This window comes from Bos indicus, chromosome 6 (genome assembly GCF_029378745.1).
Source record: "Bos indicus isolate NIAB-ARS_2022 breed Sahiwal x Tharparkar chromosome 6, NIAB-ARS_B.indTharparkar_mat_pri_1.0, whole genome shotgun sequence".
In the NCBI taxonomy this organism is placed as follows: Eukaryota; Metazoa; Chordata; class Mammalia; order Artiodactyla; family Bovidae; genus Bos; species Bos indicus.
In genome coordinates, this window is record NC_091765.1 from 7093132 (window position 1) to 7353373 (window position 260242).

General features: G+C 40.0%; 1 protein-coding gene and 1 long non-coding RNA gene across 5 annotated transcripts; one reads left to right on the forward strand and one right to left on the reverse strand.

Moving 5' to 3' along the window:
* Nucleotides 1–11958: 11958 nt before the first annotated feature.
* SYNPO2 (synaptopodin 2) lies at nucleotides 11959–216595 on the reverse strand. 4 transcript variants are annotated; one of them, XM_019962262.2, is made up of 5 exons: nucleotides 216456–216595; nucleotides 55408–55559; nucleotides 50821–51620; nucleotides 46186–48371; nucleotides 11959–15811 (listed from the first exon to the last, which is right to left on the reverse strand). In XM_019962262.2, the coding sequence occupies exons 1-5, from the start codon at nucleotides 216558–216560 to the stop codon at nucleotides 15272–15274; spliced, it is 3783 nt and encodes a 1260-aa protein (XP_019817821.2). In that variant the 5' UTR covers nucleotides 216561–216595; the 3' UTR covers nucleotides 11959–15271. The 4 variants fall into 4 exon arrangements, with proteins under 4 accessions (XP_019817821.2, XP_070646892.1, XP_070646893.1 ...); XM_070790791.1 differs by lacking the exon at nucleotides 216456–216595 and adding an exon at nucleotides 172786–172887; XM_070790792.1 differs by lacking the exon at nucleotides 216456–216595 and having other exon boundaries at nucleotides 11959–15808.
* Nucleotides 216596–231876: 15281 nt separating this feature from the next.
* Nucleotides 231877–237940, forward strand: LOC109560110 (uncharacterized). The gene is made up of 4 exons (XR_002180868.2): nucleotides 231877–233274; nucleotides 233920–233990; nucleotides 235113–235229; nucleotides 237473–237940. It is a non-coding gene; the product is annotated as an uncharacterized lncRNA (long non-coding RNA).
* The last annotated feature ends 22302 nt before the right edge of the window (nucleotides 237941–260242 follow it).

A 260242-nucleotide genomic window follows, 5' to 3' on the forward strand; every position in this document is an offset into this window, starting at 1 on the left:
AATCCATAGTAATTGAACTCTTGTGACTTTGTCATAATTTTTCACGTATCCTGTTGAAAGATTTTTACATCATTCTTGAGCTTGAACTATTTATGTGAGTATAGTAGACTGGCAATTTCCAGACTCCAGGGCCACTTTAGTTAGAATGAGTTATTATTGTAGTATGGCCCTTTCTGATTTACTCTTTTAGAAGCACACATTATTATACGTCTTCCATTACTACCTTCCCATTCATTTTATGTTTCTCCACTTTGGGAGGATTTTAGAATGGAGATAATGATAGAGTGCAACATAAAATCTATCCACTAGATCTCCAGTGACATCACCTCTGTCTGTAGAACAGGAAGGGAAGAGTGATGTTAACCCTGGCTGTGTCTGGAACAGGCATAACATTGGTTCAGGTTTATACACATCAAACACCTTCAGAGTTTAAAATGGAGTAACATTCATGTTTGAAGGGCTTCTCTGGTGGCTCAGTGGTAAAGAACCCGCCTGCCAATGCAGGAGACATGGGTTCGATCCCTGGGTTGGGACAATCCCCTGGAGAAGGAAATGGCAACCAGCGCCATTGTTCTTACCTGAAGAACTCCATGGACAGAGTAGCATGGCAAGCTATAGTCCACTGGGTCACAAACCAGTCAGATACGACTGAGCACGTGTGCACACACACACACACACACACACACACACACACATTCATGTTTTAAAGCGGCATTTTACCGAAGGTGAGATAATCCTGCCATCTTAAAACTAGTAGATCTTGCCTTAGAAAAGCTCTGCAATCAATTGTTTGAAGAAAGAACATAACATTGAAAGGAAAGAGAACCTGATGCTCATTGTGACTTTTTAAATCTCTTCTGTGTTTCACTATATGGTCTAGATTCCCTTCTCATTTTAATAGTCCATGGGTTTTAAAAACTTACCAAAGCTATCCCTATTTTAGTTCTTAATCTATTAAAATCACTTTGATATCAAAACAGTTTTGTGGGATATTTCATTTTAAATGCTTTGAAATCAAGACTCTTTAGCAAGGGAAAAAAATCTTAGATTACGTTGCCGGAAAAGAAGATGGTATTACTTCATCTGCCAAATGCAAATTAAATTTTAAAAATGAATTATTCCTAGCAACTGGAAAATAAAATGTTCCAAAGATTGTAAGCACATCTGTAACATGCATTGACAACTTGGAGGAAGGTTGGGTCACCCTAGTGCTCACTCAGCCGTTACCATCTTCCCAGAAACTAGAGAAGTGGGGCTCCTGGGGGTCACTCTTGCAGCACAATTTCCTGTTTTCTGTTCTGTTGAAGGAGTTTACAGAGAAAGCCAGCTGGTAGCCATGGTGTATGTTTGGGATCAGATGGTGAGGTGAGGAGGAGGGTGAGATAGGAGGAGGAAGCACTGTGGCAGAGAAAGGAGTGGGCAGTAACAGGGGAGTGAAGGGACATGTAGGGGATATTCTAGTGTTGACTGATTTATTACAGTGTTCTAGGAGGTAAACTGCTCCTTTTCACAGGAAAGACTTAACAGCTCTCCATGTCCTTCTTTCCTTGGGCTCTTCTCTCTCAAATGCATCTTCCCCACTGCTGCCATTGCCTCTACCAAGAGGAAATGTTATTTAGCGGCTAAGTCATGCCCAACTCTTTTGCGACCCTATGGACTGTGCCCACCAGGCTCCTCCTAAGTCAGGCCAGTTCCTGTTTAAAATCCTTTAGTGGTTTCACATTGTTGCCTGACAGCAGAAATTGGAAAGCTGTGGCCAACGACCCAAGTTTAGCCTGATGCTTATTGTATACACAGGCAGTTACAAATACTTTTTACATTTTTAAGTGGATAGAAAAAAAAGTTTAACAATATCTGATGACTTGTGAAAATTATGTGAAATTCCAATTGTTGTTGTGTTGTTTAGTCAGTAAGTCGTGTCTGACCCTTTTGCAGCCCTATGAACTACAGCCTGCCAGACTCTTATGTCCATGGAATTTTCCAGGCAAGAATACCATTTATCTACTCAGGGCTACATACAATGCTTCATGCAGGGATGTATCAATGAATAAAATGTGGCCTCACATCACGAGTTGATAGTGCTAAGGATACAATGTAAGGGGACAAGAACACTGGAGTGGGTTGCCATTTCCTACTCCAAGGGATCTTCCCAACCCAACTATCAAACCCATGTCTCCAGCACTGGCAGACGGATTCTTTACCACTGAGCCGCTGGGAAAGCACAATTACAGTCTCCATAAACAATGTTATATTAAGCCATGCTCATTCATTTTCATATTAGTTGTGGCCACGTGTGTAGAGTTGAGTCAAAGCCCCATGCTTCTCTAAGCCTAAAGTATTTACTCTCTGACCTTTTACAAAAAGGAAAAATTTGTCCTTCCCATAGGATAAAATCAACTGCTTCCTGACTCTTACCTTATTATCCAACAATAACACAGATCTTTCTACAGCTTTTTAGCTGTGCCCTCTGTCTTGAATGGGTTCCCTCTTGGCTATACTCACCTCAACCAGTGATTAATGGTAGAAGTGAGTACAGTTACTCAACCTTTAAGACTCAAACTGCCATGAATTCTTCCAGAAAGGCTTCCCTTTCACCCCACAGATAGCAGTCTCCTACCCTTAAGGCTGGATTTTATTTTCCCCGACTCTTCTCATAATCTCTGAGTACAATCCTATCAGTGTTCTTGTCTCCTTACATTGTACCCTTAGCACGATCAACTCATGATGTGGGGCCACATTTTATTCATTGATACAACCCTGGCATGAAGCATTGTGTGTAGCACTGAGAAGATAAATGATAAAGGTTGCTGACTGATGCATGACTGCCTGCATCTCCCCATGACAGTAGTTCCTGAAGCTACCAACAAAAGGGCTTTCTGTGTCTTGGTCAAAAATGATACATTCTAGGGGAATTACTAAATGCCCACATATTTCATTTTCCTTCCTTGGGATAGCCTCTTAAAATTTGCAGAGTCTGTAGCTATAGACTATGATGAACCTATTTATATTAGTTTCTACTTAGGGAAAGGATTTGAATTTGCTGTCCCTTTAAACCCAATTCTCAGTACATTCATTGTACCAAGAAAAAAAATATCTAGGACAGAACAGAAATATCATTCAGTGTTTTTAAACCTGTTCAGACTCATAAAATTTCATGTTTCCTTTTGTCACAGAAATTAAAAATCAGGATGAGCATTACTTGCTGACCTAATAATTCTGCTGCCTTCACCAAAGTCACAGTTTTCTTAGATTAAAATCAAATTTTGCCATTGATAACTTCAAATAATAATAACTTGGGGAAAATTCAAACCTGAGTAATTTAATGCCTTAAGGGAGATTTCCTCCAGTGAATGCAATGCATGTTTTATGGAAATATTTAGCCATAAATATCAATGTCTTCATAGTAGTAAAATCATTTGCTCTATACTTATGACTAAAATTCAGCCCCTCCTTTTTTTGTTTTTTGTTTTTTTTTTTTCCATATTGGAATGGCCTTCATTTAATGTGCTTTAAGAATAATTTTATAGTGGGGTAATGGTGAAATAAAAATCTGTTACAAATTATTTTGACACTTCCTTAGGTAAAATATCCACAGATTTTGTTCATACCTCTGATTTTTTTCCTGTGTTAGCACTTTAGGCCTTGAACAATTCTTATTTCTTTCTTAGTGTCTTCCTTTTCATGCAAAGTGAGAAATCCACTTACTTCACTTATTTAACGTGTTGTGGAAATTGAATTTCAGTTGGAAACACTGTAAGATTTTCAAACACTAGGGAAACCATGTAACTCAGATTGCTACTTGAATCCATGTGGCTGGGACTCAAATCTGGCCAAAACCCATGCTTTAAACTGAGATGATACATCTGGTTTCAGGACTTAATGAAACTCAGGTTCTTAATGTCTTGTTGCAGAAATAATTCAGCAAGAGACAAAGTGATAGGTAAGAAATGAATTTATTTAGAGATAATACACTCTTCACACAGAGTATGGATCATTTCATAAGACAAGAGCAGCCTCAAAATATGGTGTGGTTAGCTTTTATGGACTGGGTAATTTCATAGGCTAATGAGTGGGAAAATTAAGAGATACCAAAGGAACATTTCATGCAAAGATGGACTCAATAAAGGACAGAAATGGTATGAACCTAACAAAACAGAAGATATGAACAAGAGGTGGCAAGAATACAATAGAAGAACTACGCGAAAAAAAAAAAAAAAAATCCTAATAGCCCAGATAAGCAGGATGGTGTAATCACTCACCGAGAGCCAAATATCATGGAGTGCAAAGTCAAGTGGGCTTTAGGAAGCATCACTATGAACAAAACTAGTGGAGGTGATGGAATTCCAGTTGAGCTATTTCAAATCTTAAAAGATGATGCTATTAAAGTGCTGCACTCAACATGCCAGAAAATTTGGAAAACTCAGCAGTGGCCACAGGACTGGAAAATGTCAGTTTTCATTCCAATCCCAAATAAAAGCAATGTCAAAGAATGTTCAAACTACTGCACAATTGCACTCTTTTCACATGTTATCAAAGTAATGCTCAAAATTCTCAAAGCCAGGGTTCAACAGTATGTGAACTGAGAAATCCAGATGTTCAAGCTGGGTTTAGAAAAGGCAGAGGAACCAGAGATCTAATTGCCAACATCTATTGGATCATAGAAAAAGCAAGAGAATTCCAGAAACACATCTACTTCTGCTTCATTGACTATGCTAAAGCCTTTGACTGCGTGGATCACAACAAACTGTGGAAAATTCTTAAAGAACTGGGAATACCAGACTACCTTACCTGCTTCCTGCAAAACCTGTATGCAGGTCAAGAAGCAACAGTTAGAACCGGACATTAAACAGTGGACTGGTTCAAAATTGGGAAGGGAGTATATCAAGGCTATATATTGTCACTCTGCTTATTTAACTTATATGCAGAGTACATCATGCAAAATGCCCAGCTGGATGAAGCACATGCTGGAATCAAGATTGCCAGAGAAACAGCAGTAACCTCAGATATGCAGATGACACCACCCTTATGGCAGAAAGTGAATAAGAACTAAAGAGCCTCTTGATGATGATGAAAGAGGACAGTGAAAAAGCTGGCTTAAAGCTCAACATTCGAAAAATGAAGATCATGGCATCTGATCCCATCACTTCATGGCAAATAGATGGGGAAACAATGAAAACTGTGTCAGATTTTATTTTCTTGGGCTCCAAAATCACTGCAGATGGTGACTGCACTCATGAAATTAAAAGACGCTTGCTTGTTGGAAGAAAAGCTATGAAAAAACCTAGACAGCATATAAAAAGCAGAGACATTACTTTGCTGACAAAGGTCCATCTAGTTGAAGCTATGGTTTTTCCAGTAGTCATGTATGGATGTGAGAGTTGGACCATAAAGAAAGCTAAGCACTGAAGAATTGATGCTTTTGAACTGTGGTGTTGGAGAAGACTCTTGAGAGTGACTTGGACTCCAAGGAGATCAAACCAATCCATCCTAAAGGAAATCAATCCTAAATATTCATTGGAGGGACTGATGCTGAAGCTGAAGCTCCAATATTTTGGCCACCTAATGTGAAAAGCAGACTCATTGGAAAAGACCCTGGTGGCTGGGAAGGATTGAAGGCCGGAGGAGAAGGGGATGACAGGATGAGATAGTGGGATGGCATCGCTGACTCAATGGACGTGAGTTTGAGCTAACTCCGGGAGATGGTGAAGGACAGGAAAGCCTGGCATGTTGCAGTCCATGGTGTTGAAAAGAGATGGACACAACTAAGCCACTGAACAACAAATGAGTGGCAGGGTCATTCCAACTATTTTGGGAAAATGGTGGAGATTTCCAGGAATTGGACCACCACCCACTTCTTGATCTTTGATGGTCGGCCTTGGAAAATGGTGCCTCTAGGTGTGTCATTTAGCTTGCTGATGTGTTACAATGAGCATATATTGAGACTTAAGGTCTCAGTTCAGTTCAGTTCGTAGCTCAGTCCTGTCTGACTCTTTGTGACCCCATGGACTGCAGCATGCCAGGCTTCCCTGCTCAAACTCTATGTCCATCGAGTCAGTGATGCCATCCAACCATCTCATCCTCTGTCACCCCCTTCTTCTCTGGCCTTCAATCCTTCCCAGCATCAGGGCCTTTTCCAATGAATCAGTTCTTCACATCAGGTGGCCAAAGTATTGGAGTTTCAGTTTCAACATCAGTCTTTCCAATGAATATTCAGGACCGATTTCCTTTAGGATGGACTGGTTGGATCTCCTTGCAGTCCAAGGGACTCTCAAGAGTCTTCTCCAACACCACAGTTCAAAAGCATCAGTTTTTCGGCACTCAGCTTTCTTTACAGTCCAAGTCTCACATCCATACATGACTACTGGAAAAACCATAGCTTTGACTAGACGGACCTTTATTGGCAAAGTAACGTCTCTGCTTTTTAATATGCTTTCTAGATTCGTCATAGCTTTTCTTCCAAGGAACAAGCATCTTTTAATTTCATGGCTACAGACACCATCTGCAGTGATTTTGAAGCTCCCCAAAATAAAGTTTCTCATTGTTTCAATAGTTTCCCCATCTATTTGCCATGAAGTGATTGGACCAGATGCCATGATCTTAGTTTTCTGAATGTTGAGTTTTAAGACAGCTTTTTCACTCTCCTCTTTCACTTTCATCAAGAGGCTCTTTATTTCTTCTTCACTTTGTGCCACAAGTGTGGTGTCATCTGCATATCTGAGGTTATTGATATTTCTCCCTGCAATATTGATTCCAGCTTGTGCTTCATCCAGCCTGGCATTTCACATGATTTACAGTACATAGAAGTGAAATAAGCAGGGTGACAGTATACAGCCTTGACATACTCCTTTCCCGATTTGGAACCAGCCCATTGTTCCTTATCTGGTTCTACCTGTTGCTTCTTGACCTGCATACAGATTTCTCAGGAGGCAGGTAAGATGATTTGGTATTCCCATCTCTAAGCATTTTCCACAGTTTGTTGTGATCCACACAGTCAAAGGCATTAGCGTAGTCAATGAAGCAGAAGTAGATATTTTTCTGGAACTCTCTTGCTTGTTCTATGATCCAACAGATGTTGGCAATTTGATCTCTGGTTCCTCTGTATTTTCTAAATATAGCTTGAGCATCTGGATTTCTCTGCTTATGTACTGTTGAAGAATTTTGAGCATTACTTTGCTAGTATGTAAGATGAGTGCAATTGTGCGGTAGTTTAATCATTCTTTGCTATTGCCTTTCTTTGAGATTGGAATGAAAACTGACCTTTTCCAGTCCTGTGGCCACTGCAATTTGCTGGCATATTGAGTGCAGCACTTTCACAGCATCATCTTTTAGGATTTGAAATAGCTCAACTGGAATTCCATCACCTCCACTAGCTTTGTTCGTAGTGATGCTTCCTAAGGCCCACTTGACTTAGGACTCTAGCATGTCTGGTTCTAGGTGAGTGATTATACCATTGCGGTTATCTGGGTTATGATCTTTTTTGTATAGTTCTGTATATTCTTGCCACCTCTTAATATCTTCTTTTTCTGTTAGGTCCATAGCATTTCTGTCCTTTATTGAGCCCATCTTTGCACGAAATGTTCCCTTGGTATCTTTAATTTTCTTGAAGAGATCTCTAGTCTTTCCCATTCTATTGTTTTCCTCTATTTCTTTGCATTAATCGCTGAGGAACGCTTTCTTATCTCTCCTTGCTATTCTTCGAAATTCTGCATTCAGATGGGTATGTCTTTCCTTTTCTCCTTTGCCTTACCTTTTCTTCTTTTTTCAGCTATTTGTAAAGCCTCCTCAGACAACCATTTTGCCTTCTTGCATTTCTTTTTCTTGGGGATGATGTTGATCACTGCCTCCTGTACAATGTCACGAACCTCTGTCCATAGTTCTTCAGGCAGTCTTGTCTATCAGATCGAATCCCTTCAATCTATTTCTCACTTCCACTGTATAATCATTAGGGATTTGATTTAGGTCATACCTGAATGGTCTAGTATTTTTCCCTAGTTTCTTCATTTTAAGTCTGAATTTGACAATAAGGAGTTCATGATCTGAGCCACAGACATCTTGGACCCATTTAGTTCTCATCAGCATTGGACTTTGCTTTCACCACGAGACACACCAACAACTGAGCGTTGTTTCCCGTTTGGCTCAATGAACAGGAGACTGTGAATAACGGGACTGAGCACTGAACAACAACAAAGTTCTGGTTAGTTTACGTTGTGTCCTCAGGCTATGCCATTCTTTCCAAGTTTGTGCCCTGCCCCCTTCCTTCCTATTTCATTATCACTGGAGAATGCTACAGGACATAAAACCTTGCCTTCTTTTATTTTCTTTATCAAATTTACGCTGGACATAGGGCTTGGCTTAGCTGAGCATTGAACTTTGGCTGCTTTACCCCTAAATCAGTGTTCTTTTTCCTCTTAGCCCTCTAGTAAGTATCCACTTCAATAAATTAAAGGCATTTTGTATTGCTAATAATCAGACCTGTAGCTTCTGTAGACAGAAACCAGAGAAGATATGATTTGAATTTAAGAACAAAATTTAACTGGCATAAAGTTCCAAATTAAACCACATTGTGGGAAAATAGGTAAACTCCTCCCCCATTTATTTATTTAAAAAATATTATTCTTTTCTGTCTTATGTACTGGTCTGGCAGAAGGCTCTGGTATGAATGACATGTAGAATAGTAAGAAAAACTACCAACCTCTTGAAATGAGACTATTTCTCACTAGGTCAGGGATCAGCCCTGGGGTCCTGCGAAACTGCTGTGGACTCATGTCATGGATTTCTATGCTGCTTAAAAAATGGTTGTTCCATCCAAGTGAGAGTAAGAGCAGTACAAACAGTGTATTTTCCCTAGTTTAAGGATGGCACTTTACTTTCCAACACATGTACTATATCTACAGAATACATCTGTAGCTCAATTTTCTCAATGGATAATTTTTTCTAGAAGAGATGATGCTGGCAAAAGGCTAAAGCAGGGTCCTCTGAATATTCATAGTAATGTAGACAGGGTTCTTCAAGATCAATTTGACCTTAGGTAAGATTGTGCCTTTACCTATATATATACCCCATTATAAGGGCTTCCAAAGTGATGCTGATGGTAGAGAACTTGCTGACCAACGCAGGAGACATAAGAGATTCAGATTCAGTTCCTGGGTCCAGAAGATCCCCTGGAGGAGGGCATGGCAACCCACTCCATTATTCTTGCCTGGAGAATCCCCATGGACAGAGGAGCCTGGCAGGCTACTTTCCATGGAGTCGCAGAATCAAACATGAGTGAAGCAACTAAGCACACCACTCACACCCCTTTATAATTTATTTGGTAATTTAGGGCAAAGCTCACATTTATACAGCTCATCATGGTGAGCCAGTCCTGCCCTAGAAAGCCTTTTCAGAAGTATAAATCGTAAAATCCTGAAGAGGTGGTGAAGCTTCTTCCTCTTGGCAGTAAGTGGGAATGGAGGACTGTTTATGAAGAAGAGTGGCAAAGAAATCAAGGAGAAAGAAGGTACAAAATTGCAATGCTTCACTACAACTTTAGAGAGGAAAAAAAAAATCATAGCCAGACACATTGGTGGCATTTCCTCATAAAGTTACTCAATTTTTATAGAGAGGATTGCCAGACTCCTTCTAGAAATATAAACTGTTACATTTTTTTTAAGACTATGAATAATGAAGTGTCCCTTTGTGAAAAATGCTGCTCCATTAAATTTGAGAAGTCACAGATTTTGTTATTTTCCAAAACAACTGAGTAAAAGTACTTTGCACTAAATACTTCTAGTGTTACGTGGACTAGGGAGACATTGGCTAGCCCTGAAGCATCTCTGTTGCTGTCTTCCTAGTGAACTACCAGGGAATTGGACTCTCCTGGCCTTAGCCTGCCCGCTGGCTCCACGTGGAGATAACTGATCTCTTGGCATGTTTTGAAACGTGTAGTTTACTGAGTGATAGGAATTCATAAGAAAAAATGGGCATTTTCTATGGCATTAGCATCTTCATACATGTGAATAAAGAAAGAACAGAGTGTGACTCATCATCTAGTTATACAAGGGTTAAGTCAGAATCCACTCCAGTCAGCCCACCTACAGGACAGTACAACCTGAGGGGAATACAGGATGGAAAAGACAGGATGATGCATTCTGTGCTTTTGATAAACAGGCCTCTAGGTAGTTAAGTGAGAAAGTAGCAGAAAGTGAAGAGGTACTAAAGAGCCTCTTGAAGAGAGAGTAAAAACCTGACTTAAAACTCAACATTCAGGAAACTAAGATCATGGCATCTGGTCCCATCACTTCATGGCAAATAGAAAGAGAAAAAGTGGAAAAAGTGACAGATTTTATATTCTTGGTCTCCAGAATCACATGAAATTAAAAGACACTTGCTCCTTGGAAGAAAACCTTTGGCAAACCTAGACAGCGTATTAAAAAGCAGACATATCACTTTGCCAACAAAGGTTCATATAGTCAAAGCTACGGTTTTTCCAGTAGTCATATATGGATGTGAGAATTGGACCGTAAAGAAGTCTAAATGCCAAAGAATTGATGCTTTCAGATTGTGCTGGAGAAGACTCTTGAGAGTCTCTTGGACTGCAAGGAGATCCAACCAGTCAATCCTAAAGGAAATCAACCCTGAATGTTCATTGGAATGATTGATGCTAAAGCTGAAGCTCCAATTTTAGCCACCTGATACAAAGAGGGAACTCATTGGAAAAGACCCTGTTGCTGGGAAAGAGCAAAGGCAAAGGGAGAAGGGGGCAGGAAAGGATCAGATGGCTGGATGGTATCATCAACACAATGGACAGGAGTTTGAGCAAACTCTGGGAGATAGTGAAGGACAGAGGAGCCTGGTGTGCTGCAGTCCATGGGGTCACAAAGAGTCAGACATGACTTAGTGACTGAACAAAAACAATAAAAGTAGTTAAGATACACATCTCAGGAAGAGTTTCAATGACCCCACTTTCTTGCAGAAAAGCATAAAAATCATCAGTTTGAGATATCTGTTCTGTTTGATTAGCAGTAGACTTTTACTGAGATGTATACTTGACGGCCAGTATTTTCTAGCAAAAACTTTCATGTGTACACTGGCTACTCCCCCGCCTCTTCAGAGCAGTTTCTCAGAGCTACTGAGAGACTGTCTCCCAGGCTGTCGTCCTCAGTAAGACCCTGAATAAAGCTTAAACTCACAACTCTATGTTGTGTGTTTTTCTTTAAGTTGACAGACAGTATGGTGCTAACTATCTCTTAAGTTTTTCAAATCTTTAAGATGGTACTCATATTTAGGGAATATTTCAATTTCTTTAAAACTATTTTTTATCAGATTGCCAAGAGAGTCATTTTATTCATAATTTTTAACAAGAAATATCAAAAAGCTGTGCTGCATGGTTGCAGTGACCAGGGAGCTCACATTCCAGCTGATGGTTTTAATAGTATGTAAGAAGATCCAAGTCATTTTTTAAAAGTTTTACTTAAATACGCTTTATTATGATGAAGCGTTCAGTTTAATCAAGGTCAGTCATGGGGCAGTCTGCAGAGAATAAGTGATCAGAAGCAGTTGAATGACAAACATGGTAGGCTCTCTAAGTCCAGGGTGGTTTTAGAAATTCAGCCAATACTTTATCAAGTCATATTACCACTAGCTATGCTTTTGCTTAGGACTGATTTTTCAATATTATGAAAGAAAGAATTAATACAGAGTAATATTAAATTAATAATACTATAATATGAAAATATGGGTCTAAAACCTCTTAACTTACATGTGAAACTGATCATATTTTCAGGTAAGTTGTTTTTTAAGTTTTTAAATGTTACAGTTAAAATGTTGCCAATCAGCATGAAATTCTTTTAATGTGCCTGGAAACTGATACTGTAGAAACTAAAATTTTAAAATATGTACTAGATAAGATTAAATCTTTGGGGTAAAGACTATTTCAAAAGAATTTTCTAATAAGGAAAAATGAAAAGGCTCTTTAAATTGATTTTCAAGTTAATTTTTATTACTTATACAATTTTGATTTTCAGTATGCATCTTTCAAATACAGTCTTTTGGTATAAACAAAGGTAGAAATGTTAAGCTAATAAGCAGGAGAACATAGTCTATTTTAGTAGATGTGTGGATAGTGTAAATACTACTACTTTGAAAAAAAATCAAATGTGAAAATCTACTTTCTTTTACAAACATTTCTACAGGTCCTCTCTAATTATAATAACGAGCCTATTTGATATATTTTTTATCCAAAGTTTCAATTCATTAATGTATATATGTGTATGCTTGAGCCCTAACAGTGTAGCCCTTTCCAATATGAGTGATGAGGCCAAAACATGAGATATATTCAGAGATAAATGGACTAGAATCATGTAGTTTTAAAATTCAAAATACAAACAGTATTTAAATCATCTCAATAACAGATATTTCACACACATGCAATTATATTTTTAAACTGAAGATGGAAAGAGGTGCCAAATTAGTGTACTTCAAGAGAATGCTTTTTAATCATGATAGCACAGAACTGTTTCTACCTCTGTGATTTCTACTGGTAGAAAAATGTCTTACAACAACACATGTGGTATATATTTACAAAGCAGGTGGCACTAGTGGTAAAGAACCTGCCTGCCAATGCAGGAGACTTAAAAGATGCGGGATGGATCCCTGGGTGGGGAAGATTCCCTGGAGGAGGGCATAGCAACCCACTCCAGTATTCTTGCCTGGAGAATCCCCATGGACAGAGGAGCCTGGCAGGCTTCAGTCCATAGCGTCGCAGAGAGTCAGACACGACTGAAGCAATTTAGCACACGTGCAAGCTCTTCTCTGAAAATAGTATTATTTGGAATATAAGACAAACCAATTTTATTTATTTGTTATTATTTTGGCTGGTCTGTGCAGCATGTAGGATCTTAATTCCCAGACCAGGGGTGGAATCCATGCCCCTCACAGTGGAGTTGCGGAGTCTCAAACCACTGGACTGCCAGGGAAGTCCCAAACTGATTTTATTTTTGTGAGAACAGTAGTTATCTAGGTTTTCTCAGCAGGAATCAGATGTCAGCATGGCAGCCTTAGCTCAAACATTAGCTTGAATGTAAGCAATATAACTTTACTACTTTTGTGAAAACTGGAGATAAATACCCATACATTTTGTGAAGATTTGACAACGCACTTTTTTTTTCAGAATTATATCTGCAACGTATGAGTCCCTGAAATATTGACTTCTAATAAAAATGAGACATTAACTTCCCTGTGAATGAAAAATGTACAACTTTCCTGCCATGTGTTATATTTTCTTTTTTTTTTTTTTTTTTGATGTCTGGAATAAATTCAGATAGCTTAATACAATGATTGTTTTGATCTAGTGCATGCAAAGGGGGACCTGTCTGTTTCATAATAATATTTAAGTTTAAAATGTCTGCATCTCTCTATTTTGAGTCTAGTGAAAATTTTAGTGAATAATATAATGTATTATATATCAGCCTCTGGAACTGAAGTATCTAAAATCTAAGGAATGAAGGAAATAACCGCTAGCATTTATAAAAGAAAACAACAAAATAGGATATGATCTTGTACGAAATTCCTTCTGCTAAATTCTACATATCTTAAAACATTGACATCTAGTTTAAATGAACCACCACAAGAATTTTTATGTGGGGATTCCTGAGAATTGCTGACAGATTAACCAATATACCAGGCATTATTTTTTATAATTCCATAGGAACTCTTTAGGAACCCATAATTATATCTTCTAATTTGAGATATAATTCAAATTTCTATGAAGTACTCTACTTTTCTTAATAATTGAACAAATTAATATCTGGGTGATTCTATTAATAGTAGAACTTACTGTGATTTCTTCAGCTTTTTTTTTTGTTTCCAAATAACGGAGTACTTGTATCCTGGCAGTTTTTAAAAAGTATTATTCTGTGAAAGAGACGATCATAATAATAAATTCAAGAGTCAAAAAAGTAAAACAAAGCAAAATAATCATATTTAGAAACCTAAGAATGTTTTGAACACTCAAGATGTTTTTATTTTTTAAATATTCTCATACTTGTTTATGATGTAAAGTACTTTGAATTTCCTTGTGTTTAATCCTTTGTGGGTGTGACAGTGAGGAGCAGATGTTTAACTGATTGTCTCATGGTCATGCTAACCAGGCATGGGTCATGGAGTTGTCCAAGCAACTGTTTAACTTCCTTTGAACATCCTAATGATGCTTTTCTAAAGAAGCACCACTTGTTGCATAGGCTTCTGTGGCATGCTTTCTGTAATTAAATAAATGTTCATGACCTACAGTTGTATAATAACAGACACATCCATCTACCACTTCCTTTAATCCATTAATAGCTTTTTTTCTTCTCATCAGCCCTCACTCATGTAACACATAGCTCAAACCCTGCTGCCCAACAATTCCTCTTGAACCTTTAATGATACGTGTTGTGACACCAATGACTTAATCCACTCTTAAACTTAGTTTGATATTTATATGATGAGCAACAAAAATGAATAATGCATCAAAGATCATTTTACAAATGAGAGAAACTCAGTTCAGAATATCAGAGCTGTTAAGCATCGAGGAGATTAAATAATCTGACCTTCTCATCTCACAAGTGAGGACACCTGAACCCAGAGTCTATTCCTGTCTCAGGCCCCTGCCTTTAAATAGATTAAAAATAAATCCTATACCTACATCTTCTATTCCCCACATATTACACCACTTACCTCAGAAGTCCAACTGAAATGTATAATTGTCTTACTCTCAAATATTTATTTCTTTCTGAGAATGTCTTTGTCTCATTTCCAAAAACCAAATATGAATGTTATCAGATTTTAAAATATATTTCAAAGAAATGTTTAAAATAACACCAAGGAAATTCTTTTTATATAATTATTGCTTATACTACCATTGGAAACTTCTCCAATGTTATAGTCCTTGCTGTTACTGCTAATATCAGTTAGCATACCATGTTTCATTAATTCCACCCTGGACTAAGGCACATACAAGAACATAGTTAATTTCATTTTAATTGAGAAGAGTTTAGTTGCCTAAATTCTCCATATTAATGAAATAAATGGAATTTCTGTGTCATCAGCACAGGAAATGAGTTCTTTAAAGAAATTCTCTATGCATCTGCAGAGAAGGAAGTGATTTACACTCCAATGTGCATACACACACAGATAAATGACCTATGAGAACAAGCCAAGATCAAAAGTGATTCTAAACTATTAGAAAAGTGGAAAACACTGCAAAGAAACATAAAAAAAAAATCTAGGTGGCATATGACCAGTTCTGCTAACTTCATGTTTGACGTCTCCATCCCCTCGGGTGTGGGTTATAGTTGCAGTTGGTTATGGAGAGACAATAATCAGACCTGGTCTCCATGGACATTATTTCAGAATCGTTTCTGGAAGGCTGCCTGTAATATGCATGTGGTGCCTGTGAACCATACTGGGAGTTGGGCATACTATAATTGGGTAGGGATGCAACATTATACTCTTGCTTTGCAAATGAGCCCACACTGGTCTTCTGGGTTTGAGGGACATAGGACAGTCTTGCATTCCATTCCTCAGACTGCCCTGGAAGCACCTTTCTACGAGCTGCTGAGACCACATTTGCCACAATGGATTCCTGAATGTTTCTGGGTCTGAAGGCCTCATCCACTAAGCCAAGAGGAGACTTGGCTGCTGCTTCCCAAGGAGTCAGTCTCTTCTTTGCTTCCTCGAGCCCATCCGTTGGCTTGCTAGTGTAGCTGTAAGCAGGCTGGTATAACCAAGGAGATGTTGCAGAGATGGCAGGTGGGACTGGTCTTCCAGGAAGAGAAAGAGAGCGTCCAGTCTGCTAGAAATAATGAAAATGTTAATATATCTCATTCATTTTGGTTTATGCTGATTGGCTACTACTCCAAAGCATTCTCCACACCATTACTAAGCACTATAAAAATCAACAAATCCCTACAATGCTTATAATTAAAGCCAAAATAGGCTGCCTCTGCCTGGTGTATTATTAGTGCTGGTCTGGGACTTGACCTTCCTTTAGGACCTCCTTGCTCTGCTTTTCTGAACCCATAGCTCCAATTGCTACCGTCTTTCTTAGGCACCACCACCACTGCAAGCACTCTGTTATCACTGGGGCCACTCTTACTCCTGTCTACCCTCTTCATATTCGTACCTACATCTACAGCCCACCCTCATTCTAGTCCTGTTTTTCTAATACCGAATAAGCATAAATATATAAATAACTCTAGAAACAGACCATGTTCTACTGGGCTTTGTACTTTTTCCAAGTGACTTTTAATATTTTGTCTTATTTTTGTCTTATTTAATATTTCCTGTTTGATGGAGCAGATGACATTTTTCCAGCCAAGTTCTATGTATATACTGGTGAAGATCATGTGGATCTTTATTTCCTGAGTGTAGTATATTGCCTGTGTCTCTGAAGGAAAGAGTTCAGCCACTTGTTTCATTTGTGCTTTGGTTCCTTTTATGCATATTATATTCCTTATTTCTTTGAAAGTGTGTGTCCCTGAAACATTCCTTTGTGTATGCTAAATGTTCAGTTTGTCTAATATCATGAAATACAACTTAGTGAAAGCTTTTACTCATTCTCTATTTCCAGGGACCTTGAAGTCTGATTATATACATTACTTCCTTACATATTCCCATTTGCTTGAGACTCTTAGGAAAACTCCTGGCAAAAAGTAGCAGAGACACACTTAAGAGAAATGAATCAACTTGGGAGTATCATGACATTGTGTTTCTTGAACAAAAAGTATTTCCATGCTTTAAAATGTGTTCAAATTCCATAAATGGTTTCAATATATTTTCTTTCTATATCAAGTTCTTAAATTTAAAATGAATAGCAACACCTAGATTTGGACAAAATATCTCAGATTTAAATGTTCGGGGTTTTTTGTTGTTGTTGTTGTTCCATTAGGCACACAAAGGTAGGTGGTTCAATGTTGCTTTGCATATAAAGAATAAGAGAGTCAATATAATGGATCTTGATTATGTCTTTTTAATCATTGAAGCTTTAATAATAATGGAGAATTCCCTGGCAGTCTAGTGGTTAGGACTTGGTGCTTTCATTGTGGGGGCCCCAGGTTTTATACCTGGTCGGGGAACTAAGATCCCACAAGCCACAGGGCATGCCCCTACCCACCTCACCCCCCCCAAAAAAAAAACTCCTAGCAAAAACTTGTTTTCATTAATCTCCTTCTCTTAACCTAGATCTAATAAGTTACTATTTAAGGATTTGCTTTCTATTCCATATTATTAATGCATTTGTTTCATTCATTTAACAAAAATTTTATTCCTAGTATTTCTAGGCATTTTCCTGTGAACTCAATATACAAAGATGCTTCAGATAAAGTCCATGTTCTCAGGAAGCACACAATCCAGTACTGTTTTTAGCTCTGCAGTTGTGAATTAGTCAATCAGAGATCAGTTTAGAGAAGAGACTCATTACCTGTTTTGACAGGACCAATGGTTTTGTACATTAAGAAGTATTAACATTCAGTATGATAAGGGCTTCCCAGGTAGCATTAGTAGTAAGGAACACACCTGCCAAAGCAGGAAACGTGAGTCACAGGTTCTATCCCTGGGTTGGGAAGATCCCCTGGAGAAGACCATGACAACCCACTCCAGTATTCTTGCCTGGAGAATCCCATGGACAAAGGAGCCTGGTGAGCTACAGTCCATGGGGTTGCAAGAATCGACACAACTGAACAACTAACACACACATACCCAACCTTCCGTATGATAAAGAGAAATTAGCTCAGTTGTGTCTATGTCCCCGTTTGTCCTTATCTCTGGAAGAAAGAGAACATTGATCTAGAGAGTCGCTGGGGCATTTTTCACATTCCAGTGATACCTGTTTCCCATCAGATATAGCAGCTTCTTTAGTCAGATCTTTAAAATAATAGAGACTTAAAGGATGGCATGGAGAAGGCAATGGCACCCCACTCCAGTACTCTTGCCTGGAAAACCCCATGGATGGAGGAGCCTGGTGGGCTGCAGTCCATGGGGTTATGTAGAGTTGGACAGGACTGGGAGACTTCACTTTCACTTTTCACTTTCATGCCTTGGAGAAGGAAATGGCAACCCACTCCAGTGTTCTTGCCTGGAGAATCCCAGGGACGGCGGAGCCTGGTGGGCTGCCGTCTATGGGGTCCCACAGAGTCAGACACGACTGAAGTGACTTAGCAGCAGCAGCAGCAGCAGCAGCAGCAAAGGATCGCAATAAAAGGATCCAAGTCTTCACAGAAATAAAAGAGTTCCTGAACATACATAAGGGTTACTACCATCACTGGCTAATAACTGGAAAAGGAAATAATTGTCAATATATTTCAAAGTATGGGGTACAATGTGAATGCATGCAGCTCAGTGATAGGGCATGCAAAACACTGGATGAAAGAGAGAAAGTTATTTTCTGGTCTTCTTCTACCCACTTAGTCACAAATCTTCAGAAGAATGGAATCTTAACAGAAATGCAAAAGTTAAAAACATTGTTGAATGATATTCTAATAACAAAGACATCAGGGATTGTTCTTCAGCTAAGGCAAAAACATTAATCAGTTGAATGTGGAGGGAAAGAACAAAACTTTGAAGTATAATATTGAAAGAGTAACTCAAAGTTTTCTGAAGAGAAAATAACACTGAGTTTACGAAAAAAAAAAAGAAAAATCTTATAGAATAGACATATGCTAAATATAGCAGCAGTGCTGTGAAGGAAGAGTGCAGTGACCTCGATGAACAAAATGACTGTTGCTCTTCTACATACTCCTCAGTCTGCCAAATGTGACTTCATGCTCCTTTAAGTGCTAACAATAGAATAAAATTACAAATTGTCTTAGGTTAGAAATGCACCTGTGGTATAAACAAATAGTTCTTTAGGCACATTGTTGTTTCTGTTTATTCCAAAAATATTTCAGGCCTCTAGTTTTTGCCTGCACCCAAACCCCTAATTCTAACCTATTTCCCCAAAGCCATTTTCACATCTTGTTCTTTGGTGCTATTTCCTCTGTCAGTCTCTGTCCTGAGGCTCATACTGTTCTCTGCTTGGCTGGGGGAATGAAGCCACGTGATCCTTCCTGAGCCAGAAATGACCAAAGGCACCTGAAAATAACAGAAGTGTTTCTTCTATTTTGGAGTTTGGATTTCTGATGGAAGAATCCTAGCATATCATGGGTTAGATCCTGGATTGGAATTTCTACCTTGGATTGTATTATTATCAAAAGAATTTAAAATTTTGATATGAGAGTGCTTAATATGTTAAATTGTCATCAAAATGCTTCTTTCTTTTTGTCTCCTACTACACTTTAATTTTTTTACCATAAAATTATTTTATTATTAATCTAAACTGGATTAGATTAAGAAATCTATTTTTTAATAAAAGAAATTTTTTCACCACTGCTGGATCAAAACTTAGGTCCTGTGATATTTGACTTCCTTTTAGGATTAGACCATCATCATCTTAAGTTACTCAAACCATTATATTTCAACTTATAATATTACAGCCACTGGAATAACAAATTTCAGTCTCCTCTTAGAGGTAAATCTCTTCTCCTTCCCTAGCTAGGGCTCATTTTAGAAGGATCACCTTCCTTCAGGGAAGGCAATGTGTTTAGCTTCTTCATGCTTTCCGCCTCTTCCTCTCCCAGCTTGCTAAGCCTGACTTTTGCCCTGAGGTGAAAGTGCAAGGATGGAGGAAAAAAAGAGCAGATTTTTTTTTTTTTTTTACTTTATATAGTAACATCATATTCTGGCTTTTCACTCTCAGAGCCAGGGAGGCACAGAGAAGAAAGCTTCAAAGGGATATTTGAAGATCCCTATCACTGGGGACATCTTGTCTGTAGTCCTCAATTAATGTCAGTTCATCTCAATTCTAGAGTTAATTTGTAACTCAATCTACAACCCCTAGAAAGCTTGTAGCTACTAGGGTCTGTTTTCACCCTTGGACAGACCCCAGGATGACTCCATCCAACTCTGCCTTACTTCTGCCCTTCTCTGGTCCATGGGAAACAATCACATCATTTGCCCTTGGGAATTCAGCAGCAAATTTCCCAATTCTTTTCCAAAACAGTTTTTCAGACCATCTCTCACTCTATAGATATCCTGGGAGGGAATCAGACCCCAGCCCACTCTGACCTCCCATCCATCCTCATGCTGACATCTTATACAAAGTCCTTTAAGAAGTCACTTTAAATCTGTTTCTCACAAGGCTGGAGGTGAGAGAGCAGGGTCCCCCAACTTCATCTACTCTAAACACACACCGTGATCTACAGAGTTCCAGAATTCCTCCTCACCAAATCCTTTCTTCCTGCCAGACTCTGACCCCCTTTAATAACCTGGAGCTGACTAAGGGGTTCAAGAATTGTGGCAGTGGTTTGTTAATCTTTGAGCACAGCGGGGACACTCATGTCTACTGTTTTCTCTGTAAAGTCTGTGTTTATCTGGAATCTCACTTCAATGTGCAGCATCTCTTGTATTGGAGGGCCTAGGGGGAAACTTCCACTTTTAACATCCTATTATATAATATTATCATTTCATTAGAGAGTATAGTTATTATTTTCTTTTTAAAATGAAATATAGGCTAAAAATAAAATGATATGTGTGTTTGTTTGTTTGTTTTCCTAGTAACATCAAATAGTCTTGAGTTGAAACCTTTTACCTCACCCAGGCCTTGCTCTAGAGAAGGGAGCTCACTAGTTTCCAGGCCATCTCAAGACAGTCTTTAAGCTCTAAGTGTTGATAATGTCTTCCCTACATTGAGGCAAACTTTGCCTCCCGTAACTTTACTCCATTGATCACAATACCATAGAGTGCGTCTACTTACACTCCTATCCAGTCATCCCTTCATATATTCCCAGTTACTTCCATTCACTTGGAACCCTTCCCTGTCCTTATACTATTCTTCACTTTTCCAACTAAGGGGAAATTACATCGATGGTATTCATTCTCTCAAGTTTTCTACATTCTTCTTTTCCTGGTTTGTTAGATAAAGCTAATGCAAAGATACTATCTTGATCTCCTTAAGTAGATATACTTAAATAAACAATCGCCAGAAGCAAACCAATGAAGATATCGTTCAAACTGACCAAATTGCTGTGTCCTCTGGCAGGTCACATAGTTAATATTGGACTTATTAACAGTAATCTGTATGTACTTAAAGTAGTGTGTCATTTAAGTGTTGAATCATAAGGTATATGTCAGTCTTTAGCTGGTCCAATATAATGTGAAGTGAAGGCTGTGAGCGTTTGCACTGAACTCACGAATCACCTGATGTTACATATTTCCATCAAAAGAATAAACTGGAACGAAGTGTTTTCCTACCTCTGCCTTTAATAATAGCCACCACTAGTAGATCACTTACTGTGTGCCCAGTGGTGATGCTTAATTGCTTTATGTGGAATATTTCATACAGTCCTTCATATAACCCCATGAAGTAGGCACTTTTAAAATCCCTGTTTTCCAGATGAGGACAGTGACACTTAGAGAGGGTAAGTAAGTTCCCTGAGGGTAGAAAGCTAATAAGTTCTGGTGTAGCGGGAGTTGAACCCAGGCAGTCTCATATGAGGTTTCTTAATCAAATACATCTGGCACTATGTTTGCAATGAAATTGTTTAGAAAAAAAATTTTTTTCAAAAAAAAAGATTTGAGGGCCTTCCCTGGTGGTCCAGTGGTTAAGACATTGCCTTCCAGCGCACAGCGCGCGGGATTCACATTTACTCCCTTGTCAGGAAGATAAGATAGCACATACCTCTCAGCCAAAACCCAAAAACATAAGACAGAAACAATATTGTAACAAATTCAATAAAGACTTTAAAATAAAACAAATAAAAAGGGAGGGGGACTTCCCTGGTGGCGCAGTAGATAAGAATCCACAATTACTGAGCCTGTGTACCTCTGTTACTGAAGACTGCATGCTTTAAGGCCCACTAGCCACAACTAATGAGCTCCTGTGCAGCAACTCCTGAAGCCTGCATACCCTGGAGCCAGCAAGTTGCAGCTGTGAGCCTTCATGCTGCAAGTACAGAAGCCTGTGCACCTAGAGCCTGTGCTCTGCAACAAGAGATGCCCATGCACCAGAACTGCAGAGTGGCCCCGCTCACTGAACTCAAGAAAGCCTGTATGCAGCAAAGAAGACCCAGCGCAGCCAAAAACAAGTAAGAAATAAAACAAGCAACAAGTGCAAGTAAATAAATAAACAAGCAGTGTATACAAGAGAAAAAAAAGAAAGAAATTTGAATCCAAGAAAACTAAATGGAGTGAGACTTTAGACATTTTTGAAAGGGACATTGAAATCTTAAATTTGGATTAATTGATATTGGCATCTTGCCATTTGTCACAAGCACCAGTAGGCACCAGTGCATAGGGACATATCACACTGAGAGGCATTCCCTCTCTCTGAAGGGGAGACACAGGGCTCTCTGCTTCCAGGTCAGCTGAAAAGCTCAGAGGAGCTGGGGGTCTTTCTCCGCTTAACATGGACCATCTTTTATGTCAATTAGATGTTGACTTATACACATAGCTTGTTAATGAAGTAGCTTAGTGAGCTTCCTTGTTACACAGTCTGGTAACCAATTTAACTTGACATTTTAAAAAAGGAAAGGTCATCTGAGGTTTACCTAGGACAAAGAAGTGAATTCTAAAGCAATGCAAATTGCCCTAGAAGCCAAAGAAGTTTAATGTGATATACTGATATATGCTTTGAAGTTCAAACTATTTCTTACCATAAACCTTAAAAGCTATAAGAATTGTCTTGACTGAAATCCTGCTCAAACATGCACAGTAGAGAGTCTCCAGATGACAAATATTATTTCAACTCCCTGAACTTCTTTCTCTCTAAACATATATGAACAGTAAACACACATGATATCCCTTATCATAAAGAGATTCCAATAATAGCCAACAGGAATAAATGGCATTTCTTTTGTCTTTTAAATCACTAGTTAAATTTTCTACAAACCAGGGATCCATAAAGGGGCACATGGATACAAGAAGGCACAAGGCATTAGCCAGTGTTCCATTTGCTCAGGTCAAAATATCACTATTTGCAGTGATTGTTGACCCCACACCTGAATTGTCAGCTTTAAAATACATACAGCATCTGAACATTCCCTACCACTTCCATCGGTACCATCGCAAGCTAATCTATCACACTCTTTTGCCTGGATTATTGCTATAAGTAGTGTGTATATATATATATGTATTAAACAGAGGACAAAGTGTATATATATACATATATAAGTATATATATAGCTTAATTAGTTACCCTGGTTCACCCTTCTCCTTTAGTCTATTCTCAATATGGCAGTCGACATTATCTTGTTAAAAACCTAAGTCAGATTATGTCACTTTGTCCTCTGTTTAAAACTCTGTCGTGGCTTCTCGTTTCAAAACAGGGAACTCCAAGTTCTTTCACTGACCCACAAGGCCCTAAAGAATCTGCTGATTTCACACCTCCTATATATCTGATTTCATCTCCTCCTGTTCTGTCTCTCCCACTTTACTCCAGCCACACTGGCCTCTTTGTTACTTGAACAGATCAGGTCCACTCATGTCTCAGGACCTTTATACTTGCTGATCCTCTGCCTGAAACACAGAATTCCAGGTATCAGCATGACCCTACTTCATTTTCTTTAGGCCTTGCTCAGATATCATATGATCACTATTGGCTGTTCTCAAACTCTCTCTCTCTCTTCGCACCCTCAAGATTCCCTCTCCTCCTTCCCACCTTTATTTCTACCCTTAGGCTGATGCCTATCTAACATAATAAATGTTTATTTAATTATTCTGTTTATCTGCTTCTCCACTCTAGAATTTACCTCCATCCTAAGTAGGGGTTATTGTTTTACTCATTTAGACATCCCTTGATCTAGAACAGTGCCTAGCAAGTAGATGTTTCATAAGCATTTGTGAAATGAATGAACAATTTCTATATCAGACTGCCATAATCAGGAAATTTGGTTATCTTTACCAAAGTTTTTGGTCATGTCCTAAGATGTAGCCCTTCTCACCTGTCAATTACATATGGTGAGGGCTTCACACAAATAGACCCATTTCTGCCACCCACAATACATGCACACCAAGATGTCTGGCAAATAGATAGGATTAATCAACATTTACAGACAAATCAAATTTTCTAAACAGGTAAAAGATTTTAACATGCTTTAAATAAATGATTTGCTTTAATGTCAGTGGAAGTGTGAGGGTTTTAAATTGCCTTGATTCTCTAAATGAGAAGAGTCATGGAAAATTATTACATGAATCCTAAAGAAAGCCCAAAATCTATTTGTAAGATTTAAAAGTTAAGACCAAAGAAGAAAAAGATCATGGAAATTGGGATGAGTTAGAGTTGGAGAGGAAAAAGTTAATTTACCACTGAGATGGCAAACAGGTATAGGAAATGGCAATTTCAGCTAGCTAATCTCTTAGGGGCTCTTCCAGCTCTAGAGAATCTTCACTTATAACTTCCCTGAAAGTGGAAGCAGGTCAACATCAGAAGGAAGTTCTCCATAGGGATATAGAATTCCTTTATCTAGAGATCTTTAAATATAGGACAAATGCTCCCTTGAGATAATTTAGATACAGTTAGGTAGTCAGGAGAATTTTAAGGTTATTTTTGTTCTAGTCTCTTAATAACAGTGTCTATTTCCTGGGACCTGTCTTAAGTGAATCTTAAATCTTTCCTTCCTGGAGTTTTGAGGAATTCTGTGGTAGCTCTCTCTTATCAAAAAAAAGAAAAAAAAAAAGAAGAAGAAGAAGAAGAAGTGTGTCCATTCTTTAAATAGAAATCAACAGTATTAGTCTGCTTACTAAGAATGTACAGAAAACCAGTACAGATGGCTTAGCGGTAAAGAAACTGCCTGCCAAGCAGGACACTCGGGTTCGATCCCTGGATTGGGAAGATTCCCTGAAGAAGGAAATGGTAACCTGCTCCAATATTCTTGCCTGGGAAATCCCATAGACAGAGGAGCCTGGTGGGCTACAGTCCATGGGGTCACAAAAGAGTCAGACACAACTTAGCAACTAAACAACATTTATCTTAATTCATCTTAAACTATCAGATTAAATTTGGGGTTCTAAAACAATAGACTTTTTAAAAAAATTGTTTCATTTTAGATTTGAAGACAATCTCTTTGTGAGAAAGAGTAAGAGTTCTAATTGACAATAGGAGCCAGTATGTTGTATTGGAAAGAACGTGAATTTGGACATCACATTGACCTAGGAGTCCTGCCTTTGCCTCTTTTTACCCATGTGATTCAGCCTCTCCCAGCCTTACTTTCATTGGTTGTAAAATGGTAAGAATGCTGGCTACTTGCTTCAAGATTATGGGTAGAGTAGAGATTGTATTTATAAATCAAATACCACGTAGCACAACAGATTATTCCTGTTATTGTGAGAAGAGACTGCAAGGCCTTAAAAGGTGTCAGAGACCTGGTAGAACCTTTTGTTCAAGAGGCAACTGCATAGGCAGCCTGCTGACCCAGGATAAAAATAGGAGGAAGCTGCCTTTGAAGTGGCATTAGCACCGCACGCCTCAGATACTGTTGTTCCAGCCACTGCCTCCCTCATGCCAGAATGCAGGCAGCAGGGTTAGCCAGAAACATCACCACTGACCTCATCTCTCTGCAAGTTCTGGGTGGGCCAAAGTATAGACTTCTCAGACTTTTTTGACCTTCTGTTATGGAAGAATAAAAATAACCACGTTTAACTTAATGTTGAAGACTGATGTTAGGCAGGAATCTATGCATTTATTTCTGTGGTCCCTTTCATCTTAGAAACAATGATAACAACCCACTCCAGTATTCTTGCCTGGAGAATCCCATGGAGAGAAAAGCCTGGCAGGCTAAAATCCATAGGGTCGCACAGAGTCAGATATGACTGAAGCAATGCATGCACACATAGAATTTTTACTATGTACTAGTCACAGTAATAAGCATTTTTTGTCTATTAACTCATTTAATCCTCCCAACAATTCCATAATCCCCAGTTTCTGCAAATAAGGAATCTGAGGCAAAGAAATTAGGTGATTTACTTGAAGTCACACAGCTCATGTTTGTAAAGGGAAATTGAAGAATTAAGGCTATAGGTAATAAAATTTTATCTAAATAATGTGTTTTAAGGCATTTAGTCTTTTAGTGGAAAGATATAATGCTACTACACTGAAGTTTTTGCCCTCTGACTTTCCATCATCCTCAGAAAAGAAGTATATCACTCTAAAAATTATAATCTGTAAAAATACTCCTGCTAAAATAGACTGTGTTCTATTTAAGTAGCTGAATTGCCATTTTAATTTTTTGTAATTTTTGGAGAAACGCCTTACTTAATTCTTGGAGAAAAGCCTTAAGTATATTTTTATAAAAGTCTACTTCAATTGCTTTGAACAGAAAAATAAAATCTTTTAAACACATATCAAAAGGTTTTCTGAAGTTTTCTCCTCAAAAGATTTAAACAATAACAGTTATATAGATCCTCACTATAGAATGCAAATTAATGTAGCCACTATGGAGAACAGTAGGGAGATTCCTTTAAAAGTAGGAATAAAGCTACCATATGATCCAGCAATCTCACTACTGGCCCTGAGAAAACTATAATTGAAAAAGACACATGTACCTCAGTGTTCACTACAGCACTATTTACAATAGCTGTTCACTTTCACTTTTCACTTTCATGCATTGGAGAAGGAAATGGCAACCCACTCCAGTGCTCTTGCCTGGAGAATCCCAGGGACGGGGGAGCCTGGTGGGCTGCCGTCTATGGGGTTGCACAGAGTCGGACACGACTGAAATGACTCAGCAGCAGCAGCAGCAGCAGGACTATTGTGAAAGCAATATTGTAAATATTGTAAAAGCAACCTAGAGGTCCATCAACAGATGAATGGATAAAGAAGTTGTGGTACATATATGCAAAGGAATATTACTCAGTTATAAAAAGGAATGAATTTGAATGAGTTCCAATGAGGTGGACGAACCTAGAACCTATTATACAGAGTGAAGTAAGTCAGAGAAAAACAAATATGGTATATTAAGGCATATATATGGAATCTAGAAAGATGCTACTGATGGACCTATTTGCAGGGCAGAAATGGAGACACAGACATAGAGAACAGACTTGTGGGCACAGGTTGGGAAGGAGAGGGTGGGACAAGTGGAGAGAGTAGCATAGAAACATACTTACCATACGTAAAATAGACAGCCAGTGGAAATTTGCTGTACGAGCTCAGTGAGCTCAAATTGATGCTCTGTGACAACAGGGGGACAGGATAGGGTGGGAGTTGGGAGGGAGTTTCCAGAGGGAGGGAGCATATGTATACCTATAACTGATCCACACTGATGTATGGCAGAAACCAATACAATATTGCAAAGCAGTTATCCTTCAATTAAAAATAAATAATTTTTTTAAGTTATATAGATTTCCACTATAGAAAAGAATGAATGATAGGAAAAGTTCAGCTCTCATCAGTTTGTAGAGAGAATTTCACAATAAATAAAGGTGTTGATCCTGTATAAAATAAATGAATTTTTGACCTTGTGAGAGGGTTTTGTAGAGAAAAATTATCAGTGCCTGGTATATAGAAAGCCCTTCATAAAAGATAGTCATCTGTATTAGTATAAAATTAATATTTATACTATATCTCATTTGAATTATGATAAATTACCAAACCCACTTAAAATGTGTTTAACTGTGTGAATATACCTTTAGCTGTTCATAATATTCTAAACACCTTTCTTTCCTGAAACAAACCCAGGTAACCATCTCCTCCCTCGGTCATTCACAAAAAGAAAAGTTACCATGAATATGCATTTATCCTTAGAAGGAAAGTAGGAATAAGAGATTGTTTCTATAGCTTCTGCTGCTGCTGCTAAGTCGCTTCAGTCGTGTCCGCCTCTGTACAACCCCATAGATGGCAGCCCACCAGGCTCCCCCATCCCTGGGATTCTCCAGGCAAGAACACTGGAGTGGGTTGCCATTTCCTTCTCCAATGCATGAAAGTGAAAAGTGAAAGTGAAGTTGCTCAGTTGTGTCCGACTCCTAGTGACCCCATGGACTGCGGCCCACCAGGCTCCTCCATCCATGGGATTTTCCAGGCAAGCGTGCTGGAGTGGGGTGCCATTGCCTTCCACAGCTTATGTGCCCGCTATTTGAAGTAGAGCTAATATCACTTAAGCAAACTTGTTTCCCAACTAAAATGACTTTGGCTTTCTCAGAGGAAAATTTTATCAGTTAAGATATTAAGAATTCTTAAGATATATGTGGTTGCTAGAGAAAAGCTTGCTTGGGCCCTTTGCATGATAACATACTCCAGATTTCCCACTGGCAGGTTTTTAAGCAATCCTTCTGTAACAACTCCTGATTACATTTATAAAACTGGAAAATCAAGCTGCTTAATGTTAGTGACAGACACATCAACAACTACACAACACGTGACATTATTTCATAAGGATGTGGAGGATACAGCATGAGGAAATGACTTACTTGATCTTTGTAACTGTTTTTCTATTAAGTTTCCAAGCTTATTAGTGGATGCTTTGATTCTTATTCTGGGCCATGGGGAAAATACAATGTTTGCTGGGAAGTTTAAGATTTAGTACCAAATCATATTTATGTTTCCTTTGTCAAAAACATGGCCCAGAGTGATGTTTAAAATTGGGAATAAAAAAATATAAGCCTTCATCTGGGAAATCACCCACTGGTTTTCTTAAGTACAGAGGAGATAAAAATTTTGCTCAATTGCCTAACCATATCTCTCTGGTACAAGTGATGAATTTTTACTTAATGATATCTTTCTTGTTTGAGGGAATTTATACAGTAATTTCATATATGTAATTTCATTTTAAAAACACAGAAATGGCATAAAGTGAGATTTTCAAATGAACAGATAAAAGACTACTAAGGGGAACAATAGATTAAAGCAGAGTGCACAGTGATAGCCCTGATGGTGTGCTTTTCAAATGCAAACAGGAAATATGGAAACATGTTGTAACAGAAGGGTCCAGGTACCTTCCTTCAAAATAGGAAGTATTTACTTTACTTGAATATACTAATCCTGGGTATAAATGTAATCCCACGAATGGTTCAAGGGGATGTCTCATAAAGTGTTAGGATGGTTGTCTACTTGTCAAATGTTCAAAATTAGAGAGTAAATATGTAACTTTGCCTTTGGCATTAGCTGTTATTACAGCTTTTCCTATTGGCTTAGCTTTCTTAAAGCACTTACAAAACAGCAATATATAATTATCTAGACATAACATTTCATATTAATACTACAGCAAATTTTTATATGTAGACCACTCATTTATTCAAAAGATCTCATTCCTTGTTATTTCCCTGACCACTCTTCATTTCCCAAGTTCACCTTCAATTTGATATGATGTTAATAAATTATTGACTATCCAACTGCTAAACAATTGTTTCACTTTCAGTACTGACTCATGCAAACGTACAGATGAATGAACAAAAGCCTTACCCATCAGCTACAAACATTTCATCAGCCCTCTAAGCCACTTTGGTTGTGTAGTCTAATATAAAAGGTAAATTCTTCTGGAGGTACTAACATGTCTGCTGCTGCTACGTTCCTTCAGTCGTGTCCGACTCTGTGCGACCCCAGAGACGGCAGCCCACCAGGATGCCCCGTCCCTGAGATTCTCCAGGCAAGAACCCTGGAGTGGGTTGCCATTTCTTTCTCCAATGCATGAAAGTGAAAAGTGAAAGTGAAGTCGCTCAGTCGTGTCCGACTCTTAGCGACACCATGGACTGCAGCCTATCAGGCTCCTCCGTCCATGGGATTTTCCAGGCAAGAGTACTGGAGTGGGGTACCATTGCCTTCTCCACTAACATGTCTATGCTACGCTAAGTCACTTCAGTCGCGTCCAACTCTGTGCGACTCTAGAGACGGCAGCCCACCAGGCTCCCCAGTCCCTGGGATTCTCCAGGCAAGAACACTGGAGTGGGTTGCCATTTCCTTCTCCAATGCATGAAAGTGAAAAGGGATAGTGAAGTCGCTCAGTTGTGTCCGACTCTTAGCGACACCATGGACTGCAGCCTATCAGGCTCCTCCGTCCATGGGATTTTCCAGGCAAGAGTACTGGAGTGGGGTGCCATTGCCTTCTCCGACTAACATGTCTAGGCCCTTTTAAATACACATTTGAGATTGAGAGAAGAAGAAAAGAAATCCTTCAGTAAGATATATGTTTGAAGTTCTTATGCAACTATCCATTAAAAAAAAAAAATGCTGGGGAAGGGATGGAGGAAAAAATGTCCAAGGGCTTATCTATTTGCAAAAAGATTTCTTACACCAGTCAAAAAGTAACTCTCAAGCCTGTTTTGATGGTTGTTTCCTAATTCTGTCCTTGTTCTTAATCTTGCTTCTTTCAATACTCACAAATCTAATGAAGATAAGTCCTTTTTAACATATAGTTAATAGATCAAGTGACCACTGATGAGCTGAAGTCACACATGCTAGTGACCTGGGCTGGAACTTCTGTGTGTTTTAGCTGAGAGGAAACTCATGTCCCAGTTCTTTCACGTTTTACAGAGCCTGAAGGAGGTGTGGGTAGGGGGAGCAGGTCTTGCAATTTCTCATTGTGGGTCACATAGTCCCAGGTGAAATCCAGCTTTGATGTTCCAACTGGTTGTCTAGATCAGTGCATTTTTTGCAAAAAATGAAGTCTAATAGGACAAAATGAAGTTTGACAATACAGTTCATCCCTACAATACACTGACAATTACATGTCTATGCACCATTCACAAAATAAGATTTTGATTTTGACCATAGTTGACAGTGGTAGGTAGAATATTACAGAAGTTTGAGGGGGAAAAAAGGACAAAACAGAGGTTGAAGAGTAAACAAATAAGATAAATATTAAATGGTTCTTTTAAAAGATTGCTTTTTGTATGAATGTACAATACATTTGACATAATTTTATAAACTGGAACATGTGCATTCTAACAGCAAAGGATAGAGATCTAGTGATTGAGGTGAAATGATTAGCCAAGAGTAGTAGAAGTTCTGCTTTATAGTATTACAAACCCTTTTCTTACTTTACCTAAGGGAGCCTGACCTCTGCCCTAGGACTAGAGGTGTCTCTGAGTTTCAGAATGCTCCCTTCTCAGGAAGTATGTGTGTGTGTGTGTGAAGAATAGTCAGGAAGAATTATAATCATTTTACAGACATTGGAGCTTAAGCAAATCCTCTAGTCAGTGCTTTAAGGAAAGAAAAATTATTCTCTAACCTCCTACTCTCTCATTAGTAAAATGACATTTTTAATTTTAAGCTATTTTTCTTCAACTACTGGGATTAAATTGAGAAGGGACAAACAAATTTTGTCTAGTCAGGTTTTAAACTGATCCTGGTTTTTAAAACACTTAACTACATCAAAATATTCACAACACTTAAAAACCCAAATCTTTTTAAGGAGCTATTTAGATGTAAAATTATAAAATCTTAAAGATGGAAAGCATTTTAGGGATCCTGCAGACATGCTTTCATGAGGTACAGGAGTTCCTTTTACAACACACCTGATAGGCACTGCATTGGAGAAGCACAGGCTGTGAACACAGATAAACCTGGATTCAGCCAAGGAGTCCACTACCCTACTGGCTCAGTGACTTTGGACTATTTTCTTAAGCTCTCTGAGCTTTGACTTCCTTATCAATTAAAAAAATGAGGATAATTTCCACCCAATAAGGTTGTTGTGAAATTTAAACTAAATACATATACTAAGGCCTGTAACATGTTTTATGTCTAATATATTAGTTCCTTTTCCATTCCTTCTCTGCAGTTTTTGAAGTTTTCTTAAACTGAAATTTACTGTCTTATGACTTCCATTCATTAGACCTGTTTTTCTTTTTCACCAGTGGAGACCTTTACTCTCTCATCCATACCAAAGTGGCTCAAATACCCAGCTCTCCTACCTCCTTTTAGTCTTTACCCCTCCCCCTGGTAAATATATAAACATATATCTCATAATACAGAGCTTCCAGACACATCACCATCTTTTTAGTTTTAGAAATAAACTGTAGTGCATCAAAGGCCTGAAAACAATACTCTTGTTGGGATCAAAGCTGCTCACTCAGTGGGCCTACCCGTTCCTTTGTTCCATTCACTCTTCTAATGTCTAAACAGCCTCTTTACTGATTTTGTGTTTTATCAATCCACCACACCATTTGGCTGTCTTAAGTTTAAACAAAAATATTGGATTTTTTTCCTGTGATCCATAAAGTGCACAAACTTCTTTTTAGTTTTGAAGATTGTACCATCATGTTTGTTTTCTTTTTAAAAACTAATTAGCATTCAAAGTGCTTCAAAATTCTCCTTTAGTCTAGATCCCAAAATAAGACTGTTTTGATTATTGCCAGAGAGATTTCAGTTTGTTATTAGTAAGAACATTTTTGATTGGAGATAAGAGACTGTACTGCCCGACGGCCAAGGGAAGTCATACAATCCTTTTCCCCAGAGATAAGAAAAATCAGCCAAGGAGCTTTGTACAGTCTCTTCTCTGGATGATAAAATTGTATCATTCTATTCCTAGAAATATTTATTCTGAGACTTGATGAGAAGCAGAGGGCCAGATAAAATCACATCTCAAGGTCCTGTTTATTCTTTTATTTGAAAAACAAATTTAAAAGACTGTTCAAAGCAAATTATTTGCAACAGACTGTAGAATGGCTGCCTGTGAAGCACTTTCTGATCGGAAAGGGAATTTGCTGCCACCTCCTGGGCCTTTAGAATAAAGCCGTCAAGATCAGCAGCACTTCAGGGCCTGTACCCTTCAGACAACATCAAGAGCATTGGAAAGCAGGTGTTGTTTACAAGTCTGGCTGTCCCAGACTGAATGAACTGGAAACTATTTATGGGTTTTAAAGAATAAAGTTGACTTCAGTGTTTTGCGTGTTAGAAAACGGATATTAAGTATCATCCAGGGTATATGTTACAAAAACAAATTCCTGGGCCCCACCTAGGGGCTACTAAATCAGAATTTCCATGCGGCAAGGGGAATCTTAATTTTCCCCTTGGAACAAAAGTTGGAAACGGTATGTTAGGACTGTGAAGGCAATAGTTTGCAAACACTGAAAACTGTATGTAAAGGAAATAGTAGTAATTGGTGAATTGAAATGTAACAGTAAAATGAAAAGTTCTACGAGATATATTTTGCTTTGCTCTCAATTTCAGTAATACCACCCGAAGTGAATTGTGAAATTTTTATGGATATTTCATAATGTTGTAGAATTTAAAATATATTTAGCCCATATTGAGTTTCTATGAAGAATTATAATTGGCACCATCTGATAAGCATTAACAAGTAGTCCAGTGGGCTAGACAATCAGTAAACTCTGAATGTGATTAAAAAACAAACTTCCAGCTAAGGGTTGATATACTTTAAATTAGCATTTTATTTATATCAGTCCAGCCTACTCCATAGTGATTTTTTAGCTCTTGAGGATGGTTTTATGAATACTTCTTTATCAGTCTGAGATATGCTAGCACACACACACACACACACACATACACACACACACAAACCATGCAAGGAAGAGACCTTGTTATTTTTCACTTTTTAAGAAAAAAGTGTAATAAAAGGGTACAAAGGGAAAACTAAACTAAGTCAATTTAACTGTATTTGAAACAAAAGATATTTTAGATTCAGATAAAGTTTTCAGAATCTCATCTTGTGATCTTTCTCTCTTCTACATCAGTCCCAACTTCTGGTTCTGACTCAGAAGAATTCTAAAGTAACAGAAAACCCTCAAAAATTCCCTGGGTTTTAAAGGCAGCTGGAATTTTAGGTTCCTCCCTATATCAGTCACTCAGCTTCTGAGAACTGTTTTTCATCCCTTGCCCTGTGAGCTGGGAGTCTGCTCTGTTTAGACAGAGGTTTCACTCTTTCCGGTTTTGGAAACTGATCATGCTTCTCAAGCAAGGGGATCAATTACTCTAAACAGGCCATGTTGCTGACCCTTTGTCCTGAGACAGGGTTGGGGAGGAGGGATAAGAACAGCCGTCTGCTGCACCTTCGGAGGCAGGCAGATTCTGTCAGAGCCTCAACTGCTGCAGGCCTGAACTGGGTGGCTTCAGGGATTGGGATGCCACTTTCTGTGTGGTAGACCTAACTGAGCTTCAGCTATCCTCCTAGATGGGCTCCCTCGCAGCTCAGCTGCTAAAGAATACACCTGCAATGCAGGAGACCTGGGTTCAATCCCTGGATTGGGAAGATCCCCTGGAGAAGCGAATGGTTACGCACTCCAGTATTCTAGCCTGGAGAATTCCATGTATAGTCCATGGGGTCGCAAAGAGTTGGACACAACTGAACAACTTTCACTTTCGCATCCTGCTAGTAGAACCTTGCTCAGGATACCAGCTATCCTATTTTGAGAATATAGTTCATTTACAACCATTTCCCCATAAGAATTCTCTCTATATTGCCACATACACCACACTTGTTTTCTTTAACATTGGTACTTTGAACTGAACACAGTCCCTTTATAGTGGAGTCTCAAAGCTGAAATTGTTTCTTTTTTAAAGAATATATATATATTATACCAGTCTTTTTGAATCCTGGTCTCATCTTTGTACATGACTACATTTCTAGCATAATAGATGAAGACAAAGAGAAAAAGTTGACCAATAGGCTGACTACAGAGGAACATAGAAATATAAAGCTTAGGTAAAAAGAAAACAGTAGAGAAGAAACAAAGATCTCCCAGTAAAAGACTCCTGCTGTTCCTGTTGCTAAGTCGCTTCAGTCGGGTCCGACTCTGTGCGACCCCATGGACTGTAGCCTACCAGGCTTCTCTGTCCATGGGATTCTCCAGGCAAGAACACTGGACTCCTGGGGATAGATTATCCTTCGTGTCCATATCAGATTCATGCAGACATGGCTTTTTCTATTTTTGTTCTTTTAGATTCCTTAAACTGGGATTCATATGAACAAGGAAAACAAATGTTTAATTATCGTGTGTGTTTTCCTTCTTGGAAGTTTTTGAAATAGTACCTATTGTTAATCAAGTGCCCTTTACAAGAATATTAGTAGCTAACATATGTTGAATGCTTTCTCTGTGCCAGGCCCTGTTTTATACACATCAGACATACTGGTTTGTCTCGTCTTCACACCTTGTGAGATACACCTATTATTCTCTCCATATCACAGCAGAGGGTACTGAGACACAGACACACTACATCATTACCATTAGCTTAATGTCTCCCAACTAGCAATTCCTGGAATTCAGCAGCAGGCATTTTGGCTTACCACATGCTTACCTGCTACAATATGTCTCTGTATGCTTGGTGTTTATGTGTATGCCTCACCTAATCATAGGTGAATTTCACTTAAGAAATGCTTATCTTTTGCTTCCCCTAAGTCAAGTTAGGCCTTTTATATATTATTTTAAATATTTGTAGAAACAATTTTTCTGCATTATTATTACTAAAATTTGAGGAATTTCTCATCACTATTCTTTTTTCCCTTAATTAACCTGGTATAAATGAGCATAGCTGGGCTTCCTTGGTGGCTCAGATGGTAATGAATCTGCCTGCAATGCAGATGATGTGGGTTCAATCCCTGGGTCAGGAAGATCCCCTGGAGAAGAGAGTGGCTACCCATTCCAATATTCTTGCCTAGAGAATTCCCTGGACAGAGGAGCCTGGTGGGCTACAGTCCATGGAGTCACAAAGACCTGGAACGTCTCAGCAAATAACACAGTAATATATGATGGCTAGAAGTGAGTATTCGAGGAATTTGGTCTAATGCATCAATGGTCATAGCAAACACCCTCTTCCAACAACACAAGAGAAGACTCTACACATGGACATTACCAGATGGTCAACACCGAAATCAGATTGATTATATTCTTTGCAGCCAAAGATGGAGAAGCTCTATTCAATAGTCAGCAAAAATAAGACCAGGAGCTGACTGTGGCTCAGATAATAAGCTCCTTATTGCCAAATTCAGGCTTAAATTGGAGAAAATGGGAGAAACCACTAGACAATTCAGGTATGACCTAAATCAAATCCCTTATGATTATACAGTGGAAGTGAGAAATAGATTTAAGGGACTAGATCTGATAGACAGAGTGCCTGATGAACTATGGGTGGAAGTTCATGACATTGTACAGGAGACAGGGATCAAGACCATCCCCAAGAAAAAGAAATGTAAAAAAAGCAAAGTGGCTATCTGCGGAGGCCTTACAAATAGCTATGAAAAGAAGAGAAGCAAAAAGCAAAAGAGAAAAGGAAAAATATACCCATTTGACTGCAGAGTTCCAAAGAATAGCATGGAGAGATAACAAAGCCTTCCTCACTGATCAATGCAAAGAAATAGAGGAAAACAATAGAATGGGAAAGACTAGAGATCTCTTCAAGAAAATTGGAGATAACAAGGGAATATTTCATGCAAAGATGAGCTAAATAAAGGACAGAAATGGTATGGACCTAACAGAAGCAGAAGATATTAGGAAGAGGTGGCAAGAATACACAGAAGAACTAAACAAAAAAGGTCTTCATGACCCATATAATCACGATGGTGTGATCACTCACCTAGAGCCAGACCTCCTGGAATGTGAAGTCAAGTGGGACTTAGAAAGCATCACTACAAACAAAGCTAGTGGATGTGATAGAATTCCAGGTGACCTATTTCAAATCCTAAATGATGATACTGTGAAAGTGCTGCATTCAATATGTCAGCAAATTTGGAAAACTCAGCAGTAGCCACAGGACTGGAAACGGTCAGTTTTCATTCCAATCCCAAAGAAAGGCAATGCCAAAGAATGATCAAACTATTGCACAATTGTACTCATCTCACATGCTAGTAAAGTAATGCTCAAAATTCTCCAAGCCAGGCTTCCGCAATACGTGAACCATGAACTTCCAGATGTTCAAGCTGGTTTTAGAAAAGGCAGAGGAACCAGAGATCAAATTGCCAACATCTGCTGGATCATGGAAAAAGCAAGAGAGTTCCAGAAAAACATCTATTTCTGCTTTATTGACTATGCCAAAGCCTTTGACTGTGTGGATCACAATAAACTGTGGAAAATACTGAAAGAGATGGGAATACCAGACCACCTGACCTGCCTCTTGAGAAACTTGTATGCAGGTCAGGAAGCAACAGTTAGAATTGGACATGGAATAGCAAACAGACTGGTTCCAAATAGGAAAAGGAGTATGTCAAGGCTATATATTGTCACCCTGCTTATTTAACTTCTATGCAGAATACATCATGAGAAACGCTGGGCTGGAAGAAGCACAAGCTGGAATCAAGATTTCCAGGAGAAATATCAATAACCTCAGATATACAGATGACATCACCGTTATGGCAGAAAGCAAAGAAGGGCCTCTTGATGAAAGTGAAAGAGGAGAGTGAAAAAGTTGGCTTAAAGCTCAATATTTAGAAATCTAAGATCATGGCATCTGGTGCCATCACTTTATGCAAATAGATGGGGAAACAGTGGAAACAGTGCCAGACTTTATTTTTCTAGGCTCCAAAATCACTGCAGATGGTGATTGCAGCCATGAAATTAAAAGATGCTTACTCCTTGGAAGGAAAGTTATGACCAACCTAGATAGCATATTCAAAAGCAGGGACATTACTTTGTCAGCAAAGGTTCGTCTAGTCAAGGCTATGGTTTTTCCAGTAGTCATGTATGGATGTGAGAATTGGACTATAAAGAAAGCTGAGTGCTGAAGAATTGATGCTTTTGAACCACGGTGTTGGAGAAGACTCTTGAGAGTCCCTTGGACTGCAAGGAGATCCAACCAGTCCATCCCAAAGGAGATCAGTCCTGAGTGTCCATTGAAAGAACTGATGTTGAAGGTGAGACTCCAATGCTTTGGCCACCTGATGTGAAGAGCTGACTCATTTGAAAAGACCCTGATGCTGGGAAAGATTGAGGGGAGGAGGAGAAGGGGACAACAGAGGATGAGATGGTTGGATGGCATCACCAACTTAGTGGACATGAGTTTGAGTAAACTCCAGGAGTTGGTGATGGACAGGGAGGCCTGGCGTGCTGCAGTTCATGGGGTCACAAAGAGTTGGACACGATTGAGCAACTGAACTGAAATGAACCGATCAATGGTAACAAGCAAAATATTAAGCTTCCCCCAGTGTTTTTGAGTTATAAGCCAAAAGTCTGATGGAAATAAAAACCATAGTTCTCCCCTTGTACCTGTTCAAAAGTGTCTATCATTTGGGGCTACCAAAGCTTTTTCAACTTTTCTTTGATTTAGAAGGTTTTGAGTTATTCCTGAGATAGGTGTAGCTTATTGCCTCTGATGAGCAACTTCTTTTATATATATAGTGACTTTGTCTTTTTGTGATCAAGGGCAGTAATGTAGCCATGTGATTTGATTAGAGAAGGGCTCTGGAGTCTGTTGGGTCTTGATCAGCCCCATCACTTGGACAATTTCCTTATCTTTACTGTATTTTCTCATCTGTAAAATAGCATGATAATGGTACTTTCTTCATATGCTAGGCATTTTGTGATGACTGTGAAAGCTAACATTTGTTAAGTATTTAGAATGGCACCTAGCATATAGTAAGCCCTCAAAATATCACTTTATTAATGGCTCTACAATTTTAAATTAAGGCAGTGAAACTTTCCACAATTTATGAGGGTTTTTGTTTTGTTTTGTTTTGTTTTTATGATTAACTTAGAAGTTCACATCTTTTCTCCTTGAAATTTACACTAGTTCTTTAGGAGATGTTTTCAAAATGACAATTAGACATAGTTTAAAACAAAGACAAACAAACAAAATCCCAAAGCTAAAAAAACAAAGAACTACTAGAAAAATATATGGTATAAAACTGCCCTTTCTGGGAACTTTTTGACAGAAATAACCTTTTGAGAAAACTTCCACTGAGGATGTTGCAGCAAGAAAGGTTTGCTGCCTCATCCATACCCAGGGTGAATGCGTGCGAGTTCAGCCAAAAGAGACTTCATGGAACTCCAAGATTCCAGTGACGACTACATTTTTAGATATATTTGAAACACTGAAAACTTGTGACTCTGTCAGCATTATTCTGTTTAGAATTATCCTTGTTGAAATATCTCTAGTTCTTATTGGTTTAGTAGCAAGCCAAGCTGGGTGCTGATTCATCATGATAAGAAAGTTCCCTGAATTACTTTTAGTGGGAAAGGCATGAAGGGTAGCACTTCCTTTTATGTAGAGCCTTAGATTTTTTTTTTTTTCAAATGCCATTCCTCACTATCCTCAGCCCATAAATATCACCTTTTCATCCTGAAAGAAAAGTGAAAGAATTTGGGGAATTCAAAAATACAAAATCACTGTCAAATCTATTTCCACTTATAAAACAGAGGCTTCTTTTTAGACTGTTTTTCACTTTCAACATATTATTATAGCATCTGATTTTATAAGCAATCTTATGAAAGTAATGGGGTACTTTCTAATGTCACTCAACATATGCATCCATTAAGCATACACAGAGTAGGCTGTTGGTGGATAGTTTGGTGAAGATACTATTAACAGGTCTCAGAGAGTGGGATTCCGGGGTCTAATGAGACTATGGAAACCATGTCGTACTGAAGGGAGAGCCTGGGCTTGGATGTCAGCGAAGTATGTAGTTCCAACCCTAGCCCACTTCTTGTAAGCTTAATGATTGCCAGACACGTTGGTTAGCCTCTCTGAGCTTCAGATACCTCACCTATGAAATGGAAGTAATAGTCCCTTCACTTTCAGGGTAATTCTGAGGAGTAAATTAAATCACAGTGTCATTGGTTAAGGGTGTAGGTCGACATGAAATCCAGGGTCCGCTAGTTAATACTGTGTGGTCTTGGGCAAGATATTCAGCCTGTTTGTGCCTCAGAATCCCATCTATAAACTGAGGATTATGGTGATACCTATTTCATAAGGACTGCTGATTATAAAAGATAATCTGTGGTGGTTACCAGAGGGGTGGAGGTGTGGGCGGGCAAAATGGGTGAAGGTGGTTAAAGGCACAAACTACCAGTTATGAAATAAATAAGTCCTGGGGATATTGTGTAGCATGGTGACTGCAATTAGCAATGAAAAAAAAGTGGAAAAGTTAGTTGCTGTCATGTCTGACTCATTGTGACCAAATGGACTGTAGCCTGCCAGGCTCTCTGTCCATAGAGTTCTCCAGGCAAGAATGTGGGAGTGGGTGAGCATTCCCTTCTCCAGGGTGTCTTCCCAACCCAGGGATTGAACCTGGATCTGCCACATTGCAGGCATATTCTTTACCATCTGAGCCACCAGGGAAGCCCATAGTTAAGAATACTGTATTGTATATTTGAAAGTTGCTAAGAGAGTAGATTTTAAAAGTTCTTATCATAAGAAAAAGAAATTTGTAACTATGTGTGATAAAGGATGTTATAGCTGGGCTTAACTGTGATGATCAATTCGCAATATATACTAATATCAAATTATTATATTGTACACCTGAAACTAATATTAATAAAATGTTATATGTCAATTATATCTCCATTTTTTTAAAAAAGAGAGAATCTATGAAGGTACTTGGCACAATTCAGGGCCCAAAGTTTGTGCTCAGTTAATGTTAGGTATTATAATTTACATAAGATATTTAACACCATTTCTGGGTTTTAGTAGAAACTTAATACATCATCCCCTCACCCTATCTTTTCCTGAGATCTTATGAGATTGTGTGAATGACTGTTAAAGCTTACATCCCCACCCATGTCATCTGTACTTGCACTGTAATCTAAACTCAGGATCTTTGTATGGTCTCGAGAACAGATCATTCCACTAACTAAAGATATCAAAGACTCTGTCTGACTTCTAAAATGTCTCCTGAAGAACAATTTAAAATACTTACTGTTTTTTTGATATTTACTTCCAAGAAGAAAATTTTTCTTAATTTATTCCTCAAATGTGCATTTCTTTTCAACTTAGAGCTAATTGTGATCTGTGTTTATATTCCATGAACAACTAATAATAGTTATCAGGAAGCTCAAGAAGTAGGGGCTATGAAGGCAGGATTCCTCCATGGTATATTGGAATGTTATTATTTTAAATATTATTATTACCATTACCAGGTAGAGGAAGAAGGGGCTTCCCTGGTAGCTTAGACTGTAAAGAATCCACCTGGAATGTGGAAAACCTGAGTTCGATCTCTGGGTTGGGAAGATCCCCTGGAGGAGGGCATGGCAACCCACTCCAGTATTCTTGCCTGAGGAACCCCTATGGACAGAGGAGCCTGGTGGGCTACAGTCCACGGGGTTGTAAAGAGCTGGACACAGTTGAGCGACTGAGCACAGCACAGAGGAAGAAGTGTTGGCTGGAAAGTAGGTCTTTGTGATTACTTTTATTAGGGGCCCTGAATGTATTTCATAAGTCATGAAGCACACATGATTTAGATAAACAAAAGAATGAGATATAAACAGAGGTAAACATGAGGAACTTTACATTTAGAACCAAAAAAAGGAAAACTTATGAAATTCTGTATATCAATAACAACTATTTAAACTATAGGATCGTGTAGAAGTCTAACTTTTTATGCTTAAGAAATACTTTATTAGCTGGCATAGCTCTGATAAAATCAGGAATCTGAGAAATATCTGACAGGATTTGATATTTATAAATTAAATTTCTCTTCATTCAGTTGCTTCTGAGTAGTAAGGTCTATGATTTCCAAGTGCCAAATGGTAATTCAGTATAAAAATATACATACCATGGAAACATTCTTTTTTTTTTTTTTTAATTTAAGAAACTGGCTGTACCTGATAACATCAAGGAAAAGATAATCTGATTTGGGGGCTTTTGGCTGTTATTGGCCCGATGTCCCACAGGATGGTCTGTAATTTTTTTCCTTTTTCTTTTCTAACTCAGACTAGCCTCTTTTAGCAATTTTGCCTTGTGTTTGGGTCCTGTGGGAATTTACGAGCTTGTTTTATGGCTTTTGGCCAATCCTGGTGGGAAGTCTACAGAAGAATTCAATTCTGCTTTTTCCCAGAATACTTGTTGACAAACTCAGTGGCACCGAAGTGTTACATGAGTCTTTATGTCCCCCAGAGTCCAGTGATAAGGGCACTTGAGACCAGCAAGGGTCAGTGCTTCTGGGAATATGATGTTGGTTCTCAGAATTTACATATTTTTCTCATGAACTTTTAACAATTTTTATAACAAACTCAACAACTCTGATTGTAAGAGGGAATGAGAACACAGCCCACTGCTTCCCTCTGGAAGCATTTTAAGCATTTAGCTTTTTCGAAAACAATCACTTCTTTTTGATGACCATGACTTCAAATACCCTTCCTGCTCGGCCAGTGGTGACTCATAAAATAGCAATAGATTTCAGGAATTCACCCGGGTGCTTGCAGGTTCTCGAATTTATAACTGGATTGAATGATACACAGCAAGAGACTTTTGTTTGGAAGATTAAATCCAAACTCAGACACTAACAGCCGCGTGTCTTCTTGTGTTCTCAAGAGACTTCTGTGAAAGTGCTGCAGTCAGAGTATATGATATGCCTGTCAGCGGAAAACGGCCTTCAAAGATTTTTCAAACTAGTAACTAAACAAAGCAGTGGTCCTGCATAAGTTAGTCCATTCCCTTTAAACACAGATCATTCGTTCTTGATATCTCAGATGTGACTCTTGCTGCCAGGCTAGAATTCAGCTGGGTGGTAATATTCAGCAGCCCTATGAAACCCACGTTCTGAAAGGACTCAGCACTATCTAGAAGAGTTAAAGAACGCTGGCGTAGTCTCAAGAACTATTGTAACTCAGATCAATTTTCCTATAGTTCAGATGAGTTGCTTCTTGTGAAGATTAAATGAGATACATGTTATCATTAAAAATCATACTAGAAATATTTTGAAGTACAAGCTTTTACATGCTTCAAAATGACAGCCCCAATGGGTCTTATAAAACATATTCCTAAAAATGTATGCTTTATACTATCAATGAATATGCAAAATGCAGAAACAGTGTGATTTTTTTTCTGTCAAAAAAGAATGTGTTTATTATTGAAATATTAGAAATAAAGCTGTAACTGTTCTAAGATCAAAGTGGCAATGGTCAGATCCCCAACCTTAAGAGTTCTGTGATTCAATCTGCCCTCCTATAGGACTGAGAGGAATATGTGTACTTAAATTTACAAAGCACCTTTCTTCTTAGAACATCTGGTCTTGTGGGCTGTACTCAGTACGGTACAACATTCCAGGAAGAAAGGTTTGAGACATTATTAAGGGGACACTGGTGGAAAGAAATTTGCATAAGGTCTTGTAGGAAGTCAGTGACTGTGGTTATATTTTATTTTATATTCCAGTGCCTGTAAACCATATAATGTATATAAGGCGCCTAACATAACACAAGCACTCAGTAAATGAACGTTGCCATTGTGTCGGTGATGAAAACTTGACTTCATAGGTGTTCTGCACAGAAAGTAAGCTAACAAAGGACAAGGATAAAGGCAAGATCCTAAAAACCAAACAAAAACTGCCTCCTCATACCCTCAAACCAGTCAACTAACCAACTGAAACATCTGCTACCAAAAACAGGCAACAACACCCAGAGTTCAAAGGGTGTCCAGTGGGAAGGAAGCTGATGTCATGAGTCCTAAGTCTCCCACCTGCCACACTGACATCATTTCCAGAACTCCAACCTGAGAGGTGACACACCCAGCTTATTCTGCATCCAAGTTCCCAGGGGCTCCCTGGCTGGGGAAAAAAGACAAAGAAATCTCTTTTCCTCCCGGGAGTTGGCTTAGTCCTTCTCCCTTCCATGCCCTCATCTCTCAGGATCAAGTTAGACTCTGCTGTGGATACAATTCTGGAAGATTCCCTGCCTTTTCCATAATTTGGGACTGTATGGTTCCAGATGAGAGCTATGTTACCAGCTCCCAGTCGAAGTTGTGGATGCTTTGACTGCATACCTGCCATGCTTCTTAGAAGCTTTTTGGGAACCCCATCACAGTCCCAGCCATGTTAGTTGTGTCTTCAGTCATCAACTCCAAATAGTAGCTCTGCTCAGATGGCCACCTGTCCTACAGGAAACAGACCCCAAACACTCCTCATTCCTACATACCACAAACCACTGGACAACTGGGAATACTTGTGGGTCATTACCATTCTAGGATACTTTTGAACCAGAGGACTCAAATTGACTACCTTGTGTTCCACTGTCTTCTCCCTAATTCGTGCCGTTCTTTAAATGCTGTGTTAAGAATGCAAAGTTATAAAAATGATCTCCTTTCCTGCTTCACTTTAAGATGCCTTTTTTGGTTGTTCTATTAGAAAAGAATGCAAAATGCAAAGCATTCAACAGACTTCCTTTGCAGGGAACAAGTAACAAACAATAGTATTATATAATGGATAGACTGCTTTTTCCTTTATCCTGTATGAATCTTCCTAATTGATTTCCCAAAAAGGCAAAAAAAGAGACCAAGCTACATCCTGTGGTTCTGACCTCTAGGTAAATTGCCATCAAAGCCAATAGAAGATTTTCCAGAGAAAAAGAATAAGGCCCATTGTTCTGTAACTAACTTAATTCTCCTCTGTGTTATATCATAGAAATACCTATGGCTTGCAGTTTTGCAATGTACAGAGAAGTGGAAATGTTCACAAAAAAGAAACTCAGATATTTGGAGAGTGATATAAGTGAAATATCAGAAAAAATGACTTAGAACAGTTCATACAGGGATTTTTTTTAAAATACATTGAACAGATAAAGAAGATAGTAATACTTTAATAGGATAGTGAAAATATAGCAGATTGACAGTGACAGCAGAAAAAGAACAGGAATACAGATATTTTCAGAGGATTAACATGGTACCATGTACCCTCACACCAGGCAAGCTTTTATGAGAAGTCTCTAGACATATCTCTTCTATTGAGAAGATGGTTTTCCTTGGAGTTGTCAAAAATGCTTTGTGGTTCTCTACATTAATTCATGTTGAATAGTTTCCATGATTGGTCAGACTTGGACTTAAAATAGATATGAGAAAGGTCTTCAGGTTTACTGTCAGTAACATTATTGACTTCAGAGCCAGCTGGATGATGACATGGTGTGTGACCAATCCAAATTTACAAGGTAACCTTGCTTTAATCCTCCTGGTCCATCAAATATAAATAATAAAATGAAGGTGCAAGAATAGAATTGCAAGGAACAGTGGGAGAAGCAGTGGTCAGAAAGAAAAAATAAACAGAAGAAAAAAATCCGTGAGGTCACTCAGAAATGATGCTAATAACTGTGTGTTCTCACCCTACGGCCTCCACATACATGGGGTTCCTTGTGCTTCACAGTCAGCCCCCAGAGTCAGTAACCCTTCAGTAACCCAGAGTCAGTAATCTCCCAATCACATGATTTCCAAAAGGAAAACAATGGTCACACATGTGCCTTTATCTGAAGCCTACTCACCTTTTTTTCGTTCCTCCTTTATAATGTACTCTACCGCTTGCCTCAGCTGAGGAAAACAAACATGCTTTCATGGGCAATTGGAGATGTACTCACTGAGTTTCTTAAGTAATTGGGGAGGGAGGATGGGAATCAACCTCTAAGAATAATTATCCCTCTTGCCCATCCAGTTCACTTTAAAGAAGTCTTTGAAATAAGCTAATATATATATAACATCTGGCAAGGAGCCTGGTAGATAACAAGTACTCTGTAATTATTAATCCCCTCTTTCTTATCCACCTTACTAAACTATGTACATTCCAACAATCCCCAAGTTCTCTGTGACATCAAACAGGTGGCTGAGGTTGACAGACCAGAGCTGATCCCTGTCCTCAATAAATTTCTTATCCCTTAATACTAGTAATAGAGATAAAGCACTACTTAGAAAGGAAACGTCAGTCAATACATGTTATATTTTCACTACAATCGAACCTTTTCACTGTAGGAACACAGCTGTTCTGTCACATAAAGACTGTGTCCTAATGTTGATAACACTGATCACTGTCTTGTGGCTAAATGCATAAACCCTAAGTATCCTGCTTACTTAATACAATGGCCCATGTTTATTTGGGGGTGCTCCCAGATTTTTTTTAAGTGTGCAACGAAGATAAATATGTTTTAAGTCAATCTGAGTTAGATTTCTGACTCATTAAAAATATTCTGCTTGGACCCAGATTGGGAGGTGACATCTGAAATTAAGTAAGTTGAGGACTTGCTAGGCATTCTCTGGGACTCAAGTTAACACCGCAAACAATTCGTTTCAAGCAAAGTGGACACTCAGCTTCGACTAAAAGATTACTCTTCCACCACAGATGGTTTCCACACCTGAACTGTGACACCGCTCTTCTTTGCTGAGAACTTTGGCCTTGGTGCCACAAAGTAAGATGTTGAGGCTGATTCCTGCTTTGGAGAGGTGGGGATGGCCACGGGCACTGGGGAAGCGCTGACTGGTGAGGTGACCTCAGCAAAGAAGGAGGGCGGAGAGGTATAGGCTGGCACAGAGTACACAGAGGAGGCCTGAACATTAGTGGGCGAGCCAGCGTTCACTGGCCGAGGAGGAAGAGCTTGCTTCGCAGCTGGCACTGAACTGGCCTTGACCGATGGCTTTGCGGGGAGGCCGTCCTTCGCATCCGGAGGTTGGAAAGTAAACAAGGACGCATTAAGCTGATAGGGTTGGTGCTTCATGACATCCAAAGCATTGAGGGGTTTCTTGCCCTTTTTCTTGCCTGTCTTGGAGGCCTGTAGGCCTGATGGCTGAGACTTGACAGCAGCCGGTGGGTAGGAGGGGGAGTGGATAGGATTGTAGGCCACAGGCGGAGGCGCTCGGACATTGGAGGAGTACTTCCAACCGGCCGGGAGAGACGGGGTGGGAGAATGAGCCCGGGCAGCGTGGGCCTGCACGGTGTCCGAATCTACCACGTACTTCTCCATCCTTGACTGCCTCTTAGCAAAGAGCTGGGCTCCTTTCCCACTCATTCCTGGAAGCTCATTGGATGGTCCCACCGCACCAGCATGAGCAGTGTTCACTGTCGGTGTGGGAGCTGCTGGCTTGGGAGTATAGTTCCGGCTGGCTACCGCTGCCTGTGGGCCTTTGAAAGGACCAGCCAGGTTGAGAGCACTTGCAGGCCGGGCGGAAGCATAAGAAGGCTGCGCGATTTTGATGGAGGAGACCACGGTGCCATGTGACGGGTTGGATGTGGGGAAGGCAGGAGGTTGCGCTGGAGCCACTCCTGGCGACCAGACTGGAGAAACCGGAGTGACTGGTTGGGAGGATGAGGACTTGACAGCAGGCTTTGGAGCGACAGGAGGCGGGGTCTTCTGTTTTGCAGAGGAGCCTTGCATGAAGTTACAAGCCTCTGCTCCTAAACTGAGGTAGTCTTCTTCAGGTCCGGAATCTGCTCCCGCTCCAGGGCCCTTTTTGCCCTCAGAATTTTGAAGAAGTGACAAGAGTTCAGGATTGGGGCTGACTTTGGGCTCTTTAAAAGTGAACATGGGTTTTGTCGTGCTTCTCCTTTTGGCCTCTTGCAATATCCCCGTTCTTTTTGCTGGCACCGCAATCCTTTCATCCCTGGAAGCTATTCGTTCAGATGAATCGTAAAAGGCCGGCTGGGACCATGGGGCAGGCTGGGGCCACGGAGGGGGCGGTGCTGGGCCAGCTGTTGGACTCGACACTGCTCTGGAGAAGGTTTCAGGTGGGGGTGTGACTGCAGAGTAAGGTGGAGGCGCAGGAAAGTCAGCGATAGGACTTGTCACATTTCGGCTGGGAGAGAAGGGGGTTGCCGGCTGGTTCCCAGACCCCGGGAAGGGCTTGGCTGTTCTATTCACAGGGATCATCCTCTGAGCTTCTGCTGTCTCAGACACCCCAGTGAAGCCATTCTGTTGGGGCACATGGCCAAGACCATGGCTCACCTCAATGTAGCTTTTGCTCACAGAGCTCTGCACTCGCACTGACTCCTCTTCCTTCCTTTGGTAAGACGTCACGGTTCTCAGGCCATCTGTCTGGGCAGCATCTGGTTCTCTGCTTGGCACTCCAACCGCTCTCTCCTCCTCTTTTTGGGCTGTGATCTGATCCATTCTCTCCCTCCTCTTGGCAAACATGAGGGCCCCCTTGCCTGTGGTGTCTGGCAACATCTCCATCTTGTCCCCTCTGCTCAGTTTCTTTTCAATGTCCACTAGACCAGAATCCCAGTCAAAGTTTGCAACTTGTGTGTTGTCCTCAGTGTCAGACAACAGCTCTTCATCCACCTCCGATTCGCTTGCACCCAGAAATGCTACTTCACATGGATCCTCTTTGTCGCCCTCTTCCTCCTCCTCCTCTGCCTCTCGCTCAAGTTCCCCAGTCCCGTAGCTGACTAGTGTGTATTTCCTGGCCCTCCGACGACGCTTCTTAAACATCAACACCCCCTTGGAGTTGGGGTTGGGGGCATCTGTCAGAAGGAGGGCAATGCTTTTGCATTTAGATTTTGCTTCTTTCACCTGCTTTTCTGATAAGCTTTCACTCCTCCTGAGCCCTAGGGAAAATACAAAGATTACATTGAGTTGATAAGTTCAAGGAAGACTGCATAGCAACCCAGAAATCAACTCTCCTGGGGGAAAATAAATACAGAAAAAACATGTTTACAATTGGGTACTAAATTGTGATGCAGTCCAACTCATTTCTCTTTCTTCTTTCAAAATGTTTACTTCTATATTGATATATATGATGATATAGATATAACTTGCATATATATCACTTCATTTTTTTCTACAAATACATTTTTATATTGATTAGAATATGTCTCATAATTTGTTTCTGTATAGCTCCTTAAACTTTAACAATAAACACTGGAAAATAAATGTCGGTTAATTGGATGTAATTAAAATTACAATGGAAATAATTTAAGGACATAATATTTTCCAAAAACAACTTAGGACATACCTTGCATTTTCACATTTTAAAAATAAAATGTTGATATAAAACATTTCCAAGCATTTTAGAAAGGAAGGAGGGAGAAATAAGAAAATATTGTTTACTTAAATCTTTTCATGTAATGAGTTTAAATATTTAGGTTTTCTTTTTTCTTTTAGTTTCCCATTCCCCCAAAGTCTTTGCATTCACAGCTACTAAATCAAAATAAATTTTAAAATGTAATGAATAATAATTGAAGGTACTGAATCAATGACTAACAATAATTCAGAGTATAAAGTTATTGTGACTATATTTAAGAAACTTTAGCTACAAAGTGGTCTAGATAAAGTTGTTCATAAATGCATTGCTCTCTTGGAAATACTACTTTAGTTGCAGCAAGAATAAGTGTAAATCTTGGGGAAATTTTAAATTATATTACTAGTAACATTTACAGCTGTGGGTAGACAGAAATTAAGTCATGTAAAATGAGAACCGGACAGTTTTAGAATAACAAAAAATTATATTTTAATTTTTAAATTATTATTGTTATAAAAATAAATTTGTGGCAAGTTAACTTATAGCACTGTCAACGATAAAAATAAGCATAATTCACAAATAATTTTTGAATTCCTCAAAAGAGTTAAATAAAAATTTCAGACATTAAAAAAAATTTTTTTTTGATTGAAAATTACCTCTGTTTGTGACTGGGGAAAAAAATCACACTTAATGGTTAATTTTTTAAAAAATAAAATAGAATCAAAATAGTTTTATAACAAAATTACAGATATTCACTGGTAATCAAATTTTACTTAGAGAAATTTTACTTAGAGAAATTCACTGGTAATCAAATTTTACTTAAAGAAATCAAATTTTACTTAGAGTAAAAAGCATGGTCATTCCTAAATGTAATTCCTTTTTTGACTAGTGTTATACAACTTACTATTAAATTGACAGTCACAGTTGCACAGTTGTTGCTCACTTCACTGCCAACATGTAAAGTATGTGAGTGCTGCCTTAATACACTTGTTTAATATGCTATAAATGTGAAGATGCATACAGATGCTTAAAGTATAAGGAATGATTAACAGCACTTGTCAATTCAGCTACACATGGTTATGCTAAAAATATGCTTTAAAAGGAATAACAGTAGTTAGGAGAATTAATATACTACTTTGAATAACCAAGATCATTACTGTTGTGTATCACGCATACATTCAAGTGTCTTTGACAGTCAACCTTTACCTCCTCAAATGCCTAAATGAAATTCCAAATTTGTTTTTAAGAAGTTCATGAAAGAAAATTACAGAAATCATAAAACCCAACTGCCATTTCTATCTTCATTTGTCTTTCTGTGATCACTCTCCTGGGTAAAACAAAACACCATAAAAGGCCTTGATTTTAAAATATATCTTGAGTTGGGAGACATTTAAATGACTTCACATGGCCTTGGGGATTGACTTCTGTGTCTAGAAGGTAGATGAGATGCTTTGCAGTCTAGTGAAGACTTAACAAAACGGAGAGGATCATGTAACTGCTCAGTATTCCACATGTCCTTGTCCATCAAACTCACTTCTGCAAGCATCATCATGCTGCACAATGATTTTTTTTCAAAACGAGGATCTGCTTTTAATATCAGTGGTTGAGCCTGTATTTTAAATACACCTCTCCGCAGCAAACTCAACAGTTTTTGACATTTAAACTCAGCGTCCACATGACTGCAAAGACTCTCAAATGCTATTTTAACATAGAATATGAGGCAAATAAAAAAAGGCACATTAACTTTAGTATTTTCTTTAACAGTCCCCGTGTCTTTGGGAAGAAAAGAAAGTGCATTAAAAACATTCAAATCTACTACAAAGTTAAAACTTATTACTTCCAGTTCAGAAATTGGTGTTTTCTACAATTTCATGTTTGTTATTTTGTGCATTAGTTAAAAAAAAAAAAAAAAGCCAATGAAAGACATAAGAAAACCTTAAAAAGAAAAAATCCAGGCAGGCGAACCAGCAGCAAAATACCCTAAGCTCCCAAGCCCCTTCCAGCTGCCCAGCAGTGGCTCCCAGGGCAGGACTTACGTGCGTGGCGCGCTCTGTGCTTGTGAGGTCTGCTGTGATCCCTTTCTGAGCGTGGATCTTCTCCCTGCTCTGCGCCTTCTGATGAGACTGCAAAGGATACCAGAGAAGGAGGTGCTTCTGACTGCCCTCCTTCCACTGGAGAATCCACACACCCCTTTGCTGCCTGAAGCCTGCACCCTTCCGTCTTCTGCCTGTCAGAGCAGTCGAAGATCACTTCCACGCGGGGCAGCCCCGTGTCTGCAGCTTCATTTCCCTGGATCACTCTCAGCTCCTGGCCACTGGAGATCTGGATTGTCTTGCTGGACCTCAGAGGAGGGTCCTCTTTCTCACTAGTGGGGGCAGAATTTATGTGGACAATCCCGTCGTGTAGTAAATTAGGCTCTGGGTCAGGAGACATAGATTTTTCTGCTCCCAGGAGAGTCACTACAGCAGCACTCTTGCCCCTGTGTCTCTCTTGTGACAGGGACAGTTGCAGCTCAACCACAGTGCCTGGCCGCCCTGCTTCTGCCTTCTCACTTAAGATAATCTCCTCTGGTAAGCGTCCACTTTCAGAGTCAGACGTGTGAGGGGCCAGGCCTGTTTCTTCTTTTATGCTCCCAGAAAAACCAGCACCACTCGCTTGCTCCTCAGCTAGGGGAGCTCCACTCTTGATAGGGACAATGTAGAACTCTCTGTATTGGCTCTTTGTGGCTGGTCGAATCTGTAGGGTGGTACTTTCCACGTACCCTTCATGGGTGACATTCTCCTGGTTTTTGTTTTCAGTTTCAGAGATCGAAGTTTCACTTATTCCACTGGAAGGTCTGCACACAGGAAAATTAGTCCAGACAGTTAAATCAGAGTGTATTACACCTGCCAAAGAACTTCCTGACACTTGTATGATGTCTAATACACAATACAGTAAAAATATTTCCTCCTAAATGTCAACTGCAACATATTTGAACACAGAACTTGGCAACATGTTTACATTGTTATTTAAAGATCTTCCAAATAAACTTGTCTGTAAAGCAAAGCAAAAATGCTCACAAAAGTTTATAAAACCAGAATCCATCCTAAATTCACTTTTTTTTCTTTTTTTTTAAGTATAGGTTATAGCTATATGGATGCCCTTCACCTATAATTATTGGAGTGTTTTCAAATAATCATGCTTGTTATAATATGACAAAGCATTGCAACGTCTCATTGACTGAGTTAGGTCTGCACATTATAAAGTTTTATAAACATATTCAGCAGCTTCAGAGCAATATTAGTATACAGATAACTCAAGTAATCCTTTTAGAGGCTGTGCTTTCTTGAAAGGAATGAAATAGAAGCTGTTTTTTAAGCTCCAATGAGCATGTGTTTTGTAATAAGTGGACCCCAGCCCAGTACTCTTGTGCAAAGAGAAATCCTTTCCATGCTGCAATGAATCATTGAGTCATGGAGTATTTATAATCTGAAATGTCTCCCCTTCTCTATTTGAACTTGTCACTTGGAGCATTTTCCTTATAGGATCTCTGAAGTCAAACTGTTCCTTAATCGCTCAGGTAAGGAGCCCTCAGCTGTTCACCACAGTCTTTTTATTTTGACCTTACCCGTTCCCAGCTGGTTTTGCAAATTTGTGTTTGCAAGAAGCAAAGTCAGTTAAGGGTTAAATGACTTCTTGCATGAAACTCTAATTTAAACTCTAACTGCTTTTAGAAGAGAAGCATCATTCACAGAACAGCTGTAGGAGATGCTTTCATTTCTTACATTTGTAAATTTTTTAAAGAAGCAGTAGCATCTATCTCAGTCCCATTCTTTTTCCCTCAAAAGTACCCCAACTAATAATGCAGGATCATCTATTGAAGGGAGTGGGCCCATACTTCTATTCTATTCAAAGGAATTCACCTTAGAATTTGTGTAGTAATAAAATTCAAGACCAATATTCAAAATAATTACTCTTGACTTTGTTTTCACTGAATTTAGCAAAACAAAAATAAACAAAGCACAAGCTAACAATCAAATGAAATGCAACTTTCTCTGTGCAAATAATCTGTAGAGCTTCCTGGTAATAGCAAAAAAAACCCAAAAACCAACAACCCATTATAATATAGTATTTTTAAAACATGATGAAAGCAAATTAAATATTTCATATATAGGAAGTGATGAATACACTCTATGCAACTGAAATTTGAGAGATTCAAAAGGGAAGAGTTTTAATTTAGGAAGGTCTTGAGATGGAAGTAGATTAAATCACTTTGAATTATATTAGCAATAAATTATGAAGCTGAGAAGAGAGTAGTGTGAATTCATTCCAGCCTTACAGACTGTAATACAGGCAAATGGCTCAGATAAATATTAACATTTATTGGTAGCCAAAATAAAATGGACAGATATACATGAATAAAAGTCATAAAAGAACTAGAGGTTAAATAAAGCTTTATACCTTAAAATGCTCATTTCCATTCAGTGCACATAGGTATTTAATTCCAAAATTTATGTGTGTGTGTGTGTGTGTATAACATTTAAATAAAATTTACAATAATAGAGACAATGTTGATAGTCTGACCCAGCTATCTCTGGGTAATAGCCCAGGAAAAGTAAATCACTTGTCCTCTAGGGACAGATGACAGTTACATGAGCAAGAGAAATATTTAATTCCAGGAAACAATGTTCAGATATCCAGATTTGTAGGGGTGGTGGTGATGATGATGATAATTACTTTTGGGATGATTTTAATTTGAGATTTCATTTAAAATCTCTGCAATTATTTATTTATTTTGTAAAAATAAAAATATTTAAGATAAAATAATAATAATCAAGATTCCAGTTATTAAAAGTAGCAGAGAACTCGTCCATTTACTTTTAAAAGTAAATCTGTACCCAAGACTCAGCTTTAAACCACCAAGGACTTTCCCAATGACAGTCATCAAAACAAGAACTCGTAGGGGATGTTCTAGTCTACAAGTGTGTTCTGAAGAGACTGGCCTCATTAAGTCAGCAAAGACACTAAAGGGGAATAAATTAGAAAAGGTTTTTCTCCTATTTTGGATGTGATTAAACCTTTACAAAGACAGAACTTCAAATACCCCAGAGATTTAAATGTAATAATGGCCAACACTGACTACACTTGGCAAGGTTTCTATTAGATCCCTTGAAAAAGCAAATGGCAGCGTTATAAATAAGTAGGATCTCAGTCACTTACACACTGGACTTGAGGGTAAACGTTTAGATGGGAGGTTGTAAGAGAATTGTGAGATTTCTTTATTGTCACAAAAGTTTGGCCAAAGTAAGTTCGTGTTTGTATAGAAATGGAATCATATTGAATGATTACCAGAGGGGTAACGCTGTATGTGGCTTCCTAGATGACTCAGTGGTAAAGAAAGTGAAAGTGTTAGTCTCTCTGTGTGTCAACTCTGTGTGACCCTATGGACTGTAGCCCGCCAGGCTCCTCTGTCCTTGGAATTTCCCAGGTAAGAATCCTACAGTAGGCTGACATTCCCTTCTCCAGGGGATCTTTCTGACCTGGGGATAGAACCCAGATCTCCTGCATTGCAGATGAATTATTTACCATCTGAGCCACCAGGGAAGCCCCTCAGTGGTAAAGAATACGCCTGCAATGTGGGAGACATGAGTTTTATCCCTGGGTCAGGAAGATCCCCTGGAGAAGGAAATGGCAACCCAGTTCAGGATTCTTGCCTGGAAAATCCCATGGACAGAGGAGCCTGACTCTATAAGGTCACAAGAGTCAGACATGACTTAGCAACCACCACCAACAATGCTGTTATGTAGTCTTTCTGCAGAGTTAAGGCAAAACTCCTAGAAGGTTTTGAAGTTCTGTGTGAAAAGTCCTCTCTTGTCTTTCTGAAGGCCTTATCTAGAAAGCCAGAGATTTCCTTTGTGGATTCATTGTATTGCCACGGTCAGGGCCTCACAAGGTTAATATGGACTAAACTGTGATTGGTACATGGTGAAAATGTTGATGCTGTAGTTTCTTTGTGATGACCCTCATTGTTTTGTTTTTATGTTTAAGGTTGACTTCTGCATGTTTAAGCAATTAGATGAGGAGGGTAGCATTTGGAGAGATCAAATTGACAAGCTATTTGCATTGAGAGTGCAAAAACTTTAACCATTAGCTTTTGCCCATATCTAAATATTGTTGTTGTTTTTTTGAAATAGAAATCAGGCTGCTTTTAAGGGTTTCTTGATTCTTTTCCTCCTCTTAGGCATCCTCTTTCTAGTCAAACAAATATTACACAGTGTACCATTTTAACATGTAAACATTTTAAATTAATCTATAAATCTAGGAATTATAATTTAGTGATCATAATTAATCTTGACCTAGAAGTATTATATTATGCCAATATACTGAGCTTCCTAAGGAAGTAGTCTAAAATACCTAAGATTTTAAACAAAGTTCTTGAAACAAACTTTTCAAGTTAATTCTCAATTAACCAGAAAATTCAGCTGATTAGAATTACCATTTTCCAAACACTATGGTTTTTCTGTTTACACTGACATAGACAGCACCCTCATTTCCCCATAGAGAACAGTTTATATGACCATAGGAGCTGTAATCGTTGCCATGTAGCTTCAGGAGAAAATAAATATTCCAACAAATCTTTTTACCTTTTGACGAGCATTTGGAGAGAGTCTGTTATGCTCTCCATGAGCTTGATGACTTCTGGGTAGGTGAGGTCTGCACAAGGGTTGCCATTGATAGAAACCACTTCATCCCCCTCACAGAGCCCAGACCCGGATGCTTTGCTCTGGCTTCTGATCTGAGTGGAGTAAAAAAGAATGCAATAATTAGAATTATATAACTTGTTAAAAAAAAACGCGCCACTGTCTTGGAGAAAATTTTACTTAGGAGTAGTAAATAGATCTGCAAACTAAAATCAGCCCTTAGTGTTAATTCACCTGTTAACCTATAAGACAATCTTAAACACTTCTCACCCTTTTTACAATTTATTGGATACCATACTGTCAAACATTCAATTCATAGCTTTCTAGGTAAATAGACAAAAAAGAAAGTAAATCTATGGTGAAGGAATGAGAATAATGAAATAAAGAATAATGAAGAATGGCGAAGACAGATGTTTAACTTAGTTATACATTAAAAACAAATATTTCATACTGTGAAGCTTGATCTAATCAGAACATGGCTTCTCTCATTAAAATAAATTTTAAGAGCCTTCTCATTGACAGTGTGGGTGGAACACCAACTATAAGAAGGAGATGTATTGCAGGACAATGAGTTTAAGGAGAGAGCTATACAGCTCAATAAACTGATGAAAGCCCTTCCAGTAAAATGGGGGAAATTAGGCAGCAGGATGTTAAGAATTATGTCAAAGGGAAAAATCCTTCATTGAAATCAGTTATTCAAGACTTGATAATAAGCAAACTTTAGCAAAAAAGGAAGAAAAAAAGATTATTCTGCAAAAAATAAAAACAGCCCTTCTTAAGGACTGCATCATAGTCTAGCACAGATTCAGTGGAACAAGAACTGACTAAAAACCTAGAAGAGAACTTTCAGATGCTGGAGGAAGAGAAATTCAGAGCAGTAGAATAGCAGCAGAGAGCTCCCACCAGTCCTAAGTGAGGAATAGCATTCAGTTCTTCCTGAAGGTTAACATTCTGTGTAGTTATGATTATGGTAAAATGTTGTGCTAGTCATTCTCCCTCAGCCCATTCTCTACCCTCTCTGGCTCTGCTTTCTGGCCTCTAGAGACTGCAGTGGCCAAGTTCCCTTGCATGCTGACTCCTGGTTGGCTTTGGTCAACAGGAAGCTCCAACAAGAGATAAAGAGCAAGGGAAATGGGAGGGCAGGGAAATGCTGTCCCTGCTGGACCTGCTGGGCCACGGTTTGGCAATGGCTTTGCTCCTCGATGTAGACAGTCAGAGCTCCTGTCTGTCTGTTGCTCTACCATGCCTTAACTCTTGTGTTCCAATAACACACACCACCTCCTTGCATCTTCAGACCCAAGGGTAATAATAGCTTCCTGCTCTTCACCTCTGGGTGCTTCATTTCCATTCATTGGTTTCCACGAGCCTGTACTATATTATCTTTAATTACTCCTTTGAATATGCCACCTATTTTCTGCTGGGACCCTAAATGATACTAATATGTTTAGATTTCATTTTACAATATGAATTTAATGGTTTTTAAAGAATCATGTATCATGATCACACAATCTCAAAGTTAAGAATACTTTAAGATCATCTTCTATATATTTTCCACCAAAGGGATCCCTATTTGACTATTAAACTCAAGATTATGAGTCCAAAGAGCTCAGAACCAGGTGAGCAGCATTTCTTAGAGTGTTTTCATAGCCAGGCTCACTTTTGATTGGGCACGAAATGTATTTCAGTTTATCTCTAACAGTTGCCCACTAATTCTTGCTAAGGTCTTAAATGATAATTAATTTGCTGACTGATATAGCTCTAAAGTTTATATCTCCATGTGCATTTACATTTTACATGATACTCCTGGAGGCAGAAGCATATCTTTAAGTGCCAGAACAATGATGCTAATGAAATTTGAAGTGTTTCAGTTAGTTTTCTTCTGGGAGGGTCTATTCTTTTATTGTCATAAATTATAAGAAGGCCTTCCCCTTTTCTGAAAAAAATCAATCTCATTCCTTCTTTTTTGAAAGCACACAACAATTTATTGCAAAATTAAATGAATTCAATATTTCCAAGGCTTTAAGGATGCAGCCAAAACAATGAGAAAAAGAATAGTTACCCAGTTTTGAAAAATATCTGTTTATTGACTGCCAGTTATATTCATTTTGCTGTCTTGTGTGAAATTATTATAATGGAGAATCATGAAAGAATTGTTAGTAAGTCAAGGATAAAACAATACTCAACAATGAACATATAAGTTAGGGATATTTCATTCATTTAAATTTAATTTTTTAAAGATAATAAAATAGATTAAAAATAGATAACAAAAAAGATAATAAAACATGTTTCTGAAGCATAAAATCATTCATTCAGTGCAGTCAGATGTACTAATATATGAACAGAAAATTCATCCCTTTGAAGACCAAAGAGGTTTTACGTTGATAAAACAGATGTGTCATTATATCCTGTATCCCCTTCCCAGAGGTTAATCTTGAAGCTGATGTTCCATTTATCAGCAATAAGTTATATGAGTTTTAAGCAGCTTCATGGGTTTGCAGAGTAAGATGAAAAATTGGTTCTTGGAAGGTAAACAAATCCTCAAGTTAACAGAGCTGTCTATCATCCAAACATGTGTTGCTTGATGGGAAAAGTGCAATTCATCATTGTGCTTGTCAAGTGGAGCTTTTAGTGGAATCCAAATAAGCAAAAGCACTGAGGTAGGAGCCATTAGCATTCCTTCAGAGCATACATTCTGAGGTCAACATTTGGAATCAACTGCTATGATTGTGCTTAGTTGACCTTTTACAATTGTCTGAACAGCAGGAAATATTTTTCCCTCATGAACCATGTTAAATATGGTGATACTTTCCTCGCCACAAGGGCTTTTCTAAAGGACTACTCTTTCTCTATTTTTTATAGGACTAAACTAAACAAAGGTTATCTGCCAGAGTCAATTGTGCCCAAACAGATCCCTTGCAATCACCAGCTTAACCAATATATTCTGTTCATAGGTATATTATGAAGAATAAACATTTATTAGTGTATAAAAGATCTTTACCTTCTGTATAAAATTATGCATTTTTCTAATTTGTATAATTGTGCATTATTATGAATCTGAGTAAAATTTTTAACCCCTGAAAATATTCTTACTTGTTAAAATGAAATACTTTGTCAGTAAAAAGAGTAAGTTTGAACATAAAAACCGTTACCATTTACAATGCTAAATCTGTATGAATGAACTTATCTACCAGTCTTCTCCTAATAGGCCTAGATTCATAAAATATGTGTCCTAGTGGAAAAGAACACCAGCCCTGATGAAAGAAGGCGTAGGTTTCAAACGCGTGGCCCCAGTGCTTACTAACCCTCTGAACTTAGATGAGTTGCATTGCCTTCTTAAGCTCTAGTTTTCCAAAATGTAAAATAAAACTAATAAATGTGATCTCTCTTGAGGGTTAATAAGATTAGAAATAATATATGTTAAGTTCCATGATGCACATACACCTCACAAAGGTGCTCAAGAAGGGATTACTGAATAAGAAGGCATTGACTTCACACACACACACACACACACACACAGGAAGAACATGCCAATAGAATTTGTCTGTAAGATGTTTGAATATATCTGGATTTATTTTCAGTTGTCATACATATACTTGGTATTAGCTCATCATAATCTAAGATAAATAATTTTTCATCTGTCTTTTCCTCTGTAAGTACATATTTCATAACTGAATTGAGAAAGAACACCAACATATTTATTGTCTCCCAGCAGAAGTAATAATATAAATATGTAAATATCAGTGGCTTTTTAAAATTGAGCACTTACTATACTAAGCCCTTTACTTCCTTAAATCATTTATCTCCAGAACACTTTGATGAGAAGTATAAATGTACTTCTACTTGTATATGTTCAGATGGACTGTCATTACCCTCATTTTTATGATGAGGAAACCAGAGACTTAGAAAAGTGAGGTACTTTGCCTAAAATTATGCAGCTAGGACCAGAAATTGAACACAGGAATTCTGACTTCAGAGTTTATGTTTCTAATCACAGGGATTCCCTGGTAGCTCACTTGGTAAAGAAACTGCCTGCAGTACAGGAGACCCAGGTTTGATTCCTGGTCAGGAAGATCCCCTGGAGAAGGAAATACAACCCACCAGTATCCTTGCCTGGAAAATCCTAGGGAAAGAAGAGCCTGGCGGGCTATTGTCCATGGGGTCGCAAGAGTTGGACACGACTTAGCAACTAAACCACCACACAAATTGCCTTGCTCATCAATAGTCTAACTTCTATACCGTGAACCCTAGAATGAAGAGAGAGAGAGGAGTATAAAAACAATTTGCATACAGTCAAGGAGGAAATGGAAAAGACTAGAGGAAGAGAAAAACTTGCCTGGTCAGTCTATAAACCAGTGTTGAGAAAGACAGATTTTGTTTATTTTGTTTTCCTTTTTCCTCTTTTATTATTTTAAGAGCTTTATATATATTAATCTTTAAAGATTTTTCAATCTTTAATTTTTAAATAGTCAATATTATGACTATTTGTAAAATAATATGTTACAGATTCAAAATTGAGTAAAACTGTCTTTTGCAAACTGTGATTTGGTACAACATACTTATGTGAGCATGTGATATAATTCCCTTTCTTTGAAAACATTCCCTTAGAGACTTCATTCCACACCTAATACATTAATCAGATGAGTGAGCTTCTGTCCATAAATACTATTTTTCCCTTCAGTGTCTCTCAATTTAATCAGATACATAACTAAGAGAAATACTGGTAATGTAAATATTTAAAAAATACTATGTTCTATTGCTTACAACCTCTTGACCCATGTCAGGTAAAATTTACTTTACTGACACCAAGTGAAAATGTAAAGTTAAGGCTCCTGTGAGAAATTTAACATTATTTCACTTTGTAAATAAAATCTGAGAAGAGTTTCAGCTTTGCTTATTTACTTTTATGATAAATAATTCCCTGGTAAAATTTTTAAGGAGCTCCTTTTCTATTAACCTACTATTGCTTGATTTCCACATCTTCCAGAGCTGACTAGAAAGCAAGTACAAGATTTGAGTTCTCATAGAACCTTGGACTTAAGCTATTCTGTATATTGTATGTGACGTATCAGTTGTGTCAGATTCCTGTTAGCAAAACTAAATCTTTACTCATGGGCTGTATTTTCACATCCAGTTCATTGACAAGTCCACTTGAAAGATGTCAGAGTAAGTGGTAGAACCAAGACAATCTCCTCCTTAAATTCCACTACTCTATGTATTAAAATACATGAAAAGGAAAGAGAAAATTAGTATAAATAAGCCTATCCAATATCCGCTGGATCATTGAAAAAGCAAGAGAGTTCCAGAAAAACATCTATTTCTGCTTTATTGACTGCCAAAGCCTTTGACTGTGTGGATCACAATAAACTGTGGAAAATTCTGAAAGAGATGGGAATACCAGAGCACTTGACCTGCCTCTTGAGAAACCTATATGCAGGTCAGGAAGCAACAGTTAGAACTGGACATGGAACAACAGACTGGTTCCAAATAGGAAAAGGAGTACGTCAAGGCTGTATATTGTCACCCTGCTTATTTAACTTCTATGCAGAGTACATCATGAGAAACGCTGGGCTGGAAGAAGCACAAGCTGGAATCAAGATTGCCAGGAGAAATATCAATAACCTCAGATATGCAGATGACACCACCCTTATGGCTGAAAGTGAAGAGGATCTAAAAAGCCTCTTGATGAAAGTGAAAGTGGAGAGTGAAAAAGTTGGCTTAAAGCTCAACATTCAGAAAACGAAGATCATGGCATCAGGTCCCATCACTTCATGGCAAATAGATGGGTAAACAGTGGAAACAGTGTCAGACTTTATTTTTTGGGGCTCCAAAATCACTGCAGATGGTGACTGCAGCCATGAAATTAAAAGATGCTTACTCCTTGGAAGGAAAGTTATGACCAACCTAGATAGCATATTCAAAAGCAGAGACATTACTTTGCCAACAAAGGTCCGTCTAGTCAAGGCTATGGTTTTTCCAGTGGTCATGTATGGATGTGAGAGTTGGACTGTGAAGAAGGCTGAGTGCTGAAGAATTGATGCTTTTGAACTGTGTTGTTGGAGAAGACTCTTGAGACTCCCTTGGACTGCAAGGAGATCCAACCAGTCCATTCTGAAGGAGATCAGCCCTGGGATTTCTTTGGAAGGAATGATGCTAAAGCTGAAACTCCAGTACTTTGGCCACCTCATGTGAAGAGTTGACTCACTGGCAAAGGCTCTGATGCTGGGAGGGATTGGGGGCAGGAGGAGAAGGGGATGACAGACAGTGAGGTGGCTGGATGGCATCACTGGCTCGATGGACGTGAGTCTGAGTGAACTCTGGGAGATGGTGATGGACAGGGAAGCCTGGCGTGCTGTGATTCATGGGGTCACAAAGAGTTGGACACGACTGAGTGACTGAAATGAAGTAAACTGAACTGAAGCCTAGCCCATGCAAGGCTATTCTTAATCCATAAAATAAAGTCTTAGGGCCTAAGGATAACCAAGATGGGATGATAGATATGATCTCAGACAAGTAAAAACATTTTAAGGGAATGTGGAAAGTAGTCTATGATCTAGTAGCTCCTCTGAACCCCCAGCCCTTCTTCAATTTTCCACGTCAGGCTTTTGGCAAAACTTACCTCATACTTCTGAGACAAAATTTAATAAGCATTCCCTCACCCCAGGTTGCTCTTAAACTGAAGACTTAGGTAACCCTGTATTCATCAGCTGTCCAGAAAAATGGTCAGAATGGTCAGTGGAAGGTGCAGCAAGACCAATATTGTATGGTTAAGGTCTTAGAAATAAGCAAATAATCCTACTTTTAATGAGTTTCCTATCCAGATTCCAAAATACAACCTCAGCCCCTGCTGAGGGGTTTTCTAGTACCAAAACTGAGTTTACAAGTTGTTGGGAAGTCATGTTTACGGTGGCACAATATTTTTGGAAATCAATAGGAATATAACAGTTTCAGGATGACAAGGCAAAAAAACAAACAAACAAAAAAAAAAACAATAAGGACCAGCATACCATGTAATAAAAATAATAATAACCCAAGAAAAATATTAATAGTAGGAGGTAAAAAAATCTTGGAATTTAGTGCAGAAATTCAAACAGTGAAATGGAAAAAAAGGTTGAGGAAATATCTAGACTGGGATAAATAAATAAGAAATAGAACTAGTAACTGAGTAAATCAAGAGTCAGTAGAATAGACTGGCCAACAGTTAAATGGATTGCTTGACTTTTGTCTCAAGCCCCTTGGAATGTGTTTTGTGTGCAGCAGAGGCAAAGGAGATAAAATAACATTTCCCAGACTCTCCTTCAGCTTAGGTTCTAGGTGTGGTGTAATTTCAACAAGAAGGTGTACCTGTAAGAAACTTGCACTTGAAACTGAATTAAGCAAAGAGAGGAATTAGACTGTAAGGCATCCATCTTGCTGCTGCAGATCTGTTAGAGATGATTGTTACTCTAGATACAGCAGTTCTACTGGCAGCTTCTTAATCCCAAATCACAGATAAGGTATGTAACCCTAGACCCAGCGCTGGGCCAGCCCAATAGCTTCCTGATTCCTTAATTTCCTGATTGTGGCAAATGTTGCCAGTCCCTTGGATAACCAGTTCTGCTGTGCTATCTGAAGCCATTTCTGGAGGCCCTGTCTTTCCAGAGCTTTCGACAATTCTATAAGCACTGACATTCCTTTTCTCCCTAAAATAACTAAAGAGGCATCTATTTCCTGCAAATGAACTGTGAGCTGATACAGAAAGATAGAATTAAGGGCAAATACAGAAGGTAAAAAAAGGACAAGGGTAAAAGGGCAACTGTTTCTCAGATACAGAAAAGGAAAAAAAAGATGGACACAAATGCTGATATTTCAAGACAGACAGGATAGACAGTGCAGGAACTTACACTAGATAAATTGTATAGGGTCACCATCTGCCAAGAATAAAGGAGGAAAAACAGAGAGGGATTAAAACTTGAGGACAAGGAAGGAAGTTTCAGAAAAGCCACTCTAGAGTATTTACTAGGAACTTAATATGAGTTTGTGAAGAACTTAGAAGGAATAAAGTGAAATGATTATCAGTATCTACTGTTGTCCACACAAATGTTCTAAAAGAAGAATAGATAATTCCTAAAATTAAGCAAGGCTTTTCTCCATTAAAGCATTGATAAGTATGTGAAGAACTTAATAAGAAATTAAATTACACGAATTGTCTAGTGAAAAGAATTCTTCAACTATATATACAAGTCGGGTCATGAGTGCAAAATACAAGTAGACACTAGGAATCCACACTCAATAATCTGTTCTCAAATTAAGAAAGATTAGGAACTTTTCTGCTCTGCCCAGTAAATATATGTGCAGCTACTTGGCAAAAAGTTTTCCTTCTGGATGACTGTCTTTATCCTTAGGGACCAAGTCACCATAAAAGTAAAAAGTATTCCTGGTAGCAACTTTGGAAAAATTCCTGAAGTAAATAACTCTCTTTGACAGGAATGAGGGCCTTAATCCATGGGGGCTGCATACTTAAGAATCTGCATACCAATGTGATTCCCCAGGCAGAAACGATGCCACAGTGTTAGTGCTATGAGCTGTTATAAAGCAGCCACCATGATGCTAGAAAACCAACAAGTACAAATATGGAATGGTATTCTCTGCCCTTCTTTCCTTCCAAAGAATGTAAACATCCCAGCTCTTTCAGAAAAACACTGATGGACCAGAGCCTTATGTAGGACATGTCCCTGTCTACTCTTTTTGTTGGATTAAATTCTGAAAGATTGCACAAAGGCTTTGAACTATATGCACATTTCTTTTTATAAATATTTACACAGAATTAAAAAAAATTTTTTTCAAGACCTCATTTAAAAAAAAGCACATGTAAAACCTAAAAGATTAGATAAATAAGTAGTATAATTAGGAAGACTCAGAAATGAATAAAGCTAGAAACTCACTATTTGTGTTTCTCAAGTCTCTGTTTATATTTATTAATTGTACACCCAACTATTAACTAAATGTTTATTATGCTGCAATACCTCATCTATTAAGAATTTAGCTATCTAAAAAACCTGTAAGTATGCTCAACAGTATTTTGAGTGGTTAAAATACAGTAAAAAATACAGTTACCTAAAACTTCTGTACATCACTCTAAGTATCTGGGATTTTTTTTCAGTCTGTTTGTTTAATTTTATACAATTCTAATAAGCTTGTTTGGTTTATAGAAAATTAGAAATGGAGAGGCAAACATGAACACTGTTAAAGATGTTATAGTTAATACAACACCAAAGCAAGAAAGTAAAAGCCAACATTTAAAAACACACAAAAATCTTTAAAAAAAAAAATACTCAGAATACATTTAATTAAAGTATAAAAGACTTCCACATACTCAGTGAGACTTAGTGCCTCTACTTTGAGTAAAATAATAGGAATTAATAATAATGATCACAAGTCATTTAAAATATTTAAATCTTTGTGGTAGGTTGATTAGATGCAGAAAAACATATGACATCTTTTAGAAAGAATATCATTCCAAACAGATAAAATAGAAGTTTTTCTATTTAAAGGTAGAACTAGGCCTAAGGCATTGCTACATTAATAGAGAACTGGATTAGAATTCATAATCTGAGGTCCTAAATACTTTGCCTGTATTGCTATTTTTACTGAAATTATTTTATTTCAGATATGAGTATGTCCCATGTACCTGAAAAATGTATCTGTTTTTCCATAGCTCTAGATATGCTGATACAGGGGCCCCAGGAATGTTAATCAAGGACTATGCCTTTCAGAGAAGGGCCAATTGGAATGATATCCTCCAAAGTTTTAGTTAACTGGAAGTTCATGTAGTCAATCATTAGTATATAAAAGTATGTGACCTAAGGCAGCAGCTCTCAACCATTTTGGTCTAAAGACTTATTTACACTCTCAAAAATAATTGAGGACCTAAAAAAATATTTTGTCCTTGTGAGTACTATCTATTGGTATTTACTATGTTAGAAATAAAAAGATCTATAATTGATTTGTTAATTTTAAAATTCAGTAATTTTAGAGGGCCAAAAAGTTCATTTTTATGGGAAACCCAAATGAACTTTTTGTCAATCCAATAGTATGTTAATACAAGTGTTTTATGAAAAATAACCATGTTTTCTGACACTAAGATAATTTGATGAACATAGTGATATGTTTTTTGCATTTCTGTTAAATTTCTTTAATGTCTGAGCTTAACACAAGACAACTGGATTCTCTCATGTGCTTTTCCATTCATGCTGTTGTGTTATACTGTGTTGACTGAAGTGTATGAAGATGTAGCTTCACACAGATACATAGTTAGAAAGGGGCAGGGTTTTAATAGCCCTTCACATAACTTTGGATACGCCATGACACTACATCAAACTCAGTAAGTGACAGTTTCTCAAGTTGCGATGTAGAATCTGAAATCATAGCCATGAACTTTTCATACTTCGTTATATTAAAATCCCCCAGTCTCTTTTGCACTTTGGATAGATCTTTGACCTGTGCATGATTCTGTTACATTATACACTAGTCATTTAGAAAATATTGGTTCAGTGAATTATGCAGATCTTCTAAATGTTGATACATTTAATCACATGCATGTGTGTGTTAGTTGCTCAGTCATTTCCACCTGTTTGCAACCCCATGGATTGTACAATATACAAAATCACATTCCTTAATATCATCAATGACCTCATCAGAGAAGTGTTGAGTATTGTTGTTGTTGTTTAGTCACTAAATCATGTCCCACTCTTTTCGGTATCTTTAAGTACTGGGAAGTTGTCAGATTCATGGTGGCAGGTGCAACTTTCTGATTTTCCCTTGCAAATACACAAATACTGTCAGTTGTTTTTCTTGAAGTGACAAGCTCACTTTGCTCATTTTCTAGAAGATGTCTGCTGAATACCCAAGTCTAAATAATTGCAGTTTGTCAGTCAGTCTTTAAAGTAAAAATGATGTTCTGTGAAAAAAAATCATTGATTGAGCCTGCAGTTCAAAAAATTGTGAAAGTACTTCCTCAAAACATTCAAAATGCCATACATGTGTTTTCATTTTGTCACACAAAATATTAAAAGATATGTGCTATAAATTTAATAAAAGGCAAACTTTTTACTGCTTTGTCAAGGACATTCTTATGTGAAACCACCTTCTTGTTTCTTAAGTGAAACGATGACAATGATGAATACAAGGACTCCTAGTACTGCCTCAAATGCTAAGGTATTATCCACTCTTGCTTTTACACCATCAGTGCAAATGTCAACACAGTAAAAACAAAACAAAACAATGTCTTTAGTACCATTATGAAAATCATTTTGACCTCACAGATCCACTGAAAGCATCTAAGAGACCCTAGAAGTCTGCAGACCACATTTTGAGAACTACTCATCAAACGGGAGAAATATCAACAACTTCAATATGCAGATGACACCACTCTAATAATCGAAAGTGAAGAGAAACAAAAGAGCCTCTTGATGAGGATGAAAGAGGGTAGTGAAAAAGCTGGCTTAAAAATCAACACTCAAAAACTTAAGCTTATGGCATCCAATCTCATTGTTTCATGGCAAATAGAAGACGAAAAATTGGATACAGTGGCAGATTTTATTTTCTTGGGCTCCAAAATCACTGCAGATGATGACTGCAGCCATGAAATTAAAAGACACTTTCTCCTTGGAAAGAAAGCTATGACAAACCTAGGCTGCATATTAAAAAGCAAACACATCCCTTTGCCAACTAAAGTCCGTATAGTCAAAGCTATGGTTTTTCCAGTAGTCATTTTCAGATATGACAGCTGGACCCTAAAGAAGGCTGAGCACCAAAGAATTGATGCTTTTGAATTGGTGCTGGAGAAGACTCTTGAGAATCCCTTGGACTGCAAGATCAAGCCAGTCAATCCTAAAGGAAATCAACCCTGAATATTCATTGGAAGCACTGTTGCTGAAGCTCCAATACTTTGGCCACCTGATTCAAAGAGCCAGCTCATTGGAAAAGACCCTGATGCTGGGAAAGATTGATGGCAAAAGGACAAAGGGGTGGCAGAGGATGAGATGGTTATATAGCATCAGCGAGTCAATGAACATGAATCTGAGCACACTTCAGGAGACAGTGAAGGACAGGGGAGCCTGGCATGCTACAGTTCATGGAGTCGTAAAGAGTCAGACATGACTTAGTGACTGAGCAACAACAACCATAACATCTAAAGGGACCAGGATACATGACATGCATCCTTAGCCTCTTGGGTGTCTGAGTTTGAGAAAAGGAAATTCCATCAAACACAATGCAGGGACAAACCAGAGTAAGGTCCAGCCTAGGGAAGAAAGGCTGACAGAAGCCATGAAGGGATACATTTTAAGAGAATGTACTAAGAGCTCATGCTACAGCCATGAATTCAAATAAAAGATCACTCTGGGGATCTGGAGAAATGCAGAAACAAGCAGTTTCAACCCAGATTGTCTTAGAGAGGAGAACTGGGCTGGGGTGTCAAGGGTTTTTGAAAATAACTTCTTTTCAGTTTCCAAACTACTGGCTAGTCGAAATTCATTGAGAGCTGTAACTGCAGTTCAAAGATCTTTGATTCTTTTATAGACCAATGTATGTCTTACACATATAGGCATGCAATAAATATGTGCTAAATATATGTCAATATGGCTTCCCTGGTGGCTCAGTGGTAGAGAATCTGCCTGCCAATGCAGGAGACATGGGTTCAATCCCTGGGTCAGTAAGATCCCCTGGAGAAGGAAATGGCAACCCATTCCAGTATTCTTGCCTGGGAAATCCCATGAACAGAGGAGCCTGGGGGGCTACAGTCCCTGGGGTTAAAAACAGTTGGACATGACCTAGCGACCAAATAACAACAACAAAATGAATAAATTTAATTTTATCCAAAAGTCTATTTCAACTTCCCTTAGCAATGGGCCAATAGTTGCTCCCAAGCCTACTAATTTCTATATATTCTTTCTTTGTCATCTCTTTTAGGTTTGAAATTACTCCAAAAGTATCACGTGGATGAATGGGAAATTCCCAGTGTATCTGTGGAAAAAACTGGTTCTATTGGATACTGGACATCAGAGATAACTGAGTTTTCCCCAGCAAAGGGGATGGCCACACCAGCAACTCTGCAGCAGCTCCTGCCAGTCACTCCATTTTGCCATCATTCCCTTGGCCCCATGAGAGGTAAGGTCACAAGGCAACCAGTAAAACATACAACTTCACCAAATGCGGGTCTGGTTGTAATTTATGGAGATAAGCACATGAGCAGAAGCAGCGTGAGGCACTGGAGCTGAGACACTACCACAGGTGCTGTTGCAGCTTCCTATGCTCTCCATCTGCCTTGGCAGCTCCACATGAGCGTAGCTGGGCTGTGGGAGTGATTTCCAAATCCTGTACTTCAAGAAGAGAAATCAGGTCATGCCAAGTGCCCTCTGTGTCCATATAAGACACACATCCATCTTCCGTTGATGCATTTTAAAACTAGTCATGCTCCTTGCTGGGATTGACTAATACTTCTCCTATTTATTTCTGATTGACAAGAGACTGCAAGATTGTCATCATCTGGCCAAAAATGTCTTAGTCAGTCAGAGCCAGCCAGAGGGAGGCTTGCAGAGGTAGGCAGGAGCCCTCAGCTACGCCCGCCCTCTTCACTTAGCTGGAGGTCATTGTAGAATTTACAAAGGAAATGGAGTTGGAACTTGAGGCTTTGCTTCCATTACCTCATTTAATTAATTGGTTTAGTGATTGTCCTACATAGTCAGTGCTTATCTCTCATGGACAGAGTTCTGAGGTCTGAAGTGCCCTCAAAAGCTTTATATTCTAAGATAAACAAGAAAGTAGGTAATTATAACCAAGTATGACAACTCCTATGATTAAACTTAACACAATATGCAGTGGAAACACGCAGCAGGGATATACAGCCAAGGATTATTGGAGGGGGTAAGGTTTTCTAAAGGACACAAATGTGAGCCTCATGAGGAAAGGCCAAGGCGAGTCAGAAACACAAAGATCTAAGATCTAAGAACCTGAAATGCAGTGAATGCTTAGTCAGTGCTTGCTGGATGAATTATCTTCTCACAACACAATGCTGTCTCCCATTAACACTACAGTGTCTTGTAGAATGGGCTTCCCCCATGGCTTAGTGGTAAAGAATCCGCCTGCCAATGAAGGAGAGTTGGGTTCGATCCCTGGGTCAGGAAGATACCCTAAAGAAGGAAATGGGAACTCACTCCAGTATTCTTGCCTAAGAAATCCCATGGACAGAGGAGCCTGGTGGGCTACGATCCACCAGTTCAGTTCAGTTCAGTCACTCGGTCAAGTCCGATTTTTTGTGACCCCCTGGACTGCAGCACGCCAGGCTACCCTGTCCATCACCAACTCCCAGAGTTTACTCAAACTCATGTCTGTTGAGTCAGTGATGCCATCCAACCATCTCATCCTCTTTCGTCCCTTTCTCCTCCTGCCTTCAATCTTTCCAAGCATCAGGGCCTTTTCATATGAGTCAGCTCTTCAGATCAGTTGGCCAAAGTATTGGAGTTTCAGCTTCAGCATCAGTCCTTCCAGTGAATATTCAGGACTGATTTACCTTTAGGATGGACTGGTTGGATCTCCTTGCAGTCCAAGGGACTCTCAAGAGTCTTGTCCAACACCACAGTTCAAAAGCATCCATTCTTCAGTGCTAAGCTTTCTATGTAGTCCAACTCTCACATCCATACATGACTATAGGAAAAACCATAGCTTTCACTAGATGGACCATGTTGGCAAAGTAATGTCTCAGCTTTTTAATAAGCTGTCTAGGTTGGTCATAACTTTTCTTCCAAGGAGCAAGTATCTTTTAATTTCATGTCACCATCTGGAGTGATCTTGGAGTCCAGAAAAATAAAGTCACCCACTGTTTCCCCATCTATTTGCCATGAAATGATGGGACTGCATCCATGATCTTAGTTTTCAGAATGAGCTTTAAGCTAACTTTTTCACTCTCCTCTTTCACTTTCTTCAAGAGGCTCTTTACTTCTTCACTTTCTCCCATAAGGGTGGGGTCATCTGCATATCTGAGGTTATTGATATTTCTCCCGGCAATCTTGATTCCAGCTTGTGCTATATCTACTCCAGCAGTATTCATCATGTACTCTGCATATAAGTTAAATAAGCAGGGTGACAATATACAGCCTTGACGTACTCCTTTCCCAATTTGGAACCAGTCTGTTGTTCCATGACCAGTTCTAACTGTTACTTCTTGACCTTCATACAGATTCTCAGAAGGCAGGTCAGGTGATCTGGTGTTCCCATCTCTTGAAGAATTTTCCACAGTTTGTTGTGATCCACACAGTCAAAGGCTTTGGCATAGTCAATAAAGCAGAAATAGATGTGTTTCTGGAACTCTCTTGCTTTTTTGATGATCCAGCAGATGTTACAAATTGATCTCTGGTTCCCCTCCCTTTTCTAAATCCACCTTGAACATCTGGAAGTTCATGGTTCACATACTGTTGTAGACTGGCTTGGAGGATTTTGAGCATTATTTTGCTAGTGTGTGAGATGAGTGCAATTGTGCAGCAGTTTGAACATTCCTTGGCATTGCCTTTCTTTGGGATTGGAATGGAAACTGACCTTTTCCAGTCCTGTGGCCACTGCTGAGTTTTCCAAATGTGCTGGCATAATGAGTGTAGCACTTTCACAGCATCATCTTTTAGCATTTGAAATAGCTCAACTGGAATTCCACACTGGAATTCCACTGGAATTCACCTCCACTAGCTTTGTTTGTAGTGATGCTTCCTAAGGCCCACTTGACTTCACATTCCAGGATGTCTGGCTCTAGGTGAGTGATCACACCATTGTGATTATCTGGGTCATAAAGATCTTTTTTTGTATAGTTCTTCTGTGTATTCTTGCCACCTCTTCTTAATATCTTCTGCTTCTGTTAGGTTCATACTATTTCTGTCCTTTATTGAGCCCATCTTTGCATGAAATGTACCCTTGGTATCTCTAATTTTCTTGAAGAGATCTCTAGTCTTTCCCATTCTATTATTTTCCTCTAATTCTTTGCATTGATCACTGAGGAAGGCTTTCTTATCTTTCCTTGCTATTCTTTGGAACTCTGCATTCAAATGGGTATATCTTTCCTTTTCTCCTTTGTCTTTTGTTTCTCGTCTTTTCACAGCTATTTGTAAGGCCTCCTCAGACAGCCATTTTGCCTTTTTGCATTTCTTTTTCTTGGTAATGGTTTTGATCCCTGCCTACTGTACTATGTCCAAACCTCTATCCATACTTTTCAGGCACTCTATCAGGTCTAATCCCTTGAATCTATATCTCACTTCCACTGTATAATCATTAGGGATACGATTTAGGTCGTACCTGAATGATCTAGTGGTTTTCCCTACTTTCTTCAATTTATGTCTGAAATTGGCAATATGGAGTTCATGATCTGAGCCACAGTCAGCTCCCAGTCTTGTTTTTGCTGACTGTATAGAGCTTTTCCATCTTTGGCTGCAAAGAATATCATCAATCTGATTTTGGTATTGACCATCTGGTTATGTCCATGTGTAGAGTCTTCTCTTGTGTTGTTAGAAGAGGGTGTTTGTTATGACCAGTGCATTCTCTTGTCAAAACTCTATTAGCCTTTGCCCTGCTTCATTCTGTACTCCAAGGCCAAATTTGCCTGCTACTTCAGGTATTTCTTGACTTCCTACTTTTGCATTCCAGTCCCCTATAATGAAAAGGACATCTTTTTTGGGTGTTAGTTCTAGAAGGTCTTGTAGGTCTTCATAGAACCATTCAACTTAAGCTTCTTCAGCATTACTGGTCAGGGCATAGACTTGGATTACTGTGATACTGAATGGTTTGCCTTGGAATTGAACAGAGATCATTCTATTGTGTTTGAGATTGTATCCAAGTACTGCATTTCAGACTCTTTTGTTGCCTATGAGGGCTACTCCATTTCTTCTAAGGGATTCTTGCCCACAGTAGTAGATATAATGGTCATCTGAGTTAAATTCACCCATTCCAGTCCATTTTAGTTCACTGATTCCTAAAATGTCAATGTTCACTCTTGCCATCTCCTGTTTGACCACTTCCAATTTGCCCTGATTTGTGGGCCTAACATTCCAGGTTCCTATACAATATTGCTCTTTACTGCATCGGACTTTACTTCCATCACTAGTCACATCCACAACTGGGTGTTGCTGCCTTGGCTCCCACTCTTCATTCTTTCTGGAGTTATTTCTCCACTGATCTCCAGTAGCATATTTGGTACCTACCAACCTGGGAAGTTCATATTTCATGGGTTTACAAAATAGTCAGACCTGACTTAGGGACTAAACAATACTCATTTATTAACATAAGGGCTTCTCAGGTGGTGCTAGTGGTAAAAAATCTGCCTGCCAATGCAGGAGATACTATAGATACAGGTTCAATCCCTGAGTCATGAAGTTTCCCTGGAGGAGGAAATGGCAACCCACTCCAGTATGCTTGTCTGGAAAACTCCATGGACAGAGGAGCCTGGCGGGCTACAGTCCATGTGGTCGCAGAGTTGGACATGATGTAGCTACTAAATAGCAACAGCAGCATCTTGTAGAATACTTCAAAACAAATACCTGTTAGCTCACCTACAAAATGTCTAGAAAAATCCCATCTTTGCTATTCAAAGTGAGATTCACAGACAAGCAACATTGGAGCCACCTGGGGACTTGTTAGAACCACAGAATTCTATCCCCCAACCCAGATGAACCAACATCTGCATTTTAAGATCCCCCAGTGATTCATATACATACACATTAGGATTCAAGACTGTCCTGTACTAAAGGCTTGTCAACCAGTGATGGCCCTCTAGGACAGGGGTTTATAACCTTCAGGAACTTCAGACTTTGGAGAGGAATTTTGAAATGCAAAAATCCAGTTTTTATTCCCCTCTCTTCCACAAAAACCAAATCTTAGCACCTAGGATCTATGTATGTGCATTTTTAACAAACTTCCCAGGGAATTTTGAAGCCTGTTATTTGATACCTGTTATTATTTTCTATACAATACTTTAAGGAAATATGTTGGGGGCCAATCAGTTCTGTGTGTGTGTGTGTGAGGCTGAGTGACTTAAAGACAGATCTTTATTAAGTGACTTCTTCCAAGAGATTGTGGTAACTCTTTTGAGCTTCAAAATAACCATACTTTTCAAGGAGACTGTGAAAATGAGTTTATGATCTTTATTTTCAGGTTTTTTAGCATGTCCTTTTAACTATAAATCAAATCCCTTATGATTATACGGTGGAATTGAGAAATAGATTTAAGGGACTAGATCTGATAGACAGAGGACCTGATGAACTATGAACAAAGGTTCATGACATTGTACAGCTGACAGGGATCAAGACCATCCCCAAGAAAAGGAAATGCAAAAAAGCAAAATGGCTGTCTGAGGAGGCCTTACAAATAGCTGTGAAGAGAAGAGAAGCAAAAAGCAAAGGAGAAAAGGAAAGACATACCCATTTGAATGCAGAGTTCCAAAGAATAGCAAGGAGAGATAAGAAAGCCTTCCTCAGTGATCAATGCAAAGAATTAGAGGAAAACAGTAGAGTGGGAAAGACTAGAGATCTCTTCAAGAAAATTAGAGATACCAAGGGTACATTTCCTACAGAGATGGGCTCAATAAAGGACAGAAATGGTATGGACCTAACAGAAGCAGAAGATATTAAGAAGAGGTGGCAAGAATACACAGAACTGTACAAAAAACCCAGAACTGTACTTCACAACCCAGACAATCACAATGTTGTGATCACTCACTTAGAGCCAGACATCCTGGAATGTGAAGTCAAGTGGGCCCTAAGAAGTATCACTACAAACAAAGCTAGTAGAGGTGATGGAATTCCAGTTGAGCTATTTCAAATCCTAAAAGATGATGCTGTGAAAGTGCTACACTCATTGTGCCAGCACATTTGGAAAACTCAGCAGTGGCCACAGGACTGGAAAAGGTCAGTTTCCATTCCAATCCCAAAGAAAGGCAATGCCAAGGAATGTTGAAACTACCACACAATTGCACTCATCTCACACACTAGCAAAGTAATGCTCAAAATTCTCCAAGCCAGGCTTCAACAGTATGTGAACCATGAACTTCCAGATGTTCAAGGTGGATTTAGAAAAGGGAGGGGAACCAGAGATCAATTTGCAACATCTGCTGGATCATCAAAAAAGCAAGAGAGTTCCAGAAACACATCTATTTCTGCTTTATTGACTATGCCAAAGCCTTTGTGGCTGTGTGGATCACAACAAACTGTGGAAAATTCTTCAAGAGATGGGAATACCAGACCACTGACCTGCCTCCTGAGAAATCTGTATGCAGGTCAGTAAGCAACTGTTAGAACTGGTCATGGAACAACAGACTGGTTCCAAATAGGAAAAGGAGTATGTGAAGTCTGTATATTGTCACCCTGCTTATTTAACTTATATGGAGAGTATGTCATGAGAAATACTGGGCTGGATGAAACACAAGCTGGAATCAGGATTGCCGGAAGAAATACCAATAACCTCAGATATGCAGATGACACCACCCTTATGGCAGAAAGTGAAGAAGAATGAAAGAGCCTCTTGATGAAAGTGAAAGAAGAGAGTGAAAAAGTTGGCTTAAAGCTCAATGTTCAGAAAACTAAGATCATGGCATCTCGTCCCATCACTTCATGGGAAATAGGTGGGGAAACAGTGGAAACAGTGTCAGACTTTATTTTTGGGGGGCTCCAAAATCACTGCAGATGGTGATTGCAGCCATGAAATTAAAAGACGCTTACTCCTTGGAAGGAAAGTTATGACCAACCTAGATAGCATATTGAAAAGCGGAGACATTACTTTGCCAACAAAGGTCTGTCTAGTCAAGGCTATGGTTTTTCCAGTGGTCATGTATGGACGTGAGAGTTGGACTGTGAAGAAAGCTGAGTGACAAAGAATTGATTCTTTCTAACTCTGGTGTTGGAGAAGACTTTTGCAAGTCCCTTTGACTGCAAGGAGATCCAACCAGTCCATCAAAAAGGAGATCAGTCCTGCATGTTCATTGAAAGGACTGATGTTGAAGCTGAAACACCAATACTTTTGCCAGCTGATGTGAAGAGCTGACTCATTTGAAAAGACCCTGATGCTGGGAAAGATTGAAGGCAGGAGGAGAAGGGGACGACAGAGGATGAGATGATTGGATGGCATCACCAACTAGTGGACATGGGTTTGGGTAGATTGTGGGAGTTGGTGATGGACAGGGATGCCTGGTGTGCTGCAGTTCATGGTGTCGCAAAGAGTCAGACATGACTGAGCGACTAAACTGAACTGAACTTTAACTGTATAAATTCTATGGTTCTGAAAACTGAGATGATCCAAAATCAAGACTTTATGGATTAGAAGTGATAAACATAGTATAAACTAGAGTGCAGCTAAAGGTCACTTATGGGGAAAACTATAATCCAGAAATCACCCCTTCAGCAGATCATGCAGGCACTACTCTGTGTAGCCCCCCGCCATATGAAAATTCCAAGTACCATTTGACCATACTTGTACTAAATGCATAGTGCAAATATAACAGCACATTCAAATTTTTATTACTTCAGCTGTAATTTGTATTCTCTATCTGCTCATAAAATTTAACATGCTAAAGACAGGAATTTCCATTTGTTCTTGATTTTCATTTGAAACTAAATATGATGACATTTCCATTTCCTCTCTATTATTACACAAACCTGAAGCAAAGAAACGGAATTACCAAGCCTTGTTTTACAGGAAAAATTATCTCCACATTAATTAAATTAGTTGAGCATAATATGGCATCTTCTAATATTTGAAGGAAATGGAACAGTCAAATGACAAATAAATGCATTAAAGTATTTTAATCAATTAAGTTCAGTATAAAATCATTTGGTGTAATTGAGCACACTACAGAACAGTCTGTATAAATTATGCTTTTAAAGGAAAAAAAAACATGTTAATTTATTCAAATCAGGGCTTGACTAATTTTACAAATTGTAAAAGAAAATTTAAGTGATACTGAGTCTCCTCCTCTTCTCATGAAACAATCTGAATTTGAATGAAAATATCAAATCAATACCTTTTTTTGAAGTGAAATGGTTTGGCATCCATCTTTCATAGTAACACATCTCTTTTACTGTTTGATCACATTTATATTTGCTAAGACTTGCTTTCATTAAGAGTTTGCTTCACCAAGTACTGAGTTGTCTCCAGGAGCAGGGACTGTTCTGGGCTTGCCTTCCCCAGGCTGGCTCCAGAGAACAGGAAGAATTTAGCAATTGAACCCCAATCTTAAAAGGCTGGTTATATGACATGCCTTGATAACTATAGAGAATCATCGGAGTCAGAGGGGCACTGAACCCATGAGGATTGTTTTAATCCAACAACAAATTGTGTATTAAGCACACAGTATGTGCAAAGTACTATACTCTGAAACATATGAAGATGTTTATGGTAGAGTTCCTGAACAAAGCTCTCTGAAGTGGAAAGCTGTTACATTATCTGCTGCAAAATTTAGTCTCCCATTTCTGTCTTTCATTTGTCTATCCTTCCTTGCCCCCACCCTTTCATCTTTCTATCCTTTTATCCTTCTATCCTTTTATCCACTCCTCCCCTCCTCCTGCCTCCTCTGTCTCTCATAATGATGTTTCTTGCAGATTCTCCATAGACAACAATTACAGTTGATGGACCCAATCTACTTGTTATTCACAATGATGTGAAAAGAGATTTCTTGTGATTGAGTGTACATTTAAGATGCACTTTCACAGATTCCTTTCAGTTCAATTGAGTTCAGTCACTCGGTTGGGTCCGATTCCTTGCAACCCCATGGACTGTAGTACACCAGCCTTCCCTGTCCACCACCAACTCCCAGAGCTTGCTCAAACTCATGTCCATTGAGTCAGTGATGCCATCCAACCATTTCATCCTGTGTTATCCCCTTTTCCTCCTGCCTTCAATCTTTCTCAGCATCAGGGCCTTTTCCAATGAGTCAGTTCTTTGCATCAGGGGGCAAAAGTATTGCAGTTTCAGCTTCAACATCAGTCCTTCCAATGAATATTCAGGACTGATTTCCTTGAGGATGGACTGGCTAGATCGCCTTGCAGTCCAAGGGACTCTCAAGAGTCTTCTCCAACACCACAGTTCAAAAGCATCAATTCTTTGGTGCTCAGCTTTCTTTATAGCCCAACTCTCACATCCATACACGACCACTGGAAAAACCATAGCTTTGACTAGATGGACCTTTGTTGGCAAAGTAATATTTCTGCTTTTTAATATGCTGTCTAGGTTATTCATAGCTTTTCTTCCAAGGAGCAAGCATCCTTGAATTTCATGGCTGCAGTCACCATCTGCAGTGATTTTGGAGCCCAAGAAAATAAAGTCTACCACTGTTTCCACTGTTTCCCCATCTATTTGCCATGAACTGATGGACGTGAGTCTGAGTAAACTCCGGGAGTTGGTGATAGACAGGGAGGCCTGGCGTGCTGCGATTCATGGGGTCGCAAAGAGTCGGACACGACTGAGCGACTGAACTGAACTGAACTGATGGGACCGGATGCCATGATCTTAGTTTTTTGAATGTTGATTTTTAAGCCAACTTTTTCACTCTCCTCTTTTACTTTCATCAAGAGGTTCTTTAGTTCCTCTTCATTTTCTGCCATAAGTGTGGTGTCATCTGCGTATCTGAGGTTATCACTATTTTTCAGGGCAATCTTGATTCCAGCTTGTGCTTCATCCAGCCCAGCGTTTCTCTTGATGTACTCTGCATATAAGTTAAATAAGTAGGGTGACAATATACAGCCTTGATGGACTCCTTTCCCAATTTGGAACCAGTCAGTTGTTCCATGCCTGGTTCTAACTGTTGCTTCTTGACCTGCATACAGATTTCTCAGGAGGCAGGTCAGGTGGCCTGGTATTCCCATCTCTTGAAGAATTTTCCACAGTTTTTTGTGATCCACACAGTCAAAGGCTTTGGCACAGTCAATAAAACAGAAGTAGATGTTTTTCTGGAATTCTCTTGCTTTTTCTATGATCCAGTATATGTTGGGAAATTGATCTCTGTTTACTCTCCCTTTTCTAAATCCACCTTGAACATCTGGAATTTCATGGTTCATGTACTGTTGAAGTCTGACTTGGAGAATTTTGAGCATTTTGAGCATTATTTTGCTAGCGAGTGAGATGAGTGCAATTGTGTGGTAGTTTCAACATTCCTTGGCATTGCCTTTCTTTGGGATTGGAATGGAAACTGACCTTTTCCAATCCTGTGGCCACTGTTGAGTTTTCCAAATGTGCTGGCATATTGAGTGCAGCACTTTCACAGCATCGTCTTTTAGGATTTGAAATAGCTCAACTGGAATTCCATCACCTCCACTAGCTTTGTAGTGAGGCTTCCCAAGGCCCACTTGACTTCACATTCGAGAATGTCTGGCTCTAAGTGAGTGATCACACCATTGTTATTATCTGGGTCATGAAGATCTTTTTTGTATAGCTCTTCTGTTTATTCTTGCCACCTCTTCTTAATATCTTCTGCTTCTGTTAGGTCCATACCATTTCTGTCCTTTATTGAGCCCATCTCTGCATGAAATGTTCCCTTGGTATCTCTAATTTTCTTGAAGAAATCTCTAATCTTTCCCATTCTAGTGTTTTCCTCTATTTCTTGCATTTATCACTGCAGAAGGCTTTCTTATCTCTCCTTGCTATTCTTTGGAACTCTGCATTCAGATGGATTTATCTTTCCTTTTCTCCTTTACCTTTCACTTATCTTTTTTTCTCACCTACTTGAAAGGCTTCCTCAGACAACCATTTTGCCTTTTTTGCATTTTCTTTTCTTGGGGATGGTCTTGATCACTGCATCCTGTACAATGTCACAAACCTCTGTCCATAGTTCTTCAAGCACTCTGTCTATCAAATCTAGTCCCTTGAATCTATTTTTCACTTCCAGTGTATAATTGTAAGGGGTTTGATTTAGGTCATACCTGAATGGTCTAGTGGTTTCCCCTACTTTCTTCAATTAAGTCTGAGTTTTGCAATAAGGATTTGATGATCTGATCCACAGGCAGCTCTTGGTCTTGTTTTTGCTGACAGATTCCTTTACTAACACATTTATATTTGACATGTCTATAGTCCTTGAAGGGGTTTCCCTGATGGTGCAGCAGTAAAGAACCCACCTGCCAATGCAGGAGATGCAAGCGACACAGGTTTGATCTCTGAGTCAGGAAGTTTCTCTCCAAGAGGTAATGGCAACCCACTGCAGTATTCTTGCTTGCAAAATTCCACGGACAAAGGAACCTGGCAGGTTACAGTCCATGGGGTAGCAAAGAGTCAGATACGACTGAGCAAGTAAGCACAGCAGTAAGCAAGTAAGCATAGCCCTTGAAACAAAATATACATAGTAAAAATATGAGGTAATATTGTTAGCATATAAGTGTATAATCCAGATGGTCCATATGTTCCCCCAAAATCAGTATTTAAAAAATTGAAATCCATAGGAAAATACGATTGGAGGAAACATGAATTGATACTTCTGCATGAAGAGCCAAGAGTGAAGAATGTAGAAGACCTGGGCCATGGATAGCCTGACACTGGTGATGAGTACAATACTGTTTTGTGCTGTACAAAGTCCAAATTGAATTGTGAACTTGATTCTGAGCAAGGTAATTGTGTGCTTATAAAATGATGAACGCATTGTGAAATCTAGATTTTGGCTTATGTCACATAAGGCTTATAGATATAAATCTAAGTACTTTATTCACTCTCTATTGTTCAGTAATTTAAAAACCAAACTCTCAGATAAAATGGTATTACTTTCAGTTTTTAAAAATATTAGTATGACCGTCGTTTTCCCATGTCCTCCATTAAAAAAATGTTACTAGTAAAATAGAAGTGTGCCTTCTGATTTGCATGTGTGTGTGTGTGTGCTCAGCCATGTCCAGCTTTATGCAACCCCAAAGACTGTAGCCCACTAGGCTCCTCTATCCATGGAATTATCCAGGCAAGGATACTGGAGTGGGTTGTCATTTCCTATTTCAGGGCATCTTCCTGAACTAGAGTCAAACCAGCATCTCCTATGTCTTCTGAATTGGTAGGTAGATTCTTTACCACTAGTGCCTCCTGAAAGTCCACCTTCTCATATACCTTTGGGTTTTTGGTATATTTTAGGAATATTCTGGCTTCTCTCTATCTTTCTTTTCATGTGTGTGTGTTAAGAGAAATGTCTATCAGCCACTTGACAGTGTACATGACAATTTTCTACCTGGTAGAAAAAGCCAAATGCATTTCTTAATGTGATGTCTGTTATCCCTAGAAGTCCATGAATGCAATTGAAAAAAGAATAAAATAGTGAAGCAACAAGGCAAAATATTAAGAGGACCAGAAGAAATATGAAATAATCTAGGTGGCCACAAAAATTGTTACAAGCACACAATAAAGGAAAGCTTGGTTGATAATAAATGTAGATTGAAAGACATGATAATTAGGGAGACAGTGTCTGGGTGTGGCAATATGCTGGCTATGGCAGATTACCCTGGCTCTTATAGCTAAATGGGAAAGCTGTTAACATAATGAAATAGTTACCACCAGATGTATCTATTATAAAAATAAAATATTATGAGTATTATAATAGAAATTTTAAAATAAATAACAATCATATTTGGGGAGGATTACCTAAAATTCAATTCATTGATTTATATACAGATATTAGTGATGCTCACTAGGTCTCTAATTTATTAGTTTCATCTTTGATTATTGACATTTTTTGATGGAATAAGTACCTTAGATTATGAAGCTGTCATATTTTTTCCCCAAACATTCTTTTATTTTCTTTATAAGACTGCCTAAGTACTTGGCAGTCACATGGCTTTTCTTAGTAAACCCCAAGGCTTCCATGAACATTTTTAGAGCTTACAACCAAAGAAGTAGTTATGGAATTTCAGATATTAAAACTTTTTTCACAGCCAGAAATTTCTTTGATGTTTGGGTTACTGAACACAAATTTCCTGGATAATTTGTATTCTAGTTATGTCCAACCTAGATAGCATATTCAAAAGCAGAGACATTACTTTGCCAACAAAGGTCCGGCTAGTCAAGGCTATGGTTTTTCCTGCGGTCATATATGGATGTGAGAGTTGGACTGTGAAGAAGGCTGAGCGCCGAAGAATTGATGCTTTTGAACTGTGGTGTTGGAGAAGACTCTTGAGAGTCCCTTCGACTGCAAGGAGATCAGTCCTGGGTGTTCTTTGGAAGGAATGATGCTAAAGCTGAAACTCCAGTACTTTGGCCACCTCATGCAAAGAGTTGACTCATTGGAAAAGATCCTGATGCTGGGAGGGATTGGGGGCAGGAGGAGAAGGGGACGACAGAGGATGAGATGGCTGGATGGCATCACTGACTCGATGGACGTGAGTCTGAGTGAACTCCAGGAGTTGGTGATGGACAGGGACGCCTGGCGTGCTGCGAATCATGGGGTCACAAAGAGTCGGACATGACAGCGACTGAACTGAACTGAACTGAAAAGACCTATATAGTCCACTTCTGTTCCTAAGAGTATTTGTCATATTTCTTTTCAATGAACACTCTGATTCCATCTTGAACAACTTCTCCATAAGAATCTTTTTTTCTTTATATATTGTAAACTATAAAAAAAGGCACTGGTTAGGACATCAACTTTCACACCTTCACATTTTCTTCTCTTTAAGAAGTTGTATATTGTACCGCTGATAGTGTCAGGGTGAGTGTGGTTGGAGTGGGTTGCTGCTTCCCCTTCCTCTGTGCTCAGAGCTTTCTCTTGCTAAAGAAGAGGACACCTTTGCCTTTCTGGTGCCCCAGGGCCTCTGGTTAAAGGCTCAGACAACCCACCTTCCCTCCATAGACACACAGTGGGCTGATGCTTTTTTTGCTATCAAACAATTCATTCGCTTTGTAGAACATAATAATTATAGTCGCTGAATGCTCCAACTGGATATGTGTTCCTAGACTAGCTTGGTGTTAATGTTATTTCAAAACAATGATTTAGTTGTTCAGTATGTGCTCCTTGCACATATTATTTTCCAAAGGTATTTATTTTCTGTTTTAAAACTTGCCTTGGTTATAAAGAAAATTGATTTTTAATAGTTCTACAGACAGGCAGACCCAGGAACACTGACTTCTAAGTCAGGAATGGAGAAAGCCAAGAAACAACATAATTTGTTCTGTAGAATTCCTTAATGAGTCATGAATTTGTGGGAACAGTTCTCTCTTGAAGTAACGGTGAGGGCAGGAATGAAAACAGGAAGACGAGTTGAAAAAAAAAGACATGAGAACCTCCCAATATCATTTCCTATTCTCCACGCCAAGCAAATGTCCTTTATTCACCCTTGCAGGACACCAGGTACAGCTGACGGTGGGTGTGCCATAGGGAAAATGGAAGCTTACGTGAAAGATTAACCACTAGATCTTAAGACAACCTCCCCTGCCCCAGCCACATTTCTGCCTGGGCTCCTGGAACTCTGGCATCTGGACTTTATACCCTTCTAGAAGGAAAGTAGGAGATTCTGATTAGCCAGGAGCTTTGCCAAGAAATGGCCCCACCTGTTCACCTACTTACTGTAGCAAGAAATTGGTCTTCTAACCTAAGGAAAATTTCTATTACAAGAGATACCCAAACAAGCAAGAAGCAAACATGACAACTATGCTGGGAGGGGGAAACATCAAAAAGTTTGTCAGTGGTATCTCCAGAGTGATATGGAATTCATGAAACAGAAACAGGATGCTACAGAAAAGAATGAGAAAGACTCTCAGCAATTAAAAATACCACAGCTCAGTAAAGAATTTATAATGTTGAAGAAATTTTCTAGAGTATCCTAAAAACTAACAGGTTTAAACAGCAAGACACAGATGAAAACAGAAGAAAAAGGCTACGAAGATTAGATAACACATACTAATAGTTCAATGTATAAATAACAAATTTCAGAATGAGAAAACAAAGAGGATAAATGAAATAAATTATCAAATAAGTAACTCAGGAAAATTTCCCATAATTGAAGTTCATGCTTTCTAGTTCAAAAGGACCCACACAACAGATGAAAATACACCCAAACCAAGGCACATAATTTGAAATTTCACAAAAAACTTATGTTTCCAAGAGAAAAAGTTACATGCGAGAGATGAAAAAATCAGAATGGTTTTGGACTTCACAAGAGCATGGGAAACTAAAATATAGACTGAGACCTTCACAGTTCTGAGAAGTATTTCCAGCTTAGAAGTTTGAGGGTAGAATACATACAGTATCAAATATACTGGATCTCAAAAAACCTAGTTCCCATCACTCTTTCTTAGGAAGCAGTTAGAGAAAGTGTGTCAAGAAAATGAGGAAGAAAAACCGAGACATGGAATCTAGGAAATAAAGAATCAACTCAAAAGAGAGGAAAGTGAATCTTCAGGATGATTGAGAAGGGAGATTCCAGGAATTAGCTGTAAACCTGGCAAAAAGAGCTACCAGTCCAAATCAGAACAGGTCAGAAGACTCTAGGCAAGATGTCTCCAAAACAGATAATATTGATAGAGTTACTAATATGTCTTAAAATATCATAAGGTTTATTTAGACAGATGCAGAGAGTTTGGGGGTGAGTTAATGATAAATACATAGCAAACTAAAAAAGAAAGATAGCTGTTAATTCTAAGAAGAAAAAGTTGTGAAAGAAAAGAAAAAGTACTCATAGCATACTCTATGGCTTAACTTCATAATACAAGCCTTAGATATTGATTCAACAAAATATGACGCAATTATATTGGGCGGATGGAGTAGAGGGAAGGAGATTATGCGAGCTTGAGGCAGGGAATGGTAGGGGTAACATCTATGATCTTCATTCTCCATAGTCCTGGACAAGTGGATAATGTTTACAACTAAAACGATAAAGAAATTGCACAATAAATGTGTATTTTATAAATAAGGAAACAGCCAAAGGTTAAAATGTCACCTTTGGGAAATATAGAATTGATTGTTTTTCATCTCCAAGTCTTTTATAAATATTTGACTCTTTAAACAAGGTGTGTGTAACTTTGATAAGGATTAAAAGCTAAATTCTAAAAAGCATCATGGCTTTTGCCCAAGTTTTTGTATTTTTAATATTCTGGTTCTCAGGTATACTGGATCTGAGTAACCTGTGAATCTGAACTTTGTAAATAAAAGTTGTCTTGATTTACTCAAAATTCCACTGTAGAATATTAAATAATCTGTGGGATTTATGGACATGAAAGGTTAGCTTCTTGCCTAATTCTTCAGTGAACTATGAGTATTTAATTAAGGAAAATATTGAAGAGCTGAGTTTTTTTTTTTTTTAATATCTGTCCTTAATCTACCAGCCAGTATCAAAACACGAATATATATAAATATATAAATGTCCTTGCACTTTATCTGTAAAAGACTCTGTTCTAAGAGTTTGAGGTGAGGCAGTTTTTCTTTTTCCTTTTGTTCTCCCTAGTCAATTGATCCGTTCTTCCTTTAACTGTACATGGAAGGGCCAGGATGCTGCACAGTTTCAAGGGGCCTGCGTCACATTGCCCACCAGGCTCCTCCATCCGTGAGATTTTCCAGGCAAGGGTACTGGAGTGGGTTGCCATTTCCTTCTCCAGGGGATCTTCCTGACTGAAGGAATGAACCCGGGTCTCCAGCATTGCAGGCAGACGCTTTACCATCTGAGCCACCAGGGAAGCATGCATCACATTAGACACATGTTAATGACACCCCTTGTGGGGCACCAAGTCAAGGAGAAACAAATGGTGGTTATGAAATGAGAGTGACTTTTGACCTCTTGAGAGCAAAGTGTAAGGGCAGAGAGCAGCGTGGAATACAAATTCTACAATAGAGAGCTCAAGAAAATTCTACTTCACTCGTTTCAAATCCTAGACCTAACTTATTTGTGCCCTAGCGAATGACTTCAGAGTTTTGGTGCTCAGAGATTTTCTAGGTGTATGTCTCAGCAGCATTGAGAGAGAAGGAAGGGAAGGAGGGAGGGGAAAAAGGAAGGAAGAAAGAACAAGAAGACATAGACCCTCTGCGCACATGACATCACTGAATTCTAAAGGTGGAATGAAATGTTTTAATGAAATCAACTTGCTGATCTTTGCTTCCTCTCCCTCCTGTCCTCCTCCCTTCCCCTTTCTCCTGGAGTCTAGCCCTGGCAACTCAGACGATGATGAAGTCATAGGCTCCAAAATATGGCCATGGTATGAAGGCAGCAGCACAAATTTTTAGACAGCATTTCAGCACCACACTGCAGGGCCGAGAAAGGAACCTTGTGTAATGTGAGCAGCTATGAGCTTGTGCTATTTTATTAATCCAGGGTGTCTATCTCTGGGGGTTGCATTACCTGTGGGTGTGTGTGTCTTTTGCAGTCTCCTGTTTTATACGACAGTCATCAAGAAGGCTTCCTTTTCTCAGACAAGCCAAAAGGAGAGTGGAGATAGCTCAGTATTAACCCTAACTCTGGGGTTCTCACCTTTGAGCAAGGTCTTTGACATTAAAAGCAAAGCAAGACTGAAACGACCTCTGACATCCCCTGCTTCTAGATTCGGCTTCTGTGTGTGTCAGTCTCTTGCTCCTTCTCACCTCATTAAGTCGCCAAACCTTGCTACCTGCAAGGAAAGATTGATGGAGTGATAATGGGGTGTCTCTCCTCACACAGCAGCCAGTGCTCTTCCACTTGCTTATTGAAGGAGGCTGGCTTTTCCTCCAGGGGGACCCACATTCTGGAGCTCCTCCCTGTTAACAGACCATTCTTCAAAGCTCTTCAACTCCTTGCCAGATCCCTCAAAGGAAAAATAACTTCTTGGGCCACAACATGGAGGTATTTAATGTCTCTACTTCAAAACCTTGTAAACACGCCAAGCAGCAGTGCAAAAGCTGAGAAGTAGGTGAGAAGAAAATTCTTCTCTGTGTGTAGAATCTGTTTTGCGTTTCCCAGAATGTCCATCCTGTGTTCAGATTGGATGTTTCCTTCAGAACCCAGACCAAAGGGCTGTTCCTCCTTCATGGAGTCTTTCCTCTGATTACCCCACTTTACCTTCCAGGCAGGAGTATTTGTAGTCTGTGAACTCAATAAAAATGGCTTTGAGGGACTTCCCTGGTAGTCTGGTGGCTAAGACTCTGCACTCCCACTGTAGGGGGCCCAGGTTTGATCCCCAATCAAGGAACTATTAATAGATTCCACTTGCAACTAAGGCTTGGTGCGGCCAAATAAACAGATAAATATAAAAATACAAAACTTTTTTTAAAAGGAGTTTTAAAAAATGACTTTGAGTTTCTCTTCTGGATAATTGCATAACTTTTAACTATTAGAAAACATATTATCTCCCCTTCTAAACTGTGTCTTGACAAAAACAGGAAACTCATTTAATCTCCCTACTATCCAGACATAGTAAATTAGTAATAACAGTGACCACAGCTAAACCATTTTTGCCATATACACACTATGTCTAACCCTCACAACAACCCTGAGAGGCTATTAAGTCTGTTTTGCAGAAGAAGAAACTAAGTCTCGAGGGGTTAAGTGGTTTGCCCAGGATCACACTGTCAGGAAGTAGCCAGCATCTCACTGAACTTATCATTTCAACCAGAATCTGTCTTCTTCATCCTCTGCTACAAGTTAGAAGGAAAGAAATGAAGGAAGGAAAGAGGGAGAAAGGAAAGGAAGAACATAAAGTTAAAAATATCAGAATTTTGCCCATTGGAATAGTACTTCACAGACTCCCGGAGGAGTAAGAGATTGAAGAAAACTTAACACAGCCCATCCTCTCCTTTACACACAGAGAATAACTGAGACCAGAGAGGTTAAGATCCCTAGTCAAGGTTGCACAGCCTGTGACACAATGAAGACTAAAGCAGACCTTAAGGACCCTGACTCCAGTTCCCAAGTTGCTCTTTCTGTAAGATGTAAATTTGAAGCCAGAACTAAAACATTAAGATGTTTAAAAGAGGACAGCAATTCATAGATATATAAGCTTGTTTGCTTATTTAAACTTTTGCTTATTAAAATCCTCTGGCTACTAAGAAGCAAGAGTTTTAATTGCTATAAGTTTTCTTGAGTAATTTTTTCATCTCCAATATAATATCTAAAATATACAAAATAGCATAATTTTATTTTGTTGTTTCACCAAAAAGGAAATATGCTTTTTAAATGTCATTTGTTACTTAGCAGTCATAACAGTGCAAATAGTGAATGCTTCACCTGCTAAATGCATACTTCTGAACAGCACAAAGGCAGCAAAGTTTAGAATACGATCAAGCCAGTGAGATGTGAGTATTAAAAATCTCTCTCTATATAGGGCAAAGTTCAGGACCGTGTCATTCCACCCAATTAGCTGATATATACTTAAGGAAAAATGTGTTTAGCAAGCGTCATCAGTTGAGCAAATCCTAGATGACTCCGAAATCTAAAAAGCAGCTCTGTGTACTTTCACAGTGTCGTGTCAACACCCCCACCCAACCTTCTCTCAGAATCTCAACACTGTCTCCTTCAGGAAGCTTTCCTCTTCTTCCTGAATTCTTTCCATCCTCCCCCAAAGGGAAATGCATCCTGGCAGGAATCTGGGACATCTAAGATCCTAGGAATAAGGGAAAGGGGGTTGCCTCTGAGAGAGAACTATAAAATCAGCAGCAACAGATGAGAACAGGAATTTTCAGAGTTACTTTAGATAAATGAACTGAAAACGGACAAGAGCAGCCTAATGGAAAGAATTACCATTATCGAAAGAAAGAAAGTGTCTTTCTGAATAGGATGTCCAGCTACAGAAGTTAGAAAAGGGAAGGAGGTAAACAGTGCCCATAAAAGTACTGCCCAGAGGAGAAGGTACCCAGATGGAGGTCTTGATCCTCCAATACCAGGTGCATCGAACTGTGGACGTGAGTACAGCAGGTGCCCACAGTTGCGTCTTTCAACTCTTTGTTCTGATTCCACACACAAAGCCATTTTGTCATAATAATGTGGTTTCTAAGGGAAGATACAGCACTGGCCGGGAGAGGCAAGTATTCAGGCTTCTTGTCAATGTGCTTTAACCTCCCTCTAAAGGAAGAAATCAGAATTCTAGCTTACCCTCGGACTTCTTGGTCTTTTAGGAACATGAGTCAGTATCCCCAGAGTGCATTACTGCTTCAACAGTGACAAGAACTGTTTTTAGAATTTGGATAATTGATGGTCAGGCCCTGGACTATGTGAAATTTACAAAGATCAGGCCACCTTTTGTCAGTCTGTCAGTCAAATTTTCCCTACCTCAATATACCTTCTTTTAAATTTCAGTTAGAATTAATTGATTTCGTCTCTTACCCACTGGATAGACATTCATTTCTCTCTCTCCCTTAGGGCATATCTTATGCCTAATATTATATTTACTTTTACTGTAAGACAGTATATATCATTGAGAGAAGGTATTGTTTTGTTTATTCAATTGCTGTTTTCAGTGTCAGTATAGAAATGAGTAAGATATAGAGGATTCTATATACTCAAGTAGGGGTAACAGACAGAAAAACAAGTTATACATATGGCAAAGCAATAATAAAAGTATGTATAAAGAACTCATTTGTTCTTTAGAGATGCAACAAGAGGGAGAGATGAACAATGCTGGAAAGCCTCCCTGGAGGAGGTGATGTCTGAATTGGATTGTGGAAAATAAATAAAACTTCACCCAAAAGATCAGAAGGGGGAAGAATATTCAAAACAAAAGGGAAACTATATGCAAAGGCAAAAAAAAAAAAAAAGTGTGAAATGACTTGAGAAGCAAATCACAGCTTGTGAAGTGAAGTTACTCAGATCCAAGCCTGAGGCTGGATGGGTGGAGAGAGAATGAAAGATTCATGTATTCCCCGGGGTGGAGTTTGTACTTTACATTGCAGATGACAGAAGCTAGCAGAGGCTTTCCATTCCAGAAAAGACTGCATCAGATTTGTATTTTAAAAGATATCTTTAGTACCAGTGTGGACAAGGGAATGAAGACAGGTAAGACAGAAAACAGCAAGATCAGATATATAAATAGAGGAATCCTCATCATTCAGTCCCTCAGTCATGTCCGACTCTTTGCGACCCCATGAACTGCAGCACACCAGGCTTCCCTGTCCTTCACCATCTCCCAGAGCTTGCTCAAACTCATGTCCATTGACTCGGTGATGCCATCCAACCATCTCGTCCTCTGTCGTCCCCTTCTCCTGCCTTCAATCTTTCGCAACATCAGGGTCTTTAATGAGGCAGCTCTTCGCATCAGGTGGCCAAATAGATAGTGTTAAACTAATTAAACAAGGAGGCTATTAGACAGAGGTGGCTCTAATGCTGTAGCTGCCAATGTAAGCAAGCCAAAACCTAAGTCTAAAGGTTACAAAATCAAAATGCTAAGGCCAAGCAATCACAAACACCCAAGTAGGCTTTACATTACAGCCCATCCATAATTTCCTTTCTTTGCTTCTGCACCTTTTCTATTTGTCTTTCCCCTATCTCCTGTTGGAGGCAGTGCTGCTAACTTCAGGTGTGGCACTGCCCAACTGGAATCTGCAAATGCTCAGATAAACTCTTGAAATTTTCAATATACCTGAGTTTACCTTTTAACAATAGGTAGCAGATAGAGAAATGATAAAGAGATAAACTAAGAGATTATTATATAGAGAGAAAATAAGAAGGCATTTGGAAAAGTTCAGGCTAGTACTGGCCAATCAGTTCAGTTCAGTTCAGTCGCTCAGTCGTGTCCGACTCTTTGCAACCCCATGAATCACAGCACGCCAGGCCTCCCTGTCCATCACCAACTCCTGGAGTTCACTCAGACTCACGTCCATTGAGTCAGTGATGCCATCCAGCCATCTCATCCTCTGTTGTCCCCTTCTCCTCCTGCTCCCAATCCCTCCCAGCATCAGAGTCTTTTCCAATGAGTCAGCTCTTCCCATGAGGTGGCCAAAGTACTGGAGTTTCAGCTTTAGCATCATTCCTTCCAAAGAAATCCCAGGGCTGATCTCCACTGGCCAACAGAAATATATAAAACACAGACATAGGCCACATGTCACACATATAACTTTAAATTTTCTAGTGTCCATGTTAAAACATAAAAAGAAACAGGGAAATGCTTTAATATATATATTTATTCCAATATACATAAAATATCCTTTCAACATGTAATCAATGTAAAAATTATTAATGAAGTAGTTTTGCTTTTCATTCTGTTTTTGTACCCTGGTGTGTATTTTATATTCATGCACGAATGCATGCTCTGTCACTTCAGTCATCTCAGACTCTTTGTGACCCTATGGACTGTGGCCCTCCAGGCTCCTCCATCTAGCAGATTCTACAGGCAAGAATACTGGAGTATTGCCATCCCCTCCTCCAAGGTATCTTCCCCACGCAGGGATAGAACCCATGTCTCCTGCGTCTCCTGCATTGCAAGTGGATTCTTTACCCGCTGAGCCACTTGGGAAGCCCATTTTATACTTACAGTGCATCTCAATTCAAACTAGCCATAATTCATGTATTCAATAGTCACACATGGCTGATGACTACCATATTGGACAGCACAGGTTCCGACAATACATGATGAGGCAGTGACTCTTGTGGGAATGAGAAAGACAGGATACATTTATAATATTCTTATGAATTTGACAGGAATTAGGGACTTATTACTTTGCCAACAAAGGTCCGTCTAGTCAAGGCTATGGTTTTTCCTGTGGTCATGTATGGATGTGAGAGTTGGACTGTGAAGAAGGCTGAGCGCTGAAGAATTGATGCTTTTGAACTGTGGTGTTGGAGAAGACTCTTGAGAGTCCCTTGGACTGCAAGGAGATCCAACCAGTCCATTCTGAAGGAGATCAGCCCTGGGATTTCTTTGGAGGGAATGATGCTAAAGCTGAAAGTCCAGTACTTTGGCCATCTCATGCGAAGAGTTGACTCGTTGGAAAAGACTCTGATGCTGGGAAGGATTGGGGGCAGGAGGAGAAGGGGACGACAGAGGATGAGATGGCTGGATGACATCACTGACTCGATGGACGTGAGTCTGAGTGAACTCCGGGAGTTGGTGATGGACAGGGAGGCCTTGGCGTGCTGCGATTCATGGGGTCGCAAAGAGTTGGACACAACTGAACAACCGAACTGAACTGAACTGAACTGAGGGACTTATTTATGTCAATAATGAGACAATAGTTGAATATAAAGTTTTCCAATTTGGAAAATCTTGCTGGATGACAATGCCATCAGTCAAGTAAAGGAAGCAAGTTAGGGAAACTAAGATGATGGATTTGTTTGGGACTTATGAATTTGGGGTGTGAGAAAGACGTCTTGCCTAGTGGGTAGAGTAATGCCAATAACCTACATTATATGTTTCTGTGTTTCAAACACTCTTGTAAGGGCTTTTTGTATACAAATTCATTTAATCCTCAGAACAGCACTAAAAGATAGATACTACCACTGTCCCCCACATTGCAAATGAGAAAACTGGGGTATGGAGAGAATAAGTCACTTGGCCCAGGTCTCATTGTTATCAGATAGCAAATGAGAGAGGAAAGATTTAAACCCAGGCAGTCTGGCTCCAGGGTCAAAAGTTACATAACACATCGCACAGCTGCTCTCAAAACAGGGCCGACAGAATCAGACAAGTCTGCATCTAGATAACTCCTTGTATACATCATCGGTTTTCTCATCTGTGAAAAGAGAATGATAGGCCTAACCCATGCGGTTATCAAGAGGAATGACTGACACAATCTATATAAAGTGTTCCTCATAGCAATAGGTATACAACAAGTAGTAAACAGTATTAATAGTTGCTGTTATCATTATATACATTGCACTTGGAGCTTAATGCAGACTTCAAGTTGAGATATCTATTTCCCTTCAAGTACCTAACGTGGGATGTGGTCTGAGTTCTGTCTTTAAAAATAAACAACAAATAAAAGGACTTTGATTCATTACAAAGACTCATTTAAAGAACTTTACAGATGAGAGCTAAAGGCTGGAATCATCCTGCAACAATAGCTAAAACAATCACAGGCATTTAGATCATGAGACAGCACTGCTGAGTGTTCATAGCAAGTAGACCTTATGGAGAATTGCATTGGAAGTAAAAGTATTGCTTGTACCCTCAAGAAATCTAGAAGAATAGATTGAATACATTATGAGAGCACATTTGTTTGTGTGCATTTTTATTAGTTAGTGATAAAACAATCAATATAAATTATTTATGATACAGGGATCTATGGTTACTTGGTTAAAAATTCCAGACAATTTAATCATAAGATCTAGGTTTATCACATCTCCCATCAGGATAATCTCATTCTTGTATGGGCAGGCATTTGGATAAACAAAAGACAAAATTAAATTAACTAAATAACCAAAAGCCATAAACAAAGGACATCTTGCTCTACAATGCCTGGCATTTTAAACTTCAGATTTCCAATACATTCATATTAATTACACGCCATTTCCTGCCAAGCTTACAGTCATGTGACCTAAGTTAGCACTGTAATTAGCTTTTGCCTCTTACAAAACACTCTGCTTTTTTTTTTTTTTTTTTTCCTCTAGCTGATGAGCTGCTGGGTGCAGAACCTCTTGAATAGTTTTAAAGAAAACTTTGGCAATCAATCAGCGCTCAGACTTTCATGATCCCCCAGTTCACATGTTGAGTCGAGTGCTCATACTGATGCATCCAATCCATTGTTATTCCATCCCTCAGCTCTCTACATTCCTTTAGGTGATAGGCCTCCTCTTTCATATCAGGACTAAACCAAAAACACACTTTAATGCTCTGAATGCCAAGCTCATGTGATTCTTCTCATCTCAGGTTCTGTCCGGAGGCCCTCCTAGGAAACCTCTCCACGACAAGATGTTCAAATGGGCCACATACCTTGCTTGCCCAACAGGCACAGGAGATGAGTAACAAGTGTGTTTATAGATTTTGTGGTGCTCCAGCTGTCTTCTGCTAAAATTGGTATATTTTTGGCTATCTGCTTCATCCTCTGAGTAGTTCAAACATCACCAGCAGGGCCCAGTGGTCTGAGGATGCCACATTTAGATTCTTTGTAGGTATAAAACAATTTGTCAGATGGTTGCCTAATATGGTGGCAGTAACTGACCCAGAGACCTCCAAAAGAACTAAATGTTCAACAGCAATAAAAAGGGAACATTAATTAGATCAGGGACCGTGCATGGGACTGGAGATCAGCCAGTCAGGCTTTAGACTGTCTCTCCCCCAACTTGCTGGGTAAGAAGAGTAGGTAAAGCATGAACTCATGCCATCCCTTCAGGAATCAAACTTGCTAATAGAATGTATTTTCAACCCGTTGAAGACAGACATTCATTTGAGAATCCTTTACAATTTAGAAAATTCAGAATAATATTTCAAATGCAAAAAGCACCTATATGTATGAAGAAGTGAAGTGAAGTCGTTCAGTCGTGTCCAACTCTTTGCAACCCCATGGACTATAGCCTACAAGGCTCCTCTGTCCATGGAATTTTCCAGGCAAGAGTATAGGATGGTTGCCATTTCCTTGTCCAGGGGATCTTCCTGACCCAGGGATCGAACCCAGGTCTCCTGCATTTCAGGCAGATGCTTTACTGTCTGAGCCACCAGGGAAGCCCATACATATGTGTGTGTATATATATACACATATATATATGTATATGTATGGAGGAAAAATGTGGGGAGGAGGAAGAATGTGGAGAGGAAGAGAAGACCCTGGAAGCAGTTAAAGGGGTTCCCAACAGACATATAAGAACAGCGTATGAGGCTGTGGGTTATGTATAGGATGAAATCTTTGTCACAGGAGTATAGGCCAAGAAATCTGTCTGCTAAGAGAACTGTGCTTGAAGAGCAAATGGAGGAGGGAGGGGGGCTGCTGGCCTACACACAACTATGCAGCAAGTGGATGGGTCCAAGAGTTGAGTGGAAAGTTGTTTGAAGATGTCAGAATTTCATGCAGACGTGTTAACAAGCTGCACTTGACGATCTGATCCAATGGACTATGTTCTTCCTCTGAATTTTAAACCAACTGAAATCAAGAGACTTCATAAAATGAAGCAAATTTGTCTAAAAAAGTTTCCAAGTAAATTTAAATCCCCTAAAATTATGTTTCTCTACAATGGCCAACCGCACACACTCTATTGTGTTTCCTATTTCATTTCTACCTTGTAAAGGACTTTTTCCTTTTAAAAAGAACACACATACCCACACCCACACCCCATCCCACCCTGTCCCTACATACTACACACTTGGCTTCCTGCCTTCAGTCTCTTCCTTCTTTAATTAATTCTGCAAATCAGTGTCAAAGGATTAATAAATATTTATCTCAAGTTGCTTTACTATTCAAGGACTAACATTGACTTCCCATTAATTCTCAGATCTACTGTACTTGGTTTTAGTAGTTATCTTAATAAAATAAGCCTAGCTTTGCCTGACTACCTGCCCGGGGTCCAGAGTAGAAGATACTTTCTCTATGATCACAGCCAGAGTAGAGCCTCTAAATAAAACCACCAGACGATGCCTCAGATCTGAGTAGCGAGAGAAGCTGCAACCATGAAGAGGAGTCAGGATACAAAAACTGGAGTGTGTGCATGCTAAGTCATGTCCAATTCTTTGTGACCCCATGGACTGTAGCCCACCAGGCTCCTCTGTCCATGGGATCCTCTGGGCAAGAATACTGGAGTGGGTTGCCATGCCCTCTTCCAGGGGATCTTCCAGACCCAGGGATCGAACCTGCGACTCTTTTGTCTCCTGCATTGGCAGGCAAGTTCTTTATCACTAGCGCCACTTGGGAAGCCCCAAAACTGGAGGGCAGTGAAGAAAACTCTGTAAGTGAGGGGCTTAGAGACAGGCTTGGAAGGTGGACAGGAGCTTCTGAGACAGGCTAGAGTTCCAAACCTAAGAGCTAATAGCAAGTCCAATCTAAGTCTTCACTTACCATACAGGCAAGATGCCCACAGATGCCACAGTCTGACCCCTATCCTGTGGCCCCATCTCTTGCCACAGTTCTGCCTCACTCCTCTCCTTCCTCCAGCCTAGAGTGTGGTCACAGTGAAGCTCTCCCAATACTTAGAACATGCCAGGCTTTTGCGGGACTCTACACCTTTGCACATGCTACTAACTCTGGAGTGAATTCCCATGAATTCTTTTTTGTTGAACTTCATTAAATGCTGTCTTTTCCTTCTTTTTTATTCTTCTATTCTGTCCTTGCTCAGCCAAGCTCTTTTCTGCTTCACAACAACTGTACACACTATTTCTGCCTAGAAAACATGTACATGCTATTTCTTCCCTTCTCTCTTTGTATGGCTAACACCTTCCCATCCTTTGGTTGTTGGCTAATATCAGAACTGACATCCTCCCAGCCCCTTTCCCTGGAAGCACAGTTGTTAGAGCCACCAGGAGCCTCCAATCTGGCTCAACTCAAGTGCCCTTCAGAGTTCCCTGCAAAGGTCAATGGCTGAGGAGCCTCAACAGCAACATGTTTCTTTCTCTCTCTCCATTCTCACTCCTCTCTCCTCTTCTTTAATTCTCTCTCCCAAAGTCTAATCGCTTCAGTTGTAAGGGTTTCCAAACCTTGACAGAAGGTTCAACTTTGATTAAAATTTCTCTAAAAGATCACTCACCTGTTGTAGATTATGAACAGTAGGTCTTGCATTTCCCTTCCTTGATTAAAAGTAAATAAATAAGGTGGTCACACCAAAAGGAGTCACTGAATGAGGCCAGAAATGGCTTTGGGAATAGAATTTGAAGCCATGGAATCAGTGATCTTACCTGCATAATTTTATGTTTACACACAAGGTAGCTGATTTGGAAAGATACCTTAGCCTGGGCTGGACTGAGTCCCAAGCTACGTTAGCCTAGCGCTCTTGCCAAAAGACCCTGAATACATTTGAAAGTCACAGTTCCCCCATCTCAGCCCCTCTGTTTATCCTTAGTGAGTCTATTTGTTTGGTTTTGGCCTGCCCCTCCCTGTGGCAGAGAGAGGTCCGGGGTCACATCTGTTTTGTTCACCACTGTGTCCCTAACTTCTGATACAATACTTGATTCATAATCATGCCCTGCAGTCATGTGCCAAATAAGGGACTGAACAAGTTTCTTACCTATTTTTTCAAGATTAAGCAAAAAATGTTAATTCCTAGGTAGAGCGCGGCCCCCCCCCTTTTCTTGGGCAGCTATTGGTTGTTGCCTCTAAGCACCCACCACATTGTATATACTACTCTTATAGAGCACGGGATCAGACATTTTCTGAGACTCTATCACATGCACTGTGGCAGGGACTATTTATACATATTTCTCCTTTCATTCTTTCAACAATTTTAAGAGATAGTACTTTTTTCCAGATTTACAGATGAAGAAACAGGCCCAAAAAATCCAAGTCACACAACCTATAATAGGTGTCAAAGCCTAGACCCAAAGCTAGGACCCCTTCCCTCTTTTGCAAAACCCCTTTCCATTAGATCATGCTGTCATACAGTTGGAAGCTTGATATCATAATTATCTGTTTGCTGGTTCGTACCACCCCTGGAAGCCAAGACCATTCATATAAACATGTTTATGTCCACAGCACTGACCCATGCCATACTTAACATCAGAGTTAAAGAATATATGAATGAATGAATTTGGTTCTGTCTACTGATGGAAAGAGGACCTCTGTGGCCTCAAGGCTTGCTCTCCGAGACTGCTGCTAATACTGAGCACACAATCTCCGGAGGGCTTCTGCCCAGGCCTGAACACAAGTTTGATCTCCTCCACCAAGTCCCTGAGCCTTAATCCAACCCCTTGTTTCTTCTGTCTCCACCACAAGATTCCCCAGCCCTGAGTGCATCTGACTTCCTTCTGCCTCATGGGGTATTTCTATCTTAGTGATCAGCACAGCACCACAGAGGCATGGCCACATGACACACTCCTTTGTTACTTGGAACATAAACACTTTTGCTTTATTTGCAGCTGAAGTCACTGCTACCAGGAGTTGTCAGTCAGTCCACAAGGTGAGCCCATGACTCTGACAAATTCTTTTGGGAAATCAAAAATAGCATGCGCTCTGTCTTCAGATTCTTTCGGGCTTGATAGGGAGATATGATCACGCACGAAACAATTAGAGAATGGTGCAAACAAGTTTAGAGTCATAGGCCAATTTGAGTCACAGTTTGAGGTCCTGACTCTCAGTCTTAATCTTGCCAGAACCTTAGCTCTTCTCCACTGCACTCCAAAACTCTCTGTACATGCTGTTCAGTCCCCCAGAAGTTGACAGTATCATCCCCAGGTTGGGCACAGGGTCTCACAGGCATAATCATGACCCACGGCCTGATGCTTTCAAATGTATTCAGTCTTCTGGCAAGAGCACCAGGCTAACACAGCTTGAGACTCAGCCCAGACTAGGCTAAGATGCCTTTCCAAATCAGCTGCCTCGTGTGTAAACATAAAATTTTGTAGGTAAGATCACCAGTTTCAGGAATTCAAATACATTTCCAAAGCCTCATTATGACCTAATTCAGTGACTCCTTTTCGTGTGACCACCTTATTCATTTTTTAAAAAGCAATTTTTTTTATTTATTTACATATTGGTTCGCTTGGTCTTCATTGCTGTGCAGGCTTTTCTCTGGTTGAGGCAAGCAGGGGCTACTCTGTTGCAGCACGGGCTTCTCAGTGTGGTAGCTCCTCTTGTGGAGCGTGGGCTCTAGGGCAAGAGGTTCAGTAGTTGGCGTTTCCAGGCTCTAGAGCACAGGCTCAGTAGTTGTCGTGCATGGAGTTAGATGCCCCATGACATGAGGGGTCTTCCTGGACCAGGGTTTGAACCTGTGTCTCCTGCATTGACAGGCAGATTCTTCACCACTGAACAACCAAGGAAGCCCTTATTCATTTTTTTTTTTTAATCAATAAAGGCAAACTATGAGACTTGCTGCTTATCATCCATACCAGTTGAGTGACCTTTAATCACGCTGAACCAGTTGAGAGAACTTTAATCAAAGTTGAGCCTTCTGTGAAAGTCTAGAGACCTTTAAGACTGAAGTTACTAAACTTTAGGAGGAAGAATAAAAAAGAGAAGAGAAAGAAGAAGAAGAGGGAGGTGTACATTGCCTTTTGAAGCTCCTCAGCCACTGCCTCTTGCAGAGAAGGGCACCTGAGCAGAGGCAAGACAGAGGCTCCTATAGCTCTGACATCTGTGCTTCCAGGGAAAAGGGCTGGGGAGTCTGGATCCGCAGCTCTTCATTTTAATGTTAACTGAATCCCTTCCTTCTGCCAAAATGAAAGGTACAGTCATTTATTAATTTACAAATAGAAGTCCAAATTCTTACAGATTTTCTTCAGAATAACTTATAAATACAGAAACAATCCTTGGCGCTTTCCTAAAAGAAATTCTGGATGCACTCTCTAAAACGTCAGTTAGAAATAAAACAGAATCCAAATGTCCCACCTTGTAGAGTCCAAGCAATTCCTATTTTTAGAAAGAGGTGTCAGCCAACCTGCTGTATAAGGCTGTGCTAGGAGCCTTGGCTTTTAGGGAAGTTCCCTGCTCTTGCCTCCAACAGGCTTGTTTCATTTCACTTATATGCCTCTCCATTAACACCTTCCTCCCATCTCCAGGGAGAATGAGCTTCCTATTTGGCCTAAAAGTGCTCTTAAAAACATGACAGTGTACAAAATGAAAAGCTAAACACAAAACCAAAACAGAAAAAATAATAATAAGACACAGGTGCACATGTATCTAAATTCATGTTAGAAATATTGACAGACAAATAAAATTTATACAATATTTTCTCTAGTTGCTCAAATAAACAGGATGAAAATAGCTTTTAGCTCATAAAATTGAGTTTGAAAATCAAGGCTATGTGTGCATAGTATCAAATGCATTCTATTTTTTTTGCATTTGGACTCAGATTCCCCCATTTAGTAGCTTGTATGAACTCGGGGAAAATAATGATAATTCTAGCTAATACATATTGAGCAACTATTACACGTCAGGCACTGAGATAGTTATTTTCCATGTTATATAACTTTTCTATGTCACTTTCCTTTTCTGTAGAGTTATGATGATAATATAGTCCTTATATGTTTTTATAAATATAGAAAAACATGAAAAAAAAACCTAGAGATGCAATAAGTGACTATAAAAATAACTATTTTAAAAATTAAAATGGAATGTAGCAATACCACTGCTAGTATATTTAAACAGCCACCTAATTCTTTGTCTGTTCTTAGATGCATCAGTATTAAGAAAAGAGTCTAAAAGCAATGATTCTGGTACATATTGGATATTTTAATAATCTGAAAAAAAGTCAAACTAGAAATAACTAAGACAACATTATCTTTGAATCAAAGTGAAATTCTAAAGAGTGAAAAGCATATTATTTGATTTCTTTTCCTTGATGTTTTTTGAGTGGGTTTGTCTATGTTCTGAGAGAAAGGCAATTTTATCATAGTTCTAGAAGAAGGACTTAGACCTTAGTTCTCCATCTGTTCTACCTTTATTAACTTGTTCTGTGAACTTGATCCAGTCCATTAACTTTTACACTCATCCATTTGGATATCTATAATTAACTCATTAGAGATTATTTATTTGTAATTTCACCTAGAACAATGATAAGGATAATGAGATATCTAAAAAAGACTTTGTCTTGGCATAATTCAGCGAAACTGTGGTGGTTTTACTGCGTGAGACATAGCACACAGTGCACCACACATGAATGGGTTAAGAGCACCCCACTGGAATTTTTGGCCCTTTCAGAGATGTTGGTAGGGGAAGTTGTTGGAAGCTTTATGGGAAATGTCAATAGCATGCTGAGTAACATTGTGTTTCCTGGTTCCTCTGATCCAGCCAGGGCATTTATTTAACGGCTAGATGAGATGGAAAAAGGAAGAGCATGTACAACAGTCAGCCTGAAATAGCCTGTGGAACGATGTGGAGGTAGAGTTGCTGGCCAAAATCCCTCTCAGTAAGGGACTGGTCTCTGCTGCCCATGGTGGCTCAGCCCAGTTCTAACCCTAGCCCACTCATATACTGAACACAGTAGAAGTGGCCACATGTGCCTGCTATCTCCTCTCAAACCTGGGACAGGCCAGCAGTGTTTCCCTTACACACCTTTGATACAATTAATGCCAGTTGAGATCAAAGTCAAGTTTCTGAGCTACTTTTAAAAACACACTAGGTCTAAGAAAGATAAAAGGCCATCATTTTTTCAGATCTCATCCTTGGTGACTTTGATCAGATACTATCTCCCAACAGGTAAACCTATTATGGTTGAAATCTGATTTTCAACACTCTGAGTGACCTTGCAGAATGTGTGATAACCTATAAGACACTCTTGGCACTTCCCATTTGAGTTGACATTTTTAGACACATTGAACTTTACTCTTTGGTTCATAAAAAGCTAAGCTGGTAGAAAATGGCAAACTGTGCTGTACATTTATGGCTATGGTCTCCATGTGACGGTTAGGAAAGAAATGAAAATACAAGTGTCAGTAAATGTGGCCTAGAGACAAGAACATTCTGTCTGCCTATTGATATGGGAAAGGGGTACAGGGTTGGGGAACATGGGTGAATTTAAAAATAAATCTTAGCATGTAAAAGGGTTTCAAATTGTCAAAATGAAGGTCACTGATGCTGAGTTGGGTTTTTTTTTTTTTTTTTTAAATTGGAGTATAATTGCTTTACAATGTTGTATTTTCTGCTGTGCAACAGAGTGAATGAGAGACAACTGGACGTACACCCTCTTCCTCTGGAGCCTCCCTCCCAGCCAGCCCCGCCCCTCTAGGTCATCACAGAGCACCGAACTCGGCGTCCCCGCGCTGTCTGTCTGACACATGGTAACGGATAAGTGTCAGTGCCACTCTCTCAACTTGTCCCACCCTGCCTTCCAAGTGGGAACTTCTGAATGTAACGTAGAATGGCAGGCTGGAAGAAAAAAAAAACTTTCTTTCATGGAGTCATACACTTGTTTGTTGAGTTTCTCAATTTAGTTCAGTGGAAGTCCAAGGAAAACCCAGCATTTTCAGATGAACAACATCAAATTAAGATTGCTGAACAACTGGTCACATTGGAGGAGCTGACCTACTTCTTTTGCTCTTAACTTCATGAAGGGCTACGGAATTATGTAGTAAATGGCGGTGTTCGTGAGAAATACAGCTGAGCAACCTGACATAACCATAAAGGCAGGCAACTGCGGATGGCGCAGAACAGAATTTGATCCTAGGTCAGGGAGAATGTAAGGTCACTGAACCAAGCTCTGCACAGGGTCCAGCCCAGCCAGCAGATGTTACAACAAGACACTTCTGGATGCCTAATCCACATTCAGTAAATACTTGTTGATTAATTAATTGACTTACTGATTGACAAAATGGTCTCTAGGGATGCCAGGTTGGATGACTAGGCTTTGACGTTAACTCTATTAATATGTCAGAGGCTTAAGCAGGTCTCAACATTTTCCTGCCTCAGAATTCTCATGTCTACAATACAGAGATAATCACCTGCTCACAGGGGTTACAGGAAAGAAGAGAAGATGGGAAAAAGGCGAGATTATTGTTGAAACCTGAGGCACCCCTCTCCAGTTGAGAGGTGCCAGCACCAGATACTGCAGGGAATCAGCTTAACAGCTCTGCTGTCAGTCTCCTGAAAGGAGAGACAGAGGGCAAGTCCTGTTCCAGGAGCACGAGGCATAGCCAGGCGCATGAAGCAGGGTTGAAGGACTGGCAGAAGCCAAGGAATGTTGAGCAGACAAGCAGGATCAGCTTGAAAATCTCTGGGAAGAAATCTCAGGGATGTTCTCCTCTAAAAACCTTCCCCCAAAGCCTGCTCCTGCTCTATCCTATTAGAGAAGAAGCTCTCAAACCTAAGTGTCTGTACATGAGGATCACCCTGGGATACTTGTTTTTATCAGATTGCCCAGTCCTACCCCTAGAGATTCTAAACCATCACATTTCAACTGGACCCCAGAAATCTGCATTTTAGCAAGGACTCCAGGTATTCCTGTAGCAGGTGGTCTAGAGCTATAATTAGAGAAGGACTGACTTAAAGGGAACCCACCCAGCTGTGTACTTCTTAATGACAGTGCCAGCACCCATGATGACACGAAGATGCCATTGGGTCTCATATCCAAACATGCTAATTTTGGATTTCTTGGTGTACCAAGGACCAATATCATTCAGAAAACATTCTCTGAGAACCCATCGTGTGAAAAGCATTGAACAGCATAAGAACAATCATGTGCACAGGTAATTTCAAAACCAGGCTGACTTTGATAGAATCAGCAAGTCCTTAATAGGAAACCTGAAGACAAGAAGGAGTCCTTCTAAATGCTGGGATCTAAGAAAGCACCTTGGAAATGGTGCCATCTAAGGTGAAGCTGGAAGGAAGATAGGGCTGCATCTGGTATGAAGAAAGGCACCTCAGGCAGAGGGAGAGGTTTAAACAAAGGCAGGGATGCCTCAGAATTCAGAGTGTTGGCATGTGCCTGGCCTGTGGAGTGTGAGATGGAGACAGAAAGCAGATTAGGAAAAAGGCTACAAGGGTGGGCTGTGACCATACCTCAGAGAGCTCCAAACAACAGGATGAAGTTTGATTTTTGTCCTGACGCGATATATGTAGGATTTTGAGAAGGGTAGCTAAAAAGGATGTTTCATTCATTTAATTTAATAGGTAACACAATGTTTAACTTAAACAGTATTCTTTTTTTTTTAATTGAAGTATAGTTGAAGTTTTACATGCCGGGAAGTGCAGCCAAAATTTTTTTTTGGTTTCATCCATGGCACAGCAGGAGAGAATGCAGTGTAGCAGATGTGGGTTGATCCCTGGGTTGGGAAGATCCCCTAGAGAAGGGAATGGCACCCCACTCCAGTATTCTTGCCTGGAAAATCCCATAGACAGAGGAGCCTGGCGGGCTACAGTCCATGGGGTCACAAAGAATCAGACATGACTTAGTGATTAAACAACAACAACAAAATAGTTGAATTATGAGGTTGTGTTAATTTCTGCTATACAGCAAAGTGATTCAGTTAGACTAAATATAAATTCCTTTTTATATTCTTTCCCATTATGGTTTATCACAGAATAATGAATATAGTTCCCTGAGCTGTAGAGTAGGACCTTGTATATCTATTAAACAATATTCTTAGTAGTTAATATACCCATGGGGCACAGAATTTTAAAGGAACAAGATGGTACATAAATGTAAAATTTCCCTTCCTTCCACCCCTGTGCCCCTGCTGTTTATTCTGAAAGCAACTAATGCTACCTATTTCTTTTGTATAGAGACAACTGTTTGGTAAAATAGATAATGTCCCGATACTGGTTTGATAGTAGTGGAGAAGAGAAAGATTAATGACAGAGACACCAGTTTGGCAATCACTGCAAAAGTCCAGGTGATGAAATGAGGCATTAAGTAGAGTAGTTACTCTGAATATAAGAGACTCTAAAAAGACATTTCATCATCCTTTACTTCTATCCAATCTGTTTAGAAATGGCACGGTAGGAGTCGAAGATGACTGAAATTTTGTCTTGAGACTTGAGGAATGGTAAGGAGGGGAAGCTATTTTGTGACAAGGAGACGGGGAGGCTGTGTGGGAAAGATGAACCCTGTTTTGGAAATTTTTGTTCATGAAATGACAAATATTCCATTAGCCCTTGAGCTACATAGCTTGGAAGAGAAATATATACCAGGAAGTCAAGGGCATAGAGCTGGTAGTTAAAGCTATGGGATCAGATGAGCTTGAAAGAGGAAGATAAAAGGGGTATGGAGGACTAAAACACTTCCACATTTAAGGGGAGAGTAGAAGAAACCAGCTGAACAGGGACTGAGGAGGACCTGCATTACTGAGTCCTGGGGGAGAAAGAGTTTAAAGGGGAGAGGCATGGATTTCTGGCTAATACCTCACTGTGGGAACAGAGATATGATGCAGTAAGGAGAAGCACTGAAAAGAAATCCGTGGACAACCTGGTGATGAGCAGATTACTGATGAGCTTTAAAGGATAACTGCTGAAGAGTGGTGAGGGGGGAATCATGCAAGGGAGAGAGTGAAGGGAGGCAAAGGTGCAGGGGCCTTTTGAAGACCTTTCTCTCAAGAAATCTACTATGAATGGAGGGAGAGAGGAAAGGACCCGGGGAAAGGGAATAAAGCAAAGAAAGGACTTTTTTTTTTTTTTTTCCTGCAAGTGTAGTGGAAAAGGTTGACCAGAAAAGAGTGGAGTTAGGAAGATATTTAATGGAGCAAGATGGCTATTAGAGATCAAAGGGGAAAAACTGAAATGAAGGGAGGAAAACCGAGGAGTTGACACCTTATCACCTCAGCCCTCTCAAGAAAGAAGCTGAGCTTACCCGCCATGGTTGAGGGAGTATTTTGGAGGTTTGCCCCCTCACCATCAGTCTCAAAAGAGTTGTGCTGAAAGTACATTTGGTCTGTGAATAATCTTGGAAATGTATTCAAGAACTATCATGTTCTTTCTGTAGCCCATAAAGAAGAGCAGAGCAAGGGACACAGCATTCCTTCCAGATGGGCTTCGGGAGACAACCACGGGGCTCTGTTAAGCACTGATATTGGAAAGAGAATGCAAACAGCAACTGCAACATGTCTATTAACATCCTATGAAAACTACCAAAAGGTACGCACAATTTATGGGGGAGACATGGGAGATTTGAGTGGAGTCAGTATGCCTCCCAGTGATTTGGGTCAGTGCAGACACTTCCCCAGAATTCATAATCGGTGATTCTCCAAGGACAGAACACAATGCCTTCCTCCTTCTCTCCTCCCTTTCCTTGTAAGCCTCCTTCCTTTATCTTCACTTGCCCATCCTGGATTTACTCCCAGAACACCAAAGAAAGGCAGAGAAGCAGCATTTCTGCTCAGGTTAAAAACAGTTATAATAAGGACATATTCGTTGTGAAAAACTGTGTCCTCCAAGAGGATCACAAGGACCTGCAAACATATCCTGATTTTGTTCCCAGGTTAATATATTTGAGTTTAGCTTGTTTTGTTTTTATGCTGACCTAGTCCTTTCTTCTTCTTTATTTTTGTAATAACACTCCAATTTTAAATCTCCCTCATATGAGTGGCTTATATTGTGCCTGCCTCAAGCAATTATATAAGAAAATTATGTAAGTACATTTAAAGTTAGACATTTATTCCTTCATTTTAAAATTTGATATGACTCCCAGGGAGTGTTTCTTATTGTTTACAGATTATTTCCTGAATTCCAATAGAGCAGTGTATATGTAAAACCCACATGGTCCGTTTCCTTCTTAGGCAGCGTATTAGTTGGTTAAAGCACACTTCTAAGGCTATACTGCCCTCAAGTGGTCTGGCTTGGGAACAAACAATTATTTTTTTTCTGGATGGAAACTTTCTAACCAGACTTGTCTGACTTAATAGTAACTTCTGACCAGAAAAACAACAACAAAAATTATTGTATGCCAAGTATGAAGAGTATGAGGGAAAAGGAAGATTTTATTTCCCAATGTTCTCTCAAAAGGTATAGAGTAAAAAGTACAATAGCAAGAACCACAAGCTTGTTTTGTGAATTTTAGAGTAACTGTCTGCACACGTGTGGCTACAGGGATGCAGCTGTGGGATATGAGTTGAACTGGCTCCGTTAGGCCTTTGGGGACAATCTTCAGCTTCTCAAGGGCAACCCCCTCATCAGAACTCATGACATCATGTTCCACAACCGAGGACACACAGTTGTTTGGAAAGAATGCATTCAGGGAAAACATCCAACTTTTCCCCATGTGGCCAAGACTCAAAAAGGAGGCCAACAATTAGGGTGGTTACATTAATCACAGGATGGCTTGTGGAGGAGGGTACTGCTGTGGAGGGCCTATAATGGTAGCTCTGTGGGGACTCTGTTCTAATTGGCCACCATCAGGGCCCTCTAATGCCTATGGTTAGCTTCCCACGTTGTTGGTGGGAAAAGGAAGAGACCACCCTCAAAGGGATGAGCAGACTCAGGCTGCGTGGGGCTGTTCTGGGCTGGACTGAAGAGGCAGGTCGGTTGGGGGCATTTGGCCACTCAGCTGAGAGTCCCTCCTGGAGGGGGACAGCTAAAGATGCACGTGGCTGTCCCTTGTGGTTTCTGGGTTTTGGGGTGATTTCTGTTAATCGTGAAAATCCTTCAATGACGGATGATTTCTGAGTGGGAAAACACTAGTTCTCATACGCTGCTCTTCGGCTGGGCACAGAGATGAACTGGGCTGGTCCAGTGAGTAGAAACGAGCTCTTAATTCATCTGTTATCTGGTGCTATGGGAAAGAACGCTGAGCTTCGTAACGTGGGATCTAGCATCAGTTCTGCACACCAGTTATTTGACCATGAGAGACTCACTTAAACCTTCCGGGCTCAGGTTCCTCATCTGCAAACTGTGACATTAGCTCAGGTTAGTGGTTTAAAGACTGCTACGTGGGTGTGCCCACAGGCTACTGCCAGGATGCAGAATCCTTTCCCCTCCTTCTTTAGGCAATAGCAAGCCCACTTGGATTCGCTTTATAAGTCTAAATTTGAAAACCACTGGATCAGATGGTCTGTGCGTCTTTCCTTTCCAGCTACATTATTCTGTGGTCAGGACAGGTAATCTGAGCGGTGATGGTGACACTCGCTGGTGACGTTCTTTTTCTTCTTAAGTGAAATCATATATGGCTCTCAGTCCAAATGCTTCCCTATAAAATGAGTCCCATCTGATTCTGGCATTCTAGGATGACACCAAGTGTGTGTGCTGGAAGAGGGGAGAAGAGGAAGAGGTGTGAACCACCGCGATCCCACAGCTCCTGGGGGACAGAGGCCAGGGAAGGAACTGGGCAGAGCTCACCAAGCAAACACCAGTCTAGGAGTGTGGGCATGTGAAAGTGTGGTTATACTCTATCAGGAAAATCAGCCAGAAAATGGAAGATCACGGCTAAGGAATGCTCTGGAAAAAATACTAGGGAGCATAGACAGAATGACAAATTTTTAAGGAAAATGATATATCAATATATATATATATATACATATCATATATATTATATATAAGATATAATTGCAGCTTTTTTCTCAGGAGGATATAAGGTCTGAATGGGCCCCCAAAGAAAAATACACTAAAAAGAACTTAAAATTTCTGGAAATGGAAGGTTTTAATACACTACACCCGTGTCTCATTCCTAGTAGGAGCCATCACTAATAAAATTCATAAGACTTGTTTTCATCCAGGAAGCTTTCCCTTTAAGGTCACTTAAAAGCAGAATAGAACATAAAATGTGTAGTTTTATTTCTCAATCACTGAAAGTTTTTTCCCTCTGTAGTGTTTAAGTTGAGATCATACAAGTATGGATGAATAATAGCTGGGCTTCAATCCCCTCTCTTGATAACATGTGATACAGATTAAGTACCCGACCAAGGGACTCAGCATCATGAAATAGCCACTGTTCTAGTTCAAGTAGGCCGAGTAAATGCAGAACAATTTTCTTTTCCACTTTGTGTTTTCATATCGGCATCTGTCATTTTATGAAGAGATTATAATTTATGAAATTGCTCAAACTGTAGTTCATAGTTACATGAACTTTTGAGGCCTGATTTGTATGGCCCTCAATAGATTTCTCTATTGGTGTACCCCATTATTGTGCTGAAAATATCGTACAGATAGTGAATGTACACCCAGTGAACAAATATGTACAGAGCACATATTACAGGAAAAGCACTGAAGTAAACAATATGGGGATGCAAAGATGGGCCAGACACAGTCCTTGCCCACAAAGTGCATACATTCTAGTAAAAAGTGATGTGTGTAAACAACCACAAAATAAGAAGTAAATAGTTGACTACTAGACACACGTGTAGTAATATGTACTTCTGATACAGAGTTAAAGGTGGGATTTTAGGTAGTTTTTCAGGAAAGGGTTTATGGAGCAAACTTTTGGTCCAGGCCTTAGGTGCACATAAAATTTAGGTAGAGGTGGGAAGAGAGACTGCGGCAGACGGGAGTGACAGGAACAAAGCTATGGAGCTGGGAAAGCGCGGCCAGCATTGAGCGGCCAGTGAGGCTGGCAGAAGGCTGCTGCTGCAGGGGATGAGGGGGCTGGGGGTGAGGAGCAGCAGACAAGTCTTGACAGGATGCTGGAATTATATTGGAGAGGCAGTTTTATTTCTGCTGAGGGGAGGGAAGGGTTTTATGGCTGCAAGCACAGAAACAATGCACAGAATATTTAAAAGGGAAAGTGACCAATCCAAAATAGCCTCTGGAAGACTCTCAAGTTAGCCCAGGTATAAAAATGGTGGAAGTTTGACTTAGAGTGATGGCACTGGAAATGTTGTGTGAAAGTGTGCGTGGTGGGAAGTAGTACTGGAAAAAATGCAGTTCAGTTCAAAGTCACTGCCAGGGTGAAACAATAAGTTGGACAAAATGAAAAAAGTTATAGTCCTACACATAAAAACATTATAGGCACCTTTCAGTGGATGGGCTAAATGTGTGTGTGTGTGGTGTCGTGTCTGGAGTAATTAGTGTGATATATTTGTACCCATAATTAGCCATAAAGTCCTGCCATTGTTTTCCAAAGTAAAAGAACATTCTTTTAAAGTTAAAGTGAAGAAACATAATCAGGAAGCAGGGAGAAGTGGTTGGGTACTCATAATCATTACTTTGTAAAGAGGGTTGAGTATTTTTCCATTTTAGCAAGTCATTAGAACAAGTGGAAAATCTATTAGAAGACAGATACAGTCTGTAAACAGAACAAGATAATGTACATTTCCTTACAAATGGTCTGTAGTTCTTTTCTTGTTAAAAAAAAAAATGAGTATTACACCCAATTCTTTTGTATTTTACTTCCCTGTTTACCATGCTAGGGAAAATGTCATATTTTATGTCAGGTGTAACTAGACAATTGGAGTAAATGACTGTCTATAATTATAAAAATTAAAATGGTAACAAGATGCAGTCATTGAATTAATTCAACAACTGCAGGGTTGAATACTTGTTCTGAAGGCAACTTTGCGCTAAATTTTCAGGGAACTGAAATAAAAGAAACTCAGCTCATTCATAAAAAGGCTTGAAATTTAGTTGACTAAATCTGACTAAAGAATAAGAGGAAACTAAAAATCAATAAATCATCATATTATAGGCCCCTGATGTTATTCAGGAATTCATCTGGAGAATTTAGAAAATTCCCAACCCTCAAATTCTACAACGGCATATAACTCCCGTGAAATACTCATGAAGCAACAACTTGACATCACAGAGGTATGCTGGACAACAATGGGGCTGGATTCCTGGGCTCACTCACTTGGCTAGTGACCCACTACCTCAAACCAGCTTTGCAGAACTCCTGAATGGAAGTCTTTGCAAGGTTGCAAACAGCAATACCATGAACCTTCGGGATTAATTGAAATGTCGAAACTGGGACTGTAGCACTACACAGGGTCAAGTACTGTACAGCAAGAAGCCTGTCCAAAAGGGACTGAAAGAACAAAGGCATCCTTAGAACAGAGTTGGCTTCTCAGAAAATGTGGGCTTGTGTTGAGAATGAGTCATGTTCAGGATTGGTAGAAATGAGAGAAGAATGGGGAAGGGAAACATCCCAGCATCTGGCCTTGCCTGACTTCTTGCTTCTGGGCTCTTTCTTCTCCATCCTTTGTCTGGATTGGCTAGATCCCACTTACAGGCTTAGCCCCACCTCAACCAGTAGGTCAGGCCTTTGCTTGGGCATGCGTGGTTTCAGCAGCTCTGACAGTGGGCAGCAGGCCTATTATTAAGTGATAGGTGCCACAGCAGGCACTTTATTTAATCATCATACCAAATCTGTAAAATATTGTTTTCCCAAGTGCCCTGGTAGCTCAGATGATAAAGAGTCTGCCTGCAATGCGGGAGACCTGAGTTCGATCCCTGGGTCGAGAAGATCTCCTGGAGAAGCAAATGGCAACCCATTTGCAACTAACACACAAATATATAAAGAAATCAAGGCTCACAGAAGTTAAGCTAAGAAACTTGTTCAGGATCATAAATCTGGTGGCAGGAGAAGAAAATTCAAGACCAGAATCGTTGACTGTGGTAGATTGCCTCTCAGGCTCTGAAACACATATTCCTAGCCTTGGGTGTCAGAGGCACAAGAATGGGTTACTTGCTGGTAGGCTTTCCTTGGGTGACTCAGTTTTGACAAGCTTCTGCCTTGTTCTACAGAAACAATCCTGTAACTATATTCCTGCTGGCCTTACTCTTTGTGACTTACCAGCTCTTCTGCAATGGGAGTCTCTTCTTGCCTTTTTCATACATCCTCCTTTTCCCAGGATGGAAATCTTGTTTCACTTGAATGTTTGGACTCTACCACCAGTTAGTAGCTATCCCTAGAACTGTCTGTATAACTAGGTTTCTCAGAATGGTTGTCTTGGATTCTGCATATCTGTCTGTCATCCATATACTAGTCCATCCCCACCCTTGAAGTCTGGCTCTTTCTGAAAGGAACTGCTTGCCCCAGACTATCCCCAGTCTTCTGTTCTCATATCTGTCCCAAACTCCATTCTTGTTACACTTTCTTTCTTTCAGTACTTGTTATTCAATTGCTGAGTCATGTCTGACTCTTTGTGACTCCATGGACTGCAGAACACCAGGCTTCTCTGCCCTTCACTATCTTCCATAATTTGCTCAAATTCATGTCCATTGACTCGGTGACACCATTCAACCATCTCATCCTCTGCTGTCCTCTTCTTCTTTTGCCTTCAATCTTTCAGGGTCTTTTCCAATTATTCAGCTCTTCACATTAGGTGGCCAGAGTACTGGAGCTTCAGCTTCAATCTAGTACTAGTACTAGACAGATAAGGGAATCTGTCTCCCGAATTATTTAGCCTTCCATGTGCAATTCTTTGTCCAGCTCCTTTAACCTTGTAGCTGGGCTATGTGTGCCTCATAATGTTAATTACGGTAGAACAGTGGTAGGAAAAAGCATAGTGTATTCTTGAGAGGTGCAGAGCTTGACCTCACAAGGGTGGGAGGGTGTGACAGGTCATTGAAAATAAAGGTGAATTAGTGATGTGAATGTTCAAATTACCTTACAGTTGCACTCATTTCACATGCCAGCAAGATGATGCTCAAAATCCTTCAAGCTAGGCTTTAGCAGTAGATGACCCAAGAAATTCCAGATGTACAAACTGGATTTAGAAAAGGCAGAGGAACCAGAGATCAAATTGCCAACATCTGTTGGATCATAGAAGTAAGGGAATTAAAAAAAAAAAAAGTCTACTTTTGCTTCATTGACAGTACTAAAGCCTTTGACTGTGAGGATCACAACAAACTGTGGAATGTTCTTAAAAAGACATGAATACCAAACCATATTACCTGCCTCCTGAGAAACCTGTATGCAGGACAAGAAGCAACAGTTAGAACCGGACATGGAACAACAGACTGTTTCAAAGTTGGAAGACAAGTACGTCAAGCCTGTATATAGTGACCCTACTTATTTAACTTATATGCAGAGTACATCATGCGAAATGCCGGCTGGATGAAAGCACAAACTGGAATCAAGATTGCTGGGAGAAATATCAACAACCTCAGATATGCAGATGACACCACTCTAATGGCAGAAAGTGAAGAGGAACTAAAGAACCTCTTGATGAAAGTGAAAGAGGAGAGTGAAAAAGCTGGCTTAAAACTCAACATTCAAAAAACTAAGATCATGGCATCTGGTCCTATCACTTCATGGCAAACAGATGGGGAAAATGTGGAAGCAGTGTCAGATTTCATTTTCTTGGGCTCCAAAATCAATAAGGATGGTGACTGCAACCATGAAATTAAAAGATGCTTGTTTCTTGGAAGAAAAGCTATGACAAACCTAGACAGTGTATTCAAAAGCAGAGACCATAAAGGTCCATACAGTCAAAGCTATGGTTTTTCCAGCAGTCATGTATGGATATGAGAGTCGGATCATGAAGAAGGCTGAGCACCAAAGAATTGATGCTTTTGAACTGTGGTGTTGGAGAAGACTCTTGAGAGTCTTTGGACATCAAGAAGATCAAACCAATCAATCCTAAAGGAAATCAACCCTAAATATTCATTGGAAGGACTGATGCTGAAGCTGAAGCTCCAATACTTTAGCTACCTGATGTGAAGAACTGACTCATTGGAAAAGACCCTGATGCTGGGAAACACTGAGGACAAGACAAGAAAGGGACAACAGAGGATGAGACGGTTGGATGGCATCACAGACTCAATGGACATGAGTTTGAGCAAACTCAGGGGTGCGGTTCATGAGGTTGCAAAGAGTCGAACACAGCTTAGCAAATAAACAACAGTGAGTGAAATCACATTAAAGACAATTTTAAATGTGGGATGAGGCACTTGCATATAACCCAACAGTGATGAGAAGTTATTACTCATGCAGGATGGACTGGAGAGGAAAAGACTGAAGAGAGAGAAACTGAGAAACCATTAAAGTTGTGCACATTTGAAGTGATGAGAGCCTGGACTGGACTTTATAATAACCCAAAGGAAGGTGATAAGAAATACCATATGAAGCAAAAACTGTAGACTCAGTGACAGACCGGATTTTTAGAGAAGCAGAAGTCAATAATGACTGCAAATTTGTAAGTATGGTGGTGTCATTGGTAGAAGCAAAGAAATCTAGGAAGGGGAATCAACAGAGTGGGGAGAGAACCCTAAAATCCCAGCTCTCTTTCCAAGGGGTTTCATTAATAGCACTGACTATATTTGAGTGTGTTGTTAGCAAGTATTCAAGCAGAGGCATGTTTTAAAATCAGTTGAATTGTTGAAGTGAGACTAGAAGGCGAATGAGAGGATCAGAGTTAGACGATCTGATGGGATGGGTGTGGGAGTGGAAGTCATGACTATGGATGAGGGAGCTATAGGGGAACTCAATCCTAATCTGGCAAGCGGTCCACTGTTTGACACAATATTCTGGGGCTGGGTGTGTGCTGGGCCAAGGCCCAAGGATGGGGAAGGGAGTCATGGATGGACTGAATATTCATAATAAAAGAATCTGTTATACAACTTGGCTCTTAAAAAGTCCACCTTGGTGCCTAAGTACGGAATCTCGTGCATGAGAACGCTGATGATTCAGCCCCCGTGTGAGCCTCCCCCATCCCATCCCACTGAGAAAAGTGGCCCAAGGGCTGCTGTTATCATTCCCCTTGGGTGCTAAAACACTGAAAGTGCTGCAAAATGCCTCTCTTCTTAGATCAAATATGATAATTATTGAGTTGGGCTTTAATTCAAATTCTCAGTTTTCCTTTCCATAGTGCAGATCGGTGACCAAGATAAGCCAGTGGCTGACTGTGTCTAAGTCAGTATCCTCAGCTGTAAAATGGGAACCTTAACACCTACCTTCCCTTTCTGTGAAAACAGATCAATACAGAATTTATATTTTGTCTGAGTGATGGCAGATTGCTTATTTCAGTATGATTCTTTTAGCTTATAAGTTCAGAGACCAGTGATGGGTATAATCAGTACAACTTTTATGTGACTTCAGGATGAAACTAGGTTTCTTTTAGTTCTGATCCTAATTAAAATTAAAAACTTTGTTTAAAAAAAATAAAATGAAGGAAGGAAGGGGAAAATGTGGTTATTTAGGGTGGGTTCTTTTATGAGGGGGAATTTCTTGGATATGAACTGGCATTTGTCCAATAATACTCTGAGTTCAGTAAATAACTCAGCATATATGCATAAAGTTTCCAATGACAATCATGAAGCTTAAAAAATTAAGTGGAAAGTACTTGGCAGGACACATATTTACAGTTTGATGAAGGGACATTTTTTTGGTGGCTGGCCAAAGCTGACAGGCATAAGGATTAACCCATCCTCACTCATCACCGTAACAGAAATTGCCAGTTACCACTGGCACCGTGCTGTGGCTTTCCCAAAGAAATCTGGAAGGAAGCTGACCTCTACATGAGTGCGGTGTGTGCGTGCGCGCAAACATGGTGCACAGGTATGCCTTACAAGTGAATGACTCACCAAAGACGTGAAACTTCTCTCATGTATAAGCTACTTTCTAAAAAGGAGGAGAAAGTCTGATAGCGGTACTATAATTCTCTTCTTTCAGACATGAGTCTGAAATAGGTCTCTCTTCTCACTATGATAACATCTTTTAGCACAGTAAAAAAAAGATGTGATCTTCTGGATGACTTACCCATGGTCACACAACTCATGAACAGCAGAGCAGAAATTCAAACCCATGACTGTTTCACTCAAAAGTTCGAATATTTTCTGCTACATTTGCTGCCTGCAAAAAATAATGGTGTGAATGTGGAGACAAAGCAGGAGGCTGGCGGGGATGACTCAGCCTACAAAATACGTGTTTCTAATTCCATGACATCTACTTCATTTCTAATGGTTGCAGGGGAGGCACTGAGATCAATAAGCACTCACTCCAAGACGGAGACAAACTCAGCCTCAGAGAGGCCGCAGCAGCTTTGCCAAGGCCACAGAGCCAGGACATGGGAGAGCCAGGACACACAGCCAGAGATATGAGACCTAAAATGTTTGGTAACGGGTGAAACGTTTTCAAGCGTGATACCTCTTTAAACCTGACAACAACCCCAGGAGAGGAATGCTACAGTGATGGAAAGAAACTGGAATCAAACACAAGAGACAGATTGGCTAGGCTTCCTTATGGGTTATTTCAAATTAGCTCCCACATTTTGAGGCTGGGTCGGGGGTGGGGGGAGAAAAAAATAAATACAAGGTTTTGTTTTCCCAAATGGGAAACGTAAGGAGATCAGATTTTGTTTGTAGGCTCTGATCTCTTTCTGTATGAATGGTAACTATTGTTCTGTCTTCTTTGTTCTGATGAGGGTCTCCATCAGAAGTTAATATAATTCTTATATCAGAATTTCTTAAGAAATTAAATAGTGTTCTACATATAAATGTGCACTTGTGTTCAGGGCAATCTGCAGAGCACTGTAATGGTCACTGGAACTGCCCTATGAAGTCTACCCCTGTAGAATAATTTGGTACTGGGGAGACCTTCATTCCCCTTTTCATTCTTTCTTAAAAGAGGGAAATTTCATTCCCCCCTCAGGTGGGACAATATGACACTTCTAGATGTCTCCTGCCATTTTCCCCTGGAAAGGGAGCTAAGCTGATTGGTTAAGAGCCTGAAAGCCACGAGCCATTGTTTCTCCAAGGAGTAAGGTCATTGAATTGTGAAGTTAGTGATAGCCAATCCTTTCTCTTACTGGTTTGAATGGGCTATGCTCATGGACAGTGGCTCACTTGTGCTTCAGGATCCAGGAAGGAAGCAAACTTTCCCCGAGAAGGGTCAGCTGGGCTTCTGCTCTTGTTGCCAGCTTTCTTGTCTGTGAACGGGTGAGTCAGGAGGCCCATCACCAGAGGCCAATTAACTTTAATCTAATAAATCTTAATTTCCTAAAGGAAGTGCTATATTAGCCTAACTTAAAACATGTTAGTTCCCTAAAAGGAAGTACTATTAGCCTCAGGTCAAAGTCACATTTTCCAGTCTACATTTATTGTGACTAAAATTGATAATCTGAAATTAAAGCCTAAAAGGAAGGTAGACTATGCAAATTAGGCATTTCAGTCCTCTGCTGCTTAAAACACTGGCATAACATAACCATTAGCAGGATGTGGCTCCTAGTTCTTAAGAGTCATGGATTTGTTTTGCATTTTTCTTTGCTTTGCTTAAAAGGCACACAATAAACATCTGTTGATTCATTAATAATAAGCTACTAAACCAGAGCTGGTGTTTAAATTAATCCTACTTGAGCCAAAACAGCTGGCCTGAGGCACTGAGCAGATCTCAGAAATCAAATGTATCTACCTTCCCAGCAAAAAACAACATGCTGTATTTTAAGATGAAAGCAGAGGAGGAAGGGGAAAAGGAGCTAACAGGAGCTCTCACTGGCACCAGAGGTGCTCAGTCTGGAAGCCACTGCAGCTTTCTGTCTACTCTGAGAGTGCTGTGCTAGTAGCCAGCAAGTCCAGAGAGGCAAAGGGTCATCGAGGATCAAAACAAAGTAAAAGATTCCATGTGCTCTGGAATTTACATGGAAGTTCCTCTGAGGAAAGCAAAAATAACTTTTTTGATTGGTTGCTTCATTCATTCATTTATTGGCAAGGAGATATGCTGCTGCTGCTGCTGCTAAGTCGCTTCAGTCGTGTCCAACTCTGTGCGACCCCATAGACAGCAGCCCAACCAGGCTCCCTCGTCCCTGGGATTCTCCAGGCAAGAACACTGGAGTGGGTTGCCATTTCCTTTTCCAATGCATGAAAGTGAAGAGTGAAAGTGAAGTTGCTCAGTCTTGTCCAACTCTTAGAGACCCCATGGACTGTAGCCTACCAGGCTCCTCTGTCCATGGGATTTTCCAGGCAAGAGTACTGGAGTGGGGTGCCATAACTCTTCTAGGTAGAACAGGTTTCTTTGCACTTGCAAATACTTCCAAGATGAAGGGAACCTGTAGAAAGTCCAATGTGGTTCAAACCATGTTCTCCAGGCCAACTTTACCAATAATAAAGCTGATTTTTTTTTTCTAGCTCCATCTTAATTTCTAGCTAATTTCTTAGCTCCATCTCTATCTCTTAATTGGTTCAGAAATTAAAAGGGGTGATTCATTATTGCCCCCTAAAATTTCACAATGTTTATTTTTTTATACAAAAAATTACAGAACTTGCTCTTAGAATATTCCTTAGTTTAGACTGGTTTACATCAATTGGATATTTGGTAAGTGCTGACGGACAGCAGGTAAACAGTATACTTCCCGCCTTATTCCTGTGACTCAGCTAGCTGAAGAACCATGCTGACTGCAGGCCGGAAGAGACTGAAAGAAGTCACCCAGGTAGAAGGCCACTCTGTCCACATTGGAAGACAGAGGTGGCCAAATATAGAGACAGGCTGGGCGGGGCTAAGATGCTCAAGAAGTCTGGGGTTGTCGTTCAGAGGTCATAAGTATGAAAAAGTAACCAAGGCCCCCCATTGCACATCTTACAGTATGACCTCATCAGCTTAATCCTGGAAATCTTTTAAAGCAAGGATAACTAGATGCCTACCTTAACCGTAACAAAAGGGAAAGATTTATCAAGGTATTCAACATGGAGCCTGAGTACTCCTTATATGTATTTCTGAGTATTCCTTATATGTATTTCTGAGTATTATATGTATTCCTGAGTATTCCTTATATGGCATTTGAATATTTAAGCAAAGCCCCTTCAGTATTCCTTGTGTTTTCAAAACACACTCTTGGTAACCAAATAAACTAACTTGCTAAATAGGTTTATTGACTCCCAGCCAGTTAAATGTCAGAATCGTTTACCAAAATCATTCACCTTGGTTCTGGAATGTTGGATCTGTAGCTCTCTGTTTTGGCAGTAATCGGATCTAGCAGGGACAGTTTTCTACTACAACTCCTCTCAACTTATAACAATAAAATAAGGTTATGTGCACTTAGAAGTACATTTATCTGTTTATTATTTACAAAGACATTTGTGTTTGGTGAGTTAGGATAGATGCATGCATACATCTTCTGCAAGGGAGGTATCAAGTTATTAAAAGAATAAGAATGAAGTGGGAAAAAATGAGGTTAAAAAAAATGAAGATGCAAAATCCATTCTTGTTTTTCTTAGTGAAAAACAAGGAGTTTTTAGTGGGGAATACTGCATGACAGAATTAGTCACTAGTGCCCTGGACCCTGATGGGAAATAATCAAACTCCTGGAACTCCAGGCTGACACAGACAGAAGCACAATCTGTGGAAATGTCTCAATAATACATTTTGCTCTCACTAAACTGTTGACCACCTCAAGTCAGAAATTCAATTTTCTCATCCAAGAGTCTATACCTGGTACATGGTAGGCATTTGACATACAATTGTTAAGTGAATGAAATCTGCTGATAATTTATAACTCAGGGGTGATGAGATTTCAGGTAAATGCTTCCGTTAGGTGAGTAATTAATACAATTACAAGCACATCTCCAGGAAACTGCATGAATGTCTGTGTTATCTTTTGTTATCAATATTAAACCAAGGCCCTAGAGAATGAACAGAAATGTCACCTAATATTGTTAATTAAAAGTAGATGATGGTATAATTGAAACTATAAAAATCACTCATAGTTTTTCTTGTGTTCCTGCTGCTGCTGCTGCTAAGTTGCTTCAGTCGTGTCCGACTCTGTGCGACCCCATAGACGGCAGCCCAGCAGGCTCCCCTCTCCCTGGGATTCTCCAGGCAAGAATACTAGAGTGGGTTGCCATTTCCTTCTCCAGTGCATTATGTACCCAATATTAAAATGCAAGCAATAGAACATCACCACAAAGCAATTCTATTACTCTTCACTCACACGGAAAGTTTTCATCTATTAATAAATCACTTTTGTTGCCATTTCTACTAATTTTGTCATGTTTTAAAAGATAACTGATCTGTTTTTAAAAAACACCCTGTAATCCACTTCTAAATAAACAGCTGCTTCCATGTATTAGTAATCTTGTAGGAAGAACACCCAGAACTTAATAAAATCTGAGAAGACTTTAGAAAATCCTGACTCACAAGAACATAGTGCTTGTTTGGTTTCAAGCCATTGGCTACTTCATTGTTGGGATTTTCTAAGTTAGGTAGTGTTACACTTGGAATATGCCAGCGAGCATTAATACCAATGACCGAAAGTGAAAAGTCTAGGCTTTCCAAATCCAGTGTTCTCCTTAAGGCAGCAGAGGGCAGTAAAAGCACTATTACATAAACCTTTTAATACAATCTGGAGAGAACTGTTTATTTCCATACAACTGCATTTTCCATTTTAAACATGCCACATGTAAGTGGTTTGAAAGACAGTACAATTTTTTTTTTTTGGTCTCAGATGCATTTTTGTAGCCATATAGAATGTTTACAAAGTACAATGAGCTATCTACCCAGCAATTCAGGGACCTACAGTTCAATTTAATATAACAGAAAAGTGAAGATAATACTACATTGGGACCTTGATCTAAAATTTAACTCTGTAGCATAGGAGATAGTAAAACTTGTGGTAGCCTATCAGAGATAGAGTGCTGTGTTCATATTAGCAATGAATTTAAGAGGTGCACAGGCCCTTGAGATCAACTAATGAGCCAAGCCCCTCTTTTTAACCGACCTCGAAAGTTAACTGGATTCTCTCAACTTGATAGAGGTTAAACTATAAGCAGAAGAGTAGTCTCCTCATTCCTCTCATTCTTCACCTTTTTGTTTTGCCACAAAGGTCTAGGAATACTAACTTGGAAATGCAGAAGTAGTCAAATGATATTGATCTTGTTTCTGCAAAAGTTTCAAGAGGTGAAAGTGAAAGTGAAGTCACTCAGTCATGTCCGACTCTTTGTGACCCCGTGGACTGTAGCCTGCCAGGCTCCTCCATCCATGGGATTTCCCAGGCAAGAGTACTGGAGTGGGGTGCCATTGCCTTCTCCACGGGATCTTCCCAACCCAGGGATCAAATCCAGAGGAGAAAATAAACCCAGTAATATCATATACTCGGTTTTTGTTGTCTTTTAAAAACTTTTTTATGTTGTATTGGAGTGCACCCAATTAACAATCTTGTGATAGTTTCAGACAGACAGCAAAGGGACTCAGCCATACATACACAGGTATCCATTCTCCCCCAAAGTCCCCTCCCATCCACCCTGCCACATAACACTGAACAGAGTTCCCTGCTAACATCAAATATTTGAAGCTTTAAATTTCTCTCTACCTGTGGCAAATCAATATATATTTCATGATCTTTGAAAGTAGGACCCTGTCGTTTCCTAACCCTAACCCCAGGACTAAACGAAGACACTGCTCTTTTTTTGGCTGTGCCGGTTCTAGGACCCTAACCAGAGACTGAACCCGAGCACCCAGCATTGAGGACTTGGAATCTTAGCCACTAGACTGCCATGGAAGTCCTGACACTGCTCTTTTAACCTCAGCAAACTCATATAAATCTGGTCCCTTTCCTTCTCTCCAGCACTGGATCTTGGTTAGAAATGTTACGAAATGAGGCCAGAATTGGCTATGGATGCTTTCTTAGCTGTGATCTTCCAAAGTCTAGGCTTCAATTTGGAAAGTCTGCTATTCACTTTCCCTACTGATGTAGGAATGTCAGCATCAGGGGACATAGTTGTATGCCCAGTGGTGAAATAACCTCTGATAGAAGAGACATCTCAGTGAAGCCAGGACACTGCTGTAACTGTCACATTGAAACGTTTCATTTCTGGTCGTTGTTTGTCTGTCTGGAACGGGAGGTCTGATTGACATTAGTAAGTTCAGGGGCCACCAGTGACTTTCTCCTGACCCCTGCGGCACTTTCTTCCTTCTTTAAAGAACACACACTAAGCCTCGGGCTCAAGACCTCTTACTTTCATTTTCACTAGTTGCTTTATTCTTAGCCAGCTTGCTTTGTTCTAAGTCTGCAGTCTTTCACCAAGGTCCAGGCTGAAATCCCAAGCAAATTCTTCCAAGGCCAAACAAGGAAATGTTCAACAGTCTCTGGAAACCAATAACCAAGAACATTAGGTTATCTTATTTGGATGTTAATATATTGGATGTTACATATTTTCGACCAAAATGAGACATTTTATGGATCAGCTGTTTATCCTCATTATGTCACATTCTCTAAGAAAGGTTAAAGGTGTATAGAGAGGTCTACATTTTAAGTAGACTCTATATTTCTTGTAAAGTAGAAGGTTTTTCAAAGCCAAGTCAAAGGGAATACCACCACAGAGGCTCTGGTGTTATAAACTTCACTTGAAATGCTATATATCTTATGATTTCCTGAGGAGATGGCTAATAACTAACAGAATTATATAGAGGTAGTGCAATGGTTAAAAACAAACCGAAAAAAAAAAAAAAAAACCAACCTGCCTGCCAATGCAGGAGATATAAGAGATGTAGGTTCAATCCTTGGGTTGGGAAGATCCCCTGGAGTAGGAAATGGCAACCCATTCCAGTATTATTGCCTGGAAAATTCCATAAACAGGGAAGCCTGGAGGGCCACAGTCCACAGGGTCGCAAAAAGTTAAGTTGGGCACAACTGAGCACTCTCATTCACACTCCTGCCAAAAACATGGGGAAAAGCATGGAGCCTCTTTGTATAGAAACTGTCAAAGACACATAGAAAATGAACATAACTATTCTATGTTCATTTTTCCCAGATGGCAAATGGCTCTCGAGAAATGACCGTGGATGGGAGGGTTCCCCATTTTGCCCTTAGGTGGATAGGCCAGAAAAGCCACAGAGCCTCAGGCCAAGGACAAAGTGGAGCTTTGTTTTCTTGTTTGTATGCTGAAATGTATTACCACTCTTCAAGGATTAGGTGTGGAAACCCTGGAGCCAGGATTTTCAGAATTCTGGCTCTGAAGCAAACCCAAAGGGAAGCAAAGGACAAAGAGAAGCTCTTTGTTTAGAAAGTCCAGTGTCCAGGAATGTTAGAGCTAAAAGGTCAACTGTTGAGTTATCAGGAAGCTCAAGGAATACCTTATTAACATGGTTCCTCTGAAAGATTTTTTTCCCCAGGAGAGAGAGAGTGAGAGGACAGAGAGAGAGAGAGAGAGAGAAGAAAAAGAGGAAAGGAAAGGGGGAAAAAAGGAATAGCCAGGATAGAATGGGAGTTAAAATGGGCTCTAAGTTAGAAACCACTAACTAGTTCAACCACCTAAGCCTCTTTCTCTGCAACATTAAAGGGGATTAATAATACCCACCTAAGTTACAGGGTTATTCTAAGAATTCATTGACTTAATCTCTGTAAACAATATAACACAGTGTCTGAAACCTGTCAAGCATGCTCAGTAAAGCTACCCATTGTTACTGTTATTTTTAAATAACTGGATAAGAAGGAGGAAAAAGACGTACCCATTGTGAGGTACAGATCCTTAAATACTTCCATGTTACTAACTAATCATTTAGAGCCTTGTGAGGAAGGACCCACTCTTCCACCGCATCAGTGGACTCAGGTCCTGGGAGAACTCCATCCATTTATAAATTTACCGAATCTGAACAACCCAGGACAAACCAGGTCACCATTGTTCAGACTGCACCCTGCCCAAAGGGAACTGTTTGGGGAGATCTTTCATTTTCCAAGCCCTGCCCCCTATATTTGGGTTCTATAATCTCAGAAGTGGCATTTTTTTTTTGTTTTTTTAGTTTTGCATAAATGTTCCATATGACCCAGCAGCAGTTCTGGGGTCCAATCCTAAATCCCACAGCTCTTTCATGACCTGAACTTTCAGTCATACCCTGGCTTCCCTTGTCTAGAGACGGCAGATAAGTTTCTCCCTTACCTGGGATCTGCCCAGGTAACCAATCCAGGCCTGTGCTAGCTGTGGACTCAACCCTGAAACGCAAACAGAGGGAGAGTCTGCTTTTCTTCCTGCCTGAAACATACTGCTTGAGTATGGAGGTATGGGAGCGAGAGGGAGCGATGACGGAAAGCAACCACCTTTTCTGTCTCCCTTTTCATACCGGCAGCCTGGATGGTTGCTGGAGAACTTCACAGCCATTGTCACCAAGTCCCTCTGTCTGAACCGCCATCCTAGGATCCACCTAGATCAACGCAGCCTGTCCCGTCACACCTGGCGTTCTCTGATCTGTAATCCCACCACTCTCTGTTCATAGCATCCTGTGCATACTGCCAGGAGCCTAAATCCACAGAGGACAGGACCTCTGTGCCTCTGTTTTACGAAATTTTACTCCCAGGACCTAAAATGGTACCTGATACACAGCAGACGTCCGGCAAATGTTGTTGAGTGGATGTCTAAGTGGGTCAGTACATGTAAAGCAGGGAGAAACTGCAGCCACAACTGCCTTCTGTACGGAGAACAGAGAGTGGATTCTCTGCCATGAAAAGCCGCTCGCCTGAGCGTCAGGGCGCATTTAGGCAGGAACGAAATGGCCCGGATTTGAACTGCCTGCAAGGAACAGAATGACTCTACACAACAGACAGCAAGAGCACCCCAGAGCTGGAGTGTGGGGGCGCTAGAGCTCGGGGCAAGAGGGGCGGCCTGGGGGAGAGTGGGCAGGGCAGTGCGCGAGAAGACCGCAGGAGTGCGGGCGCGGCGCGGGGTGAAACAAACGGGAGAGTTCCGGTGACGGGGGCCCAACAGACCCACGACAGGAATGTGCCCCATGCCATTTGAAGTTGACTGCTGCGTTCTCCCATGACCCCAAAACTCTCAGTTCAAGTTTTGAAACATTATCAGTTTTGTTTTCTTGATGGCTTTGTGTGGGAGGAGGAGAGGCAGATAGGGAGAGGGAGAAGAGAAGAGAAGGAATTGCGACCCAAGCTTGGGTTTATGTCAGGACAGAGATAAAGAAACTGCTGCAAGATGCAGAGTACATCGGAAGGCAGGAAGTCAGAGCACAGCCCACTGCAAATGCAACAGGACTCGGGGCATTCTTTGGCCTTCAGATGGACATGATATGGGAATTGTGTGCTTCTAATCTTCATCAGATCTCAAGGGGTTAGAAAGTCCCAGCTAACACCTGGGGCATCATTCTGCCATAAAGGTTAATTTTCTTTTCTGTGACCCATTTGGACTATGAGTCCCTTAAAGGCAGGGATTTCCTTATTTGGAAAAGCATATATACCTCTAGCACAGTGTCTAACAGAGAGTAGCTACTGTCTGTTGAATGAATAAACGAATGGCTTTACCACAGATCTTCTTCATGAAAAACTAACAAAGATTAATGACAAATCAAATGGGGGAGAGAGAGAGGAAGGAAGAAGAAAATGGAAATAGAGATGATGGAGAGAGGGAGGAAAGAAGGGTGGAAAGGAGAAAGAGAATAAGAGTGGAACCCTAATACATAAAATCTGAAGGTTTCCTCAGGTGAGGTTTTTTTTTTTTTTTTCCTTGCCTCCAATTTATCCCTAACAAACTTTCATTGTCAGTTGTTCCATATTCTAGAATTAGGTTGAGAAGAGCCAAAAAAACCTAGGGGATGGTTTTCATGGGAAGTCCTCCTCCTAAGCGCAGGCCATGCACATCCCGAGAGGCTGCAGTCCCCTCTCAGTGAGAGCCACGCGTCGCCTGGCCAGTGGCTGAGTAGAAGGAGTCATTTCAGGGACAGAATGTCTCCAGAATCAGCTCTGGCCTCTATGCTACTGTGCATCCACCTGGAGGCAGTACTCAAAGATGAATAACAAGGTTTCCAGACCTTTGTTAAAAGCTTAACACAAGTTGTTAGATCAGAGGGTCTGCGGATATACCCCTGCAATAAAGGTTTTATTGATAATAGAATAAATTATAACAACATTTAATAATACTAATCTTGAAAAGTTGGTTGATCCTCATTTCCGTGTGTATTTGATCAATTAATAGAAAGAATAAGTAAAGTCTGATGTTTAAAGAAACGTAAAGATGCAAAACTTAAAAATAAGTTTTGGGACCAGGTCTAAAGACATGAAAATCCAAATGTCATAAGTTGTCCTTATTATTGTAGATATATTAAGCATTGAAATAGCAATTACTCATAATATACATCAGTAAGTCAGGCAAAATGATTTCTTAGTCCGTAAACTTGTGTGAATATGCACTTAAATGAATTACCCCATCTTTGAAATTATAGATAGGATTAAAGCTTAGTTTTTCCTAGATGAAAATATGCTTACATAGGACAGAAACTACTGTCTGCATACTCACTGAGATCATCTGACAGGATAGATCTCTGCCCAGGATGCCTTGTGGAAAGTATCTGACTCCAGGAATGAGAATGAATCTCTCATTAAAGGTGGTATAGAAGTGCTTCTTTCTTAGAATCAAATGAAATAACTGAATTCATTCTCAGGCACGTTTAACTCTTGTTCTCTACCTGGCTTTCAAATATGTCCTTGCTTTACTTTCCCTTTTCATATGACGGGACAAAATACACTATTGCAAGGCAAGTCAATAGTATGTGCCTGAGATGAAGTAAGCTCTCGCTCAGTGGCTGTCCCCACAATTTCTCTTGGTCCTCAGTATATTTGCCCTCAGATTCTGGACATTACAGACAGTTTTCATTCCTCAAGGCCAGGATCATGGCTAACGGGTGGTAGGGAGAAAAGGGCCTGTCATCCTCCAAAGATACGACCTGCCAACAAAATGTGGATAAGCCCAAGAAACCACTTCCAAACATGGAAACATGACTGGATCAGTTTGAGGCAGATGGAAGATCTTGCCAGTTCTTAATTTTGCCAATCTCCCTAACTGATTTCTCAACCACTCAACACAGGATGAAAGGGGGAAAAAAAATGACTTCTATTTCCAACACTTTGGCACTATTAGAAATGCAAATGTTTTCCCATAATAAGTAAAATACATAATAGAAAAATTAAGGATCTGAGGATTATCCTGAAACCTTTTACAATTTATGGAAATTTCATAGCAGAGTTTTTTTTTTAAGTAAGAATTGAATATTTTCATTACCATCTTTGTAGATATTTTATAGCTAAGTTTATTTTTGCAATGCCAGAAAAATTTTTGCTGTTCACTGATTAATGGAAGGAACATGCACCCCCAAGACAAAAGCATAAAATTCCAAAAATGCATTAACAATGCTTTATTTATGTACTCACTGTCTTCTATTACTCCATGACTGGGGCTTCTGAGACTTTTTTCCCTCTTACTTTTCTGATCAGTTTTTCTCTATTTTTCTTTGAAGACTTTCCTTTCTCTTCTATTCCTAACCATAGGTTCCCTCTTTGGCTTTTCTCTCTGAAAGCAATCCCTCAGTGGGCTTCTCTTCTCTCAGGGACTCATTCATCGATTCTATGTGGATGCTTAAAAATATACAACCACATTAACAACTGATTATCAGTCATCCTCTATGTGAAAGCCTGATCTGTCTTCAGAACAATAGATTCAAAAGTAAAATAACATTTTTTCCACAAACAAGGCCCTAGCTTCTCATTCTGTCAGTGGTGTTAAGACTTAAATGAAGATAATATCCTAAGAGCCATAGACTAGAAACTGATGAGGGCTTAGAAGTAAGCCTGCCTTCCTGGTGATTCACTGCATCACTTCTGAGACCAAACATTTTATGGGTTATTTAACTATCCTCTATTGCTTTACATTTGATTTGATGAATATCTATTAAGCACTTACTCTGTGCCAGGTGCTGCTCTAGATGCAGGCAGACAGAAGTAAACATGAAAGATCCTAGAGGAGTTTGCAATTTTTGAGGGAAGAAGTGAACAATAAACTCATAAAATATAAGTTAGCAAGAAGAGCAATATAGAAGATAAAAGCAGGCTGGCGCAGCAGGGCACCTGGGGTTAGGATGCTGTGAGCTGCTTCGGATGGGCAGTGCCTCTCTGAGGAAGCAGGATTAGAATTCATACCTGAATAACGAAGCTACAGAAATGCAAAGATCTAGGAAAAGTATGTTGCAAGCCAGAGGCAGAGCATATCCAAAGGCTCTGAGATGGGAATAAGCTTAGCATATCTGAGGAATTGACTGAGCAGGCGCGCATGCACGAACGCGCACACGCGCGCGCGCGCACACACACACACACACACACACACACAGAAAAGGAAATCAAACAATAGAAGGCAGGTATCAGTTCATGTGGACTCTATAGAGCAGGGTTTCTCAAGCTTGGCGCTATTGACATTTGAGGCCAGATAATTCTTTGTTGTATTGTGTACAGTGCAAGATATTTGGCAGCATTCCTGGGCTCTATCCTCTAGACTCCAGTAGGCTCTCCCTAGTCGTAGCAACCCAAACATAGCTCCAGAAATTGCCAAATGTTTTCAGGGTTGTGAGGAGCCAAATAGCCTCCAGTTGAGCACCACTGCTGTTGGCCAAGGTAAGAAATTTGGATATTATTCTAAGTGCAATGGGAAGCTACTGGAACATCTTAGGCAGAGAGTGAAAAGAAATGAGTTACACTGTAGGAAGTTTACACTGGCTTTTGTGTGAAGAGAAGAGAGTAGAGGCAGGGAGGAAATTAGAAGGCTACAACAGAAACATAGGTCAGAGACAATGGAGAAATGGTAGCCAAGAGGATTCGTCTAGGAATTAGGTAGATGGGGTTCAGAGGAAAAGAATCAAGCATGATGCTTAAGTTCTTTGCTGGAGCCATAAAGTAGTTGGACCTAAGCTCTAAGCCTGAGATGATAGTGACCTTTATTGATAGGGAAGACAAGGACACAGATTTGTGGATGCAGAAGATAGAAATCAAGAATTCTGTTGGCCATACCAAGTTTGAGATGTCTATTGGATATCCAAGTGCAGATGTGAAACAACAGATGCATGAGTGTGGCCCCGGAGGACAGGCAGGATTGGGGATTGAAATGTATAGATGGAATCTGAAGATGTGAAATAGATGGGATTTTCTAGCTTAGTCACTTCCTTTGGATGCTGTAACAAACTGAGTACACACTTGTGGCTTAATACAACAAAAATGTATTCTCTCGATCTGAGGCCAGAAGGCCAAAGGCAAGGTGGTCTGTAGGGCAGCACTGCTTCTGGAGCCCGCAGGGGAGAGTCCATTCCTCACTGTTTGTCGCTTCTGGTGCTGCCAGCAGTCCTTGACTGCAGCCTCTGGCCACAGCTCTCCAAGCTCTATCTCTTTGGTCATATCACTTCCTCTTCTGTCTGTAAAATCTCCCATACGTTTCTCTCTTTTTTTTATTCTTTAACATCCGTTCATTTAGGCCATGCTGTACAGCATGCCGGACCTTAGGTCTCCAGCCAGGGGTCGAGCCTGTGCCACTAGGCGTTGGGGGTGCAGAGCCTTAACCACTGGACCGCCACGGAAGTCCCTCCCTCATGTTTCTCTTATAAGGACATTTGTCACTATTAGGGCCCACCTGAATAATCCAGGATGATCTCTTCATCTCAAATTCCTTAATTTAATTATATCTGCAAAGACCCCTTTTCCAAAATAAAGTAACACTCACACGTTCTGGGAATTAGGATGTTGACATCTCTCTTTGGGTCTACCATTCAACCAACAATACCTAGAGAGAGGTTGTAGACAAAGAAGACAAAAGGGTTGTTCCAAAGACAGTGACATTCTGAGGACAGGGCCTTTGCAGACTCCAAGTAGGTAAAGGAGGAAGAGCTAGGAAAGAATGGCCAGACGGTACAGAGGTCACAGATAACTAGAAAGACAGAGCCTAGGGTTCATGTTTCCTTTGTATCACTCATGTTTCTTTGCACCAGATTTGTCCCAGGATAACTTTAAAAAATAGTTGAATTGAAATGAATGTTTATAGTGATCTTCTTAAAAAGCACATTGTCTGTGCCAGTAAACTTCCTTGAGGTTGTTGGAAAAACTCAGGGGTAATCACCCACACATTTATTGTTTTAGGTAAGCACATGGAAAAAAGAGAAAGAAAGAAAAAAATCTGTTTTATTTTGTGCCAACTTTTTACTATAAAAGTAACCATCACTCTTCTTTTAATTCTTTATTCCCAAGGCACAAAGGGCTAACATTTGAAACCTATTTAGCAAATTCTTTGGAACTTGTAGCAAACTTTCAAAGTTAGATTTAGGATTCAAACCTCCATGACTGGTTAGTGAAGTGAAAAAAATGGAAAGCAATGATTCAAGGAAATTGCTTTCCTCTGATGCCCTGATATGGAAATGGGAAATACACCTTCACTCCTGGGGAAAATATACGTATTATATTTTCATAGAAATAATAGATTTGGTATTACCAATAACTTTATAGTTAATACTTTTCAGCTTTATAGCCCTTTGAATAGAAATATATTATGCAGGATCAAAATGTCATCTGTCTTACAACGTAAAAATTGTTAATTAGAGAAACACATTTTAAATCAAAATAAAATTGAATGTATGACCTCAGAATGCAGGAACACAAGTCCTTAAACCCCAGGTGTGACTCTTACTGGCTGGCAGGGTACTCTAGGTCTTACCCTGCAAAAGCTCTTGGGAGAGCAATTAGAGGGAGAACTTCAACTTTTCTTCTAGTCATCTTGCTTCTAGAAGGGAAACAATGACTGAAGCAGTCTGTTTCCTGAGATGGTTGATGACTGCAAGGGGAAGCTTGATGAATTTTCTATAATTTCCCTCGGTTCACACACTGTGGCCAAGTTGTAAGGCAAAGCTATTTAGGAGCCTTGTGCTCTCCACTGGAGATGGTGCAGTACTTGCAGTCTCATGCTTCTGACCCTCTCTCCTCCACCTCCCGCCTTCACTCTTACCTGCCACAGAACCCCTAAGGATTAGACAAAATTAGATAAGATTGAGACTCGCTTGTCTAGGGCCTTACACCTTCCAAGCAAGTATAATATCAAATAAGTAATGAATCAGTCAATTAATTTGGTGTACAAAGTTAAAGAAAAGTATTTTAGCAGAGGACTTAAAATAATATGACATGTATTAAAATCTTTGGGATTAAATTTCACTTGTACTTTTCTCTTGTTAACCACTCTCCATCCCACTACCAAACACATAATGTCTGAGCCACCAGGAAAGCCCATACATATACCATGGAATTCTCAAGGCCAGAATACTGGAGTGGGTAGCTGTTCCCTTCTCCAGGGGATCTTCCCAACCCTGGCATCGAACCCTGGTCTCCCACATTGCAGGTGGATTCTTTACCAGCTGAGCTGGCAGGGAAGCCCAAGAATACTGGAGTGAGTAGCCTATCCCTTCTCCAGGGGATCTTCCTGACCCAGGAATTGAAACAGGGTCTCTTGAATTGCAGGTGGTTTCTTTACCAGCTGAGCTCCTGGAAAAGCCCCAAACATGTACAACATATATCCAAACCAGTACTCTGATCTGACTGGAATGGGTGAATTTAACTCAGATGACCATTATATCTACTACTATGGGCAAGAATCCCTTAGAAGAAATGCGGTAGCCATCATAGCCAATAAAAGAGTCCGAAATGCAGTACTTGGATGCAATCTCAAAAGCGACAGAATGATCTCTGTTTGTTTCCAAGGCAAACCTATCAATATCACAGTAATCCAAGTCTATGCCCCAAAAGTAATGCTGAAGAAGTTGAAGTTGAACAGTTCTATGAAGACCTAAAAGAACTTCTAGAACTAACACCCCCAAAAGATGTCCTTTTCATTATAGGGGACTGGAATGCAAAAGTAGGAAGTCAAGAAACACCTGGAGTAACAGACAAATTTGGTCTTGGAGTACGGAATGAAGCAGGGCAAAGGCTAATAGAGTTCTGCCAAGAGAACACACTGGTCATAGCAAACACCCTCTTCTAACAATGCAAGAGAAGACTCTACACATGAACATCACCAGATGGCCAATACCAAACTCAGACTGATTATATTCTTTGCAGCCAAAGATGGAGAAGCTCTATACAGTCAGCAAAAACAAGACCGGGAGCTGACTGTGGATCAGATCATGAACTCCTTATTCCCAAATTCAGACTGAAATTGAAGAAAGTGGGGAAAACCACTAGACCATTCAGGTATGACCTAAATCAAATCCCTTATGATTATACAGTGGAAGTGAGAAATAGATTTAAGGGACTAGATTTGATAGTGTGCCTGATGAACTATGGATAGAGGTTCGTGACATTGTACAGGAGACAGAATCAAGACCATCCCCAAGAAAAAGAAATACAAAAATACAAAATGGCTGTCTGAGAGGGTGTTACAAATAGCTGTGAAAAGAGAAGTGAAAAGCAAAGGAGAAAAGGAAAGATATAAGCATCTGAATGCAGAGTTCCAAAGAATAGCAAAGAGAAATAAGAAAGCCTTCCTCAGCGATCAATGCAAAGAAATAGAGGAAAACAATAGAATGGGAGAGACTAGAGATGTCTTCAAGAAAGTCAGAGACACCAAGGGAACATTTCATGCAAAGATGGGCTCGATAAAGAACAGAAATGGTATGGACCTAACGGAAGCCGAAGATATTAAAAAGAGGGGGCAAGAATACACAGAAGAACTATACAAAAAAGATCTTCATGACTCAGACAATCACAATGGTGTGATCACTCACCTAGAGACACACATCCTGGAATGTGAAGTCAAATGGGCCTTAGGAAGCATCACTACGAACAAAGCTAGTGGAGGTGATGGAATTCCAGTTGAGCTATTTCAAATCCTGAAAGATGATGCTGTGAAAGTGCTGCACTCAATATGCCAACAAATTTGGAAAACTCAGCAGTGGACACAGGACTGGAAAAGGTCAGTTTTCATTCCAATCCCAAAGAAAGGCAATCCCAAAGAATGCTCAAACTACCGCGCAGTTGTACTCATCTCACAAACTAGTAAATTAATGCTCAAAATTCTCCAAGCCAGGCTTCAGCAGTATATGAACCATGAACTTCCAGATGTTCAAGCTGGATTTAGAAAAGGCAGAGGAACCAGAGATCAAATTTCCAACATCTGCTGGATCATCAAAAAAGCAAGAGAGTTCCAGAAACACATCTATTTCTGCTTTATTGACTATGCCAAAGCCTTTAACTATGTGGATCACAATAAACTGTGGAAAATTCTGAAGGAGATAGGAATACCAGACCACCTGACCTGCCTCTTGAGGAACCTGTATGCAGGTCAGGAAGCAACAGTTAGAACTGGACATGGAACAACAGACTGGTTCCAAATAGGAAAAGGAGTATGTCAAGGCTGTATTAGAGAAGGAAATGGCAACCCACTCCAATAGTCTTGCCTGGAGGATCCCAGGGACAGGGGAGCCTGGTGGACTGCCATATATGGGGTCGCACAGAGTCAGACATGACTGAAGCAACTTAGCAGCAAGGCTGTATATTGTCATCCTGCTTATTTAACTTATATGCAGAGTACATCATGAGAAACGCTGGGCTGGAGGATGCAGAAGCTGGAATCAAGATTGCCGGGTGAAATATCAATAACCTCAGATATGCAGATGACACCACCCTTATGGCAGAAAGTGAAGAAGAACTAAAGAGCCTCTTGATGAAAGTGAAAGAGGAGAGTGAAAAGGTTGACTTAAAGCTCAACATTCTGAAAACGAAGATCATGGCATCCCGTCCTATCACTTCATGGCAAATAGATGGGGAAACAGTGGAAACAGTGGCTGACTTTATTTTTCTGGGCTCCAAAATCACTGCAGATGGTGACTGCAGCCATGAAATTAAGAGACGCTTACTCCTTGGAAGGAACGTTATGACCAACCTAGACAGCATATTAAAAAGCAGAGACATTACTTCGTCAACAAAGGTCTGTCTAGTCAAGGCTATGATTTTTCCTGTGGTCATGTATGGATGTGAGAGTTGGACTGTGAAGAAAGCTGAGGCACCGAAGAATTGATGCTTTTGAACTATGGTGTTGGATAAGACTCTTGAGAGTCCCTTGGACTGCAAGGAGATCCAACCAATCCTTTCTAAAGGAGATCAGTCCTGGATGTTCATTGGAAGGACTGATGTTGAAGCTGAAATTCCAATACTTTGGCTACCTGATGGGAAGCGCTGACTCAGTTGAAAAGACCCTGATGCTGGGAAAGATTGAGGGCAGGAGGAGAAGGGGACGACAGAGGACGAGATGGTTGGATGGCATCACCAACTCAATGGACATGGGTTTGGGTAGGCTCCGGGAGTTGGTGATGGACAGGGAGGCCTGGCGTGCTGCAATTCATGGGATCGCAAAGAGTCGGACACGACTGAGCAACTAAACTGAATGTCAACTGTTGGAAACATAAGTAAACCACAATTTTTTTTTTTGAGACACAAAAAGGATGAAAACAATGCCTACTTAAGAATACTAAGAATAAATTGAAAAGTGCCTTGAAAAATTAAAGCAGAAAAATGGTCAAGGAATTGCTGAGGCTAAGAAATGATACACGACTCTTCAAAAGTTGAACGTTCAGCAAGCAGCTCTTTGATGTGACTGGAGAATTAGCTCATCTCTGCATTGTGTTCACTACATAAGTGGAGGGGTATTTTGGCAAGAAAAGTGGCAGCAGATTCTTGGCTTTTCCCATCAGGCTTTTACAAGCATGAGCAGCCCTGGGTTCCAGTGCAGGCTCTGTGACCTTTCCACTTAGTGACTGATAAGTCCTTGTCCCTTGCTGAGGCCCTCTCTCTCCATTTGCAGAATAGGAGCAATAATGAACACACTGACTGATTCGCAGATTTGTTGTTAGGATGACATGTATTAGCAGATATGAAAGTGCTTTGAAAAGGTTTAAAGTTGCAAGCCATTTTATTGTGTAGGAAAAGGTATCAGGATTGAGATTTTCTGACCCTACTCAGGCCTCATAATCAGTTAGGATGATCACCATCCTTTCCATTCAGTTCAGTTCAGTTACTCCATCGTGTCCGACTCTGCGAGCCCATGAACTGCAGCACACCAGGCCTCCCTGTCCATCACCAACTCCCGGAGTTCACCCAAACTCATGTGCATCGAGTCGGTGATGCCATCCAGCCATCCCATCCTCTGTTGTCCCCTTCTCCTCCTGCCCCCAATATTTCCCAGCATCAGGGTCTTTTCCAATGAGTCAACTCTTCACATGAGGTGGCCAAAGTATTGGAGTTTCAGCCTCAGCATCAGTCCTTCCAATGAACACCCAGGACTGGTCTCCTTTAGGATGGATTGGTTGGATCTCCTTGCAGTCCAAGGGACTCGCAAGAGTCTTCTCCAACAACACAGTTCAAAAGCATCAATTCCTCGGTGCTCAGCTTTCTTCACAGTCCAACTCTCACATCCATACATGACCAATGGAAAAACCATAGCCTTGACTAGATGGACCTTTGTTGGCAAAGTACTATCTCTGCTTTTTAATATGCTATCTAGGTTGGTCATAACATTCCCTCCAAGGAGTAAGCGTCTTTTAATTTAATGACTGCAATCACCATCTGCAGTGATTTTGGAGCCCCCCAAAATAAAGTCTGTCACTGTTTCCACTGTTTCCCCATCTATTTCCCATGAAGTGATGGGACCAGATGCCATGATCTTAGTTTTCTGAATGTTGAGCTTTAAGCCAACTTCTTCACTCTCCTCTTTCACTTTCATCAAGAGGCTTTTGGACCTCCTTAAATAATAATTAGAGTAGCTACCATGTCTTTAGTGTCACATGGACAGAGCATTTTACAATAATCTTTGATACAGGGTTACTACTTCCATCTTCACAGATAACAAAAGTAAAGTCCAGAGGGATTAATGGCTTTCCAGATCACAATTCTGATAAATGGAGGAGGTGGGGTTTGAACCCAGATCTGATTCCCCGGCACATACTCTTCCAGAATGAAGACCAGAGAGATGTGAAACATGGGCTCCAGTAGCATGGGTGGGTGTATTGATGGACCTCAGCCTACTTCTCTTCACTAATTCCCGAGTCTTTCAGATCAGCAGCACCCACTAGGTCCCTGCCATGGAAGATCACAGTGAACTTTGCTTAGGAGGAACCTACTGTGTTTATAGGGAATGGTTTTTCCAAAGAAAGACCCCAGTTTCAAAAATCTATTACAGGGATAAAATTTGCCAGGACATTCTTATAATTTATTGTGTAAGTGAGTTCATAAGCTTCTTATTGCCATGTTGTCTTCCTGCATCTATTCTCCATGTGCCTAAGGGGAAGGAATAAGATCACCCAAGCTCTATGGTTTAGAAACCTTTTTACTCTACTGTGAGTTACACTTGCCTCCACCTCTCCCACTAAGTTTCCTCCCTATTGTTTTGTTACAAGTGCTCAATAAGCATTATAGATTGACTGGCTATCTCGGAAAGAATTGATTTACCCAGTAAAGAATAATTTTTAGGTTGAAAAAATTAAATAAGTTGAAACAATAAAGCTGTAACTACTTATATCTACACTGTGTAATGTGAGTGTACTGGTTCATTGAGTTTCTCTGTGCCCACATTCTCCTCTTCCTCTCTGTAATGCTTAGAACTGTTGACCACAATTTAAATCTTGAAAGAACTTCCTCTCTTGGCATCCATAAGTTTTACACCATCCTGATACTCCACAGCCTCTACTTTAATAACTGCATCTACAAGGATTTTTCTTCTACTTCTTACTCCTCACACATGGACTTTACCTCAGGTTTTATCAGTCCCCTTCAAAATTGGTCTCCATCTATGAAGATGGCTTCTGAATCTCTTCATTTCCAGTTGGTATCTACTTTTCACTTGCATTCCATATAGTCTGTGTTTCCCAGGTTAAAAACCTTTGAAATAATCTTTGATGTTTCCACTTAGGTTTCCATAACAGCTTAGATAATTCCTCTTGATACTTCCTGAGAAACAGTCTCAGAAGCTATGCCCTATGTTTTACTTATTTAAAATGGATCTTTGAATTCCAGGCCCTCCTCTTGAAAAATGCACAAAGGTCTGAGTAAGCCTCTGTTTCCTTTTTCTTATCCCTTCTATTCTTGCACATGGTTGCCAGATTAATATTTCCCAAATATTTTTTTGCTTTCCCACTCTTGCTCTTGACCTCTTAAGACAGCTTTGCTTTATCTATGAAATGAAATCAAAATTCTTTGCCTGATAGTCACATCCTTGTAACATCTGGATTTAAGCAACCTTTGGAAACAGATCTATTTTTCTCTACTTTAACCTGTCGCTTTGGGTAGACTGGTCTTCCTTCTGCTCTCCTCTAGTAATGTCTTCCTTCTGCTCTCCTCTAGTAATGTCTTCCTTCTGCTCTCCTCTAGTAATGCCGTGTACATTGGCTCAAACCCTTCCTCTCACCTAGAATGCCTTCTGTTCTCTGCTGCTCTCCTCCAATTCTTTCAGTTAAAAAGGCCCAGTTCTTCAGTTGCTCTTTTCCCAAGAAGCTTCTCCTGATTACCTCGGTCCAGAATAAAACAGGCAGGGGAAACACATTCTCTAAATTGCAGCTATTGCGACCTCAGAGGCCACACACCAGCTAAGACCCACTACTACAGGACGTTCTGCATTGTGGAACAGAGTTATCATTTAGCTTCTCATATGTGAACATCTAAATTTCCCATTATGTTGCACCTCCTCTAAGGATAAAAGCAGTTTGGCATGGTGGTAAAGCTATGAAGTCTACAGCAAAACTGTCTGGGTTCTGGTTATCACTTACTACCTATGTGATCTTGGGCAGTGTATTTTATTACACCTCAGTTTCCTCATCTGTAAAAATGTGGATAATATTATATTTCACATGATACTCACTTATCATGCGAGTTAATATGTATAAAATGCTGAGACAGTACCCAGCACATAATAAGTACTTTGTAAATGTTAGCTATTATTCTTTCTTTTATATTTCCCCATGTATACCTAAATTTAGACAGATGTACACACACATATCTATATCTACATCCATATATACACACATTATATCTGCCTTCTACAGATATAATGTACCTACATCTGTACCTACATCTATATATAAAATATATGCATACACACACACTTTACATCAACATCTATATATCTGGAAAAATAGTTAATAAACCAACCAGTTAATTTGGGGATTGTGGAAATGCCATCTATTTCAAGAATAGATATGTGTTTCTGTATAGCTCAGTTTTGTGCCTGGATTATGCCTAGAGTTCCTTCAGCCTCTCATTCTTTTCCTGACTGCACATGAGTGTTCTTCTGAGACAGAAAGATGGGTGGCAGACTTAATATCAGTTAATGCTGTGACCAGAATAGAAATGCTCATTTTCAGTTGAACATCTTTTCACATTTGAAGACATACACATTCCCTAGATGGCAATGATGAATCTATATGAAAGGGTGCTTTGTAATAGAATTTGTGTTCGGTTTGGAAATAGGATCTAGGGCTTTCCCCATGAATAATCTTCCTGAAGTTAAAAAGAGAGAGAAGGAAAAAATGGGAAAAAAGCCAGAACCCCGTTGAATGATGAAGACATTTAAGGCCCATCTGTAGGAAAACTGCCTATTTTTAAAACACCTTCTTTTGTTTTAAAGATGTGTACCAGTGTTATAAAATACGATTACATGAAAATTTATGTACTTAAATCTTTTAAAAACTGAATTTAAAGTGTGATTTTATAACATAACATAGTAAAACCTATATGAGAAGAGGAGCATAAGTAGTTGGGGATGCTAAGGAGAAGTGATGGTTAGAGTCTGAGGATAGGGCAATAGGTACCATGGAGACAGATGCGGCCATGTGTCAGGAAAGTGGGGATGGACAAGGGCCTGAACAGGAACCCTGGCCTTCCGGGAGGGGCAAGGGGATCTGCTCCACCTTTTTCATTCTGATCCTTGCCTCACCAAGCCCAGAAAATCCAGTTTTGTTAGAGAAAAATTCACTGAAGAGGACAAAGAGAGATCAGTACCTCTGATTCTCCACAGAACTCATTAATACCCAATTTCATGGTGACTTATGGTCTTCACTTAGGTGATATTTGGCAACCTATATTAATTCCTAAGCTAAGCTAAGCTAAGTCACTTCAGTCGTGTCCGACTCTGTGCGACCCCATAGACGGCAGCCCACCAGGCTCCCCCATCCCTGGGATTCTCCAGGCAAGAACGCTGGAGTGGGTTGCCATTTCCTTCTCCAGTGCATGAAAGTGAAAAGTGAAAGTGAAGTCGCTCAGTCATGTCCGACTCCTAGCGACCCCATGGACTACAGCCTACCAGGCTCCTCCGTCTATGGGATTTTCCAGGCAAGAGTACTGGAGTGGGGTGCCATTGCCTTCTCCGATATTAATCCCTAGGCATCTATAATTAGCAGGGTGCTTTTGCAGTTACATGTGCAAATTACGAAAATTCTACATGGCACAGTGTCCACAGCCTCATGGTGTGCACAGTTATGAGCAATTTTTGATTTTCAAAAGGAATGGCTACAGCTGGAGAAAGGTTGGGTCCAGCAGAATCTCTCCTGCTCTGGTCTGAAGTTAATACCCTCTAACACTCATTTCTGAGAACTCTATGCCTTTAGTAATAATCAATGAATAATGAGCGGCTATCCTGTCCCAATGAGAAGAATCCTCTGAAAAGAGAAGTACATGGTATTGTAGAACTTTAGAAAAATAATTGTGTGCCCACTAACACTTCAAATTAAATCAATGTAGGAAACTTGTTTCTTTTTCTCTAAGCTCTCAACATAGTTTGTATGAACCAGCTAAAATATTTTAGCTGAAAATGAATAATGTGTTTAAACTCATATGTGAAGATTTGAAACGTGTTGTCTTCCTATCCTCACTTCCATTAAGTGAGGTTCCAAGGTCACTTCAAAATTATGCTAATAGAACTACAGCCTTGTTTTCTTTCTTTTCTCATTAGATTTTTCCCAGGGAGAGACTGAAGGACTTATTTAAAAGGAAACAATGTGGGCTTTGCAGGGTTCTGAGTTAGAATTCTGACTTTACTAGTTTCAATCTGATATGTATAACTTTGGGAAAATCACTCCACCTCTTTGAGCTTTGGTTTTCTCTTTTATAAAGTTGAAATAATAGTAATTCTTTTGAGAGTTGCTAGAGGAATAGAAATAAAGCTTTATATAGCACGCAGCCCAGTGCCTGACACATAAAGTGCTTTATGAATAGTATCTATTAGTATCACTGTTGAAAACTACCAAATTCTTCTTTGTTGGCCTGTATGTGTAATAATGATGCTTACTCCTTGGAAGGAAAGTTATGACCAACCGAGATAGCATATTCAAAAGCAGAGACATTACTTTGCCAATAAAGGTTCGTCTAGTCAAGGCTATGGTTTTTCCTGTGGTCGTGTATGGATGTGAGAGTTGGACTGTGAAGAAGGCTAAGCGCTGAAGAATTGATGCTTTTGAACTGTGGTGTTGGAAAAGACTCTTGAGAGTCCCTTGGACTGCAAGGAGATCCAACCAGTCCATTCTGAAGGAGATCAGCCCTGGGATGTCTTTGGAGGGAATGATGCTGAAGCCAAAACTCCAGTACTTTGGCCACCTCATGTGAAGAGTTGACTCATTGGAAAAGACTCTGATGCTGAGAGGGATTGGGGGCAGGAGGAGAAGGGGATGACAGAGGATGAGATGGCTGGATGGCATCACTGATTCGATGGACGTGAGTCTGAGTGAATTTCGGGAGTTGGTGATGGACAGGGAGGCCTGGCGTGCTGCGATTCATGGGGTCGCAAAGAGTCAGACATGACTGAGCGACTGATCTGATCTGATCTGATGTGTAATAATGAGGATGTGCCTAATTGTTCTATATGGCAAGATGAATTAAATACCTACCATCCAATGTGTTCAAGTAAAATACCAACAAAACAGCTGAATAGTAAGATTTAATACTTATGTGCAAAGATTGCTATTGTATTATTCCTAATATTTTCACCAATCTACAGTCTTACTGGAATGGAATTTGAGAACTGTATATAACGTCAATGAGGTAATTCAGAATACATAATTATAAGTGATTCAGACAGAACATCCCCTTTTCTAAATTGAAAAGTATGGTGTCAAATATTAATAAGAGAAAAAAAATAAAAAAGAGAGCTATTTTATAAATTCAAGTCCAGAAGAAGGAGAAGTCCTGCTGAATTTATCTCTATTTAAAATGCCTGTTGCCCTGGTTAGGCATCTTGCATATCTTATCTGTAATCTATCTTCATAAGACTCCTCAAACTGGTGTAGGGGGATTTCCATCCCTACTTCTAACTTTTCCAGGGTAGGGAGGCAGGAACCCACTCTCTCCTTTACCACTCGTCACTCACCCTTGGAGGAGGAGGAGGAGGGCCTTGCCTGATCGGCTGAGATAGGGAAGAGGGACTGAGCAGGCTTAGCTCTCGTCAGACACCATCCCCCCAACCCCCACCTTGCTCCTCCCTGCTCAGGAGACTTAGGATCTATTCTCAGCCAGTCCCTGTGATGAGTTTAGAAGAGTGGCCGGGAGTTCCCTGGTGGTCCATGGTTAGGACTCAGCACCTGCACTCCTGGGGCCCGGGGTTCACTCCCTGGTCCAGGGACTAAGATCCCACAAGCCATGCAGCACAACCAAAAAACAAAAAAAACAAAACAAAAACACAGGTGGGCTCCTCCTTGGTGAGGTGAAATACTAAGAAGCTCATTATGGCCATACATTTTGGCCACGTCCTCAAAATCAGCTTCATTTAGTTTTTAAAAATTTTTATATTTAAATCTTCATCTGTTTCCTGGGTTTTGCTTCTCAGTTGTTTCCAATCTCAAGAATAGATGTAATTTGCATTTTATGATGAAAAGCCTCATGTTTGAAGAAGTAATATACATAGCTTGAGAATAGCTGAGTTAGAATTCCAGCCCTGGCCTACTTTACTATACAATCTAGCTTCTTTTCAGGATGCAACACTGCCTTCATTTTTTTGGACAGTAAAAATAACACGACTAAACAATAAAAACTTCTGGTCCTATTTAGAAGCTATATATTTTCACCCTCAGGTCCCAACAAACTGGCCATCTCTTTGTGTACCGGCACTGTCTGGTAACAGAATGTGTCTGCTCTGAACTTCCATCGTTACATACTGTCTCTGCATGAACCAACTACATATAGAAACAAGACGGGAGGCAGAATTAATTAGAGCACAACTTTGATGCAAATCAACCCAATTCTGAGTCCATACCCCCACCTGCCTCCTCTATCGAGTACTCTAGGAGGCAGCATTCCTCTGCCATAATCATCTCAAGGCCAGACAGCTAGGGACCACCCTGATAATCCAGAACCCTCCAAAATTATTCAAGCATCCAATCCTAAACCTGCTCACCTTGCCTTGCCCGTTCCCTCCCTGTAAATCACAATACAGCCTTTTGCCCAAGCTCTCCCCTCTCTCTCTGCCTCCTAACCAACCCTGGCTCTTCCCGTGTGTCCCTTCATGGTGTGTGTGTCCCCTCCCCTTGGAAACTGTGAGTGAAAAACCACAGTTGACCCTTGAATAATACAAGTTTGAACTGTGTGGGTTCACATATATGAGAACTTTCTTCAGCAGTAAATACAGCGACTACAAGATTCATGGTTGGTTGAATCCAAGAATGGGGAACCATGAACACAGAGGGCTGACTGTAAGTTATACATGATTTCCAAATGCAAGGAGGGCTGGCACCCCTAACTCCCACGTTGTTCAAGCATCAACTATAACTTTTTAGTAGCAATTATCTTCTGATCTGTTGGCCTCACCATATCTTAATAAAAACAAAATCCCAAGTACATTTTAAAACAAATTTGCACTCTTGCAAATATCAGAGATATTTTAATATCTTGTTTTTTTGTAGTAAGTTATATTCTAAAGCTGTATTACTATAAATTAATGAAGTAATAATTTTCTATAATTCTTTAGAAAAGTAATAGTATTCAGACAAGGATATGGAGGTTGTTTTCTATTGTGGTTTCTTTTAATAGAATGTTGTTTTACAAACTTCATTACATGCATTTAAAAGCAATTTGAAGTCACCTGGTTGCCTTACAGATTCAATGGAATTTTTCTGAAAGCTTCATGAAGATCAGAGTTATTTTCAATACAAAATAGTATGAAGCCATAATGAAACAAAACTAATTATAACTTCTGTGCATATTCTAGAAGAAGAATACAGGGTAGCATTACTCGATACTATATGTAAAAGCATCTAGCGAGGTGAGAAACATGTAATAGAATTTTAAAATGCTATTCTTCCCCACCAATATCTACAACAGCACCCAAAAAGATTTGTGTTGCATTTTAGAAGGAAGTTGGAGTATTGAAAACTAATAGCAGCCTCCCAGAGTTAGGGCAATATTTCTCAATCTTTTTTCATGATCATTTCCTAAGAGGTCTTTTTTCCTAACTGTCCCCATCCCCATTAAACGCTAATACTACACATATACTCCATACATGTGCATGTGTTGTAGCCCGCTGGTGGCCCACAGACCAGTAGAACAGTTAAGATATATTTTTTCCCCCAGAGAAATAATCTTCACCCCCATGGGGGTGATCTTACCTTACTGATAACCAGTGAGAATACATGGTAGAGTTACCAATGGTTCTTAACCCTGGCTACACACTAGAACTAACTGAAAGGGGTTTAATTACCAGGTCCCCATTCAGAGATTTTGTGTAATTCATCTGAGATGGGACCCAGGCTTTGTTATTTTAAAATTCTCTAGTGGGTTAGATCAAGAAAGATCCTTTACTGCTAATCAGAGAGGAGCAGGTCTAAGTGCTTATTCCATGCTTTAAGCCTGTGACAAGCTAACCAAGTAACATGATATGGTGTGCTTCTAATTTACCTTCATTGTAAATGGACATACATCAATTCTTTCATACTGAAATAAAAACTAGAATATTTATGTATATTTATATGAATGTCCCATGTATAATGAGGGGACAAATGTGGTAAAGAAAGAGGACAATGATCATGATTCCAGGAACATGGTATTTGAAGGAGAAAATCCCCTCTTTTCATCTTTGGGCAGCAGAAGGGCATTATCTGGGGCAGGAGAACACTCAGTTGGCACTGTGACCCAGGAGAGCCTGTTTTGGTAGAACAGTAGTTTTCAAAGAGTGGTCCCTAGACCTTAGAACTTACTAGAAATGCAAATTACTGGACCTTACACCAGACCTACTGGATAAGAAATGTGTGGGGTTGGGGGAGACAGTGATCTTTGGTTTACTAAGCCTACCAGGCTATCATGATACACTCTCGAGACTGAGAACCACTGTGGTAAAACATGTTTCCTGAGCATTTTATGTTCCGACCGCTTCTTTTCTTTTCTTTCTTTTATTCTTACTGCTGACTTTTTTCCTGTGCTTGATTAAATTTGTTCTTAATTTCATTCCTATAAACCAAGATCTTAACAACCTGGATCATATTAGTGCAATCAACAAACATTAAAAATTCCGACTTTCATAAATCAAGGTTGGAAATAGTGTGAGATAGAGCTGTAAACCACTTTGAACCTCTCTCTGAACAAATTGTAGAGAGGGAAAAGAAAAAGTGTTGCTTTTGTTGTTGTCGTTTTGCTTCCAGAGTTCACTAGCCGAAGAAGTTTCCTTTTGGACTATTACATTTAAACTTCTTTATGTTTTGCGGGAAATGCCAAACATAATCAAATCCCCCAAAACTAAGGTGACATTAAACAAAAAGCAATTTCGAGTATGGTAATAATGACATCTAGTCTCATTATTATTTAAATCTTGCCGATTCCAAAGCTACACTGTCCTTCTGAAATTTAAACACACCCACATACACACAGTGCTCCGGGAGCACTTCCTAGCAGAACTGAAAACATAGTCCACATACTAGAATCAAACTCTTCCATTCCCTTAAGTGGCTTTAATTTTCCGTGTAGTTCAAAATTTCCTTTTAACAAGGGAATAGATTTGAAAGGTGAAGTGGGATGATGACTTCTTCTGGGCCAGGCCTAATTAATAGAATGCTGATTCTGCCGATTTGGAGAGAAGGAAGACCTTAAAAGACACGGAGAATAAGTGCAGAGTTTGAGGCAATAAACTTATTTCAGGTGGCTTTAATCAAACTTAAGAGACTGGAATGAAGGTCGTCCTCCTCCTCTACATTTTAAGAGGAAATGCTGCTTTAAAAAGGTTCAGGTTGTTGACATGAACATGCCTAGAAAATAATATTGTATCGGAATCCAGGCATAAAAACAAAGCCCATTTGTTATGTAGTTTAAAGGGGAAGGCTGTAACAAGTTACATGTCTCACTGCCCATAAAAGGTAATATATCTTCTGCTTGTGACCTTATTGTTCAAATATACCTTTCCCCATCTGGCTGAAAAGAGATAATACAGAGATGACAAAGAACTTTATCCCTAGAGACTCTGAAGTTCATGGAATTCAGTCAGTCTGCCTAAAAATGAATTAAACTGCCTTGAAGCCAGGAAAAAATGTGATCTCTTGTAAAACCTAAAGCATTAGCAAAAAACTCATCTTGATATAACAGAGAGATTAAGAAGAGTGTTTGCTTACAATTTTTAGTTGTAACTTGACAAAAGTAAGACAACTAATCAATACACTTAAAAAATTGGTCAACTTTAAGTGCTTGACCCACTGAAGAAGCTGAAGTTGAACGGTTCTATGAAGACCTACAAGACCTTCTAGAATTAACACCCCCAAAATATGTCCTTTTCATTATAGGGGACTGGAATGCAAAAGTAGGAAGTCAAGAAACACCTAGAGTAGCAGGCAAATTTGGCCTTGGAATACAGAATGAAGCAGGGCAAAGGCTAATAGAATTCTGTCAAGAGAATGCATGCGTCATAGCAAACACTCTCTTCCAACAACACAAGAGAAGACTCTACACATGGACATCACCAGATGGCCAACACCGAAATCAGATTGATCATATTCTTTGCAGCCAAAGATGGAGAAACTCTATACAGTCAGCAAAAACAAGACGGGGAGCTGACTGTGGTTCAGATCATGAATCCCTTAGTGCCAAATTCAGACTTAAAATGAAGAAAGTGGAAAACCACTAGACCATTCAGGTATGACCTAAATCAAATCCCTTATGATTATACAGTGGAAGTGAGAAACAGATTTAAGGAACTAGATCTGATAGACAGAGTGCCTGATGAACTATGGATGGAGGTTCGTGACATTGTACAGGAGACAGAAACCAAGACCATCGCCAAGAAAAAGAAGTGCAAAAATGCAAAATGGCTGTCTGAGGAGGCCTTACAAATAGCTGTGAAAAGAAGAGAAGCAAAAAGCAAAGGAGAAAAGGAAAGATATAAGCATCTGAATGCAGAGTTCCAAAGAATAGCAAGGAGAGATAAGAAAGCCTTCCTCAGTGATCGGTGCAAAGAAATAGAGGAAAACAATAGAATGGGAAAGACTAGAGATCTCTTCAAGAAAATTAGAGATATCAAGGAAATATTTCATGCAAAGATGGGCTGAATAAAGGACAGAAATGGTATGGACCTAACAGAAGCAGAAGATATTAAGAAGCGGTGGCAAGAATACACAGAAGAACTGTATAGAAAAGATCTTCACGACCCAGATAATCATGATGGTGTGATCACTCACACTCACCTAGAGCCAGACATCCTGGAATGTGAAATCAAGTAAGTGGGCCTTAGGAAGCATCACTACAAACAAAGCTAGTGGAGGTGATGGAATTCCAGTTGAGCTATTTCAAATCCTGAAAGATGATGCTGTGAAAGTGCTGCACTCAATATGTCAGCACATTTGGAAAACTCAGCAGTGGACACAGGACTGGTAAAAGTCAGTTTTCATTCCAATCCCAAAGAAAGGCAATGCCAAAGAATGCTCAAACTACTGCACAAATGCACTCATCTCACACACTAGTAAAGTAATCCTCAAAATTCTCCAAGCCAGGCTTCAGCAGTACGTGAACCGTAAACTTCCAGATGTTCAAGCTGGTTTTAGAAAAGGCAGAGGAACCAGAGATCAAATTGCCAACATCCACTGGATCATCGAAAAAGCAAGAGAGTTCCAGAAAAACGTCTATTTCTGCTTTATTGACTATGCCAAAGCCTTTGACTGTGTGGATCACAATAAACTATGGAAAATTCTGAAAGAGATGGGAATCCCAGACCACCTGACCTGCCTCTTGAGGAACCTATATGCAGGTCAGGAAGCAACAGTTAGAACTGGACATGGAACAACAGACTGGTTCCAAATAGGAAAAGGAGTACGTCAAGGCTGTATATTGTCACCCTGCTTATTTAACTTACATGCAGTATACATCATGAGAAATGCCGGGCTGGATGCAACACAAACTGGAATGAAGATTGCTGGGAAAAATATCAATAACCTCAGATATGCAGATGACACCACCCTTATGGCTGAAAGTTAAGAACTAAAGAGCCTCTTGATGAAAGTGAAAGAGGAGAGTGAAAAAGTTAGGTTAAAGCTCAATATTCAGAAAACGAAGATCATGGGATCCGGTCCCATCACTTCATGGCAAATAGATGGGGAAATAGTGGAAACAGTGTCAGACTTTATTTTGGGGGGCTCCAAAATCACTGCAGATGGTGACTGCAGCCATGAAATTTTAAAAGACGTTTACTCCTTGGAAGGAAAGTTATGACCAACCTAAACAGCATATTAAAAGGCAGGGACATTACTTTGTCAACAAAGGTCTGTCTAGTCAAGGCTATGGTTTTTCCAGTAGTCATGTATAGATGTGAGAGTTGGACTATAAAGAAAGCTGAGCACCAAAGAATTGATGCTTTTGAACTGTGGTGTTGGAGAAGACTCTTGAGAGTCCCTTGGACTGCAAGGAGATCCAACCAGTCCATCCTAAAGGAGATAAGTCCTGGGTGTTCACTGGAAGGACTGATGTTGAAGCTGAAACTCCAGTACTTTGGCCACCTCATGAGAAGAGCTAACTCATTTGAAAAGACCCTGATGCTGGGAAAGATTGAGGGCAGGAGGAGAAGGGGACGACAGAGGATGAGATGGTTGGATGGCATCATTGACTCAATGGACATGGGTTTGGGTGGACTCCAGAGTTGGTGATGGACAGGGAGGCCTGGCATGCTGCAATTCATGGGGTCGCAAAGAGTCAGACACGACTGAGTGACTGAACTGACTGAAGTGCTTGAGCCAAAAATCTTAGCCTAAATATATTTCTTTTAACCATACTCATTTTTACAGTAAAATAGAAAGCCTTTATTGATTTCACTCTTAAAATACTCATGGCATTCTCTTAGCACTTTACATGAGACATTTAGAAATGAGAACATGCTCGATTATGTTCTGATAGATTTGAAATGTTAGAGGCAATTATAGGGAGACTAATAAAACTTAATATAACTTTTTAGTATTTTACAATCTCCAACAATATTAATGAAGACAGAAGGTGCAGTGTACTAATTCTAATAGTTTAAAAACACAAAAGGAATAACCAGTAACTGCCTGTGTTTTATAGTTGGGATGCAACAGAGAGTGAGCAAATGAAGTGGAGGCTCACATAGGAAAGCAGAGGCTAACCTGGGGTGATGGCCAGGGTGTGGAATCCTTTGAGAGCTGTTCTCTTCTTGGGTGACAGATTTCTAAAACTGGGTCACAGAAAGAATGTGATAGTCAGTGACCTCTCCTAAGCACCTGTCACTTGTATTCAAAACAGCGCTGCTACTGCCGCTGCTGCTGCTGCTAAGTCGCTTCAGTCATGTCCGACTCTGTGCAACCCCATGGACTGCAGCCCACCAGGCTCCTCCGTCCATGGGATTTTCCATGGACGGAGTGGGGTGTACTGGAGTGGGGTGCCATCACTGGAGCCCCCTAAACAGCACATCTCGAGCCCTCATTTGGCAAGAAAGTGCTGGTTTTGCCTAATATCTTTCCTTTCTTTCTAAACCCTCAAAGTCAGGTCTCATACACAAAATAAGATCATATACACTACAGGAGAATACATGGCTTTAAGTCTATGGCATCTGGACCTGTTTATTATATAAGGAACTTTCTGGATGAGAGTTGCTTCACGTGCTGTCTCCCCACCATCTTCTTTTTTTTCACTCTACCTCTGGTTAGTAGATGACCACGTGATCCTGACATGCCTTTATCTACAGAGTCCTGCAATGGACATACCTTGCTTTTTCCAGGTATTTTCCTGATAGTGTTTTTAAAGAGTGTTACAGTATTCCATCAACAATTGCTTTCAAAACAGCCACAAGAGAAACTTTTGAGGGACAAAATGTTGACTATTTCAATTCCATATATGTAACACACTAATTTTGAAGTCATCATGTTATAGAACTTCAGAAGTTAGGATAATCTGGGGCACATCATCTTGCTTTTTAATACCTGTATAACAACTCCCTTGGTTGTCATCACTTGGTTGCCAACGTCTTTTATCTTAATACATATGGATAACATATCTTACTTTCTTGTCCCAAATAAGATGTGTTTCAATGTCTCCTGCCTAAGATATACATAAAATCATTTGCAAGATATACTAGTAGTTCAAATCTGGTTCTAATTGTTATTGGATTTTTTTCTTTTAATTGTTCACTTTTAGTTTTTAGAATTTCTTTTTTAGTTTCTTTAACTTATTCTGATTTGGGACAGCCAAGGGTTTTCTGTCATGGGTGAGCTATTTCCTATCAGTATTCTTTTAGAATAACACTATACATTGACCTCTGGAACCTAGAATGATACATAGCAAAACATCTTTTATCAAAATTCTTTGTGTTCTTTGTATAGTTTTTAAACAAGACCCTTCTACAAAAAGTAATGGATAGAAAATAAGGACTCAAAGAAATAACATGACTCAAATACAGTCAGGATACACCATTACAGAAACTTTTGGTAGGTGCAAGTAACAATGGTTCACATTTATTTTGTGCTTACTACATGCTAAGCACAGTACTAAGTATTGTACATTCATTGGCATTTAATAAACAGAAGTTCCAGGAGACAAGTACCATAACTGTACCTGTTTTAGAAAAAGCAAGCGAGTTCTAGAAAAACATCTATGTCTGCTTTATTGATTACATCAAAGCCTTTGACTTTGTGGATCACAACACACTGTGGAAAATGCTGAAAGAGATGGGATACCAGACCACCTGACCTGCCTCCTGAGAAATCTGTATGCAGGTCAAGAAGCAATTGTTAGAACTGGACATGGAACAACAGACTGGTTCCAAATTGGGAAAGGAGTATGTCAAGGCTGCATATTATCACCCTGCTTATTTAACTTATATGCAGAGTACATCATGTGAAATGCCGGGCTGGATGCAACACAAGCTGGAATCAAGATTGCCAGGAGACATATCAATAACCTCAGATATTTAGATGACACCACCCATATGGCAGAAAGTGAAGAAGAACTTCACTTCTTTCTGCAAGTGAAAGAAGAGAATGAAAAATCTGGCTTGAAACTCAACATTCAAAAAACAGATAATGGCATCCGGTCCCATCACTTCATGGCAAATACTTGGGGACAAAATGGAAACAGTGACAGACTTTATTTTCTTGGGCTCCAAAATCACTGCAGATGGTGACTGCAGCCATGAAATTAAAAGACGCTTGCTCCTTAGAAAGCAGAGACATCACTTTGCCAACAAAAGTCCATCTAGTCAAAGCAATTGGTTTTTCCAATAGTCACGTATGGATATGAGAGTTGGACCATAAAGAAAGCTGAGCACTGAAGAGTTGATGCTTTTGAACTGTGGTATTGGAGAAGACTCTTGAGAGTCCCTTGGACTGCAAGGAGATCAAACCAGTCAATCCTAAAAGAAATCAACCTTGAATATTAATTGGAAGGATTGAAGCTGAAGCTGAAACTCCAATACTTTGGCCACCTGATGCGAAGAACTGACTCATTTGAAAAGACCCTGATGCTGGGAAAGATTGAAGGCAGGAGGAGAAGGGGATGACAGAGAATAAAATGATTGGATGGCATCATCAACTCGATGGACATGAGTTTGAGCAAGCTCCGGGAGTTGGTGATAGACAAGAAAGCCTGGTGTGCTGCAATCCATTGGGTCGCAAAGAGTTGGACACAACTGAGCAACTGAACTGACTGATTCTGTGAAGGAAGTGAGGTTTACAGAGGCCAACAACTAGTTCACAGTCATACTCCAGTTAAGGCAGGATGCAAACACAACTCCTCCTGACCTCAGTAATTTATCACCGCACTATTCTCTTTCCTATATATATAAAACCATAAATATCCCCTCAATGGTGTAGATTTTTAATGTTAACTCTCAGCTAAACTCCACCATGGGCTTCCCAGGTGGCTCAATGATAAAGAATCCACCTGGCAGTGCAGGAGACACAAGAGACAGAGGTTCAATCCCTGGCTCAGAAAGATCCCCTAAAGAAGGGAATGGCAACACATTCCAGTATTCTTGCCTGGAGAATCCCATGGACAGAGGAGCCTGGCTAGCTCTACACCATAGGGTTCCAAAGAGTCAGACACAATTGAGCACAGATTCCATTATGATTCATTTTTCAAGCACTGTCTACAATTGCCAGATCTACTGTACAATGTCACTGAATCACCAAGTAAATCAATTATTTCCTTGCCCAAGGACATTAGTTGCTAAAACATGTCTCCTAAAAACCAAAATAAATATGAAAAGCATAATGGGTAAAGCATAAAACTGTGTTACTATTCTTTTTATTATCACAGTTGTTGTTACTGTAGGTCAGTAAAACGTGGCCTGCATCATTGCCATAAAGTAAAACTTCTGATTTCAGTTTAGGATTTCCCAGGTGGTACAGCGGTAAAGAATTTACCTGCCAATGCAGGAGACACAAGTTCTATCCCTGGGTTGGGAAGATACCTTGCAGTAGGAAATGGCAAACCACTCCAGTATTCTTGCCTGGGAAATCCCATGGACAGAGGAGCCTGGTAGGCTACAGTCCATGGGAGCACAAGGAGTCAGACATGACTGGGCATGCACGCACTTCAGTTTGTGCTTCAGTTTGCATTGGCATAAAAGTTAGTGATTTTTATGATTTCTTTCCTTTTACTAACTTTGGAGTTCTTCTGTTCTTTTTCTAGCTGCTTTAGGTGTAAAGGTAGGTTGTTTATTTCATGTTTCTCTTTTTTCTTGAGGTAGGCTTGTATTGCTATGAACCTTCTGCAAACTAGTAAAACTACTATGGAGAACAGTGTGAAGATTCCTTAAAAAACTGGAAATAGAACTTCCATATGACCCAGAAATCCCACTGCTGGGTATACACACCAAGGAAACCAGAAGTGAAAGAGACACATGTACCCCAATGTTTATTGCAGCACTGTTTACAATAGCTAGGACATGGAAGCAACCTAGATGTCCATCAGCAGACAAATGGATAAGGACATTATGATACATATACACAATGGAATATTACTCAGCTATTAAAAAAGAACACATTTGAGTCCATTGTAATGAGGTGGATGAAACTGGAGCCTATTATACAGAGTGAAGTAAGTCAGAGAAAGAAACACCAATATAGTATATTAATGCATATATATGGAATAGATGGTAACGACGACCCAATATGCAAGACAGCAAAAGAGAAGAGATGTAAACAACAGACTTTGGACTCTGTGGGAGAAGGGGAGAGTGGGATGATTTGAGAGAATAGCATTGAAACACATATATTACCATATGTAAAATAGAAGACCAGTGCAAGTTCAATGCATGAAGCAGGGCACTCAAAGCGGGTGCACTGGGACAACTGGGAGGGAGGTTCAGGATGGGGGGACACTTGTACACCCATGGCTGATTCATGTCAATGTATGGGAAAAACCACCACAATATTGTAAAGTAATTAGCCTCAAAATAAAATAAACCAATTGATTTTCTTAAAAAGTAATTCACTCAGCCTACTTTCAACTAACATATATTGCTGTTTGACTCGAGTTGCTATGCTTCTCCCAGTAGGGATATGTCCTTTTCCTTTATTTATTATGGGAAGGCATTGTTTTGTTTTCACTGTCATTGCTCAGTCCCTATGTCATATCCAACTCTTTGTGACCCCATGGACTGCAGCTCGCCAGGCTTCCCTGTCCATCACCAGCTTCCAGAGCTTGCTCAAACTCATGTCCATCATGTCGGTGATATCATCCAACCATCTCATCCTCTGTCATCCCCTTCTCCTCCAGCCTTCAATCTTTCCCAGTACCAGGGTCTTTTCTAATGAGTCAGCTCTTCACATCAGATGGCAAGGTATTGGAACTTTAGTTTCACCTTCAGTCCTTCCAATGAATATTCAGGATTGATTTCCTTTAGGATTGACTGGTTTGATCTCCTTACTGTCCAATGGACTCTGAAGAGTCTTCTCCAGCACCAAAATTCAAAAGCATCAATTGTTGAGTGCTCAGCCTTTTTTACGGTCCAACTCTCACATCCATACATGACTACTGGAAAAACTATAGCTTTGACTATACCAACCTTTGTCAGCAAAGTGATGTCTCTGCTTTTTAATATGCTGTCTAGGTTTGTCATAGCTTTTCTTCCAAGGAGCAAGCACTTTTAATTTCATGGCTGCAGTCACCATCTGCAGTGACTTGGGAGCCCAAGAAAATAAAGTCTGTCATTGTTTCCATTTTGTCCCCATCTATTTGCCATGAAGTGATGGGACCAGATGCCATGATCTTAGTTTTATGAATGTTGAGTTTTAAGCCTGATTTTTCACTCTCCTCTTTCACTTTCATCAAGAGGCTCTTTAGTTCCTATTTTCTGCCATTGAAGTGGTATCATCTGCATATCTGAGGTTATTGATATTTCTCCTGGCAATCTTGATTACATCTTTTGATCATTTAGCCTGGCAGTTTGCATTGATGTACTCTGCATATAAGTTAAATAAGCAGGGTGACAATATACAGCCTTGATGTACTCCTTCCCCCAATTTTGAACAGTCCATTGTTCCATGTCTGGGTCTACCCATTGCTTTTTGACCTGCATACAGGTTTTGCAGAAGGCCAGAAAAGGTCAGTTTTCATTCCAACTCCAAAGAAGGACAATGTCAAGGAATGTTCAAATTACTGTACAATTGTGTTCATTTCATATGCTAGCAAGGTAATGCTCAAAATTCTTCAAACTAGGCTTCAACAGTACATGAACTTAGAACTTCCACATGTACAAGCTGGATTTAGAAAAGGCAGAGGAAGCAGAGATCAAATTGCCAACATCCACTGGATCACAGAAAAAGCAAGGGAATTCCAGAAAAACATCTACTTCTGCTTCATTGACTACACTGAAGCCTTTTACTGTGTGGATCACAACAAACTCTTTTCACTTCAGAGAGTCCAAAAAGAATAGAGGGGTTAGCTATGTGACTGGGAGTTTGGTAACCATCTCAATTTACCTGGGACTAAGGGGTTTCCCAGGAAGCAGGACTTTCAGTTTTAAAATCAGGACACTCCCAGCCAAACTGTGATCCATTGCTACTCTACTGGGAGCAGACTTTTATTACTTCTTCTATTATAACACTAACCTATCTCAAGTACATGAGACATACATTTGATTTAACACTGAAAAGCCATCCTAAATAAGGTCTATGTGGCCAATGTAAAGTTGACATCTGAGGAAAGAACTTAAATACCTTCTTGCCTAACGTAGAAATTCCCAGATTTTGAAGTGTGGTTCAGTTCAGTTCAGTTCAGTTGCTCAGTCGTGTCCAACTCTTTGCGACCACATGAATCGCAGGACGCTAGGCCTCCCTGTCCATCACCAACTCCTGGAGTCTACCCAAACTCATGTCCATCAAGTCAGTGATGCCATCCAGCCATCTCTCCCTCTGTCGTCCCCTTTTCCTCCTGCCCTCAATCCCTCCAGCATCAGGGTCTTTTCCAATGAGTCAATTCTTTGCATGAGGTGGCCAAAGTACTGGAGTTTCAGCTTCAGTATCAGTCCTTCCAATGAACACCCAAGACTGATCTCCTTTAGAATGGACTGGTTGGATCTCCTTGCAGTCCAAGGGATTCTCGAGGGTCTTCTCCAACACCACAGTGCAAAAGCATCAATTCTTCAGTGCTCAGCTTTCTTTATGGTCCAACTCTCACATCCATACGTGACTACTGGAAAAACCAAAGCTTTGACTAGATGGACATTTGTTGGCAAAGTAATGTCTCTGCTTTTGAATATGCTGTCTAGGTTGGTCAAAACTTTCCTTCCAAGGAGTAAGCGTGTTTTAATTTCATGGCTGCAATCACCATCTGCAGTGATTTTGGAGCCCCCCAAAATAAAGTCTGACACTGTTTCTACTGTTTCCCCCTCTATTTCCCATGAAGTGATGGGACCAGATGCCATGATCTTTGTTTTCTGAATGTTGAGCTTTAAGCCAACTTTCACTCTCCTCTTTCACTTTCATCAAGAGGCTTTTTAGTTCCTCTTCACTTTCTGCCATAATTAAACTTTAACAGAGGACAGATTGGTGGTTGCTAGCAGTGGTAGTTGGAGGTGAAGAAAAGGGATAATTTATACTGAAATACAAACTTCCAATTGTAAGATTAATAAGTTCTGGGGATGTAATGTACAGTAGGGGGACTACAGTTAACAATACTGTATTCTATATTTAAAGGTAGCTAAGAGAATAGATCTTAAAAGTTCTCATCACAAGGGAAAAAACTGATAACTATATGAGGTGATGGCTGTTAACTAAACTTACTGTGGTGATCATTTGCAAGAAACGCATATATCAAATCATTATTTTGTATCAGTCAATTCAGTTCAGTTGCCCAGTTGTGTCTGACTCTGCGACTCCATGGACTGCATCATACCAGGCCTCCCTATCCATCACCAACTCCTGGAGATTACTCAAACTCATGTCTATTGAATCAACCATCTCATCCTCTGTCATCCCCTTCTCCTCCTGCCCTCAGTCTTTCCCAGCATCAGGGTCTTTTCTAATGAGTCAGCTCTTCACATCAGGTGGCCAAAGTTCTGGAGTTTCAGCTTCAGCATCAGTCCTTCCAATGAATATTCAGGACTGATTTCGTTTAGGATGGACTGATTGGATCTCCTTGCAGTCCAAGTGGCTCTCAAGAGTCTCCTCCAACACCACAGTTCAAAAGCATCAATTCTCAGGTGCTCAGCTTTCTTTATAGTCCAACTCTCACATCCATACATGACTACTGGAAAAACCAAAGCTTTGACTAGATGGACCTTTGTTGGCAAAGTAATGTCTCTACTTTTTAATATGCTGTCTAGGTTGGTCATAACTTTCCTTCCAAGGAGTAAGCGTCTTTTAATTTCATGGCTGCAGTCACCATCTGCAGTGATGTTGGATCCCAAGAAAACAAAGTCTCTCACTGTTTCCATTACCTTAAACAAATACAATTATATATAATTGGGCTTCCCTGGTGGCTCAGCTGGTAAAAAATCTGCCTCCAATGTGGGAGACCTGGGTTTGATCCCTGGTTTGGGATGATCCCCTGAAGAAGGGAACGGCTACCCAACTCGAGTCTTCTTACTTGGAGAATTCCATGGACTGTATAGTCCATGAGGCTACAAAGAGTTGGACACGACGAGCAACTTTCACTTTTCTTTCATATGTATGTGTCATTTATACCTCAATAAAACTGGGGGGGGGGGGAATTTAAACTTTTACATATAAAAAGCACTATAAGACCTGTCCTAAACATTCTCATACTGACATAAATTTGGTTGTGCACACACTTTGCATTATTTCCACATATATCTGTAGCACTGAAATCAGTATGACTATTAGTTATGTTTTGCTAACACTCATACCTCAATATGAGCATTTCTCCTGAAAATGATCATCTCAAGAGGCTATACATTTACTCTAATGTCATCAACTTAGCTCAAAACATTTCTAAACCTCCTTTTCAGAACTGCCTTTGAAGTCATATTCATATAATTTATAGCCTGTCTTCAATTTTTATGAACACTGTTTTAGAAGCATGGATGATTGTCCTTATTCACCATATATAGGTCCAAATAACTTGATTTTTCCCCCAAAGCAAATTCCTGCCTAAAAGGGCAATGTTTGAAACTTCTGATGTTCTTCAAAAGAGCATGACAAAAGCTCTAAAGACAGTTCCAGAAAGGAATGACAGCATTGCTTTGATCACTGGTAGTATGTTAAGCTGAAGAAGACAACTCCACTTTTAAAGAGAGCAATTTTGGAGTTATAGGCTCTATATGATTGTTCCTTCCCCCCTACATCACTTATGTTAACTTAAAGTCATGCCTTTCAACTGTCAGCTAAAAAGCCTATAATTTCAGTACTCATTTTAAGCCCAGACCTCGGTGTCATCATGCTATGTATCAATCCACTTAGATCTCCTTTTGTGGTGCCTGCTCAAATGCTGAACCCCTCTCTGCAGCTTGCCAGATGTCCTCCTCTAAGAATTACTTTTCCCCTCAGGGCTGCTGTGTTTACCTCTAAGATATCCGCTACTGAGCTGGTAATTGCTTCATGGAAGAGTTGGAGGACGTGGTTAGTTGTTGGAGGTCTTTTTAGATGAACTTGTCAAACACATCACGTCTAACAGAAGGTTTTCCAATGTTAGCACTATTTAGATTGGAAAACTGTTGCAGGGGGCTGTTTTGTGTATTATATAGGATAGATAGTAACATCTCTGGCCTCTATCCACTAGATGCCAGTTGTGAGAACCAAAAATGTCTCCAGACAATGCTGAAGGTCCCCTATAGAGCAAAACTGTCCCGGTAAAGAATCACTGGCTACGCAAGAAACATGGAGATGTGTTGGTTTCTTTACAGAGTTTTAAATAATACATACTATGCTTAGACAAATTAGTTTGAAAGGAAAACACTCCTTCAAATTTAAACCAAATAAAAGTATATTTTAATTAATCGGTATAACAAAATCTGTATTTGGGGGGGGGGAAATGTGGTGCTTTCAGGTGAGACACTAACTCCATATGCCAGGTGGAAAGGTATCCATTCTTTTTCATTCCACTAATATTCACTGAGTGTCTACCAAGCGAGAGATACTCCCGTGGGCAATGGGGCTACCGTAGTGAACAAGACAGACAAGATCCCTGCTCTCAAGAAGCCTACAATTTAACAAGTTTGGGAGATGTTAAGTAACCCAGTGTGAGATGTGCCATGCCACAACAGGTGATAAGTATATTAATCATGTTTTTTATTGTCTCTCTATATTTTTTATTGTCTATATTTTATGATGTTTTGACATCTTGGCAAAGGTTGTTGTGGCAGGAGAGAGACTGCTAGTTAATTCCTAAAACAGTAAATAACATGCCTGGAAGCACTGCTTTCGTATGAGAACGAGCCAATCTTGAGTCTCTACCCCCAACCATCTTTAACCCTCATCTGCCAAGCCAGTACTTCCGCTGCCCTAAATCAATGTAGGTCCAGGTGTCAGACAAGTAGGACTGCCCCTATGGCCCAAAGCCTGCTGGAATTACTCAAACTAGCCAACCCTTAAGTGTCTTCCTGCCCCTTCCCATGGGAAACACAGTACAGACTGCGGCCTATGCTTTCCCCTCATTCCTTCCTACATCCTGACTGATATCGGTGCGTCCCTGTGTGACCCTGCATGGCACAACGTGTCCCCCTCCTCTCTACAAGTGTAGTGGCATTAACCTCGCTTCTTTCAATGGCGCTAACCTCTCTGTGTTGTCCCTCAGTCACCCCTAAAAACTTAAATCCCACAGGTACACTTGTTGAGATGACACAGAAAGATTAACGTGTTGTTGTCAAGGGGACCATCAGTGCTTCCCTGAGGAAGGACAGAGTTGGTAAGGAGGATACATGGGGAATACATTTCACGCAGGAAGACAAGAATATATAAATGGCCAGGTGTGACCAAGCTCGGGTAAGAGAGCAGAAATGCAGATTCACTCAAAATATTCATCCTGCAGGCAACCAAAAGCCTTAAGTATTTAAATCAAGTAACTAACAGGATTTACTCTGTTTTCCTAGAAGATTGTTCTGGATGCTTTGTAGGGGCAGAGATCAGCTAGTAGATGTTTAAAGCAATATCAGAAAAGATTGATAGCATCCTGAATGAAGTTGGTGACTGGGAATGAACACGCACAGAGTAGGCATTCAACTTATATTTGTTGAATAAGTGAAAAAAATGTAAGTTCACATGCTTGAGTCATAGGACAGATTTTTTGGGTAATCACTTAAAGAGAATTTACTCCTATTTTGGAAATAATTCTAGTAATTTTTTTTTTAATCTACAGGTGATTAGAAACAAAAAATTAAGAGAGAGGAGATGGAACTAGAGGTACACAGAGTCATACACGCTGACAGGGCACTGAAAGCTAAAAAGTGAAAGAACGAAAAAAGCTCTGTATGTGGCATGCCAGCGTTCTTTAGCATAAATGCTAACATGTTCACAAATTTTAACAAAATACAATTTGAAAATTGATGCTCATGCAAAACTCTGTTAAGTCATCAAGACAGGATATGTAAACTTTTAATAGATGTATTATGCAATGGCAATTATTTTTAGTTTTTTAAAAATAATTTCACCATGTCTTTCTTCTGCCTGTGCTGGGTCTCCGTTGCCGCACCCGGGCTCTCTCTAGCTGTGGGAAGTGGGGTCTCTCTAGTTGTAGTGCATGGGCTTCTCACTGCAGTGGCCTCTCTTGTTGGGGGTCACAGGCCCCAAAGCACCTAGGCTTCAGTATTTGTGGTTCCTGGCTCTAGACTGCAGGCTCAATATTTGTGGCACATAGCCTTAGTTGCTTCCCAGAGCAGGGATTGAACCTGTCTCTTCTGCATTAGCAGGCAGATTCTTTACCACCAAGCCACCAGGGAAGCCCTATTTTTAGTTTTTAAAGTAAAGATTACATAAAAGTCAGAAAGATTCAAAGTGTAAAGCGATGAGGCCTTCCAGCTGAGCTTCCAGATAACTGGGACACGTGCATTATCTGGAGTAGCTCACTCTCGTGTAGTGGGAAAGCCATATAAACAAGTTGCTGCCATAAGTGGAAATGCACCACTCAGAATGACACAATGGAATCTCTCGCCTTTCTTGTTTATAAACTCATGAAGACCGTGCTCCTTGCAAAGCACGTAAAGCACGACATGATGTTTCAAAGTGGCTACCCCACTGTTATCGGGGTTTTCTTTGTCAGTGTGTGCACGAGTTTAGGGAGCTTTTTGCAGTGTGAGTTCCCTGTCCGCCCTCTGCAGCACAGCACCGACATCACCATTCTGCCACCTCCTGCAGTCAGCATGAGCCTCTCTGCCACAAACTTACGACCGCGTTCTTAGACACTAAAATAAAGCTCACTCAGAAAATATTCCTAAATAGGGCACAATGGTTAAACTGAACTGGCAACGCTATAAATATTACAGGGCCAAAGTATATTTTTGTCCTTCTCTATGCCAGACGCCGTTAAGCCAACTGTTAATACACAAACTTTGTTGTTGTCGTCAAGGAGAGTATGCAGCTTCTTCAGGACTATTTTAAATGCTGTGCCTCATTTCACATAAATATTTACCCAAAGGAAGGTGTTTGACAGTGAAAAATCTATATAGTGTCATAATCCTTTTACACAGAGCAGTATTTTCACTGTATAGACCTTGCTGAAGATATAAAAAACTCCCCCATGGAAATCCCACTGTGAGAAGAGAAAGAGGAAAAAGGAAAAAGTATCATCATTCTTCAAAAGTCAAAGTTTATAAAAACAAAACGTCTTTGTCAAGAGGCCCAAACCGTTTGTCGTGTGTTTAAAATATGTTCAACTCAGCAATATCAATGGAAAAAATAAAGAGTAGTGGTGGATTATTTTTAAAAGCATTTGAAAATAACTCTGTGAAGTGAAAGTGTTAGCCATTCAGTCGTGTCCGACTCTTTGCAATCCTATGGACTGTAGTACACCAGGTGCCTCTGTCCATGGAACTTTCCAGGCAAAAATACTGGAGTGCTTTGCCATTTCCTTCTCCAGGGGATCTTCCCAACGCAGGGATCAGACCTGGTCTCCCGCACTGCAGGCAGATTCTCTACCATCTGAGCCACCACGGAAGCCCCAAAATAAGTATTGTATATATTTTACAAATAAAAAAAATCTCAACATACTTTAACACAACCTCTGAAACAGAGATTAAACTATATATATTAGCATGGCTACACTGGAATATTTAACAATTAATAAAAACGTTCAGGGAGAATCACAGTGAGGCTATTAGTGAAAAACACATCTTTTAAACACTGTTCTAACTTGTATAACAATAACTTTTCTAGGGACTTTTTAGAAATATTCCAGAAACATCATTTTCTAGTGGTTTTGCCTGCAATAAGTAAACATATCCTAAAAGCAATGATAATATACTAGTTCAGTTCAGCTCAGTTCAGTCGCTCAGTCATGTCTGACTCTTTGAGACCTCATAAATTGTAGCACTCCAGGCCTCCCTGTCCATCACCAACTCCCGGAGTTCACTCAGACTCACATCCATAGAGTCAGTGATGCCATCCAGCCATATCATCCTCTGTCGTCCCCTTCTCCTCCTGCCCCCAATCCCTCCCAGCATCAGAATCTTTTCCAATGAGTCAGCTCTTCGCATGAGGTGGCCAAAGTACTGGAGTTTCAGCTTTAGCACCATTCCTTCCAAAGAACACCCAGGACTGATCCCCTTCAGAATGAACTGGTTGGATCTCCTTGCAGTCCAAGGGACTCTCAAGAGTCTTCTCCAACACCACAGTTCAAAAGCATCAATTCTTTGGTGCTCAGCCTTCTCCACAGTCCAACTCTCACATCCATACAGGACCACTGGAAAAACCACAGCCTTGACTAGACGGACCTTTGTTGGCAAAGTAATGTCTGTGCTTCTGAATATGCTATCTAGGTAACCAATATAAACTAAACACCTGTTACATGCCAAGCACTCCACTTAGCACTTTACATTTTGTGATCTGAGCCTTGCAACAACCATAAAAAGGGTTTTTCTGTAATTAAATATTATTTCCTCTATGGAGAAGCTGAGCCTGGGTATTCAAAGCCCCAGCAGCTGCCAGGTGAGGATACGAGGATTCAAAGCCTGTCTGTTTGACCACATCCTAGAAACTGGCAGTGAGCCAACCCACTCCTCCAGCAGCTTGTGGCCCTACTGGTCACGGCGAACTTCAAACAATCAAACAATACAGAGGGCCGGCCTCATCTGAGGGGGTGGGTACATTCCAAGACTCCCAGTGGATACTTGAAACTGCAGATAGTACTGAGTCCTACACATACTGTTTTGTTTTTTTCCTTATATAAACATACCTATGATAAAGTTTAACATATAAATTAGGCAAGTAAGTGATGAATAACAATAACTAACAATAAAAGCAGAACAACTACACTGCCATAATAGTGATATGAATGTGGTCTCTCCTAAATATCTTATTGTGCTATGTTCACCCTTCTCCTTTTGATGACATGAGATGATAAAATGCCTAAGTGATGAAGTGAGGTGAATGATGAAGGCATTGTGACCTAGTGTGAGGCTACCGTTGACCTTCTGACAGTACCTCAGAAGGATTATCGCTTCAGGCGCTCCTGGGTCATGTAGCCATGATGATGTCGATGGCTGGATGTCAGGAGCAGAGGAGGTCAGTGGTTGGGGGTGAGGATGGAGGGCAGGATAATGGAGTGGGATTTCGTCATGCTACTCAGAATGGCATGAAATTTATTTATTTATTAAAAAAGTGGGGGGTGCACCATGCAGCTTACAGGATCTTAGTTCCCCCAACTAAGGATCAAACCCATGCCCCCTGCAGTGGGGACGGGTAATCCTAACCAAGTGGCCTGCCAGGGAATTCCCTGGCATGCAATTTAAAACTTATGAATTGCTTATTTGTGGAATTTTCCATTTAATATTTTCAGACTGCGGTTGACCACTGGTAATTGAAACTGAGGAAAGTGAAACCGTGGATAGGGGTGGACACATATAGGTGCTCTGAAAGGAAAGTAGACAATGCTTTTAGAGACTATAAAACTCAGGCTATCAGGGGGGAATCTAGAGTAAATGATCCTTGGCCTAAGAGGTATTAGTTAGAAGGAGTCAGGCAAAGAGATGGGGAAAGCTCCAAGCAGCACAGGGAATATAGGGAAAGGACTCAAGGCAGAAAGAGTGGATTCTATTAGTGAAACAGATAGAAAATGAATATATCTGAAATGTATTAACTGAGAGAATGGAGGGAGATGGGCTTGGACATGCACACCACGTGAGGAATTTTGTATTCATCCTGAGTGCCATGAAAATCGATTGAAGAGTTTTGAGTAAACAGAAGAATGATGCTATTTGCAGTTGAAAGTCCTCTGGCTGCTGGTTGGAAAATAGACCGAAGGATGGGAAGAGAGCAGTCTGGAGACCACTGCAGGAGTCCCAAGTCACTGATGCTGATTCCCGAACTGGTGGTGGCAGTAAGGTTGCAAGAAAGGGAATGAGCTTGAGGTGTCTGTAGAAGTAGATTGATAAGACTTGGTAGTGGATTAAAGAGAAACCTCTAGAAAGCTCATCAGAGGCTTTCCTTAAGTCAGTGCTCAACTCCTTCCCACTTCTGTTGTGTCTGATGGAGACCAGCCCTTTTCAGAGACAATACCAGTGCAAATATTTTATGAAAGGATAACCATGGATGTAACAGTTATTGGTTAGTGGTATTAGGTTGTAAGTGTAACTAAATTTTCTTGGTGTTTCTAGGTGGGAGAGGTAGACAAACAGGTGGGAGAAAGCTATCTACCGCTAAGGAACAGCTGTTACATTTCCCTTACAAATGCTTCAAGTTGCAGATCCTGGGGGTTGTCACTGTGTTGGAGAACATTAATGGTTAGGATAGAATTCATATTTCAAATGACAGAATCCAAAGGCACGTTGATGTAATACTTTCTCGTTAACTTTTATGGGACAATAAAAAGAATTATCTTTAAAAACAAAATAGTATATGTTATATGTGTGTGTGTGTGTGTGTGTGTATATATATATATATATATATTTTGTTGGAGAAGGAAATGGCAACCCACTCCAGTTCTCTTGCCTGGAAAATCCCACGGACAGAACAGCCTGGTGGGCTACAGACCATGGGATCGAAAAGAGTCGGACACGCCTGAGCGACCAAGCACATACTATTATATACAAATATAAAAAATACATATATAATAAATCACAAAATAAATATATATTAATGCTATCTATTATTAGGCACTTATTTATTAGAATACTAATAATTCAAGTCTACAACAACAGAAATAAGTAATTAGGCCCAATATCAATGGTTGGAGATTAGCAGAATCATGTTCTAAGACATATTTTTTGCCCACATTCTGCAGGTATTTTAGTTTAAGTTCTGAGATTGATTCTACAGACTGCTACTTAGGTGATTCTCTGCAAGATTTAGTCTTCTTTTCCTCAGCATCTTTCTACATATGGCGATAAACCACTTCCCAATGCCATGCGGACAGTCTCTTTGTCAGCATATGGAACTGAATACCTGAGTATGGAATTGCCTAGCCAGAATTCATATAAAGAAGAAAAGTCAAAAGAGTGAGGGTGTTTTGAATCTGTCAACATCAATAACTTTGGAGAGAATGGGAGATGCTGAGCCTGGAAAAGGGAGACTAAGAATGACTATCTTGCTGCAGCTGCTGCTAAGTCGCTTCAGTTGTGTCTGACTCTGTGAGACCCCATAGACGGCAGCCCACCAGGCTCCCCCGTCCCTGGGATTCTCCAGGCAAGAACACTGGAGTGGGTTGCCATTTCCTTCTCCAATGCGTGAAAGTGAAAAGCGAAAGTGAAATCGCTCAGTCGTGTCCGACTGTTATCAACGCCATGGACTGCAGCCTACCAGACTCCTCCATCCATGGGATTTTCCAGGCAAGAACACCGGAGTGGGTTGCCATCACCTTCTCTAATGACTGTCTTAACTATCTTAATATATACTAGAAAACCTGTCATGTGGCCACAAGAGTAAAACAAGGCTCAGTGGATAAGGAAGCAAATTTATGCTCATTGTAGAGAAGGCCTTTCCCAGTGGAATTGTTCAAAAGTCACACAGGCTGTGGTGGCTCACTGTCACAACAGACACTAAATGACTATTTTTGGCATCAGTGTTTTGTAAAGTTCTGTCAGTTTGTTTGACTACATTGGTTGTCTGGCAATATTTTGATATATGGCAAAACCAATACAATATTGTAAAGTTAAAAAAAAAATTAAAAAAAAGAAAGTCCAGTTTGGATTCTAAGTCTCCTTCTATCCCTAAGATTCTCTATCTAACTAGTAACGTCGGTAGCCCCCATTCTCACCATTCTTACAGTCACAGGTTTCCATCTGGTGCTTTGGGTAGTTCATTGGCGTCACACTGGGGGGGTTGGGAGGAGCTTGAAGCTGCACTATGGAATGAGTGCATTTTATTTCTCTGGCTACATTTTATTTCTCTGGTCATTTCTTGGGAATTCTGGGACTAGTATGGTTTATTCCCACCAGTTACAGATAAGAGGCATGTGGCTTCTGCCATAACTGGCCGTCATCTTAGGATCACAGGAGAGATCTCATACAGAATGAAGAAACAAGGAAATCAAGCAAAGAACTGGAGAGAGAAGGACCCAGACCTAGTCAAGTTATGGACATCAGCAGATCTAAAGCTGCCTTTCTCAGCTTTTCAATCATGTGGACTTTTCAATTACATGAGCCAGTGAAGTTTATTTTTGGTTTAGGCAGCTTGAGTGTGTTTTCTATACATGTAAACAAATGCTGCTGCTGCTGCTGCTGCTGCGGCTGCTGCTAAGTCACTTCAGTTGTGTCCGACTCTGTGCGACCCCAGAGACGGCAGCCCACCAGGCTCCCCCATCCCTGGGATTCTCCAGGCAAGAACACTGGAGTGGGTTGCCATTTCCTTCTCCAATGCATGAAAGTAAAAAGTGAAAGTGAAGCCGTTCAGTCATGTCCAACTCTTCGCGACCCCATGGACTGCAGCCCATCAGGCTCCTCTGTCCATGGGATTCTCCAGGCAAGAGTACTGGAGTGGGGTGCCATTGCCTTCTCCGAATGATACCTAACTCCAATTCTTATCCAAATATGTGTAAAGTCATCCATTCTCAGAAACATAGTGAAAAAGAGACAAGCTGCATTTTGCATGCAGGGATCCACTTAAAAACCAAGAGATCTCTTAATCCTAATCTCTGAATCATATAAACTCAATTTATGTCAAAATCTGGCCTCTGTAACCACCAGTATCTCTTTTGGGACAAACTATGTTAATCAACACTGCAACTAAATATTTACTAAGCATTTAAAACAGATCTAAAGCAGTCTTACAGAAAACTTTTCCTCCTACTTGCCTAAACTTAATCCTTCTTCCTCCATGCAGGGCTACTCTCAATGAAAAACGCAGTTACAATCAATTTAGACATCCTATGGGTTAATGGCATTACTGACTCAATGGACGTGAGTCTGAGTGAACTCCGGGAGTTGGTGATGGACAGGGAGGCCTGGTGTGTTGCTATTCATGGGGTCACAAAGAGTCGGACATGACTGAGCGACTGAACTGAACTGATGGGTTAATGACCTTGTGAACTGATATTAAATGCTTAAATAGTTTCTTGGTTTACTTAAAGTTTTGATAATGTCTCAACATGTAGAACTGTAAGAACCTTAAACTATTTTGCATGATGTTTTCTAATCTTTCATATTTTGATTTTATAGAATTTGGCTTTTGATTCCCATATCAGTAGGTCATCCTCAATGGGTTCAAATTTTACTGTCCTCTACTTACCTGTGTCTATATGTAAATTGAAAAATGAAACCAGAGTCATACACTAAAGCCAAATGTTACCATCACCTTGCTTCCCACCTGCTGGTTTGTGGTCCATTAAAGTGTTAAGATACTGATTTTTTTCCTTCAATCCTCTGTGCAGCTATGCAGGACCCAGACAGGCCCAGACCCTAGATCAGAAGCCTAAGGCCAGAAGCAACCTTGTCTGTTCACCCAAAATGCAATGAAAACACTTTCATTTCCTATGTGTAGCACCACAATAAAAAGTCCATGATGCACCACCCTAAATAGCACTGCTTAAAGATTCTACCTTGTTCCTCTTTTATTGAATTTGGCATATTCTGACTCTGGAAACATAAAAAATATTGTTTTGTTGGCATATTGGTAAAGGAAGCTAAGCTTTCCTTTGAGTTTGAATTCAAAGAATTCCAAAAACTCCAAAATTTACTTTCTTTTCCAGTATTGAGATAAAATATTTTCACTTGTCTCTTTCCCTTGAAAATTATTTTTATATTCTTTTACTCCCTCTTAGGAAAATGAATTTTAGCAAGTGTTGGCTGTGGAAAAAATTGTGAATTTTCAGGGTAGAGCGTATGATACATGACTCATTAACGAGACTCCTTGTAACACGGAGATGTGAGAAATGTTGCAGAGATAACACAACCTGGCCCTTGGAAAATTTGTAAGGGACACTGTAGAAAGAGGGGAACTTCTTTCCGTGATGATGCCAATGAACTACCAAGAACCTGCCTGTTACTCTCATTAGCAATCGTTATTCACCACTTCAGATTTTAAATTGCAGAGAGCAAATTCTTATATAGAGTGCCTGATGAACTATGGAATGAGGTTCGTGACATTGTACAGGAGACAGGGATCAAGACCATCCCCATGGAAAAGAAATACAAAAAAGCAAAATGGCTGTCTGGGGAGGCCTTACAAATAGCTGTGAAAAGAAGAGAAGCAAAAAGCAAAGGAGAAAAGGAAAGATATAAGCATCTGAATGCAGAGCTCCAAAGAATAGCAAGAAGAGATAAGAAAGCCTTCCTCAGCGATCAGTGCAAAGAAATAGAGGAAAACAACAGAATGGGAAAGACTAGAGATCTCTTCAAGAAAATTAGAGATACCAAGGGAACATTTCATGCAAAGATGGGCTCGATAAAGGACAGAAATGGTATGGACCTAACAGAAGCAGAAGATATTAAGAAGAGGTGGCAAGAATACACAGAAGAACTGTACAAAAAAGATATTCACGACCCAGATAATCACAATAGTGTGATCACTGACCTAGAGCCAGACATCCTGGAATATGAAGTCAAGTGGGCCTTAGGAAGCATCACTACGAACAAAGCTAGTGGAGGTGATGGAATTCCAGTTGAGCTATTTCAAATCCTGAAAGATGATGCTGTGAAAGTGCTGCACTCAATATGTCAGCACATTTGGAAAACTCAGCAGTGGCCACAGGATTGGAAAAGGTCAGTTTTCATTCCAATCCCAAAGAAAGGCAATGCCAACGAATGCTCAAACTACAGCACAATTGCACTCATCTCACATGCTAATAAAGTAATGCTCAAAATTCTCCAAGCCAGGCTTCAGCAATACATGAACCGTGAACTTCCTGATTTTCAAGCTGGTTTTAGAAAAGGCAGAGGAACCAGAGATCAAATTGCCAACATCTGCTGGATCATGGAAAAAGCAAGAGAGTTCCAGAAAAACATCTATTTCTGCTTTATTGACTATGCCAAAGCCTTTGACTGTGTGGATCACAATAAACTGTGGAAAATTCTGAAAGAGATGGGTATACCAGACCACCTGACCTGCTTCTTGAGGAAACTGTATGCAGGTCAGGAAGCAACAGTTAGAACTGGACACAGAACAACAGACTGGTTCCAAATTGGGAAAGGAGTGTATTGTCAAGGCTGTATATTGTCACCCTGCTTATTTAACTTATATGCAGAGTACATCATGAGAAACGCTGGACTGGAAGAAACACAAGCTGGAATCAAGATTGCCGGGAGAAATATCAATAACCTCAGACATGCAGGTGACACCACCCTTAAGGCAGAAAGTGAAGAGGATCTAAAAAGCCTCTTGATGAAAGTGAAAGTGGAGAGTGAAAAAGTTGGCTTAAAGCTCAACATTCAGAAAACAAAGATCATGGCATCCGGTCCCATCACTTCAGGGGAAATAGATGGGGAAACAGTGGAAACATGTCAGACTTTATTTTTGGGGGCTCCAAAATCACTGCAGATGGTGACTGTAGCCATGAAATTAAAAGACACTTACTCCTTGGAAGGAAAGTTATGACCAATCTAGACAGCATATTAAACAGCAGAGACATTACTTTGCCAACAAAGGTCCATCTAGTCAAGGCTATGGTTTTTCCTGTGGTCATGTATGGATGTCAGAGTTGGACTGTGAAGAAAGCTGAGTGCCGAAGAATTGATGCTTTTGAACTGCGGTGTTGGAGAAGACTCCTGAGAGTCCCTTGGACTGCAAGGAGATCCAACCAGTCCATTCTGAAGGAGATCAGCCCTGGGATTTCTTTGGAGGGAATGATGCTGAAGCCGAAACTCCAGCACTTTGGCCACCTCATGCGAAGAGCTGACTCATTGGAAAAGACTCTGATGCTGGGAGGGATTGGGGGCAGGAGGAGAAGGGAACGACAGAGAATGAGATGGCTGGATGGCATCACTGACTCGATGGACGTGAGTCTGAGTGAACTCCGGGAGTTGGTGATGGACAGGGAGGCCTGGCGTGCTGCGATTCATGGGGTCGCAAAGAGTCAGACAGGACTGAGCGACTAAACTGAACTGAAATTCTTATATAGGTGCTCTCATGTTGCAACTTAATGTTGACACAGGAAACACCATTTTATGGCAAGCACTTAACCTCAATAGAGTCTGTGCCCAGTTTCCATGAAGATTTCTTGGAAATCTTATCCATGAGCCAGGATAAAGTAATTGAGTATCAATAGTACCAGAAATCTGGCAATTTGTTGGCTAAAGTTTAAATTTTTCAACTGATCAATTGCTTCAAGATGCTTGCTTTCAAAGGATAACATTTTTTATTTTATTAACAATAACCAGTTAGATACAAGCTCAAAACTCTGCTCTGTTTCTGATGGCAGGACAGGAAGCTTTTCAGAGCACTTGTTTTTCCTAAACTAGAATATTCCTTTGAATCTCACACTAAGTGCTGCCTTCTTCCTTGTGAGGTCAGCACTGCCTCTATCTCAGAATACAGGTAGGTCAACGAAAACACTCTCATGTATTTTCAAACATCATGGGATCTTTGAAGTGAAAACTCTTATAAATAGTTGAAAGCGCTATTATTAGAAGTCTTTTTGGAAGTTTTACCATTTTGGTCAGAACTAAAATACCTGCTGAAGAAAGAGATTACAAGGCTGTGGAGAGCCAGAATCAAATGGTTTAGAGCAGCTGGCACACTGCTTATGCTTCACTGTGCTGGATGGACACCTTCCAAAATGGGCAAAAGAAACAGAGTTTAAAAGCATGCTGCAAGTTTGAGCTGAGAAGTGTTTAATTCAGGGGAAAAAAACAAACTTGTATTTGTAGAATTCAAATTAATGACTGCTGTAGTAAAGAGTTTTCAACCAGGAGATAAACAAATATTCGCTGATTTTTAAATTATGCATAAAATTGACCCTTATTGACGCCAGTTGTTTTTGTTTCAGTCACTAAGTCGTGTCTGACCCTTTGCAACCCCATGGACTGCAGCACACAGGATCCTCTGTCTTCCATTGGTCTCCCAGAGTTTGCTCAAATTCATGTCCATTGAGTCAGTGATGCCATCCAACCATCCCATCCTTTGTTACCTGCCTCTCCTCCTGCCCTCAATCTTTCCTATCAAGGTCTTTTTCAGTGAGTTATCTCTTCACATCAGGTGGTCAAAGTATTGGAGTTTCAGCTTCAACAGCGGTCCTTCCAATGAATATTCAGGACTGACTTCCTTTAGGATTGACAGGTTTGATCTCCATACAGTCCATGGGATTCTCAACAGTCTTCTCCAGCACCACAGTTCAAAAGCATCAATTCTTTGGTGCTCAGCCTTCTTATGGTCCAACACTCACATCCATATATGACTACTGGGAAAACCATAGCTTTGACTATACAGACCTTTGTCAACAACATGATGTCTCTGCTTTCTGATACATTGTCTAGGTTTGTCATAACTTTTCTTCCAAGAAGCAAGTGTCTTTTAATTTCATAACTGCAATCACCATGCTCAGTGATTTGGGAGTCCCCAAAATAAAATCTGTCACTGTTTCCACATTTTCCCCATCTATTTGCCATCTATTTACTTTGGCCCCCTGATGTGAAGACTTGACTCACTGGAAAAAACCCTGATTCTGGGAAAGATTGAAGGCAGGGGGAGAAGGGGATGATAGAGGATGAGATGGTTGGATGGCATCACTGACTCAATGGACATGAGTTTGAGCAAGCTCTGGGAGTTAGTGATGGACAGGGAAGCCTGGCATGCTGCAGTCCTTGGGGTTGTGAAGAGTCAGACACAACTGAGAGACTGAACTGAATTGAACTGATTTGCCATGAAGTGATGGGACCAGATGTCATGATCTTAGTTTTTTGAATGTTGAGTTTTAAGCCAGCTTTTACACTCTCCTCTTTCATCTTCATCAAGAGGCTCTTTAGTTCCTCCTCACTTTCTGCCATTGGAGTGGTATCATCTACATATCTGAGGTTGTTAATATTTCTCCCAGAAATCTTGATTCCAGCATGTGCTTCATCCAGCCCAGTATTTTGCATGATGCTCTCCATATAAGTTAAATAAGCAGGGAGACAATATACAGTCTTGAAATACTCTTTTCCCAATTTTGAATCAGTCCGTTGTTCCATGTCCAGTTTTAACTGTTGCTTCTTGACCTGCATACAAGTTTATCAGGAGACAGATAAGGTAGTATGGTATTCCCATCTCTTTAAGAAATTTCCACAGTTTGTTGTGATCCACACAGTCAAAGGCTTCAGCATACTCAGTGAAGCAGAAGTAGGTGTTTTTCTGGAACTCCTTTGCTTTTTCTGTGATCCAGTGGATGTTGGCAACTTGATCTCTGCTTCCTCTGCCTTTTCAAAATCCAGGTTGTACACCTGGAATTTCTCCTTTCATGAACTGTTGAAGCCTAGCTTGGAGGATTTTGAGCATTACCTTGCTAGCATGTGAAATCAGCTCAATTGTAAGGTATTTTGAACATTCTTTGGCATTGCCCTTTTTTGGGATTGAAATGAAAACAGACCTTTTCCAATCCTGTAGCCATTGCTGAGTTTTCCAAATTTCCTGACATATTGAATGCAGCACTTTAACAGCATCATCTTTTAGGATTTTAAATAGTTCAGCTGGAATTCCATCACTTCCACTAGCTTTGTTCATAGTAATGCTTCCTAAGGCCGACTTGACTTCACACTCTAGGATATCTGGCTCTAGGTGAGCAATCACATCATGTGTTATCCAAGTCATTAAGACCTTTTTTGTGTAGACATCCCATAAATGTCTGAGACATTTTTTGGCAATCCCAAGCAAAGAACTCTTGATTCAATGAGCCAAAGAAATGGAAAGAGATCCATGGTATACAGGTGGGTAGTAATGAACTGGGTGTGGAGCTGGTTTCTGAGAATCTGGCATCCTACTGATTTGCTCTCAGAATTTGCTATGCCTCACTCCCAGCTATTTCTGATCTGTGTAGCAGAGCTGAATTCTGCCTACAGTTTAGATTATAAAGAAAATAAGTGATATCAATTCATTTCAATATAGGATTGCTTTTTTTTCTTTCTTCCAGAGAGAGTCAAGCTTCCTAGGAATATGGCACTGATACATAAAATTTTTCCAAAGGAGCCTACTATTTTGTAAGTGTTCAATAAATATTAAAAACAGGAGTAACCTAATGACCTAATGTACAATCCTATAGAGTCCTTCAACTTAAGGAGCTGATAATTCTCATAAATTGAAATGTCAGCTGTGTAATAGTTTAATACCATAGCAAGGACCCAAACTAGTAAGCAGAAGGCCTATGTTCTCATCCTAGCTCTGCTACTGAAAGCTCTATAAATGCAGACAAGTCACAAACTTTTCAATAGCCAATGTACCTACTTATGAATCCCTAATTTCTCAGATTTACTGTAATAATCCGACAATGTTCTTTTAAAATTGGAAGGCCCTATAAATTGAACATCTGTGTAAGATGTGATGGTATTCTCATATCTTAGTTAACATGACTTCATAGATATAACGTAATAAACTGTATAATAATTAAATATTTATTGAATATAGCACTCATTTTAACTCTTAATCCAACTTAGAAAATATTACTTTGAGTCATCATCATGGGTAAAGAATTCACAAGGCAGATATTCCTCATCCTCAAAGTAGTCATAATCTAACAAAGGTGACAGACCCAGCTATAACCACTCATTTATTTGGCAAATATTTGCTGAATTCCTACTAGATGACAGGCACAAATACAAAAAGGTGCTGTACCATGACATCAAGAAGCTTGTATTTCAGTAAGAAAGGGAAACTTCTTTTTTTTAATCTGTGAATTATTCTGTACGATACATGAATGCTTTAATGGAAGTGTGCATAACAGTTTAAGAGTAGAAGTGGGAAGGGAACAATGGGGACGACAAGAAGGCACTAAAATATGATGACTAGTACAATTGATGAAGAGCTCAAGATAAAATTTATGTTAAAACCCCACCTATGTGACCTTTTCCAAGTTACGTGGTTCCTCTATTAGTTTCTAGATAGGTAAAATGGGCGGGGGGAACGTATTATCTTCCTCACAGGGCTTCTTTGTGAAATAAATGAGACGATGCAGAAAATAGTATCACACCTAGTGCATGATAAGTGCTTAACAAATGTTTAATTATTGTTATCACATTTATGTCCCATCTTTATTCTCTCTGAATGCCTAATAAAATGTTATACACATAACTGGTTCTCTAAATTCTTAGCTACAGCCCTACAGAGTCATTATTATGAATGTTAATCTAAAGGATTATCATCATAAATATCTATTCCAACAACAGAACACTGAAGAGGTAATTTCTGTTTAGTAAATTAATACCATCCACTTACTTTCTTAGTCATTTGATTTTTTTCTTCTATGAGCAGAATGAAGAAAAAATAAATCAGAAACAAAATATACATATTGATAAATCATGAACTGGGGGGTTCTAATGAATGGAATCTGACTTAAGCCAGATAAATCTATTCATTATGATAATCACTATATATTTTTGTTTAAAAAGCTCATGTATACTTTTTTGGAAGTTTCCATCATAGTTATTTTAAGTTATTGCAATTTTGTAGGCTCTTGGGAGATAACTGAAGGATTCTATACACATACACACAAAAAATGAGGATCTGAAAAAATCATTTATCTAAAGTGAGAGGTAGGATTCAAGAGGAAGAAATGAGGTATGCATTGTTCTATTAAAAATTAAAAGCCAAAAAACTGTTCTATACATCAGTGTCTCGTTTGCTGTCTCGTATACATGGTTATTGTTACCATCTTTCTAAATTCCATATATATGTGTTAGTATACTGTATTGGTGTTTTTTTCCTGGCTTACTTCACTCTGTAGAATAGGCTCCAGTTTCATCCACCTCATTAGAACTGATTCAAATGTATTCTTTTTAATGGCCGAGTAATACTCCATTATGTATATGTACCACAGCTTTCTTATCCATTCATCTGCTGGTGGACATCTAGGTTGCTTCCATGTCATGGACTCTGTGGGAGAGGGAGAGGGTGGGATGATTTGGGAGAATGGCATTGAAACATGTATAATATCATATATGAAACGAGTCGCCAGTCCAGGTTTGATGCGCGATACTGGATGCTTGGGGCTGGTGCACTGGGACGACCCAGAGGGATGGTACAGGGAGGGAGGAGGGTTCAGGATGGGGAACATGTGTATACCTGTGGCGGATTCATGTTGGTATACGGCAAAACCAATACAATATTGTAAAGTTAAAAAATAAAATAAAATAATTTAAAAAATAAAAATAAAAAATAAAAGCCAGCTCTCCTCTACTGGGGAAATTAACCAAATATATTTCTTTTACTATATTATTAGCCAAAGTGAGATAAGAAACCTCTTGATTTTAAAGCTTTAAGATACATTTGATTTTCTAAAAGGACAGTCTGAATTCTTTATGTTGATATAAATTTAAAAATATAAATGACTCAGTTACTCAAGCAAAAACATTAATCTCGATTTTTGAAAGACCCAAAAAGCTGTCCAGTTTATATTTTTATGACAAATAAAAAATAGCATTCAACTGACTTTTTTTTCCATATGCATCTATTTTTTTTCCTCCAGTTTTTTTGAGATATAATTGACATATAGCATTGTATTGGTTTTAGGTGTACAACACAATGATTTGATACATGTATATATTGTGAAACAATTACCACAATAAGTTGAGTTCATATTCATCACCTCACAAAGTTACAGACTGATTTTTCTTGTGGCTAGAAGTTTTAAGATCTTACTCTTGTGGCCACTTTCATATACATGATACAGTATTGTTAGCTATAGTCACCATGCTGTGCATTACACTCCAGAACTTATTCAACCGGCTTTATTTTTTGCTTCTGATCACTCTTTCTTTTCCCTTTCCTCTCTCCTTTCTCTTCCGCTCCATCCTTCCCTCTTTTCTTTCATCCTTTCTATTCTTCCTCTCTTTCTTTTTTCCTTTCTCTTTATCCCTACCTTTCACTTTTTTTTTCTTTATATAGCCAGGGACCAGGATCTTTCCTAAGTGCTGGCAAAGAAACAGTGAATAAGATAGACATGATTCCTTCCTCAGAGCTTACTATCTTCTATGGAACACTGTTAATTTAATGAGTGTTTTTATTACAACATTAGAAGTGTGATAGTCAGGCAGGTACAGTGTAGGACGAGCACATTGCTGTGCAATGTTTAATTCATGAACAAGAAACAGCTCATTATCCAAGATTTTCAAAGTTGCTTTACAATATACTATGTAGGTATTTATGTATAAGTATATAAAAACAAAAATACAACATAAGCGGACTTTGACTCACAGTATCCCAGGGGGATTAGGTTTAAGCATCTTGGCTCACTTTAATAGGCTTAATCCTCTTCGCCAGACATTTATAAGATAAAGGAACAAATTAAAAAAGGTTAAAGACAAAAAAAACACCCTTTTGTATCTATGTGGGGATAACCTGAAACTTTTTGAGTAATGCCTAATCTTTCTAAAGAAATGTCACTGCACACATTTGGATGTCTGGAACTAGTCTGGATTTTCAAGTCTCAAAGTATCAGTTATGACCTAATAAGACCTATGCCATCTGTTTTCTTCTTGCTTGGAGAAGCTTTTTTTAGTTTACTCTAGAAGGACATATTTTAAATATATTTCTTCCCACACAAATTTATATGTAGGTTGGCAAGCTTTCGCAAAGGTCAACGCTTCTGACTTCATCATAAGTCAGAAGTGTTTTTTTTTCCTATAGTATAATCACCAATGACTGTTTTTCAAAGGCTTTTTATAGGTTTTGATCCTGACCAATTAGAAAATAAAGCCTTACATGGACTGATTAGTTCTGAACAAACAAACCTCTTGCCATAAAATATCAACACTTCTTAAAGGGTAACACATCAGCAATTACTAATTTACTGTGCCTACTTGTCTTCTGGGAAGATGGCGGCTGGCCAGGCAGGAATATCCAGGCTTGTTTGAAAGCTCACTCCGGTTGCCTAGCAAATCTCCTGTCATGGGAGTCGGGCAGCCCAGCCTCTGCAGATCCTGAGCTCCCAGCAGACACCCTCCTTCTCTCAGGTTGAGATCCAAGAACAAATGTTTTTTAAATAAAACAATAGTTTCTCCTTTTCTGTAATCAGCCCATATACATTTTTGACACAGAGCATTATGAAGTTTGAAATGGGGGGAAAGTAATATTTCTAGATCAATAGAGTTTCATGACCAATTTCTATATAATACCAGCACAAGACATTTAAGCAGAATGCTTTTTTTTTTCAAGATGGATAGCAAAACTAAATTTTCCAAAAACTCAAATTATATCCATAGAATATATATGTAAAACTAACAGCAGGTACTAGATATCTTGTTGGAGCAAAAGCCTTTGCAAATTCTCAGTCATCCATAGAACATTAAACATCCATCATTTTCCAAAGTTCTGTCATGACTGTAACTCTTCAACCATTTTTAGAAAAAAACAAACCTTAGAATAACATCATTAAAAGCAACCCTAGGTCAGCATGGCCACCAGTATGTATCATAATGCAGAGTCAAGTCTCTACATTCATAGAGACATAATATATTAATAGTACTATCTTGCAGCTATACTATTAGAATGTCCAAAATGCAAAAGATATATTTTTTTGGACAAATCTACTTTTCTAGTACAGAATGCTAATCAACGACACACTTTCTGTTTCCCCCTTCCTTTCTCTCTCTCCCTCTCCCTTCCCCTCCCCTCTATCTCTATTGTGCAATTTCAAGAAGGTTCTGGAAGCAGCTTGGTGATGGAAAAATACTGTCTGAGAGTCAGGGCACTTGAGTCTAGACTCTTCTCAGACACCACCTGGTTGCATAGCTTTACTTTTCTGCACTTCAGTTTCCTCATCTGAAAAAGGACAAGATTGGCCAAGGTAATTTTAGGATCTCTCCTGGTTCCAACATTTTATATCTTGGCTCTAGTATAAACTGAAGAGAATCAGCAGCCACTATGAGTTGGAAAAATAAGAGTAAAGGTCTAAACAATGTCAAATCTTGGAATTTTGTTTAAATGCAGAAAATATCTGTGGCAGGAATCTCATCTTGCTCCTCCGCCCAGCACCTGCTAGGGTCCAGGCAAGGCTGTGCATGTTGGACAAACTGGTGACACAGGACTGGAGGAGGTTTTGTGTTTTGCTGAAGGGGAAAGAAGGAGAAGACTCCAGGAAGAGAATTAAATAGAGATGATGTCTCCCTAAGTACTCCTCTAAGAAAGAGGTGTCAATCTATGGACTGGGATTGGTCAGGTGGGGGCTAACAGAGGATGAGTCCCTGCTGCTTCTGTGTCTGCCTGCTAAGTGGGCCCCAGGGAGGGCAGTGCATTCTTACTACTATGGACAGATGTGTGGGGAAGCAGACTCTGCTGCTGGGCTTTGGCAGACTTAGGAGAGCTAGAAGACAGCACCGTGGCTCCTCTAGTGAAAGGCATATTTGGACTATAATAGTAATAATTTACCTTTATTACTGGAAAAGGAAATGGCAACCCACTTCAGTATTCTTGCCTGGAGAATCCCATGGACAGCGGAGCCTGGCAGGCTACCATCCATGGGGTCACAAGATTTGGACACAACTTAGCGACTACCACCACCACCACAACCTTTACTACAGTTTATAACTTATAGCATCTTAGAGTTTTTGTCTTATTCAGTTAGTTCAGTCACTCAGTCATGTCTGACTCTGCGACCCCATGAACTGCAGCATGCCAGGCCTCCCTGTCCATCAACAACTCCTGGAGTTCACACAAACTCATGTCCATCGAGTCGGTGATGCCATCCAGCCATCTCATCCTCTGTTGTCCCCTTCTCCTCCCACCTTCAATCTTTCCCAGCATCAGGGTCTTTTCAAATGAGTTACCTTTTCACATCAGATGGCCAAGTATTGGAGTTTCAGCTTCAGCATCAGTCCTTCCAATGAACACCCAGGACTGATCTCCTTTAGGATGGACTGGTTGGAACTCCTTGGAGTCCAAGGGACTCTCAAGAGTCTCCTCCAACACCACAGTTCAAAAGCATCAATTCTTTGGTCCTCAGCTTTCTTTATAGTCCAACTCTCACATCCATACATGACTACTGGAAAAACCATAGCTTTGACTAGACAGACTTTTGTTGACAAAGTAATGTCTCTGCTTTTTAATATGCTGTCTAGGTTGCTCATAACTTCCCTTCCAAGGAAGAAGCGTCTTTTTATTTCATGGCTGCAATCACCATCTGAAGTGATTTTGGAGCCCAGAAAAATAAAGTCAGCCACTGTTTCCACTGTTTCCCCATCTATTTCCCATGAAGTGATGGGACCAGATGCCATGATCTTCATTTTCTGAATGTTGAGCTTCAAGCCAACTTTTTCACTCTCCTCTTTCACTTTCATCAAGAGGCTCTTTAGTTCTTCTTCACTTTCTGCCATAAGGGAGGTGTCATCTGCATATCTGAGGTTATTGATATTTCTCCCGGCAATCTTGATTCCAGCTGTGCTTCTTCCAGCCCAGCGTTTCTCATGATGTATTCTGCATATAAGTTAAATAAGCAGGGTGACAATAAACAGCCTTGACATACTCCTTTTCCTATTTGGAACCAGTCTGTTGTTCCATGTCCGGTTCTGTTGCTTCCTGACCTGCACATACAGGTTTCTCAAGAGGCAGGTCAGGTTGGTCCCGTATTCCCATCTCTTTCAGAATTTTCCACAGTTTATTGTGGTCTATACAGTCAAAGGCTTTAGCATAGTCAATAAAGCAGAAATAGATGTTTTTCTGGAACTCTCTTGCTTTTTCGATGATCCAGTAGATTTTGGCAATTTGATCTCTGGTTCCTCTGCTTTTGCTAAAACCAGCTTGAACATCTGGAAATTCACGGTTCGCATATTGCTGAAGCCTGGCTTGGAGAATTTTGAGCATTACTTTACTAGCATGTGAGATGAGTGCAATTGTGCAGTTGTTTGAGCATTCTTTGGCATTGCCTTTTCTTGGGATTGGAATGAAAACTGACATTTTTCGGTCCTGTGGCCACTGCTGAGTTTTCCAAATGTGCTGGCATATTGAGTGCAGCACTTTCAAAGCATCATCTTTTAGGATTTGAAGTAGCTCAACTGGAATTTCATCACCTCAACTAGCTTTGTTCATAGTGATGCTTTCTAAGGCCCACTTGGCTTCACATTCCAGGATGTCTGGCTCTAGGTGAGTGATCACACCATCATCATTATCTGGGTCATGAAGATCTTTTTTGTACAGTTATTCTGTGTATTCTTGCCACCTTTTCTTAATATCTTCTGCTTCTGTTAGGTCCATACCATTTATGTCCTTTATTGTGCCCATCTTTGCATGAAATGTTCCCTTGGTATCTCTAATTTTTTTGCAGAGATCTCTGGGTTTTCCCATTCTATTGTTTTCCTCTATTTCTTTGCATTGATCACTGAGGAAGGCTTTCTTATCTCTCTTTGCTATTCTTTGGAACTCTGCATTCAGATGCTTATATCTTTCCTTTTCTCCTTTGCCTTTAGCATCTCTTCTTTTCACAGCTATTTGTAAGGCCTCCTCAGACAGCCATTTTGCTTTTTTGCATTTCTTTTTCTTAGGGATGGTCTTGATCCCTGTCTCCTGTACAATGTCACGAACCTCCATCCATAGTTCATCATTCACTCTGTCTATCAGATATAGTCCCTTAAATACATCTTTGAATAATGTGCCTCTTGTAACTGACTGTGTTTTTCTCCGTGCTTTGACTGCTAGAAAGTTCAGAGCCTCGTCTGCAGCCTGGCTCTCAGGTTGCTATATGTTTTTGTACAGGTGTGCACTGCACCACTCAGGGGATGCTATGTTCCCTTCTGAGTAGGTGTCAGAACCATTTAATCAAGGCAGAAGAAACAATCCATTAGTCATGCTTATTATTCTTTCCCCCTACCTCCAACGGATCATCCTAGTCTTTGCACTGTATGACCCAGACATTCCTCAACCACATCCTGTTCTCCTCAACCTGCTGCAGCTGCTACAGTTCACCTCCTCCCTGTATTCTACATTTGCAGTAGCTTCCCAGCAGCTCCAGACATGTATAAAAAAGCAAAAGATTTTTTTTCCTCTCCTGGATGGCTCAAGAATTATGTGAATAAATTTCAGTCTCACTCAGACTCTTGAGAATCCCTTGGACTGCAAGGAGATCCAACCAGTCCATCCTAAAGGAGATCAGTCCTGGGTGTTCTGGAGGGACTGATGCTAAAGCTGAAACTCCAGTACTTTGGCCACCTCATGCGAAGAGTTGACTCATTGGAAAAGACTCTGATGCTGGGAGGGATTGGGGGCAGGAGGAGAAGGGGATGACAGAGGATGAGATGGCTGGATGGCATCACCAACTCAATGGACATGAGTCTGGGTGAACTCTGGGAGTTGGTGGTGGACAGGGAGGCCTAGCGTGCTGCGATTCATGGGGTCGCAGAGTCGGACACGACTGAGCGACTGAACTGAACTGAATGCTTTGAATAGCTCACTATTACACACTGACAGGACAAAACCCAAGATCTGCATCCAGGCTTACAAAGGCCTCCCTAATCTGGCCCCTGTCCACCTCTCCAGTTCACGTCCTGTAATCCCCAGCTCTGTTCTCCACTCACAGAGGTGCTTGTAGTTCCTCACACACCCACTGTGCCATGCCTCATCACCATTTCAGATATTGTTCCACCTGCTTCACTTGTATTTCTCCTCATCTGCCTCAAGAAAATCTACTACTGTCTCCCCTAAAAGACTACATTTTGGAGGCAGTGTGTTAGTCACTCAGTCATGTGTGACTCCATGGACTAAAGCCCACCAAGCTCCTCTGTCCATGGGATTCTCCAGGCAAGAATACTGGAGTGGGCTGCCATTCCCTTCTCCAGTTGGAAGCAGAGTCTGTGTCTAATTGGTCTTGTTTTCCCAGTTCCTAGCAAGACAAGGGTTGGGGAGTAAGAGGGACAAATTACTATATATAAAATAAATAAGCCACAAGGATATATAGCACAACACAGGAAACATACCCAATATTTTATAATAACTACAAGTGGAATATAACCTTTAAAAATTGTGAAACTATTTTGACCCCTTGAAGCTCATATAATAACGTACATCAACTATACCTCATTAAAACCAAACATTGGAATTTTTTAGACATTTTTAAAATGTCTTGGAATTCTGAAACATCAAGGTTGGGAAACTGTCACACTGAGATTTCAGGATACCAACTCTGTATCTATAATTGTAACCTGAACCCAGCAGGCAAAGAGTTAACAATCATGCATGGCACCCCTAAGTTCATGGGGAACTCTTACTATCTTTAAGATAGATCCCACCTCCTCTTCCTCCAAATGTACTGGAGGCAGAATTAAACTGACCTAGTGATGTTAATAATAATTAAATACAGCTATATTCAGGAACTCTATTAGAATTAGTCTTTAATAAGCCTAAAGGTAATAATAAATGTTGCTCTGAGAAAGCAAATGAGTTCAAGATATTTAGGCTTGTGTCCTTACACACAGATCGTAAGTCCTGATATCTGGGGTCTGTATTAAATGTGGAGCTTCCGATATTTGAGTAATGACAATGAACTATGACTAGCCAAGAAAAAAAAAATGCAATAACTGGAATAGGCTTTGGGGGCTGGAAAAAAATCCATGCATTATTTCCCAGTAGGCTGGGCTTTTAAGGCCAGCAATCAAGTGATCTGAGGCTGGCACACTACTGGCTGGTGAGTCTAGGCAGCAACTCGTATCTGATGCATATGACTGGGTAGTAAGCAGTATCTGAGGCTTCACATGCTAGCAAGTCCAGGTACTGAGATAGTATTTCCTTGTGTTCTCTTGCCATGTCAGCAATATTTTCCATCCCGATGCTTCTCTAAATCACATTTGTTTAGTTCCTATGGCACTGAAATGACCACATTCTTGAAACTTTGGTGCCCTCCACAAAATTAATTAGACTGTAAACAGAAATTCTGACAAAGTGGTACATCTCACACTGTGATGGAATTCACAGTGCAGGTGGGAGCATATGCCATGAAAGGAAAAGGACAATCACTCTCACTTCAAGAAAAACATCAGTTATTGGATCACTACAGCTACAAAGACTGTGTACTAGGTATTATGTGCCTCGGATAGCGATTTGCAGAATAGTTTCCAAATCCTGGTAGTATGTTGGCCATTTAACTTCAGTGCACAATATTGGGGCTTTTGCAACTGAGAGGCTGACAGAAACAAGCCTGGAGAGAAGCTGCCTCACTGCCTGCAGAGGGGCCTAGAGGAAAACCTCCCTTAGAACAGTGCAGATGCCAGTGGGAAAGACCGTCACTCCCTAATCACTGAGCTTTACTTACCTGGCCAGAGAAGACATGATATAAGAGGAAGTCTCTCTGCATCTGTTTGGAGACCCCTCAGCCTTCCACCATGCCCATACAGAAATGCTCTGTCATACACACCGGGACCAGCACGATGGCCCGGCCCAGTGCCTAAGAAGGCGGGCAGGAATGCACGGGGGCAGGAGAAGAAATGCCCGCAGGCACAACTCATCCAGCACTGAGAAAGATCTTGGCCTTTTTCTCTGAATCCCCTGTTGGCTTCTGTGTTGCCGATACATTAGGCGCACATCTGGGGAAGTACTTCTACCGTATCAAGAGCCATGTGGTTATTAATAATGAATTAACTCAGAATGCTTGCGGCTTTGTTCCATTCTGCACAATAACACCTAAAAGGCAATGCCAAATTAAAAAGTTCTATACTCCTCACTGCAATCATGCCATGAGACTTTCTTCTGCTGATTTTAGATCCCCATACTCTGCAAATAAAAAATGGGCAACGATTTCCTGCAGACCTCTACCATCCTAGAGTTAGGGCATACCCGTGACAGAGGGATTGTTTTTGGTATGTCTGTAATTCTGCGTTGGTCTGTAGGTCCTTAATCCACTGTAGGATGCTACACACCCATACAAGCCCCTGGGTACTGCCCTTCACATTTAAAGCTTTGATTTACTGACAGATATGTAAACCCTGATGTATCTAGGCAGCTCCTGTCAACCACATGTGTACTGAAACACAGATTACATAGAAGTGCAAATTATTGCAGCTGAGATCAGCACTAACTGAAACTTAGAATAACAGTCCCCTTTAAACTTTCTTGAAAAACTGGTCACATGAACTCCAGTGACTTTTGTTTCATGGTCTGTTTTGTGTGTATTTTGTATAGTCTATCGAGATATCTGTCCTTTCCTCGTGCTAGGAACTTTTCATAAGCAGAGGTTCAGGAAGTTAAGGAAAGGAGCCTCGTTATAGAGGAGCACAAAGCGTATACTGATGTGAGAGCGTGTCCCCCTGATGGGTCTGCAGGCTCTAGGTATGTCCTGAGCTATACTCAGCAGCCAGCATCTGTATGCATCTATATTCGAGGAGGGATGGCACAGGTCAGTTAACCACCTTTTTTTTGTATTTAGATCTAGGAAGCAAACTTCAAGGTCAATATTTGGGCTCTTGGACTAAATACTATGTGTGAAACTTGACTAAAACACCAACTATCTGAAGTTGCCACCAAGTTGTGTGTATGGCAGAGATTTTTCCCCCCAAATATATGCAAGGAACTTGAATATTGCAGTTCCTTTATTATATATCCATGAGATGTATTGTTTTATTTACAGGACTTACTTTGTACTGTAGCACATATCTATAATAAAAAAATGCATGCATAGATAAAGCCAGCCAGTCCAAAAGTACCTAGTGAAAGTATGTAGATGATACTTCCAGTAAAACCATCTCATTTCTTCCTAACAGCCTGAGCTTCTTAGCTGTCTGAGGTCCCTAACATAAAGTGATGCTTGTAGGACATGAGTTTAAAATGTAAGACAATACTATGTCTCTCCATCCTGTTATAACAGCAGCAATTAAATTCACAACTAACAGAAATCAGAAAATGCCAGGAGTTAATGTACTGGATCAAATTGCCAACATCCACTGGATCATTGAAAAAGCAAGAGAGTTCCAGAAAAACATCTATTTCTGCTTTATTGACTATGCCAAAGCCTTTGACTGTATGGATCACAATAAACTGGAAAATTCTGAAAGAGATGGGAATACCAGACCACCTGACCTGCCTCTTGAGAAACCTATATGCAGGTCAGGAAGCAACAGTTAGAACTGGACATGGAACAACAGACTGGTTCCAAATAGGAAAAGGAGTACATCAAGGCTGTATATTGTCACCCTGCTTATTTAACTTCTATGCAGAGTACATCATGAGAAATGCTGGGCTGGAAGAAGCACAAGCTGGAATCAAGATTGCCAGGAGAAATATCAATAACCTCAGATATGCAGATGACACCACCCTTATGGCAGAAAGTGAAGAGGAACTAAAAAGCCTCTTGATGAAAGTGAAAGTGGAGAGTGAAAAAGTTGGCTTAAAGCTCAACATTCAGAAAACGAAGATCATGGCACCCAGTCCCATCACTTCATGGGAAATAGCTGGGGAAACAGTGGAAACAGTGACAGACTTTATTTTGGGGGGCTCCAAAATCACTACAGATGGTGACTGCAGCCATGAAATTAAAAGACATTTACTCCTCGGAAGAAAAGTTATGACTAACCTAGACTGCATATTGAAAAGCAGAGACATTACTTTGCCAACAAAGGTCCGTCTAGTCAAGGCTATGGTTTTTCCAGTGGTCATGTATGGATGTGAGAGTTGGACTGTGAAGAAAGCTGAGCGCTGAAGAATTGATGCTTTTGAACTGTGGTGTTGGAGAAGACTCCTGAGAGTCCCTTGGACTGCAAGGAGATCCAACCAGTCCATTCTAAAGGAGATCAACCCTGGGATTTCTTTGGAAGGAATGATGCTAAAGCTGAAAGTCCAGTACTTTGGCCAGCTCATGCGAAGAGTTGACTCATTGGAAAAGACTGATGCTGGGAGGGATTGGGGGCATGAGGAGAAGGGGACAACAGAGGATGAGATGGCTGGATGGCATCACTGACTTGATGGACGTGAGTTTGAGTGAACTCCAGGAGATGGTGATGGACAGCGAGGCCTGGTGTGCTGTGATTCATGGGGTCGCAGACAGTCGGACACAACTGAGCGACTGAACTGAACTGAACTGAACTGAATGTACTGAAAAAGACTGTTAACCCTCTTTGGTTTTATAAACAAATATGATATATGTCTCTCTGTATAAACATGTACATCCTAATCAAATATGTGGGTAGAACATATATAGGTCCCATAAACATGTACGTAGAAAAGAGTTAAAAGCAAAACTTATTTGACCATCCTATCAGACTAGAAAGTAAACAGTTGGTGTTTCCTCAGGAAATTTTTCAGGAGGATAAAGTAAGAAGTACCACCAATATAGCATGTTTTTGCTTGCAGAAGGGATCAGCTATCTGTGCGTCTTGGGGCAGACAGCCAATCTACTTTTTTCTCCAAAACTGAAGGAGTTCTTGAGGGAAGGAAACAGCTCTGCACATCCTGTAAAGGTATGTCCACTTCAGGTAGTATCTGACCAGAACTGGTAACAAAAAGAATTTAGCAGTAACAAATTTGTATGTGGTTAACCGGAATTACTAAGTGGCTAAAACAATTAAGCTGAAGTACAAAAACACATTTTTCATGTGAGTTTTCCCTTGATCTTCACTCCTCCCTTATTTGTTTAACCATTCTACGAGCATATGCTAGTCACTAATGATGCATAGATGAATTCAACACAGTCGCTACCTGCAAGGTGCTCCCAGGGTAGTGAAGGAAACAGCCATATAAACAGGTAATTATGAAACAATGTGTTAAGTAACAATGATATGCACAGAGTATTATGAAAATAGAGAGGTAACTCATTCAGGGCCAAGACACCTCACCTTCTGAGGAGGGAGAGAGCTGCATACAGAGGGAGAAGCAGGAGTGAAAACAGGTGACCCCAAAAAGTATACATACATGCATATATGCATATATGTGAAGAGTAACCGTAAGCAATTGGTGTTACTAGAGTTTAAAGCTCAAATAGTAAGAAGGAAAAAAGATAAGGCTAAAGAATTAGAGCATCATTGATAAAGGATCCATTTCCCCCAAATTAAACAGTATTTGCTTTAGTCTGAAAGGAACCAGGAAACAGTGAAGGGTCTTAATCAGGAAGGTAGCAAGGGCCAATATGTGTTTTGCCAACATCACCACAGCTGGCAATTGTGTGGAGGACAGATCTGAAAGGTGCGAGGGACAGAGACGTGGACAGCATTATCACAGTAAAGGCAGGAGAGTCTCAAAGGATGCAATCACAGAATGAGAAGGCAGTGAAACCCTACAGCATACCAACGCTTAGAGGCTAGGTAAAGAACTCCAGTGGACTTTAATAACCATCTTCCTTGGCTAGAGGAGCTTCTTCCCTTTAAAAAAAAAACGTTTTATTTTGTATTGGGGTATAGCTGATAACCGGGAGGATGGCAGGGCAACCCACTCCAGTATTCTTGCCTAGGGAACCCCATGGATGGAGGAGCTGGTGAGCTGCAGTCCAGAGGGTCGCAAAGAGTCGGACACGACTAAAGCGACTAAGCACCGCACAGACAGCAGAGCTGATTAAACGGTTCCCAGTCGGTGCTAGTGGCAAAGAATCTGTCTGCCAACACAGGAGACACAAGAGATGCAGAATTCTTGCCTGGAGAATCCCCACGGGCAGAGGAGCCTGGCAGGCCACAGTCTACGGGGTTGCAAAGAGTCGGACACGACTGAGGCAACGTAGCGTGCACGCATACTGATTAACAGTGTTGGAATAGTTTCGGGTGGACAGCAAAGGAACTCAGCCATACATATGCATGCATTCATTCTCCCCCAGACTCCGCTTTTATCCAGGCTGACACATAACACTGAGCAGAGTTCCATGTGCAGAGTTCTATGCTGTAGGTGGGGAGATTATTCTTGATTTGGGCAGTGTGCACACCTACATCCTGGTTATCCCATGATTAGATTGGTGTTCAAAAAAAAAAAAAGCAAATGGTTTCATATGTGTATTTCGAACATACTCACTTGACTTCAGATTTATTTCATCCTCAGCAAAACTGTGCCAGTATGCAATTTTAATAAAGTTGGAGTATGAAACGCATATTTCTTATTAGATGGCACTAAAGCTACAAAGAGTGTTCTTGATGGTTAAATTACCTTACAGTGGAGGGAGAAAGAGCACAGCAAACAACTGCCTTTCCTCTGTTCCATGCTGGGTTATTTTATTCTTAGAGCCCGTGCACCGTCCAGGACAGAACAAGTACCTGGTCGTGTGCCCGCTGTACGTGCCAAGAACTGTTGTATCTACTCTGTGTGAAGCTGGATCACTTAGATAACAGTTGTTTTTCTTGATGTGGGTGATCTCACCCACTCCAATGACTTCAACCACCAGCTGCACACAGATGAATTCCAAATCTTTCCCTCTCTCCTGAGCTCTGGAGCCTTACCCATAATTGCCAACGAGACACTGTGGATTTCCTCCAACAACCTCCCACTTCAAATGCACAAAAGTAAGCCTGTTATCCTTCTTGTACACCTCTTCCTTCTTCTATAGTCACTATCTCCAAGAATGACCCTAAAATTTGCTCAGTTACCCAGGTCAGCTCAGATTCTTCTTTCTCCTATACTAACTGTATACCCACCTAATCCTACAGAATCTAATTATTCTGATCAATGGGCTTCATCTCCTCTTTTCTACTTCTCATCCTCTGTCCTCTCCCAGCCTTGTGGTCCCTCACCCAACCAATCCTATCTCCAGGGCTTGATCATATTATTCCTTAAAGGTGTAAAATGGTTTTAACGGATTCCCATTGCCTTTTGAAAATTCTAGCTACTTCGAGGTCACAAGTCCCTCTATGACGTGGCTCCTGCCTAACTCCACAACGATGTATCTCATCTGTAGCTCCACCCTCAGGTGCCCCACTCATGTACACCCTGAGGCCCTGGTTGCAGCAGACTCCTGCACTCAGAGGATCTTACAGGCCACGCTGGTTTATGCCTTAAGGCTGTTCCTTCTTAGACCATGTCCTGTTTACCCCTGCTCCATCCAGGCAGAAGCCTTCCTGTATTCGTGCTTCAGTTTATGTATTTCATCTTCCAGAAAACATTCTAATCACCCCTGTATATCCCCCTTTGTGTCTCCATTATTGTCTACACCATCGTCTACAAAAACACTTAGAACATCGTATCATGCTAATTGTATCACATATTTGACTCTTTCTATAATAATGCAAGCTTTTTGAAGAGAAGAACTTTTTAATACTCATCTTTGCATCCCAGGAGCCTAGTTTGATTCCTGGCGCTCCCTTAACTGATGTTTATTGACACCAAAGCAGTTTTTAAAAACTGTATTCAGATGAATACATTTTTCTCTTTCCTTTAATTAGTCATTTTGTAGCCAAAATATGGGGCTGGGGACTGACTTAGTATGGTGATTGCAGAGACTGAGGTCAAAGTCCAACTCTAAATGCAGATGTCTGATAGAGCACCTAGATAGCATATTGAAAAGCAGAGACATTACTTTGCCAACAAAGGTCCGTCTAGTCAAGGCTATGGTTTTTCCAGTGATCATGTATGGATGTGAGAGTTGGACTGTGAAAAACGCTGAACACCGAAGAATTGATGCTTTTGAACTGTGGTGTTGGAGAAGACTCTTGAGAGTCCCTTGGACTGCAAGGAGATCCAACCAGTCCATTCTGAAGGAGATCGGCCCTGGGATTTCTTTGGAAGGAATGATGCTAAAGCTGAAACTCCAGTACTTTGGCAACTTCATGCGAAGAGTTGACTCATTGAAAAAGGCTCTGATGCTGGGAGGGATTGGGGGCAGGAGGAGAAGGGGATGACAGAGGATGAGATGGCTGGATGGCATCACTGACTCAATGGACGTGAGTCTTAGTGAACTCCGGGAGTTGGTGATGGACAGGGAGGCCTAGCATGTTGCGATTCATGGGGTCGCAAAGAGTCAGACACGACTAAGTAACTGAACTGAACTGAACTGATAGAGCACAGACCTAAAGGCAGGGAGGCCCCATCCAGACTCTGAAGAATAAGTGCCGTGCTCTATTAGCACTTTCTGTCATGGCTGTCCCTTATATTTGCTCTCCCTCACTCAGCGTGAGCATTCACTAACCAAGTCTTTTTGAATAAGTATTCAATAAGTATTTTTAAAGATCTCATTGTGTCCACATGAGTAGAGCTGTATCTGCATTTTCAAACAACATATCCACACTGGGAACATCTTGCTAAAACCGGCAAAGCAGAGAGCATTTTAGTTTGATACTGCTATAGAAATCTTAAAAATGTATATTTAATTTTATGATAGCCTAAATTTTAAGCTAGGCTATATGGTTGGTGCAATTATATTTTTTATATGCAATTCACTAAACTTAAGAATCTAAAGTAGTCATTGAGACACCTGAACAAGAATTAAATACTTTCTAATTTACCCAGTAATCATCTAACATAACAATACATGTCATATCTTTTGGCAAATACAAAACTAGATACAGCGAGTTAAAAAGGCAAGTGAAAAAAAAGAAAAAGAAAAAAAAAAAGGCAAGTGAAAATCTTATCCCAGTGTTTGAATTAAGTGTTTTTTTAAAAAACAAGGAACAGCTTATTTTATCAACAAAGTAGATTTAGGAAAATGCAATCCATAAAATTTCCTTTTAAAAATTACTCTCTTGTTCCACAGAGTCTAATTACATTCTGTTTCATTATAATTTTATCTGAACTCTATATGCTGTGCACAGCCTTGTAAATGAGTCATAGCATAACTATTCCCACTTTGTAGCCAGTTCTCCAGAGAAGCGAAGGAGAAAAGCAACAACTGCCTTTTAAGGAAATCAAACCTGTTTCTAGAGATAAACCTCTGTCCATTTCTATTTGAACATATTCTCAACAACCAAAAAACAGAACACTATAAAATACAGATCTAATGAGTGAGCCACCTGGCCAAATATATCTGTAGGTTTATTTAATGTTTCTCCTATGTTATAATCTATTACAGATAATCACATTACATAAACATGTGCACCTGGCCACATGTGAAATGGTAAAAAATGAAAGGACATTTCTTTATGCAAACATTGAAACATCTGGTTGCAGTTCAGGATTATATTTTGGCTACTTTATTAAATAAATTTGTTTTCAAAAGTAAAAAAGAAAACTTGCTGTTTCTAGGAAACTTGTAAAACATGGAATTTGTATTGCAAAGAATCTGAATAGAAAGCTAAATGGGAAAGACTGTAAAACGTAGGGCCACGCAGTAAACACTGTTCAATTAACTGATGGGAAAATGATCACCTTAATTTGGACTTCTCTCTAACTCTGCTCATTCACTGAATTTGAAAAGTGACAGAATATCAAATTTTAGTATATGGAAGCTTGAAATTTAGCTAATTTTCCAAATATTTTGCAATTGTTTTATTCTCCTTACATTATACCAAAATATGCCTGCCACCAGTCTTTTTCTCACTGTCTTAGAATTAACTAGAAAAATGACTCCTGGCATAATCAAATTTTTCTTTTAAATAAAGTACAAGTGATTGATATTTATCCAGTACCACAAATTCATTTTTACAGACTGAAATATTTTTAGTGTTGCTCCCTGGAAGTCATACATAAAAAGGAACACACATATACATATATGTACATATGGCTACATAGTATAAAGCTAGGTTTCATTTTTTTACTAAATTCTTTCCTACTTATCCAAACAACAAAGCTACAGCTGAAGAATTCAAAAATTAAAAAACTTGATTCCTAGCTATTGTCACAACACCCTGATGCCATTATTAAATCAGAAAATTGCAATGGCTGAACTCTAGAAATGTGAGGTGGTGGTGGCAGATGGGGGTGGGGATTGCTTTTAACCAAGTTACTTTTAATCTCCAAGATGATTAAAACAAATTTTTTTAAAGTAGCAGAAATTTCCTGGAATTGAAAGAACACCATTATTTAAGGAAAATAAAAGGTTTATTGTAAAAAATAAATCCAGTAAAACATCTTGGAAAAAACATTTAAAATAATAATTACAAAAACTCAGATCTTACAGAAAATATAGGTGTATATTTCTTAGACTTTAGTGTAATAAAAGATTTTTTCTAACAAGACCCAAAAAATTAATTATAAAATTGTTGTTTGGCAAGATTGCTTATAAAATAGGGAAAAGCAGGCAATGCAATTAGTCCTGGTGGGTTCAAGGCAGTTAGTGGTGGTAAAGCTGTGGCTTTTTATGAGGGTAGCGGGGTAGGTATATGAGATAACCCTTAACCTCTGTGTGTGGAGGAGAGGAGGTATGAGGAAGCCTGCTGTGCCTTTGCTGTGCAGACACCCTTGGTCTTTATGGAGGGCTGGAGACCAGGGAGGGTGGTCATCATGTCTACACTGGGTGTGCTCTTCCTCTGTGTATGCAGAGCTCCTTGAACCTGGAAGATGGGTCTGAGAGCCTTTGGGGTCAGCTGGAACATAAGCTTCCTCTTGGTTCCTTTCTCATTCCGTCTATCCACCCATCCACCATCCATTCATCCACCCATCTATGCATTCATCCATCCACCCATTCATCCACCATCCACTATCCATCCATCCACCCATCTATCTATCCATCCATTTATGCATCCATCCACCCATTCATCCACCATCCACTATCCATACATCCACCCATCTATCCATCCATCCGTTTATGCATCCATCCACTCATTCATCCACCATCCATCCATCCATCCAACGAAAAAAAAAATAATTATAAAAGAAGATAATTGATATGTTTGGCTATATTGAAATTGTTGTTCATCCAAAGAAACCTTAAATAACATGAAAAGGTTATAAACCTTGTAAGTTCATTTAGTATACATCAAACTGACAAGGTTTATTATATGAAGAATGGATAAAGTTCTTATACTCATCAGTCATGAAGGATACAAATAACCTAAAAGAAAAATATTCTAGAGATATGAATAAGCAATTCACAGAAGAAAAAACACATATTGCCAAAAAAAAACAAATGAAGAGATATTTGAATTACTGGGTGGTCAGAGAAATACAAATCAAGACCACAAGAGATAATATTTTACTGCCAAAAGAATGGCAAAAATTAAAAAATCTGATCAAGTGTTGGAGAAGATGTGGAGGCATAGGGTTCCTTAGGCATTGCTGGTGGAATTGTAAATCATGTATCTATTTGAAAAATCGTTTTCCTCCTAAGCTGATCATTTACAAACCTATGACCCAACAACTGTACTCCTGACTTTATAGCTAAAAGAAACCCTCACCCACTTGCAACAGGAGATGTTCTAGCAGCACTGCTCAGAGCAGCAAACACCCAGAGCAGCCCACATGTTCTTTGACAAGAAAATGACAGGTAAACTGTGAGATGTTCACACAGTGGAACATTACACATCCAACACAACAAATGCACAGGCTGCAGCCATGTGGATATATGCCAGTGACAACATACTGAGAAAAACAAAGTCTCCAAAGACTAAAGGCAGCAGGATGCCCTTCTTATAAAGTTAAAAATAACTAAACTTAAAACATCTCTTTCTTTAGAATGCATAAATATTCAATTCTATCTCAGTCGCAAAGAAAGGCAATGCCAAAGAATGCTCAAACTACCGCACAATTGCACTCATCTCCCATGCTAGTGAAGTAATGCTCAAAATTCTCCAAGCCAGGCTTCAACAGTATGTGAACCGTGAACTTCCAGATGTTCAAGCTGGTTTTAGAAAAGGCAGAGGAACCAGAGATCAAATTGCCAACATCTGCTGGATCATTAAAAAAGCAAAAGAGTTCCAGAAAAACATCTACTTCTGCTTTATTGACTATGCCAGAGCCTTTGACTGTGTGGATCACAATAAACTGTGGAAAATTCTGAAAGAGATGGGAATACCAGACCACCTGACCTGCCTCCTGAGAAATCTGTATGCAGGTCAGGAAGCAACACTTAGAACTGGACATGGAGCATCTGACTGAAGTGCTCCTCCTGCAAGTGTCCGCCGAGCTGGGCCCCTCAGACAACTCCACCCCTAGGTGGTTAAAAAAAAAAAAAAAAAAAGAACTGGACATGGAACAACAGACTGGTTCCAAATCGGGAAAAGAGTACGTCAAGGCTGTATATTGTCACTCTGCTTATTTAACTTATATGCAGAGTACATCATGAGAAATACTGGGCTGGATGAAGCACAAGCTGGAATCAAGATTGCTGGGAGAAATATCAATAACCTCAGACATGCAGATGACGCCACCCTATGGCAGAAAGCGAAGAAGAACTAAAGAGCCTGTTGATGAAAGTGAAGGAGGAAAGTGAGAAAGTTGGCTTACAGCTCAACATTCAGAAAACTAAGATCATGGCATCTGGTCCCACAACTTCATGGCAAATAGATGCGGAAACAATGAAAACTGTCAGATTTTATTTTCTTGGGCTCCAAAATCACTGCAGATGGTGATTGCAGCCATGAAATTAAAAGACACTTACTCATTAGAAGAAAAGTTATGACCAACCTAGAGAGCATATTGAAAAGCAGAGACATTACTTTGCCAACAAAGGTCCATCTAGTCAAAGGTATGGTTTTTCCACTAGTCATGTATGGATGTGAGAGTTGGACTATAAAGAAAGCTGAGTGCTGAAGAATTGATGCTTTTGAACTGTGGTGTTGGAGAAGACTGTTGAGAGTCCCTTGGATTGCAAGGAGATCAATCCAGTCCATCCTAAAGGAAATCAGTGCTGAATATTCATTGGAAGGACTGATGCTGAAGCTGAAACTCCAATACTTTGGCCACCTGATGCGAAGAACTGACTCACTGGAAAAGACCCTGATGCTGGGAAAGATTGAAGGCAGGAGGAGAAGGAGATGGCAGAGAATGAGATGGTTGGATGGCATCATCGACTCAATGAGATGGTTGGATGGCATCATCGACTCAATGGACATGAGTTTGAGTAAGCTTTGGGAGTTATTGATGGACAGGGAGGCCTGGCGTGCTGCAGTCCATGGGGTCACAAAGAGTTGGACATGACTGAGCTGACTGAACTGAACTGAAATATTCAATTAAACTATATAAAAAGAAAGGCAAGTAATAATAAATACAGAATTCAGGATGATGCTTACCTTGAGTCCGTAGAGGCAGGATAATATAGTGGGAGGTAAGGGCATTTTTTTAGTTTTTGGTTAGGAAGTTGAGATCACATGTACTTATGATATTGTTAAAAATAGCTTAAGAAATGTGCTATGCACTAAGGATTATAATTACTCCAATTCTGTGTTCATGTTGTCCAAATCATTCAAATAAATAAAAATTCCCAGTCTCCAGCTTAGACACTTTTGGAAGGCACTGTTTTTTAGAACAAATAACAGCCTTGTTTGTTTTTCTGTTCTTTTGTAGAAAATTTTTTACATCTAATATTTTCTATTAGTTAAGAATACTTCTAAATATCAAAATAAAATACTTAGCACTAAGTTCAAGAGATTTAATCCTTCCCAAACAACTCTAACTTTGCTATAAGAGTAATTACCTTGTCTTTCTCTCTTTCTCCTGCTAATACGCTAAAAAACACTTTCCTAAACCTCTTTTCTCTCAAATAGATGCCATCTTCACTCTTTCTGTTTTCTCACCCAGATCCTCTTATGTGTCAATGTATGGTCTTGTCATCCTTTTCCTTAAACCCTGAAATATTTGTCACTGATAAGCAATTCCTTAAGATATTCTCCTTTCTTAACATACCAGAAATGCTTATGCTCTTTCTGTCTCTCTTGTGACCTCTTTTAACTTCGTTTTCTCTGTCCAAACTCTGTATGCTGATCTTCTCCAAGATTCTGTCCTGTATCCTCTTTGCTTCTTGCTTCATGTGTTTCAGCCATTTCCCCAGATGAACTCTAGTACTGGTAACTTTCCCAAGTCGGACTTATACTCTTAACTCTTCACTACACAGCAACTTCTGGATGTCCAAATTCAATTTATTTAGAATGAAATTTATTTTCTTTTCTCATAAATGCTACATCCATCCCTTTGTCTTCCAAGATAAAACCTCCAACTACAGTCCACTCTTCTCCTATTCTTGCCATCCACAGCTATATATTTTTAATATATCTGTGTTTCTTATTTTTCAGCCCCAGTGCCCTCAGCCTAATCTAGAGTCTCATTATTTATTTGTCATTGGTGGAGGTGGTTTAGTCACTAAATCTGTCCGACTCTTGTGACTCCATGGACTGTAGCCCGCCACGCTCCTCTGTCCATGCGATTTCCTTGGCAAGAACACTTGGGTGGGTTACCATTTCCTTGTCCAGGGATCTTCCCAAACCAGGGATCAAACCTAGGTCTCCTGCATTGCATGTGGATTCTTCACTGACGAAGCCACTGGAATATTCTAACCACCTCCTTCCTATTATTCTCCCTCCTCCAAGCTCCACCTTTCAACCCATCTCCACATTACTGTTAGTCATCTTTCTAAGCATGCTCTAGATCATGCCAGTCCCCTGTTTAAAAATCTTTAATGAGAATTTGAAAGAAAGTGTTTATAACAAACAAGATGATGCGTTTGAAAGGAAGAAGACAGTGACTTTTAATCCCTGGTTCTTCTCAGTTTCTCAGTTAATAAGTTCAAGAGAGTCTAAAATTTGGTATCTTTTCACTCTTTCCATGATGGTGAGATGTGAAGACCTTCATTATAGCCTTTCTTACAAAGACTTGAGTCTGACACAAGTGTTTCATGCAAACCATAGAAAATGAGTGTAAAATTTCAAATGTTATTATAGTGACCAGTGAACTTTTATGCATACATAAAGGAAAGAACAATAAAAGAAAGAAGGCCAAAATATCAGACTGATAGTATCTGATTGAATTCTAACACATACTTCACTGAGATTTATCCAGTACTCATAAAAGAGATCATTATAGCACTGAAACAGAACAATTTCTCAGAAGATACGAGCCTCTGCAGCGGCTTGCTGTCCATTCACCATGCCCTGCTCGTGCATGCTTTACTGCGCATGTGCAAGGTGTTCCCTAGGCCTGGAACGACTTTACCCAGTTCAGGGTCCAGTTTGAATAGTGATTCCTCTGTATAGTTCCTTGATGCTACTATGCAGAACTAATTTATTCATGGTTTTTATTTTATAATACATTATATATTCTTCTCTTTAAAACCTTGTCACCTTCTAAATAGTTATAAATCTGCCTCTTCCATGGAGGTTTGCCTTTCTTAAGAGTAAAGACAATGTCTCATTTATCCCAGAATTTAGCATATTTGTGGTATAACAAATATATTTTGTCTTTGTCGGTAATACCTGGCACAAAACTCCTTAAACCCCTGGAATTTCCTGAGTAAGGAGTGGCTTTCATTATTCATAAGGAATCTTTTTGACCACACCTGGGTTTGTATAATGAGGTGACTGAGAGCAGGACTCCTGGATACCCTCAGGATGAGGCTGGTCACTAGAAAGACCAAGTGATTAGGAAATTTCAGCCCCACCCATTGACCTCGGGAAGGGAAAGAGGAGGTGTTGCATTTTAAGCTCTATAAAATCTTGAATAACAAGATTTGAACTTCTGGGTTGATGAGCACAACACTCGAGAAGGTGCTGAGCCCTATATCCAATAAGGAACAGACGTTGCTACGCTCAGGAGTCTTCATGACTTTCTCCTACATACCTCTGTATCTGGCTGTCCATCTGTCTCCTTTATAATATCTTTTATAATAAACTGGCTCAGTTCAGTCACTCAGTTGTGTCCGACTCTTTGTGACCCCATGGACTGCAGCACACCAGGCTTCTCTGTCCATCACCAATTTCAGAGCTTACTCAAACTCATATCCATCAAGTTGGTGATGCCATCCAATCATCTCATCATCTGTCATCCCCTTCTCCTCCAGCCTTCAATCTTTCCCAGCATCAGGGTCTTTTGAAATGAGTCAGTTCTTCGCATCAGGTGGCCAAAGTATTGGAGCTTCAGCTTCAGCATCAGTCCCTCCAATAAATATTCAGGACTAATCTGCTTTAGGATAGACTGGTTGGATCTCCTTGCAGTCCAAGAGACTCTCAAGAGTCTTCTCCAACACCATAGTTCAAAAGCATCAATTCTTCAGCACTCAGCTTTCTTTATAGTCCAACTCTACATCCATACATGGCTAGTGGAAAAACCATAGCTTTGACTAGATGGACCTTTGTTGGCAAAGTAATGTCTCTGCTTTTTAATATGCTGTCTAGGTTGGATGGTCATAGCTTTTCTTCCAAGGAGCAAGCATCTTTTAATTTCATGGCTGCAGTCACCATCTGCAGTGATTTTGGAGCCCCCAAAATTAAAGTCTCTCACTGTTTCCATTGTTTCCCTATCTATTTGCCATGAAGTGATGGGACCAGATGCCCTGATCTTAGTTTTCTGAATGTTGAGTTTTAAGCCTCATCTTTCACTTTCATCAAGAGGCTCTTTAGTTCTTCTTTGCTTTCTGCCATAAGGGTGGTGTCATCTGCATATCTGAGGTTATTGATATTTCTCCCAGCAATCTTGATTCAAGCTTGTGCTTCATCCAGCTCAGTATTTCTCATGATGTACTCTGCATAGAAGTGAAATAAACAGGGTGACAGTATATAGCCTTGACAATACACTCCTTTCCCAATATGGAAACTGTTGTACTATGTCCAGTTCTAATTCTTGCTTCTTGACCTGCATACAGATTTCTCAGGAAGCAGGTCGGATGGTCTGGTATTCCCATCTCTTTAAGAATTTTCCAGTCAAAGGCTTTGGCGTAGTTAATAAAGTCCACACAGTCAAAGGCTTTGGCGTAGTTAATAAAGCAGAAGTAGATGTTTTTCTGGAACTCTCTTGCTTTTTTGATGATCCAACAGATGTTGGCAATTTAATCTCCGGTTCCTCTGCCTTTTCTAAATCCAGCTTGAACACCTGGAAGTTCATGGTTCACACACTGTTGTAGTCTGGCTTGGAGGATTTTGAGCATTACTTTGCTAGCATGTGAGATGAGTGCAATTCTGCAGTAGTTTAAACATTCTTTGGCATTGCCTTTCTTTGGGATTGGAATGAAAACTGACCTTTTCCAGTCCTGTGGCCACTGCTGAGTCTTCCAAGTTTGCTGGCACATTGAGTGCAGCACTTTCATAGCATCATCTTTCAGGATTTGAAATAGCTCAACTGGAATTCCATCACCTCCACTAGCTTTGTTCATAGTCTTGCTATCTAAGGTCCAGTTGACTTCACATTCCAGGATGTCTGGCTCTAGGTGAGTGATCACACCATCGTAGTTATCTGGGTCTTGAAGATCTTTTTGTACAGTTCTTCTGTGTATTCTTGCCACCTCTTCTTAATATCTTCTGCTTCTGTTAGATCTATATCATTTCTGTCCTTTATTGTGCCCATCCTTGCATGAAAAGTTCCCTTGGTATCTCTAATTTTCTTGAAGAGATCTCTAGTCTTTCCCTTTCTATTCAGTTCAGTTCAGTTCAGTTGCTCAGTTGTGTCCTACTCTTTGCAACCCCAAGGACTGCAGCACGCCAGGCCTCCCTGTCCATCACCAACTTCTGGAGTTTACCCAAACTCATGCCCATCGAGTTGGTGATGCCATCCAACCATCTCATCCTCTGTTGTCCCCTTCTCCTCCTGCCTTCAATCTTTCCCAGCATCAGGGTCTTTTCAAATGAGTCAGCTCTTTGCATTAGGTGGCCAAAATACTGGAGTTTCAGCTTCAACATCAGTCCTTACAATGAATATCAAGACTGATTTCCTTTAGGATGGACTGGATTGATCTCCTTGCAGTCCAAGGGACTCTCAAGAGTCTTCTCCAACATCAGAGTTCAAAAGCATCAATTATTCGGCACTCAGCCTCTTTAAAATCCAACTCTCACATCCATACACGGCTACTGGAAAAACCATAGCCTTGACTAGACAGACCTTGTTGGCAAAATAATGTCTCTGTTTTTAAATATGCTGTCTAGGTTGGTCAACTATTTTAGTTTACAGATAGTATTTTGCTGGCAAAGGTCCATATAGTCAAAGCTATGGTTTTTCCAGTAGTCATGTACAGATGTGAGAGTTGGACCATAAAGAAAGCTGAGTGCCAAAGAATTGATGTTTTAACTGTGGTGCTAGAGAAGACTCTTGAGAGTCCCTTGGACTACAAGGAGATCAAACCAGTCAATCTGAAAGAAAATCAACCCTGAATATTCACTGGAAGGACTGATCCTGAAGCTGAAGCTCCAATACTTCAGCCACATAATGCAAAGCACCAACTTACTGGAAAAGACTCTGATGCTGGGAAAGATTGAGGGCAGGAGGAAAAGGGGGTAACAGAGGATGAGATGGTTAGATGGCATCATCAACTCAATGGACGTGTGTTTGAGCAAAGTCCGGGAGATAGTGAAGGACAGGGAAGCCTGGTGTGCTGCATTCCATGGGGTTGCGAAGAGTCAGACATGACTGAGCAACTGAACAACAACAGATACTTTTTGGTTACAGATAACAACTTCTAGGAGGAGTCAGAGATAAGCACCCAGGCTGTGCTCTCTGTAAATCACACAGATATGAGTATGATCTCGATGCCCCCAGGGACACTAATAATTGGAAGTTTGCTAGCTGCTCCTCCATGCACAGGGACAAGTTCACTCACATCCTTCAACAGCAGCCTTCCCGAGGATGGATGTGGCCCATAATCCACCCATGTCCACCCCTTCAACCACTCTTTCCAGAAGAACTCAGGACAAAGTTGCCTTTCTCCTAAGAGTGCAGGGGTTCCTATGTATGAAGCTGGAGAGCTGTAAAAACTTCAGGGGCTTAAACTTCGCTGTCTCCAGGCCTTGCCATCCCCAACTATGTATGAGAAGGGAGGGCCAGAGCACACCTCTCCACAGCACTTGTCACACATTGACCCGATCATCTCATCCCCTGTCGTCCCCTTCTTCTCTTGCCCTCAATCTTTCCCAGCATCAGGGTCTTTTCAAATGACTCGGCTCTTCCCATCAGGAGACCAAAGTATTGGAGCTTCAGCTTCAGGACCAGTCCTTCATAAAAACTAAATACAGGTTTTGCAATACAGTTTATAAATTAAACATCCCTCAAAAAAAAAAAAATTCTAAAACCTAAATTTCAATGAGGTGTTTCTGAAAAGAAAGGCTTCTCTTAAACCTACCCTATCACTTTAAAGAAAACAATACTAAAATGATATTTATAACAATACTTTTATAATATGGCTTTATCATGTACAAAACCTACTTTCACATATCTTTCAAAGACCTTATTTCTTTAAAGTAAGTTTTTAAAAATCTGATTTATCTGACAATGACATCTTGATAATTACATGGAAAGCTGCAAACCCTCATTCCCTGGACACTAATACCGTCTTGTTCATTACTTTTAAACACTGATCATCTTTATGCAAAATTTTTATCCTGAAACAATCTAGAAATTTAATAGAACTGGAACATGTGGGAATTTTTTTTCCTCTCAGTTTTCTTTTAAGACATTTTAGAAATTACCAATCACGATCAATACTTTTAAGTGTTTTTTTTTTGTAATTTTATTTTATTTTTAAACTTTACATAATTGTATTAGTTTTGCCAAATATCAAAATGAATCCATCACAGGTATACATGTGCTCCCCATCCTGAACCCTCCTCCCTCCTCCCTCCCCATACCATCCCTCTGGGTCGTCCCAGTGCACTAGCCCCAAGCATCCAGTATCATGCATTGAACCTGGACTGGCATCTCATTTCATACATGATATTTTACATGTTTCAATGCCATTCTCCCAAATCTTCCCACCTTCTCCCTCTCCCACAGAGTCCATAAGACTGTTCCATACATCAGTATCTCTTTTGCTGTCTTGTACACAGGGTTATTGTTATCATCTTTCTAAATTCCATATATATGTGTTAGTATACTGTATTGGTGTTTTTCCTTCTGGCTTACTTCACTCTGTATAATAGGCTCCAGTTTCATCCACCTCATTAGAACAGATTCAAATGAATTCTTTTTAATGGCTGAGTAATACTCCATTGTGTATATGTACCACTGCTTTCTTATCCATTCATTTGCTGATGGACATCTAGGTTGCTTCCATGTCCTGGCTATTATAAACAGTGCTGCGATGAACAATGGGGTACACGTGTCTCTTTCCCTTCTGGTTTCCTCAGTGTGTATGCCCAGCAGTGGGATTGCCGGATCATAAGGCAGTTCTATTTCCAGTTTTTTAAGGAATCTCCACACTGTTCTCCATAGTGGCTGTACTAGTCTGCATTCCCATCAACAGTGTAAGAGGGTTCCCTTTTCTCCACACCCTCTCCAACATTTATTATTTGTAGACTTTTGGATTGCAGCCATTCTGACTGGTGTGAAATGGTACCTCATAGTGGTCTTGATTTGCATTTCTCTGATAATGAGTGATATTGAGCATCTTTTCATGTGTTTGTTAGCCATCTGTATGTCTTCTTTGGAGAAATGTCTATTTAGTTCTTTGGCCCATTTTTTGATTGGGTCATTTATTTTTCTGGAGTTGAGCTGTAGGAGTTGCTTGTATATTTTTGAGATTAGTTGTTTGTCCGTTGCTTCATTTGCTATTATTTTCTCCCATTCTGAAGGCTGTCTTTTCACCTTGCTGATAGTTTCCTTTGATGTGCAGAAGCTTTTAAGGTTAATTAGGTCCCATTTGTTTATTTTTGCTTTTATTTCCAATATTCTGGGAGGTGGGTCATAGAGGATCCTGCTGTGATGTATGTCAGAGAGTGTTTTGCCTATGTTCTCCTCTAGGAGTTTTATAGTTTCTGATCTTACGTTTAGATCTTTAATCCATTTTGAGTTTATTTTTGTGTATGGTGTTAGAAAGTGTTCTAGTTTCATTCTTTTACAAGTGGTTGACCAGTTTTCCCAGCACCACTTGTTAAAGAGAGTGTCTTTAATCCATTGTATATTCTTGCCTCCTTTGTCAAAGATAAGGTGTCCTTTTTAAGTGTTTTGAAGTGAAAGTATGTTACCTAGATTGTATGACCTTGACATTTACATATTTATCTGCCAAAAGGAATTGTACTGACTAGCATACTAATGTGGAGAAGGCAATGGCACCCCATTCCAGTACTCTTGCCTGGAAAATCCCATGGACAGAGGAGCCTGGTGGGCTCAGTCCATGGGGTCGCTAAGAGTTGGACACAACTGAGTGACTTCACTTTCACTTTTCATTTTCATACATTGGAGAAGGAAATGGCAACCCACTCCAGTGTTCTTGCCTGGAGAATCCCAGGGACAGGGGAGCCTGGTAGGCTGCTGTCTATGGGGTCGCACAGAGTCGGACACAACTGAAGCGACTTAGCAGCAGCAGCAGTAGCAGCAGCAGCATACTAATGAGTGACATGTACATGATTAGAAATTTTCTCCTTATATATAATAGTTGACCCCAAATTAATTCAGATAGTCTTCATTTTCACCAAAAAAATATATAGCATATTCTCAGAGTAGTAATCTTACTTTTAGGGATTAATTCTATAGAAATGATCAGATAAGTACACAAACATATTTTATATATGCAAAGTATTCATTTGAGTGGAAAATTATAAATAACTTATATGTTCAGTAGGGGATGGGTTACAGAAATTATGGCCAATCCATACATGTAACACTATGCAGTTACTAAAAAGATGATGTAAATTGGGACTCACTGACACAGAAAGATGTTCATGTTGTGTGTTTAATAAGAGAATACATTTAGTACCATTTCATTTACATGGAATTGAATGTAGGTGTGATTGTAAGTTGGCATGTGTGAAGAGAAAGAGGGAACTAAGGAAAATATCACCAAAACGTTAATAATGTGCTATTTCTGGATGGTATAATTTTTACTTTATTTTTATCCTTTTCTGTAATATTTGAATATTTTAACAATGACAATATGTCATTTTTATAACCTAAAAATAAAAGCCATTTTCAGTTCTAGCTATTTTAATTTTTTTTTTAATATAGAATTTAATCCATCTGTGGGGAGGAACTATGATTGGATTCAAAATACTGCACTTTGAGATGTGGAAGTAAACTAATCAAGGCCAGGTTTACCAAGGACTGTCTCTTGTTTTTCTTTGACACAGTTTACCCAAATGAGAGGGGTTTAAAGAATAGATGAAGAGTATCAAACACATTCCCTCTTCTCCATCAAATTAGAATTTGTCATAGAAGTCCAGTGAGGTCAGAATGAGTGGTTTTACTCTGTGAGATAATCTCTACCTAATCTCTACCTGGAGTTTCTAGTAGGGTAAGAAAAACAAACTTAAAGGCTCTTAATCATGTCAGATCCAGAGTTTGAAAAAAGAAATTAGATTTATAAAAACATCAGTTCTATTTAAATCCATGAATTCTTAGTGATACTTTTAAAATAGTTGATTACATTCATGTATGATAGTGAACTATCTTTTTATTTAGAAAAGTAATAAAGAAAGGGAAAGAATAAAGCATTTACTAAAAAAACATTAGAAAATGCTGAATTCAGTAGTAACTCACTGCAATACAATTTTCATTATTAAAAAAGTAAAATATAGCAAAAAAGCACATTAAATCAATGTCATTTGAGATTTTTTGCTTATTTGTTTATAACACATATATCCTACAAATTATGATTTGGTGAAATGAGACTTTCAGTCCCATAGAAATGCCTTATAAAGAATTGCCTTTTTGCAGAAAACACTGCTTTATTTTTTCACGTTAACAGAGGAAATATGACCATTCATGGATGTTTTCGTTCGTCTATTATCTTCTTGATTTGAAGTAGATTCTAGCTATAAGGCACTTTATGTGTTCTATCAATAAATCTTTCCCTTTATAAGTAGAGAAATGGGGAGTCAGAGAGTTTTAGTTGAGGTAGCAGAGTAAACTCAAGTTAGACCAGTGCCTAAAATTCAGGTCTCCTGATTTCCAGTTCGGTCAATGATCTTTTCGCTGAACCTCTTAAATTGGCATCTGGTTACTAGATAATATCAAATCAATAGGAACACACACACTTACAAAGCATATATATGACCCTTATAATCACTCTTTAAACAAACTGCTCATTTAAAAAAACACCAGATAAAGCTTCAGCAAAATCAGGCTTTCCGGTAGTTGCTACCTCACACTACAGAATAGAAGATACACATCTACTCATCCATCCATTTATTCAACAACTTTTCAGTAAGTACATGGCGCATTTAAGTCCCTAGTTACACATGTATGTATGTTATCCACATTAAAGAGCCCTGTTTTAGGAGATACAAGAGCTAGGCTCCTGCTTTCAAAGAGCAAAGGTGACAATATAAGCATGGAAAATGCAAATTTTTAAACCAGAGATACCAATGAGCAACAGGCCTCTTTATCACAGCCATTAGCTCCATCAGAATAGTAATATTTGCTTGTTAAGTACAAAATAAGAAGGCATACTGTGATCTGAAGCCACCCTTTGCTACCTTGGCTCCAGGACCCTGGGGTCTGAGTAAGAGCTGTGGTTTGATAGTAACGTGAGTACTTCTAAAGGAAGAATGCCCTTGTTACATGCTGTGCTAACCTGCACCACAGACCCCTTCTGCCTGCCCTTTACCCTCTTTAATCCTGCAGCAGAATCGTCTCCTGGCTCCCACTTGCCTTTGATACAGATTCTGAACTTCAATTCATTTACCTTTATCGTTCAAAACATTCATCCTTAAAGTTTCTGACAAAACTCATGAACTTCCTCAAACAATAAGTCCTTGTTTTCGACTGAAAGTGATTTTATCCCTTACTAAATGAAAAAGGAGAATCGTTATTAATCAGGTAAAAAATAATAGTCTTTATTGCATACCTTTTATGGACTGGGAGAAATAAATACAGAGAAACATTCCATTGCAGAAAAGATCAAGGTCAAAGTCACAGAGACCTGGGAGAAGAATAAACATGTCATGTTCAGGAGAAAATGAGAACCGCCTCCCAGGACGAAGCAAGCTGCTCAGACCAGAGACAACGATAGGAGGCAAAGGACCTAAAACCTTGAAAAGGAGTTTCTCGGAGTGAAGGACTGGACCATGGAAACACACTCCTGGAAAGTAATTCTCCAACCTAGTTCATACTAGTTCAGCTCTGAATTGAAAAATCCAGCATGTTGTTACCTTTCCATGAAAATCAATTAAGGAAGAGAGACTTATATACAGCTTTCTCTTTTGTGCTCTCTCTCTGTCTCTTTCTCTCTCTTTCAGACACACACACACACACACACACACACTCTCGATATTATTCCTTTTTCTTATGCAGATAGGCGATACCACATTTGGTGTCTTAATTTGCTTAGGAAGCTATAGGGGGAAAGAGACGTAAAAAGAACTAGATAAAGAATGAGAAGAGAATGGGGGCCGTGAAGTAGGGATTTTCCTTCTCAAATAAAAAAAAGAAGCTGAGAGTAAGAGTAGCTGACGGTAATGAAGAACAGAATGGAATAACTATCATAATGGGGTCCTTAATTGAATTCACGTCTACCCTCAGCCCAGCGCCCGCAGCTGAAGGAAGCCCTTGGTAACTCACTCATCATGAAGCCGCATGGCCATTTTGGCTCGGAGGAAGCAGACAACGACGGGCTTCCTCTCTCAGATTGCAGCTCTGCCTCAGGATGAAACTGTTCTGATCAACGTTTCCCCATCTGGCAGGCAGGCGGCCAAAAGATTGGAGCCCTGAAAATGGATCACTGCGTTTTGACTCTCTGCAGCAGCCAATATATGTAATATAATATTTACGCAATTCAACCTAATATCAGTCATGCTGAGCACCATCCCATGGAAAATGTTATGCTTTTCATGAAAGAAATAAAAATAAAGGTGACTGTTATGGTCGTATCTGACTCCCAAAGCCTAAGCTTTTCACAAACTATTTTTCATTTTAGCTTCATCTTGACTGATGAAAATAACTCTCCACTGTTTGAAAAGCTAAAAACATCAAGAGTGTAACTATTATCATTTACTTAGGAAAAGCAGCCTTATATAGTAATAACGTCTTCTAATTTAGCAGACAAGGGTTGTGGAGGTGGAGGCTGGGGAGGGATTGAAAGGCTCATTAGCCTTCCCCTAAAGGCCCTGGCACAGAGTTTTCCTGACTATTCAGAGATCAGTGTCCTATATTTACTTACCAGGGAACAATTTATTTTTCTTTTATATTTTCAAAGCACTTGAAATGATTCCTTCTCTTCGTGATGGTTTCCATATGCTGCTTCCAGTGAAAGGGCAGTGGCTTACTCAGTGAGCATAAGGCCACATTCTGAAACCATTACATGCCATCTCACAGGGAGAGACCCCGAGGACCGCAGAAGCCCCTTCTTAGGACAGAGATCCGGATCTCAAAAAGCATTGCATGGAAGACAGCAGATAACCCTTCAATTTTATAAAGGTTGGTTAAATAAAATTGGGATAACCACAGATGTGGTAGTAGTAATTTTTTTAAAACACCTGAATGTTTCCTGTGTTTTAAGTAATTTGCACATGCGATTTCCAACCCTGAAAACAATGCTCAGAGCTAACACTATCCCCATTTGATAAATGAGAAAACCGAGGCGCAGAGACTAAGATGATTGAAAGAGTCAGAGTTGACTTACTCTAAACAGAGCTCAACAGCACTATAAGTGACTAATTCTTCATGGCTTGAGGTATTTTCCTTTTAAAAATCTGTACTCAGGAAAAATTAACACAACATTGTAAATCAACTATAGTCCAATAAAAAAAAAGTGTACTATTTTTAAGTGGGATAATTATTTTATTTGGCCTTGTAAAACATATAACTTAAGGATTTACTGCCTCAACCTGAGTAAACTACATAAGAAAGCAATCTCGATTCATAATTGATAGCTGCATACATTTTGTGAAATGTTGCATCTTATTAAAACTGAAATTTTTCCCTGGGTAAAATAATCATCACAAATAGTTTATTTAGCTTTTGTGCTCTTAACTTTCATTAGGTATCTGGAAAAAAGGGACTGGACTGCTTTTCTTAATTTCTGAAAAAAAAAAAAAATTTGTGTAGAAGACAGTTTGTTGTTGTTTAGTCACTAAATCGCATCTGACTCTTTGTGACCCCACAGACTATAGCCCGCCAGGCTCCTCTGTCCAAGAGATTTCCTAGGCAAGAATACTGAAATGGGTTGCCATTTCCTTCTCCAGGGATGGAGTCCAGGGATGGAATCCAGGTCTCCTGCATCGCAGGTGGATTCTTTACCACTGAGGCACTAAGGAAGCCCAGAAGACAGTTAGTTCCTCCTCTAACTAGAATTATAATAACAATGACGGACTCCTTTACTGCATGATCACTATGTATCAAATATGATCTTAACATAGAACATTTCAAAATTATCACAAGACATATTATTAACTGATTGCTTGGCTCTCCAGATGCCTCACCTGTAAAACTGGTGACATTTTTTTTTTTTTTCTGTAAAAACAGCAATTCCATTACATAGTATGTCATTTTACAGATGAGGAAACAGGCTCAGAAAAATCTGTTTAAAGCTATACCGTAAGTGGTAACTAGCATTAAAATGCTTTCATCTTTTCAGTGGGTCAGTTTCCAAATAACATCTAAATAAAATCATCTCTTTTTTGAGGAAGAAATGAAATTGAAAATATAGTAAAACTATCTGCTCTAGGTCTGACATTGATGTCAAAATAAATAGGATCTATACATCAAATTCTCTTTAACACTTCTTAAATTCTTCTTATCTCACTGGGAGAATCAATTTCAGAGGAGGGAAAAGATTAATACAATGTTTAACCAAACATCTACATAAGAGGCGGTAGTACTTATTCATTTAAATAAAGTTTTCTAAAGAATGGCCAGTAGGCTGGATGAAAATGAAACAGGAAGATGATAGCTTAGAGTTGTTCTCTGGGACAAGTGTGTTAATCATTTAAAGCTGGGAAAATAACCACATGGTCAGCGTTCCCAGGAGAGAGAGTTCTTCACTTTTATCACTGGGAAAGACTGGACTTCTCAGAGCCATTTCTCATGGAAATGGTGTCAGCCGCAACTGGCATCTTCACAGTTCCTTGAGCATGCCAAGCGTGCTTCAGTCCTAGAGCCTTGTCCCCGCAGCGCCCTGTGCCTGGAAGGCTCCCCTCCATATCTGCCAAGCCAACCAGAACTTCCATGTACATTTATTTTCAACTACAAAATGAAAAGGAGCTCTAATGTTTGGAAAATGAAAATGTGACTCACTCAGTAGTGTCTGACTCTTTGCAACGCCATGAACTACCGCCGGCCAGGCTGCTCTGTCCATGGAATTCTCCAGGCAAGAATACTTGAGTGGGTTGCCATTCCCTTCTCCAGGGGAGCTTCCCAACCCAGGGTTCAAACCTGAGCCTCCTGCACTGCAGGCAGATTCTTTACCATCATGGATTGACATCAGTACCCTGTGTCCAGTCTGGTCCGGACAGTTAGGAATTTCATACAGTACTTGACGTGACCCCACTGAATAGGTTCACCTCCTAGCATGGCAGAGGGGAAAGAAGCTTCCTCATATGTTCCTTCTTTTGTAGTATATTATGTTTTATGGTGCTTGATTCAATGAATTTCCATGTTATTATCTAGCAATAGTTTTAACTCTCACAAAATGGCACAAGTTTTAAAATATTCCTGAAAGGCAACTATTGATTAACAAGAGAAAAAGAGTTGACCCTCCTCTATATTCCTTTAGAAACTCTTCATCAGCCATGGAGTGAGATTAAACACAATTATTATTTAATCATATGTGACAGGTAGGTAAAATATTCAGAATTACTAAGAACACTATTTAGAATATGGATTTATATCCACTGTTGTTAGAGAGAAACTTTGTCTTATTGTGCTATATGATATTACTTAGTGTGAAGTAGTCAGGACTAAGAAGATATATAATAACTAAGCATCAAAAACTTCCAAATTTGTTTTTTCAACAATGGCTGAAGTCAGGCAGTACTCAATGTAAAACATGACAGAATTAAACCAAACCATAATGTTTAGAAAGCTCCTCATGGATGCATTTAAAAATTGTTTAAAATAATACAATAGGGGCAACAAACCAAGATGTATTTTTATCAGCAAATATTGTTGAAGATGTAAAGAAAAAAGAACTAGGAAACTGGTAGAAATAATATTAGAACAAACTATGTGGAGGAGGAGTTTTGCTGTGAAGTTAAATTAAAGAACATGTTTCTGGCATGTCCTGGACTATTTTCTTGATTCTATTTCAATACTGAAATAGATGAACTACTCCTTTGGAAAGCCAATAAGGAAAAATACTGGAGATAGGTTCTCAAAATAAATGAATTCTTTAATTTTTTAAAAAAATCAGTGTTTTATGGGGAAAAAAATGTAAATAAGGCCACTGATGAAGTACCAGCTCTAACAGGGATTAACAAAGACAAAATTCTTGGAGAGGTTCATGAAATGCCTCATATAAAATTCATTCAGTGCATTATTTTTAGGCAAGTCAAATTGAAGAGAAAAGCAAAATGAAAAGAAGGGCAAAAGAGGTGCAGGGTGTCATCAATATGGCTGATTTTATAAGAACTCACACTTAATACATACTGGTGTCTATAAATCATGTTGCAGTGATATAGAGAGTCCCGGTGTCTATAAATCATGTTGCAGTGATATAGAGAGTCCCGGTGTCTATACACCATGTCGCAGTGATATAGAGAGTCCCGGTGTCTATACACCATGTTGCAGTGATATAGAGAGTCCCAGCGGCCCTTCAGAGCCTGTGCTTTGGCGCCTCACTGGCCTCCATCCTGGATGCCTGAACCTGCTCTACCACCTTAAGTTACTCACCTAACTTCTCTAAGGTTCAGTTTTCTCATCTTTTTTTTTTTTTTTTTAAAGGATAGTTAAGGATATTGTGAATGATATAATATATAAAGCACTTAAATCTACAGAAGATTTTTTTTTTAACATTATGGTTATTTTGATGACTATGATGGGAAGACTTTGAAGTATTTTAAGCAGTGGTATAGCAAGTGATTTAGAAAAGTCTCTCTGGCAGCTCACTGTAGCATGAACCTGAGGAATGTGAAACCCTAAGCAGAGAGACAGTTAAAATACCCAGCTAGTCATCTAAGAAACAGTTGCAGAGGGCCTGAGCTGAAGGAGCAGGAGTAATCACATATGGAGCAGGAAGTGAGTGAGCCGTGGAGGAGGTGAAGTCGGAACTCAGTTCCCACCGCAATGTGCCCTAAACTATATGACAAAATTCTCAACCATGGTCTTACTGCTAGAAATTTTTGCTTCAAAATAAAGTAGCATGGGAGTTCCCTGATGGCCAGTGGTTAGGACTTGGTGCTTTCAATGACGTGGTCCCAGGTTCAATCCCTGGTCAGGGAACTAAGATTCTGCAAGCTGCTTGGTGCAGCCAAAAATAAAAATAAAGGAGCAAGTTGTATTTGTTAAGAAGACATGGGAAATCTGATCAGAAAAAAAAAATGTAATCTGTTCTTCAGAAGACAGAATTATCAAAGTTTCTAGTCTATTTCTATTTCATTTCCTAAATTATTTGTTCCAGAAATAAAAGCTACAAATAAAATGATCTGACACTAATTTAAATTATAACATACTTAATGTCAGAACAGAAGAAGTAAGTTTGGTTTACGGGGCCACAACAATCTTTCCGCCATGGTCTGTTTAGGTCCTTCATTTCGTCTTAACCAGCTGTTCAAGCTACACTTAACCCAAAAGTATCGTGTGTAGAAGCTTAGAAGACATACCCTGGAGCCAAACCGGCTCTAAACTATGAGACAGACAAACCCAGGTCTGGCTCTACTGCTAATGAGACCTGAGGATGTCACTTAACCACTTTCTGCCTCTGAAATGGGATCTTAAATGGGGTAACCTCACTGAGTTCTCTCGTTATATTTAAAAGGTGATTAAAGAAGTGCCCAGCAATCCATAAGTATCAATATGAGTTTCTTGAAATTATCTCCAGAAGGTACTGTTAAAGGCAATAAGATGTTTGGAGGAAAATGATACTCTGACCCTTATTATAGATTTCTTCTGGAAAAAATAATGCATCCCCAAAAGATGAAATTCAAGCCATGTAAGTTTTGATAAAGGAAGCATGGGGCTTCCCTGGTAGCTCTGCTGGTAAAAAATCCACCTGCAATGTAGGAGACCCCAGTTTGATTCCTGGGTCAGGCAGATCCCCTGGAGAAGGGATAGGCTACCCATTCCAGTATTCTTGGGCTTCCCTCGTGACTCAGACAGTAAAGAACCTGCCTGCAATGTGGGAGACCCGGGTTCAATCCCTGGGTCAGGAAGATCCCCTGGAGAAGGCAAATGGCAACCCACTCCAGTATTCTTGCCCAGAAAATTCCAAGGACAGAGGAGGCTGGCAGGCTGCAGTCCATGGGGTCAAAAAGAGTCAGACACAACTAAGTGACTCACACTTTAGACTGAGCAACTCACACTTTATAGACTAAGTGGGATCAGATAGAAGATAAGCGCATAGTTCAGTTCAGGAAAATTCATCCACAACATTGTTTTATCATTGTAGTACCTACACTACTTCCAAAGTGGGAAAGTTAGTCTTGGGTGAGTAAGATTATGGAAACCAAAACCCAATGGATAGGAAAACTATTTGTTACATAATCAAATAACACATCTTGTGTTTATAATGTTTCGAATAGTAAATCCACCACATTTTTTACTTTATCTGAAACACACCATATTTATATACCAGTTAAGGATAACTACAGCCAGACCATCGTAACACCAAACTGCATCTACTGTGGCTGATGATCTGCCACATGCCAATGGAGTTCACAAAGACTTTGAAGACACAGTTTGTTGACAATGTGGCCATCTCTGCTTTTTAATAATAAGAAAAGAATGGTAAATAATTCAGAAAAATAAAGTGCCTAAGGTAATTCAATACTATAAATATGTTCTCATTGAGATGGTCAAACAATGAAATATCCCCCAAAGATCTAACATTATTTCTGTTTCTCAGATGAGCTTTTAACTTCATGAAGTTGTTTATTCTTTCAGATTGTTTAATGAAGATGATGCACGCATTCTCCATTTCCTTTTACGAAAACCTCATGGCATTTGGTTTCTTCACGAATCTGTTAGAACAGACACAATAAACATTGGAGGCCATATATTTTTCAGGTTTATTTACAAGTAAGCCAGTTCCCTTTCCAGTCTTGTCTCTCATTGCATGTTAGCTCAGAGATGCGTTTCCTGTAATCCTTGTCCTCAGGCCCAATAAATGAAGAAATCATTACAAATGGTTTTAAAGATCAAATCTTAGATAGGTGACATTCTATTTGATACAATTCTGTATTGAAGTGACTGCAATTTTCAGCATTACTAAATGATAGACAGTTCTTTAACAACTGGACTGCCAGGGAAGTCCCAGTTGGTGATAAGTTTCCAAGCTAACATACATCAAGTACGTGTGATTGATAATATGAACCTGAGTTACGGAATCGATGTTTTTGAGAAGTATCTTTCATTTGGTTATAAACATGAAACTATTTTATTTCTTCCAGTAACTGTTTTCAACTGCCATAAAGCCAAATCCCTCCCTTAATAATTCAGATCCCATGCCTTTTTGGTGGCTTTTGGTTATTAAAACAGTCTAGTCCAAATACAGCTTTGATCTAACATCTATCTCTAAGCTCTCTCCCTAAGTACGGTAGCTGGCTCCTGGCTCCAGGGCTTGGCAAGAGGCAGAGAGTGTTGTCTGCTCTCTACCAGCTTCCCTCCTACTCCTCCTAGGTTGAAGGCAGGAAGGAAGACTGAAGCAGGAGGGGGAAGGTAGATCTATTTATTCACAAGTGAACGTTGTAGCATTTCTCTTTGTTGGTTTTTGTACTTCTTTGGTTAATGTCTAGTGGCCATCTCTGTCCCTTCTGCAGCTGGTGTCCAAATGCTGGGACACTTATGTGGTTTCTTCTAGGAGCCAGGAGGGTTTCACCCTGCACGGTTCCCTAACAGAAGAAACAGGGCTCCTGCCCAACACTTCTCTGTCCCTTCCAAGGCCCAAGTAGTTCCTCAAGATGCCAGCCTGCTCCTGCTGGCCCTGGCTAAGAGTTTGGCCTTTCTAGGTAGGCCAAGCAAGATGGCTCAAGTCCCACCAATGCCTTTCTGTGACAGTCATTCATCCAGAGGAAATGGAAGAATTCATCCAGAGGAATGAAAGTTCCTACTTGTCCATTCATTCTCACTCTATCCCTGTCTCTTCTTCTCTCTCCTTTTCCCTCCCCCACCCCCCGCTCCATCTTTCTCCAGTTTTACTTCCCTACCTGCCTCTCCCTACCTCCATCCCACTGTTCATACAGGCACTAGGCAGGCCACCAACTGCAATGACAGAGAAGACATCCTATGAAGGATGCACCTGGAACGGTTCCTGGCACAGGATAAATGTGAGCTCCATACGGACTCTGTCTAGATAATGGCAAAGTTCATGCACGGTCACGGTCATTATTTTATCTCATTGTCTTTCAACAGTGATGTCTTAAAACATGCAAGTCCAAAATAAAAATTTTATGTAACATCTGCTTAATAGATCTAGCTAGAGTGCATGGATTTCTATAAGTATAGATGTTTTTAAAATTTCTTGAAAGTGCTCAAAACATCAATAAAAATTCAGTGATCAGTCATATTTACTAATAAAGATATCCCTAGCTTTCCATATGTAGTAAGGAGGATTTATCCCAAAAGGTACATATTCAAACATCAAATATTTCCTATTTTTCCCTTTCGAAATCACTTGTTTCTTGAATTTATTCTATTTGAAGCATTTTGATATCTCCCTGATGGCACTAAGGGATATGAATTATGTATTTGAATGTACTTTGCCTAAATACTTTATATTCAGACATTTAAAAAGAGGATATACAATAATAGCTAAGAATCATTAACTCCAACTTACCCGCATAAAATGGATGATTGTAATTTCTCATCTAAATTTTAATGGCTATTTGAAACTCTGAATTAAAATTCATTTTAATAAGTATCATAGTGGTCTATACTTTTGAAGAAAGCTTCCATTTCTAAACATTAAAACTCATGAAGAATAAACAGTCTAAACATTTTTTGTTCTTTATAGTCAAAATGTGAGTTACTTCCAAATGGTTCATAAGATTTGTTCGCAAAACAAAAACTTCTCCCTGTTTCTTTATGTGGCAATATTCTGAAGTGATTTTCCAAGAGTATGTCCAGAGACATGCCATGTAAGTACATGTTCCAAAAAATAGAGTTTTGTAAAGTAAAAGTGCTAACAGACTTTTTATAAGGACATCTGCACACACACAGTGGGGTTTTATGTTGTAATTATGGCTGTATAAATTTTTTTCTGTGGGTAATCTCTTAGAAATATACCTTGCAAGAGTACTATCTTACTACAGTGTATTAGAAATGTTTGCTTCCCATCACATGTATTTAGAACATAAATAAAAAGATATATACACATTTAAAAACCTGGACAATGTTACCGATTCTTTGGGCTTTTTAGAAATTCAATTTATCTTGAAAACAAAACAGAATTTTATGGCCTTGAGTTTCCATATCAATGAAAAATTTTATCTTTAATATTTCTACAGTGATCTTTGAAAGTTGGGGTTCACCTACAGTTCAACCAGCCAGCCAAATACTAAAAACATTTGAATATCTTTCAAAAACGACTAAACATGTCACTAGGAGGATATTTACTGGAATTATAAAGCTATTAAATTTCTGATCATTCTTAATAATATTAGACTAGTTTTTCTTTTGCTATTTCAGCTTGCTAAATTTTCATTCTATATAGAATTATTGAAAATCTAAATACTAGGTATTTACAATGAACCAAAAACTTGTTGTTATCTATAGAGCTTCTTTGTGGCATACCCATTTTAAAAGGTACCCATTTAAGCACTGTCTGAAATTTTCTTTTCTTTGAAAATATTCTCTTCAATTCCCAAATTATTCCTTTGCATGTTCTTCAAAACTGAGAATTTTGGTTGCCAGCAATCATCCCCTCCTTAGCGTTTCTATCTCCTTCCTCCACATCCTCCTACTTGGAGGTAACTTGGTTCTAGTAAGTTTTCACCATTCCTTGGAAAAGGAGAAAATCAAGCAACATATACATTACCTTGATCTCAATGAGAGACCTTTACTGGAATCAAGTTGACTTCATGTTTTGAATGAAAAACAGTGATCCCACTGAGGCTATGGCCTTGATAACATAGAGAGTGACAAACACTTTGTTCCAAGGCTTTTCTAGGGCAAATAATGCTAGTAATAAATTAAATATAATAATTTTTAATTAAGTATAAAACCAGACCAAGAAAAGTGGGCATTGCTACAGTAATTTAAAAATTATGTCTTCTTTAGAAGGCTCTCTAGTCACTTTTTACATGTGGAAAAAAAATTATAGATTATCTCTCTCTTTTACACACACACACAACAGTTAAGGCAAACATCCAGGTGCTTTCATAATATTTTAAATCAGTAACTTTATAGTAACACAAACTAAAAAAAATTAAAGCAAACATCCTGATGCTTTTTTATAATGATCTTTTTAAAACTAAAAATATATTTCCTAGATTTTGAGGAAAGATGATTTTGGGGAGAGCAGGAATGAATTTTTTGACCCTTATTCGAACTAACAGCCTCTCTGAATCCTGATAATAGAGAGCTTTCAGCAGAGAAACGCCTCCAAAGCACCCTTCATGAGCAATTTGCTTCAATTCTTCAAAAAATCACCACTCAGTGGTGCCACTTTGAAATAAGCACATCAAGAACTGAGGAAAACCCATTCTATTTTGTAGGTATGGCTATGAAAGAGCTACCAAGAATCATAGCTTCTAGCCACTTCTGTCCCCACATTTTAACTGGTTGGCAAGTGATTCTAAAATTGTATACTAATAGGGCTGTAGAAAATTCAAACAAATAGAACCTCACTAATGGTAGAGTCCAGTTTCCAATGTACTTCTCCTCTTTCCCACCCCACTCAAAATCTTTGTCTCTTTCTTCTTCTACACACACACACACACCGCCCCCAAATGAGTTAGGAAGAGTGATCTGTCTCAGGACCGGCTGCATGTTAGATCAGAGCTGGAATTAGAACCCAAATCTCAGTGACAGGAGCCGGCCAACTGCTATTCTAGACTCGGGACAAATCCACTTCGGGCTCATGAATTCTACATATGCTGAATTAGGCATTAATATTTTGTCTGATGTTGCCTACCATTGACTCCTAAAGAAAAACAATGAAACCAACAACCTTTGTACCTTTTAATCACTCTGCCAGTTCCAAACCTAAGACCAAAGACCCAAGGCAGGTTACTTAGCTTTGGAAGGTTCGTTCCTTATCTAAAATTAGCAGGTTGAACTGGGGATCTCTGAGAAACTTTTCAGTTCTAAAAATGTCTGCTTTTCATCTGCCCTTTTATGCTTCATCCTTGGTGTTTGAAATTTTCACTAGGTGGCAGGATTCCACCATCACATTTTGAAAGGATTTTCCGAGGAAGCCTGGGTGCAGAAAATTTCAAAGAAACTCCTTTCTTCACAGTGAACATAAATTTAAAAAAAAAAAAAGCCAAAGGAAAAGAAGAATAACTACAAAGGCCTACGGTCCATATATTTCATGAGGATCTAGATCCATTTTCAATGTAAGTATAAAATAGAAAATTAATCAAACGTTCTTTCCTAGGTACTTCAATTTAGTATTAAAATTGGGTAAAAGTCTGCTTTTTCTCATGTATTTTAAAATTGGTTTTAGCTGAATCACAATTAGACAATACCGGATCCCCTCAAGCAAACTGGTAAGCATATTGAGCTAAGAAAGAAAGCAATCTAATGGAAATAAAAACACCTAAAATATTTTAAATCATTATAAGATGCATTTCAAAGTTAACCTCTAAGTTATTTACAATATATTTCCAGTGTCTGTGAATTTTATTTTGAGCACTTAACAAGATGAATGCACATGATGGACCAGGGTACTTAGACTTTTGCATTTATAAGCCAAATCCTTAAAAGAATATTCTTTCAAATAAATTTATGAGATCTTCATATTTTAAAAAATTATTGCCCCAAGATGGCCTTCTCATGGATGCTGTATGATAAATGTCATTAACAATACTTTATAAGAGTCCCCAAAATAGCCAAGCCAATTGGTTATACTGAGCTGAGCGTTTCTCCTCAGCCAGAGCCAAGTAAAGGGACATGAAACAATAACAACTGTGGATTCTAAGACTGCCTAGAAGAAACGTTCCCAAGTGTCTTGCTGGTTGCCAGAGAAGCAGCTGATTAGGCTTTTCTTCAGCTGATAAAATATAGCACTCTTTCCCCACCCCATTAATGACTGATTAATTACATATGTGCCATATGTTACTCTCCAAAGTTTTTCTGAAGGAAAAAAAAAAAAACCCAAAAACCCACACCCAAGAAGAATTCAGCGTCAGCATCACAATCAAACTAATATAGAGACCTCTGAATCAGAACTTGAATAAACCACCAACAAGTTGCTTTTATCCCTTCTCTCCCAGCCCAGAACAAGGTGTGATAGCCCATCTTTGGTGGTCCTACCTTAGCGACTTGTAAGGGCTGCTGCTGCTCCTTGCCACCTTGCAATCGGAACCCCCAGGGCGCCCCTCCGGTCATGGAAATGCAGATAAAATCCCCCGTGCCCATTTTCTTCTTTTAGTCGGGTAGCATGAAGAGCTTGAAAAGACAGACGGAGCCTGGGTGCGGTTGAATCTCTGTGCTCAGCTTCGGGCTCGCGCCGAGGAGGCAGCACTGGGGCGCACAGAGCCTCCGCTGCAGCCGCCGCCGCTACCCCGGCTGCCGCTTCGAATTTGCGCCGCTAATGGGATCATTCACCGGGCGGCAGAGGCGCTAGAGGCATCAGGGACACAGCCCACTCTTGCGTCACGCTCCTTTGCTCAGCCCACCTTCAGGAAACGGGAAGAGCCTCACACACAAGATAACGTCCCCATTTTGCGGCGAGATGGAGGGGGTGGGGGGGTGGGGAACGGGAGCAAAAGTTCTCTAGCTCTAACTGATTAAACCCCAGCCCTCAAATGAAAGAATGAGAGAAACACATTGAATACTTCTATAAATAGTAGAGGACACATGAAGGTTTTGATCTCCAGGCCACAAGTGACATCCTAAAATATGAGCTCTAAGGGTTGAACTACTAGATGATTAGATTCTCTCAAACAAATGTTTTGAGAATTACCACAGTAATGATGGAAACAGACAAAAGGGAATTTTTAAAAAATTATTATTTTTCTTAGCTTTGCTGTTTGCAGCCTGCAGAACTAGTCTGCAGGAAATAAAAGAAAGCAAAATATTTATTTAAAAAAAAAACGAAAACAAAAACCTTGTACTCCGAAAAGTACTTTTCCGAACTGGTACTTACATAGTTCAGAAGATGAAGAAGAGAGGCAGAGAGAGGGAGAGAGGGAAGCTACATTCTTATAACTATGTCTATTGCATGATTTGCTTTAAATTTAAATAGTGTTTCATTTTCTTCCTTCCTCAACAGGAAGGAAACTTCTTAAAACTGAATAGTCAGCCAACTGCATACAGTGTCACTGCATACAAGTTTCTTATTTTTATATAGTCTTTCATCAAGTGTTCTGAGTCTGGGTGGCCCAATATAAAATTGACTTGATATGTGGCTCAAAATAGTTTAATGTTTTGAATCTGAATATGACCTACCAAAAACTGTCCAAATGGAACGTTTTTATTTTCCCATAACACTTTTATTTTCCATGACATTCCATATAAAAACACACTAAATAAAGGAGAGCCTGGGAAAGTGAGCATTACATGTGCCACCAGACCGCTGACTTCCAGTCTCTGCCTTTTTCATTACTCGGAAGCATCATACAATGAACATTTACACAGCTCTGCTCCCAGAACCTAAACATGCCAAATGATTTTATTTGTGTCTCATCCCTGGAGTAAGAAAGACCATGTAATCAGAAACCGTTGGCGCCGGAAGAGACCCTCCGAAGGTCCTGAGGACCAGACTCTCATTCCAAGTTTGCTTCTCTTTGGAAAGGTAAATTGACTTTACCAACATCTTTCTTTTAAAAAAAAGAATTTTGCAAGTACTGACATCCTAAAATAGGAACTCTGAGAACAAAAGAGAAAGAAAAGAACTTTTTTTATGCTTGTTCTTTCTGTCTCCTCCTCTCTTCCACTCCTCACCTACTCCAGTCTAGCTTCTGTCCCCACAACAGGAAAAACTCTCAGCAAGGTTACTTATTACCTTCTTGCTTTTCTGTAGCCCTTGCTCTTACTGACCACGTCCTCCTAAACTGTTTTCTCTTTTAGGCTTCCAGGACACAGCATGCTCTTGGCTCTGCTCTTGCCTCCCTAAACACTCCTGTCTCACTTTTGGCATTTCTTGGCTTCTACTCAGCCACTAATGTTGGTGTTCTGTGCCAGGGCCGTGTCCCGGTCCTTGTGTTTTCTCACTGTATACCATTGCTATGGGTTCTCTCATTCACCCCCCAGAACCTAACCTTCCCCCTCAATCCCAGATATCTTTCCTTAACTCCAGGCCTGTGTATCCAACTGCCTAATAAACCTCTTTCTATGTGAATATATCACAGAAACTTAAAACTCCATATATTCAAAATCAAGTTTGTTATTTATTCTCAAACTTCTGTCTTCTCCTCCTATGTCCCCCATCTCAGGATAATTAACTAACCCATAACCTTTCTCTTATGCATGGCCCCTTCAACGCTGATGCTGGAGGCTGGAACTGGGGCAGCCGTGTTGTGACCATGAGGTAAAGCCAAGTGTAACAGTAAAGATTCCACTGCTGCCAAGTTAATGCCAATAACTATCCATCTCCAGTTCTCTTTATTGCACAGGGAAAATAACCCCTACTTTTAAAAACTGCTGGAGGTCCAGTTTATTCTTACTTGCAGCCAGCACACTCCTGACTGCATTGAATGAATAGTGTTTCCATCTAACCAGTTCTTTCAGACAGAGAAATAGGAACTGACATGTTGCTATAATTTATTATTTATTCTATGTCAGAAACTTGACATAGAGTATTTTATTTCTTTGCATTTTTATCCTCAAAGCAGCTTTTCTAGGTAGTTATCTGCTGGGAGCGAGCTCCGCCCGTGGCAGAGGTCATGAGGAAAGAGGCTTGGCATACGCAAAGGCGGGATCGAGCCTCAGGGGTTCCCCTGGAAATTCTCGAGCATCTACCCCCCAAACCAGAGTCTGCCTACTTTCTGCTTTGTGCTTTCACCTACACCACTCTGACTTTACAGGGGGCTGTCCCCCACTACCTCTCTCTGAAAAAAGAGTTAGCTTACAGTTCCAGTTAATAATTCCTGGGTGTGACAGTGTTTCAACCTACAAACTCCTTTGGAAGTCCTCTAGCCTGCCTGAATAGGTTTTTCCGGCCACATGTGATTGCTCAGAGCCTCCCAACTGTGAGAGGCATGAGATGTTCTAAACTGTCTAAATACAGATTCCTTTGAGCAGTTAAAAGATTGATTAGAAATTGTATTGGTGAAGGGATTTTCACTTGTTGGGCCAATGTTTGCTGTTAGGTTTCCATATCCCTTACCTGCTGTGTCCCTGGCAGTGTATTGATTAATATAATTGGTCTAAGTAGTAGCTTTAATGTTTGTAACCTGGGACCCTTGAGATAATTCTTTTTCTTGTTATAGCCCACCACACCTTTGCTCTGTAGGAATGCAACTTTATCTAATGCTTTTGGAGGGTGGCTCCTGACCAATCACCTTTAGAGAAAAATAAGTTTTCTGAAGAAAGGGTCTTAAAATGTTAACAGGCCTCCAGGCCAGAAGATGATGCAAATCACCTAAACTTTTGCATATGATAAGTTTGCAGGAAGAAAGCCTGGCTTGCTGCATGACTCTACCCCTTCCACCATTATCCTCTATGCATAACTTAAGGTATAAAAACTACTTTGGAAAATAAAGTGCGGGCCTTGTTCACGGAAACTTGGTCTCCCCATGTCGTTCTTTCTCTCACCTTCTGGCTGAATTATTCAGCCTCTTTTCTCCCCTGAATTTCCTCACTGAGCTATCCTTATTTCAGCCTCTTTTCTCCACTGAATTTCCTCACTGAGCTATCCTTATTCTATTACTCTTTATATCCTTAATTAACCTTTAATTAAGCAGTTGTTTCCTGATCCTCGCCGACACCGTCCCTGCTTCGAATTCCCTGGATCCACCAGGGCTGGACCCCGGCAGTTATCAGTGTCTCCTTTTTGCTGGTAATTAGCTCAGCCTTAGAAGCTACATGTAGAGTTAGGATTTGAACCTTTGCCAGTACTGTTACCTGGAAAATCCCATGGATGGAGGAGCCTGGTAGGCTGCAGTCCATGGGGTCGCTAAGAGTCTGACATGACTGAGCGACTTCACTTTCACTTTTCACTTTCATGCACTGGAGAAGGAAATGGCAACCCACTCCAGTGTTCTTGCCTGGAGAATCCCAGGGACGGGGGAGCCTGGTGGGCTGCTGTCTATGGGGTCGCACAGAGTCGGACACGACTGAAGCAACTTAGCAGCAGCAGCAGCAGCAGCTACTTGAATTAAAAATATCTGTTCTTATCATTGCTATCCTATCTCCAGGCCTTAAATATTTCCTTATTCTCATCTCATGCATCCAATTACTCATTAAGACCTACAGCTCTAACTTCTTTTAATAAATAGATTACAAATCTGTGCCTTCATCCCATTTTCACTGGTATAATTGCTTCTGTCTCTGTGCTGGATTTCAGCAATCTTCTAACTAATCTCTCTGTCCTGGCCTTGCTTCCTCCTTAATTCATTTTTCACTCTATATAGCCAGTGTGAAATTACTGAAATGCAACATCTACCTTGTTTTCCCTCTTTTTTTAAAGTCTTTAAGGTTTCTTAGAAAAGTCAAGTTTCCTTTACATAGATAACACTTTCTGCCTCCCACTCCTCACTTCTCCTGCCTCTTCTCTCACCTTGAATTTTATGATTCAGACACACAGGATCACAGTCAGTTTCTCTAACTAGCTCTGTTTTTCCATGTCCTAAGGCATTCTTCCAAGCTCTCTAGTCCTCACCCACACACAGCTCACCTGATAACTTCTGTTCATCCTCTGGCTTCAGATTAGATATCATATTCTCCAAGAGTCTTTTCCTAACCCTCCCGCTCAGTGTCCAGGTGAGAGGCTCCCTCTATGGGTTACCATCACTCTGTATTTTTCCATCTCATCCTAATGGTCTCTTAAAATGAATCCTTTACTAGATTATTAACCTGTGAGATTAGGAGTCATTTCTGAATTGTATCCCCAAGTCTAGTACAGTTCCTGACACCTAATTGGTGCTCAATTATTATGAATACAGTGAAAAAATAGATGATAGCCCAGAATAAAGGCATAGAAAAGAAGGCCAATGAGTTCTAATTTTTTTTTTCTTTCTCTCCGCTTCATTTGACTTTCGAAAGCTGAAATAGAGCAGAATTCTTGGATTATACCATTTACAGACCATGTAAAGTAGGTAATGGCTGCCACCTAACATTTTGCCTCTTCCCCATTGATAGCTATTAAGTTGGGTAAAATTGATCCTCCCACCGCAGCCAGCATGGATGATCTAAGTAATAAGAGTAATCTTCTTCTTTTACATAGAGATTAGTTCAGGAATGGGTGCAAATCTAGGCCTAAGTCAAGGACAGTTGTCTGGCCCCAGTGATTAATTTGTATGTGATCCAACCAGAGGGAAGCTCAAGGCTTTTCCAGGCAGCTGTCAGGAGCCATGTCCACCCTTCATGGATATCGATAGCAGTAGTGGAACCCAGGATGAGGATGAAAATCCACCAGGTGGTGGTGGGAGAGTCCTCCATGGGTCACTAGGCTCCTTTATATCCTTCTAGGTGTGTCGGAACTCGAGATCCTAATGCTTCTTTTCTTGAGCTATTGCTCAGGGTTGTGTTTGCAGCATGCAGCCTTGAGAAATGTGGTAATTTCCCAGGCTTGCACAAAGAGCAAGTTAGCTAGCTGATAGTTAGCCAAAAACAAAATAATAGCAACGGACTCTTTAACTTTAGTGTTCCTTGCTGCTGCTGCTGCTGCTAAGTCGATTCAGTCGTATCCAACTCTGTGCGACCCCATAGACGGCAGCCCACCAGGCTCCCCTGTCCCTGGGATTCTCCAGGCAAGAACACTGGAGTGGGTTGCCATTTCCTTCTCCAGTGTATGAAAGTGAAGAGTGAAAGTTAAGTCACTCAGTTGTGTCTGACTCTTAGCGACCCCATGGACTGCAGCCCACCAGGCTCCTCCATCCATGGGATTTTCCAGGCAAGAGTACTGGAGTGGGGTGCCATTGCCTTCCTTAGCCGTTGCGCAAACTTACTGTGTGTGTAGCATCCATCTGGGTCATACCACACCAACCCTGTGGAGTCTGAGGCAAGATTCACTGGTGTCCACAGACCCATGTTCGTGCTGCTTGCTGCACCCTCGTAGTGAAGCTCTTTGTCTCCACCCAAGAGTCTCACATCTGCTTTCAGCATCCAGGAAACAGTAACAGGGTAGCTTAGTAACTTGCAAGGAGGGTAAAATTAAATCCCAGGCCAGTGGGGTAAAACTGAGATACTAGTAGAGGAATGGAAACAGAGCCCTGGTCAAAAACCACATAAGTTGGCTCTTAATTTTATTTGGGATGTAAGAATCATGTCAAGACCAAAATACATATTTTAAGGGAAAAATGTGTCTTAAGTGGTTTTGAAAATGATCTTCTTAGACTGGCTCTACTTCTGAACCATTTAAATTACTTAAGACTGTACCAGATGCTCTACTCTTCATTCATTCATTCATTTGGGTTTTATTCAGCTAATAATATTTATACTATCTTTCCCAATTTGGATAGCACATTAAGATTTCTGAGCCTAACAGAACTAGGAAGACATATTATGAAACAAAAATATTTATTAGGAATGACTTATTCTACAATCATTTTATGTTGGTCACCTATGCCTAATTTATGCCTTTTTTATTTTTCTAATTTAATTTTTCACTCAAATATAACTTTATATTTTGAGCTAATGTCTATGATCCTTTGCTAACTATTCAAAAACAGAAGCTATTCTTTATCATGAATAATATAGTAACATTTTAAATTCTGGAGAAAAATAAAGCATCACAGTGAACTTCAGTTCACTTGTTCAGTCATGTCCGACTGTTTGCAACTCCATGGACTGCAGCATGCCACGCTTTCTTGTCCATCACCAACTCCTGGAACCTACTCAAACTCATGTCCGTCGCATTGGTGATGCCACCCAACCGATCAATCCTCTGTTGTCCCCTTCTCCTCCCACCTTCAATCTTTCCCAGCATCAGAGTCTTTTCCAGTGAGTCAGTTCTTCGCATCAGGTGGCCAAAGTATTGGAGTTTCAGCTTCAGCATCAGTCCTTCCAATGAAAATTCAGGACTGATTTCCTTTAGGATGGACTGGTTGGATCTCCTTGCAGTCCAAGGGACTCTCAAAAGTCTTCTACAACACCACAGTTCAAAAGCATCAGTTCTTAGGCACTCAGCTTTCTTTATAGTCCAACTCTCACATCCATACATAACTACTGAAAAAACCATAGCCCTGACTAGATGGACCTTTGTTGGCAAAGTAATGTCTCTACTTTTTAATATGCTGCCTAGGTTGGTCATAACTTTTCTTCCAAGGAGCAAGCAACTTTAAATTTCATGGCTGCCATCACCATCTGCCATAATTTTGAAGACCAAAAAAATAAAGTCTGTCACTTTTTCCATTGTTTCCCCATCTATTTGCCATGAAGTTATGGGACCGGATGCCATGATCTTCGTTTTCTGAATGTTGAGTTTTAAGCCAACTTTTTCACTCTCCTCTTTCACTTTCATCAACAGGCTCTTTAGTTCTTTGCTTTCTGCCATAAGGGTGGTGTCATCTGCATATCTGAGGTTATTGATATTTCTCCCAGCAATCTTGATTCCAGCTTGTGCTTCCTCCAGCCCAGTGTTTCTCATGATGTACTCTGCATATAAGTTAAATAAGCAGGGTGACAATATACAGCCTTGACATACTCCTTTTCTGATTTGGAACCAGTCTGTTGTTCCATGTCCAGTTCTAACTGTTGCTCCTTGACCTACATACAGATTTCTCAGGAGGCAGGTCAGGTGGTCTAGTATTCCAATCTCTTTAAGAATTTTCTAGTTTGTGGTGATCCAAGCAGTCAAAGGCTTTGGCATAGCCAATAAAGCTGAAGTAGATGTTTTTCTGGAACTCTCTTGCTTTTTTGATGATCCAGCAGATGTTGGCAATTTGATCTCTGATTCCCCTACCTTTCTAAATCCACCTTGAACATCTGGAAGTTCACGGTTCACATACTGTTGAAGCCTGGCTTGGAGTATTTTGAGCATTACTTTACTAGCGTGTGAGATGAGTGCAATTGTGCAGTAGTTTGAACATTCTTTGGCATTGCCTTTCTTTGGGATTGGAATGAAAACTGACCTTTTCCAGTCCTATGGCCACTGTTGAGTTTTCCAAATTTGCTGGCATATTGAGTGCAGCACTTTAACAGCATCATCTTTTAGGATTTGAAATAGCTCATCTGGAATTCCATCACCTCCACTAGCTTTGTTCATGGTGATGCTTCCTAAGGCCCACTTGACTTCACATTCCAGGATGCCTGACTCTAGGTGAGTGATCACACCATCGTGGTTATCTGGGTCATGAAAATCTTTTTTGTATAGTTCTTCTGTATATTCTTGCCACCTCTTCTTAATATCTTCTGCTTCTGTTAAGTCCATACCATTTCTGTCTTTTATTGTGCCCATCTTTGCATGAAATGTTCCTTTGGTATCTCTAATTTTCTTGAAGAGATCTCTAGTCTTTCCCATTTGATTGCTTTTCTCTATTTCTTTGCATTGACCACTGAGGAAGGCTTTCTTATCTCTCCTTGCTCTTCTTTGGAACTCTGCATTCAAATGGGTATGTCTTTTCTTTTCTCCTTTGCCTTTTTCTATCTTTTCTTTTCTCAGCTATTTGTGAACAAACAATTCTTTTGGTTTCTGATCACAATTCCAATGTTTGTCTGTGGGGCGGGGACCCCCTACATCACCAACAAACAAATCTCAGGACACCAGCAGGGTGTCCAAGAATTCAACTAAATTCTGACACTATCTACCAGGAGATAAGGCGCTCAGTCCCACAAGACTGTCCCCCCACCCTCACTCACACACCCCGCAGATGCCAGTTGCAATCCTATGTTCTTGCTTGTGCTTCTGACCAACTGACTATAGATCAGAGTTTCCAAGGACATCCCCCTCCTTGGATTTGATTAATTTGTTAGAGCGGCTCACAGAACTCAGGTAAACACTTACTTACATTTACCAATTTATTATTGGATATGTGATAAAGGATACAGATGGACAGAGGGAAGGGATGGGTAGTGAAGCGAGGGTATGTGGAAAGGGGCAGGGGCTTTCACGGCCTCTGCTAGGGGCACGACCCTCCTAGCACCTCCATGTGTTCCCCTACCTGGAAGCTTCCCAGGCCCCATCCTTTTGGGATTTTATGGAGGCTACATCACATAGACATGATCAATCATTAACTCCACTTTCAGCCCCCTCGCTTCTCAAGAGAATGTGGGGCGTGACCGAAAATTCTAAGCTTCTAATCATGGTTCGGTCTTTCCTGCAACCAGCCCTCAATCAGGAGCCATACAGGAGCTCGCCCAATGTCACCTCCTTAAAACAAAGGCACTCCCATCACCCAGAAAATTGCGAGGGTTTTAGGAGCTCTGTGGGAGGAACAGAGGTCAAAGGCCAATATTAGAACAAGAGACACTCCTAGTGTTCTTATCAGTTAGGAAATGACAAGGGTTTTTAGGAGCTCTGTGTCAGGAACTGGGGACAATGGCTAATATGTATTTTTTATTATTTCACAACATTATTGTAAAATTATGTGAAATTTAGAATAACCAAAACTGGAAAAATGTGCCACGATTTCACTATTTACACCAAACTTAAGTTTTCTTTCCTTTTGAGCTACCAGGACTTGGTGATTATTAAAGGGACTTTTAAAAAAAGTAGCAGGCATCTTGCAACATTAGCTAATATATTTATGTTACCAGAGCTTCCCTGGTAGCTCATTGGTAAAGAATCTGCCTACAGTGCAGGAGACCCAGATCCAATACCTGCATTGGGAAGATCCCTTGGAGAAGAAAATGGCAACCCACTCCAGAGGGTTGGAGAATTCCATGGACAGAGGAGCCTGGCAGGCTATAGTCCATGGGGTCGCAGAAAGTCAGACATGACTGGGTAACTAACTATATATTTATGTGAATTAAATTTGAATGAATCACCAAATGAAACCACATGGATGAAAATCCTTGTAGGATAAATGCATATTAAAAGTTTCATTTTCAAAAACCATACATTGTAAAAATGGTGTGTGTGTATGCTTGTGTGTGTATACTTTAGGACAATGAAGATGGAGTTAAACATATTAGAAAAGATAGTTTTAGGCATTTGAATTTTCTGAAACACTGGAGGGCATTTGACTGTACCATTAAGGAATGAAATACTATGACTCATGATGTCTGCTGACTATATCATTTTGCTACTTTATGGTTTTGCTAATAAATCTCCCTTTTTTGCATTTCAGATAGTACTGGATTATCTGAAACAGAAAAAAATAAAAAGATAATTTTTAAGGAAAAAACGTAAGGTAATGTCAATGAATTCTCAAAAATGAGATTTACCTTATAGCTTCTATATTTTTAAACAAACAACATCATTTTTCCACAGGTACAATCATTATTTGGAACTGTCACTAAATTATACCCTCCAAAATCAGTGTTAAATTTTAGAGCTTTGAAACAATGCATTTTGGTATTGTTGCTTTATTTTTCTCCCTGCAAAAAAATGACTGACAACAATTAGACATAAGATTATGTATCTGAGAAGAAATTAATATCCCAGACAAAGACAGTAAGATCTTTTCAAATGATTGTTCTTAACCTCTGGAGGAAACATGCTGGTCGGAATTAGTTACCGTTATTAGGTATACACATAATCGATATGATGCATAAACATTTGTTAACTCATGTTTAGCAGTTATGCAACTCCCTGACTCCTGCAGAATTACTAATTCATCATCTGCTGACCCCGCTAGGGCCTACTGCCCCTTGAGTGTTTGTGTTGTTTCCTGGAATGCACGTGTGTGAAATACCATGTGAGCAGGTGGTGTTGGGCTCTGCAACATTCCAGTGGAGGCAATAAGGAGTCGTGTGAAAGCCACTCCAGGCCCTCCTAAAGGCATTTTCCCTGAGCTTCTATGTGCCCGCTCTTGCTGAATGTGGTCTGGGGAGAAACCACCACTGTTGCTATGGCTGGTGACTTGAAGTCCCATCATGCAGGGTTGCAGAACTAAAGAGATGCACACTAGCAACTCCTGCTTTCACACAAGGCCCAGAGTTGCTGTGTCGCCCAGCCTTATGGCCTCAGGGAGTACTTTACTAGGACTCTATTGTAAAGCACCACAGACCGAGTGGCTTCAAGAACAGGCATTTATTTTCTCACAGTTCTGGAGGCTTGAAGGCTGAAATCAAGGTTTCAGCAGAGCCTTCTAAGGCCTGTCTGCTTGCTTAGAGATGGCTGTCTTCTGCAAGCATCTTCTCATGGTCTTCTGTCTGTACCTGTCTATGTCCTAATCTTGACACCAAGACCATAGACAGCTCAATGATCAGAGAAGGCAGTGACTGATAACCTGCTCCTCTGTTAAATTCTAAGTGTTATTTGCTCAGTCATATCCAGCTCTTTGCTACCCCATGGACTGTAGCCCAAGCAGGCTCCTCTAACTATGGAATTCTCTAGGCAAGAATACTGGAGTGGGTAGCCATTCCCTTCTCCAGTGTATCTTCCTGGCTGAGGGATCAAACTTGGGTCTCCTGTATTGCAGGCAGATTCTTTACTGTCTGAGTCACCAGGGCAGCCCTATCACCTTTACAAATTCCAAGGAGAAAGAGGCCCTAATAATACCTGAGATTGGCTTTCCAACCTGGTGAACTGGAGGACTGGAGTTGTTTTTATATTCTTGAGCTAATTAAAAAGATATTTATGCACTTTTGAGCTTATAGTTTGTTCATTCATTCAAAAATCATTTGAATGAATAAGGCCAGATCCTCTTCTAGGTTTAGGTGGTGTAGCTGTAAGCATCTTGGGCAAAATTCCTGCTCTCTTGCACCTGCATTTTACTGGAGACAAGTAAGTAAGTAAACAAAAGACAAGTAAGTAAGTAAACAAGAGAAAAGTAAACAAAATAGCTTCAGACAGAAATGAGAGCTAAAAAGAGAGGAAGAGTGGCATGGCAGAGTAATGGGATGATACACAGGAGACCAGAAAAGGCTTCCCTGAGCTGAGACACAAAGAGTAAAGGAACAGTTATTTGAAAGGCAGGAAGAGTGGGAGGAAGAGCAAAAATATGCCTGGTCAGTGCAAAAATAAAAAATAAAAATAAAGAGAGAGAGAAAGATAGAGGTTAATGTAGCTGAAGTGTAGTAGATGTGAACCCATTACTAGAGAGTCTAACATGAAGTTAATGAAGCTGGAACTCAGGACCCTCCCTTCCAAGATCCCTTCCAAAGTCCTGGAAGGAACACCAACAATTAACTCACATGTTCATATGCCTTTGTAAAATCTGCCAGAGTGAAATACTTGATCTGAATTCAGTTAAGACTGTGATATCTTTTCACTCCAACTCCCCCTCCATGTAGTGATGGAACATTACTGAAATCCAGCTAAGGGGAAGATGAGTGGGAGCTTTGTTCAGCTTGGTTTTGATGGAATATATCTATGTGGTTCTCGGTCATGTTTACATCAAGCTGTTCCCAGCTGCACCAGCATGGGAATGAACAGCTCCCAGGCACACTCCCCCATGTCTTAGGCCAGTCTGCCTGGTGTGGAAACACTGAAGGACAGGGCCAGAGGTCTTACTGTAACATCAACCGTTCTAAGGTGCTGACACCGTTAAGTTTGGGTAGTAGAGGAGAAACATAGGTTGACATTGTACAGCACCTACAGATTCGCCTGGAAACTTTTTCAGTAGCTAAACATAAAAATTGTCAGTGAAGAGTTAATTTCTAAATGATCCCTAGTCAAATGCGAAGCTGTCCCCTTTCAGGAATGTGCTAGATGATACAGCACAGATCAGATCAGATAGATGAGTCCTTCAGTCGTGTCCGACTCTTTGCGACCCCATGAATCACAGCACGCCAGGCCTCCCTGTCCATCACCAACCCCCAGAGTTCACTCAGACTCACGTCCATCGAGTCAGTGATGCCATCCAGCCATCTCATCCTCTGCTGTCCCCTTCTCCTCCTGCCCGCAATCCTTCCCAGCATCAGAGTCTTTTCCAATGAGTCAACTCTTCGCATGAGGTGGCCAAAGTACTGGAGTTTCAGCTTTAGCATCATTCCTTCCAAAGAAATTCCAAGGCTGATCTCCTTCAGAACGGACCAGTTGGATCTCCTTGCAGTCCAAGGGACTCTCAAGAGTCTTCTCCAACACCACAGTTAAAAAGCATCAATTCTTTGGCGTTCAACTTTCTTCACAGTCCAACTCTCACATCCATACATGACCACAGGAAAAACCATAGCCTTGACTAGATGGACCTTTGTTGACAAAGTAATGTCTCTGCTTTTGAATATGCTATCTAGGTTGGCCATAACTTTCCTTCCAAGGAGTAAGTGTCTTTTAATTTCATGGCTGCAGTCACCACACACAATTATAAATGCACCATGTGGGTTTTCTGTTTTTGCTATTATGAAAAACAGAACTTATCAGAATTCCTCTGTTTCTGGGCACAAACCTGCAATGAGGTTATCAGTTCAGTTCAGTTCAGTCACTCAGTTGTGTCTGACTCTTTGCGACCCCATGAATCACAGCACTCCAGGCCTCCCTATCCATCACCAACTCCTGGAGTTCACTCAGACTCACGTCCATCGAGTCAGTGATGCCATCGGTGGAGAGGTCTGACAGAATGTGGTCCACTAGAGAAGGGAATGGCAAACCACTTCAGTATTCTTGCCTTGAGAACCCCATAAACAGTATGAAAAGGCAAAAAGATAGGATACTGAAAGAGGAACTCTCCAGGTCAGTAGGTGCCCAATAGCTACTGGAGATCAGTGGAGAAATAACTCCATAAAGAATGAAGGGATGGAGCCAAAGCAAAAACAATACCCAGCTGTGGATGTGACTGGTGATAGAAGCAAGGTCCAATGCTGTAAAGAGCAATATTGCATAGGAACCTGGAATGTTAGGTCCATGAATCAAGGCAAATTGGAAGTGGTCAAACAGGAGATGGCAAGAGTGAACGGCAACATTCTAGGAATCAGTGAACTAACATGGACTGGAATGGGTGAATTTAACTCAGATGACCATTATATCTACTACTATGGGCAGGAATCCCTCAGAAGAAATGGAGTAGCCATCATGGTCAACAAAAGAGTCCAAAATGCAGTACTTGGATGCAATCTCAAAAACGATGGAATGATCTCTGTTCATTTCCAAGGCAAACCATTCAATATCACAGTAATCCAAGTCTATGCCCCAACCAGTAATGCTGAAGAAGCTGAAGTTGAATGGTTCTATGAAGACCTACAAGACCTTTTAGAACTAACACCCAAAAAAGATGTCCTTTTCACTATAGGGGACTGGATGCAAAAGTAGGAAGTCAAGAAACACCTGGAGTAACAGGCAAATTTGGCCTTGGAATACGGAATGAAGCAGGGCAAAGACTAACAGAGTTTTGCCAAGAAAATGCACTGGTCATAGCAAACACCCTCTTCTAACAACACAAGAGAAGACTCTACACATGGACATCACCAGATGGCCAACACCGAAATCAGATTGATTATATTCTTTGCAGCCAAAGATGGAGAAGCTCTATACAGTCAACAAAAACAAGACCAGGAGCTGACTATGGCTCAGATCATGAACTCCTGATTACCAAGTTCAGACTGAAATTGAAGAAAGTAGGGAAAACCACTAGACCATTCAGGTATGGCCTAAATCAAATCCCTTATGATTATACAGTGGAGGTGAGAAATAGATTTAAGGGACTAGATCTGATAGATAGAGTGCCTAATGAACTATGGACAGAGGTTCGTGACATTGTACAGGAGACAGGGATCAAGACCATCCCCATGGAAAAGAAATGCAAAAAAGCAAAATGGCTGTCTGGGGAGGCAACGAGGTTATATTGCAAGCCAATTATTAATAATAAAAACTATTAATTTAATATTGCTAAAGTAGAGTTGACTCATTGGAAAAGACTCTGATGCTGGGAGGGATTGGGGGCAGGAGGAGAAGGGGACGACAGAAGATGAGATGGCTGGATGGCATCACTGACTCGATGGACGTGAGTCTGAGTAAACTCCAGGAGTTGGTGATGGACAGGGAGGCCTGGCGTGCTGCGATTCATGGGGTTGCAAAGAGTCAGACACGACTGAGCAACTGAACTGAACTGAACTGAACTGAAAGTTTCCTGGAAAAAATAATATTACAAAGTTACTGTCATATAAAGAGGAAATCAAAGAGAATTCAACTAAATAATGTAGGGGGAAAGAGGTGTATCAAACAGTTAATAAAAATGTTCTTTATCTGGATTTTGAAATGATTGTAATAATGACTATTTATTATACCTGTAGCTAATTTGTTTGGGTTTTTTCATAGACAAAACTAATGCTTTTTCATTTTTGTAATGTAGTTGTCTCTCTTCTGATCTTTCATTTTTCATCAGTTTTTCCACCCTCTGTCTAACTTTATATCTTCACAAGATAAACTAAAATGTCTGTTTTGCCCTTAGGCATCAGGAAGGTAATAATATTTAAAATAGATACATTTACATTTACAAATGACAAAATGTCAAAAGTGCTACTCAAAATGCCTTAAAAAGTAAAATAAACCATGCTGATAAGGTTCTTGAATGAAGCCTTACCCTGAAGCCAAATTTTAGATAATGAGTAATGATTTCTTAAGTTGGGAGTCACTTTTAACTTAAGAAACAAAATTTTAATTCAAATTGCTGCATGTTTTGCACCAAAGTGATATTTTTGAGACTAAAACATAAGTGCTGTCAACTGTCACAAGTTTGCTATCTACCCTGCCTTTAAACACCACCCTTATGGCAGAAAGTGAAGAGGAACTAAAAAGCCTCTTGATGAAAGTGAAAGAGGAGAGTGAAAAAGTTGGCTTAAAGCTCAACCTTCAGAAAACGAAGATCATGGCATCCGGTCCCATCACTTCATGGGAAATAGATGGGGAAACAGTGGAAATAGTGTCAGACTTTATTGTTTTGGGCTCCAAAATCACTGCAGATGGTGACTGCAGCCATGAAATTAAAAGACACTTACTCCTTGGAAGGAAAGTTATGACCAACCTAGATAGCATATTCAAAAGCAGAGACATTACTTTGCCAACAAAGGTTCGTCTAGTCAAGGCTATGGTTTTTCCTGTGGTCATGTATGGATGTGAGAATTGGACTGTGAAGAAGGCTGAGTGCTGAAGAATTGATGCTTTTGAACTGTGGTGTTGGAGAAGACTCTTGAGAGTCCCTTGGACTGCAAGGAGATCCAACCAGTCCATTCTGAAGGAGATCAGCCCTGGGATTTCTTTGGAGGGAATGATGCTGAAGCCGAAACTCCAGCACTTTGGCCACCTCATGCGAAGAGTTGACTCATTGGAAAAGACTCTGATGCTGGGAGGGATTGGGGGCAGGAGGAGAAGGGGACGACAGAGGATGAGATGGCTGGATGGCATCACTGACTCAATGGACGTGAGTCTGAGTGAACTCCGGGAGTTGGTGATGGACAGGGAGGCCTGGCGTGCTGCAATTCATGGGGTCGCAGAGAGTCAGACATGACTGAGCGACTGAACTGAACTGAACTGCCTTTAAAATCTTACTTTAATGAGCTTGTTTAATAGATGTTTATTTTTTATTTCAGACACTGTTCTAGGCATGAGAGAGATGGAAATCGACGCATCAGCTGAGATGAATTCTGTCTGCTGCTGCTGCTGCTAAGTCGCTTCAGTCGTGTCCGACTCTGTGTGACCCCATAGACGGCAGCCCACCAGGCTCCCCCATCCCTGGGATTCTCCAGGTAGGAATACTGGAGTGGGTTGCCATTTCCTCCTCCAATGCATGGAAGTGAAAAGTGAAAGTGAAGTCCCTCAGTCGTGTCTGATTCCTAGGGACCCCATGGACTGCAGCCTACCAGGCTCCTCCGTCCATGGGATTTTCCAGGCAAGAGTACTGGAGTGGGGTGCCCTTCTCTCTAGAAGCTCATATTCCAGGATGCAGGACAGACAATGAAGACAAATAACCCTACGTCCTGTCAGAAGGTGGTAAGTGCAATGAAGGAAAATAAAACTATAGGGGTAGGGGAGGGGAGGGTAGAGAGAGGCTAGGGCTTCCCAGGTAGCTCAGTGGTAAAGAATCCACCTGTCAATGCAGGAGACGCAGGAGACACGGGTTCAATCTCTGGATCGGGAAGATCCCCTGCAGCAGGAAATTGCTGCAGTATTCTTACCTGGAAAATCCCATGGACAGAGGAGCCTTGTGGGCTACAGTCCACAGGGTCGTAAAGAGTGAGTGAACACAAGCGCACAAGGGAAAGGCTGGCTACTTCCTGTCATATTTGAGCAGAGACCTATTTTACGTATTCGTGGTCTGTTGCAGCAGTGGTGGTTGTCATTGTTTATTTGGGTCATGAAGTATTTGACCAAGTGAGATCCCGGAGGTATACGTTTACCAGAGGCAGATAGGGAGCAGAGAGAGGCAGGAGTCTGGTGTGGATTCAAACCCCATCTCTGCTATTTTCTGCACAGCCTTGGGTAGATCATTTGTCTTTTCTGAACCTTGATATTCTCCTCTTTTGAAGTTTCCCTGAGAAATAAAAGATGTTTTTTAAATGCCTGTTTTTTTATACAAATTTTAAATGAATAACTGCTTAATAAATCTTTGCTTTAATCCTTCCCTTGCTCCCCAAGATGGTCCTTTCTGGATGGAAATGCAGGTGCCTTGCTGAGAGTTTTTAGAAGGAAATAGCTTTTCATTGAAGGTCAGTGCAATGGACTTCCCACAAAAGTGAGAAATTTACTAGAAAATTGCTAATTACTTGCAAGGCAGCCAGCAATAACTGAGCAATCAGACAGGAAAATGGCCACCATTGAGTTTGAGAGCTTATGGTCAGCTGACTGGATTTCATTACTCCTCATAAATGTTTGGAATCAAGACAGGCCTAGGTTTGTGTCCCTGTTCTGCCGCCCACTAGCTGCTTTCTGTGGCTTTCTAAGCCTCTGGTTCCTCGAATATGAAAAAGAAAAGGCTATTATGAAAAACTGTGATGTATGCTGCTGAGACTTAACACTGTGCTGGAATCCAGGAGGCGCTTGGTTTATTTCTGTTTTTGTTATTAGTAGTGGTTAATCAATTTTTGACTCAGGGTGCTCTCCCATTCACCATCTTACCAAGGGGCTTCCCAGGTGGTATTAGTGCTAAAGAACTCGCCTGCCAGTGCAGGAGACATTAGAGACGCGAGTTCGATCCCTGGGTTGGGAAGATCCCCTGGCAAAAGGCACGGCAACCCACTCCAGTATTCTTGCCTGGAGAATCCCATGGACAGAGGAGCCTGGTGGGATACAGTCCGTAGGACTGCAAGCAGTTAGACACAACTGAAGTAACTTAGCACACATACACATATTACTGTGAAAGTAGAAATGATATCATTCATTTTGACAGAACTGTGAAATAAGGCTGAGAGGGAACATGGTTCCATCTATAGTTTCATTCCAGACAAGGATTTCATTTCAGTCCCAGTTCTCCAGCATCTAAAACTGTGTCTGCACCCTACTAGGAGCTCAGAAATATTTGCTGATGGATTGATTGTGTTGTCTTCCAGTTTTCCTGCTGGACTTCACATCTGTGTGATAGGATTGCTGAAGCAGACAGGGAGATTTCTTTCTGTCCTTCAAGCAGAGGAAACCCTTTGCCCTCCAATATGGCTAGTGAGACAATTTCTACAGGTCCCGGATTTTTAGTTTTCTGAAGTTCATCATAGCTCCTCAATAAACACACATGGAATGAACTTGCATACAGTCAAACTGAATTAAATGTAAACACAGTAAATGTTTTAATTTAGAGTTTTAAATGCAAACTTTAACATATTAAACCTGGTTTGTAGTTTATTTCCAGATTTCAATGTTTGTTGACCAACGAGTACAAGGAACAGTACTTTTTTCATCTTTCATCGTTTTCTCTTCAAAATCTTGAAGTGGTTATAAACATTAAGTCCCACCAAGTAAGTGTCATTTTCTAAACTCTCAGAGGAAAGGGAAAAAAGACAGCCAGGTGAAGCAAATTTCCACAGATCACACCGGGATCCGTGAGAAAGCAAACCAGACTTAGAGTCGTCTTACCCCAGCAGCAGTGAAGAGAGAATGTTATGTGGAAGTGCTTAGACCCTTGCCCGGCCAACATATTCATGGAAATTTCCTACATTTTGTTTTCCACACTTCGGCAAATTTGACCTTAAGTATCTCTAAGGATAGAGCTTGCAAGGTGGCTCAGTGGTAAAGAATCTGCCTGCCACTGCAGGAGATGCAGAAGATGCAGATTCGATCCCTGGGTCAGAAAGATCCCTTTGAAGAGGAAATGGCAACCCACTTCAGTATTCTTATCTGTAAAACCCCATGGACAGAGGAGTCTGGCAGACTACAGTCCAGGGGTCACAAAGAGTCAGACACCACTGAACAACTTAGCATGTACGGCTCTAGGGATAGCATTTCCTTCCATCTTTAATAAATACACTTTTTTTTAATCTGTAGGAATGACTGACTTGTACTGATGCATTTATTCACTTTGTCCTTGTCTCTTTGTGACAGATAGTGCGTATTTTTGCAACAGAGATAGTGAAAGGGGAAGTCTATGGCTGTAAAAAGCAAAACTAAGAGGTACAGCCAGGAATTGGGTCCATACTCTTAAAAAATTATACTCGTTGGCATTATTCTTTAACCAAGAAGGCCATTTGACTTAAATGATACAAAACAATGCAGACAAATACAGCACCATCCTTCATTGCCTTTAGACGTTGAGAGAAATTGACTGAGTTCAGTATATTTTTTAAATTAACTCTTATTGGAGTATAATTGCTTCACAACGTTATGTTGGTTTTTGCTATACAGGAAAGTGAATCAGTTGTACATATACATATATCCACTCTTTTTTAGGTTTCCTTTGCATTTAGGTCACCACAGAGCACTGAGCAGAGTTCCCTGGGCTGTTATTAATTAGTCAATCCCAGTCTCCCAATTCATCCCATCCCCACTCTGTCCCCCCTTGATAATCATCGATTTGTTCTTTATGCCTATGTTTCCATTTCTGCTTTGCAGATGAGGTCATCGATACCATTTTTCTAGATCCCACATATAAGCAATATTATGCAGTATTTGTTTTTCTAACTTACTTCGCTCTGTATGACCATCTCCAGCTCCATCCGTGTCTCTGTAAATAGCATTGTTTCATTCTTTTTTTGTGGCCGAGTACTATTCCACTGTATATGGGTACTGCATCTTCTGTATCCATCCTGTCTGTGGACATCTACGTGGCTTCCATGTTCCTCTGTAAACAGCGCTGCAGTGAGCATCAGGGTGCATGCATCCTTTTGAATTCTGGATTTCTCTGGATATATGACTAGGAGTGGAATTGCTGAGTCATATGGTAGGTCTGGTAGTTTTCAGGGAACCTCCACACTGTTCTCCACAGAGAACATTCAGTTTACATTCCCACCAACAGTGGAGGAGGTCTCCCTTTTCTCCACACCCTCTCCAGCATTTATTGTTTGTACATTTTTTTGATGATGGTCATTCTGACTGGTGCAAGCCGATACCTCACCGTAGTTTTTATTTGCATTTTTCTAATAGTGAGCGATGGTGATTGTTGCCAGGAAGAGCAGCCTGTCTTATTCCTTTTGGGCTCTGCTGTTGTCCCAGGGCATGAGAGCACCCCCTTCTGGTCTCCTGACTCTATTTAACTGGGATTTCTGGATCTTTCTGTTTTGCTCTGGTTTTTTTTTTTTTTTTTTTTTTAACTTACATGCCTACTTCAGTCTCTGTGTCCTTGTTAGCATATCTCTCCCTGGGTCTGCGTTAACTTCAGCTTTCCTCCCTTCCTCCTTCTCTCCTGCTTCCCTCCTTACCCATCTCCTCACCTACTTCTCTTTCTCTTCTCTCTCTCTCTCCTTCTGCCAATAAAGTCCACCTCAAGCATCATTTCTTCTTTAGCAGCGTTCCATAAGCACCCCTTTCATCACCACCCCCAGCATAATCCCTTTATTCTCCTCTGATACCATAACACAGTGACTCTACCTCTATTAAAGCACATATCATACTGTATGTTGCAATTTGCATTTATACCTGGTCCCACAGCTAGCTAGGGAGTTGTTTGTGGGTGGGGACTCTGTGTTACTCACCTTTATTCCAAGCACCTAGGGTCGAACACACGGATGGCTCTCAATAACTTTTAAGAATCACTGTTTTCTTTCAGGCTGTGTCGGCTCTCTGCTGCAGTGCGCAGCCTCTTCCACTGCGGCCGTGGGCCTCTCTCGGCTTGTGGTGCACAGGCTGCGCTGCCCCACGGCGTGCAGAATCTTAGTTCCTGGGCCAGGGACTGGACACGTGTCCCCTGCATTGGACAGTGGATTCCTAATAACTGAACCACCAGAGAAGTCCCTCGATAAATAGGGAGTAGCCTTGTATCTTCTTGTTCCTTGGGTTAGCAAATATCTACTTCTGAGATGCCTATAGATTTATCAGGGAGGATTGTAAAGCCTACCACAGGACCATCAAGGTCTCCTCATTAGCAAAGCCATTGTTTATGTTGAGCCGCTAGATATCACTCTAGACCACCGAGAATTTCAAGTGTATATATTCTTAAAAATAGTGTTTCCTCTTGCTAGTGTGAAAAAGGATTCATAGAGTCTTCAACTGTATAGAACTAATGGACATTCTTTCTTTATTTTTATTCTATGTGGTGTTTTAAATAAAGGATGTGAATTTGCTTTGTTTCTAAAAACAATCTATGAAAATTCTTTATTCAACAAATTTATTCTTTATAGATATACACCCAAATATAGGCCTTTATTTTTACAATTCAAAAGAAATCTTGGCTTCAAGATCATTTATTAATAAATATATAATTAAGCCATTGATATTATTATCTTATACTAAACTTGGGGCAATCTTCATAGAATATATTATCTCCCATTCTTTTCTAAACATTGAAGGAACAAAATACAGACAATCATTTCTTCTTTGGGTTTCTGCGTTAAAGGCACTGGGTAATTTAACAAAACAGTGCAAAAGAAACACCAGATGTGACAAAATTATTCATTCCAAGGAAGTAGTAGTATTAGTGCAAAAGTAACAGCCAGACAGAGCAACCCAGTTTCCCAGGAAACTTCATAGATCATAACCTTATCAAGCTGAGAGTTTGATAAATTGTGATAGGTGTGCATATTATATAATAAAAAATGATAACTCCGAAGGCCAGCCAAAGCATGGTAAGTTAATAGTAGATTGGATTGCATTTGACAGTGGAAAGCCTTTGATGGAAACATTTCTGGATTTTTTTTGTAAAAACTTCACAGAGCATATGGTTCACTGAAACAGGATAGGATTTTTTTTTTTAATCAAATGTTTTAACTAATCTGTGAAACTGCTAAAATTTTAAATCTCTTCACAGATGAAAATTAGTTAAAAGAAAATCACTGAATTTCAGTGTAAAGTTTAAGCTTGTTTTTAATTTCCAGTTGAATAGAATGCTTTCATACTGTCAGGGCTTCCTGACCATTGAATCCTCAAGGGCAGGCTGGATTTTCTTGCTTTCATTTCTTCCCTGAGGCCCATGGATTGCTGCCTCCTTCACCAGCCTTTTTAACAGTGTTAGCATCTTCTCTGGTGCTTACTAGCCTTGGTAATTGTAGCTACATACTGAGACAGATACATATACAGTCTCTCCAGCATCCACTTCCTTACTTCCCTGAAAACAAGCAGTGAGGCTACTTCTCATTTCAGAATTTTATCATTATTCATTGTAGGATAGAATTTTGATTTAAAAAAAAATATGATCAGACTAAGAAAATTGCAAAATTTAAAAAACATACCATTTTTGGAAAGACCATTTTTTTAAGTAATTTTAAGTTCACAGCAATATTGAGACAGTACAAAACTTTCCCACATAACCCCTTCTACCACCTTTATAATATTTTAGTGCACATTGTCCCTTCACAGCCTTCCCCTGTAGTTCGAAGACCCAGGGACACGGAGGATTCCTATCTGCTCTTCTGTTTCCAGAGCAGATCTCATGTGTTCCTAGCTTTCCTGTTTCTAGGCCCCAAGATGCCTCTCTCTATAAAGGCCTCCTTCCCTAAACAGGCCTGAAGATACAAAACGAAAGGTGTAGGTCAGCGTCAGAATTAGGTTACCTGTTTCAGCACCCACCAATCTTGACTCCCTTCTCAGTGGCATCGAAACTCGAGATAGATCACACTCCCCTATGATGTTACCACACCTAGAAGCTTTCTTTGAATAATCATGGTTTCTGAGAGTCTTGGGATGCTATAAAAATAAGCCTGAAATCTTCAAGTTTAATAATGCATAATGCCTACTGTATAATGAGGCAAAGGTTATGGATGTCCTTTGTTTAGCCCAAAAGGTGCTGGTTTCATCAAGGTTTATGTATAAGTGACTGAAACCCCGTCGTCCCTCATTCGACCTTTCAAACTTCTTCCGGTTTTAGTTCGCCTCTCCGCCCCCACCATAACCACTGGCATCCCCTAACAAGGGGATGGAATAGAGGCCGTATTTGGAGGCATGGTGGGAGGGTGAATTTGGCTGCGAGTTAAGCTTTAGTGGCAAAATCTTTCCTTCTGATTAAAGTCAGTAAACTAAATGAACACCGAAATCCCATATACCCTTCATGTCAGTTAAGGGTAAAGTAAACTCAAATGTTTTAAGATAAAAGAAAGTTACATTACTCTCCTGTTCAGTAAATAAGATGATGACCGCCATAATAATGACTGTTCTATGTATTGCTACTGGCTCTATTATTAAACAGTTGAACTGCAAATAAGAACACGGAGGCATACTGGAGGTAGCAACTTCAAAAAACTGGCCCTTCCCAATACCCTTCATAGGTCTGGAGAAACAGAAGAAGTTGGAATTTATTAAAACATATAAGTTTGGAAGTGGGACCTCATGAGCCTCAGCCAGCCATCTGAGGAGGGGCGGCTGCTCGGCCCGTGCTGGTATTAGAAGACTGGTACTGCAAAGTGTCTGAACATCCATAGAGGAGAATCAAGGTTGGTTGTTGGAACAGTGCTGTGGAAACTGATAAGTGCCTGCTCTCTGTTCTGGCCTTGCCGTCTCCCTCTAGCGCCCCCTATTGGCAGACCGAAGAAGGAGCTGCTGGCAAAGCGGAAATGCAGTCTGAGTAGCAGCTGGAGCATCATCAGTTCAGTTCAGTCGCTCAGTCGTGTCCGACTCTTTGCGACCCCACGGATCGCAGCACGCCAGACCTCCCTGTCCATCACCAACTCCCGGAGTTCACCCAGACTCACGTCCATCGAGTCAGTGATGTCATCCAGACACCTCATCCTCTGTCGTCCCCTTCTCCTCCTGCCCCCAATCCCTCCCAGCATCAGAGTCTTTTCCAATGAGTCAACTCTTCGCATGAGGTGGCCAAAGTACTGGAGTTTCAGCCTCAGCATCAGTCCTTCCAAAGAAATCCCAGGGCTGATCTCCTTCAGAATGGACTGGTTGGATCTCCTTGCAGTCCAAGGGACTCTCAAGAGTCTTCTCCAACACCACAGTTCAAAAGCATCAATTCTTCAGCACTCAGCCTTCTTCCCAGTCCAACTCTCACATCCATACATGACCACAGGAAAAACCATAGCCTTGACCAGACGGACCTTTGTTGGCAAAGTAATGTCTCTGCTTTTGAATATGCTATCTAGATTGGTCATAACTTTCCTTCCAAGGAGTAAGCATGTTTTAATCTCATGGCTGAAGTCACCATCTGCAGTGATTTTGGAGCCCTGAAAAATAAAGTCTGACACTGTTTCTACTGTTTCCCCATCTATTTCCCATGAAGTGATGGGACCGGATGCCATGATCTTCGTTTTCTGAATGTTGAGCTTTAAGCCAACTTTTTCACTCTCCTCTTTCACTTTCATCAAGAGGCTTTTTAGTTCCTCTTCACTTTCTGCCATAAGGGTGGTGTCATCTGCATATCTGAGGTTATTGATATTTCTCCTGGCAATCTTGATTCCAGCTTGTGCTTCTTCCAGCCCAGCGTTTCTCATGATGTACTCTGCATAGAAGTTAAATAAGCAGGGTGACAATATACAGCTTTGACGTACTCCTTTTCCTATTTGGAACCAGTCTGTTGTTCCATGTCCAGTTCTAACTGTTGCTTCCTGTCCTGCATACAGATTTCTCAGGAGGCAGATCAGGTGGTCTGGGATTCCCATCTCTTTCAGAATTTTCCACAGTTTATTGTGATCCACACAGTCAAAGGCTTTGGCATAGTCAATAAAGCAGAAATAGATGTTTTTCTGGAACTCTCTTGCTTTTTCCATGATCCAGCGGATGTTGGTAATTTGATCTCTGGTTCCTCTGCCTTTTCTAAAACCAGCTTGAACATCAGGAAGTTGACGGTTCACATATTGCTGAAGCCTGGCTTGGAGAATTTTGAGCTTTACTTTACTAGCGTGTGAGATGAGTGCATCATAGAGCAGTGGAAGGTAGAAAGGTGGATTTGAAGCTGAGAGGCACAGCATGATAACTGCCATATTGCACATGTGTGGGATACATGTGGGTGAGACAGTGAAGGAACCAAAGAAATGGTGATAGAAGGAGATTCAGGTTAGTAAGTGTCAGAGAAGGACACAGGAAATTTTTAATGGTAAGTACTGTAGCTATAGGAAGACCATTGGCTTTACAATTGAGATTTGGCTAAGAAGGCATTTGCAGAGAGTTACTGAAATAGATTCTAGATTTTAATAAAGTTGACACAGTCATGTCGACTGCTCTTTCAATGACCAGCTACAAAGGGAAGAAATGTAGAGACGAACATAAAAGAGAGAATAGCATTGATATACCATTAATAGCATAATATACCATTTCACATATGGTATATTACCATATGTGAAATAGGTCACCAGTCCAAGTTTGATGCATGAGACAGGGCACTCAGGGCCGGTGCACTGGGACAACCCAGAGGGATGGGATGGGGAGGGAAGTGGGAGGGAGTTCAGGATGGGGGACACATGTACACTCATGGATGATTCAAGTCAATGTATGGCACAAACCACTACAGTATTGTAAAGTAATAAGCCTCCAATTAAAATTAATTAATTAAGAATTTTTAAAAAGCAGAGACTTTTTAGTTTTCCAACAAAGGTCTGTCTAGTCAAAGCTATGGTTTTTCCAGTAATCATGTATGTGAGATGCTGGACTCTAAATAAAGCTCAGCACAAAAGAATTTATGCTTTTGAACTGTGGTGTTGGAGAAGACTCTTGAGAGTCCCTTGGACTGCAAGGAGATCCAACCAGTCCATCCTAAAGGAAATCAGTCCAGAATATTCATTGGAAGGACTGACGTTGAAGCTGAAACTCCAATACTTTGGCCACCTGATGTGAAGAACTGACTCATTTGAAAAGACCCTGATGCTGGGAAAGATTGAAGGCAGGAGGAGAAGGGGACAACAGAGGATGAGATGGTTGGATGGCATCACCGACTCAATGGACATGAGTTTGAGTAAACTCTGAGAGTTGGTGATGGACAGAGAGGCCTGGTGTGCTGCAGCGCATGGGGTCGGAAAGAGTTGAACACAACTGAGCAACTGAACTGATGACCTGGTAGGCTCTCTATGTGTCTTATATTTATCTGTATCATCTCCATCTTTCTCATGTTCCCCCTTCTGCTTCAATCTTCCCTTCAGGTTTAAATGTCTCTTGAAGAATAGAAACAATAACTTGATTTCCTTTGATCTGTCCTCACAAAACAAGCAAAATGCCTTATATATAGAAGATGCTTAATGGACATCTGTTGAGTGGATGGATGGGTGGATGGATGTATGGACAGGTAGATGGATGGGTGGATAGATGGATGGGATGGGTGGATGGATGGATGGATGGATGGGGATGGGTGGATGGATGGATAGATGGATGAATAGGTGGATGGGTGGATGGATAGGTGGATAGGTGGATGGATGGATGGGTGGATGAGTGGATAGTTGGATGGATGGGTGGATGGATGGATGGACAGGTGGGTGGATGGGTGGATGGATAGGTGGATGGACGGATGGGTGGATGGGTGGATGGATTGATGATGGATGGGTGGATGGGTGCTGGCTGGATGGATGGATAGATGGATGAACAGGGGGATGGATGGATGGATGGGGTGGGTGGATAGATGGATGGATGGATGGGGATGCGTGGGTGGATAGATATGTGTGGAAGGATGGATGGGTGGATGGGTGGACGGATGTATAGTCAAATGTTCTTGAGCAGATGCTTTGCATTTGCTTCTTGAAGTCCATAGAGCAAAGTGGGACAGGATAGGAGAGCAAAGTTTGGAGAGTTGGGATCTGTGTGGGGACAACAAACAGACAGCTGTAAAAGATAAGAAAGAAGAGTTGGCAGACCTAAAAATAAGTTGCATTTCAAGAAATAAGGAAAAAAAGTAAAGACGGCTAGACTGTCTACTTGATGTGCAAATAGCAAATGTTGTTTTATATTTTAAAAGTGTGAAATTAAAGTTTAACCCCAAAAGACACAGAATGATATCGCTCCTGACATCACCTTAAATAAGTCATCCCAGCTTGTTTGGCTCTGTCTCTGATAGGCCTGGTGCAGGCATTTTTAATGATCTAGATGGCATCTGGTTATCAAAGCAAAGGCTTTCTGCTAAGTCATCTTAAAGTCCAACTTAACTTGCACAACATGTTGTCTTATAATTAAATTAAAATTGCAGGATGTTGGATTATTAGAGGGATCTTCCTTCAAGCAGACCCAAGGTTAGTGAGAGAGTATGACCTGTCCAGGATAGAATTTCTTCACCCAAAAACACACAGAACATTTCACTGGATTAATTTGCAACTCACTGGGAGATTCGGGGTCCAATTTGCTAAAAGATTTTCTGTTTCCATTTTTCTTTTCAAGTCAGGTCAGTATGCATTTATTCAGCTCTGTTATTGAAAATGAAATGAAAAGTATTACTGAGTCCAAAGAATAAATAAAAGAGCAGATAAAATGCAAGGAAAAGAAGAAAAGTAATGAATGAATAAGTAAGTTCATTCATGAATAAAGAATTTATGAATAGATAAATTTATCCTATTCATGAATAGATAAATTCCTTCATCCTACAAATGAACTTACAGAGCTCTTATTTGTACCAGGCACTGGGCAAGGTAAGTTCTGTGCAATAGAGAAATATATGCCATGGGTTCTGTCCCCAGGAGTGAAGGATTTGGTTTATTTTTTATAAATAAAATTCCCATTGGAGAGTTTAAAAAAAAAAGAAAAAGTGATTTTGAGGCAGGGGTATGGGGTAAAGGAGAGCTGATAAGGCATTTCCTTGATAAAGAGAAAACACTTTCTTAAAGATAGAAAAGAATGAGTGATATCATAGGGGGAAAATGTGCAGAAAGGAAGTAGACACAGCATTAATGATCTTAACCAGATCATTAACGTAACTGGTGAGGTGCTTTTCTCAGGATGAATGTGGCTATGGTGGGATTGGGATCTGGGGGAGTGAAGATGATTCAGAACACTTCTTGTGTTGAATTTAATAGGTGCATGAAAAAATTCAATAGCTGAGATGGAAAGAATCTAACAAAATGACTCCTAGAACATGTCTGAACCAAACCAGGAATAAGAATTACATACACTCTGTGGTGTGTATGTGTTAGATTCTAAGCCTCCAATTTCTGTAGTCCAGCGTTTCACAACCAAGGCATTATTGACATCTTGGGCCAGATAATTTTTTGCTGGGTATGGAGGGCTGCCCTGTGTGTTGTAGGGTGTTTGGCTGCATTCTGGCCTCTGTGCACTAGATGCCGATAGCAAATCACCCCCTTACCCACATCACAACAATCAAAAGTGTTCCCAAACATTGTCAAATGTCCCCTGGCAGCAAAACTACCCTTGGTTGAGAATCACTGCCCTGGCTCCATGAGATCAACAGAGGCTCTGCTGATTCCTTGGTTCTCAGCAGTAGTCCTCTCTCTGGGCAAAGGCTCTATTCTCAGCTTCTTGTCCTTCTCTGGAATCTTGACACTTCCTTATCCTAATTGGTTCAGCACTTCTGTTGCCTTTAAAAATGTATTATCATTAATAAATTTGAAATTGTTGATATCTTCAGGTGATTTCTTCTATTTTAACCATACTATTTTTAATTATGAAAACCCTCAACAGTTACTAAGGTACCTTGTCAGATAAGAATAATGCTAAATTGAGAGTATTTTCCATTTGAATTGCATTATATTGAAACATAGTAATACTTCAGCCAAAATATTTTCACAGGTACTCTCTTTTCGCCTGGATTCAGAGTGTAGTGTGTGTACTCAGTCACTCAGTCTGACTCTGCGACTCCACGGACTGTAGCCTGCCAATCTCCTCTGTCCGTAGAATTTTCCAGACACGAATACTGGAGTGGGTTGCCATTTCCTTCGCCAGGGGATCTTCCTGAGCCAGGGATCGAACCTGCATTTCTTGTGTCTCCCGCATCGGCAGGCAGATTCTTTACCACCAGCGCCACCTGGGAAGCCCATTCAGAATGTATTTATTCACTGCCTGTTTTACTAAACTAAATTTGTCAAAGTCTCTCTCTATATGAGTCTTTTAAATGTTTTGCCAAATGTAAATTTTTAAAAAATTTATTCTATTTTTGTAGAGAGGACAATTTCCTCTGAAAAAAAGGTGGGAACATAATCAAAGGACATTCAAGATACCCCAAAGATCTATTATCTAATTTTAAAATCAAATCTTCCACCGTTTGAACTTGGATTATTTCAGTACTTAAAAGTAAGTTTAATATATTGCATTGCACTTAGATTGATTACAAAGAGCTTCATTACGGGCTCAAGCACTTCTAAAATTTCATCATGTGTAGCGAAGAGACAAAGTGTATACTTCCACACAGCATCTGAATTATTTTTTATTTCAACATCAAATTTGTAAAAAACAAAAACAAAAACAACAAGTACATGGTTCAGAAACTCTAACTGCACTATACAAAATATTTATAAAATTTAATGACTATAGCTTCTACTTCAATTGTTAGACCATCACAGCTCTTTTGGGATGCAGTTATAAATTTTATATGCATCACAACCAATACAATAAGCACATTTCTTCAAAGTATATTTCCTAACTTAGTGGAATATTGTTTTTACTATGTTTTTACAAAGTTGTCCATCAAAATTTCTGTTCATTTTACTACTGTATAAAGCAAATAATTTTTATCTCAAAGTTGAACTTTTGAACTAAATGTATAAGGTCTTTAACCTTATATAAAATGTCAGACACTTTATCTTGACAGAATGAACTGTAGTTTTACTTTGATTCCATGATTTCTATGGGGAAAAAATGGAACCATTTTTAATTGGCTGCTTTTTATTTGTGGCATCTGATTGTTCTTGCTGTTGTTCAGTTGCTAAGTCACGGCTGGCTCTTGGCAACCACATGGACTGCAGCACGCCAGGCTTCCCTGTCCTTCATGTCTCTTGGAGTTTGCTCAGATTCATGTCCATTGAGTTAGTGATGCATCCAACCATCTCATCCTCTGTCACCCCCTTCGCCTCCTGCCCTTAATCTTTCTTAGAATCAGGGTCTTTTCTGTTGTGTTTCTTCTTCGCATCAGGTGGTAAAATTATTGGAGCTTCAGCATCAGTTCTTTCAGGGACTATTCAGGGTTGATTTCCTTTAGGATCGAGTGTTTTGATCTCCTTGTTGTCTAAGGGACTGTCAAGACTTTTCTCCAACACCACAGTTTGAAAGCATAAATTCTTTGGCATTCAGATCTAAAACCATAGCTTTGACATTACAGTCCTTTGTCAGCACAGTGATATCTTTTTTTTTTTTTTTTAAATACACTGTCTAGGTTTATCACAGCTTTCCCTCCAAAGAACATCTTTTCATTAAAGTTAAAAAATTTAATTTTCTAGCTGCAGTCACTATTTGCAATGATTTTAGAGCCTAAGAAAATAAAATCCGTCACTGCTTCCACTTTTCCCCCTTCTATTTGTTACTATAAGATTCTCATTATTTAACTATTTATGAAGTTATTCTGTTAGTGGAACTAATAAATAGTTAGCACTTCATTTTTTATACAATCCTCAGAAAACTGGAAATTTAAAATGAGCCAAGTATAGCCATAAAATCATTTGATCCAAATAGAAAGTCATGCTTCACAGAGTGACATGTAACTTCTGCAGCTGCACACGTTAAATCATCATCTCTGGGAACAATTGTCTTAAAATAACATTAACTTTTGAAATAGATACTTTTAGTGTTCATGAGCTCAGCAATTATGGCCCCATTGTTGGATGGGAAATTATAAATTTTTGTAAGTTATACCTTCAACATTATCTTTTTTTTTTTTTTTTTGAGAAACAGAAACCCAGTACTTAATTTTTCATGAAACAGTCTTGGCTTTTTGCCTATTACTGGCAAGAGAGTCTATCGCAATTTTTTTTTAAGGCATTGATAATGATATAAGCAAAATTTAAGGGTACTGGCAAAACCACTGCAGCAGAGCGTTCAGACCACTGTCAATACACATGGTGACCACCCTCTATTTCCTGAACATATTTCTTGGATACCTAGTCTGTCGTTACCCACACATCTGAACGACCCTGCTGACTTGCAGTGTGGCAGTTTTTTGCATCTTGAAACCTGCAGAATGGGCCATGGCATAATTGGCTAGAACACCAAATAGACCGTTCTGGGCAACTGTGTTGGAAACTTCTTCCTCCACCCCTAAAACCAGAAGGACTAGACCATTCCTAGCCACTTGAATCCAAGTGCACATCAATTTATCAATAAAAACTCCATAGAATGTCCTGTACAGCAGCTGTTATTTATTTTGTATTTAGCAATGTTCTGGAATAGGTGTACTCTAACCAGAAAACTATCTTCATATGCGCTAAACTGAGAATTCTTTCCCCTGAATATTAGCTTTAAACTTCTAGATGAGACTATTGCAGAAATTACAAGTACAAAATAAAGGCCTATCACAGTGATCCTCACTTATTTTATTTATTTATTATTTTAATTGGAGGCTAATTACTTTACAATAGTGTGGTGGTTTTTGCTATACATTGACATGAATCAGCCACAGGTGTACATGTGTTCCCCATCCTGACCCTCCCTCCCACCTCCCTCCCCATCCATCCCTCAGAGTCATCCCAGTGCACCGGCCCTGAGCACCCTGTCTCATGCATCGAACCTGGACTGGCAATCTGTTTCACATATGGTAATATACATGTTTCAATGCCATTCTCCCAAATCATCCCACCCTCGCCTTCTCCCACAGAGTCCAAAAGACTGTGCTATACATCTGTGTCTCTTTTGCTGTCTCACATATAGGGTCATCGTTACCATGTTTCTAAATTCCATATATATGTGTTAATATACTGTATTGGTGTTTTTCTTTCTGAGTTACTTCTCTCTGTATAATAGGCTCCAGTTTCATCCACCTCATTAGAACTGATTCAAATGCATTCTTTTTAATAGCTGAGTAATATTCCATTGTATATATGTACCACAGCTTTCTTATCCATTTGTCTGCTGATCGTTGCTTCCATGTCCTGGCTATTGTAAATAGTCCTCACTTATTTTAATACAACTGTGAACCCTCAGTCAGTCAGTCAGTTCAGTCACTCAGTCATGTCTGACTCTTTGTGATGCCATGGACTGTTGCATGCCAGGCCTCCAATTCTCAGGGTTTACTCAAACTCATGTCCATCGAGTTGGGGATGCCATCCAACCATCTCATCCTCTATCATCCCCTTCTACTCCCGCCTTCTTTCTCAGCATCAAGGTCTTTTTCAATGAGTCAGTTCTTCGCATCAGGTGGCCAAAGTATTGCAGTTTCAGCTTCAGCATCAGTCCTTCCAATGAACACCCAGGACTGATTTCCTTTAGGATGGACTGGTTTGATCTTGCAGTCCAAGGGACTCTCAAGAGTCTTCTACAACACCACAGTTCAAAAGCATCAATTCTTTGTGCTGAGCCTTCTTTATAGTCCAACTCTCATATCCATACATGACCACTGGAAAAACCATAGCCTTGACTAGATGGACCTTTGTTGGCAAAGTCAAGTCTCTGTCTTTTAATATGCTGTCTAGGTTGGTCATAACTTTTCATCCAAGGAGCAAGAGTCTTTTAATTTCATGGCTGCAGTCACCATCTGCAATAATATTGGAAACCAAAAAAATAAAGTCTGTCACTGTTTCTACTCTTTCCCCATCTATTTGCTATGAAATGATGGGACCAGATACCATGATCTTAGTTTTCTAAATGTTGAGTTTTTAGCCAACTTTTCCACTCTCCTCTTTCACTTTCATCAAGAGGCCCTTTAGTTCTTCGCTTTCTGCCATCGTAAGGGTTGTGTCATCTGCATATCTGAGGTTATTGATATTTCTCCCGGCAATCTTGATTCCAGCTTGTGCTTCATCCAGCCCAGTGTTTCTCATGATATACTCTGCATAGAAGTTAAATAAGCAGGATGACAATATACAGCCTTGACGTACTCCTTTCCCAATTTGGAACCAGTCTGTTGTTCTGTGTCCAGTTCTAACTGTTGCTTCCTGACCTGCATACAGATTTCTCAAGAGGCAGGTCAGGTCGTCTGGCATTCCCATCTCTTTCTAAGAATTTTCCACAATTTGTTGTGATCCACACAGTCAAAGGCTTTGGCATAGTCAATAAAACAGAAGTAGATGTTTTTCTGCAACTCTATTGTAAGAGAGTACCAGAAAAACGCTGAACCCTACTTGTTTAAATTAGAGAAAAATATCTTAAAGTGGGTGGTACAAACGGATAGGTATGAATGCAGATTGTCTCAGGTGTACTGGGGCATATGAAAACCCTAAAGTATAAATTCACAGGAGAAATAAATTCAGTTCAAATCCTCAAATATTTGTTGAGGACCTACTAAGCACAGGCACTTGAGCTATAAGCTGATAGGAAAATACAAATAAGAATTAAGCCTATTCTTTTCTCTTGCCTTTAGGAAGGATAAGGCATATATACAAAGGATTCACATTCAGAGTAGAATGGTATAATTGTGAATGAATGAAGACTCTTGCATTGAAGAAAATAACACAGTATTTGCTTCCAGTGATAAAATTTGAGCTTTTGAGTGAAAAACTGCTAACTGGAAGAACTGTATCCAATACTGTGAGCTTGACAGTTCCCCATATTTAATGTTTTTTCTGATGTGATTGGTAATATGATAGTAATATGAACAAATGTGATAATGAAATGTGGCAACATTTCAAGAACTTGCATAACTTAGTGGTCCAGTATTTTCCAAACGACAGATGTGTAAGGCATGTTACAGAAATCTCGCATGGGTAGAAAATGGTCATTCAAATTGCAAGATAGACAAATGGACTTTAATGTCTGATAATTGTATTAATATGGTTTCAGATTCCACATTACAACTAATCTTTAAAAACAACCCCTTGTTAAGTTTTGGTGTATATCTAAAAAAGAAAAAATATCCACAGTTTTCCGAAAAGGCTATTAAATGTGTCCTTTTTCCAACTTCTTGTCTTTATAAGGCTGTTTTCTTCCTGTCCCTCAACCAAAACAGCTAATCGCAATAGATTGAATACAAAAGTGTTTATGATAATATGTCTGTCTTCTCTTAATCCAGGCATTAACAAGGTTTGCAAATGTAAAACAATGCTACTTTTCACACTAAATTGGTCTGTTTTAGAAAAAATATATTTTTCATTAAAATACTATTTGCATTGATATGTAACAGCCTTGTTGCTATTTCAAAAAGAATCAATGTAGAAAGATCACCTATAATACAGCTGTATCTAATTTCATGACACTGGGACTATTGGGAAAATAAGGGAAAGAGATTACGGCAGAAATGATTGGAAAAGTTTTCCCCAAAGAGCTGATATTCCAGTTTAGACTCTGAAAAGTAGAATTTAAAGAGGAACTCTTTTTGAGAGGGTGAAAAATCATACGTAAAGGCTTGGAAACAGGAAGGCACCTGTTATTCTCAGGAAATAATGAGTAACGAGCTCAGTTGGCTGAAACGTAGGGAAAGCACCATCCTCCTGCTTATCTTGGTACTCACTGTCCCCGGCTTTTCTTTGTCTTCCATTCCATGAACACTGATGCTCCCAATGGGTTTGCCTTTGGATCCCACTTCTCACTCTGTATGTCTCCCTCAACAATCATGTCCACCTTCAAGACTGCCACTTCACTTCTCGGCTGTTGGATCCCAGATATTTATCTCACCTTCCTTCCTGAGCTCCAGAATTATATGTTCTGGATGTCTTGAAAGCAATAAACCTAAAATGGAATAAACATCTTCCCAGAAACCACTCCCTCTTATATCCCCTTTATATCCCTTTCTTGGCACCCCCTCCCCCATTCAGAAATAACAGGTCAAGAACAGCAATCACCCTAATCTTCACTCCACCTTCCTCGCCTAGCATCATTCAGTCTTATCCCCTTACATCACCACTGTTTCTTGCTTTTCTTTTCTACATCATTATGTTATGCTCTAGTCTCACAACCTTCCATTCCATCCTCCATATGGTCGCTAAAGTCAATAATGCAAAAACAACCAATCTAATTACATTTTCCTGTTTTTAAATCCTCTCATGCACCCTTCCAGAGATCTGTAATACCTTGGTGGAACATAAAATGCTATCCATTACCTGGCCCTTGATCACTTCTCCATTCTTAATACTTGGCAGGTGCCCTCCTCAGCCCATAGTGAACATACCACTTGATTCAGGCATAGTAAAGAACTTGTTGTTCTCAGAATGTCACCAGATTGTTTTAATTTTCCATGCTCTTGTTCAGGTGCTTTCTCATCCAGGAATGTCCTTTTCCACGCCACCAACAAAGAATACAAATTCACCTTTCATCATTGTTTTAGAGATCCATTTCCTCTAAGAATCTTTCTTTTCATATTGACTTTAAGTAAAACATTTATTTTCCTCTTAATAGTAATACTTTACAGTGAAATCTGTTCCTGAAACTATTCTTCATTGGTATCCCCTCTCTACAGCATGAAATACTACTGAATAAAGCATTTTGAAAACCCTCATATTGTTTTACATAAAAAGCAAAACAATTGTAAATATCTAGCTGAAAGTACCCAAATCCATATTTCTTCAAATGTTTCTGCATATAAACAGGCAGGCAAAGAGCCAAGGTTTATAAGACATATATGATAGCCATGTGTGTATCAAGTCCTTTCAAAACTTTTTCACAAGTGATTTTGTATTTCTGGAATTCCTTGAATATTTTGCAAATCTAATTTCTGATAGATCTGAAATTGCTTTATATCACAGAAGTATTTTGTTTTGAGAAGTTTTTTCCCACAAACTGAGCTACATTTCTAGTCTTTCATATTAATATAGCTGATTATTCACAGCCCATTTTAAAAAGGATTAAAATTCTTAAGCAGCAACATCATAGCTGTATTTGCCACCCCCTGAATTCAAGTGATATCAGGGGTACAGATAAGCCTGCCAGAGACTTGCTTCATTACTGGGCTCAAGTCCCCTAAATTAGTAAGCACCCAATCCAGCAGACAGAAAAGAGCTCTAAGGCGCTGTGCAAAATGAAAGACTTGTATAAGCAGAAGGGAGTGGAAACAAGGAAGTCATACCAGGGAAAAAGCATGTTGGTTACTGCAGACTTATTTTCCTCTAGGGGATGGTAGGGGGTCAGTCAGGTAGATTTTCTCTCTACTGCTAACCAGGCAATTCCTGATTGACTGGTTTAAGACTGCATTTCTGGGAGAGCCCAAACTATAATTAAGTCTTAGTTTGGTGGCGTGGGGCTTAGCATGAGTGATTCCATTTGGGGCCTGTTGTCTTATCTTTAAAATAAAAGTTTGGAAGGAGGTTTACAAAGGAACTGAGACAGAACTGTGTTTGAGCATCTCCTGCAGAAGTCCAGGTCAGCAGTGGACTGCCACAGTGGGGGCTCTGGGTGCAGCAGCCCTGGGTGTGGCATAAGCCCTCTTGGAGGAGGTCGCCATTAACCCCACCATAGAGCCACCAGAACTTACACAGGACTGGGGAAACAGACTCTTGGAGGGCACAAACAGAACCTTGTGTGCACCAGGACCCAGGGGAAAGGAGCAGTGACCCCAGAAGAGACTGACCCAGACTTGTCTGTGAATGTCCAGGAGTCTCTGGAGGAGATATGGGTCAGCAGTGGCCTGCTGCAGGGCCGGAGGCACTGAGTGAAGCAGTGCTTGCATAGGACCTTTTGAAGGAGGTCACCATTATCTTCATTACCTCCACTATAGTTTGGCCTCAGGTCAAATAACAGGGAGGGAACACAGTTCCATCAACAGAAAATTGGATTAAAGATTTACTGAGCATGACCCTACTTGACTTCACATTCCAGGATGTCTGGCTCTAGGTGAGTGATCACACCATCGTGATTATCTGGGTCGTGAAGATCTTTTTTGTACAGTTCTTCTGTGTATTCTTGCCACCTCTTCTTAATACCTTCTGCTTCTGTTAGGTCCATACCATTTCTGTCCTTTATCAAGACAGAGACAGTCACATGGGCCATAGAAAGCATCACTATGAACAAAGCTAGTGGAAGTGATGCAATTCCAGTTGAGATATTTCAAATCCTGAAAGATGATGCTGTGAAAGTGCTGCACTCAATATGCCAGCAAATTTGGAAAACTCAGCAGTGGCCACAGGATTGGAAAAGGTCAGTTTTCATTCCAACCCCAAAGAAAGGCAATGCCAAAGAATGCTCAAACTACCGCACGATTGCACTCATCTCTCATGCTAGTAAAGTAATGCTCAAAATTCTCCAAGCCAGGCTTCAGCAATACGTGAACCGTGAACTTCCTGATGTTCAAGCTGGTTTTAGAAAAGGCAGAGGAACCAGAGATCAAATTGCCAACATCCACTGGATCATGGGAAAAGCAAGAGAGTTCTGGAAAAACATCTATTTCTGCTTTATTGACTATGCCAAAGCATTTGACTGTGTGGATCACAATAAACTGTGGAAAATTCTAAAAGATAAGGGAATACCAGACCACCTGACCTGCCTCTTGAGAAATCTGTATGTAGGTCAGGAAGCAACAATTAGAACTGGACATGGAACAACAGACTGGATCGAAATGGGAAAAGGAGTACGTCAAGGGTGTATATTGTCACCCTGCGTATTTAACTTATATGCAGAGTGCATCATGAGAAACTCTGGACTGGAAGAAACACAAGCTGGAATCAAGATTGCCGGGAGAAATATCAATAACCTCAGATATGCAGATGACACCACCCTTATGGCAAAAAGTGAAGAGGAACTAAAGAGCCTGTTGATGAAAGTGAAAGAGGAGAGTGAAAAAGTTGGCTTAAAGCTCAACATTCAGAAAACGAAGATCATGGCATCTGGTCCCATCACTTCATGGGAAATAGATGGGGAACCAGTGGAAACAGTGTCAGACTTTATTTTTGGGGCTCCAAAATCACTGCAGATGGTGAATGCAGCCATGAAATTAAAAGACACTTACTCCTTGGAAGGAAAGTTATGACCAACCTAGATAGCATATTCAAAAGCAGAGACATTACTTTGCCAACAAAGGTCTGTCTGGTCAAGGCTATGGTTTTTCCTGTGGTCGTGTATGGATGTGAGAGTTGGACTGTGAAGAAGGCTGAGTGCTGAAGAATTGATGCTTTTGAACTGTGGTGTTGGAGAAGACTCTTGAGAGTCCCTTGGACTGCAAAGAGATCCAACCAGTCCATTCTGAAGGAGATCAGCCCTGGGATTTCTTTGGAGGGAATGATGCTAAAGCTGAAACTCCAATATTTTGGCCACCTCATGTGAAGAGTTGACTCAATGGAAAAGACTCTGATGCTGGGAGGGATTGGGGGCAGGAGGAGAAGGGGACGACAGAGGATGAGATGGCTGGATGGCATCACTGACTCGATGGACGTGAGTCTGAGTGAACTCCGGGAGTTGGTGATGGACAGGGAGGCCTGGCGTGCTGCGACTCATGGGGTCGCAGAGAGTCGGACACGACTGAGCGACTGAACTGAACTGAACTGAGCATGACCCCGCCCATTAGAACAAGACCCAGTTTCCCCCTCAGTCATTCTCTTCCAGCAGGAAGCTTCCATAAGCCTCTTATCCTTCTCCATCAGAGGGCAGACAGACTGAAAACCGCAGTCACAGAAAACGAACCAATCTAATCACATGGACCACAGCCTTGTCTAACTCAATGAAACTATGAGCCATGCCATGTAGGGCCACCCAAGACAGACGGGTCATGGTGAAGAGTTCTGAAAAAATGTGGTCCACTGGAGAAGGGAATGGCAAACCACTTCAATATTCTTGCCTTGAGAACCCCACGAACTGTATGAAAAGGCAAAAAGATAGGACACTGAATGATGAACTCCCCAAGTCAGTTGGTGCCCAATATGCTACTGGAGATCAGTGGAGAAATAACTCCAGAAAGAATGAAGAGACAGAGCCAAAGCAAAAACAACACCCAGTTGTGGATGTGACTGGTGATGGAAGCAAGGTCCCATGCTATAAAGAGCAATATTACATAGGAACCTGGAATGTTAGGTCCATGAATCAAGGCAAATTGGAAGTGGTCAAACAGGAGATGGCAAGAGTGAACGTCCACATTTTAGGAATCAATGAACTAAAATGGACTGGAATGAGTGAATTTAATTCAGATGAGCATTATATCTACTACTGTGGTCAAGAATCCCTCAGAAGAAATGGAGTAGCCCTCATAGTCAACGAAAGAGTCTGAAATGCAATACTTGGATGCAATCTCAAAAATGACAGAATGATCTCTGTTCATTTCCAAGGCAAACCATTCAATATCACAGTAATTCAAGCCTATGCCCCAACCAGTAACTCTGAAGAATCTGAAGTTGAACAGTTCTATGAAGACCTACAAGACCTTGTAGAACTAACACCCAAAAAAGATGTCCTTTTCATTATAGGGGACTGGAATGCAAAAGTAGGAAGTCAATAAATACCTGGCTGCTGCTGCTAAGTTGCTCCAGTCGTGTCCGACTCTGTGCAACCCCATAGACGGCAGCCCACTAGGCTCCCCCATCCTTGGGATTCTCCAGGCAAGAACACTGGAGTAGGTTGCCATATCCTTCTCCAATGCAGGAAAGTGAAAGTGAAGTTGCTTAGTCGTGTCCGACTCTTAGCAACCCCATGGACTGCAGCCTACCAGGCTCCTCCGTCCATGGGATTTTCCAGGCAAGAGTATTGGAGTGGGTTGCCACTGCCTTCTCCGAGAGGATGGCATTAGCGATACATTTAAACAGGACAGAAAGTTAAATCTCAGAAATGGAAGAGGACACTCTCCTTTCTCGCTGATAGAGAGCATGGAAGGTTGTCCTATCTAGGGAGAAGATTTTGGTTTTCCACCTTCTGCTTCCCACTTAGTGACACTGTGCCCCTGGTTTCTATAAAAATGAGATTGTAAAGCTGAAATTTGGAGGCAGAAGAATTGGCTTTTAGAGGAAAAGCATCGTGCTACAAAAACAGATTGCAGCCATGAAATTAAAAGACGCTCACTCCTTGGAAGGAAAGTTATGACCAACCTAGATAGCATATTCAAAAGCAGAGACATTACTTTGCCAACAAAGGTCCATCTAGTCAAGGCTATGGTTTTTCTAGTGGTCATGTATGGATGTGAGAGTTGGACTGTGAAGAAGGCTGAGCGCCGAAGAATTGATGCTTTTGAACTGTGGTGTTGGAGAAGACTCTTGAGAGTCCTTTGGACTGCAAGGAGATCCAACCAGTCCATCCTAAAGAAGATCAGTCCTGGGTGTTCATGGGAAGGACTGATGCTGAGGCTGAAACTCCAGTACTTTGGCCACCTCATGTGAAGAGTTGACTCATTGGAAAATACCCTGATACTGGGAGGGATTGGGGGCAGGAAGAGAAGGGGACGACAGAGGATGAGATGGTTGGATGGCATCACCTACTCGATGGACATTAGTTTGAGTAAACTCTGGGAGTTGGTGATGGACAGGGAGGCCTGGCATGCTGCGATTCATGGGGTCTCAAAGAGTTGGATATGACTGAGCGACTGAACTGAACCTGGATGATTGGAAACTGTTGATATAATACATGGTAAGAAGGCGTGGAGCCTAGAAAGGCAGAAGCTGAGAGCCAAATTCCCAGAAACTTGAGGACTGTGTACAGTGTTGGGTTAATGCGAGCCTTATCTCCTCCCCTTCCCTCCCTTTTCCTCTCCTCTCTCTCTCTCTATTTGTGTGTGAGGGCGGGGATGGGAGGAGCATATGCCTCCATGAACACATGAACTTTAAATAAATGAATATATATACATGTACAGAGCTGGCTTAAGACTAAATATTAAAAAAAACTAAGATCATGGCATCTGGCCCCATTACTGCGTGGCAAATAGAAGGGGGAAAGGTGGAAGTAGTGGCAGATTTCCTCTTCTTAGGCTCCAAAATCACTGGACGGTGACTGCAGCCATGAAATCGAAGTCAATGGCTTCTGCGCAGAAAAGCAATGACAAACCTAGACAGTGTCTTGAAAAACAGAGACATTACTCTGCCTACAAAGGTCCATATAGTCAAGGCTATGGTCTTCCCGGTGGTTACGTATGGTTGTGAGAACTGGACCATAAAGAAGGCAGAAAACCAAAAAATTGATGCCTTTGAGCTGTGATGCTGGAGAAGACTCCTGAAAGCCCCTTGGACATCAAGGAGATCAAACCAGTCAGTCTTAAAGGAGTTCAACCTTGAATATTCACTGGAAGGACTGATGCTGAAGCTGAAGCTCCAGTATTTTGGTCAACTGATGTGAAAAGACCAGCCACTGGAAAAATCCCTGACGCTGGGAAAGATTGAGGGCAGAATGAGAAGAGGGCGTCAGAGATGGCTGGATGGCATCACGGATGTAATGAACATGAACTTGAGCAAATCCTGGAAGATAGTGAGGAAAAGGGAGACCTGGCATGCTGCAGTCCATGGGGTTGCAAAGAGTCGGACATGACTGGGCGACTGAACAATAACAATACATTTACAGAGAGAGAGGCAGTGCTGATTGTTTTTTTGTTTTAAAGCTTGCTTCAAATTATCTTTTTGAAATGCAGTTATAATTCAAAATTTGCTTAACTTTTAAAATGGACTTCTTAAGGAAAATATAGAAAATGTGGAGAGAGTTTGCAAGTATGCAAAAGGCACTGGAGTGCAGATTAAGAGATCTGGGTTCCAGTCCCAGCTTTGCAGAATCCATGTGAATATGAACTTGACTATTTGAACCTCATCTGGAGAATGAAAGTATTAAATGGACTAGAATGATTTTTAGGGCTTCTTCCAACTTGGACATTTGATTATCCTATGAAATCTGGGTTAAGTAGACAGGCAATCTTCACATAGCACATTAACATCTGGCAGAAGCACATCTAAAGTGTTAAGAGCAGGGAGGGACAAAGTCAGCTTCTGAAATATTGAAATTGCCCTCCTCCCACCACAGCAAATGAGTACCTTGCTTTGTAATGAAGTGAGAACAAAAAGGATCACATTATAGCAACATGAAGAATTTGTTACAGGTGAACAGGGCTAAAGGTGGCCAAGTCAATACACACATAAGATTACCAAAAGAGGAGGGCCAGCATATGAGCTGGGCTGGCCTTCATTCGATCTTCCAAGTGAGATAGATACATTTAGAGACATCATGCAATTATAATACAGTAATAAATCCAGTGAGAAGCAACCATGCTCACTGGAACAGTTGATGGATATACTTGTGCATAGTTACTTGGATGGATCACTTCTATGTGTACTTGGGTAAGTTAATTATGGGTTCATTGTAGAAAATTTGAAAAATATAGAAAACTATCAAAGAATAAAAAAGACAATGCAAGGAATTCTGAAATATATAGTTTTAGCTTTCCAACCTTTCTATTAAAGCAAAACAGAACAGGTGTTTCTGTATTTGTGATGCTTATCACTTTTACCTAAAATATCATTTAAATACATGTGCTAAAGTCATTTCCTTTAAAAGCACAAGCAGACAGAAATTTTTATCATAGTTTGTTAATCAACATTATTTTGGAAGTTTCAATGAGTGCAATAAAAATATTAAATGAAATAATTTGTAAATCTACTGGAATAAAAAATATATAGGTCTAATGATGTAGTTGTACATCTAAAAAAAGCAAATTGCAGTTTAAAGTAATAAAATAAAAAGGAGAATTTGATAGTTCAATCATATATATATATATATATTTACAAATCAATAGCTTTTCCCTTACTGTCAACAAACAGACACAGAATGAGAAAAAGCAAACACATACAAGACAGATAGTAATAGTTAAGCTAAGAAGAAAAATAGAGGAACTATATTAAAAAAAAAAGAAACAAAAAAAATACATGCTAACTTATTGAAGAGGCCAAAGGTAAAGCAATCAACAGACAATGGTCTGGGCTGGAAAATTTTAACATCACAAAAATATCAAGTCTGTAGAAAAAATATGCTAGACAGCATATTAAAAAGCAGACATTACTTTGCCAACAAAGGTCCATCTAGTCGAGGCTATGGTTTTTCCAGTGGTCATGTATGGATGTGAGAGTTGACTATAAAGAAAGCTGAGCGCCGAAGAATTGATGCTTTTGAACTGTGGTGTTGGAGAAGACTCTTGAGAGTTCCTTGGACTGCAAGGAGATCCAACCAGTCCATCCTAAAGGAATCAGTAATGAATATTCATTGAAAGGACTGATGTTGAAGCTGAAACTCCAATCCTTTGGCCACCTGATGCAAAGAAGAGACTCATTGAAAAAGAACCTGATGCTGGGAAGGATTGAGGGCAGGAGGAGAAGATGACAGAGGATGAAGTGGTCGGATGGCATCACTGACTTGATGGACAGAAGTTGGAGTAAACTCCGGGAGTTGGTGTTGGACAGGGAGGCCCGGTGTGTTGCGGTCCGTGAGGTTGCAAAGAATCAAACACAACTGAGCAACTGAACTGAACTGTATATATTTAAATATACAATTTGAGATATAT

Coding starts and splice junctions, on each gene's coding strand:
- SYNPO2 (XM_019962262.2), bottom strand. CDS start 216,560: ATGGGCACGGGGGATTTTATCTGCATTTCCATGACCGGAGGGGCGCCC. Junction 55,560..216,455: donor AGCCCTTACAAGTCGCTAAG/GTAGGACCACCA, acceptor TACTCCACTCAG/ATCAGAAGCCAGAGCAAAGC. Junction 48,372..50,820: donor GCACAGAGCGCGCCACGCAC/GTAAGTCCTGCC, acceptor TATTTTCCCTAG/GGCTCAGGAGGAGTGAAAGC.